General features: G+C 41.2%; 8 protein-coding genes and 1 non-coding gene across 15 annotated transcripts; 4 read left to right on the forward strand and 5 right to left on the reverse strand.

Annotated features, from left to right (window-relative positions):
* Positions 1 to 31,798: 31,798 nt before the first annotated feature.
* On the reverse strand, positions 31,799 to 51,481 carry rab15 (RAB15, member RAS oncogene family). Its single transcript, XM_034075453.2, has 7 exons — positions 51,151 to 51,481; positions 42,650 to 42,710; positions 41,521 to 41,581; positions 35,891 to 35,968; positions 35,238 to 35,327; positions 33,958 to 34,023; positions 31,799 to 33,668 (listed from the first exon to the last, which is right to left on the reverse strand). Exons 1-7 carry the CDS (start codon positions 51,272 to 51,274, stop codon positions 33,507 to 33,509), a joined length of 642 nt encoding a protein of 213 aa, XP_033931344.1. The 5' UTR covers positions 51,275 to 51,481; the 3' UTR covers positions 31,799 to 33,506.
* On the forward strand, positions 33,746 to 33,818 carry trnat-ugu (transfer RNA threonine (anticodon UGU)). The gene has a single exon. It is a non-coding gene; the product is annotated as a tRNA-Thr (tRNA).
* A 1,171-nt stretch (positions 51,482 to 52,652) lies between the features above and the next one.
* fntb (farnesyltransferase, CAAX box, subunit beta) lies at positions 52,653 to 77,567 on the forward strand. The gene is made up of 12 exons (XM_034076479.2): positions 52,653 to 52,905; positions 54,055 to 54,119; positions 60,071 to 60,143; positions 60,953 to 61,044; positions 63,080 to 63,226; positions 64,997 to 65,080; positions 66,856 to 66,942; positions 67,111 to 67,240; positions 71,936 to 72,068; positions 74,401 to 74,512; positions 75,248 to 75,362; positions 77,209 to 77,567. The coding sequence occupies exons 1-12, from the start codon at positions 52,807 to 52,809 to the stop codon at positions 77,329 to 77,331; spliced, it is 1,260 nt and encodes a 419-aa protein (XP_033932370.1). The 5' UTR covers positions 52,653 to 52,806; the 3' UTR covers positions 77,332 to 77,567.
* A 3,670-nt stretch (positions 77,568 to 81,237) lies between these two features.
* Positions 81,238 to 95,261, reverse strand: max (myc associated factor X). 4 transcript variants are annotated; one of them, XM_034076063.2, is made up of 5 exons: positions 95,086 to 95,261; positions 94,784 to 94,810; positions 87,038 to 87,199; positions 83,854 to 83,977; positions 81,238 to 82,783 (listed from the first exon to the last, which is right to left on the reverse strand). In XM_034076063.2, the coding sequence occupies exons 1-5, from the start codon at positions 95,119 to 95,121 to the stop codon at positions 82,596 to 82,598; spliced, it is 537 nt and encodes a 178-aa protein (XP_033931954.1). In that variant the 5' UTR covers positions 95,122 to 95,261; the 3' UTR covers positions 81,238 to 82,595. The 4 variants fall into 4 exon arrangements, with proteins under 4 accessions (XP_033931954.1, XP_033931952.1, XP_033931955.1 ...); XM_034076061.2 differs by having other exon boundaries at positions 83,824 to 83,977; XM_034076064.2 differs by lacking the exon at positions 94,784 to 94,810.
* A 7,704-nt stretch (positions 95,262 to 102,965) lies between these two features.
* srsf5b (serine and arginine rich splicing factor 5b) lies at positions 102,966 to 108,262 on the reverse strand. Its single transcript, XM_034075822.2, has 8 exons — positions 108,131 to 108,262; positions 107,705 to 107,854; positions 107,203 to 107,273; positions 106,957 to 107,085; positions 106,232 to 106,304; positions 104,849 to 104,922; positions 104,648 to 104,755; positions 102,966 to 104,344 (listed from the first exon to the last, which is right to left on the reverse strand). The coding sequence occupies exons 2-8, from the start codon at positions 107,828 to 107,830 to the stop codon at positions 104,023 to 104,025; spliced, it is 903 nt and encodes a 300-aa protein (XP_033931713.1). The 5' UTR covers positions 107,831 to 107,854; positions 108,131 to 108,262; the 3' UTR covers positions 102,966 to 104,022.
* A 2,413-nt stretch (positions 108,263 to 110,675) lies between these two features.
* On the reverse strand, positions 110,676 to 142,065 carry susd6 (sushi domain containing 6). The gene is made up of 7 exons (XM_034075678.2): positions 141,834 to 142,065; positions 135,992 to 136,159; positions 116,215 to 116,409; positions 115,441 to 115,635; positions 115,191 to 115,329; positions 113,685 to 114,151; positions 110,676 to 113,186 (listed from the first exon to the last, which is right to left on the reverse strand). Exons 2-7 carry the CDS (start codon positions 136,116 to 136,118, stop codon positions 113,161 to 113,163), a joined length of 1,149 nt encoding a protein of 382 aa, XP_033931569.1. The 5' UTR covers positions 136,119 to 136,159; positions 141,834 to 142,065; the 3' UTR covers positions 110,676 to 113,160.
* Positions 142,066 to 144,873: 2,808 nt separating this feature from the next.
* On the forward strand, positions 144,874 to 149,646 carry acot20 (acyl-CoA thioesterase 20). 4 transcript variants are annotated; one of them, XM_034076714.1, is made up of 5 exons: positions 144,899 to 144,963; positions 145,416 to 145,476; positions 145,990 to 146,522; positions 146,594 to 146,796; positions 147,407 to 149,646. In XM_034076714.1, exons 3-5 carry the CDS (start codon positions 146,066 to 146,068, stop codon positions 148,001 to 148,003), a joined length of 1,257 nt encoding a protein of 418 aa, XP_033932605.1. In that variant the 5' UTR covers positions 144,899 to 144,963; positions 145,416 to 145,476; positions 145,990 to 146,065; the 3' UTR covers positions 148,004 to 149,646. The 4 variants fall into 4 exon arrangements, with proteins under 4 accessions (XP_033932604.1, XP_033932605.1, XP_033932606.1 ...); XM_034076713.1 differs by lacking the exon at positions 145,416 to 145,476 and having other exon boundaries at positions 144,874 to 144,963; XM_034076715.1 differs by lacking the exon at positions 144,899 to 144,963 and having other exon boundaries at positions 144,970 to 145,476.
* A 3,325-nt stretch (positions 149,647 to 152,971) lies between these two features.
* gpr176 (G protein-coupled receptor 176) lies at positions 152,972 to 168,929 on the forward strand. The gene is made up of 3 exons (XM_034075491.1): positions 152,972 to 153,831; positions 162,120 to 162,372; positions 166,952 to 168,929. The coding sequence occupies exons 1-3, from the start codon at positions 153,609 to 153,611 to the stop codon at positions 168,177 to 168,179; spliced, it is 1,704 nt and encodes a 567-aa protein (XP_033931382.1). The 5' UTR covers positions 152,972 to 153,608; the 3' UTR covers positions 168,180 to 168,929.
* A 65,268-nt stretch (positions 168,930 to 234,197) lies between these two features.
* thbs1b (thrombospondin 1b) lies at positions 234,198 to 246,993 on the reverse strand. Its single transcript, XM_034076050.2, has 23 exons — positions 246,791 to 246,993; positions 246,528 to 246,616; positions 245,819 to 246,378; positions 244,948 to 245,023; positions 244,537 to 244,620; positions 244,312 to 244,421; positions 243,364 to 243,489; positions 242,308 to 242,404; positions 241,282 to 241,455; positions 240,941 to 241,117; positions 240,683 to 240,856; positions 240,300 to 240,427; positions 240,038 to 240,190; positions 239,657 to 239,875; positions 239,444 to 239,551; positions 238,750 to 238,909; positions 238,538 to 238,656; positions 237,311 to 237,545; positions 236,958 to 237,185; positions 236,583 to 236,854; positions 236,382 to 236,479; positions 236,159 to 236,298; positions 234,198 to 236,060 (listed from the first exon to the last, which is right to left on the reverse strand). Exons 2-23 carry the CDS (start codon positions 246,589 to 246,591, stop codon positions 236,053 to 236,055), a joined length of 3,510 nt encoding a protein of 1,169 aa, XP_033931941.1. The 5' UTR covers positions 246,592 to 246,616; positions 246,791 to 246,993; the 3' UTR covers positions 234,198 to 236,052.
* Positions 246,994 to 288,358: the final 41,365 nt, after the last annotated feature.

A 288,358-nucleotide genomic window follows, 5' to 3' on the forward strand; every position in this document is an offset into this window, starting at 1 on the left:
AGCCGAAAGAGCCGGCTCTTCTTGGTGAGCCAAATGATCCGGCTCAGCAAGAAGAGCCGGAATTCCCATCACTAGAACAATGACTTTTTCAGCGAGGATTTATAAAAGCAGCTGGATAAAAAAAGTTAGGAAACGCCCCTATAGGAAACGCCCCAATAGGAAACGCCCTATAGGAAACGCCTCCTTGCTGCGGTCTGCAGACAGACCCATCTCGCCCTTAAAGGTAATGTGAGCGTCCATTCCCAGGAGTAAATGGCAGAAGACACTACACTACCCAGAATCCCCAGCTATCGTTTGGACTACACCATGTGCTCTTGACAAACCCAGTGATAGTCCTCAAGCTCTGTGATTGGAGAGTGTGCTCCGAGGGTTAAGCCGATTCTCGAACAGCACTTGAAATGGGATGGAACCACGGCAGACTGTCCAAAACTGGATTTTAACGGGTCCACCGCGTCCCCCCTCCCCCACCCCGTACCCCGAACTACATATGCTGGCTATTCTGTTTCGCAACATGTTCTCTATGGCACGTCTCTACTGGGAGTTGTAGTTTTAAAAGACGTTTTCGTATTTCCCATAATAAGAAGTTGCCAGTATTAAACTGTGTACATCCCTGGAGGTGTAGGGGACAGGAAACACTCACATTTAAAACATATAATTAATAAATGGGTGAAAATTGCTTGTGCCCAATATGGGCAGTATTAATATATATACCCACATGCCAGCTAAGGTCAGAAGAGCTTTATTTAACAGCTGGTCTTATGTGTGTGACCCCTGTGATAACATTACATTACATTAATTGATAAGCCTGAAACATGCACTTGTCAAGGTTCAGAGGCACATTTTGCAAATATGGCAGTAGCCATCGATCAGCTTAAGATAAGATATACTTTATTGATCCCAAGTTGGAACATTTGCGTTACATCAGCATGTGTAACAGTTAAATATGCAGTTGTGTTTATTTGAAAATCATTTAGTATAATCACATAAATTCTGTGTTTTATATTCAACAATTCTGTGTTCTTTATTTATTGATTGTTCAATACCTGACAAGGCCGGAGATGAAATATCTACATACATCTTATATGTATAATACATTATGTATAATATCAGTTAAAATAAGTGCTTCAACATAGTTAACATTGCTGGAGGTATGCACAAATATTGATAGATGTCTTGTAATGCACTGTTGAGGAACCTGCGACCCAAGTTTTTCATTCAGTGCAGAACTACACCACAGTTGTGTAGGCCTATATGATATGTCAATAAACCTTAGACAATCTTGAAATCTTGAACGGGATGTGCAAAATAGTCATTACATACAGTCTTTAATTAACAATTAGTAGAGAATAACGAGTAATGAATATACTTTATAGGGATCGTATTAATATCTAATAATAAAAATATTGAAATTCAATAACATGCTTTAACCACCAGGTGTCTCTTTATATCATCTGTGCACCTTTATGGTGTAAATACAGCCTATCTACCAATTGGATCAAATATAAAAGTGAGCCGAATTGGTGTTGATACTGCAAGGAGACGTATTGTGTGAAAAGAAATGTAAGATGTTGTTTAATGGCTGATATATTTATGATCCACGTCACGTTTTCAGTTCCTCATGTTTGTCTTCTCATCAGGGCTCTATAAATACAGAACTACGGCAGATATGTAATATGTAATGCAGCCGAATCGTGTATTACAATGCCGTTATGTGATGACTTTCAAAGAGAAAAGCAAGCACACTCGGAATAAGGTATTATTATTATTTTGGTCTGTTTCCGGTATTTGTTAATGACGATGTGCTCTGAGATGTGAGACTGGAATTGCACAGGGGGGAAATAACGTAAGCTATCTTTAGATGCGGATTTTGTTAAACTAATATGTTTAGGCTGTGGACCAACACTATACATTGACGGGGAAGGGGGTAGCAATAAAGATAACACCATTAAACAGTTACACAACATAACAGAAATAATATCGATAGCAGCGTCCCTAGCAACCACCTTGGTAACAATGACAACGTCGCGATTTCCTGAAGTAATCTTCGTAATAACTAGCAAACTAAAGATCATGTACATCCACTGCACACATAATCTGAAATAACAACTCATATTTCTCGCATCAAATGACATCAAAACGCATTTTAATGGCCTAATTAACTTTAAAATAGACCTTTTCTACCGAGAATAAAACGAATTTCGGCCATGTTTTCTTTTTCTGCAGGGAGAAATTTGAAGATCACGTGACATAGACGCCAGCCATCGGAATGAATGGTGAAAAAAAACGGGGTTTGTCAAACAGAGCACATGGTGTAGGCCAAACGATAGCTGGGGATTCTGGGTAGTGTAGTGTCTTCTGCCATCCTTTACTCAGAAAACATATTTGTTTCTCCGAATCGAAGGGGAAAAATACAAAAGCATTGCACACAATTTAAACCAATCAATGTTGTGTAATTAACAAGGATAATCTGGTGTTTTTTAGTCGATGAGTAGTGCAGATATCACTGTAAAATCAATCGACAGTAAGAGGAGTACTTACTTCCGGGTGTACAATTCTCCGTTATCCAATGGGAATGGATGCTCACATTGCCTTTAAGGGCAGCCGGCATAAACGAATGCCGTGCTTCCATGAGCGTCAAATCCCGACGCAGATGGGAATACATTGCAATCAGTTGAAAGCTATTTGCGTCCCTTTATGACGCTGAAGGAGCCTAGGAGCGTCACAATTGGACGCCACGGACACTGACCAAACGTCGCTATTGGACGCTTAGGGAGTGAGAGTGTGTTGGAATGGAGAGAGGAGGATGGTCTCCTGCTATCACATGTGAATGATGTATATGCAGAGTTTATCTGAAATTGAATATATTTGTTGAGGGTCTAAGGGTGTCGTTTTTCTCATACTGATATTCTGAACAATCTGTGCTGTTGTATTTGCTGTAAAGTCTCTCTACTGTAGGCTATTTTTATTATATGTACAGCACTTTGGCTCGACCAATAATCGTTTATAAATGTGCTATATAAATAAAACTTGATTTGATTTGTTACATATTATAGAATTTTAGATTTTTTGATTTGATTTTGGATTTGTGAATGGGAGAAGTAGTAGATGGAAAAAATACCAAACACTAATTATTCAAAGTAGAGTATTTCATTTTATATACGGTAATACTAAGGAGGCATACTGGAGGCATACTGTAGGCCTATATGATGATATAATGTTTTCCATGTCATTTGTGTGTTTTTCTTATCAGAAAGTTATTTATTTGTAAGCTCCAAATCCAAATGTTTCCCTCAACGGCCTTTGTGCCCTGAAAATATTTGTGACACCAAAGGCCAAATGGCCTTGCCACTAAAATGACGAAAATCCAAGCCTGGTGTATAGTTAAAACAAATGCAAATACAATTAGTTTTAAAAATCAAAATCATATGCAATAAACCAACTTTTATTACCGACTTATAATTCCCAAAACCATTATCTTTTCTTTAAACATAAACAAGTGATGATGTTGCCTGAACATAACTACGTTTTAAAATTGTATTCCACAATACAAAATATGTCAGTGAATGCCTCAATTGTTTTAACCGGTCATTTACAATGCACACTCTTGTTGCTGCTAACAAAATCTAATTTCATATGTTTGTGTGCATTGTGTAGGATCATTGATAAGTGCCATCTGAGGAAAGCACCACCGCTACATAAGAGGAGGCTCGGCAATCACATCTTTGTCAAGTCATATTGAAATTTGTGAAAAATATGTCCTAGGAGTAATTGTATTATTATTTTCTTGAGAAGATAATGTCATGTCAGTCCACTTGTAAATGTTTTTACATATGAAATAAAGATACAATGTATAATGTATTATTTGTATTATTATTACTCATATTGCTCAAAATCGAGAATAAGCTCTTAAACTTATTCTGCAATGTAAAGAAGAAACCAAAAGTGATTTGATCAAGCTGATGATTTTAAGAGAATAACCTTTATTTTCAGTATATATTTAAAATAAGGTGTTATTTAAACACTGATTGTTTTTTGTATTGTAAGCAGGACAGTGAGTGTGTCAATGCATTCGTAGTAAGGAGCCGTGGCACTCTGTCTCAGTGGCAGGATTGGAGGCATGACAAGCAGAAGAATATTGGATTGGACAACAGGAATATATTGTTGTTGTTGTTTTATTGTAAAAGATACATTTAAAAATCAGTTGGATTTGTGTTGATGATGTCCTCATATTTATGTCATCTGAATACATTCCGAGTCCTGCCGGCTGATCCTTTGGAATCATGAGGTCATCCACACATTTGGAATGCTGTTTACTTTGATGCGTGGGATGAAGTCACGATGATGTCACATTCCATCTTCCAGCCTATGAGAGTAAACCGTTTTCACATTGGTTACATTCAGTGAGAGAGCATTTAAGAAACTTTTACAGGAAAAATGTCTCAAACATTTCAGGTAGAGAAAAAAGACATAATCTCCAGCAAGTCTGCAGACTATCGAGTATTGGACTTTATTGGAGAAGGAGTATTTGGCAAGGTTGCAAAATGTGTCAACCTAAAAACCTCAGAGACTATAGCCATTAAGATTCACAAAGACAGTAAAGATCAAGTTAAAGAAGTGAGAATGCTAGAAATCATCAGGAAACTTGACCCAGAGAAGAACAACCTGATAAGATTTATTGACAATTTCTTTTTCCGAGACGTTTCTTGCCTCGCATTTGAGATGTTGGATCAGAGCCTTTTGGACTTTCTGAGAAACAGACGGAAAGCATATAGGCTTAATGAAATCCGTCCAATCACACAGCAGCTACTTGTAGCATTCAAAGCCCTGAAGAGCATTGGCGTCATTCATTCAGACCTTAAACTTGGCAACATCATGTTTGTGAACCACCAGAATCAGCCCTTTAGGATTAAATTGATCGACTTTGGTCTGGCCATCCGATCATCTGAAGTAGAAATTGGAACAGAAATGCAACCTCTACAATACAGAGCTCCAGAGGTGACCTTGGGCCTCCCCATTTCTGAGGCCATAGACATGTGGTCACTGGGATGTATTATTGCAGTGATGTATTTTTATGCTAGGCTCTTCCCTGTCAGCTCAAAATACTGTAGTATGAAAGTCATTTGCCATAAGATTGGTCAACCAGGAGACCACTTGCTAAATGCTGGGAAGTTCACCTCCAACTACTTCATTAGGGAACTGAAAAAAAATAGTCCAGAGTGGAGATTTAAAACGCGAAAGGAGTACAAGGAAGGAACCGGTGTCAAGCCCGACATTTATAAGTGTGTTTTAGACCAGTATTCAAGTTTGGATAAAGCAATTGAGGATTGCGCAGAGGAAAGGGGCAGAGTTCAGTTGAAAGACAGGATGGTCTTTGTACAACTGCTTAAACGGTTACTTGACCTGGATGCTAACTCGCGAATCACACCCGAGCAAGCCCTGACTCACAGCTTTGTAACAATGGATCACCTGGAAGAGGACCTGGACTGCAGCCCTTATGTTGCAGATGCTGTTAGGTGGATGACCATCTGCAGACTGGACCATTCTGATGCATCGGATGTTCCTGTCAACAATCACGAAACTGAATCGAGTGGTGGAGAGAAAGACATGGACATATCCTGTAATGCAGACGCACGGCCAGATGGTTTCTGTCAAGATCCTCCTATTACATCTTGTAGGAAAAGCTCACAGAAAGAGCAACCCAATTCAAATCTAGAGAAGTCCAATATTGACACGACACACAACAAGTCCACACCTAATTCCAACGATGGTGCTGCAGCCGCCATCACACCTACTGATCAGGGCGATGTCGACAAAACGTGCACAGGATTACCAAAGAGACTAAATGTTTTTAAGCGAATGAGAAGGAGAGTGGTTTCCTTTTGCAGACGTTTCGATACCAGTAATGCAGACGCACGGCCAGATGTTTTCTGTCAAGATCCTCCCATTACTTCTGAAACATTTCAGGTAGAGAAAGAAAACATAATCTCCAGCAAGTCTGCAGACTATCGAGTATTGGACTTTATTGGAGAAGGAGTATTTGGCAAGGTTGCAAAATGTGTCAACCTAAAAACCTCAGAGACTATAGCCATTAAGATTCACAAAGACAGTAAAGATCAAGTTGAAGAAGTGAGAATGCTAGAAATCATCAGGAAACTTGACCCAGAGAAGAACAACCTGATAAGATTTATTGACAATTTCTTTTTCCGAGACGTTTCTTGCCTCGCATTTGAGATGTTGGATCAGAGCCTTTTGGACTTTCTGAGAAACAGACGGAAAGCATATAGGCTTAATGAAATCCGTCCAATCACACAGCAGCTACTTGTAGCATTCAAAGCCCTGAAGAGCATTGGCGTCATTCATTCAGACCTTAAACTTGGCAACATCATGCTTGTGAACCACCAGAATCAGCCCTTTAGGATTAAATTGATCGACTTTGGTCTGGCCATCCGATCATCTGAAGTAGAAATTGGAACAGAAATGCAACCTCTACAATACAGAGCTCCAGAGGTGACCTTGGGCCTCCCCATTTCTGAGGCCATAGACATGTGGTCACTGGGATGTATTATTGCAGTGATGTATTTTTATGCTAGGCTCTTCCCTGTCAGCTCAAAATACTGTAGTATGAAAGTCATTTGCCATAAGATTGGTCAACCAGGAGACCACTTGCTAAATGCTGGGAAGTTCACCTCCAACTACTTCATTAGGGAACTGAAAAAAAATAGTCCAGAGTGGAGATTTAAAACGCGAAAGGAGTACAAGGAAGGAACCGGTGTCAAGCCCGACATTTATAAGTGTGTTTTAGACCAGTATTCAAGTTTGGATAAAGCAATTGAGGATTGCGCAGAGGAAAGGGGCAGAGTTCAGTTGAAAGACAGGATGGTCTTTGTACAACTGCTTAAACGGTTACTTGACCTGGATGCTAACTCGCGAATCACACCCGAGCAAGCCCTGACTCACAGCTTTGTAACAATGGATCACCTGGAAGAGGACCTGGACTGCAGCCCTTATGTTGCAGATGCTGTTAGGTGGATGACCATCTGCAGACTGGACCATTCTGATGCATCGGATGTTCCTGTCAACAATCACGAAACTGAATCGAGTGGTGGAGAGAAAGACATGGACATATCCTGTAATGCAGACGCACGGCCAGATGGTTTCTGTCAAGATCCTCCTATTACATCTTGTAGGAAAAGCTCACAGAAAGAGCAACCCAATTCAAATCTAGAGAGGTCCAATATTGACACGACACACAACAAGTCCACACCTAATTCCAACGATGGTGCTGCAGCCGCCATCACACCTACTGATCAGGGCGATGTCGACAAAACGTGCACAGGATTACCAAAGAGACTAAATGTTTTTCAGCGAATGAGAAAGAGAGTGGTTTCCTTTTGCAGACGTGTCGATACCAGTAATGCAGACGCACGGCCAGATGTTTTCTGTCAAGATCCTCCCATTACTTCTGAAACATTTCAGGTAGAGAAAGAAAACATAATCTCCAGCAAGTCTGCAGACTATCGAGTATTGGACTTTATTGGAGAAGGAGCATTTGGCAAGGTTGCAAAATGTGTCAACCTAAAAACCTCAGAGACTATAGCCATTAAGATTCACAAAGACAGTGAAGATCAAGTTGAAGAAGTGAGAATGCTAGAAATCATCAGGAAACTTGACCCAGAGAAGAACAACCTGATAAGATTTATTGACAATTTCTTTTTCCGAGACGTTTCTTGCCTCGCATTTGAGATGTTGGATCAGAGCCTTTATGATTTTCTGATGAACAGACGGAAAGCATATAGGCTTAATGAAATCCGTCCAATCACACAGCAGCTACTTGTAGCATTCAAAGCCCTGAAGAGCATTGGCGTCATTCATTCAGACCTTAAACTTGACAACATCATGTTTGTGAACCACCAGAATCAGCCCTTTAGGATTAAATTGATCGACTTTGGTGAGGCCATCCCATCATCTGAAGTAGGAATTGGATCAGAAATGCAACCTCTACAATACAGAGCTCCAGAGGTGTACTTGGGCCTCCCCATTTCTGAGGCCATAGACATGTGGACACTGGGATGTATTATTGCAGAGATTTATTTTTATGCTAGGCTCTTCCCTGTCAGCTCAAAATACTGTAGTATGAAAGTCATTTGCCATAAGATTGGTCAACCAGGAGACCACTTGCTAAATGCTGGGAAGTTCACCTCCAACTACTTCATTAGGGAACTGAAAAAAAATAGTCCAGAGTGGAGATTTAAAACGCGAAAGGAGTACAAGGAAGGAACCGGTGTCAAGCCCGACATTTCAAAGTGTCTTTTAGACCAGTATTCAAGTTTGGATAAAGCAATTGAGGATTGCGCAGAGGAAAGGGGCAGAGTTCAGTTGAAAGACAGGATGGTCTTTGTACAACTGCTTAAACGGTTACTTGACCTGGATGCTAACTCGCGAATCACACCCGAGCAAGCCCTGACTCACAGCTTTGTAACAATGGATCACCTGGAAGAGGACCTGGACTGCAGCCCTTATGTTGCAGATGCTGTTAGGTGGATGACCATCTGCAGACTGGACCATTCTGATGCATCGGATGTTCCTGTCAACAATCACGAAACTGAATCGAGTGGTGGAGAGAAAGACATGGACATATCCTGTAATGCAGACGCACGGCCAGATGGTTTCTGTCAAGATCCTCCTATTACATCTTGTAGGAAAAGCTCACAGAAAGAGCAACCCAATTCAAATCTAGAGAAGTCCAATATTGACACGACACACAACAAGTCCACACCTAATTCCAACGATGGTGCTGCAGCCGCCATCACACCGACAAAACGTGCACAGGATTACCAAAGAGGCTAAATGTTTTTCAGCGAATGAGAAGGAGAGTAGTTTCCTTTTTCAGACGTTTTAAGAAATAATCCCCTTTGCTCTATCAAAATCAGTCATATTGAAACCAAAACACCTAATGTAGAAAGTAATTGAAAAGAAATATCATATCATGTCATCTAATGGATTGTAAAAAAAATGTTTTCCTCTGCTGAAGTTGGGTTTTCTCCAGGTACACTGGTTTTCTCCCGCATTAAAAATAAATGTAAAAAAATACGAGCACAATCCTAAAACATAATATAGATATGTGAAACCCCCCAGATAGACCAATCCGAAGCTTTCAAATAAGGATCCAGACCCTAAACAGAAAGCCCCTTAATTTTCCCCTCACCGCACAGAGCTCTGTCTCATTACATTACATTGCATTGCATTTAGCTGACGCTTTTATCCAAAGCGACTTACAATAAGTGCATTCTACCAGGAAGATACAAACTTGAAAACAAATCATATAAGGACATCAGGTTTCATAGAGCCAAAAAATGTCAAGTGCTACTCAACTGGCTTTAGATAAGACCTGCTATCCTCTACTCTCCCCCTGGACTCGAACCTCAGCTCACCCCCCGATGAACAACTCAACCACCTTAATTCCACCCTACTCTCCTCCCTCAACAGCCTGGCCCCCCTCAAAAGGAAAAATGTCACTTTTAAAACCTCCTCACCCTGGTTCACCCCTGCACTCCGTAAACTGAAGCAAACCGGCCGCCAGCTTGAACGCCTAACCATGAAATCATCCCTCACAGTTCACCATGATTCCTACAAACTCCATCTCACTACCTACAGAGACGCCCTCACTGCCGCAAAAACTGCTTACCTCTCCACCATCTTTACCGACCCCTCCCTTAACCCCAGGACCCTCTTCTCCACCGTCAACAAGCTCCTCAAACCCCGTGCTGACACCCTCCCTTCCTCCACTTCCACTTTATGCAGTTCATTCCTCCAGTTTTTCTCTGACAAAATCACTGCCATTAATCTCTCCCTATCCGCTGCATCTGACACACAAACATCTCCCCCAACATCCACCGCCACAATTTCTCCCCCCATCTCCCTGGACCTCCCGAGCCTTCCTCCTCCCCACGGCCGCCTCTCCCAGTTCACTCTGGTTACCCCCCCTGAAATACTCAAACTGATCAGCTCCTCCAAACCCACAACCTGCTCCCTTGACCCTCTACCCACCCCTCTACTGAAGTCCTGCCTCCCCGTCCTCTGCCCCTACCTTGTCAACCTTTTCAACTCCTCCCTGTCCCAAGGAACCGTTCCCTCTGCCTTCAAAACTGCTGCTGTCACTCCCATCCTCAAGAAACCCGGTCTGGATCCCTCCTCCCTCAGTAATTACCGCCCCATCTCCAACCTCCCCTTTCTCTCAAAAACAATAGAACGCATTATCTCCAAACAACTCCACCGCCATCTCCAAACCAACCAGCTTTTTGAACCCCTTCAGTCTGGTTTTCGTCCCCACCACAGCACAGAAACGGCCCTCATCAAAGTCCTCAATGACCTCCTCACCTCTGCTGACACCGGTTCCCTCAATGTCCAGAACGCAGCCGCCAGACTCCTCACCCACACCAAATCATGGCATCATATCACCCCGGTCCTCAAAGAACTCCACTGGCTCCCCGTTTCACACCGCATCCATTACAAACTCCTGGTCCTCACTTACAAAGCCCTGCACCATCTGGCCCCCCCCTACTTCACTGACCTCCTCACCCTCTACCAACCACCCCGGTCCCTCAGATCCTCATCAGCCAGTTTGCTTTCAATCCCCAAGGCCAAACTCCGGAGCTTCGGGGACAGAGCCTTCTCTGTGGCAGCCCCGAAGCTCTGGAACTCCCTCCCCCAAGACCTCCGTGAGTCTGAGTCCCTTACCCTGTTCCAGTCCCGCCTCAAAACCCACCTCTTCAACTCTCTATCCATAAGCCCCCCCCCTCTCAATCAACTTCCTCCTGACTGCTTTTCTGTTGTGTTATGTCTCTTTTTGGTTTTGTCTTTGTTTTTGTTTTGTTTGTCTACCCTCCCTCCCAAATGTAAAGCGTCTTTGGGTTCAGAAAAGCGCTATATACAATTAATATATTATTATTATTAGTCCTTTATTAGTATATAAGTGCTTTGTTAGCAATTATTTGTCTCGTGTTATTGGTCATACCCCCATGGCTGCTGCTGTCTCACGGTCTACACAATCAGCGTGGTTCGGATTCTAGCTGGGGCCAGAACATTAAATTAAACAATACTGCAGATACAGCACAGATTATATTGGTTTTGCTGCAGTGTCTTTTGCTTAGAGTTGTTATATGTATTTTCTGTATTTCTATATTTCACAATCACAATCTGTTTGAATACTTTAATTGTTTTATTTATTTGTGCAAATAAAAATAAAAATCTCAATTCCACTACATTGAGTATATTTCAACATTAATGAGTATCGAATCAAATATTGTGTTTTAGAAAAATGTTTTTAAGGCAGACATATAAATCATCTCATGTATGCTGATTGCTACCAGCTCTTTTAAACCTGATAATCTATTACAAAACTGAAAGAACAGAACATACAATATAAGGCCTTTTTTAAATGTATTGGTTGAATTGGTTAAGGCCCATTGTAAATTCAGCCTGATCTTTCCTCAGAGCAGCAGCCGCACACCTTTAGTAAATCTGCCAAAAATGCCACATTATTGACCCGAAAGTACACAAAAAGCAGACTCAGACGCTCGCCAGGGTCCTGACATGCTCCACGCTTTGAAATATTACCGATAGCTGCTACGGTTTTCAACAAAAGTTAGAAATGTAAGAGGTTTATTCCTCATTCAGAAGAATGGAAAGGCTCTCCTTTCACAGCACATCTCCATAGAAACATTTGATCTCTGGGCTCATGTACACAGGTGTTTGATAACCTCGTCACCATGGTAACCTTTGATCTCTGGGCTTGCACACACACAGGTGTTTGATAATGTCATCACCTCAAACACAAACACACAGACTGGAGTATAACAAACTCTCTCAGCCTATTATTTTCTCTCTGATGGAGACTTCATACTGACTTCAACATGTTCCACATATGTTATACATTATTGGTGACGTTTGGTTTTAGTTCAAAACGTTTGCAGTTAAAATATTCTGCTGCTTTTCAAAGCGTTTTTACTTTCTTTTCTCTTCTTAATACACATTCATTCACTACTACTTACATTGAATATCTAACTCCTTCAGCCTACTTTCTGCTACAGAAACCATTCAACTATTACATTGGTCAGCTATTTCAGGACATTGAGGCTATACATTTAGTTGTTTATACCGTTTTTTAAACTTTTATTTAAATATTAATCTTCTTCACTATTTTTCCAGTTTAACATTTCCAGGGTATATGCAGGAATCCTGAAGTCAAATGTAAGACCTTTTAAGACCTTTTTAAAGACCATTTTCATACATTTTAATACCTCGTCGCCACTTCGAGTTTTAACCGGTTACCTTGGCGACACACTTTACCTCACATTGACTATACACAGTATTGATTGTCCTTCCTCCTTATCTTCCAACCATTTGGACGCAAACTTGCATTTCCCCATAACGATGTTGTTTAACAACCGGCGTAAACGGACCTTTGCTATCAAGCAGTGAGCGTGCGATGTCCTGTTCTGATGACGTCAAACCCAACGGGATGCCATCAATAAACTCCACAGAATCTACACTACACACCTACGCCATGATTACATTCAGGCAGACTGTAGAACACAACCTCTTTGGACAATTCATATACTTATTGAAAACAAGCTACAAAATGTGATACCTTGGAAAATGTCGTTTAATACTTTTGAATAGCCTTAATTTTCGCTAAATTGATTTATCGACTTTTAATACTTTTTAAGACCCTGCGGACACCCTGCATTTCATTCTCAAGTTTTCAACAAAGTCATTGCAATGCATTTGAGCTGTAACAATTTTGATTAAAATCATTTCACTTTTCTGCATTTGTCCGCTAAGTTCAGCAACACACTTACTTTGTTTCTGTAGCTAAAAGCAGCTACAGAGACCATTCAATTAATAAAATATTCAGCTTTTTCAGCTAAATTCAGCAACAAATGTACACAGTTTACAGCATTCGCACACATTTTCCGCGTAACATTAAAAATTAAGCTAACTGCTTAGTAAAGTGATGTCAAATAGCCCCAGAAGAACAGCTCCAGATGGGACGTGTCACATCAAGCAATTTCAAGAATTTGCTTCCAATATTTCTGAATAAAACCAAAACATGATCCTTAAAATAAATAAAATATTAAGTGCATCTGTCTGTTAAAGATCCAGAGGAGAAAAACATATTTAGATTATTGGATATTAATTTTCTTTTGATCGACTTATTAATCAATCATATCAATATGCCTATAACTGATTTCAGTAGCAAAGACAAGGATGTATAGTATCAAGTCTCAAGGTGAGCAGCTATTCTTTAGAACAATTATTTAACTGCAGTACTAGAAGCTGCATTTCTTTTATCTGAAGCGGCCTACAAAAAGCAGTATATCTTCATCTTAAAGCAAAAAAGAACTAGTATTCTTAGTGTGCATGACCAACAATTTGCCATTGTTTGATCCATGGCTAAATGATCTTCAACATGTAAATGACAAGTTGTGTTGCTCCTTAGGCGTTGCATGTTGTCATTCTGTGTTGACTGCATGTATGTGCCATAGAAACATTTTAATGGCCTTTTTGATACATACTCTTTTGCAAGGCTTTCCAGGCAGGAGTAAAAGCCAAGCACTTTGAAGACAAAGATGGATGATGCAAATTGAAAAATGTTTTTCTTCTTTCCTCGCTGCCCAACATGTTCTGTCACAGTTCTGGAGAGGGTTTCAACGTGTGGGAATTCAAAGGTGCACCATGCTCTTAATTAGGCTGTTTTGTCATGTACCGCTCCATCTGTCTGGAGCTTACTGCAGCAGAGACAGAGAGACTGAGAGACTGAGGGGGGGGGGGGGGGGGAAGGGGTGTAGGGTAGGGCGGGGTACAACTTATCCCAAAAATACCTGTACAGCCTGCACCAGATTGTCAAACGACCAAATCGTTGAGCTTTAATAATGACTAACCAAATGTGATTACATATATAAAAAAATCGCCCTCTTCCTGATGGCTGTTCTTGAACAGATTAAAATATCCTGAATGTTGCTCAAGCAGAAGCAAAGGAAACTGCAATAAGATCATGTATCTGTCAGGCAGAAACTTGGGACAAGTGACTGAAACCTTAAAACTGAACTAACTGACTGCTAGGGTTAACTTTGATTTAAACAAGAGGATTTCTCCAAGGAGGACCGGGAGGCTCGCTCCAAGCTTTGGCCACTGGTTCAAGAAGCCAGGAGAAAGGGGAAGAGAGCTTTTCTGAAGGAAGGCTTCGCGCTGATTGACAACAAAAGAGTGGACCCGGAATAACGTGAAAAACACCGCAGTAATTAACTGGAGGGACAGGGAGCAGGTTTTCGGTCCTCAGTAGGTATGCTGAAGTTTTCAGTTTGAGTGTTTATTTTATTTTTTAGGATTGGACATGTCTCAGGTTATATTCAAAATGTTGTGAGCTATTGCACTAAATATGTTTGTTAAGGGCTACGTTACTCACTCCTGCGCATCGATATAGCATTCCTTTGCGCATTTTCTTAAGGTTTCTATCTTTGCTCTTAAAATGTTATCGTTCATATCCTTAAATGCTAGGGGGCTAAAAAACAATGTGAAACGTAAGGCATTTTTTCTTTATTGTAAGGAACAAAAGGCAAATGGTGTTTTTCTGCAAGAAACTCATTCTGCAGAGGCAGATACAAAGTTCTGGAAAGTACAATGGGGAGACAACATTTTTTTCAGCCATGGAACATCACATTCGGCTGGAGTGATGATTTTATTTAACAGGTTACCTGGAAATATAATTGACCACAGGAGTGATACAAACGGTCATTGGCTAATGGTTGTGACTGATGTTAATGGGACTAATTACATACTGGTGTGTGTTTATGGATATAACAGAAAGATTAAAAACAATAATTTTCTTTCAATCTTGTGCCAAAAATTAGAGGAATGGAAATTACTTTATATGACTGATAAGATTATAATCGGAGGGGATTTTAATGTAGTTCCTGATGAGTGGTTAGATCGTCTTCCTTTAAGGGGACATTGTCATAATTTTAATGATTCTATTATTCACTTGGCCTCTAAACTTAATTTAACTGATGTTTGGAGAATAAATAATCCCTCAAAGTCACAATATACCTGGTTTAACTCTTCTAACAATGGTCAGTGTTCTAGGCTCGATTATTGGTTAATCTCTACTAGTTTAACTAATAATGTCTCAAAGTGTGACATTTCAGCACCACCTCTGACTGATCACTGTGTCATCTCTTTGTCCTTTTTACAATGCAACTTCAGTCCCAATTTTAAACCTATATGGAAATTCAATAATAGTCTTTTGGAGAATGCAGATTTTTGTAAAAAGATCAAACAACTGATAAAAGAAACTCTGGCTTTGGATATGTCATCTCTCAGTAAATGGGAATGGTTTAAATTTAGTGTGAGACAGATTGCGATAAATTCCAGTAAATACTCCTCTAGATTAAAGAAACAAAAACAACAAGAGATGACAAATGAAATTAATAATTTATGCCTTAAAGCTGAGTTATCATTGGATGAGCAAATTAAACTGAACAATTTACAAACTCAATTAGACAATATGTATTTGGAAAAAGCTAAGGGCGCTTTTATTCGTTCGAGAGCCCGATGGATTGAGCAAGGAGAGAAAAACACTTCTTATTTCTTCAATCTTGAAAAGCAAAGACAAGTGAAAAAGAAAATCACAAAACTGAGTGTTAATGATGTCACTATTGAAAATCAAGACCAGATAAACGAAGAAATTAGACTTTTTTATAGCAATTTATATAACTCAAAGTTTTCTAAAGAAAACTGTGATAACTTTTTTAGTAAAATTACAGAATTCAAAAAGACTGATGATCCTTTTAAACAGTATATGGACGATCGACTAAAAATTGAAGAATTAGATAGTGCATTACTGCAAATGTCTGGTGGCAAATCACCAGGGCTGGACGGTATAACCATAGAGTTCTACAAATATTTTTGGTCAGATGTGCGAAAAATGCTTTATAAGGCTTTCACAGATTGCATTTCAGCAGGAAACCTTTCGCCAACCATGAAACATGGCCTTATTACCTTAATTCCAAAACCAATAAAAATAATCTTTTGTTGGATAATTGGAGACCTATTACCCTACTATGTAATGATTACAAACTGTTAGCACATGTTTATGCTAACAGGTTAAACTCAGGTCTGAATCAACTAGTAGATGAATGTCAATCAGCCTTTATTAAGGGCAGAAGTATTCATAACCATACCAGACTGATACTGGATATGCTCGATTACCAGGAGTTTATTGATACTGAAGGTCTCGTATTATTTCTGGATTTTTATAAGGCTTTTGATACTGTTGAACATTCCTTTTTAATGGAAACTCTAACATTTCTGGGTTTTGGTGAACATTTCTGCAACATAATTAGGATGCTCTATTCGGACATAGATAGTTCTGTATCTTTGAACCCTGGAATGAGCCCTAGGTTTAAGGTTTTACGTGGTATTCGACAGGGTTGCCCTATTTCCCCAAAATTATTTATTCTGACCACCCAAGTTTTAACGACGCTTATTATAAAGAATCACAAAATATTAGGCATTACCCTCTTTGACAAAGAATTTAAAATTAGTCAATTCGCGGATGACACATCCATTTTCCTAAAGAATAAATCCATGGTAAAGGAAACTCTTAACACAATTTCAATTTTTTCAAAAGCATCAGGGTTATCTCTTAATCTTTCAAAATGTGAATTACTCCCTATCCATTCATGTGATGATTCCGTTATTGACTCTATTAGAGTGGTACCTGAAGTGAAATATTTAGGAATAACATTATCTAAAAATTATATCAGGAGAGAAGATCTTAATATCACAGATATGAAGAAATCTCTCAGTCGTTGGTTAACTAGAGATCTTACTATTTTTGGCAGAGTTCTTCTTACTAAAGCAGAAGGTATATCTAAACTTATTTATCCATGCCACTCGTGTTTTGTCTCTTCGGCCAATATTAAAAAAAAAAACTCAATTATTTTCCAATTCTTGTGGAGAAATAAAACTCACTACATTAAAAAGTCACAGCTTGTTAAAGAATATGATAAAGGCGGAATTAAAGCTTTAGACTTTGAATCAATGATTGGAACAATTAAAATAAAATGGTTGAAAGCTTTTTTGTCCCAGCCAGAATCCATGTGGTTCCATATTCCAAAGGCCATATTTAAACGTCTAGGAGGGTTTGATTTTCTTTTAAAATGTGATTTTGAGGTTAATAAGATTCCGACCAAATTGTCAAATTTTCATAAGCAGATACTTCATTATTGGAAAATGATATTTACCCACAATTTTTCTCCTCATGGATCTACTTTATGGAACAATAGAGTGATTATTATAAACAGAAAATCCTTGTTTAGGAGTGATTGGTATGAGAGGGGTATTTTGTTTGTTAGTGATTTACTAGATTGCAATGGTAAACTGCTAGATGTTTTGGCTTTTTCAACGAAATACAATATAACGTGTACTGCTAAAGATTATAACAAAATCTGTAAAGCAATTCCTCTACCACTTATTGAAATGATTCATAATACTTTACTGTACTCAAATGTTGTATCAGTTTTACCTAATTTGGAATTTATTGGCGATACTCTTAAGAATAACAAATCTATTAATGCTTCTTTGAAATCCCACTTTTTTCACAATTTGAACAGAGGCTTATTTCCACAAGGGACCGATTTAGACACTTTATCTGTAATGGAAAAAGCTCTCACTTATTTTATAAAATGTCCTATTTCTCCTAAAGCAAAAGAAACTCATTTTAAAATTGTTCATAAAATCTACCCGGTTTCTACTTTTTTAAATTCAAGATTTAAATTTGAAGTGGAACCATGTTCCTTTTGTAATCTATCTGATGAATCGTTGGAACATTTATTTTTCTCATGCCCTTTTTCCAAATTGTTTTGGTCGAATGTGAGAGATTGGTTGTTACTTAAATTAACAAACATTCCGGCCTTCAAAATATATCACATTTTATATTATATGGATAATTTGGATTCTCCCATATCTGATTTGGTAAATATAATTATTATTTTGGGTAAATATCATTTACATTGTAGTAAATGGAGAGGAGGCAAGCCCTCCTTTCACTGTTTCATAAATGAGTTCAAGTACTTTTTTCTGTCCCTTAGGAAAATACAATCTTGTAACATGTCTATAAAGATTTGCAATGACATTTCCAAATGGTTATTATTTTAAGTAAACTTAATGCCTCTCAAATGTTTTTGTGCCTTTATGCTTTTTTCTCTCCCCCTGGCTCTTATTGGATGTATTTTTTTTTGTCTTATTGTGAATGGATGTCTTGCACTTATGTTGATAAGTTGATGATATCCTCACCGACCTTTTGTATGTTTTAAAAATGTTCAATAAAAAAAATATATAATATGTAATATGTATAATTTTACGCTTCCGGGGTCCCATGGAGGCTCCCGGAAAGGGAGGGACTTCGCCTCTCTATAGAGAGGCGAAGCGTAAAATTATACATTGAAGTCAATGGATAGAGAAAGGTTATCTTTTGATCCCGTTTGAATTGTGCCACGAATGACACATATGATGTTTGTCAATTTAAAAGAATATTTTGCAAGTCAAAAAAATTAAAATGTGTCGTAAAACTGTGAAGTTACAATTTTTTTTGTGTGAAACCGCTGAGTGAACTACAGGTCTCTAGTCTCGCACAATACGCGTCACCATCACAAAGACGGCCGTCACGTTAGCAAATTTCACCTGTTTCTTTCAGAATGAGAATAAAAGTATAAAACGAGGTGACTACAAGTCTGGACACGTTGAGAGCTGTACATACACGAAAGGGGAGTTATTCGGTTCTGTAAGAGCAGCGGGACCGGCTTTACAAGATGTTGGTGAGTAACATGAGTGCAATGTGTAACGTTAATGTCAGCTAGCTAACATTAGCTAACAAGGTACACTAACGTGTTTTGTTTCAGTAACTAGTGTTCTCCTTTAGAACTTCGTGGTCTCTGTGTATGCTGTGGATAACATTAGTGTTCACAAGAACAAGGTACACTCCCGTGTTTTGTTTTAGTTGCTCTTCAGATTGAAGCGGACAGTTTTATATCGACTATACTGTATGTGTGATCTCCTTTTACATCTCGTTGTGTCATTTGAGTTTATTTGCTGTGTGTAGATTCAAGGGTTTTGGTTATCTTGTCAATTTGTTTGGTTATCTAGGCACAGCTGTGTGTGACTCCCTCGGGTACACTGGTATGTGTTTTCCTAATGTAGAGAGCATTGATTAATTAATAAACTACACACTGAGTCTAGATCCTGACCAAATCCTTTTTTATTGTTGATCAAATGTTTTTCAAAAATGTATTCATACACATTTAGAAAAATACAATGTACAATCACAATCAATACAGAAAAAACAAACAACAACAACAATCAGACAAGAGGACAAAACTATGGAAAAATAAACCCTCCCACCCCCAGATCCGGACCATCCTTGTATTATTGCTCATTCAATCTATTATAGCATGCTAACAAACATGGTACTTACTTTATTTGTACAGATCTGCATGGGAGAGGATGGCGCGATGCAGAGCGCTGTCTGTGATTGTGCACGGGGGATGTACAAATGCAGCCACGCTGCAGCATTGGCAATATGTGCCATGTGGCAGATCAGCTCCACAGATGTCGAGTGCCAGTGGAGGAAGCCTGGCACTTCCAAAGTAGTCCAGCCGGTGTCTCAACTTTACCAACAGTGAGAGGAGACATACAACCCACTGGCCAGAGACATCGCCACTCAGGATGTAGACTGGTTCAGGTCTGCACTGAGGGGCGCACAGTGTGGCATGGCATGGCATGGCTTTTGTCACCTGAGCCAGAGCCGCGGCCTCAACATCAGGCCATTGTCACCGTGCCGGAGCTGGTGAAGGGGCATGGGGGTCGGGGGCTTGAGGCAATTCTTGCCTCAATGCGACTGAGCAGAGACCAGCAAGCTGCCATCCAGACAGCCACCAGAGGACAGCGGACAAAGTGGCAGTTACACAGGCGGGGCAGGTTGACAGCCAGCAAGTTTGGTGCTGTGCTGCGGTCGGGACTTTCACCCACTCCATGCGCGTCCCTCATGAAGAGGGTGCTCGGGGGGTACAACTTGGACGGAGTCATGGCTGTCAACTGGGGGGTTGTAAACGAGGCCGAAGGGGTGAAGGCTTTTGTGCAGGCCTATCAGGAGACAGTGTTCGAGTCTGGTCTCTTTGTGAGTGAGTCGGTGTTTTGGGAGCATCCCCCGATGGACTTGTGCAGCCATCTGCCCTGCTGGAGGTGAAGTGTCCACCATCATTATATAGGATATATATATATATATATATTTGTATACATATCTGTAAATTGTAAAATTTACAGATATGTATACAAATATATATATATATATATATCCTAGTCTTTTTGATCTCTCTGTCTATAAACACAAACTGAGTAAGATTGACAATAAAGTTGACTTTGAAAAATATATATATTCCGCCCACAGGAGATGCGAGCGGAGGAGCCGAGGAGGGGAACCGAGGAGAGAGGAGGGGAAGCAGCAGGCGGTTAGAGAAATGAGAACTCCTCTCCTCTGAGTGGTCATTTTAAAGAGACGTCCATTAATGATGACAGGAGGCAGCAGCCCTCTGTCTGATGGACAGATGTGTTCATGACGACTTATATATGTACTTTGATTCATTCACAGTGCGGTATAATGAGACAATAATGGCTACAGATGCGGACACACACACACATATATATATGTATATAAATATATACAATTTCAGAATCAAGCAGAGCACTCTCATAATAACGTAACACTATCAGAGACTGGATATATCCGCCCCCCCCCCCTCTCTGGTCGCTACAATGTAGAAAATAAATTATGGGCCAAAAGTTTTATTTACAAGTATTAAAAGTAAGCAGAGGACACCAAACCAACTGACATCTGTCTGTCTGCTGCATCGACGCACACACTGTACCACACACACCTACACCACACACACGCATATACAGCTCCTAAAACAGGCTACAGCCGTGGTGTATTTTATTGTGAAGCACTAAATGGTTTTAGAAAAATATCGACTCTTTGTTTGTAGATATCTACTAAACTAAAGCAAAAAGAGTAGGCCTGTTCTACTGAGTGATATATATTATACACACTGCTCTGCTTTCTGCACGGACCTCACAGCTGTTCTCACTGTAAACATCGCGTCGCGATGAAAGCAGTTAATGAAATAATATCCAGGGGATGCATGCAGAGCTGTCATTGGCTGAGATAAGTCCGGCCGTGCTTCACGAGTCTTTGAAACATCTCTGTTGCCGGAAATGCATCCACGAAGCAGCCGTGGAGGACCGTGGAGGACCCATCAGTGTATCCTCGGTTATAGCTCCTCCAGAGAGCCTCCTCGACGCTCGATCCTCGGTCCTCGAAGTGCATTTAGAGAAATGAGATGTCCTTCAACATGGCGCGCTGAAATTCATTTCCGGGTCACTACCGGAGGACCGAGGAGTCGAGGAGGGGGATTTGATGAAATGAGAAAGGGCCCATGTGCTCTGTTTGACAAACCCCGTTTTTTTCACCATTCATTCCGATGGCTGGCGTCTATGTCACGTGATCTTCAAATTTCTCCCTGCAGAAAAAGAAAACATGGCCGAAATTCGTTTTATTCTCGGTAGAAAAGGTCTATTTTAAAGTTAATTTGGCCATTAAAATGCGTTTTGATGTCATTTGATGCGAGAAATATGAGTTGTTATTTCAGATTATGTGTGCAGTGGATGTACATGATCTTTAGTTTGCTAGTTATTACGAAGATTACTTCAGGAAATCGCGACGTTTTCATTGTTACCAAGGTGGTTGCTGGGGACGCTGCTATCGATATTATTTATGTTATGTTGTGTAACTGTTTAATGGTGTTATCTTTATTGCTACCCCCTTCCCCGTCAATGTATAGTGTTGGTCCACAGCCTAAACATATTAGTTTAACAAAATCCGCATCTAAAGATAGCTTACGTTATTTCCCCCCTGTGCAATTCCAGTCTCACATCTCAGAGCACATCGTCATTAACAAATACCGGAAACAGACCAAAATAATAATAATACCTTATTCCGAGTGTGCTTGCTTTTCTCTTTGAAAGTCATCACATAACGGCATTGTAATACACGGTTCGGCTGCATTACATATTACATATCTGCCGTAGTTCTGTATTTATAGAGCCCTGATGAGAAGACAAACATGAGGAACTGAAAACGTGACGTGGATCATAAATATATCAGCCATTAAACAACATCTTACATTTCTTTTCACACAATACGTCTCCTTGCAGTATCAACACCAATTCGGCTCACTTTTATATTTGATCCAATTGGTAGATACGCTGTATTTACACCATAAAGGTGCACAGATGATATAAAGAGACACCTGGTGGTTAAAGCATGTTATTGAATTTCAATATTTTTATTATTAGATATTAATACGATCCCTATAAAGTATATTCATTACTCGTTATTCTCTACTAATTGTTAATTAAAGACTGTATGTAATGACTATTTTGCACATCCCGTTCAAGATTTCAAGATTGTCTAAGGTTTATTGACTTATCATATAGGCCTACACAACTATGGTGTAGTTCTGCACTGAATGAAAAACTTGGGTCGCAGGTTCCTCAACAGTGCATTACAAGACATCTATCAATATTTGTGCATACCTCCAGCAATGTTAACTATGTTGAAACACTTATTTTAACTGATATTATACATAATGTATTATACTCTTATAAGATGTATGTAGATATTTCATCTCCGGCCTTGTCAGGTATTGAACAATCAATAAATAAAGAACACAGAATTGTTGAATATAAAACACAGAATTTATGTGATTATACTAAATGATTTTCAAATAAACACCACTGCATATTTAACTGTTACACATGCTGATGTAACGCAAATGTTCCAACTTGGGATCAATAAAGTATATCTTATCTTAAGCTGATCGATGGCTACTGCCATATTTGCAAAATGTGCCTCTGAACCTTGACAAGTGCATGTTTCAGGCTTATCAATTAATGTAATGTAATGTTATCACAGGGGTCACACACATAAGACCAGCTGTTAAATAAAGCTCTTCTGACCTTAGCTGGCATGTGGGTATATATATTAATACTGCCCATATTGGGCACAAGCAATTTTCACCCATTTATTAATTATATGTTTTAAATGTGCGCGGTGGACCCGTTCAAATCCAGTTTTGGACAGTCTGCCGTGGTTCCATCCCATTTCAAGTGCTGCTCGAGAATCGGCTTAACCCTCGGAGCACACTCTCCAATCACAGAGCTTGAGGACTGGGGTTTGTCAAGAGCACATGGTGTAGTCCAAACGATAGCTGGGGATTCTGGGTAGTGTAGTGTCTTCTGCCATTTACTCCTGGGAATGGACGCTCACATTACCTTTAAGGGCAGCCGACATAAACGAATGCCGTGCTTCCATGAGCGTCAAATCCCGACGCAGATGGGAATACATTGCAATCAGTTGAAAGCTATTTGCGTCCCTTTATGACGCTGAAGGAGCCTAGGAGTGTCACAATTGGACACCACGGACACTGACCAAACGTCGCTATTGGACGCTTAGGGAGTGAGAGTGTGTTGTCCATTCCCCCACTGCAGGACCCACACTCATTGCATATGAAAAAGGACAACATCACATTTGACATCAGTACATAACACTCTCACTTCAATAGAGTGGTGCAGAAACAAGTCCTCACATAACCTTTTATAGCCTCCGTTCCCTGGTCTCGATGTCAACCGTTTTTGAAAACGTTTATGGTGAAATAAGGTCTATGCTTAACACAAGCTTGAGAGATCTTCCAATTGTGTTCCCCGACATGAAATACATCAGTAAATACTCCACTTGTGAATGTCAGAAGCATCTATGTGTCAGAAAAACGGCGGTTGCTTACAAGTGACATGAGACCGCCTTTAGCTTAGCAGTGGTTATGTGTTGCCATGCCAACGTCATGTAGTTTGTTTATAGCCTTAGCTTTTTACTTCTGGTGAAAATAACAAAAAAGTTCATGCTGGACTCAAACCCGAGTCCCAACAGCAAAAGTCACTCCAGCCCTGCACGTTATGAGTGCACCACAGATCAACACGACATATCGAACCACCACACTACAATATTTTAGATTAACCTTGTTAAAAAGTTCCAGAAAAATGCAACCCGACCATCATTTATAATGTGAGCGAATGTATGTACACTTTAAGCCATAATATACATATTATAATATAGTATACTGACTGAGGTCTGTATCAAGCCTCATTAAGACCCACCGAGATCAGATATCCTTGTTTATACAAGTATAAACGGGTATCAAATCGACATCATATTAATAACGATATATGATACAAATGTAAAACTGACAACACGAATAGTTTGTAAAGGATTTATTGACGTTAGCATTATTAACAAAGCACTTATATACTAATAAAGGAATGGCTTATCTAAAGCCAGTTGAGTAGCACTTTAAATGTGTTGGTTCTATGAAACCTGATGTACTTTATGATTATGTTTTCTTCAAGTTTTTATCTTCTTGGTCTTATGCACTTATTGTAAGTCGCTTTAGATAAACGTGTCAGGTAAATGCAATGTCATGTAATGTAATTGACGTGAGTGTTTTGAACACTGTTATTTTGTTTTTGATTCTCTGAGAAGTATCGTGTTGGTCTGTGGCACACTCATAACGTGCAGGGCTGGAGTGACTTTTGCTGTTGGGACTCGGGTTTGAGTCCAGCATGAACTTTTTTGTTATTTTCATGTCGATGGACACTGAATATTATGTAGTTGGAATAGAAGATTCCTAATATTGTTTGCCGAGACCAAGATTAATGACCCATCAGCATTTTAAAGTCTAAATATCCCTGCACATGCAGCAATGACATTTCTGCTGCTATCTTTGCAAAACGAGTTAAGAGTCACATGTTATCTGGATGAGTGCTGCAGAATGCCGTTTTTATAAGGGATGTATGTGTGTGTCTTTCATATTAAACATGATCGCTGGTAGATAGCCACAGAAGATGTAACACAGTTTAATCTGGGCGGATCCCATTTTCCATGGGCGAATCACAGTTTACCTGAGAGGATCACAGTTTAACACAGCTGAACACTTCTCCACGCTGCTTTCAAACTCTGAGTAAACAACGTGCGCTTCACTGGGAGGCTGTCTGAAGGTGTACACAGGTCTCAGATGGACTTGGTATCACATTAGGAACGATATTCAGTGATAATTCGGGCAACAATAGCTGGTTTTAAGGATTTATTCGAGCGGATCACAGTTTAACACAGCTGAAGACTTCTCCACGCTGCTTTCAAACTGTGAGTAAACAACGTGTGCTTCACTTGGAGGCTGTCTGAAGGTGTACACAGGTCTCAGATGGACTTGGTATCACATTAAGAACGATATTCAGTAATAACTCTGCCAACAATAGCTGGTTTAAATGATTTATTGGAGCTCGCAATGTTTTGAACAGACATGCCCATGTCAACTCGTTTTTCTTATTGTAGTCCTCGCTGTTCGCGTCCGGATATCGCCATCGTAACCACAACCTCACACACTGGTACTGAATGTGCATCAAAGTGTTCCTATCCAGCCAAATATACCAAAAGATTTATGTAAACTACAGAAGAAGCGATCGAAATGTGTATTTCAGTCGAAGGCCACGCCTCCACATCTGTCAACCAGTTGATCGGGGAACCAGTCAGGGGCGGATCTAGACAAATATTCATGGGGTGGCAAGAGGGTGGCAGGAGATTTTGAGAGGTGGCATCCCCTGACAGAAGTATATGCTGATTTAAATCGCAATCATATCAATCAATTAGGGGTGTAACGGTACACGTACCCGTACTTAAATTATTCGGTACGGGCCCTTCGGTTCGGTACACGTGTGTACCGAACGAATATAGCGTTAAAGGTAAAAAATTGAGAACATGAACAACTTTCTGGAAGTAATCTATATCATTTAATTTCATTGGACGAGAGGCATACTATGAGAGCTGGTCACAGGAATGCGTTCAAATGTAGTCAGTAATTTGAGGAACTGTCGAAATGGCGAACGCAGATAAAGTTGAGCTGAAAATCCTCCAGCATCATTGAAGTCTCCGGTTTGGGAACATTTTGGTTTCGCAGTTACGTACAAGGATGACGGACAAAGACAGGTGGACCGAACCAAAGCTGTTTGCTGGCATTGTTCAACTAACATTGGCTTACGCGGCTGGCAATACATCACACTAATTTGAAAAGGCATCACCCGAATGTGAATATCACCGGTACCAAAAGAAAAAAGACTGAAGTGCAAACCCAACTCCCACTAGCATGTAAGCCTCCACCACTCGCAGAAAGTTCAGACCGAGCCAAAGCTATTACAAACGCCAAATATCCTTATGTTGCCATGTTAGCAAAGCGCTACCTGGCTGTATCTGCTACCTCTGTCCCTAGAGAGGGTGTTCTCCACAGCAGGAGACATTGTTAGTGCCAGCAGATCTGCCCTTTCGGCAAGCAATGTGGACAAGTTCATCTTTCTTTAAACAACATGAAAATACAATGACAAGCAAGTCCTAATGTCAAGCTGGCTGCTTAGGTACTAGTACAGTTCAAATACAGATTATTTCAGTTCATCGAAATGCTGAACCTTAATATTTATTTTACTATATTTTGTATTTATTTGAATACATTAGTCACAGTTTAATAATAATTAAAAAAAAATATTTAATGTTTTGTGATAATTGTTTCTGCTGTACCGAAAACGTACCGAACCGAACTGTGACCTAAAAACGAGGTACGTAAATGTTTGTGAACCGTTACACCCCTACAATCAATCTTAACTTGGAAAGCCACAATATTAATATTTTAAATCAATCACATAGGTGATATTATTGTGGCACATCAGTAAAGCCTTACATATAAGGTGGCAGACGTAATTTAATGAATGTTAACTGAACAATAACTGAATGAGTTTGTCTCACTCTTAGACCAGCAGGGGAACCAAATCTATGCAGACTGCTGCAATAAGTACATTAATTAACTGTCTCATCGATGTTTGTCTGAATGAATATGATACTATTAACAATCATATTATTCCTATCAGCTGTCAATCACTGTTAATAAATAATAATAATAATAGATTTAATTTGTTAGCATTTTTACAGGTGCTCAAAGACGCTTTACAGATATAGTGAAGAACTGTTATGATTCACATATTCATTTATTATTGAATAAACTATATTTTTTGGAGGAGTTAATGATGAATATTCATCAAGATGCTTGCTCACCCTCCTTCAAATTTGAAAAACAAGTAATTATATAATTATTGATATACAGTTACAACCTTGACTTTACATCAGAAAGAACAAACATTAAAGAAGTGACTAACTGCATCAGTTAGGGTTAAAAAAACGTGTATTCAGCTAAAACATAAACATCGCTGCAGTTATTATCCAGTGGAAGGTCCTTACCTACTGGCCTAGTTAAATCAAAGTGGTTACTTTCTGTTGGCTGGGCAGTGTAGTTTTACACGCTGTCTGATTTTACTTTCTCAGGACTTAAAACTGTTTTTTGGGGGCAGACCCCCACAAAGAAAAAAAATATATACACGCATTCAAGGTCATCATCTTAACAGTTTGTTATTCTCATCGAGTCATCCGTGAGCAGAGCATCAAGTTGACATGTCTATTACAGCTGAATGCAGCGATTACTATTTTGTTCAGCAAAACGCCTCACAAACTTATTAAGATCAACAGCTGTAGTGCGTTTTGATTCAATGCTGAGTACAGCCAAACTTGACATTCTCTTATCTGTCATTGTAGACCGCAACTACCTCATTCCTTCAGTGCTTGGGTCCGAACGAAAGGCTTCTCGTTTTGCGCCGTTCCCCGTTCAAGTGAATTCGCCACCAATCATATTTCCACTCTCGCGCCAGGACCGGGGGTTACATGACGTGCATCTTGTGGTGCATTCACTTGCACTCGGACATTAGAGACTTTCTCTCATAAATGTCCGATGAGCCACAACTTTTCTTTCAAAACAAAGATGCCAACTGGGCTGGCAGCTGGGGTGGCAAGGCTATTGTTTAGGGTGGCAGTTGCCACCCCATGCCACCCCGGTAGATCCGCCCCTGGAACCAGTTAAACCGGAACAGTGGCAGCAGAAGATGGAGGATAACATGATTCAATGTTAGATCTGGCTGCACAAGAAGCCTTCCACCTACACTGCTACTTCTGAATGTGTGATTGAGAATCTATTTTCTCTGATGGTTTTCTGGCTCGCTGTGCACACAAAGCTATGGCTCCATTCGGAGTGGAGGCCTTGGCGAGGATCCTGGGACGTGCCGAGCGTAGGGAGGGTGTCTGAGTCTGGCTTGGCAGGGTGCTACCATTCTCTTTATACAGCCATGGGTGCTAAAGCGGTTAATTAAAGCTGCCAAGCAGGTATTTCAGGATTAGGAGTGGGTGTGTAGAGAGGGCTGCTGATGGCCGTCATATTGTGAGTAATACTGACAGTGAACACTTTATTGTGCTGATTGTGACTGTAAATGGAAAATGTTGTCATTCTAATAGCATTTATTTTATGGTGTTTATTTATTTATTTTTAACAAAGGAGCACTAAGAATGTTTGCCAGTCATACATTCAATGTTGTAAAGTCCTCTTGCTGGCCAGAGTATAGTATATGGCCAGTCACCTCTGAACACTCTCACGTCATTCAAAAAAGCCCTCAAAACTCACCTTTTCACTCTTGCCTTCAGCTCCTAATCCTGTAACACCTATTCCAACTAGTTTAGCACTCTTTTTTATTTCTTTACTTGCTTCTATAGCGCTTTCAGCACCAGAAAAAGCGTTGTAGAAAAAACATGTATTATTATTATTATTAAACCCAAAGACAAAATGGACTAACAGTCACATGAAATCAACCTTTCACAGCTAGTCTCATTTCCTATTGTGGGTGTTGCTATAGCTATGGAGAAGCAGCGTTCAGTTATTATGCTCCAAATATCTGGAACAAACTCCCAGAAACCTGCAGGTCCGCTGCAACTCTGACTACTTTTAAATCCAGGCTGAAGACTTTTCTTTTTGTCGCTGCTTTTAATTGAACTATTCATATCTTAGACTGCACTGTAACTTTTATCCATGTATTTTTTCTTTTAATGTTTTAAATTTAAATGTAATTAAACTCCATGACATTTATGAGAGGGACTGCTCGAAAGTAGGATATTTGGGATATCCGTCGTAGCCAGGGTTTACGATCAGTTTTTGGGTGAGTTGTACTGAGGAACAAGTATCACAGCACCGACGGGTGAAAAGTGTTTTGGTAACACGGGGTGTTCAGGTAACACTTAAAGACTTTGTTATGGTACGCAAAGCAGAGTAGGGGGCTAGTACACCCTCCTGAGGGTCCGATTGTGGATGTCATGCGAGCATAACATGGTGAAAACAATCAGTCTAAATTAACAATCGGGACGGAAATGTTCGGATTTCCAAAGGGAATAAATAAATAAAAAATCAAGAACCGAAAGAATTGAACTATTCATATCTTAGACTGCACTGTAACTTTTATCTTTTAATGTTTATTTTATTAGCTTTTCTTTTTAATGACTGATTTTAAATGCCATTTTCTTAATGTCTTTCATTTTTGGTTTTTCTTTTAATGTTTCTTTTATTATCTTTTACTGTTTTTAAATGCCTTTCATTTTTGTAAAGCACCTTGAATTGCCTGGTGCTGAAAGGTGCTATATAAATAAACTTGCCCTGCCTTGCCTATAGTGGACCTCCATGTTGACAGACCTCTACAATCAAAGCATGTTCAGTGTAAAGGTCAAGGGCGTTCAGCTGGCTCTCCTGTGTGAACGTGAATTAACTCTGTACCTTTCTGTTTTAGGAACATTGTCTGTTTTTCTCTTTCTTTCTCACTTTCCCACGCACACATACTGTTCTATCATCTCCCAAACATTCAGTCGATTACACCCACATACACACACAGACACCATATGGCCAAATGTCAGCCAGCTGCAAGACCTGGAGTAATGTCGTTGAGGGGCCTGTGTTGCAGAAAATAATAATGATCATGATGGGCTTTCTGGTCACAACACTGAGTTTCCTCATTGTGTACATATATGTGTGTGTGTGTGTGTGTGTGTGTGTGTGTGTGTGTGTGTGTGTGTGTGTGTGTGTGTGTGTGTGTGTGTGTGTGTGTGTGTGTGTGTGTGTGTGTGTGTGTGTGTGTGTACATGTGTGAGCGTGGGTGCTATGTGTCAGTGTGCAAGTTGACTTGTTATTCTGTACGTGTGTCCGTGTGCCACTCATGTGTGATAGATATTGAGCTGTCGTTTCTGTCAACCAGACAACAGTTCCACATGCATATTCATCGTTATGCTAATTCCCCCCCAAAGAGCTTTTAATGAGTTCACAACATTAACAACTTGGATGAGGTGATGAACAAAAGCTTAGCAGTTTTTTTCCGTAGTTCTCACTAAGAAACCCCCATCACAGACATCTAAAGACACATTTATACTACGACAAAGATTGTGTACAGTAAATCCGTGTGTAGGGGATGATAGGGTATGAAAACCGACAAATGGCTATTTAAAGTATTTAAGTTATTTCAATTAAAGTGACCACCAGATGGCAATTTTATGAATCTGTGGTAATAAGCGGTTCTGTTTATTGTTGTATTTCCTATATAACACTTTAAGTGCCTAATAACTCTCTCACCATGACACATTTAAAGGGCTGTACACTTTAAAATCAGCCTCTGACAAAGATAATGAGGTTAATCTGTCATCTAGTGGCCAAATGAAAAAGCAACATGAAACATGAATGTTTATAAATTACTAAAACCTCTTTGTCATTAAAACAGTCTTTATTATTCTTTTTGTTGTTGTGATAAAAGTGTTTTCTGATATCACAGCTGTGACTACCTGTGAGCAAACTTGTGAATCCCCTTTGCAGTATTAAATAAACTGGTTAGCCAAACAACATCATTATCTAGTGATTTAATTTGCAAAAGGTTTTTTCAATTTTATTTTTCTATAGTTTTGCTCCATTAACTTTATCATAACATATATTATTTTGATGTAAGATTCGCTTACCTACAAGATCATGTCACTATTTGTCAATGTTATATTCCCATACCAAAATATATCAGTATCTTAAAAATATTCTGATACATTAACCAGATATTTATTCCAGCCATTTCACCAGTCTTTAATTGATGTCTTTTTCCATTACCATTCCATACATTGTAAAACAATTGATTAAACTGAACCAATTGCGACACATGTTGTCACTCATCACTTCTCGTCCCCCTTTTAGAGGATAAACACATGAATTAAAAGTATTCAGTTCATATGAATGCTTTCAGTAAGTCATACCGTAATGTACCAATATAGAAGAATACCAGATTATACATTTACTGATTTGTTTCCTTCCCGATTGCATCTGCTGCATATCTGTATTCTGTATAATGTTACCTAATGCATTCACAAGCACGGATCAATGTGCCTTCAGTACATGCTGTACTCTCTCATGCTCAGTATGCATGGTGTTCAAACACGTAGCTATAGGAAGTTTGATGTTGATCTACGGATGTGGAGGATAAGCACGTTTTTGTAGTTATATTGTGTATGATATTCTCAAGGGACATCCAGTGCTCATTATTCAAACACATGGATGCATTATGTTCTCTATCTTCGTCTCATTTCAATAGATTACCGGGTTGCAATTTATTCAATAAGACACGCTGGTGATGAGTCAGATATCTGCAAGTTTTTTACTCATAAACATCTGACATATTTTCTCCAAGAATACCATGTTGCATTTTACATGTTGCATGTAATATATTTCCACAAATACATGTTAAAGAGGTCTAAAATAACAAAACAAAAATAGTTCTTAAAAACAACACAGAAACATTTGTATCTCGAGCTTACTCCAGAACATCATCCAGTACAACATACTGCCATTTCACACAGTGCACAGATTAACAACGTTTTTTTAATTTTTTTAAAGTAGCATTTATTATTACTAGGTTGCAAAAGAAAGTAGCCAAAGTTAGTCGGACGATGGTCATTCTGTTTAAGTCTCAAACAGGCAACTCTGGTCAAAATGCTCTCCTTGTATCACGGTCAGATAATTATTAACTTCATTGAAGTTGCAATAAGAGAAAGGAGAGAAGAGTAGATTGCATGCAAAACTCTCACTTGTCCCTTTTTACGTCTGAGGGGAAAGGAAAAAGAAATGGCTTCTACATTGGACTCTTTACAAAACAGTGAGAAAGGACAGAGTTATCTTCACAGAGGGAATAATTCAGACCACCTAGAATATCACTTTTTACAGCCCTATAATGGGAATACATTAAGTGAATGGCGCATTTTCATGATACCAATGTACGATAACTGTATGTCGGTATGTACAATGCAAAAGGAAGTTTTCGTACTATAGTGTATTTTTTCTCCTATAAATAAAAACTATAAAATGAAAAATATATCGCGTTTTGCTACAATGTTTCCTCAGTTAATCACTTGTCTTATACTGTGACTGCAAATGATCATGGTCTTACATGGATAATATTACAAGTTGCAAAACCTCCTCTGTAGCCAGTATTTGCATGAAAGAAAAAAGAAGAATTGCTGCATATATTTTTAAATCCTTTCATCGCATTAAAGGTAGTCATTGCGAATGCAAATAATCCAAAAACAAACAGATAAGTAGTACAGGAAAATAGATTATCACTGAACACCTCTCCAGTGCTGTTTTCGCAATGCATGTAGCCCCCTCTTGTGGTCAAACTCGTACACTACATCTAATGCATTAAAAGGTAGAAAGGCTATTTGTGCAGGAGTGCTAATACCCACACATAAAGGAATGTGGAGGATGAAGGCAACATCTCATCAATTTGTTGATTTCCAAGGCACCCAGCTCTATGATCAATATCTGAGACAGCGCTTGGAGAATAATGAGAAATTCAACACTGTGAAAAGTTTCAAGTCAGTGGCGGGTAATTCACAAAGTCATTCAACATCCTCTATATCAGGGTACTGTACAAAGTCTGTAGAAAAAGAATCTTTATTTCCAGCACTCCTGGAGGTTTGTGTTTAGCGTTATCAATTGTAGAATTTGTAGTGGACATGGATTTGCATTTAGTTACATCTAAAACACACTAATCTGAGCAGGAATTGTTTTTGTTTAGACATAATAATTCTGTCTCTTTGAGGATACTTTGACATGTGGACCTATTTGTTGAAACACCACACACTTGGCACTGTGTGGCAAAATGTGTCCACCTTTGTCCTTGAAACTGCTCTGAGATTGTGCGCTAGCATTTCTGGTTTAGTAGGTTTCAAAGTCGCAGCTTGATGTTCCTTTTTGTTTCAACTAACCACCAAAGCAGACAAAATGTACCCAGGGCCTGTAAAGTGTCTAATATAATATTAATAACAAGAGTTTCTAAATCAAACAGTTCCTTTAACACCAGCAGCCTTTGCTCTCGTCGCTTGCTGCGCGTTCATAGAGTCCTTCTTCTTCCTCCAGAGCAGCCAGATTAATCTCCTCATTACCCGACATCCGGAGAAGATCCAGGTCCTTTTTGTTGGCAGCTAGAACCTGTTCAGCCAATCTTGTGAAAGTCTTGGGAAATAGAAACACCATGATAAAGACGGATAACTAGTTATAAATAGATTATAGTTTCAGGTATACTCCGTCAAGGCCCCATAGCTCAGTGGTTAGAGCACTGGTCTTGTAAACCAGGGGTCGTGAGTTCAATTCTCACTGGGGCCTGAAAACTTTAATTTAATCAACTGTACTCAATGCGTACATGTAATCATGTAATTTCCTCCCATTATATAATCATGACTGCATTCATTGTTTAAACATTGTTAGAAACCTGTACATGGCTATATATCTTATTTAAACTCACCTCTGTTATATTATGGTTGGTGAAGGCACTTGTCTCAAAGAAGTCCATTCCATAAGCGTTGGCCAGCTGCAACATAAACAACAGTGACACATTTTACTTTCCTGAAAGAGAAATGTTCTGCTTTGGTCTTTTTGAAGCAAGAGAAAACTGACTCATTATTTACTTTCAAACAGGTCCACCTTGAATGGAAAATGTGTGTTGTAATGTGAGGCGACAGCAGTGAAGCATTAGTGAGTCTTTGTCTGAGGTCGGCTTAATGCTTTGGGGGCTTAGAGCTGACACAAATGCCTGACAGAAACTAAGCCCAAAGTTTCTATGCAAATATTGACACCAGAAAAGGATTATAAACGTTGAGAACTAAACATTTATTAATTAGCTTTTCCCAAAGTCCAACATTTTGGGAAAAAGGCTTATTGACTTTCCTGCCAAGTCTAGATCGAGACCACTCACAGAGAGATCAGGGAGGCAATTACCCTAGCTTAGCATAAAGACTTAAAGGTGGGGTAGGTCATTTTGGAGAAACCAGCTCGAGTGCTCTAGAATTTGAAAATACACAGCCGGAACAAATCTGCCACTTCCTCACAGAGCCCCTCCTCCAACACACACGAACGCGCACATGACCAATGAGGGCACGAGATAAGTTTGTGCACAGATGGAAGGCTGACAGGCAGGAGGTAGGCCATCCAGTTATTTTAACCGGGCCGGCTCAGATGATTGGTCGTGCTTTTTACAGTATTACGGCTTCCACAGAGGACATTTTTTTATGGATTTTTTGTCAAAGCACTTCAGATATTCATTGCTATCGGGATGTTAAGAGCATTCCATGGAATATAACAAAAAGTGTATCTCGAGCCGGTTTCTCAAACTTACCTACCCCACCTTTAAAATAGGGGTTGACAGAGTAACTTGTTGTATCAACAGCTGTGACTTGCACAAGCTTTTAGTTTAGCTTGTAAGGCTACTTAGCAAAATTATCAAATACTGTTGTTTTAACAGCACATTTAAGCAGGATAAAAAAACAAGATACACTTTGGAAAACGAGTAAACTTCAGAGGTATTTATATGTTTATGCTAAGCTAACTTTCTCCAGCCCTGTCTGAAATGGTGGTATCAACCTTTTCATCCACATTTGAAAACATTTTCTTACCTTCATTTCTTACAGAACACACTGAGCCTAATGGTTACACCCTTTTGGTGGAGAAAATCAGCATTATTATGATGTGTTTTAGAACATTGTATTTGGTGAAATAGTGACAACACAGAGCCAGTGTTTGACCCACCTTGATACCCTGCTCTGTGGCCACCTGCCTCTTGTCCACCTCGTCTGATTTGTTCCCTACAAGGATCTTCCGGATCTTCTCCGGGGCGTACTGCAGGGGTTTGTCGTGTGAACATAAAGAAAACCAGGGATATATAAAGACAAGCATGATATAAGGGCAACAGAGATAGGAAGAGAGATTCCAAATGTCAACAGAGGAGAGAAAACACAGCGCTCAGGAAATGAGACCTAGATTAAAAGTAAATGGGAACGTGCCAAAATAAATAGAGTGTATATATTCGGTCAGACACAAAGAGGAAATTAGGTCCATCATGACTAAATTAATCAAATAAAATCATCTGGGAAATGTCAGGGAGAAGCAGGCCAGACGATGAGATTGCTTTGTGAAGACTCAAAGTCAATAGAAAAATGGGACAAAGCAAGATGATAAATGTTCTCCATCCAATATGTATGACTACACTTTCAAATGGTATTTGAAAATGAAGATGGTTTACGATAAAAACAGCGCAGCCGTGTCCGTCAGGTTGGTTTTTATCCCACCACGTCAGACATCTGTTATTTGTCAAACTGAGGCATTTTCACAGTGAGTGTTCGTGTCAGTTTTGCTCTTTCGATAATGCGAAGAAAGAAAAAAACCCAATCTCTGTGACTCACCTCATCCACATCACTGGCCCACTTCATGATGTGCTGGAAGGATCGCTCACTCGTGATATCATACACCAGGAAGATTCCCTGAAGAGAGATGTTTAAAAACAAACAGATGAGAACTAGTGCACTATTGAGTTAAAAGCTGGAGACAATACCACGATTCCTGTAAAAAATCCACACCGCCACTTAGGAAGTTGGCAGCCTCTACCAACAATTTATTTTACATTGTTAGCCACCGGCTGAATGAGAAATCTGCTGAATTACTAAACAGGAACAGAACAACATTTATAAGGCAGTTTCTGGTAAACGGACAATTCAATTTCAGCAAAGACATGGTTCATACACAACCATGTCAGTGTTGGTGGTTGTGTTTGGCAAACATCTTCCTCACTTACAATGTCAATGCTGGGATATAAAATAATTTCACAATGTGGATGGTTTAAAGCATTAAAAACTTTAAACCAATAGATGTCCTTAGGGCTGCAACAAACGACTAATTTGATAATCGATTAATCTATCGATTAATGAAACGATTAATCGATTTTTCGGACTATTATGCCTTGCACAATTTCTCAAACGCTCTTATTTAGCCATCAACTTTTAGATTTAACTTGAGGTTGTTTTAGGCATGTGGAAACTAACAATGAAGACAATAAAGATGAATACTTGATTCAAAAATACATATATTATTAAATTAACTTAACAAATTGTGAACACAACTAACATTGCTTTTTATTTAAATTAAATAAATAATATTTCACATAAAAAGAAACAACAGTGTTTTAACAAATCGTATTAAATAATGTGATAACATAATTGTAAACAGAATAGATGAAACTATAACAAAATAAATAACTCAGTTACCTCTAATCTTTAACCCATGTTTGTATAATTTTGTTAACTCCGTGTGTTGCTGACGTGGAAAAGTTACTCGTGGATGGGGGAGCTACAGAGCAAGACAGTCGAACCCGGTGCATTCCTCCGTCTGAATGTGGAGCACTTTTGCTAAATGTTTAGACAAATTGCTCGTGTTACCGCCCTCACATGCTAAACACTTATTGCACTATTGGCAACGAGCATTGTCCACATCGAGACGGGTAACATTTAACCCCACCTTGGAGCGCTTTTCTCCGCCATCCCCGCCGTGTGTTGTATGCATGGGCCCTTCTCACTTCGGTTAAATGGATTCCTTGCGTCCCTCACTTGCGTCGTTTCCCTGCGACTAGTCCCTCCCACAAGGGAAGCATGGAGAGACGCTAGGGCTGAAGTCGAATAGTCCATTTAGCTTAGGAACCTTCCTAAAGGAGTGAAATTACCCGGAAGTCCCTCAGTGGCAGCCATGATAAGTGCCGTTCGAATTCTCTAGAATGATGAGAATGATAGGAAAGGAGGTTTCAAACTTCCTTTATAACCTCCTTTAGCTTAGGAACCACTGGACCTCCCTAACCGACAGGAGAAGCGAAAATGCTGCCCCACAATGCCTTGCAGCCGCAGCATTTGCCGTCACTCAACAGTCGGCCGTTCACGGAAACAACCGATTATGACCGAGAAATTATATCATGAAAGTTACGGTGCTTATTAAGCATTTTAAAACATAGGTGGTAAGTTGCCAAAGTGCTTTGTTTTGAACGTTCATCAGTATTATAATCAAAAAGAGAAATATGAACGTTAGTTTTTACTGAAATGATCAAATAAAGTCAACATTTCACAGTCTTCACTGAGCTGTGTGGAGTTTGTTCAACTTTTAAAAGATGTTTGAATGGTGATATACACAGTGATAGATGTTAAGGACTAACGTTTATAATAAATACATCTGTATTGATTTTAAGATCTTTAGTTCATACAATCATACGTATTGGGATCATTTGTATTAATGTGGACCGGAGGGAGAGGGTGACGAGCATAAGTTTCACTTTCCTTTTTTATTTCAATTCCAACTTTGGTCATGAAGAATATGTTTCTCTGTTGTCCACGTTCATAAAGCAAAGCAGCAGCATCAGAGCACGGTGCAGAGTCTCTAGATGAGTTTACAGTAGTCCCTCGTTCTTATTAAACATCCATGTTGTCGTCCGCTGTATAGAAAACTGTGGTTTCCATAGTTTCCCCACAGCAGCAGACGCACACAATGACGTCCGCTGGCGCATCATAAACACGTCGGATAGTGAAAGTGCATTCGGATTCTCTAAAGTACCACAGTCTCTTCTCCTAAGTCCTTTTGAATTCTCCTATCCACTATCCCTTAACCCCGTGACGTTTCACTCAGAGGTCAAGGAATAGACGATAGGGTTAGAACTTAGGAGCTGATTTTTAAACTATCCGACTGCAGCCTTAGAAACCACGAGAAGCAGGGAAATGAGTTTTAAGAGCAATGGGACGTCCTTTCCTCCGGAGCTCACGTGAAGCGACGTCCGTTTGTGATGACGCTGCACAGCTGATCGTCTGACAGCAGCTCTGTCCCCGTTATGTCCACACACACCCCCGCCTCTGTTAGTACACATTTACTGACACAAACATTTGTATCATCTGTTGTAGACCCAAATAAATAAAAATAAAATAAGAACTAATTCTCAAAAAAGATAAACGCCATTCTTAAAATGTAAAACCAACAATAGTTTGATTAATATTGATTAGAGTGCACAATAGAAATAAAACAATTCAGAGAAGAAAAAGAGATATGTATCAAAACCCAGTTAGATTAACATTCATTGGATTGCACACTTTGTTTGTGTGGATATGTAGCACATTAAGATTTTAATAGCACTTAATGACTGACTGAATGGAAATGACAATAAATGAAAATGTAAAACGAAAAAAGCGATCATGAAAATGTTTCCAAAAAATGAATAAAATGATTTTTGACCACTTTGTTGTTCAGATATATCACATATTTGTAACTAAATGAAACAAAATACGGGATAAACTGAGGAGTGACTCCCGTGAGGTTCATGTGTTTTCTTCACTCCGCTGGGAAACGGCTCTCATGTCAAGAAGCATCAGATCAGTGCATGCACTGCATCGTCCAATCAGTGAGCGATACACAGTAAGGGGGCGGGGCGAATGTCTGAGGATTTCATCGAAGGATGGGCTGCAGTCGGATAGTTTAAAAATCAGCTCCTAAATTCTAACCCTATCGTCTATTCCTTGACCTCTGAGTGAAACGTCACGGGGTTAAGGGATAGTGGATAGGAGAATTCAAAAGGATTTAGGAGAAGAGACTGCGGTACTTTAGAGAATCCGAATGCACTTTCACTATCCGACGTGTTTCTCATGCGCCAGCGGACGTCCTGAATGTGCGTCTGCTGCTGTGGGGGAACTATGGAAACTACAGTTTTCTATACAGCGGACTACAACATGGATGTTTAATAAGAACGAGGGACTGCTGTAAACTCATCTGGAGACTCTGCACCGTGCTCTGATGCTGCTGCTTTGCTTTATGAACGGGGACAACAGAGAAACATATTCTTCATGACCAAAGTTGGAATTGAAATAAAAAAGGAAAGTGAAACTTCTGCTCGTCACCCTCTCCTTCCGGTCCACATTAATACTAATGATCCCAAAGATTGTATGAACTATGAAAAGATCTTAAAATCAATACAAATGTATTTATTATAAACGTTAGTCTTTAACATCTATCACTGTGTATATCACCATTCAAACATCTTTTAAAAGTCGAACAAACCCCACACAGCTCAGTAAAGACTGAAATGTTGACTTTATTTGATCATTTCAGTGAAAACTAACGTTCATATTTCTCTTTTTGATTATAATACTGATGAACATTCAAAACAAAGCACTTTGGAAACTTACCACCTATGTTTTAAAATGCTTAATAAGCACCGTAACTTTCATGATATCATTTCTCGGTCATAATCGGTTGTTTCCGTGAACGGCCGACAGTTGAGTGACGGCAAATGCTGCGGCTGCAAGGCATTGTGGGGCAGCATGTTCGCTTCTCCTGTCGGTTAGGGAGGTCCAGTGGTTCCTAAGCTAAAGGAGGTTATAAAGGAAGTTTGAAACCTCCTTTCCTATCATTCTCATCATTCTAGAGAATTCAAACGGCACTTATCATGGCTGCCACTGAGGGACTTCCAGGTCATTTCACTCCTTTAGGAAGGTTCCTAAGCTAAATGGACTATTCGACTTCAGCCATGGTCTGGTGGTTCCTCGGTTATAGCTCCTCCATTATCGCTCCTCGCTCCTCCGGCAAAAATAAGGCCATTGGGACGCTACTCAAGATGGCGCAGACAAATCAACTTCCGGTGAGACCGAGACCGAGGAGGATGGATGGATGGATGGATGGACTTTTATTAATCCCTCGTGGGGAAATTGTTTCTCTGCATTTGACCCATCCTAGTGTTAGGAGCAGTGGGCTGCCATTTTGTACGGCGCCCGGGGAGCAGTGTAGGGAACGGTGCCTTGCTCAGGGACACCTCGGTAGCACTCGGTCTTTCCGGGACTTGAACTGGTGACCTTCCAGTTGCCAAGCCAAGTCCCTATCGACTTCGTCACCACCGCCCCGGAGGAGCGAGGAAAGGAAAAATAAGAGAAGTGAGAAGGACCCCATGTAGCAGCCGCGTGTGTGTAAACTGCCCGCCCCCTCGCACACATACGGGGAGAGAGAGATCTCGTCTCGGTTGGAAAGATCGAAAATACACCATAGACGCATTTGTTTGTCTTTTTGCATATTATAAACGAGTTGGTGACACTAAGACTGCAATATAATGTTTATGTAGCAATAACACATATGACAGATATTTTTTAAATGTCTCCAGTACCGATAAAAAGACCGATAACGTTGGAGTTTAACGGCGCGTAAAACACACGTGATGACGGTCACCAACTAATCGACGACTGAATTAGTTGCCAACTAATTTGGTCATCGATTTTAATCGATTAAGTCGATTAGTTGTTGCACCCCTTTATACTGTTTTTCAACAATATATTACAGGTCTCAGATAAATACAGAACATGTCTCTGAAGTGTTTGGCTCCAAACACCCAACAGATCATTGCAGCATTACCCATAATCCCCTCTGTTTCAGCCCTGTTTCCAAAGTGCTGATTCTCTGTCTGTTACTTTAGATGAAAATAAGGAGCCCCTCCCCACGCCCCTCTGAGAGACATTTGGTTACAAAGAACACAATGGTGCTCTAGAGGAGATTCAGGTGATAAGGGGGGGGGGGGGGGGGTTACCTTGGTTGCTGATTGGCTAATGGTTACACAAGCCAACACATCGTTATGACATCATAAAGTGGCCAAAATCTGATCAGCTCATTTTCAGACAGGTTTATAGAAATGGATCAGGACAAAAAGAGAGAGAATCTTTTTTCCTGAAACTTTCAGAGTCTCTTTACGCAGAGGGGACACATGTTGATGTAGAAGAGACATGAAGAAGAGGGGACACATGTTGATGTAGAAGAGACACGAAGAAGTGGATTTTGCATAATAGGTGACCTTTTTAAAATCAACTTAATGGTTTTCCAAAGCACCTGAAATGGAGCTAAGTATTCTAGACAAATTGCTGTAACAAATTCAATTTCAGAGATAATTGTGATTTAATGTGTTATGTTACCGTGACTGTAGTGATTATATGTATTCAACTTTCAGCAGCAGAGTCATGGAGGAGCGCTAAACTACCTGGGCCCGTCTGTAGTACTGCTTAGTGATGGTCTGGTATCTCTCTTGGCCTGCTGTGTCCCTGGAAAGACAACAAGTATAAATAAACATAAACATACAAAAGATACATATATGAGATTATAATATGACAACATGACTCCACCAGACACCTAACATGTTCCATTATTAAGATGTTCCTTTCAATGAGCAGTCTAAGGCATATACTGTGTCTCCTTAATATTCTTTTTCATGATGTGTTTCAAAATATATTTGACCTATTTCTTTCTGAATTTCCAACATCATTATCTCAGAATTCTAGGACACGTTTGATGGGAAAACAGTACTGCCCTGTTTTTCTAAATTAATGAGACTCCAAAATCCTATGAGAAGCTCTGAGCTTCATGGAGCACAGTTTTTGCTGCTAATCAGCCCGACCCTTCAATAGCATTATAGTATGGGATTTATACAATAATAAAATAACAATATCTAGTATATAACTTCAAGACACAAGTATCTCCCAATGTCTCGAAGACAAAACAAATCAAAATAGTGATTGAACCAATCAAATGGGACATATTTGCTTTCATGAAATGGAGCTCTCAAGTAATTCAGAGGTCTTTTGGGGATATTGAGGTATTTCAAATATTAAATCAAGTGAACGCATTACATTTCTGTAGGTTCACGACTGAATACCTGCAAAAAAAGACATGCCTATCCCCCTCAGCTGTACTATGTGGCTTAGTTCTGATTACCAAACGCTTACAGGCTAAACTGAGATGGTAAAAACAGTAAAACTTGCATTTCTTCTCGTCACAACTACATTATAATTAAGTTGAAACAAAAATATCATGGTTCTAGTTTTTAAAAGCTAGCCTAAATTAAAGTTTTTTTATGAAGGGACACAGACTCCAGTCTCCTGCATGAAAGCATTATTATTATTATTTAAATGTCCTAATTTAGTGACATGTATTAAGTCTAAAACTACTGTAGTCAAACTACTGGAGTCACAAAACAAGTAAAATACAAAATACAAAAGGCATGACCTCACTGTTAGTCATGGTATCTATGGCCTTTATCAAAACTACTGTTGTGTAATATCCTTTAATAAATGTTTAATATCCTACACAATACCTTCCATCCAATATCTTACCATATCTGTATCCGGACTTTGATACCATCTATTTCTAGTGTCTTCATTTTGAAGTCGACTCCTGTAGGAGAGAAAACACACAGGTAGTAAATATGCCATCCACAGAGGAGCTCTACATGTATTTGATGTTTTTATAACTTAGATGATGACGAAATATGTATATATTCTGACAGTTATTTTATTCTTATTTTTATTTATCTCCTATTTTTATAGTCTTTTATTATTATTATCATTATTTCCTTGATTTTATGTTATTTATTTTAGATTTTATTGATCTGTGTGAATCTTTGCTGTACTGCTTTTGTACAACTGAATTTCCCCTCGGGGATTAATAAAGGTTCATCTTATCTTATCTTATCTTATCTTATCTTATGTGCTGTGCTTAGACTAAGGCGTTTACACTTTCCACTCAAACACTGAAATCAATTATCCGGGTGTTTTTTTAAGGTTCACTGGTATCTGCTGCAGTAACATCACAGAGAGCATTAACGCATCGAGACCCAATCACCTCCGTATAATCTGCCTGTTAGAGGATAGGACTAATGATCGGGTGTTTCTGTCCTCGTTTAGTTCATTGATCACACAAGAGGAAATAAGGGAAAAGGACAACAACAACAACAACAACAAAACAGCGCTGCATAACACCACAGAGGAAGAGATGAGAGGAGCTGAGATGGGGAGGGGCTCGCTCACACCTCACTGATCTCTGTTCTATTTCAGACGGCTGAGTGTGATATTGTTTATAGGCAGAAAACAACAGGCAAGACTCAACCATTTTTGCAGTGAACAGAGAGAGGTTGCTGATATTATTAACATTTTAAAGTGTATACCCCGTTTATCTAGGCCGTTTTTGTTTTATGTATATATGTCACACTGTGGGAAACGGTATCTCGAGATTTCTGGATGTATAACACATACAAATAAAGCTGACTTTGACTTTGATATTTAATGTGTTATTAATGGTTATTATGCTTTTACTACGTGAAGTAAATCTACAGAATATATTGTTGACTTCCCTATTGTTATACTTTTTTGTCAGGGTGGGGAAAAGACCAAAAGAGTATTTTAACAAAATATAGATGTACCTATTTATGTATATATTTGATAAACTTAGCTACGGTAGCGTTAGCAAAGCTAAGAGGAGTGTAAACAACGTTGAATTAGCGAGATTTGCTAAGAAAAGGAGAGAGTTGTTTGAGCTGTACCAACATGTGATTAGATTTTCAACGTGAAGTTAACTGAAGTGATAAAGAGTTTAACAACATTGACAAGTATATAAGCTACCAGCAGCATAGATATCACCGACTTGTCTGGTTTCGGAGGAGTATTTTCTGCATAGAAATGTAACCCTTTCACAGTGTGTTTCCAGGTCATGAAAGTCATGTTATGCCCCGGCCACACGAGGACGAAAACGGTCGTTTGCCTTACTGTTTAGTGTCATATAGACCGTTCGGCCACACGAGGACGACCGAATACGGCACTAAACAACTGTGGAAACGATAACGGGTCCCAAGGTGGATAGAACGGCATACGCAACGCTCTGGGGGGTCCAACGGCTCCGTGTGTGCGCCCTATACGATCATTTTCTGATAATGATGAGGCAATAGCCCCGCCTCTCCCCACCTTTGCTGCTCACCCCCGCGTCAAAGTAAACTGCACCCTGAATTCAGATTATTGATCTTTCTCTCGATATGGACATAAACGCCAGTGAAGTCTAATCTGACAGGACGGAGACACCTCTCAAACTACCTAAACTAGTTAGAAATATGTTTATTTTTACAGTCGGCCGGGTCACTCATTACTGGATCAGCTGCTGCATGAGACAGACACTGGTGCTGTCCGAAGAGAGGGAGGAAAAAGAGAGGCTCTGTGTATTTTATCATTATATTATATAGAGTCGTTATTCATTTGTTTTAAAGCTCAATAAATAACAAAGAAGACCTTTGACCGGCACTTTTATAATTTTGTCGGAATATTTAAACGTACACGTTGACTGGCGAAAAACTCTGCCCGGTTCCCTCGGCCCCCACCGCGGAGAATAAACAGAAGGGCAACCATGACAACCATGCTTCTTCGCTGCTTTTGTGGATGAAGTTACAGCGCCACGTACAGGCTCCTGCATATGTACTGCAGCTTCTCCAGCGGTTGGAGCTAAACGGAGCGGTCTCGTGTGGGCAGACACTATCCGACACTATACTCCAGGGAGAATGTCCCTGTAATTGGTAATTGTAAGTCGCTTTGGATAAAAGCGTCAGCTAAATGTAATGTAATGTAAAAGTAATCCGGTGAATATTGCGTGTGGACGGAAGCTTTTTTGCGATTGCGTTGGCATTAATCCTATGCGTTTAGCCGTTTTCGTCCTCGTGTGGCCGGGGCTACGTACGTTCAACCATTAACTCTGCCTCTATTAAAGTCTTTATATCTTGTCTCCTGTGTCCATGACTGTCTCCTCAGACTAATGGTTCCAAGTCGATAATGGACAAAACCACAGGCTTCTAGACCACACTAATCCCTGAGGAATCAATTAACAGTTCATCCCAATTAAACTGACATAATCACGCTCCGAGGCAGAGAGTCCAATCGATTGAGATAACTGGAAGAAACTGCAGTTTGTGGTTTTAACTTTTTACAGCTGCGTTTCTGCAGGGTTTGTCTTTTAAGAGACTGACATAACGAAACTGCTGACAGAGCGGGGCTGGTGTTAGACACTGTGCTTCTTTTTATAAAAACAAGCTGGAGTAAAGCAAAGACTCCACGGAGCTCACTGACTTGACAGCATGCGGCCTCATTTAAGTCGTCAGGCGGTCTTTGGCTTTGACTAGAGAGCATTCACACTGAAAGGTCAGCATAACAATCAGTGGTCTGCCTTGCCTGAGGCTGCAGAGGAGAGAGGAGACGGTGAACAAGAGGCTTTCTTCTTGCGTTATTGTCCAGCTGTATTAGCACTGTACAAAAGACTAGTCTAGACTCATCTGAGCAAACAGGACTGATTTCAATATAAAGTACAGACATGGACTAATGGATATTCCAGCTGTACAGTACAATTCTGTCTACAACCAGGGTGACCCACTCTGGAAACCTGAAAATAAATCAAGACGTCTCCAAAGCCAAGTCATATGAGAATAAATACAGCTCAGCAGTAAGCCTCTCTTACATTTCGAGTAATATTTACAAAAACAAAAGGTATTTCAGTCCCCACTGCCTGTGTCCTGCTGATAAAGAAATATATTGTGTCGTCGCCAATCTGAATACATTGTTCTATAAAAGCCGAGTAGAACCAGGTGCTCTCTTAACTAAGAAAATGCAAACAAAAATAATTACCCAAGGGCTGTCGTGAAAGTATAACTCTTTGTCTATCACAAGTTCATTATTTAAACGGTTCGGGGTGCGTCCATCACAACAGCAGAACACTTGCTGCACAATTGCTCAACCTGCATGAGAGGACGTGTAGAAAGTCTTAATTGTTACTGCTTTCAGAGAGATTACAGGTGTGTGCTCTGCAGCCATTCAATAGCAACCTTCATTAGTATGATTCCAGTATCAGGAATCAGTCAGACAGGTCTGCAAGGGAACACCGTGTCTAGGTTAATATGCAGGGAATGGTGAACATGTCCATTCCAAGGTGATGTCTTTAAATGCCTTGTATTGTCGGTGCACAAAGATATTCAGTTAAATATGATACGAAACAGAGAATATTTGAGAGGGTCAGGGGAAATCGAAGTATAAGAAACAATTAATTTAACACCCCTGCCCTGTAATTTGTCAATTTTTAAGAATAATTCAGCGGTTATGGCTTTCAGAAAGGTTCCCTCTTCTCTTCTCAGAGTAAGGAACCGTGACAATGGAGACAAGCACAAAGAACAAGGGACTGACAGCAGTTCATTTAACATGGCAGCCTTTAACAATCAGCAGTGTGAAAGCCATGTAAAAACTAATGGGTACACACCCAAAATTGACTTGACAAATTACCAGCATGACTGCGTTCGACTACGCAAGACGGATTAGGCGGTGACACGTGTCAGTGTGCTGGAGGTAATGACGACAGGCTCACTAATGGATGCACGGATGGATGCAATTTCACTGGGGAACAAGTCAGAGATCCATGACTATCACCACAAGCCGAGGACAGCCAACAACCGCCAACAGCTGCTTTCTTTAGAGCACAGCAGGACAGGTTTTCAATCATGACCTTTTTATCAATCTTGACTGAACGATTAAGCGTTGTGTTAAGCTCCTGTGTTGGATGGAAATGGAAATGACTCTTTCAAAAGGGTGAAACCAAATGAAAACAGAAGAGTAGACCATCAGGAAAACAATTCCAAATCCATGACTACCAGTACAGAAAACGCCAAAGATATACTGTATGTCTGACATAATATAATACAACAAGAGATTTCAAGGAGTGCTACTGCATATGTTAAGCTGTGTAACGTGTGTCGTGGCTCCAGAGAATAGTAAAATAAATGGGTGTAGTGAATGTGATGTCCCATTGGTTTTGAGACGACGGTATAAAACCTCTGCATTTGTTTTTCAGTCGTTGCCATCTTGTTTTCTGGCATCATAATTAGAGGGAGGATCGAGCCAAGTATAACTGAACACTGAACATGAAAACACGCTGTTAAAGGGTTCAAGTTGTTCATAGAAAACACAGAGCACCCAAAACTAGGAAACAGTGTGAGAGCCACATGTCAATCACACAGTAGCCACGCCCTAAAGCATATCTGTATCCTCTATTTCAGCATAAATGGCAGCACGACATCTTGCTCTATTAAGTAAGACTTTAAATGACTGATAGCCATAAACTCTTTAGGAAAATGCTAATAGAGTAATACATGAAGTGAGGAGTGGGGTCATTTTCTGATAGACTTCTATAGACTTATGTTTGCAGCTTCCTGGCCATCAGAAAGAATACAGGTTTCGGGCACTCCTACATTGGCTTCACTTTTCAGACCGCAAGTTGTCAACTTGTTGACCTAAAATGTCCAGATTTGGTCGGGCTACAACTATAACTTTCAGAGATATAGGACACATTTTAAAGTTCCTATAGCCAGGTGGAAATCAATGCTATGACAGCACCACTGATTTCCCTGCTTGATGAGCTCCACGGAGGCTGTGATCCGACGCCCGGCCCTTTAGACTCGCCAAGCAGCGGTGGGCTGAGTGTTTGACCAGGCCGTGACCATCGCACCACTGAGACCAGCAGCATGAAGACAGCTGCTGATAGAGCTGTGATGTAGGGCAGGGCCCGGCTCGAACTTTATGGGTTTTGTGACAGCCAGAATCTCCGGGGGCGAGGGGAGAGGTAACGGAGAGGAAGATTAAACTCAGCAGTGTGACTGAATAGCACTAATAAATCATCTCTACAGCTGCTCTTTGCCAGAGAAGGTGTTCTGAGTGAGGGTGTATTATCCGTCAGGTAAGATCAGAATTCCTGCTGCCTATGATTCTGGACTAGTTTGATTTTCTGACACTGAAGGGGAGTAAAAGTTTGATTAGTTACGTTTTACTGAGCTGTAACCAGGGAAGAAGTCCTTCTTTAAGCCAGGTGTGCTTCTTTTGGTTAGTGCCCGCCCAATGAATATTCAAAATGCCTTTGTGACTCAGCGACGGCGGATTCGAATGAAGATTTCTGCCGTTTCTACTCTTCACCTTGTGTGGGAAATGTTTTGATAGTCTGAAGACAAGCCCATAACATCCTTCAGATTTTAAGAGGATTACAGAAAGAATTTAAAGACCGCAAGGTTAAACTATACCGTAACTTGTTAAGACTTGTAGGAGCCAAAATGCTTGTTTTGCCTTACTTATTATTTGTATTATTATCTTGTATTTCTGTTTGCATCGCATTTCATTCTTATTGTTTATCACTTCCGGCAATGGTCACGTGGGTGTGGTTTATTGGTATTTAGTCACCTGTTGGATGCCGGTTGGGAGGATATGATGTAGGAAGAGGGTGAATTAGCTCCGATACTGTCTGTTGACCGTCAGGTCTGGAGTTGTATATTGTTTGTTTTCGTCTTTATTAAACACCATGGACTACAAATGACTACGGACTCTTACATGGAACGCGTCACAGCAAAGAGCATCTTTTAGCCTCTCAGCAGCTAACTCATAGTTATAGTTATTGCCGCTACAAGACTGTTAACTAATTTAATAAGATCAATAGTTTTCCCATTGATCTGTCATTGAATGCCAAAAAACAACATGAAAATGCATTCATGTACATCACAAGGATCTTAAAGTTTCCTGAGTTTGGTGAAGACCTTGAACTCAACACCTTCCAACACCTTTGGGATGAACTGAAATAATGTTCCTGTGGCTGAAAGGGAGCGAACCCTTCATCCAGAGCTCAACATCCTGTACAAAGTGTTGAAAGAAGAGTGAAGGGCCTGGCTTTGGAAAAAGATATTCATCAATGACATAGAAGTAATGTTTGATTGTCCATAATATAGTGAATCTGCGTCTAGTTATCATCCCAGTGCTGGCTGAGTGTATGCGTTGTTGGGGTTTATCTATAAGCTAATCTGCAGGAGATGCTAAATAAGACTCCCATCAGCTTTTCATCCTCTGATGTTTACGGAAAAACTTGCTTTGATTACAACTCCCTATGGGGTGCGGGATTTTGAGATAATTAAGAGAAAAACCTGAGCGAGTGGACTGTGTCGGAAACGGATGAATTATTGAGCTTCCCATGAGGGGGACATTGGAGAGAATTTATATCCCTCTGTCACCATGAAGGTTGGGAAATGATGTATCGATTCTCCTCAGGAGAGCACAGGCGGTGGTCACTCTTGATCTCTCTCTGTCTCTTTAGATTGTGTTAGGCTTGTTTAGTCTGAAGAGGAGTTTGAATTATCGCATGGCTGTGAAAAGACCTCCCAGGGCGGCTTACAGACGCAATCAACTATTCAGTCCAATACAAATATCTAGAATCCACCGCCGGCACCGACACAAGAGACGGATTTATAAGCATCCAGCTGTGGTTGTGAACACTCGGTAACAAAAGCACATAAAGGTTCACTACATGCAGACAGGCTGGACCTTTCTTGTTAGAGACATTAGAAGGGCTCGGAGAGTTATGTGAGCTCGACTCCAAGAGGCGGAAGTGTCCTGTACAGCGCTATAGGTGCTTGACTTAAAATAGCTACTGCGGTGTAAGTAAGTATTACGAGCTGCAGGTTGGAGCATTGGGCACAATAAAAGCCTTTAAAGTGCAGCGTGATGAACATAAAACTTGAGTTTGAGCATCGTGCTGTGGCTGTGAAGTGTTTTACGGTCGTCCACTGAGCACTCAAGACTTTGAATTCAACGTTAAAGCTTCCAAATGATGTTAACATGACCAATTAATGGTGGGATTGTGTTATCGATGTCTTTTCTGTTATGTTTCCTGGACCCATCTGTCAGCGTCATGATTTATCTTCTTGACCTTATTACGACAGCATGTTACAGCATATCTCTCCAACAAAAAGTCATCTATCCATCACGACCAGGAGGAACGTTTCCTGACTTTGCCTCGAGCCTGTCTGCGTTTCGTCTTCTCCACATCACGGCCAATTACTGCACACAGCACAGAAACAGCAGCTTTGTTGCCACAGGAGAAGAAGAAGAGATAAGTGACACAACCACCGCTTGTAAAGGAAAGAAAAACACTGCTTACTGTACATCCTTATTTCCAACACCTCAAAGTCAGAATGCGCATATCATCCTCTTCACTGAATCCTAACTATGGAGGTAGATGTACTGCACAGCCCGCCTTCCTGTAACTGTGAAAAACAGGATGGTTGCATGTGGCAAATCCATGATTAAAGGTGGGCAGATAAAGTGTTAGTTTGCTCTATGTACTCTGAATTAAAAGAGCAAGGAACTGGAAGTGTTTCCTTTGTTAATTGAATCATTTGGTCAATGTAATTTGAGAAAATAGTCAAAAAGGCCAACAATAGTTCACCAGATCTCAAGCCGATGCCTTTAAATTGCCATTGTTTACTGCATGGATATATGGGAATATGAAAACAAACTTCAATCACAACATCATATTTGTTCCATAGTTATTGAGCATGAAATAATTGAAACTAGGTCTCCTCAAAAATGTCTTTAACAAAACCACACTGAGGACCTTTATTTAACCAAATGTGGCATGGCACTTGCTTACACTATCAGTGCCAGATGATGATAGTTGGTGTAAACTCATCTGCATGGCTGCCAAGTGTTAGATCTGCCCCCTGAGGGCTTCCCCACTTATTGCAATTAAGCTGGTTTTATAGATAACACTTTATTTCACGTAATGTGCTGTTCTAGTTAAATGTGAACAATTCCTTTTTACATTCCTTATCACATCGTAGTTGTGGGGTTTCAATGATAATTGCAATGGCTACAAAGGGAGGTTGATGCGCCAATAACATCAACAGAAAACGTTATAAAACCATGCAAATGAATGGGATTGTTAATTAACACATGTGGTGAATAAGGATCCAAAAATAACTCGTGGTGTTAGTGCAGAGTCTTACCGATGGTCGAGATGTGAGACGGGTGAAATTCGTTGTCCGTGAATCTGCATAACAAACATGTTTTCCCAACCCCAGAGTCTCCGAGGAGCAGGAGTCGGAAGAGCACATCGTACTGCTTAGCCATAGTGTTGGATGTAATGTTGAATTAAAAAGAAACCCCAGTCAGCTAAGTCAGCGATGGATGACCGATCCCTCCCCACCTGCATCCCATGTCTGCTCAACAACTCAACATGAGGCTCTGGGCTGGCTCCTCGCTTCTTTGTGTTCTCCGATGCTGGGTCGGTATGTGATGGGGATGCTCCAGATTCACAGGCAGCCTCCAGCTCCAGTGGGTGCGGTGGACCATTGTCAAGTAAGACCCCATCAAAAAGAGGATTTCCGGTGGTGCATTTCAAAATAAAAGCCTTAAGTGTTTGAGAACATGTTGGTTTATTTAGTACAAAGAAGGGATATTCGAATGATGTTTTTTATGACTTGAAGATTGTCATGATAATGTTAATAACTATTTTCACATGTGGAATTACTGAATGCCAGAAACTCCAATTATTAGTAAAATGTAAAGAGCATTATCATAAATGTAGCCTACTTTAGGTACAACATGTGAAAGTACTCACTTTAAATAATGAAGCTTAGCAATTTCACCATTGGATCAATTACGTTTGATCCTCTTCTATTCATATATCATCAAAATATATAATATTTAATCAATTATCATATTTAATCATTATCATATTCTGGATCATTAATCTGAAACGTCAAAGTAACTGAGCCATCACATCATTGTAGTGGAGCAGAAGTATACGACACACACACACACACACACACACACACACACACACACACACACACACACACACACACACACACACACACACACACACACACACACACACTGTATTTAGTAAAGTGCATTATAAATGTGTCATATATACAATTAGTATTTAAGGCCTTAAAACATTATTTAAAATAGTGGCTATTCAAATAATGGTACCTGAAATAATACTGTATCCTGATGATACAGGTGTTGCAATAAGACGATGGTTTTTCAAAGAAGCCATGAGATCCAGTGATATGAGACTTCAGGGCCCCTAATGTTCTGGGGCTGCATAACATTTAAATGTTGTGTCTGGTTGGCAGTCATAAGTTTCCAAATATATGAAAACAGAGATTTTTATTGAAGTGAAAGGTTTGTTACTTTTCGGAGCAACTTTGAGCTTTTAATTTGAAGGATAAGTCAAACTACTTCCGGTACTTGTTTGTTGTTACTTGATGCAGATCAACGGAAGAACTACCGCGTGTGGTGGCATTGCTTCTTTCGACGTCAATTTAACAAAACCAATAGCAGGATATGAATGAAACAGAACGGGACACGAACATTGGCTCAGCCATAATTTAATAATATTTAATAAAACTCACATTAAACACTTACAAGCGGCTGTGTGTGTTACTTTGCTGTTTCTCGCACTACAGTGACAGACGGAGGTTTTTGTTCCCTTGGAGTCGCCGTAGTTGGCGCTCGCGCAGTTTCCGCCCCCCTGCAACCTGAGCAGGAAGTGAGCGGAGCCAACTGACACTAAACTATCAAAACAAACCTACAGCATCGTTTTTTTAAACTTGCAGCATCCCCTGCAGCTGACGGATCATATCACCATCATCATGGACGGTGTACCGACGCCTCTGCGGTGCTTCAATGAGTATCATTCTGCAGAAATGCTGGTGGATGACGGGGTGGAGACGGTGACTTCAGTGGAGCAGGTGAGCACAGATTAGCTCCCTAAACTAATGTGGCTAATGCTAATGCTGCAGCTACTGAGTGTCACATCAATTAAACTCTCATACACTTAATTTCTGTACTCTTGCTTTCATCGGCCCATCCTTTAGACAGATGATCGGAGCCTGCTTTCCAGTTAGCAAGCCTTTAAGTAGCTAGCATGGAACCTTAATGAGATTATGCATTCATTCAGTTAGCTCTTAACTAAGTAATTTAGACGGTTAAACCTGAGTGCTCCCCCACACCGATAACCCTTGACTTGACTCAGAGGAAAAGATCTTTGTAGATTAACCTCAGAGGTGGAAAAAGTACTCAGATATTGTACATAAGCAAAAGTAGAAGTACCAGATCGTAGGAATACTCTGTTACAAGTAAAAGTCATGCATCAAAATGTTACTCAAGTAAAAGGACAACAGGATTAGCATCAACATATTCTTAATGTGCCTACAAGCATAATGCATACAAGTCAAAGTATGCATTGTGCAAATTTGCCCATTTCAGAATAGTATAAATAAGGGTGCCGTTAATTTGAATTGCTTTGTATACTGCAGGGTGAATGTTGTGAATCTTACTCCAGGTGCAACTAACGTCTTTATTTTAACTAAACGTACAACATAAATGAATTGTTGAGTAGAGTAGACGTACAAAGTAGCAAGTACAGTAAAGTACAAGTCCCTCAAATGTGTACTTAAGTACAGTACTTGAGTACATCTACTTAATTACTTTACAGCACTGATTCACCTTACAGATATGGCATGGTCTTGATCTATCGTTACTGTGTGGTTATATTCATCCAGGACAGCAGCAATTAAGAGACACCTGAAACCAAAGTGACATTCCAGTTGAACTAATAAAGGTCAAAAACAGGATTACCATAAATATGATTGTGTTAACCTTTCATATTTACAAGGGGGTGCATGTTGTCAAACATCTGTTGAGGTTAGCTCAACAGCTCATTTGCATCCAACATACTGCCTAAAAAGTTGAATGTAATAATATGAATTATAATATTAAGGTTTTTAAACTGTAAGTAGTGTTTAACATGCATGCTTTTTATATTATTTCTCTCACAATGACCTCCTTTATATTGACTGTTTTCACTCTCCTCCTTCCACCACTTTTCTTTTCCCCAGAAAAAGGTGGAACGCAGCATTAAAGAAGTCGTCAGTGTTTACAAGCAAATGCACAGCTTACCACAGTAAGTATCCAGAAAAGAAAAGTGTTTGTGCAGCTTCAGCTGACGTTTCTTAATTAACAGCGATTAGGTTTGGTTTTAATGCTTTTCCATTAGGTCTCAGTTATTTTTACATCAGTGGGTGTGACGATGTTATTCACTGCTTACTGCAGGGGTGTCAAACTCAATTTCAGCGTGGGCCACATTAGCATCATGGTTGCACTCAAAGGGCCGGTTGTGACTTTCAATCTCAATCTTTATTTATGTATATTGTACATTTAAAACAACCTCAGTTGACCAAAGTGCTGTACCGGGAACACATATAAAATAACACAATGGGAGTAAAATAATAAAACAATAATAAAAAATAAGATAAAAAGCACAATAACTAGAAACATATAAAAACACATACAAATATCAAAATGTTATGTTCAACTAGTGTTAAAAGCCAGTTCAAAACTTTAAGACTATATATAAATAATATCATATATATAAAATAATGTATTATATTACATCATTGCCTCTGCATTGGATTATTATTGGATAGGGTAATAACTTCATAACTAACTAAGTCTGAAAGCAGAAGTCTAGGGCAAAACATTGCAAATCTCTTCAGTGTGCATGTCAAAAAATGAGATGGATTGTGGGACATGTAGTTTATGGACAACGTGCTTCTGTAAAGTAGCATTCAACCGTATAATAAACATATTATATTCTTTGCAAGTTCTTGCAGGCCACATCAAATATAGTCGCTGGCCGGATTTGGCCCCCGGGCCTTTAGTTTGACACCGCTGGCTTACTGCTTATTGAGATATAACTGACATCTAACAAGAAAATATTTTTAAGGACATATTCCTTTAGAAAAACTTTGCCCTGCAGATATTATATTAAAATCTTATATATTATAATATATGTATTATAAAATAACCTAAAGAACATCCAAGCTATTGTTGTGCTTTTAATGGATTGATATCATAAATATTAAGTATGAAGTATTGTATTGCATTAGGGTCTGCTGCAGTGATTTACACTTTTAAATGTTGTTTTACTTTACAATTTAAATGCTAAATCAGTAGAGTACATGTTTTAAGAGATTCAGAACTGCCTTGTCTGATTGTATAGAAAGGAAATTAAGTTGCTTTTCTATAGTAGTAGGATAGTAGTACAACAAATGAGGGAAATCAGGACACTAAATTGGCCTGACCTGGACTCAGTAAATCATAAAAAACATTTATAAATACATTTAAAAAACCTGCCCTTTTTAAAACCAGCGGTATTTAATTGGTCAGATAATTTGTGGCTTTAGTTACGATCACAGGACTCATAATGTTGAATACACTGGCTGCCATTAGAGCCGTGCTCACTGGTTGTTTGTATCTCCCCCACCTGCTGTTAGCCTGTAGCGCCGGCTGCACGGTGATGTATGGCGGCTGTTTTCTAATTGGTTTGTGGATCAGCCCACATACTTTGCTGCTATCCGCTGTCATCGGCCTCTTCCTAGTGGGGTGACTCTCATTTCATTTCTATGACAACTGCGTGGACCTGCATCACAGCCAAAGGGAAAATGTACTACAAGTAAATAATCAGTATTTCTCAGTAGAGGTCATGCAAGTAGAGATAATGTGTTTCTGTGTGGCGTGGACTCTGAGTTACAGAGGGTTAGTTTTCATATTTTTTGGGTTGTAGTTATATGAAAAGGTTATGAGGTTAATTGCAGACACAACACATGAAAGCAAAGCGTCCAGGCTCTGGTTATTTCCTGACATTCTATCAGTTTAATCAGGAATGTACTTTTTTTTTTACATGTAACTAATATTTTCCACCCACATCTGCCAGATCAAATATGGATTATCATGAGAATCTTACACAAATAAACACTGGGGCAAAACAGACTTTATTTCAAGTCTTTTAAAACAAAGCAGTTGGTAATTATTGTGTTTTTTGTAATAAACTGGTATAATAAAAACAAAAGTCATTAAAAAAGAAACAAAGCAACTGTTTCGACCCTTTTTATAGTTAATTTTGTTTTAGTACTTAAGCACTTTAATAGTTTGCTTGCATTTAAATTAATGCTGTCAAAATTATCGTGTTAACGGCGTTAATTAATTTTTTTAATTAATTGCATTAAAATATTTAACGCATTTAACGCATGTTCAGAATGGCCAGAATGGCCCGCCCCATACGTGCCACCAGTGGCAGCGCCAGGGTATGGCTGGGGTAGGCTACACCCATACCAAGAAATGGCTTAGCCCCACCATGAAAAATGATGTTAAAGTAAGCAAAATAAAGTCCGCCAACTCGCGCGGAGTAAATTGCACAGACAGCAGTTAGTAAGATTGATTTCAGTAGCCACGGTTTTGAAAACTGTTGTCACGTAGTGATCGTCTTCTCAATAGAACATCTTTGATAATGTCTTCTGGCCAATCAGAATCAAGATAACGGCGTGGTGTTGTTGCAGGAAGTCCCGACGGAGAATACTTTCTATGAAATGTACTACAGGGGTGCAGGGGCGCCGTGAGGGGGTGAAAAGTTAGGACGATTCTAAGGGCTCGTGACTGACAGGGGCCCAAACTATTTTAGAACATAAAGAAAAAAATGTTTAAGTAACCAATGTGATATCTTTCCATGGGGCCCAAAATCCCTGGCGGCGCCCCTGCAGGGGTGCACATAACTGGTACGCAGGTTATGTGCGTAATCTGAAATGCGTACCGTCACTTGTGTCACAAAGCGCATTTGCGTACCGACATACTTGTGAAGCTTTTCCAGAAGGCGGTTAGATCACCGGACGACAGAGTCGGTCTCTGTGTGCACAGACAGGGCTGCTGTTAACGTCGGTCTGTATTGTGCCAAAACTACGCCAACCGGCTGCGGAGGGAGACTTCCCCCCCCTTCACTGGAGAACTGCGCTGAAACAGCTGGGGCCTCATTTATAACGCTGTGCGTAGGATTCACGTGGGAAGGTTGCTTACGTAGTAGAAATCCAAAAAATAGGTACAGAAATTTCCCGACATTTTCCGATTCACCAAACATTGCGCACCGGCGAGGAAAGTGTGTACAGCACTTCCTACGCCGGTTTCCCTTTAGAAATCACAACCGACTCGAAATGCGGTGCAGCTTTTGCGGGCTTCACGTAACGCCCATATTTGCCTATAAATAGTCAAAGAAACGCCCATTCATTCATTCTGACTGACTTTATGAAGGAGATCGCAGGAAATGACGACAGAACAGCTAAAAAAGACGTCTCACACCGTGTCAGATTTTGGTTATTTTGGGGACATCGAGATAAATCATATTGTTTGGTGGATGCCGTTTGAACCAGAGTAGCAGCATGGAGGTCGGATCGTCACCAAAATAAATAAATAAATAAATAGCCTTAGATAGCCTTCCTCAGGCAGTGTGTTTGTACCGGGGACAGGAGACCCCCCCTCTATGAGAAACTGTAAGAAGTGATCGGGGAATCCCTCCGGAGTGGAGTCATGACGACTGGATCTGAATTATGTTTTTGTATTTGGTGGTTTGTGTTCCAGCTGTCGATCAGCTGTGCGCAGCGTCTCCACTGCAGCCTGTGCGTCTCAACCCCCCCGCAGAAACTCTTTAAAGGAAAAGGAAATACAACTAATGTGTTGTGTTATATTAGCTGTACAATTTACCACATTTGGTGTCTATATACGCCGGGATCCGGAGTCATGGATGATCCTGCGGTCCTGTGTCCTGGATCGCGAGCCCTGGATCTTGAGTCGTGGCTGTGGTCCTGGATCATCGGTCCTGGATGGATATCCTCGTGGATTCATCTTCCTATTATACACACATGCATTTCCAAACATCTGGACTACCTATGTTGTAAATGTATTATCTTTTCAATTTACACACGGCATCTATTGCACGTCTGTCCGTCCTGGGAGAGGGATCCCTCCTCTGTTGCTCTCCCTGAGGTTTCTCCCATGTTCCCTTTAAACTGGGTTTTCTTCGGAAGTGTTTCCTTGTACGATGTGAGGGTCTAAGGACAGAGGGTCTAAGGACAGAGGCTGTCGTATTGTCATACTGATATTCTGTACACACTGTGAAGACCACTGAGACAAATGTAACATTTGTGATATTGGGCTATATGACTAAACATTGATTGATTGATTGATTGATTGATTGATTGATTGATTGATTGATTGATTGATTGATTCTTAGCTTCCATACCTCCTGTGTTTTACGAGCGACTTATCAAGTATTGGCAAACGGCATAAAACACGATTAAACGTGATAGTATATAAAACCATGCTCGTATCTACAACCTATAGAAATGCAAAACGGCGTCAGTTTAGACGTAATTCTGTCCTCCTGCTTACCGCATCATTTATGAGAAAACATTTCATAACATTAACACAACATATTCGAGGTGGTTTTCAATAACATATCCGTATTTATTTATCTCTCCAAGTTATGTTTTTGTGTGCACTGAGGAGTCTCAAACAGGCGTTTGTTTAATCATTTTAAGATTGGCTTTAATCAATGTTTGAAAATGAATTCTTCATATATGATAAATGAGAGGTAACATTTTATTTATGGTATTATTTCCACATATTTCTCTCCATTCTTCCTTCTGCCAGCGGTGTCGCAGTTTCTCGTCTCTCCGGTTTTTGTGCTTAGTGCGTACGCATGGGTTACAGTTTGCGTGGAGGACCGCACGTTTTCCCGTCAAGTTAGTATTTTATAAATCGGAAACATTGCGTAGAAACTGGCGTACGCCTTTTTTTTGAGCGTATATCCCTTTATAAATGAGGCCCCTGATCACAACGTTCACACTCTGTGGTCACGAAGTACTCCACTAGCCCCCCCCCCCCCCCCCCCTCTGTCGACTTTCCTGAAGTACTCCCCCGTTGATAGAAATCAACACGTAATGAATTAAGACCCCACGGTTTGATGATTGATAGGTGCTCCGTTTCATTTTGACACACAGAAAAATGTTACAATAAACATGTTAAATGGATATATCCGCCTTCTTTCATTTATCTTTCCATTCCCAACAATATACATAAATAAATGGCATATTTTGGACATAGTTCGAATGGTAATTAATCATGATTAATTAATTTTTAAACTGTGATTAATCTGATTAAAATGTGTAATCGTTTGACAGCCCTAATTTAGATTAACAATAATTTACTTTAATACACGGCATTTTTGGCTCTGCCTTTCTACATTCTAGGTAGATCATACATTTTCCGTAAATAAAAGAAAATGTTGTCGTGTGTGTGTGTGTGTGTGTGTGTGTGTGTGTGTGTGTGTGTGTGTGTGTGTGTGTGTGTGTGTGTGTGTGTGTGTGTGTGTGTGTGTGTGTGTGTGTGTGTGTGTGTGTGTGTGTGTGTGTGTGTGTGTGTGTGTGTGTGTGTGTGTGTGTGTGTGTGTGTGTGTGTGTGTGTGTGTGTGTGTGTGTGTGTGTGTGTGGCAGATGAAAGCTGCTGAGGAGCACGCTGACATTATAATGATAAAAGAAAACAGTGTGTGCCTTTTCTATCTATTGCTCCCTGCGTGGGATCAACAAAGTGTTCTTTTATTTTTATTTCATGTTTTTATAAATGCGTTTATATGATAGATGGATTTATGCCACATAACAATAACCCAGGCGAGACAGCAGTTCTGAAATTGAAGTTTGTTGGATTTTATATTCCTTTTTGTTCCTAATCATATGTATTCTTTTTTTGTTGAATTTATTTTGAATAGATAATATTTCTAAAAAGCCTTGTGAGCTGAGGGAACATTATGTGTTAGAAACTGAACATAAACATTAATGAACCGTTTATCATTTTGTGTTATGACTTCAACATGATATTCACAATAGAAAAACTAGTGTGTCCAAGCAGAGCATTTCTACAACGATGGTGAATTGGAAGTAAATATTTTGTAGGCGTTTCTTAAATATCTGTTGTAACATTTTCTGCTGCCTATTTCTAATTTATCTTTCTATCCTTTGTTTTTGTCTTCAGGCCAACGTTGCTGCGGGAACAACACTACCAATATCTCAAGAAGGGCTTACGTCACTTATCAGATGCTTACGAGGTACCGTATTCCACCTGCTAACTACATGTTTATGCATATTTGTTAATCCTGCGACACATGCAGGACATCCTCTTCTCATACTTGATCTCCTGTGTAACTCTCACTGCCTCTGGATGCTTATCTCCCTGCTTTAAATAGAAGTGCCATTGTATTCCCTCTGCAAGGTAACATGCTCGTTCACTCTCAGGAAGGTCGCCTCTCTTTTTGTGTGTCAGTCTCTCCTCTCTGCTGGAAAATAGAGAGGAAAGCCTTTGTTGTCAGTAACACATTGTTCTGACCTCAAACTGTTTATTTTGATTGACAGCACGGTGCTTATCTGTGCGTAAACATCGCAGCACTGTCGGAAAAGGAAATTAGAAGCTGAGTCATGATATTATGTAAGAAAAACAACACAAAAGACACATCAAGTCACTGTTTCTTTTCTCATCGTATATTTACCCGACACTGAGAATAAGCAGTGTGATAGTTTCGCTCGTCTGTCAGCATGTTTTGCTTCTTCGGCCTCTGCTGCTCTGTTTCCCCTCGTCTCCGTCCGACTGACTGATCTTGCTTATTGCTATAATTGGTCATTTTGTGTGTGTGTGTGTGTGTGTGTGTGTGTGTGTGTGTGTGTGTGTGTGTGTGTGTGTGTGTGTGTGTGTGTGTGTGTGTGTGTGTGTGTGTGTGTGTGTGTGTGTGTGTGTGTGTGTGTGTGTGTGTGTGTGTGTGTGTGTGTGTGTGTGTGTGTGTGTGTGTGTGTGTGTGTGTGTGTGTGTGTGTGTGTGTGTGTGTGTGTGTGTGTGTGTGTGTGTGTGTGTGTGTGTGTGTAGTGTCTGGATGCCAGCAGACCGTGGCTGTGCTTCTGGATTCTTCACAGTCTGGAGTTACTGGAGGAGCCCATTCCTACTGCTGTCGCCTCAGAGTGGGTCACACACACACACACACACACACACACACACACACACACACACACACACACACTGTCTCTACAGCAAGTCTGCTACTAAGAGGCACTGCCAAATGCTTTTTGTTATTTATCACCCTTGCATAAAGTAGTTCCCATAATTAGTAGTGATCAAATGCTGCAATGCAAACACTTGCATAATGAACTGCAGCAGCTACTCATAAACTCATTGTACGACATGCTAGTAATTGTTGTTTATTGTGTCATAAAGTAATGCAATATGCATGCGATTCTTTTATGGCACACTTCAGAAACGAGGCAGTTCAAAGTGCTTTACGGTTAGAAAATAATCAAGATGAAATGCAGAAATAACAACAAGAAATTCATCTTAAAACTAAAAACGTCATTGGTGCAAACATATTATTATACTGAGCATGAACACACACCAGTCATGACAAAATAACCTGTTCCAGTTAAACGAGTGTCTTCTTTCCGAAGCTTCATAAATAAAATATCTAAAACCCCACCAAGACAATCCTCAGAGATTCAGAGAACACTTGTACAAAAGTAAATACCTTAACTGATCCTATAATGACCAATAATCCATGTGTGAACCCATTTCCCCCAAGCCAGGATTGACAGTTGTTTGGGTTGTGCTCTTAAATCATTTCCTGCCTTTCTAGAAATAACTGCTCATCTGTAATTAAACCCCCATAGAATTGAATACTCGTGTAAAAGTAAGAGTCCATTCGTGTTTTTCCTCCAATCATAATGGCCCTTAATTTTGATTGGTCTAAACAAGCGAGTGTATCATTTTAGAAATGTTTGTGCAGCAGTAACTTTAAACGCTGATGCTTTTATTGCCACCGAAATGGCATTTGATTAAATTACTGCCAGTCCAAACTAACACTCCCGGGGCCACGGCCATGCCAGGCTGCCGGCCCACGCTCTCATTACGACTGAGAGGCGTGCCAACACACCGGCTGGCACTGCCCCGCGCTCACACACACACACACACTCGCAGAGAAACACAGGCCCTGTTTGAGGATTCATAACAATACAGCAGATTGCTTTCTCCGTCCCATGAAATGCGCACTGTTCTCAGGTCAGTGCTGGCCAAAGTTAACGTGGCGTTCTCGTCCAACTCACTTGGCTCGCGACAGTTTTGTGATTTCTCTCCATGGCTGAGGATAAAGAGGACATTTATGAGGGAAGCAGCTCAGTGCACAGAGGCTGGAAAGATATTAAACAGTGGGTCAGATGCCCAGTGCCACGCCAGCTCTCGAGTCTGCTGACTGAGACGTAGATAGCAACTGTGTGAGTGTTTTAATGTGAGGAAAAGCTGTATCTCCATGTTGGGGTATAAGTCGACAAGTGTTGGCATTTGTTTTCGAATCTTAAAGGACATTCTTAATCTATTTTCATATTCTTTTCGAGCGTCACGCTGCTAAAGTAGATACACAAATACACACTGGGTTCTGACCCAAATGGAAAGGGAGCAGACCCATTAGTTGAGAACATAATAATATTTAGCTGTTCTTTCAGTATAAGTAGGAAAAGGTCCGGATTCAATCTTCAACATTTCCTTGAACAAGCTCATGTTTTCTTATTTGTTACATCTTTTCAATCTCAATCTTTATTTATAGCACATTTAAAGCAACCTCAGTTGACCAAAGGGCTGTACAGGGAATACATACAATATCAAATAACACAATGGGAGTCAAATAATAAAACAATAATTTGAAAACATGATACAAAAGCACAATAACTAGAAACATATAAAAACACATACAAATGTAAAAATGTTATGTTCAACTATTATTAAAAGTCAACTACACTGACAGGAATTGTGCAGCAAAAGAAATAAGAATAGCAGGCATGTATGTTTGGTCTTCCGCTCTATCTCCATGGTTACAGTTTCATAACCAGTGCAGATGCATTAATCAAATATGCCAGAAGCACTTCCTGTTTTTGTTGACTAATATTTCATTTCAGTGTCGTTGCTATAGTGTCTGTCTGTGTGTGTAAGTACAATTATTCTCCCTCTCTCCAGTGTGTGTCAGTTTCTGTCTCGCTGTCAGAGCCCGACGGGGGGGTTCTCCGGGGGTCCGGGCCAACACGCCCACCTGGCTCCGACCTACGCTGCGGTCAACGCCCTCTGCATCATCGGCACAGAGGAGTCCTACAACATTATAGACAGGTACCGTCACCCCGCTGCCTTTGTACCACACCAAGGGGACCATGGCACACAGGAGAGTTTCTGTTGAAGCAGAACGTTTAAGCGTCCTTAATCGTCCTCAAATCTATGCAGCGGGTAGCCCCATTTAAGCGTCCTTAACCGTCCTCAAGCGGCCAGGCCAGTTTTTGGTGGCCTTTCCATATAGCGTAGCACCGGCTAGCGGGTACTTTTCCCCTCTTTTTCCGGCCCCATAAAATCGTGGTTCTATCAGGCCAGGGCTGAACTAGTGACGTCAACACTCTCGACTGCTGATTGGTCAGAGAGAATCGTCACAAGATCGCGCGCTTGCTGTGATCACTTTCCTTCTTGCTGTGATTGTTACTGTCACTACCCGATCCGTCCCCCTGCCCGATCGGTACTGCGCATGTGCGAGATGGTCCGCCATATTTGACAACTCCGTACGGCAACCCAAGAAGGACACTTGACACTGTGGCTTTTGGCAAAGCTCAACAAGAAAACTCGAGAGAGATGAGTTATTGTTATTACAACGTGACTTCACTATTATTTAACAACTCTTTTTATGGGGTTCTTTTATTTGGGGTTAACTACATTGTCAGAATAAGTGAGGAATGAATTTAACTTCTGTTAGACAGCTAGCATACTGAATAAATATTTACTGTGAATGTGTGCAAACATGTATGGCATATGGCTGTCTAACAGAAGTTAAATCCATTTCTCACTTATTCTGACAATGTGCTTGACCCTAAATAAAGGAACCCAATAAAAAGAGATGTTAAATAATAGTGAAGTCACGTTGTAATAACAATAACTCATCTCTCTCGTTTTATTTTTGAGCTTTGCTAAAAGCCACTGTGTCAAGTGTCCTACTTGGGTTGCCGTCCGGAGTTGTCCAATATGGCGGACGATCTCGCACATGCGCAGAACCGATCGGGCAGGGGGACGGATCGGGTAGTGACAGAGACAACAAGCCACACACCAAGAAACAAGTAAACGGTCGCTTCCACATCCTCCATTGATGTGTGTGTTTTGTGAGTCGTGTCGCATTGAAGATGACGCCACTGCAGTTTTACCCAGCGTCGCTCCGCCCAAAAAGCACCGCCCTTTATTATTATATTTTTTAAACGGCATCCTGTAAGTTGCGCTGACAGGCGACACAGAGGTCCACAGTGTACCCCCTCCCCACTACACCACTGCCTATGACTCACAGAGCATCACATAAGGACGCTGTAGGAGAGGGATAACACCATATACTCCACATAGTAGAATATACACAACACTGTTTGTATCAACGCCCCCTGAAGGTATCACTGGGTTGTTATACTGTGGTCACATGCCTGCCTCTATACTATAAATAGAATAATAAGGGCCAGTATAATATTTGAAATTCATTTATTTATTTCAGCCTTTAAATCCCTTTCAATATAATGTCTTATTAAAAGTACTAATATTTCGGTTATAGCAGCTTGTTAGAATTATCATGATGATGTTATAATTTAATAAATACCTTATTTTAAGAGCCTTTTTAACGGTTGTGTTGACATGAATTCTGACTCGTATTTTTTTTGCATTCATATCAATCTTTTGATGTATCATTTGTCAATTGTATTCATAACGTGCAGCACTTACTCTGACTTTCCTTCCTCCCCTCTGTTCTGTCTCTCCTTTCATCCCCTCTCCTTTACTCTATATATTATTCGCTCTTCTCGTCCCCATCCTCCTCTTCTTCTTTGAACCCCCCCCTCTCTCTCCTCCTGTGCTGACCCTCTCCAGGAAGAAGCTCTTAGATTTCCTACTGTCAGTGAAGCAGCCAAATGGCTCTTTTGTGATGCACGTTGGAGGAGAGGTGGATGTCAGGTGAGAAGATACCCCCCACCCTCTGTTCTCCCTCCTCTCCCTCCTCTCTTCATCATCTCTTATTCAGGCCCCACACAGAAACATCCAGAAGTCACAGCCATAAGAGACACGATTAGGAGCATGTTTAATATCCGCAGTGCTATTTTATATTGTGAGTTTTTACATTTTACTGAAGCATGTTTAGTGTATTCACCAAAAAGTAGGAGATACATTTTTATTTCACTTCCCTTTGGTGTTAATAGAAAAGAGGTGAAAAAGAAAAGAGAGTGTGTGTGTGTGTGTGTGTGTGTGTGTGTGTGTGTGTGTGTGTGTGTGTGTGTGTGTGTGTGTGTGTGTGTGTGTGTGTGTGTGGTGTGTGTGTGTGGTGTGTGTGTGTGTGTGTGTGTGTGTGTGTGTGTGTGTGTGTGTGTGTGTGTGTGTGTGTGTGTGTGTGTGTGTGTGTGTGTGTGTGTGTGTGTGTGTGTGTGTGTGTGTGTGTGTGTGTGTGTGTCTCTTTGAATCTCCTCTGTGTGGCGGCGGGTGTTTTTAATAAGCAGCTTTGAGGGATCATCTTCTGCAAAACAAAAGTCAAAGCTACTTTTTCTCTCTCAGAGGAAACTGTGTTCCGTTTCCAACCAATGAACGTTCTGCTGTCATTCTGTATTATTTAAACACGTTCCCTTTATCGGAACTGTGCATGCAGTGAGAAAAAAAAAAAAGCCCTGACTGACTTTTAAAGGGGTTTATTAGCCTATGAAGCAGGGGGTTTGCTCTAACCCACTTAAGGATAGGGTTTATTGATATTCAATCATTTTTTTATTGTCAACAAATCCCATGAAAGCCCCAAAACCAGGAACACATTGATCCAGCCGTTGATGGTGCATCCAAAGCCTCATGTCGCTTATTCCTCTGTGCCATAGACCTCCATTGTCAAAAAACCTCTTCGTCGATTCATCGATAGCTCTAAATAGTCCCGATAAATGCAATACTTAGTTCTACTTGAGTGACGTATGAACGCTTCTGGACCCAGCTGTCTTAGGGAATAACTAATGCCTTCTTTTTTTTAAATGGAACTATTTATTTGCGACCCTTTTCTTTGTTTTTAAAGATTTAACTCGGTATTATCAAATGGGCTTGGGAGTGCCACAGAGAGGGATGGGTTGCATCTCTTCAGGAGATTTGTTGACAATTAAAACATTGAACATATTTAAAAGAGAAACATGATGAAGTGTATCTCGACGTACATATACGGTGGATTGGTTAGCTCACTGGGAAGGCAGATATTTAAGGATAAAACCTTTCAAATCTATTGATAAAACTAGTGTTCAGGCATCTTTTTGTGACTATCTAGAATGCTCTGAACACGCTGAAACCAATCATGACTTGTCGAACAAACCTAGTCTGAAAGTCAGCGAAAATAACAACTTTCCTTTATTTTAATAAATAGCCCAATGTCAGGTAGACGTCACTGAGCATACCCAGACTATAACAACACTGATTATGCCTTCAGGAATAAGCTAAGTCAAGGTTTAACAAACACAAATAAGATGTATTAGTTGGATAAAGTCATTGTTGTTTCTGCGCTCTTCAAGGGATGTCATGATAATATAAAAAAGATATACATTGTTAAAGCAGAGGAAGACAAAAGCCCAAACTACTTTACAGTGTCACAGATAATGTTATATTTGCCCTGCTGGCCGTCTAAAGATTCAAAGCGTTGGACGATGTTCTGAGTGGAGGCGGGCTTCCTGCCCACCCACTCCTCTCTTTGTTGATGTGTGTTTCTCTTTTTAAAGGAGTGCGTATTGTGCAGCTTCTGTAGCGACGCTCACAAACATCCTCACACCCAAACTGTTCGAGGACACGGCCACCTGGATCCTCAGGTACACACACACACACACACACACACACACACACACACACACACACACACACACACACACACACACACACACACACACACACACAGCCTGTTGATGAATTATTAATGAATGTTTTTGAGCCTCCATAAAGCAGGCAGTGTTTTATGGTGTGTGTCTGATTTCCTCCAGTTGTCAGAACTGGGAGGGGGGTCTGAGTGGGGTCCCGGGGTTGGAGGCTCACGGCGGGTACACCTTCTGCGGCACGGCGGCCCTCGTCATCCTGGGAAAAGAACATATGCTGGATCTTAAAGCATTGCTGGTGAGAAAACCTGACATTTAGTTGGTTATTCAACAAAAGAAACTCATATTTAAATAACATAAAAACAGGATCACGTGGTTTGGCTCGGCTCGGGTCCTAAAGTCTAAAAGAGATCCTATCAGTCGCAACAGAGCCTTTGTGCCGCAGAGATATCCTTTTTACTGGCTGCTCATAACTGTGAGGGCCACGGAAACACAGCTGTGATGAAATGGTGTAACCCAGAACAAGGTGTCATTGTGAAAGTGAAAATGCAGGCCAATTGAAGCGTGATATATTACACAGCTGTGGTCTGTTTAGCTTATCAGACTTTGTCCTACATCTTCCATTACTTTCTTTAATTGTGTTTTCAAAAGCATTTCCTGTCTCATAAAAGTATTTAGAGACGTAGCTGGAAGCAATACGGTCACATTTTTTCATTTGAGTTGTTTATACAGCCACCAGGCGCTTGGCAGACAAGAGGACACAGTCCCCATTAGCTTTCTCCGTCATTGGCCTGCGTGCAGAGAGGGAAGAGGTCAGGACAGCAGCCATGATGGAGCCTTAGTTTGGGTAGAGATGTGTTCAGGGACTCGGTTTAATGACACAATGCTTAAGGTCATTGGGAAAATACAAAAGAGATCCAGCTGCTCTTTTGTTTTCACCTCTCTTATTATAAGGAGAAACATCTTGTGTTCGGTCAGGTCTGTGCTTTAGTTCCTTCAGCAAGTCTCTTTTTTAACTCTAAATATCAGGACATCTGAATCAGATATCCTTCATTGGAGTCACAACGAGAAGGTGCAGATAAGAGGCAAGATACATGAGTAGACTAACATATTAAATAAAGAAGCACACGTTGGTCAAATCAAATAAGTACATTACATTACATGTCATTTGTTAGACGCTTTTATCCAAAGCGACTTACATACATTCAGTACTGTGGGCAATCCCCACAGGAGCAATGTGGGGTGAAGTGTCTCGCCCAGGGACACAACGACATGCTGACTGCAGCGGGACTCGAACTTGCTACCCCCTGATTCCAAGTCCAGCACACTATTAAAAAACATTTAAAAAGAAGTTAGCGAACATAGATGAAATAGTGAACAGGCATCCATCCATCCATCTTCTCCCGCTTATCCGTGGTCGGGTCGCGGGGGTAGCAGTTCCAGCAGAGAGCCCCAAACTTTATTTTCCCTGGCGACATCAACCAGCTCTGACTGGGGGGTCCCAAGGCGCTCCCAGGCCAGCAAAGAGATATCATCCCTCCACCTGGTCCTAGGTCTACCCCTTGGTCTCTTCCCAGCTGGACGTGCCTGGAACACCTCCCTAGGGAGGCGCCCAGGTGGCATCCTAACTAGGTGCCCGAACCACCTCAACTGGCTCCTTTCGACGCGAAGGAGGCAGTATTACATTAAAAACATTTTTAATAAAATACATTTATAATTGTACAACAGTCTTGTTACATTCAAGGGATTCAAGTAAGGGGGAAAAGACGAGCTGCAGCACAGGCAGTATGAGAATAATAAGGCACTTTTTGAAAATTAAAGCAAGTAAGCATAGAGGCAAAAAACACAAATATGAACCTGAAAATGAGCAGGATATGTCCTCTATAAAACATACAAATAGTTTGTATTGCACAAGGAAGTGAACGCCCCCCCCCCGGTATCATACTGTCGCTGTTGTTCTGCATATATTTCAACTATGTGGCAATGAAAGGACATTTGAATATGACAACGTCACAGGTTTGTATAATATCCTGTATCAAAGAACCCCCCCCCCCCCCCCCCCCTAAGCATCTGTGTCTCAGAGGTTTGGCCTGAGTGTGATTGGAGCAGAGACGGTGTTTGTCAAGGTTGTAAGATGACACCGTGATATCTACAGCAGCATGACTCACTCCGACACTGCACCACAACTCAGTCAGGTTTCAAAGTACTGATGGAAAATAGTCTTCAACACTTTGAACCTCAAGGCCTGCTAGATATTCAGTGGTTCCAGCTTCTTCAAATGAGTATTTGCTGTCTTTCTGTTTTCTATAATTATCAATCAAATATATTTTGGTTTTGGTCTGAAGGAAATAGATTTGGAAGACCATAACCTGCATTAGCAATAACCCCTTTCTAACCATCTCTTTAATACAATATAAGCCCTAATACATCAAACTTAAATAGATTTGAGTAATAAGACGTGAAAAATCAGGAGACTGTTCCCAAAGTATAGCATACAAAATGATAATGTGTTCATAGATTACACTTCAAAAGAGATATTGTAATAGAGATGTATATTGATCTCATCTGGAGACACGTCTGAAAACATCTGCATCTTAAAATAACAACACATCTGTCCCTGAAGAATCTCCGTTTACAGTAGCACAATAATGATGGTTTTAACAAAGGGATGAGATCTTGTATCCGTCGTTTTCTTATTGAAACTATGCATAATGTCGTCCTTTACGGAGTGATGCATAAACCACTTCAGGTTTCATCTCTGAATCAAATGGTTAATCCTCTAAGTTAAAGAAAAGATTCACGGTGGCTCTTAGATTGATATGGCCTTGTTGTGTTTTTCTTTGTACGCAGTATTGCCGGTGAATAATGTAGTGGTGAACGCTTTCTCCTTAAGATCGTATACAGCGAGTACAAAGCTGCAAAATCAAAAGTGTGCGTTCAGTGTTAAAACCCTGAAGGTCACAGTTTGAAGAGTAAAAAGGTATAAATGTCACTGCAATGAATTCATCCATGTCAGGTGCTTCAGTTGAACATGAGACGTTTCAAGAGAACATGATCACATGTGGAGTTTAGAGAGGAGGACGCAGGATAAAACCCACAGCATCTCACGGATCGAACAAAGACGGCACTAAACTAAACGGCATGACGCATTTATGGTGAAGATCAAAGTTCATTTCAGGTGAAATGCCTGTTATCAAGTTTCATATTGACTTCATGAAGAGAAAGGTGAGCCCATTACAGCTAAATAACTACCGTACTTTTCGGACTATAAGCCGCGACTTTTCCCCCCATTTTTTTGTACAGCTAACGGCCACTAGGGAACCTCCTACATCTATGGATTTTACAGGTACAATTAACCACCTTTAACCCTATGGGCTCTATGACCGGTCCGTGCCCGCCACCTTTAAGGGGCGGGCTCCAGCAGGAAAAGCTGGAGGCCGGAAAAGAGTGAGACAGGTAGCGCGCCAAAGTAAAAGTGGAACCGAGAGACAGAACGAGAGCAAGACAGACGGACAATTTAGCTGCTGCGGCCAGGGCCGGCCCTCGGCATAGGCAGTATAGGCGAATGCTAAGGGCGCATCAACCCATAGGGGGCGCCGAAAATTGAAAAAATAAATATATTTTTTTTTTTTTTCATAACAACACAATTTCCCGATTTTGGATCAACAAAGTACATCTTATTATCTTATACTTACAGAACTACGCCTATATTGCGTACAGCACCCATAAACTATGGCACACACCCCCCCCCCCCAAATCAAGTTGAACCGCCCCAGTCCCAGTAAAAACCAGAGGTTTATGTGAAATTGTTCTTTTTTTGAAATAATGGTTTTAGTGTGCAATTATAGGTTTTAATTTTGTATTTGTATTCATTTAAAAATAAATCAAACTCCCAAAAAACGTACACAGCTTCTGTGCACTTTTATTAACATTGGAATTTACTGTGTAAGCGGCCGCGGGGGGGGGGGGAGAGCTTTAGAGAGCTCTCTCCTGAAAGACTGAGCGGCTCTGATAACCTCAGCTCAGTGAGGTAAAGGCACACCTTTATATGATCATTATAGTTATACAAAAACAGGTGAAAAACAGGTATAAAATACTGACAGTACAAAAAAGTTGTTATTAATAAACTAGAATACAGTTTGAAAGGGGAGTGATTTGTAAAATATCCATAAAGAAAAAGAAATCTGCTTCCAGTTCTGTTTCAGATGGGTGTTGAGAGATGTATCCATAGATCTCCTAATGTTGCTCTCAAAGTGCACCAGATTGATGCTTTTAACTTCAATATAAAAAAAAAAGTCTTCCCCCGGACCCCCCTAGAGGAGCCCCCCCCCCCACTTAAATCATGTTCAAATGGATAGGAAACTAAATACAGTTGCACACATCTTGTGTCAATGTCTTTGTTTTTGTGGTCATGCCACAACCATGCACGTGCGAATCATAGTGAGTGTCTGCATTTGGGGGGGGGGGGGGGGCGCCAGCTAAAATCTTGCCTAGGGCGGCAAATTGGTCAGAGCCGGCCCTGGCTGCGGCTCATATGCAGGTGCGCTTTATAGTCCGAAAAGTACCCCTCTGTGGTAAATGTTCCCTTCTTTCCTCACTGAAAACACTGAGATTTATTTCGAATAATTTCTCAAATGAATTTCTGAACGAGCATTAATAAGCTTAACGTTGTCCTCCATGTTCCTCCAAGGATTAAAAGCCCCAGCTGGTATTAAACCCAATATTTCCTAGTTACTAAATCCAAGCTGAGCAAGACTGGATGTACACCAATTATTAGTTTCCATGGCAGCGATATTCCAATTTACATTTTTCATGGTGTTGACCTTGTAGCTTCAGCTCTGGAAATGATCAGGTTATACAACTTTCCAGGCTTTTTTTACATTTGCTTACCAACTCATTATATCCATGTTACTGATTATGTTCAATGTAAAATATTATTATTTGGTATCTGTGTTTCTCCCTAATGATTGTATTACATGTGTTTGCTCCTCAGCGGTGGGTGGTGAGCAGACAGATGAGATTTGAGGGGGGGTTTCAGGGCCGCAGCAACAAGCTGGTGGACGGCTGCTACTCTTTCTGGCAGGCTGGACTCCTGCCGCTGCTGCACCGAGCCTTGTTCAAAGAAGGTACTGTTCATGTGTCAGGCACCTGAGGCTGGAAGCATTCTTTAAAGGTCACCTATTATGCAAAATCCTCTTCTTCATGTCTCTTCTACATCAACATCTGTCCCCTCTTCTTCATGTCTCTTCTACATCAGCATGTGTCCCCTCTTCTTCATGTCTCTTCTACATCAACATGTGTCCCCTCTTCTTCATGTCTTTTCTACATCAACATGTGTCCCCTCTTCTCCATGTCTCTTCTACATCAACATGTGTCCCCTCTTCTTCATGTCTCTTCTACATCAACATGTGTCCCCTCTTCTCCATGTCTCTTCTACATCAACATGTGTCCCCTCTTCTCCATGTCTCTTCTACATCAACATGTGTCCCCTCTTCTTCATGTCTCTTCTACATCAACATGTGTCCCCTCTTCTTCATGTCTCTTCTACATCAACATGTGTCCCCTCTTCTTCATGTCTCTTCTACATCAACATGTGTCCCCTCTTCTTCATGTCTCTTCTACATCAACATGTGTCCCCTCTTCTTTATGTCTCTTCTACATCAACATGTGTCCCCTCTTCTTCATGTCTCTTCTACATCACCATGTGTCCCCTCTTCTTCATGTCTCTTCTACATCAACATGTGTCCCCTCTTCTCCATGTCTCTTCTACATCAACATGTGTCCCCTCTTCTTCATGTCTCTTCTACATCAACATGTGTCCCCTCTTCTTCATGTCTCTTCTACATCAGCATGTGTCCCCTCTTCTTCATGTCTCTTCTACATCAACATGTGTCCCCTCTTCTTCATGTCTCTTCTACATCAACATGTGTCCCTTCTTCTTCATGTCTCTTCTACATCAACATGTGTCCCCTCTTCTACATGTCTCTTCTACATCAACATGTGTCCCCTCTTCTTCATGTATTTTCTACATCAACATGTGTCCCCTCTTCTTCATGTCTCTTCTACATCAACATGTGTCCCCTCTTCTTCATGTCTCTTCTACATCAACATGTGTCCCCTCTTCTTCATGTCTCTTCTACATCACCATGTGTCCCCTCTTCTTCATGTCTCTTCTACATCAACATGTGTCCCCTCTTCTCCATGTCTCTTCTACATCAACATGTGTCCCCTCTTCTTCATGTCTCTTCTACATCAACATGTGTCCCCTCTTCTTCATGTCTCTTCTACATCAGCATGTGTCCCCTCTTCTTCATGTCTCTTCTACATCAACATGTGTCCCCTCTTCTTCATGTCTCTTCTACATCAACATGTGTCCCTTCTTCTTCATGTCTCTTCTACATCAACATGTGTCCCCTCTTCTACATGTCTCTTCTACATCAACATGTGTCCCCTCTTCTTCATGTCTCTTCTACATCAACATGTGTCCCCTCTTCTTCATGTCTCTTCTAGATCAACATGTGTCCCCTCTGTGGAAAGAGACTCTGAAAGTTTCAGGAACAAAGATTCTCTCTCTTTTTGTCCTGATCCATTTCTATAAAAACCTGTCTGAAAATGAGCTGATCAGATTTGGACCACTTTATGATGTCATAACGATGTTTTGACTGGACGCAAACAATGTTGACAACCTTTGTAAACTTGACCAGTAATTGCATTTATTTTAACCTAAAAAATGTACTTGTGAAAATATGTAATTGAGTGTTGATAAAACACAGTCTGATTGCAGTATGTTATTAATCATTCATTCTACTTCCTCCCTCAATATTGATTTCATTATCCCCACTAACATGTAGAGAGAAAATGGCCTGGTTTGAAAATGTTCCCTAAAGCCGACAGAATGTGATTTTTATTCCAGTAAACTAGGAAAACTGTGCCGGTCTTTTAAATAACAATACGCCTGCAACCGGTTGACTCACTGATCAGTACAGATGCTTCTCAGAGTTATTAGGGACTTGATTTCGGCTTCGCGGAATAATGGTCAGTGTAGTAATGCAGGCTGGTCACTTCCAGTTTCTCACAACAAAGGTCATTTTTCAACAGACTTCTTAAGGACATCATTTAAAAACACTGCTTATCACAAAGGCTGTGATTGCAGAGTATAACATGCATCGTGGAATAGTGGTAAGGATTACACTCGGGAAAAAATTGCAAGTAAGCTTCTAATAAAGTGTCCCGTCTCAGTCAGCACATTAAAGGAATTATTAAAAACATTAACTATAGAATGTTTGCACTGAAAATGGCTTTTATTTTTTTTATTGAAATGTATTTTTGACATTTCCCCCTCATTCACTCATCAAATCTCTGGTTTAATTTGATTCATTTTTTAGTATTTCATGTATTCAGTAATTGTGTTGAGAGAGTGAGAGTGATGGGTCTAAAGTGAGAGTCGTGTGTTTCCAGGAGAGTCGGAGCTGAGTCGGCAGCACTGGATGTTCGAGCAGCAGGCCCTGCAGGAGTACATCCTGCTCTGCTGTCAGAACCCCGGGGGGGGGCTGGTGGATAAACCGGGCAAGTGAGTACCACCATCTGGACACACACACACACACACACACACACACACACACACACACACACACACACACACACACACACACACACACACACACACACACACACACACACACATACATACATTAAAGGTCACCTATTATGAAAAATCCACTTCTTCATGTCTCTTCTACATCAACACGGAACAAAGATTCTCTCTCTTTTTGTCCTGATCCATTTCTATAAAAACCTGTCTGAAAATGAGCTGATCAGATTTTGGCCACTTTATGATGTCATAACGATGTTTTGTCTTGTGTAACCATTAGCCAATCATCACCAAGGTAACCCCCCCCCACCTTATCACCTGAATCTCCTTCTAGAGCACCATTGTGTTCTTTTAAGGCTCCGAGCCCCCCCCCCCACAAAATCGTGCACGTTCCGTTTTGTCCTGTGGCAGCGCCGATGTCGGGGAAGCGATCTTCAATACTCCGAAAAGAATCCCACCAGTCTCCTTTGCCCCCTCAACAGAGGGATGTCCTTGTCCTTTTTCCTTTTCGTCATTTCAGGCGATAAAAACTCTCGCTCTGAGCTGAATAAGGACGTCAAATGACGGCAAGACGCCCCCCCCGGCGGAGACGCTGCTGAGAACGATAATATATTGATGAAAAGCAGTGTAATAGGTGACCTTTAAGGCCGGCGGCAGCACACACACAGTGAAATGTGGTTCACGTGGTTTTTACTCCTGTCTCCATGTTTCCAGATCCAGAGACTTTTACCACACGTGTTACTGCCTGAGCGGGCTCTCCATAGCGCAGCACTTTGGGAACATGGACCTCCACCACGAGATGATCCTCGGCGAGGAGGAGAACAGATTGGTGAGGAGGGGGGGGAGACACAGCTGAACAAGGGGGGATTTAATCAGAGATGGATCGTTTACTTTCACAGATAAATAGTTTTTTTTACAAGGAATAAAATAGGGCTAACTGCTGAAGACACCTCCGTTATTATGGTCATATCTTTTCACCAGTTTCTTAAGAAAATGAAACACAGGTGGAGTTGAAGTCATTTAAAGACCATGTTATACTTCATTGTTTTCTGGCACAGCATTCCCTAAGCTAAAATCCTTAACATTATATGTTATATAAATGTGTAGTGTTATGTATTGGCTAAGGAAACGTTGGACAATTCGCAAGTGTCTCTTGTTTGGAATAACTGGTTTATAACACTGTCAAAGCGGAGCAGACAGCGGTGCAGTGTAAATCTAAAATGTCCTTCATCGAGCACAGCACTTAGCTGAATCATTCTTGGACTTGTTAAGCCAATCTAGGAACAGTTTAGGCTCATGAGGAATTATGAAATCTATCCGTCAAGTTGTCCACGAAGCATCAGCATTATTCAGGCTTCTCGTGGTTATTCTATTTATTACAAAACAACATGATTATCAGTTTTGACAATGTAATAGTTAAGATCTGCAGGTCCTTGAAAATGAAAAGTAAATGTAACTTTAAAGAAAACATTTAATTGAGTGTCAGCAACGCCTCGATGTGCCCATGTGGTACATTATGAAACTATTAGCTTCTTTTATCTGCCATGTTGTGCAGTACAGTAACACGCATGTATTCAACAGAGCGGAGCACTGTTCCTCATTTCTACCCTTTTGATTTAATGACATGCCTCTTATCTTCAAGTGACGGTCTATGGGTTCACTTCCTGATCAGGGTACATTTGAATGCAGATACAAAATGAGAAGCACCGGCGGTGGGGGTGTTGGAAATAAGACGGCATGTGGTTTCTCGGTGGCGCCCTCAGTGGGTTTATTTTCTTGCTTCCTGTTGTGTTACTGGCAACAGCAGTGCGTTGAGTCTCCCCTGTATGCATACGTAGATCACCTCTTAGATTATAATACAGATTCAAATGAAGCAGCCAAACAGAAACTCAACACTGGGTTTGGTGTTATTCTGTCTCTGAGCATTACAATCTTCTTATTTCTTTTGTAATTGGTGACGTGTTGATTTAACTTTGGAACGTTTTGAGGTGGCATTCGACTGCGTTGCACCGTTTGTCTCCTACCACAAACTGGAGTTGACAAAACACAGAGGAACAGTTGCATTTCATTTAAGGATGTTGTAATGAATTGCATTGTTTTTTATCGCATGTTCTTGCAATTCTGTTCACTCAGTTTTTTATTTATGTTTGAGGGATTATTTTCATTCATAAACACAGAACCATTAGATACATCTTAATAGAGTGCAGAAGCTTAAGATATATTTAGTTTCATTCTGAACTAAGACATTATTATAAGTAATACCGAAATTCTACAACAACCAAACCAGATTCATTTAAGCTTTGGAAACATTTCAAAAATCGGCCTTAAATGTATACGTAAGTGTTTAAATGCACATTATGATACAGTTACATTTCGTTCTCTCTCTCACTCTCAATTTGCTTTATTGGCATGACTGTCAGGTGAACAATATTGCCAAAGCGTCTAGGATAATACAATTCAATAGTGAAATGAATAAAATTCATTCATAAAACAATTTACAACAATATATTACAAAACCGCAAGTATCAAATGTAAAAAGAAAGAAAGACACATGAAGTAGAGGAGTGATCAGAAGGCAGAGTGAGCTGTGAGAAGATGAACAGCTGTTATGTGTTGTTGTTGTTGAGCTGCTTCTATGGTTCATATTTCTCTCTCTCTCTCTCTCTCTCTCTCAGGCTCCCACTCATCCAGTTTACAACATTTGTCCAGAGAAGGTTTCCAAAGCCCTGCAGCACTTCCACCAGCTGCCACTCCCCAGACAGCCCGGCCCCCTTGCTCCAGACCACCTTGAGTCCTAGCCCCTCCTCCTCAGTGGTGACGTCACTGTGTGTGAGCTCTGGGGATCGAACCAGCACTCCGGTCTGACGGACGGTCGATCCTCAGCAGGGCTGAGCACTGGAGTTTAGGAGGAGTTTCCTGAGTGAAGCTCCAGTTTAGCCTTCAGATGATGCTTCGCTTGCAATGCCTAATGTTTTCATTCTTTGAAATAAAAGTGGAACTTGGTGTCAGTATGACCCGAGTTAATGAAACTTTATACAGCGTGTTTTATGACTGGTGTTATAGCATGTGCTACATCTTCAGATAAATCATTACTTAAAAGTCAGATAGGAGAGATTAAATGACACGTGCCTGTACAATTAATACAGACAATATTCATATCTGAGGAGATCGATGTATACATATACATGAATATGTGTCCCCGGTGTCAGGGAACTCACGCAGCGTCAGAAAATAAAACCCTCTCTCTTTTTCCTCCGTACCCAAAACTCTAAAAACAGGGCTACAACGGAGCTGATCCAGATTTGGGTTCGATATGACGTAATATCGGAAATGTAGACTGGATCCACGGCCCTATCAGAAACAATGCCCGACTGATTTGGATGTAATATGGTCGGTGTTCACATTAGCATCGCTAACACTCAGATCTAACCTGTACTGGAGAGCATGGCCGTTTCTCAATCTCGAGGATGCTGGCTTGGTATTCGCGTACTTCCAAGTCACTTCCTTCAGAAATGAAGCAAGTATGCTTCCAAGCCACGGCTTCGGAAAACGAAGAAGAATGGAACAGGCTAACAAGTGTGCCACTCTCTCTAACGGTTTCAACATATACTGTACCGAAAATAAATACCTCACGATGTCTATCTAATTATGAACTTGCTTTACTTTCACGGAACACATTTTTGGTGATAACAAATGCAACAAAGTAACATATCTACCAACACATGTTCTACGCCACTACATACTTACATTTAAATGTGTGCTGCGTCGGTTCAGCAATTCTCAGCAAGGGTTTTTGAAATTGGTCCGTGTGCAAAACAAAGCATTGTGGGGATTTTAAGGACGCGAAGTCTACCCATGTGCAGCCTCGAGATTTCCCCCAAACCAAGGACGCGGCCTCGGTGGAATTCCAAGTATGCTGGAGATCGGAACAGTCCTTCGGCGGCACTCGATGTAGCATCCTTGAAATATTGGCTTGGAAGCCAGTATCCTCGCGATTGAGAAACGGCCCGTGTGTGTGAAAAAGCAGGAAATAAAAAGAAACTCACCTTCTCACGGCAAGAGAGAAAGCCTTTGAGCTCCAGACTGTTTCAGAAATAATCCTTGATAATCCATGATATGGCATTTCATCACCGCAGTATTTAGTTTAGACGGTAGCTGCCGGGTCCCGCATGAGCTCAGCCCCCTACTTTTTTTTTGTAAAGCTTTAAACCCAAATCAGCACTTTTGAAACAGGAAGTGGAATAGAGGGATATGAGGCATGGCTAGAATGGGTGATCTGTTTGGTATTTTGAGCAAAACACTGCATATACCTCATTCACACCAACGCAACTCCGGTTCAAGCTCCGTGCTAGAGCTTTTTAGGTTCAGAACCAGTTCTTCGGTTTAGCTCTGGCTCTTTTCACACCGCCCAGAGTCCGACTGGTAATGCATCGTTGCGTCATCGTTTGCGTCATGACGTAACCGTTTGCGTGCCTGCTTCATAAAGCCAAACCACGCGGATAAAATCAGTTGCATTAATTTCTTATGGCTCTATCTGCAGCTTTTCCGGAGTCATTTCTGTGGTTTAGTTATATTCTTATAAAAAAGTGTACTCGTGTCAATAAAGTTTTTTTAAAACACAACTGCTTCCGAGGTCGGTCTTATTTCTTAAGGTGGACTGAACCATGAGTGTGGAGTAACGTTGTATCTTTCATTTAAATGAACTCTTTCACACACACATACGGGTATTGTTTTTTTAACGTAATCTGGTACAAATTACCGTGTCAATGAGGCATTGATACGAGTTGGATTAGTTTATAAAGGTTTAAACTAACTATTACTACCACCTTAATTCACCTGTTCGGTCTGTAAAGTGACAGAAAACTATAAAGAAGCCAACAATAATATCTTAAAATGACTAATAATTGTAATATATTTCATTTAACTAACCCTGGTGTTATAGCGTGTGCTACATCTTCAGAGTTCAGACACATGGCAGATAAATCATGACAGATACAAGAGTTTCAATTACCTGTACAGTTAATACAAGCATTATTAATATCTGAGGAGATTTTCGTCTAGGACACATTTAGCTATGTTCAGGGAGTTTAAAAATGCAACAGTGTGAATCATTTTGTCGAAGTCAAAGAAATACAGCGCATCGTTTCATGTTCTGTTATTTCCTGCAAAGAACAACGTAATCTGGTACAAATTAGTGTCAATTCTGAGGCATTGATATTAGTTAAAGGTGGGGTATGTAATTTTGGAGAAACCAGCTCGCGCATATGACCAATGAGGGCACGAGATAAATGTGTGCACGATATGAAAGGCTGACAGGCAGGTAGGCAGTTATTTTAGCCGGGCCGGCTCAGATGATTGGTCGTGCTTTTAATTAAAGCACTTAAGATATTCATTGCTATCGGGATGTTAAGAGCTTTCCATGGAATATAACAAAAAGTGTTTCTGAAGTGAATTACATACCCCACCTTTAATAAAGGTTTAAACTAACTTTTATTTGGGATCATTACCATTCATTCAGCGAACCCTTTTATCCACAGCGACCAACAATACAACATTTTGTCCTAATATTTTCAGTATAAGACAAAAACCCTCACATTTAAGAAGCTGATACTTACATCTTCGGCACTCTGTCAATCAACTCCCAGATTAATTGAATTAAGTGTTTTTGCTCGAGTTTGGGTTAAAAGTGTAATAATTTAAAAGTTGCATCTCAATGGGATCCTCGTGGCTAAATAAATAAGTCGGTTTCCAGAAGAGTTTCTTTGAAAGAGTCCCATTTAAATTAGACGTACAGAACATAAATCAGCTTACTCTGTAAATAAAATATGAAACAACTAAATCATGTAAACATTTTAGATTTACTTTTTGTGGTGTGCTTTTTGTTAGAACTTTTGACTCAACCTCAGTATTTCTGAAAACAGGAAATTAAAGCAAACACAAATGAGAATCCATCCCTGAAGTAGGAAAATACAGATTCACTCAAAGTGTGAGAAGGCTGGCTGTCGCTCCCAGAACAAAAGAAAAACCCCGGCCTAGTTTGTTTACCCCCTTCACAGTTAAAAGCTACACCGTGTAAGGGGAGAATTATGTATGAGGCGTAAAGGGGACATTATGCCGTTGGTCGTTAGTAGAGACACCTGCCAGCATCACAGAAAACCAGAAAAACCTGAAGCTATGTTTGCCTGCGGTACCTAAACACAACCCGTCCTGAAAACTATTCTATAGCAACGGCAACTGGAGTTAGATGTGAGACACCCGTTTAATCGATCAAGGACCCTTTAAAAACACTACAGGAAATTAAAAAAACATTTTAAAATGTTGGGGTGCAGGGCAATTATACTTTTTGGGTTTTTTTATTTCCTGTAGTGTGTCATATAGGTTTTTTTGTATGGTCTGCAAGGGCTAAAATCCCAAAGTACACTCACGCTTCTATTCGCTAGCATACATTGTACGTGATAGGCTAAGGGGCGGGACATCTCGAAGCGGTTGACTAATCACAACAGAGCCAGCCAGCTAACCAATCAGAGCAGGCTGGGCTCTGGTTTCAGACAGAGGGTGAAAAGAGGTGCTGCAGCACAGGCAGTATGAGAAAAATAAAGGGCTTTTTGAACATTAAAGAATGAAGACAGGTCACAAAGAGACACAATACAGTTATGAACCTGAGACTGAGCAGAAGAGGGCGCCTTTAAAAACTACAGGGAGCATTATAAAGGATAAAATAGTTTATTTTATAGTCTCATAGTAAAGGTAGGCCTCAACTTGCAAGACAATTGTTGGCAGTATGTACAACATACTTGTAATTTCCATGGAATGGAACCGGACAAACAAACTTATTTTTACACTAATTATACCCTCCTAACTGGAAATCAAATGGAAACAATATACATACACACACGTTTCCTAGACACGCAAAATGCTTCCTTTTTTTCCTTGGGGGGGGGGGGGGGGGGGGGGGGGATTCAGCAACATTGATTTTTTAAATGTAAAAGCACAACACATCGACAGGGAATTTATTCGCTCCCTTGTACTGCAAAAGACTGGAGCTACCTTTTGACATTCAATATCTATTTCAAACCCTTAAGGAAAACTACATGTGACAAATTGGCATTTCCCCATGACTCGTGAGATTACTAAAAAATGCATAACATACTTTAGAACTCGAAAACATCCAATCAATGCTTTTTATAATATATAAAACGAGATGCTTAACGTATTCAGCCACCTAAAGTCATTCACTACTTGAAGCTAAAGGACAAGATACGATACAAGTTTAGGAATATTCTCCTTCAAAACATCAATTTCAACAAAGGAGGCATGTTTTCTTTTCTTTTTTTAATTTTGTGTTAACGGTGTGAGGCAGAAAGCCTCTGCGCTCCGGTGGGCCTGAGGGGGTTCACTCACTGATTTAGAGCGTCTTCACATTCTTTAGTGGAAACAAGTAAGCTACATTTTTTATTTTAAAAAGGTAAACTTCTCTGGGACAAGTGTATGTGTGTGTGTGTAAATTCTAAAAACAGCTTCTTTTTTTTCAAGAATAACAAAGAAAACACAAAAAAATATATATAATATAGCAGTGCTTGGAGTACGCCAGGTGCTCCCCTCAACCGCCCAAAAAAAAATACCCCGGGGAGGGGGGGGGGGGCTTATTGAGGGTACAAAAAAAGCATCAAGTCCTTAAGTAGACAAGCTGCCTCTTTTTGGGTGTTCGATTGTAGATGTTGCGGGGGAGGGGAGGGGGAGATACCAATGAGGGAGACCTAAAGAGGGGAGAGGGAGAAACCTGAAGCTCTCTACATGAACTGAAGCAGTCGCCCTCCACCCGAAGGACTCCCTGCCTCCTATAGGTCGGGTGGAGGGAGAGATACTTGCGGCGTGAGGAGGTCACGAGTCTCCAGAGCGAGCCCACCCACAGATGGTGGAGGAGACGGGAGGAGGAGGACGGTGAGGGAGGCTTGTTGTTGACCGGGGAGGGGGGGGGGGGGGGGGAGATGGGCCTCGAGAGCTTTGAAGGCGTCACTTCCTCTCCTCTGTGCACCGCCATGTTTGAATGGCTCCGCCCCCTCTAGCTGGCCTCCACGCGCAGCTTCTTCCTGTTGGGCGGCTCCTCGGCCTCCGACTCGGAGCTGGAGTCGGAGCCGCCGTCGAACGCGGACACGGCGCTGCCTTTGGGGTTGGTGTAGAGGCTGCTGTCAGACGAGGAGTAGCTGGCCTGGAGCTGAGCCGAGCCCTTCACCTTCTCCAGAGCACGCACTGCAGACACAGAGGAGGACACCATGAGGAGGAAACACAGGAGGAAACCATGAGGAGGAAACACGGGAGGAAACCATGAGGAGGACACCATGAGGAGGACACCATGAGGAGGACACCATGAGGAGGAAACCAGGAGGAGGAAACCAGGAGGAGGAAACCATGAGGAGGAAACACGGGAGGAAACAGGAGGAAACCATGAGGAGGAAACACGGGAGGAAACAGGAGGAAACCATGAGGAGGAAACACGGGAGGAGGAAACCATGAGGAGGAAACACGGGAGGAGGAAACCATGAGGAGGAAACACGGGAGGAGGAAACACGGGGGGAGGAGGAAACCATGAGGAGGAAACACACGAGGAAACCATGAGGAGGAAACCATGAGGAGGAAACCATGAGGAGGAAACAGGAGGAAACCATGAGGAGGAAACCCATGAGGAAACACATGAGGAAACACAGGATGTCAGAGCGTACAGAAGGCAGGCCAAGGACACATTACACGACTGAAGTAAATGTGAATGTGAAACATGAATGATCTGTTCTGTAGGAGCTGGAGAATATACAAATACGTCATGTCACGATATCCCAATAATAAAAATGTGCTTAAAACTCTTAAAATGGCACTTAAACAAACTGGAATCACTTTCAACGGAGCAATCTTAAATACAGTAACAAAAGAAAATTGCATAATTTTGCTTAACTGCATTAAAAAAACATCGTGTGAGAAAGGCCATAAAGCAGCCCATCACAATCAGTCACTTTGAGCCAGGGGGGTCCAAACCTTTTTCACCCAGGGACACATACAGGAAAATGTATTTATTATTTATAGTTAATAAGTACAATATAAGACAAGCACAAGTTTCATTTGAGGGCCATATTCCCTTATACGTTTATAAGCCCCCACGCCGTAGTTTGGACACCCCTGCTTTAAGCATTAGTATAATCAAAGTGAAAGATATTGAAATTCATCCCAATTTAAGAATAAAACCCACCCCACAGAAAAGCTTAATATCTCATGTGTGTGATATAGAGTGTGTACAGTACCCTCGGTGTCGGGGGGGCAGTAGTCGTTACCTTGCTGCTCCAGCAGAGCGTTCTGCCTCTTCAGGTCGTCGATGTCCTGCTGGTGCGTGTGATTTTTTCGCCTCATGTATTGGATATACTCTGTGGCTTTGTCTAGGATTTGAGCCCGAGACGCCTGTTTGGCAGACGGGTGTTAGTGACACACGAGATGGAGGCAGTGACGCAGGAATAGACTTTTTATCACATCATTCGTACACAGAGACATTCATACGCATGCGTTCTTCACATCACCGTAGGGCTGTGCGATTATGGCAAAAATCATAATCACGATTATTTTTGGTCAATAATTGATATCACGATTATTAAAACCGATTATCCATTTACTTTGAGAACATCCATTTATTGAAAAAATAGTTGATTACCCTGAACTTTAAGCAGAATTCAACTGAAAAAACAAACAAAAAAATTATTAATTTTTTTTATTTCGAGATTAAAATACGATTAATTGCACAGCCCTCCATTACGGCAGCCTATGGAATAAATGTGGGTGAGCACGGTGTGGTTCTGCACTGCTGTTCACCTGTGAGCAGCTCAGAGTACCCCCCCCCCCACATTACTGTCAGGGTGTTTGATCATTTAAAAAAAAATTATAGAAATGTACAATATGCAAGTTTCTGTAAACCAAACATTGGTTTCCTTAAACATACATAGTCCATCACCTGTGATATCATTACATACATGTGTAGTCCTTTAGGAAGTACGGCATCAACTTTGTTTATAATAAGTTGTTTGATTGTTTTCTAGTAGAAGTGGTTTAATGAAGACTAGAATATAGTTTAACTGTTGATAGTAATTTCCTAAGCTGACATATTTTAGTAGCTTGTTTTGTCGGACCAACAGCACAAAGCCAAGAGTTTTATATATTAATATCAATAAAGACACAGAAAAACTGAAAAGGTCCCACAAGAAAGGGGGTTTTGGGAGTCTAGTTAATTAAAAGAGCATTTAATAATAAAGAAATTGTCATAAAAGTTGTCAACTAATTGAATAACAACTCCATGTTAGTAGTTGTAGCTCTAGCTATATTAATTATGTTTCTATTTATTTGTATTGAGCCAAAGAAGAGTATGCTATTGTGTCAATGCTCACCAAAGAAGTTCCTAATAGAGACAAAACAGTAACTTCAGATTTCCATATCTACACGGAAGCTACTGTGCATATATACACACAAGCCGTTGAATATTGGGAACTGTCTGAGCAGATATTCAACCTACCCGATTGACTCAATAACTGAATGCAGTCATTTCCGTCTGTAGAGTCAAATATTGAGGTTTTGCACCCAGCCCTAAAATATTCTCTTCATATTGGTTTCCCTCTCTCAATAATTAAAACCCTGCATGCTGGCCTGAAGCAGATCTGTAACAGCAGTACAGAGAGAGAGAGAGAGAGAGAGAGAGAGAGAGAGAGAGAGAGAGAGAGAGAAAGAGAGAAAGAGAGAAAGAGAGAAAGAGAGAAAGAGAGAAAGAGAGAGAGAGAGAGAGAGAGAGAGAGAGAGAGAGGGGGGGGTTGCACTGAGGCAGCTCTAACCCAACACTTCTTACAAATGATCGGTAAACATCTCTCACATCATCTCATAACGCCCCCCCTGCGTCAGCCATTAACTGATCTGTTAAAGGAAAATAAGCCAGTCTGTGCCCGCAGTCACTGAACCAGCTCAATGTCATAGAGACGAAACAGGAAGAGAGCAACACAAATGTCCTCATAATAACTTCCTGTCGTTGGTCCAAGTATTTCTCCTGCCTCGCTGCCAAGCTGCTCTCAGCTGCCATCTGCCCTCCTCCAGTCCCTAGAACTATTTTCCTCCACTGGGCAACGATATAAAAGTAGTTAGCCGTTATTGCACTGCTTGTATTTATTTGTACTGTTGTCATATAATCATCCGTTTTGGTCTATCAGACTGCTATTTTTATATAATTATTGTTGTGCCTTTATTATTATTTATTTTGTGTGTATTAATGGATACATGTGATTTTGTTTGGACGGTTAGAAACGGCATTTTGGGTTAGAGACTATTTTCCTCCACTGGCGCACGTTATGAAAGCAGGTAGCCGTTATTGCGCTGCTTGTATTTATTTGTACTGTTGTCATATAATCATCCGTTTGAGTCCGTCACTACCCGATCCGTACCCCTGCCCGATCTGTACTGCGCATGTGCGAGATGGTCCGCCATATTGGACAACTCCGGACGGCAACCCAAGAAGGACACTTTTGGCAAAGCTGGAAAATAACACTCGAGAGAGGCGAGTTATTGTTATTACAACGTGACTTCACTATTATTTAACAACTCTTTTTATTGGGTTCTTTTATTTGGGGTTAAGTACATTGTCAGAATAAGTGAGAAATGAATTTAACTTCTGTTAGACAGCTATAATACTGAATAAATCTTTACTGTGAATGTGTGCAAACATGTATGGCATATGGCTGTCTAACAGAAGTTAAATTCATTCCTCACTTATTCTGACAATGTACTTGACCCCAAATAAAAGAACCTAATAAAAAGAGATGTTAAATAATAGTGAAGTCACGTTGTAATAACAATAACTCATCTCTCTCTCGTTTTATTTTTCAGCTTTACCAAAACCCACTGTGTCAAGTGTCCTTCCTGGGTTGCCGTCCGAAGTTCTCCAATATGGCGGACCATCTCGCACATGCGCAGTACAGATCGGGCAGGGGGACGGATCGGGTAGTGACAGAGTCTATTCTTATATATTTATGGTTGTGCCTTTTATTTTATATATTTTTTGTATATATATTTTAGTCTTTAGGACGATAAGAAACAGAATTTGGGTCGCCCTGTTTGAACCACACACAGATATTGATAATACAGTTGACTTTGACTTCTCTGTAATAAATCTGACGGGTATATACTTCCACCTTTAATACTTACCTGGCTGCTATCTCATAACTGTCACTGGATTTTGTAAATGGTGTCATTTCTACTTTTATCTTAAATATTTTTAAAAGACCTGCTTCTTAAATAATATCAATATCTCAGGCTCTTTACTTGCTGTGGGACAGATAAAGGTATTCTGATTAGACTTTGACTAATCATCCCTGCACATTTGAAAGAACATGCTTAGTCACATGACAGAAATGCATTGATATGATTTGCAGGTTAATTCACTCAACATACTTCACCTTTCAGACATGTCAAAAGTTTCAAAAGGAGTCTTACATGGGAGCCTGAACATCGTGTGCCTGGAGGACTGGCAGGCTGAGCTTTACCAACCTTCTCTCCCTGCAGGGCGGGCACCGAGTCCCGGAGGCTGTGAAAGCTGTCTTTGATGTGATCTCTACGTTTGCGCTCCAGAGCATTGTGGTGTGCCCTTTTGTCTGCCTGCAACGACAAGAGTCACACGGCCTTTAGACCGGCAGCAGAGCCACAGTGGGGGGAGGGGGTCTGTGCTGCCTTCACAACAACACCACTGTAATGGCTGTCTTTATACAGTGGAGTAGTAATCATTAAAACCATGTTAATATAGATACAGTAATCAGATGTGAGCAGCAGTGATTAGCTCGTGTCAGATATTTGTATTTTTTACAATGAATCTAGAACATAATACTATAAATGCCCAAAGGTAAGATCTACATATCTGCTGGTGTTGACAGACTAACAGTGCAAAACCTGTGTGTTTGCGTTAGCAGCTGCTGATGTTGCATCTAGAAAAAGCTCAAACTACATGTGATGAGTGAATAATAGTGGAATAAAAGACCTAGTCGTATTCCCTTTGCATGAGAGTATGAGCACCAAGCGTCCCTAAAACCGGTCGGACTGTTTGGGATATCCTACCAAGAGATCCAGAAGAGAACCAGAACCAAACGGTATATCAATAATCTCAAAAGTCATTTTCTGTCACATGATTATCTGCATCCACTTCCTACAAGAAGCCTCACATAAAAAAACCTCCAACAAAAAGTCATTATTACCAGTTTCATTTCCATCACTAAAAGTCTCAGTATAATGCAGCCTTTTGTCTTGTGCCCCCCCCCTGAGCCCTGTATAGCCCAACAACCTCCAAAGTGACCTAAACCCATGGGCGTCGCAGCCATTATATTACAAGTCCCCCCCCCCCCCTTTTAAAATGATTAGCTTAGACCCCCCACTATGCGGAAAGTCCGTGAATCGGTCTATCCACTCGCCACTCTTTGTAGAGCGGTGTGTCAGTGCTACATTATCAAATCCATTCCACTTGCTTATTGAGAGAATGCCCAAATCAATGAAACTCCGTCCCATGTTTTCACTGCTACTTTGAACCAAGGCAGATTCTCAGAGCCGTACACATGCTGCGTTTTTTGTGTAGCTGTGTCTTTAACTGCGCCACAGTTTCCACACTGCGAGGCTCCGGCGCTAACAGTTCACGAGCGTGCTCCACTAGCACCCGGATATAAGGCGCTGTTATTAAAGAGGTGGAGGGAGTCATCTCCTGTCAGACTGTTACATCATTCACACCAACGGTGTTTCAGGGCCGGTTCGGAGCTGGAGCTTGAAAAGCACCGGGTTTTCCTGTTCACACCGCAGCGGAGCAGCCTCTTAGCTCCGGAATCCGGTTCGTTTCAAGCTCCAAAAAATTGTCCGGCCAGAGCAAAAGCACCGCATACGTCACGCTGACGTCGAGGCGGGGGCAGGGGGGGATCAACTCCTGAACAACAACAAAAAGCCTGCGTTGTATCCAGTTTGTACACAACGATGGAGAAACTTAACAAGCCGCAGTGGTCCACTGAAGAGACCAGCTACCTGCTGGGAATCTGGTCTTCCGAGGAGAAGCTGGAGCACAATCGGCCATTGTTGTTGTTGTCGGTGTCAGCTGTGAGGGGTTTCCGTGCGGTTTGGCTTTATGAAGCAGCGGTTACGTCATGACGCAAACGATGACGCAATGACTAAAGCTTTGAGTCTACTAACCCATCATCCAAGGTTAGTTTTCACTATAAGTACAAAATATTTTTTGGACGGACACTATAAGTTACAGTTTTTTACCATGTTCAATCTGAATTTTCTTTAAAATAAAAAACATCTATATTGATTCTGACTTTTCTACATCCAACTCACAGGTTTATCATTACTTTGAGAAAAAAAGATTATTAATTTAACCCTTTTAGAAGATATGGTCATTTGTTCTGGGAATGTCATTTTCAAGCCTGAAACCTGAAAAACCGGTTAAGAGGGGAGTGATTTGTAGAATATGCATAAAGAAAAAGTCAATCTGTTTACAGTTCTGTTTCACATGGGTGTTGATGAGAGACGTATCCATAGATTTAGTCCCTAATGACCCCCCCGGACCCCCCTAGAGGAGGTGAGGTCCACCACCTGCCCCCACTCCCTGTCAAATTGTCTCACCCACATTGAGGATGCTTCCTACGCTAATGCCTAAACCCCCCTTCCCACAATGCATTTCTGTCCCTCCCTCTCAGCAGGGGCACACAGGAGGCCGTTAAAATTCATGACCGGGCCAAAGTCAAGAAACCTTTCATATGAGCTGAGGAGGACTAATGAATTAAACATCACAAAGACTTCATGCCATCTAGACTTATGACTTGTTTCAGAGCAGATCACAGTAGTCGTTCTATTTTGGAGCATTTGAGAGATTTACAGGCACTTCCTTTTCCTACCTACATTACTCTGCGGTCATCATTACACCTCACTGAACCGTGCCAAATGTTAAGCATATCATTTCAAGCTTATTATCGCATTAACGACCTTTGCCAAATTAAATAAATAACCTAATCAAAATGCATCTCCAGTAACATGTAGAGGTTATAATATGAGCATCCAACAGGCCCCACATTTCCACCACACATTTGATTTCTAATTGTACAGTAAATACACAAGATGGCTGCCATGATCACATGACGAGAGGCCGGCAGTTTGCTGCAGGTCGACCTGTTTTTAGGTCAAACAAATGCCAAATCACATCTGATGCCGTCCTAATCCACCCCGTCACAAGGCTGAGACATTAAGTCCTGCACCCAATCAACACTGATCATCTCGTGTCATACACCTCCAACAAAGCAAGGCCGTTTATTAGCGAACACGACATCGCCTCAGGAACTTTAGAGAGAAGGTAGGAGTGAGGTGAGCTGTCCTCTAAATCACCTGACTCATTTTGTCCGAGGATCACTACAAACAAAAACTAAGTAGCCCACACGTGAGGCAACGCGCAGGTTAAGACAAGCCTTCGGGGTGTCGGAGGATTTCTGGGAGGGAGAATGTGTGAAGTGTGACTCAACGTCTGGAACAAAAACACGCTACAGTGATGCTTGGAAACAGGAAGTCCCTCAAGGTTAACAATCAGACCAATTGAGACATGTGACCAAATCGGTTTTAATAACTTAAATAAATATTTACAGTGTAGTTTGTGCAACCGAGAAGGTTAAATAGGGAAAGTCCAATATGTGTAAAATAGGTATGGATACAATAGGGATATGTGCAATTTGACGGACACTATGCATCGGTGCAATAGGGAAAGTTCTGTACCTGTATGTTTCTTTGCCATGTGATCTCTGTTCTGTATCTATGACTGATTGTCCTAAATGTTTTATGTGTATTATCTCGATACCCAAGACAAATGTCTCCTATGGGAGACAATAAAGCTCCTTCCAATCTAATAAGCAGGTACAATATGATTCGTAAGCCAGTATATCTTTACAGCTCCACAATACTTCATTAAAAACACAAATTTATTCTTTACCAAATATTTAGCTTTCGGCGATTCAAATATTGCGATTTCGATCAAATGTATGTCAATTGAGCAAGCCTGTATCAAAATTGCAATTTCAAACACTAAAACTACGATGAAACTAAAACCGTAATAAAAACCAGTTTATCAGAATTCACTGCGCCTTGAGATTACTCCGGCTGGCACGCCGACAGCTGCTCCTGTTGCACAAGAGTCACAAACCAGCGAGGAGAAACAAATCCTTGAGGAGCACGTGCCGCCTCCTCTTCCTCGTATCACACATCGAGCCTCAGAGAGGAGAGACTCCACTCCCTCCGTTTAACGCTGGCACAAACACATGACTGGTATTGATGGCATGTGCAATTACAAGTCTGGCAGCCATTGTGATTCAAGTGAACAGAAAGTGCACGTGGTTGAAGCCCCGAGACATTCATTATACTACCCTTTTAAAGATAATGCTTCAGTTTGATCCCCTTTTCCTGTATTTTGAGATAATTGCTTTGTTATTTCTTTAGCATTTAATGTTAACATGTTCAAGTTGCATTGAGAACATTAGTTAACGTACAATACTCGCAAATCACTTAAGAGGTTCGTGAGCATCCCATTAAAACTGAGCCTTTTTAAACTCTTAATGTTCAGTATTTAAATGAACATTCGGGTTTAAGCTTATGTTATTTAGTTTATTAATTTCACATCGGTCACTTTTCACATTCTCTGGCACTATTTTATTTTTTCTAGCATTATTTGTATTGATACTCGCAAAACACTGAGGGCGGTGGTGGCGAAGTCCATAGGGACTTGGCAACTGGAAGGTCACCAGTTCAAGTCCCGGCAAGACCTAGTGCTACCGAGGTGTCCCTGAGCAAGGCACCGTTCCCTACACTGCTCCCCGGGCGCCGTACATAATGGCAGCCCACTGCTCCCAAAACTAGGATGGGTCAAATGCAGAGAAACCGTTTTGTTACATGGTACCTGTACTACGTCATAAGTTGAATCTTCAATCTTCAAAACACTTAAGAGGTTTGTGACGTAATGTTCAGTATTAAATGTTATTTATTTTACTTCTGTAAAGTTTATTTATTTCGGCATTAACTGGCACATTGGTCCCTTTTTTACAATCTCTGGCACTAATTTATTTCTAGTTATGTTTCTTCCAGCATTATTTGTATAGTTTTATGTCATATATATATATTTATGTTACACTGTATGAGAAACATGAGACTTAAGAGCTTCACTGCCAAAACTACGCTTTAGCTTTTGTGACAATAAGGCCTTGAGTCTTAAGTCTTGAATTTTCTTTCGATGGGCAAGGTCCATGATATCATTACTCTAGGAAGGTAATTAAGATCCAGAAATGTATTCAAGCTCTGCTCTCTGGAGCCGCTCCATATACAATTACAAGGCAATTACGGACATGAAGTGCCCGGGCTGATTTCATGTGATCACACTCTATAAAAAGGCTTCACTAAAAATGATCCTACTCGGAAAAAAGAATTTCACATTTTAACAGAATTCTCACAACAGGGTATTACAGCAGAAGTGGGCCGCCTCTGTACACTTTCATAAATTAAAACACATTTGAGGCAAGGGGTTGTGTTTCACGTACCAAATTACACTCATTAGATAGGTGTGTCTGATGTTAAGACAGTCTTCTATGACTAAATGGATCACGAGGCATCCGGATTAAAGTGGACTACCACCACTGCAATGAGTTATCATTGGTTTATCCAATTTCCTATGCAAATACAAGATGGTGTTTTGAAAAAGTAAATTATCTTTTGGATAAATCGTTAACCAGACCGGTTCCTTGCTTTTGGCTAATCCAGCTTGGTAAATACTTAATATTTGAAGGTTCTGAATAATGAAAAATGTATAAATTATGTATTATTGCCAGAAAATAAATCCTTCCTATTGATTTTGAAGATGCGTGTGCGATTATATAAAACACCTCTAATACACGGGAGTTATAGATACAACCGTATAAACGACATGTGTGATACAGTATATGCTGTTGTCTCCACAAACCTAGCTTTCTGATATTCTCTACAAATTCCAACCTCACATGACTTCTTGTGAGTGCTGCTGTCTATTACGTGAGAGCAATATGAAAATCTAATTTGCTGGCAGTGAGCAAACTGGGCTGCATGTAAATCACAAGAGGCAATAATAGCCTGTGAATGTCCACTGATATCACACTAGCTTAATAACTTCAGCAGACATGTTCTGGTGCCCTGTCGGCTACCTGAGGATATTTTGAGCTATCCGAGTTGTTAAGCACATCGGGCACCAGGAAAAACAGGTGTCCAATTACCTGAGTGCAGCCATTATAAGTTCATCATATAACCGATCCCTTTGGCAGACTGCCGGAGAGACGACGCGCTGGCTGAGCGTCTCTCTCCGCTCTATTCATACCTGACCATGACACGTAACATAAAAGCTGCAGGTGTTTAGAAAAAGAGCGATGGGTGCCGCTCTCCGGCTACCGATGACTGTCTCACTGAATGAAAACCTACACTTCTATCAGTGTGGGTGAATATACGTGGAAAGCTTTCTCACATATAATATTGTTGGGAAGACTATCCGACAAATCTGAAGAAAAATAATCTATGGTGAAGTTGCTAATTATTGACCGTTAATGGAGTTGTTAGTTTCAAATATGTCTCTCTCAAGCGATTAAATATGGACATTTGGGGCTTTTCTGTTTTGTTCACCCAACTGCTGAGCAAAATCAATATTCTGAATGCTTACCAAATCGGATCGTGGAATAGGGCAATGTCTATAAAGTCTAGGAGACACAAGATTGTTATATATCGGCTAAATAGTTGACAAACTGTCGGAATCATTCGTCCTTAAAGATTTAATTTCTAATCCCGTACGCCGGGCTGAAAGATACTTTGCTTTAAATCAAAATTGCGATTTGAAAAGGGAAAATATTGAAATCGCAATCGCTGCCATTTCATTTACAATTCATGTATTTGACAGTTTCTTAACAGTCTCAAGTGAAGGTTGGGTGTCAATGACAATTACATATTTCCTCTATTTTATACTTTTTGTATACGTGCAGATCTGTCGGCTCCATTGTAATGCATTTAGGGCAAGGCATGTGTAGAAGGAGGCATATGGCTGACTATAAGGGACACAAACAGCCATCAGGACATACATATTTTATGATTATAGCTTAGATAATCAAATAAAAAAAACACGAAGTGAGCTCAGGTTTGTGTTTCTCGTGTGGCTCTGCAATGGAGGTAAAAGTAACCACGATAAGGAGAGAAGAGGACTGAGGTCTTGTGGAGGGTAACAGCCAATACAAAGCTATTTGTATCTTAAAAAGCACTAATGCATAATCTAACATTTTATATTTATTTTTGGCGTTTACATTCTGGTTATCTGACTGGAGGTAAAGCGTCGTGTTTTGCAGCATGTGCATCACACCGAGTCGTGCAGAGGGTGTTTTTCTGCCGTATGCTATGCAGCTATACGTCATTCATTTAGGCTGCCAGCCCTTCAGTGGCCTGTAGAGAGAAGATGGCTCTAATCACTGGCTGCAACACAGGAAAACATCCCGCAGCACCCCTTCCTGACACGAAGGCTGTCCCGAGTCCGAGATGCACAGACGCGGCTCTTCCAAGCACACACACACAAATGCAACAAGCCCCTCTCTACACCTTCTCCCTGCAACATCATGGATGCATGAAAAAGCGTCTATCTTTTTACTGAGATGACCTAGATGTGTAATTTGCGAAAAAACCTGATCACGAGCGGAACCCCCGTGGCGAGAGGTAAAACCGCCGGGGGGAAACTATTCTGAGCAACTAACCGACTGCAACCGAGCAACATTAAGCTTTATATTAACCGAGGGGAAAACCTAACACACAAACAACAGGGTAAAGCTTTGGTCTATATATAGATGTCGTGTCACCGTCTCCCTATGGCCGCACACACATGACGGGGGATACCCCTGCAATGCACTACTGATGCCTATGAACATATATAACATAATATACAATGCACTATGGTTTAATACTGCAGAACATTTCAGAAAATTGCTGTGCATATATTTGAATTTAAACCTAATGTTGGCAGAAAGCAGCAGATCATTCAAGCTATTTCAACCTCAACCATATAACCCCACCAAACCATTAAATACCAAAAGAAATAAGCAGAATGGGATGGACAATTTAACTTTGCAACAGCAGTGACACATTACTCCACATTTGGACAAAATCCCTCCCAGCATTACGCACCACACAGTGATATCTCGGTGAGTCTTCCTGTAAAGAGACAGAACAAAAAGTACAATTGTAGCCATAATTGTTGAGCGAATCGTACTACAGTGCTTAAGTCAATAGAAAGTAAAAAAAATAGCAGGTTTATAAAGCTTTGAGGCAACAAGGGCTAGTGTAGCGTATCATATAATAAGAATCCCGACAAATTAAACACAGTTAACCAAGACAGAGAAGCTAGCATGCTAACGCTAGCTTGAGCAGCTAGGTTAGCTCAATCGTCAAAATAACATCCTTAAAAAGCTGAAAGTAGTAATACTCACGTCACTATCGACTTCGATATCATCGTTATCACTCATTATTCGATGAAATAGTCTAGTTTAAAGGGACGTGTGGCTAAAAAAACAACATGAATCAGTTTAGCACCGAGCGGCGCTCAGACAGACTGCTAAACGCTCACGTTCTGTTTGGACAGAACCGAAGTGTACTACGGTCTCCACGTGACTACACAGAGACACCACTACGCAGCAAGCATGCGCGACATCGCAGGGGCGTCTGGGAAATGAAGTCATTAAATCCGGTTTTTTCGCGTATCATCAACAAACGGACTGTATTACAGCATTGAATATAGACTTATTCAAGAACACATAGCTGGTTGTGTTTATGATGTTTCAAAAATATCGATAAGTTCTTTAAATATTTTTTTTAAATAGAACATTTTGTTTGTCGGAAAACTACAATATCCAGGAGTCGTGTGGCTCGCTTGCGACGTCACAACCTCCTTTCCATTGAGAAGCATTATGGGAGTTGGAGTTGGAGACATATTTGTATGTCAGGGGAGCTAAATAAGGCCATGGCTCAGACACGTGGAAAGCAGGAAACACAAACAGACTTCTGCCCTATTTATTTATATAGTTATTGTCTTTCTTTATCTTTTTTCTCAACATTTATTCATTCCGGTCTAAATCCATGAACCTTTACAGCTGTACTATTATTTGTTCAAGTGAAACGCTTTGCGAAAGATTAAAAAAATACAACAACAACAAATTAATTGGCAAATATTTTTTAATCGATGTAGTCATTTTCCAAGCAAAATGGCAAAAAAAACATTTAGTTCCAGCGAAATATGTATCTAGACAGCTTTTGACAGTAGACTAAACATATTTGGTCTTTACCAACCAAACCAAACCAGCAAGGAGCTATTTAGATTTCTTATAATTTTTAATTTCATTGTTCAGACACTTCATCAAGAGATCTATCACATACATGTTGTCTGACATATCCATTATAATGCACAACTTTCCAGAAACGAAGGATTATTTGTATATAATGGTGGAGTGAGAAAATGTGTTACTTAGTATCTCTGGTCTCCAGACAAATTGCAAATAATCTGCTCTGGTGCTTCCTTTTTCTCAAAACTGCTGTAGATAAGGAGCTTACACTATGGATTATGTTGCGCTTCAACAGTGGATCAGTTAATGTGTAAAAAAAACAAGCTGGGAGCGTTCCCCCCAGCAGGTCAAGAGGCCACGGCAGCTGCAGGCGACACCATGCTCTCCGTGCTGAAACAAGGCTTTAGACCTGCACTGACCTTGTTCCTATACCATCTCTTCCTGGCCTGGATCGCCCCCTGTTTATATCTTACCTCTAAATGTAGTCCTCCTTCCAATTTTACACCCCATCTACCATTTTATTCAGTATGTCCCGCAGCAGCCGAGCCAAACGGGGTCACCCAGAAACACGGGGCGTGACAGTATAGGCCATGTAAAGGATGACAACACAGTAAGGCCTTATATTAATATTGCATCCGCTGCAGTGAAGCCTCTGCTCCTTCATGTGTGACAGCGAGAAAGCATCCAGCTATATTTGTGCTCTCGTCGCATTTAAATTACCTCCAGGGACGGGTAACGTAACAGAATAATATTATAATGAGGCAGAGCTCTTATAGAAACCGAGAATATTTTTCATCTTCCTGTTTCTTGCCACACCCTCAATGCTATTACCCCTGAGGCCTGAGCTGAGTTATGAAGTGTTTTCGCGCCATTTTAGTCCATATCACTCAGGCTGTTTGGAGCTCAGACATTGATTAGCTGTGGCCAGGGCAAAAAGTAGTAAAATCAGGTATGTGAAGAACTGGGCTGTCATTAGAGCTCGAGAGGCTGATCAGTCTAGGCACAAGCCTCCCTCCCCTCCACCCCCATGTCCTCACAGGGCCGGCCTGTTAAACCATTAAAATGCCCTACTTTTGACCCCTTCCAGCATGTTGCAGACAACAAGGGCCCAGTGCGCAGTCACCATTAGACATTTAGCTATTGTTGTCAGTGCATGACTTATGAAAGGGAGGGCAAGGGGGGGGGGGGGGGGGGGACAATCAGATATACCATTAGATTAAGGGTGGAGCATGTTCTGCTTTGGCTGGGCTTAATGTAGTTTTCAGATGCAAATTTGTCACTGAATTGTGCCATGTTAACATTTTAAAACGCAAGCAGTCCTACATTAGCATTAACAGTAATGTCCCTTGCAAGTTAATATGATGTTTTGGCTTGGATATAAAATAAAAAATGGTTGCCATAAAGTGCAGCCACGATCATATTTTGTGTTGTATTACTATATGTGACCATGTGAGTAATTCAGTCTGTCAAACAGGCGATTACGATAGGACTTACTGTACCTTTAGTTTAAATACAACATTTTTAAAGTGATATTTGTGTAATCATTAATATATAAATAATATAATATAAATGACCCATTTAAAAAGAAACTGGACATAATTTACCATTTTGAACATCGGGATAATTTGATAGAAATAAGATTTGGATGCTGAGAGAAATTCTGTTGACATTTTATTTGTTGTTTTTTAAATTGCATGCTTTAAGAGCGATGCTGTTGATGTGTTAGCTCAACAGGGAGTTTACTCCAATTCATCTTTATTGCATGGCTGCATTGGAAGTCGCAAACCCAGGGTTTTTAGTCACTGTGATAAGAGACTTATTTACATATGTAACTCTTTAACACTTGTCGCCTCATCATGCTGATATATCAACAGTAAAACACAAAGCAGTCGGTGCCGTGTTTCCACTCAGTAGATCCATTATGAATCATCTTAAACAGCACTGTCTCAAAGGATGTGTTTCTTGGATTTATTTTAATTATAAATGTCCGCCAGAACTCAAAGGCATTGCGTAGGAGCTTCTCTGCCACAGAGTTACATATGAGGAGTTTCCTCTTTCAGTTATTCTCTACTGAACAGGGTGTTCGCATAGATCAGCAAAGGACTCAAAGCTATCAGGAACCTTGGCACGAGCTTTAGAGTAACAATCTGTGAACGTAATTTGTAATCATGTGCAAAGTTGAGTTTGTACTTGGCAAATGCTAATCTGATGGCTTGCCAGAATGCTGTCGCCAACAAGCCTGATGATAATCATCCATTTGGGTCTTTAATGCTCTCCTTCTGACTAAATATGAGGTGGTGTTTGGCAGCTAATGGCCACTTTGAGTGAATCCTTTCTCATCTGAAAGGCCCACAAATAGGCATCTCTATTGGTTAGCCTGCAGCAAAAGCCAAATATCTATATGTTTCTTCCATTAAAGTTTAAACTATTCTATTCAATTCAATTCAAAACCTTTATTTATCCAGGTGAAATCCCATTGAGATCAATGATCTCTTTTTCAAGGGAGACCTGCAGCAGTAGGTTCCACAAGAAGACATAAAAACATAAACAACAGAACAACAAAAGGACATCATACAGCAAAATGTACAGGGATTACAATTTACATATCTAACCACATGTACAGGTACCAACAGCATCTGATTGTGTAGCATCCAACCGAGCTTTAAAAACATGTAGTGGTACTATAGCCTGGTAATTTTCCATTATTTTTGCAGACTGTTCCAAGTTAGTGGAGCTGCACATCTGAAAGCTTTCTTCCCTAAGACAGTCCTAGCACTTGGCACATTTAATAAAACCACAGCATGCGATCTCAGGCAATAAGTACTTTCAATTCCCAGAGAGATCAGGGAGCAGATATAAGATGGTAGGTTATCCAACATGGCTTTGTAAATGAAAAAGTACCAGTACTATTGAGTGTGTAATGGAAAATGCAGCCTCTTGGGGCCGCCATAAAGACTTCAAATGTAGATCCTGCTTTGTCTGAAACAACACTTGCAGTACACAGATACTAGTCTAGATATTCTCCTCTTCTATGACTCATTGTAGTTGCTTGTAAACATGTCAAACGGAAAGCATTCAAAGAGATTTTGGAAACATTCACAGCATCTTCTTCTTCAGAAATGTCCACATTGGAAACACATTCAAAGTTGGATAATGTAACTGATACATTCAGAGAAGCACACAGTAAAACAAATCATACATTTGGTGGCTTGACAATATATTAAACACATAATTCAGGCCTACAGACCGACATTGTGTCCTGCCATTTTGATTTCCTAAACCCACATATTGTGTTGTAAATAAGCGTTTTCACTCTAAATGAGATTGTCCTGAGGTATTGCTAAACTGCAGAAATCCATTGAGGCACTAGATGGCACCTCTGTTCAACCTAGTAGTATGTGTTTGTCATTTCTGTCTCACAAAATAAGAGATTACCTTCACACAAGGATTCAGTTTCAGAGAGAAGAGTAGAGGAACCTCTGGCCCAACATGTAGCAACACAATCCATCACATACAGCTGTGAACAAACGTGTCAGTTGTTATCTTCATGCAGGAATGAGTGTTTGTGTCTGGGGAATCCACTCGGTGGGGGTTCTTCTATTTTCTCCAAACTGACCTCCAAGAACAGGTGTGCAATTCACACTTTCAGAGCAGCATGCAGTCGAGAGACACATTTATTAAACTCTCTGGTTTCTTACGAGTTTCTTTGCAAAACAGATCAATCCTGTGGAGGTAATGTTCTGCACACAGCAGGGAGGATGTGGAGAGATGAGACGGAGGTTGACTTGGCATCAAAGCACAAAGGAGAGTGAGGTGTGTCGTGAAAGAAATGAAACATATTTAAGCAAAAAAATTCAGTTTAGTTAAATCACAAGCAGTATAAACATAAATATATAAATAAATTGCGGTGGTGGCGAAGTCCATAGGGACTTGGCTTGGCAACTGGAAGGTCAACAGTTCAAGTCCCGGCAAGACCAAGTGCTACCGAGGAGTCCCTGAGCAAGGCAGCGTTCCCTACACTGCCTTCCCGGGCGCCGTACATACTAATGGCAGCCCACCGCTCCTAACACTAGGATGGGTCAAATGCAGAGAAACTGTTTCGTTACTAGTACCTGTACTATGTGATGACAATAAAAGTAAAAAAAAATAGATATAAGTGAAAATATACTTGATGAAGAAGCATGCCATGTGAATTTGGAAATTCAAAAAAACTAAACAGAGAGAATTCATTACCGGTATCTCTATCTTAATCTGTTATAGCTGATAACATATTATATTTTCAGCCTCAGTTCTCTTTTGTCATTTCACTTTTTCTCTGCCTTTTGTTCCTCTGAATAATAACTCTTTACCCTTCTCTTGTTAGGTCATACCATCATACCCATACCCCCCTTCCCATGCTATTTTTGGTCAAAATTGACCGGTGTGGTTTGCACAGTGATATCTCTGGAACCCCTTTTCCAATGTTGATGGTTGACATCTCATTTGAACAGTCAAAGCAAGTAGAATCAAGGGATGACAGACAGAATGACACCAGGGGTGAATTTCATATTATTTTCGGCAGTAAGTTCAAAGATAGTGCTTATTTTACATTACACATATTATAGAAATGCTTGCCCTGTAGGCTGTGTTTACTGGAGATGGAAATGCTTTAGTTAGTGTTGTAGCTGAGATTCTTCCCGTTCCAATGATGTATGGGATGTATTGATTTGATACAAGCAAGCCAGTGTTTCATGTCATGGTCCGGACCCACCGGTGGGCCCATCAAGTTCAGCATTCACTGTAAGACATGATACTGTTTTCCTCAATGAACATTTATTGAAAGAGAAATATACCATATCAGAACAACTGTGTGTTCACGCACATAGTTGGCAATGCAAAATTGTGGAATGTCACCTCAGGCTCCTCTCCCTCAGGCTCCTCTCCCTCCTCTCCCTCAGGCTCCTCTCCGTCAGGGGCTTCTATCTCAGGGGCCTCTCCCTCAGGGGCCTCTCCCTCAGGCTCCTCTCCGTCAGGGGCTTCTATCTCAGGGGCCTCTCCCTCAGGGGCTTCTATCTCAGGGGCTTCTATCTCAGGGGCCTCTCCCTCAGGGGCCTCTCTCTCAGGGGCCTCTCCCTCAGGTGCCTCTTCCTGGTCTGCTGTAGGCTCATTGTCTGGATCGCTGTTGTCTTCCATTTCTGAGACATCTTCCTCTATCTCCTCTTCATCTGGTTCAAAGAATGTGTCCAGAGCCCGTCGTACAGAAAATAGCCTAATCGGTCGCCTGCTCATTGTGTCAATGAGTCAAATGTGAGCAAGGCACAAATATAACTGCTTGAGAGCCAGTAAGGGAGGCGCATTTAGCGCGAGAGGTTTGTGTATCTCGAGGGGCACAGAGCTTGCACCTGTGAGAAGGTACGATACATTTTATCATACAGCGCGAGAAAGGGAGAGGTTCCCGTAACGTGTGTGTGTGTAGATGTTTTCCATCTGCAGGATGAACATAATACTCATACCCATTCATTTCTATGGCGGTCAATCCTGACCGAAAACATCAAGAGTGTTTCACTGTTGAATAAATCACTCAAAATTCAATGCAAGTGGTGATGAAGTGTGTATGTTCAGAGTAGGGTGACCAGGTCCCAACAAACCAAATGTGGGATGTTACGTGCCAGGCAGGCTGTACTGGTGTGGTTTTCCTTCCCTCCTGTCTCTCTTCTCCCTGTCTTCTGCACAGCTAATCAGCTGCTGATCGGTATCTGCCTGTGCACCTGAGTCTGATGGCTGATTGGATCCTCTCACCCTCAGCTGGCCTATCAGCAGCCAGCGCCGACCATAAAGGAGGCACCCAGGAAGTCTTCTCACTCTCACTCTGGGCCTGTTGCTGATGAGGAGCCTGCAATAGACTGCAGTGTTTAGCAACTCATGCTCCTTGTATTGTCTGACCCTTTTGAAAGTGTGTGTGTTGAGAGGTGGAGGAGTTAGGTAAGTCTGGGGTACCCTGTACATTTCTCACCACGTAGCTAACTAATGTTTAGACACACTAGGTTAGCGGATTGTTGCCACCCCTGTATATTGTTTTGTCAACTTCTTCGTAGTTTGCTTAGTGAGGGTTTTTGTTTGAGTTTTGGTTTCAAAGGATGGATGTAGGCCTGGTTGTTATGCTTGTTTCTTTTGTTTGGCACAATCCTCCTCCTCCTCCTCCTCCTCCTCCTCCTCACCAACAGTGTTTCAGTTATATGTCTGTTCTGGGTTTACAAAATAAACCTTTTGTCAACTGTTACGCTGCCTCCCTCATTTTTATTGGTTGTATGTTATTGTATAGACCTTAGTCGGGATGTAACATGGGACAAGGAGTATGTTTGTGTGGGACACCCTCTCAACAGCACTCTCACCCCCCCCCAATATTGTTGTAAACTTGCAATATTAGAGTTTACAACATTCTATACATACAGAAGATCTGCTGTTTGTGGGTCAGAATGACCGACAGCCACTTTGTGTCGTAGTGTTTATGTAGATCTTGAATGACTAGGTATCAAATCAAGTTTTATTTATATAGCACATTTAAAAGCGATTTTTGGTCGAGCCAAAGTGCTGTACATGTAATAAAAACACAAGACAATTTACAACAGAAATATAAAATAATAAAACACAGGGAATAGTCAGGTGTCATGCTCCGCCCTGACTAGAAGGCCAGAGAGAAGAAGTGTGTTTTTAGTGAGGATTTAAAAACAAATACTCTTGAAGTTATATAAGCATTATCAAGAAAGAATACCTTGTTTATTTTATTTGAGTTTTGCCTATTTCTTTTGAATATTGTAAAGGCCTATTTTCTTTGTTGCATGTGCAAAAGTTTGTTTTATTTTGAGCAAACACATCGCAACATCTAACCATTAGAGGCCAAGCAACCGCAGACTATTCCAGAGCCAAGGCCAGCTGCTGCGAAGGCTTGGTGCCCTCGGGTTTTGAGCCTGGTCTTGGGCACCATCAGCAACAGCTGGTCAGCAGACAGATAGAGGTTTCATTACAAGCAGTGATGAACAGAACATTTATGATTTAGTTAAAATCTTTTTATTGTTTAAGTCCAACGTCCATCTTCCTACATCATACAAACGTCAATCATATTTTTCACTGAAAATAAAATCCGTACATACAAAAATGTTGCTTTTTTTCAAACTCTTGTCTACATGTTCATTAAACCACAGAAACAGTCACAGTACCAACCAGCATTCTTGGAATTACATTATACACTTATGTAAAACAAAAGTCTGCAATGCTGTACACAAAAACAATATAACCTAAACCAAGAAAAAAAAATAAAAACTTTAATTACAAGTCTAGAAAAAAGTGTTGACATTTGCCTCGAGGAGAATTACATCTCCCAACACAATAAAATAAACTGTCAACGGCAAATGAGAATAAGCTCCATGACATTTAGAGTTCAGTGAACTGCTGGAAAAATGTGGTATTGAGCAGTGTTCTTGATACTGCAAAGCCAATGATGATTTATATTTGAGAACAAAAGATGTTTAAAAAACAAAGATTCTACATTTTATTTAAAAAAAGGGGGGGAAAGCACATGCAAACATCCTCGGGTATAGATAGACAACAGCTGTGACAGTAGGGCAGAAAATAGAGAAAAGAGGCAAACTGACTTCGAAAAAACAAGAACGATGAGGACTTAAAACGTGGAAATGGGTTAAAATTTGCCACTGACAAGCAAAAGTATCTCGAAAGAAAGTGGTCACAACTCATCAAAAGCATTGTAGTGCTGCTGAAAATGACATTCCTTCTTCAAAGTAATTCTTAACTTTACAGTCCCAATCACGGTGAAACATGATGCTGGTTCACTCGGGCATTTTGGTGATCTTGTGAAAAAAAAGAGTTGGGGTGTAAACGTACATGAGGTTGATGAAAGGAGGGGGGGGCCGACAAACCGCATCACTGTAAAAAGAGTGTCGTCTGTTATGGTGATTTAATTTAAACGCTCTCGATTATGACTACAAACTATTTGACTCAATGTTCCCGTTTGATACACGGGAGCTCCAGTGTGCCTCTAAGCCGAGTCGACTGGTGAATTAAGTTGTTTTACATTGAACTGAAATGTGGCTTTTAGCGCTGGCTGTCGGTGGACCGAGAGCGGGAACGGGAGCGAGAGCGGGAACGAGAGCGGGAGCGAGAGGCTTTCTGAGCGGGCATCGGGGAGGGGGGGGTGGCGGACCGGCTCATCTTGGAGCGCTTAGGGGGGTCTTTTGATTTGTGGGACGGCGAGCTGGCACCTCCGGCGGGGGAGACGCTGCGGGAACGAGAGCGTGAGCGGTTGTGGGTCTTGTGGGGGGGGCTGCGGGAACGTCGGGGGGAGCGAGATGGAGAGCGACCGCGGGACCGGGACCGTGAGCGAGAAGAGCTCTCAGAGCGGGAGCGGCTCCTCGACCTGGGAGGGAAAGAGACGAAGGAGAGCATTAGGGTATGAAAAGTATGTAGTTCTACTGGATTTATTCAACATTAATGCAACCTGCATGAGAGATGGTAAATTAATTAATTGAAGTCAATCTTATAAAGACCTAAACACAATCAGAAGAGGGCTTCATTCATCTTTGCTGACTTGAAAGAAAGGTAAAATGCAGTTCTACTTAATCCAAGTCATAATGCTTTGTTAGGCCATGTTTTTATAGTGAGTAAAAAGGAGACGTGGTTGGAATGTGGACACCATCAAGTGAAAGAAAGAGCCGCTCACCTCTTTCTGGCTGCCTCAATGAGCTTGATTTTCCTGCCATTGATTTCCTTTCCAGACAGTTTGTCCATGGCGTTTTTAAGATCACTGGAAGAGGCAAACTCAACGACTCTGAAAACACAACACACAATAATTACAATCTGAGATGTATGTTTATGTCATCGATTGGAAAGCAATGGCCACTTAGAGAGATAATGGTCTTACCCTTCGTTGAGCTTGGGGCGATGTGCGTCTGCAAATGTCACCTCTCCAGCTTGTCTCATGAAATCTTTCAGGTCCTACACACGTAAACATCAGTCAACTTATGGAGAGGCTCAGGACACAAGCACAGCCTGAGATATAAAACAGCACTGATTTACCCAAAAAGAGAGATGGTTAGATTGTCTGAGAGGACTACACAGACTACTGCAGATAAGGATGATGAGTCCAAGAACCTCACAGGCAGTCCTTCAAACTAAATGTTTTTTTAGAAAAAATACAATGTATGCCAAATTAAAGAGACCAATTTAATTTTTTAAGTGTTATGAGTGGAAAATCAATTAAGTATTTGCAAAAGCTTTGAGATTCTTGGACTCATTACAACTACAGAGACATGAACACCATCTGCATGAACTGAACTGCAGTGGCGCCACTTGGGCAGCCTTTGGCACCAAGAGCCCCATTTTCCCTGACTAAGAGGGCACAGGGCTCCACGCCGGGACCGCCCTTGTCTCGGCACCCTGTCTCAGTAAAGAGAGTGAACAGGGTGGAAGAGAGGAAACTACTACCTGAGAGCGAAACCCTGTGGAGGGGTGCCGCAGGCTCCCCGAGCCCACCATAACTGCAGATATTATCCATGGGCACCTGGGAGGATTTCACACTCTCTCTCTCGCGATGTGCGGGAACACCAGAGGGGGAGGGGAGGGGGATATCGATCGACTGAAGCCCCTCAAATTAACGAACCATCGATCAATACGACACCACCATCACCATCGACTCTCGCTCTTTCCTCTCCTTTCTCTCTGCCAACTCTCTGTTTCCTCTCTCTCAGCCACACATCAGGCGCCCCCCTGCCTTCAACAGGGGGCGGTGCGAGCGAACGAAGGGGCCGCCAGCGCCTCTAGTGAGTAGCGAGCGCTCACATGACCAGCAGGCATCAACTAGGAGTAGGACAGACTGGCTGACACCTCAGGGCTCAACCCAGACAGAAGGACCCAGAAGGGGTTAACTCCACCATAAGCGAGCTCTTCCTTATGCCACAACAGTCAGGCTGGCAAATAGAGGGGTGAAGAATTGGTTACAATTTGAAAAAAATGAACAAATTAAGTGTTTTCTAATTTTGTTGTCTCATTACTTAACTGCATTAGATGCAGATTTAATAATATATTTTTTAAATAACAATTTGGGCCTCATCACAATAAAAAAAAGTTTTAACATTTAGCAAGCCATGTAAAAATGATTGAGTAGATTCCAGAAAATCAATGTTTTTTAGCATCACGGAAAATCTACAGTTGTATGTGTGTATTGTTGGAGGCAGACTGTTGAAGTGATAATAGTTGTTGCAGTTTGTAGACTTGCTGTGCATAAAAATCATGTGGAAAAACGAACCTGCCAGCTGACACGAGAAGATAAGTTCTCAACGATGAGGCGATTCTCCGTGCGCATCGGAGGAGGGTTTCGGCTGAAGAGAAAAAAAGAATCAATTGAACTATAACAGTGTGAGGTTGAACTACTGACTGAGCTGAAGAGCTTTCATTCACTTCTTGTCAACAGAGAGGCTTATTCAAGTCATGGATCTTTACAATGGAGGAAGCACAAGTCTGGTGTTGAATGTTAGACATTTCCAATCTGTAGATTATTTATTAAAATCCGTAAACCGTTTTATCTCAAGAAAAAGAAACTTGGGCAGTAGCAAATATAAAAAACACGAGTGCAATCATTAAATAATGAACTTTTCACCATGACTGTTGAAAGTAAGCCGTGTACATCACCTACTTTTACATGTATATGCATTTCTTTCCTCATTTAAATGACACCAAGCAATTCTATCTGATATCATCAGAAACAGGTTTATTACCAGGTTGGTTTACACGTACAAGGAATTTGACTTGGTGTCGTGGTGCATACATAAGTAAAACGAAAATTAAGATTAAAAAACACAGATAGAACTATTTTAACATTAGAAAAAATATAGTACAATTTTAAATTAAATAAAGCAGTACTTACATTGAAATAGAATGTAATAAAATATGTGCGGTAAAAAAAAAAACCCATATCATATCCTAGCAAAAGGCCTTTTGTAACCATAACCTTGCATGATGTAAGAACTTTACCTCCGACTGTTCTGGGAGCCTCTGCCATAGCGATCAGAGGAGAAACGTCCTCCGGCACTGCCGCCACTGCCTCCTCTGCTGCCGCCGCGGCCGCCACGCAGACGCACACGAGCGTGCTCAATGGTCACCCTGAATTACAGAGGGTTACATTTTAAAAATTGTAAAAACAGTTCTTGATGAAACAGGCAGAGTAAGAAGAGAACCCAAACAAGTTTATTCCCATTATTGATTTTGCAAAACTCCTACCTTTCACTGCACAACTCCTTGCCATCAAGCTCATAAACAGCATCTTCAGCGTCTCTGGGGTCGTCAAACTCCTAAACAAACAGAACACCACACGTTTGTCCCTTTTCCACACCGGTTTAGGATCATTCTTGACAAATAATGAACAAAGGATTTCTCAACCCAATTGCCTGAGCGAAATGCAAATGTCCAGATATTTGAATGTAAAGTTGGAAAAAATACTTAGATATTGTACTTAGGCCAAAGAACAAAGTAGCAACAAACGGTAGTTAACAGTACTTGAGTAGATATACTTAGAGAGATAAGTACTTTATTGATCCCAATTTGGGAAATGTTTGCGTTGCAACGGCATAAAAAAAACAAGGCAAATAAGATAAATTAAGACACTAGAAATGAATATAAATGTAAAGTGGGAGTTTAAGTTACTTTGAACACTGGAGTTTGAGGTTTTTTTTCAGCATATATAAGTTTTCAGAATAATTATATATGACTTAAGAGGACTCACCACAAAGCCAAAGCCCCTCTTGAGGTCGATATCCCGGATGCGGCCGTATCCCTTGAAGAACCTCTCCACATCCTTCTCTCTGGCCGATGGGCTCAGACGGCCGATGAAAATACGACATCCACTCATTTCTGATGTCGTAGTTACAATTATCTGCAAACAGGCATACACACATTAACTTGGCGAATGTATCTAACACAGAACATGATGAATAATGTTAAAACTAGTCGCAAATCAAGCCGTTTAAAAACGTTGGTTAAAATGTTTTGTTAGCAAGCTAGCAAGACAACCGCTGGGGCCTAACAACCAATTTCTTAGCCAGCCGTTGGTCGTGCTATTTTAAACTAACAATGCTCATACGCAACATATGTTTATTTTAACACAACGCTATAGTGATGTTGAGATACATTTTAATCGCTGTGCACTTACTGTAGACGGGGTTTTGTCGTTGTTTTCCTTGCAGGGTGTGTTGACTGTGACCGCAGGAACTAAACAAAATGGAGCCTTTGCTTTTCAGAGAGGGGGTGGTTGAGCATGGATGTATAATGAAAACGGCATTCTTCTTCTACGTCTTTTTCTACCACATCTTCTTCTTCGTCTTTGACGTTTTCCCACTCTTTTTTTTAGACGTTAGCGCCACCCACTGGTGAGATATAACCGGAAAAATCATCTGTGTTTTTTTATTAACCAATATAGTAACACTATTAAAAAACAGTATCACTAAATCGGCAATCAAAACTGTGTATTTACATGTTTTTTTATCGGAAATATGAAACTCTATTTTTCTTTGTTTCCCTTCTTTTTTCCTTTATTTATTCTATGTCATTTTTGATGATTTCATGTCTACCTCCAAGAGACATAACACAATAATGTATAAATATAAAATAAATAAAATGATAAAAAATATATTGATATAATAATATAATAATAATTAAAGATGCGAATGCGCCTTCACAAGTCAACGCACGTTGGCGTACTTCAAGGATCCCTGCACGCGCAGCACTGCCATCATCACTAACCAATCCGTAACATTAAACTGATTTCCTCACTACATTTATATAAAAATCTAATTCCCATATATATATATATATATATATATGGAAATCAGATTTTCACACACACACACACACACACACACACACACACACACACACACGCACACGCACACGCACACGCACACGCACACACACACACACACACACACACACACACACACACACACACACACACACACACACACACACACACACACACACACACACACACAGACACACAGAAAAAGAGGGGTATGAGGCATGGCTAGAATGGGTGATCTGTTTGGTATTTTGAGCAGAACACTTCAAAGACATGTTTTGTGTGTTTCATGTATAGGCCTCTCACGATATTTTGTTGGATACATTTTCCCGGAAATTATTGCGATAAACGATAATATTGTCGGCACCGTTGTATGACCATTTTAGACCACTGACATAATAATAATTCAAGTACATCCTTTCAAACTGCTAGTCACATCCTCATGTAAATGGCAATTTATCGAGGTCAGAAAAGTTATCGAGTTCTTTTTTATTTATCGTACGATAATTTAATTAATTGCTTATCATTGCTTATTATTGCCTATGCACACAATAAAACTGTGGAAACAAACATGTGTTTGACTTTCATTACTGAATGAAACGTTGTGCCCTTTATAGTCTGTGTCCAATATTGTGTATTTGTATTGTATATATCCTATATGCTAAGGTCCCGCTACTGACACGATAGCAGTCATTTAGTGTGCATATGTGTAATTAAACCCATGATATCAAAATCTCACTCCAGCCAGGTACCAAAAGTTGGCAACCCTGTCCAGGCATTAATAATAGTAGACCACAATCTGCCATAAATGATCACCATCCTGTAACCAATCCTGCTTCAGACTGAGGCAAGACATAACCAGTTATCTCTTTTTTTTAAAGTATGATACAAGTACATAAATGATCTGTAGCACTGTTAGGTGTTCTCCCAATTCCTTGTTCTTACCGTAAAGCCCTCCGAGAGGGAGACACAGTCAGGGTAACTGGAAGACCACACTTTAAAAAAAGTTAATTTTTACAAAGAATTAGTATTTGCAGTAATCAAATTAGTAATCTAAGATACTCATAAAAGCACAGTATGAAATGACCGAAGCACTGTTGTGATGGCGTTTTTGCATGTAACTGTAACCTTTTAGCAAAGCATTAAATCCCCATTATGAATCAATCGATGTGTTCTACTTGGTAGATATGTAAAGGTTCTACTTTCTCTGCGACCTGGCGGATGGTGACGCAGCAGAAAAACGAAGAATGCCGAAGTGGTTTCCGAACATGACGTCACTCACTCATCGGTTTCGTTTCTGATTATGACCACCAGGTGTCACTCTGACACAATATTTCTGTAAACAGTACACAGTAAACAATGATCTACAGTAGCTATAGCGTAAATAAGAAACATCCAAGAAAAATACTTTAAAATAAAGTGAATCCAGGTAGAACATGTCTTTCTAAATTGCAAGCATACTAAATTGGTTTCAAGAAGTCAGGTGTGTCATTCTGCAGTCGTATAAAACACAGAAACATAATCCAGGAAGCAGTTATGAACATAAAATATTTATCTAGGAGGACCTTTGACCAAGAATACATGTACTTTCCATTTTGATTGTTATTTATTGATTCTGAATTGATGGAACGGATAGAGGTCTTCCTTATACAGAGCTGTGTTAGTGATCTCATAGCTGGTTAGAGTATCATGAGGTACTATATGGGACTGATAATACGTGATGCACGCTAGGAATAGCACAAGAAATATAACACCGATAATGGGTTGCACAGATCCAGGAAGTAGGCTACTGCATTCATTCTGATAGTGAACAGGAGTTTCTCTTCATGGTTCAGATCTTTCCAGATTCTCAACCAAAGAAGTATAGAAACATGTTATTTGGAAATAATGACCCATCATATTCCACATTTAAAAGAAAGCTTTAATTAGAAAGTTATATACACACTGTAAAATTAAATTAAACTTTATACAAATATTAAATTACTATCTTCACACCCATTGCCATGTACAGAGGAAAAACCAAAGCAGAAAGCATTTTTGAAACGAAGAATCAACATGTGTACTTTTGTTATTTTTCAGGAACGCAACACCGTACAACAGTGTTTCTGAATGGTTAAGTTCATTTCTTTTTTTTGTCTCTTTTCAATCCCATAATATTTTACTGCCTTGTTGCAAAGGAATAGTGAAATATAGGTGCTCATACGTTCATCATTATCACCACCATCATCACCATCATCATCATCATCATCACCACCATCATCATCATAGTAGCTGTAAAAGCTATGGGGGGACAGAGAAGAATGGACATTCGTTTAGTCGTGTCCAAAGCAAAAGTAAACTCATTGATAAATACACAAGACCGTTTTATGCATAGAATAGAAAAGAACAGAGTAAGGCCATTGGGAAAACAGAATATGTTGCAATATTTTAAAGCAACCAATGCGGACGCTTAAGATTATAAAAAAAAGAAAAAGACAATTTACAAGTCTAAGGCAACATTCTGTTTGCATTAATAATGTAGCCATTGATAATGACAGACAGCCACTAATGCCAAATAAAACAAGAATAGAAATTCAGAAAGGGTTGTTCCGGGGGGTTCTCTGAGCAGTTGAAGCTTGAAGGGTAATTCTCCTGATCCATCAGAGTCATGTCGTTTCCAGGGTGACCAGCTCAACCACTAAAAGCTTTTCAAATAAAACAGATTTCTAACTAAATAATATGATACTCTCTTAAATTTGCACTTGGCATTAGGGAGGGCGAGTGAGTGTATGGGGTGTTTCACAAACCGTTGCACTGCAACCAGTTGCAGTTGTGTCAATAATGCACAATAGTGGAGAGTCTTATTCAGTGGGAAGGTGGGCGAGAGCCAGTTCCTCTGAGGGGATTTGGGTTTTCCAGCCATTCAGCAGAAAATGATGAATATTCTAGCATGAGAGTACATGAATAATACACGCATTGTGTAGTGGACTACTTGGCTGACGGGACGCTGGTTTGTTCATGTGACTTATTCAGTGCTGGGATGGATATTTTCCTATCGTGAAAGACGGGGACATTGTGAAGCAAGGCGAATCAGGAAATGGCTGTATCGAGGCGACCGTATGACTACATGTCCTGAACTAGCTGACACATAAAGATACACACTCACACAGATTCAGCAAGTTAAAGCAAACTGAGCCACACACCAATAAATACAGACGGCAGAAAAGCAGAAAAAAAGCTTAAAGTTTAGTCAAGTGTCCGATCACCATGAAAGAAAAGACTCTTCTCAGCTTTCAGACAAAATGTGACATAATCGTGCTTTTCATCATGCCAACGTATTCTTCCTCCCTTCCTCTTTCCCCTAAGAACCGAAAACTGACATCATGGAGGATCTTCCATCCCTTAAATGAACCTTGAGGAGACAAGGACTGAGGAGACAAGGCTTATTAGGGGCTTGGAGAAAGTCTTCTATCAAGTTGTATAAACTGATGCTATCCAGATGCTAGCATGATGAAAAGCATCCCATGTCTCCTTATACAGGTAAGACTTAAAGCAAAGTCCTGAATCTAAATCACCAATTAATTGGGTGCAGCTGGCGGCAGAAACAAAAAGCGTGTTTATTTGTAGTTGTGATATGGTGTTAAAAAAAATGCTGCAGCCTGCTTTTAGCTCTTGTGAAGTGGTTCTCAATCCCACTGATCCATAAGCTAGACGCCTCACGGACACACAGAGAGCAGAGAGGGAGAGACAGAGGAGGCTTCGTGCTTCTTTCAGCGGGCCATGGCGCTCTGACAGCAATAACTAAAAACCACATGCAGCATTCACAGATCCCAGCCGTCACTCACAACTTTTTCAAGTACAGCGGGAAGACGATTTTTGATTCCGAGCGCCGCAGCGTCAGGGGCGAACATCAGGAGTATCTTTTTTGTTTTATCCGCAGCAATCCCAGACGGAGTGGACGTGTTGCTATAGCCTTTTTCCGATGAAGCCTCTGTGAGCAATGTTTATATAGAGAAGTACACCTGGGAGTAGGCAAGTGTGTGATAAAACAAAGCCTATAGTACACAACCGTGACTCAGTATGTATGTCTTACATATACAAAGGATCTAAAGGACTTATGTTGAGCTGGCACCACTTTATTGTCTGGCTTGTCTTTATTTCGATCCAGCAGCTGGGTGCAGTGGTGCTCCATCATTGCAAGTATTGGTTGTTGGCTTTGCTCTGCATGGAAAGCAATGGCAGAACGGGTTGCATTGGGGAATGGGGGCATAGTTCTAGTCTGTTCTCTGCAGGCTGTGAGGGGAGTGGGGGGGAAGTAGGTTGACAGCCACAGTCAGTCCTGGTCAGCAGTGAGAGAGGGAAATAAGGACTCTGCTGCTGCTGCTGCTGCTAGCAGGCTGGAGGCTTCATGCTTCCTTCAGCAGGGGGATATCTGCAGGGAAACAGAGCAAACATTAGAATAGAGTAAGGGCTCTAGAGTCAGCTGTTTACCCACCGCACTGTCCTGCAATACATTACATCACCAAATACACGTCAGTATTTTGGTCTGTTGTTATATGTTGCCACTGTAAGCATTCTCTGATTGATATCTTAACCGATGCATAAAGTATTCGTCAGCAAGATAAGTCATATTAAACTGCAGTGCAGAAATGCCTGAGATAATGTGCCTTCCAAAGTTTGCATTTCAACTGTTTGCCTAAAAACAAACAAAAAGATTTCTCTCAGCCAAAATATTTGTTTTAGTATTTGATCTTCTTTTTCTCAGTAGCTACTTATTTGAAATTAATCGAAGGGAATCCTTTCAAAAATGGTGTTTGTTATGATTTCACATACAAAAATCCCAATACATCATTATTTAAATAGCATTAGGGCCATTGGTCCGGCTCCTTGTTCAGAAGCTAATGTGTGGAAAGCAGACGCTTCCTCTCACCGTCAGAGAAGTCGTCCACAGAGGTGACGGAGAGCAGACTGTGCTGGTCGCTGCTCTCCGAGTCTCTACGGAGAGGTAGGGGGCCGGCGCAGGCACCCCCAGGGTGCTCTCTAGCCCATGATGATGAGGAAGAGGAGGAGGAAGAAGGGGCCTGATGAACCAGCGCCGTCTCTGCGTGGCGCCGGGAGGAGAAGGACGATGAGGAGGATGTGGATGGGAGACATAAGTCAAAGTCTCTGTGGGGGCGGCTCCTGCTGGGGCCCCCGGCGGCCCCCTGAGGACCCTCAGCGAGCACGATGGGGACCCGAGACTCGGTAGGAGCCTCGGGGGGAGACGGAGAAGGTGGAGGACCAGAGGCCCCACAGGGTCCACCTCCTCCATAAACTGCCTCCTCATAGGAGGGCAGCGTCACCTGGACCCCCTCCACCATGATGGAGCTGGACTGGCCGGACACCCCCTGCTCCCTCCTGATGGACAGAGACGCAGAGTGAGGAAGAGGAGTGAGGAAGAGGAGAAGGTCAGGTTGAAGGCATGATGCAGTCATGTGTGTGTCACAGCAATACCTCTGAGAGGACAATCCCTTTATAGCAGGCTGCACCCAGCCCGGAGCAACACAACACATCAACAAGAATGCCAACGAGCATTCCATCTATTCTAAATCATCCACTGATTGGATTTCATACTTTTACTTTTCCAGTATGTAAGAAATGCCAACTTGAACAACCTGTTCATGCAACTTGTTTCAACCAACACTGAGTTATAGGTGTGTCCACAGAAAGAATGAAAGGCTGAATCTGCTGTGTCACTTTGAGACTGACAAATAAAAGCGCTGTGTTTTTCCACAGCAAACAGAAATAAAGCTCTCACGAGTTTCTGGCAACAGCTGTTGTTCGAGAAGTAAAAGGCTAATCATTTACTTTTTTACACTCTTCAGTAAAGACAAGGAAACTAATTGAACTGGGTCATGTGACACGTACACATACTCTTTATGACTTAATCTAAGGGGAAATAAAAAAGAATATGAAATATTTGTATTTTGCCCTATTTATGTGGAAAGTTCCAATTGCCCCAGAATTGTTTTTCAATGTATTTATTTTGACCAGATGTTCATATAAACTTTGAATCTATGTTTTGATCAAGATTATTTAATGCTTGGCTAGCTCCGGTTCACCGCACGTTTGGAGTGCGAAACCAACAGATGAATATGGAAATAAGGATTTGTTTGCGTTTGGTTTGTACGTTCCCTGATAACATAACTGATAAGCCAAAACAACTCAAGGCAGATCTGGCATTTAAAAAACTAAAATGTATTTTCCTAAAACAGCAGCACTAAGGCAGGAATGAGATACAGACCAAATGTTTCAGCACTTTCTACACCGGTAAAACAATATACAGCATACTAAATGATCATCAAATAATGTGATCATTCGAATAAAAGTTATAGTCTGGAGTTGAATCCAGACAGGTACATGTATTTTGGTTGAGGAACACAGTTGTGCGTCTTACCTGCTGTGATGGAAGGACTTGAGTTTCGGCTGAACGAGAACAAACAGCACCACCAGCAGCAGGATGAGAGCCACGGAGCTGGCGGTGGACGCCACGATGGACAGAGTGGGGATCCCCAGCGGAGAACTGGGCTCCTTGTCTGAAGAAGAACAAACGGAGAGGAAATGAAAACGGGGTTCATAGATTTACATTTGAATTGCGAGTCGTTGGTGCTCACGAAGATGTAAAACAATAAGTTGAGGTGGCCGACCTTGTGTGAGGCGACAGCTGATCTGCATGGGCCCGTCCCACTCTCCGTTCTGGCAGGTGAGGAACTTGTAGTCTCCCTTCAGAGCGTAGCCCTCGTCACAGAAGTACTCGATGACGGTCTTCTGGGCGAGGTGGGGGCAGGGAGACGGGTGACAGCGGTAGCCCCCGTTCTCTGGCTCCGTGGGGGGAGAGCACACTGGGAAAGAGACAGAAGCAGAAGAGATGTTAACAAGCGTTGCTGTTGTTGTGTTTCGAAATCGCATTTCTACCTGTGGTCAGGTTTGGATGCTGGTCTGAAATGTCCCAATGTTCCCAGCTGGCTCTCAAGGACAGTCTGTTCGTTATATTATACTGTGTGATATTGGACTGGGAGCCGTAGGGTCGCCGGTTCAAGTCCCCGACCAGACCTAAAATATGGAGTGTGGACTGCTACTTTGAGAGGTCCCAGTTCACCTCATGCCCTGCCGTGGTGCCCTTGAGCAAGGCACCGGACATAAAACATACTGTTATAGAAAGTTTGCTCACTAAGAAACCCTCCTTCTATTCCCCTTCTAATCAATAATACATTATTAATTCAAAAGAGAATGTCACTTTCTATGATTGACTTTTAAAAAGAAATACAGGGAAAACTGTAAATGCTATAATCATATAGAGTCCTTGTTGTTTTCACTTATATAAGCATTAAGAACTGTCCATGTGTTCCCCCCCCCCCTCGTTTCTGTAGTATCACTGATGTCGCCGTGTCCCATGCAGGTATTTCCTAAGTGTTGCTCACCGCTGCTCCTGATGCAGCGTGGAGGTTGAGGGGTCCAGTCCCCGGCGCTGGTGCAGAAGACGGTGGTGGCTCCATCTGCGGTGTAGCCGGGCTCACAGCCATAGGTCAGCAGGGCGCCCAGGGGGAAAGACCCCCGGTTGGCTTCGGTCTGGTTCAGCAAGTCTCCGTGCTGCACGCCGGGGGGCCGCGCACAACCTGCAGCCACACAGAAACAAGGGGAGACAATGAGAATGGTTGACAGAAGTTTCCCTATCCGGACAGCACAGAAGTACGAAATGAAGCTGATTCTAACAAGTAAGTAATAAACTTAATAGGTTTAGAAAGTGCCTGTCGATGCAGGGATTTCAATGTATTGCAGGCCTGCTGGGGGAACAAGGACAATTTGTCAAACATGTGTCCTGGTTCTTCTGATGTACCAACATTATGTGAACTGAACAGGGAATTTACGATCACTAATGCTGCCCGTTATGGCTGGCTCCTCGGCAATTTGAACGGGCTGCTGGAGTATTTTTGCTGTTCTGTCATTAGGCTGACACAAACTGTCTGCTCGTCTCCTCTGCAGGCAGCTGCCACTGGGTCAAAGGGAAACTCTGTCAAGTCGACGGGCTGAGCTGATCATTGAAACTCAGAGGTATTGTTACTGGTTATATCAACATGAGAAGAGACAGCTGTGCAGTACAGAGAAAACCTGAAGTGCTCACAGTGGAATACAATGTCACAAAGAGCTTCCTATAGATCTAATTTCCCCGCTCTCATTTCTTTCTTCATCCCGGGCCAGCCTTGCGTCTATCTGTCCGGCAGTGAGACAGGGAACTCATTTACTCGCTCTAATGACAGACTTGAAGCTCTGAGCCGGCCAATAAGGATAGGATGAGGCAAAAAAAGTTAATCAAATAGCTTTGATCCATCTTCCCACGCTCCATCTAGATGTTGCAGTGTCACGCCAGCTCCAAGTGTGTTTCAACGCGGTATGAGAGGGAATGATCTGAAAGTGTGCTGCACTCCCACAGCTCTACACAGACACACATGCTCATGTTACTACACACACACACACACACACACACACACACACACACACACACACACACACATTTGGAGCTGCAATCTGGCGAGTGCAGAGAATCTAAATCCAGCAGGTCTGACATAACATTGCAGCACCTGTGTAAACTGAGACACGACAGCAGGAGGCCGACTTTACTTTCAGTATTACCGATCTTCCAGAACAGCCGACAGACAAACCGATTCTAGAACTACTGATCTGGATCATCTTTGAAGTTATCTGAGACTTGAGGCTCAGCTACACTGGTGACGCTTCCTCAACCAAGTAGCAACCTCCAGGTCGCTCCGATAGTGTACTGCCATGTGGTTAATACTCGTGTATGCTGCTCTTGCTCTTTTGCATATCAAGTATTTTGTTTTTGCTATGTTTGTAAAATGTAATTTTCTTAAATGTTTTATGTGAGGGACGGAAATTAGCTCAAGGCTAAATCTGGCACTGTTACGCTCGACACATTTGAATGTTTTAAGTGTTCATTACTGTGCATTGACGCCAAATAAACGATAAAATAAAAATAAATAAGTCTGAAAACAAAGCCAATGTGAAAGTGAAGCCCAGTCCAGTTGTATGGGAGTCTATGGGAAAAGGACCCTTCTTCTCACTTTATTAACATTTTTTTTTTATGTATTTATAATCCCAATCGCTAGTTATTCAATACAGCGGGATGTTTGTTTTGTAAATTGGTTTGGTTTCGTGTCAAATTGACGAGGAAGCGGGGTATCATTTAGGATGTTGGTACGGATCGCTTCAATGGCATTCTCCAAGTGAAACCCTTCAACAGTGGCTTTGCTGTTCATGACAAGTTAACTGTAACAATGTGGGTGTCTTAATATATTGTGTTCAGCATTCAGTTGCACTTAGCTGTCCATTCTCACTTCAAAAAACCAAATTGACGAACTTAAGGCTTCAAAATGTCCACAAGCGAAACATCACGCTGAGTTCATCCACAGCTCTAACACTTAAAACCATTGTATACAAATTAAATGTGTCATAATAAGTGCATTTATTCATGGTTTTATGTGATTATAGCATTATATGTGTAGCGATTTATCTCAGTAACAAGACCCAGATATAATACATTTAAAACACCCCCGCAGAAAAGAACATTAATAACACCATCACTAATGACCATATGGCTCATTGTTTAATCCTTGGTCAGAGTATTTATGAAATCATATTAGCCACGCTCTATTGCAGGGCCTTATCGCTCGCTTGACACAAACAAACAACAGCCCCATGCAAACAGCCACTTTGTTTTTCCTCAGTGTGTGTTTCGAGACTGAAAGAGAGACCATTTCCACAGCAGCGCCAATAACATCCTCTAATCTCTGGACACACACACACACACACACACACACACACACACACACACACACACACACACACACACACACACACACACACACACACACACACACACACACACACACACACACACACACACACACACACACACACACACACACACCATGTATACATCACTTCAGGGGACATTACATTGACTTGCATGCATTTCCTGGAGACTTATCCCAACCTTAACCATCACATGCCTAACCCTAATCCTAACCAAGTCTTCACCCTAAAATTTATGATTTCCCTCATGGGGACCTCCAATTTGGCGAGTCCCCACACGTGACTGTGTAAACAGATGTAGGTCCCCACAAGTATAGTAGCACACACACACACACACACACACACACACACACACACACACACACACACACACACACACACACACACACACACACACACACACACACACACACACACACACACACACACACACACACACACACACACACACACACACACACACACACACACACACACACACACACACACACACAATTGAGCTACTGGCCAGTTTTTGGGTCGATAAAATGTCCAAAGGAAGTGAAAAAAGGCAAAATGCAGTACATTTCTCCTTCTTTTGACCTACATTCAAGACTCAAACATATGATTAACTCAAATGAGAAAAGAAAAAGCATAAATAAGTCATATTTGAGAAGCTGGGACCAAATAGTATTAGAATAATAATGGTATTAAAATAACTGCAGGATTCATTCTCTGAAATAATTAGTAATAATTACAGCTCTAGTTGCAGGTGCATGATTTTGAATAGATTAAATAAAGAACTTATAGCCTCAAAACAAATATTAAACAACACAATCAAAACAACAATTTTAATATAAATCATAACGCAACGCCCCCGTAAAGCCCATGTCATTCAGAGGAGTTACTGATATGCATTTAGAAAGCCACATTTGCAGATCAAAGGAATAGACATTCATTCCGGCGCTGACAGACCGGCTGGTTTAACGTCTCCAACAGATGCAGAAACATTATCTGCACAGCCTCCTTTCAAGACACCGTGAGCCGAGCAGTTGTTCGCCGAGACGCCTCAGGGACACTGGAGGCTCTCTGAGGAGGAGGTGGTGCTAATGGAGGTGGTAAAGGTGATCAATTGATGACCCCAGGATGGGAGGCAGCGGGGGGGACAAAAGGCCTAAGGGGGCAGTTTAGGACAAAAGCCTTTAGCCTCTGTTCTGATCTTTTGTGGTGGCAGTCAATACAACTCCTGAAGACAGATGAGTGCTAACGGGTTTCATTATGCGACTTCAGACTGCTTTATTCTATGTGGGATTGTCTCAGAAATGTAAAGTACTTCTATTCATTATCATAGAAAGTAGGTATACAGTAGTATTTGTCTACACTAAATGCATGTGCTTAAAACAAAGATTGTTTTCAACACAAATGACTTCAGTGATAAGTCAAGAGTTCACAATGTGTCTGCGTAATAAAAACATATATTAGTGAAGGAATAAGGAGATCGGGGCTTTAGTAGAGAAACATCTCATCAGCTTATAAAGAGACTCTATTAGAGGAAAGAATGAAGGCTTGTTCTGAATACAGAAGGGGACAAGATATCTAGAAGCTTAACGCTAATCCACTCCTTTTGTTGTTACATCTATAAGGAAGGCCGCTGCATTAGCACCGAGAACTGGCTGCTGAGTGAGGCTAACGGAGGGTTAACTCTTACAGAGGGATCAGGTCACTGAACTCAGGTCAGTCTAAACGAACCATGAAGCCAGTAAAATGTCCACTTTGAGCAACAAACCAGCCGCTCGTTCTCATGCCAGGAAAACGTTGTGCCGACTGTTCACCACCGGAGTTTTCCAAATGTCATTTTAATTTGACAGCACGTACCCATGTATCAGTGGTTAGAACACACACGCACACGCGCACACGCGTTGCTGATTGAACTCTATTAACCGAAACTCTGAATGTAGTAATAATACCAGAATCTGATCGTAGTTAAGAAGAAACCCAGGTATCAGTGTGTTACTATGCTAGTCCTAATGTCATGTTTTATCCTATTTAGCAAACTTTTTGTATAACCAATTATCCGTTTTAGTCCGTTTCCAAGCATAAATGCAAAACAATTTCTGATTCTAGCTCACCCTGTCGGCTTAATAAAAAGGCAGGAAGATTCAAATGTAAAAAGTAAGAGCCTGCCTTAAAACAGGAATGGGAGACACATTTGACACTACTTTGGCAAATTAGCAAAAAAAGAGAAAGGTAAGTGGGAAAAATACTGACAGGAAAGATAGTCATCAGATTCACAGGCAGAGAGAGAGAGGGGGAGGGGAAGAAGCCAGGGAGCGCGAACAAGCTGTCAGCATGGAGGACTGTGTCCCTGAGCAATTACAAGGCAAAAAGAGACATGTCTCGGCAAGTCCACTCGTTCTATGTGAGAAGGAGAGGCTCTTGCAACAACACTTGGAAGAAAGCAGCCGTCAGATATACATACCTAACTGTGGGTTGGGCTAGCACAACGGAGAGACTCTATTAGAGGAAAGAATGAAGGCTTGTTCTGTATCCAGAGATGAGAGAGTGGTTCAGATTAAAAAACCTGGCTGTCCCTTTCCCATCGCCCTCTCGTTGGCTTTAAAAACACTCGGGAGGGGAAATACTGATTAACGGCACTAAGCAATGCCAGAATAGACTTCAGCACGCCGTGTTTTGTGCTTATGAGGAAGGGAATGAGTCACAGTTAAACACAAGCTGTTCTCCAAACGGTCTGATGTGAAGAGTTTGCTCAAGAGGAGAGGTTCCGGAGAATTGTTGAAATCAATAATGACTAAAACAGTGTCGCAAGTGCTTTGTGGAAGCTAGTGGAAAAAGCGAGTAAGAAATACGGTAATATATCATTCCACAGTGTCTTTTCAAAATTAACTGAAGGCTAGAAAACATTGCGCAGACATACTGTATAATCAATCTTAAAACATGACAGATGTGTATCAAAACGGTTCAATAACCTTGGTAACAAAGCCAAACAAAGCACAACACAGTAAGCCGAGTTTTGGTTCTGACAGCACCTCGGCTCAACACTAAAGTGCCTATCTCAAGTCAGTGTAGCATCACAGAGATATTAAGGCCTTTAAGATCTGACATTTGCCATATTGGGTTTAATGAAGTGGTTAAAAAGGTTAAACTACTCGAAATCTCCTGGGCTAACAACTGTAAGATGATCAAAGAGTGTAATTGTTTAGAGGTTGGAGAAACACTTGATGTGGTGGGAGGACTGGGTAAGGACAGAGCACTCATGAGGCTGATTGCTAATCCCAACATCCAGCGCCTTAAAGCCATGCTGGAGGACACTCGGGCCGTGGGGGGTGTTAAAATCCCCTGCTTTGCTAGGAAGTGCCTGGCTGTGAATCTCTCCCTTTCCCCATCTGTTACCGATGGCACAACTCGCCCGCTAAGAGCTTTAAGGGGGATTGGATTGAGGAAGACAAGGGTCTTAACCCTCTTTACTCTGGCAAATTAAAATTCTAATGATCCTCCATAACAAGCAGGGAGCACTGTCGAGCAGATCAGATGCTGATGACTTCTGCAGCCAGCTGTTTGGCTGCTCTATAGAACAATAGGCTCTAAAAGGGGGGCGCGCTTCCCAGTGGGTGTGTGTTCAAGTGTGTCAAGAAGCAGGGGAATGTGTGAATAAGGGGAGGGGTGGGTGGGGTTGTGTGTTGGATTAACCCAAAGAGGATGATGATGCTCTCTTCGGCCGGGTAAATATGTTTGTGTTCCTTGTTGTTGGCATCGCGCCAAGCCCTCTGTTGTTTTTGATGATGTTGCTGTCATTTTTGGGCTGAGGGTGTTTTTGTTTTTTGCCACGTTCTCCGTCTGCCGCTAATCCGTGGGATTTTTCGCCAAGCTGTTGTTATTAGAGTGCAGTGCAGTGCAGGGCGGCAGAGCCTATGCAGTGTAGGATACAAGTGGAGAGCTGGAAACTCATCTCTGACAGCGGGGGAAAGTTACTCTGCCTCCGTCATGTTATGTTTTTCAATGTTTCGCCTTTATTGGAAAACTGACAGTGAAGTTGGAGACAGGAAATAGGGAGACGAGGGGGGATTAGAGTGGCATGCCGCAAAGGAAGTAGACAATTCATCTGCAACAGGTTTGATATTGGACTCAAAAAGTAGAAGATTCACGGATTCAAGATTCGTTTTATACAACAGTTAAAGTACGAGTTAACTGCAGGTATCATATAATCCGTCTTAAATTCTAGTGACTATAAAAAAAAGATACGAGGCAAGTCGTAGTGCAACCACAACATGTTATATGGTGTGTATAAGATGTAATGTCTGCTCTCAGCTTCGTTCCTCCACACACACCACATCATCCCAGATGAGCTTTCAGTGAGACACTTCACACAGTATGAAGTGACACAACTCGCTGTGCTCTGACCTGGATGGGTGACACGGGGCCGTTACATGGGATACTTAATGTCTGGGTGAGTGATACTAGCAGTGTCAAATTCTACATCTAGCGAGTGAGAAGTCGTCATGCTGTAACACAGATACACGCAATCCGATCATTTCTGCTTTCATGTTCGCCCTTTCATAGCAGCTGGGAAGGGACTCGGAGAGAAGAGCGCATTCTTTTGAAATGGGGGAAAGGTTCTGGGAATGAAATGTGAGAAGAAAAAAAAAATCTTATAAAAAAGGCAGACTTTCTGTATTGCAGAAAGAATGCAGAACAAAGCTGAAATCTCCAAGTATGAACCCGAGTTTTCTTATTGTTCCATCCTAGGGAGGCTCTAGGGAAAGGTGGAGTGACCTCACTGAGGAGGATTATCGGGGGAGGATGAAGATCAGGGATGCAGTGTGCCGGCACATTTATACAAAAGCCTGAGCACACACAGGTGGTCAGTTTACTCACTATTCAAACGTAGGTTGTCCCAAGGAGCCTTTTTGTGAACGGCAACTCGATGTCATCCAATCCGTGTGCTGAATGTGCGTTTGTGATTAAGAGTGTCAGACAGAGCAATGAGCACAACTTTCTTCTCCACTTAAACAAGGTCTGTATTGTACGCTGGAGCCAAGTCAACAAAGTCCAATCTACAGTAAACAGGAAGTTTGCCAAAAAACACGAGTCAAAACATCTGTGGGCTTCCCGAAGAGCGTTTCCAGAGAACTTCGCTTGTACACACACACACACACACACACACACACACACACACACACACACACACACACACACACACACACACACACACACACACACACACACACACACACACACACACACACACACACACACACACACACACACACACACACACACACACACACACACACACACACACACACACACACACACACACACACACACACACACACACACACACACACACACACACACACACACACACACACACACACACACACACACACACACACACACACACACACACACACAGAGAGAGAGTGAAGGAAGTCTCCTAACGGACATCACCAGCAAGATCCTCCACCACCCCACCCGTTTGTCCCCTGCTGTTGAAATGCATTTAGCAAGCCACGTGTGCCGCCATATCAGCCCATTGTCCCGCTCACCGAGGGAGGGGGCACGGCAACAGATTTGAGCAGCGTGCCTCCACAACAGGACAACAGACAACTTTGCATATGAAGGGTAAAATATGCATGAGGGGGCCATAGAGGGTAGAGGGCAAGGTGGGGGTATAAACATTGTGTGACCCTCTTTTGCAACCCCAAAGATACAAGCACACACTCTGCCTGCCTGCCTGCCCCCCCCCCCCAGAGTAACAGATGGGAGGATGTTAGCGAACTGTGAGCTCCCCCCTTCTCGCTTCCATCACCCTCACTGCTGAGGACAGCTGGGAGGCAGACATTCCTTCTTCTCAGCTTTCAGAGGAAAACAAAAGAGTGTGTGGGACCCCTCCTACACACACGTGCATGTGTTCAGAACCCCCCCTTAAAAACTGTCAATGTGAACTGTGGGATGATCATATTTCAGCAGCTAGCAGAGGTAGGAGTGCTGTGCCTGGGACATTTGTTGAAGGTGAAAGCCAGGGAGATAATCCCAACCCTGTTTATAAGGGCTGGATATGTTGGTTCTACAGGTGAGGGGAGGGCGGTTGAAGTCTGTTGAGAGCTGGAATAGTATGCAAATGGTTTAAAACCACAGTATGACCAAGCTTATTCTGCAGCTGGTCTTTCTTGTTTGGCAAATGTATGTTTATCTGTGTGTGTGTTAAGGTGAGCAGGCTCACTGCTATAGCACAGCACATACTGTACTATAGGCAACACAACACTTCGGAAAAGCAACTTTAAATGAAGCAGTTATATTACAGAAAGCCTTATAACAGGATTTAAGATACACAATTGTTGTTATTTATCCGTAGTTGAAACAGACGTAGGGATAAAGTCATAATAACAACAGACAATGTCCCACTCTTTGACAGGGCTCAACGCTAACTCTTAAAAGTGGTTGCCAGGCTGGTAACCAGGCATCAGCTTTTGGTTGCCAAAACTGAAAATACGGTTGCCATTTTTAGTCACCTTATATTTTAAATAATTAAGATACTATACAGTTATACATCAACTTAATAATGAACATGTGACACAAAAGAATGTTCAAATGCTTTACAATAAGTAATTAACACAATTATTTGAAACTTAAGTGCTAGTAAAATTGTCCACCCTCAATTGCTGGTATACACAATACCAGTTGTGCAGCTGCTGTCATGTTCTTCACAGATCCCTCACAAATGAATTGAGCAAGTCACTAGTTTCTTGGTCATCCGTTGTCTCCCTTTCAAATGTGGGTTTCCTTGACCTTTGTGCTGACCCCCACCATAGATCCATTGGCCCTTCAGCATTGATTATGGTTCTGTCATTGGCCATAAATAAATGAAAACCATTCACAGTTAAGAATTAGATATTAATTAGTAATGCTGTAAATTACCTTTAATATGTCTAACTATATTTAAAATGTGTTACCTTTTTATAGAAGTGATTATATTTGTATGCCAATATTTTCCTATGGTAAAGTTTCGTTAACACTTTTATTTTGGTAGTAATAAGATCGGGACTCTTATTTTGAAGGAACTTTTACCGGAAGTGAATGGACAACGGAGCAGAATGTACATATATATTTCGCCTCCCAAGACTTTACACATTTCCTCTTTTCTTTTCGTTCGGGTTTATCTTGCGCGTTATCAGTTGAATCACTTTGAACATTCGTTTGAGAAGTTGAGGTATTGGCTGAACTTTTTACCCCACAGTCAAACGACTTAATTTTTGCTTCGCACGTTTACTCGCGTGCGCGAGTAAACTTGCATCGCTTTCTGGCTCCGTAATCACACCAATGCACGTGCAACTTAAGTATCAGGTTCCGACTGTTCACAACAATAATTATATATCACTCTTAATACAACAAATAATTAACATTTATCTATTTTGGGGTGCACATTTAGCTGTTTGCTGTCCTTATTTCTTTATGTTAAAAACTGGTTGCCAAGGCCAAGAAGTGGTTGACATATTTTCTGAATGGTTGCCAATGGCAACCTGACAACCGTTGCAGTCGAGCCCTGCCGTTACATCGCCAATGATTCCAAAATGCAGTCACGGTTTCGGCCATCATACAGTTCAACTGAGCTTTGAGGGTGGACTCATGGCAGTGAGAGTGTAAGCTATTAACACATGCGGCCCTCTCCACTGAGAGAGGTGGAATGCCGTTTGTCGGTTAGCAGTGGGTTCTTACACACCAATATATAATTCGGGGTTAAGTAGGCTATTCACCCCCGGCCCCAGTCCACCACGGTGTACCCCAGGGCTCTGTACTTGGCCCCCTCCTGTTCACCATTTACATGCTCCCTCTCGGCCAGATCATCCGACATCATGGACTCAACTTCCACTGCTACGCTGATGATACCCAACTTTATCTCAGCACCACTCCATCCTCCCAGCTCCCCCCTCAGTCTCTCATCAACTGCCTGCATGACATCAAGACATGGATGTCTTCAAACTATCTGAAGCTGAACAGCGGTAAAACAGAGCTCATGGTTGTGGCACCCAAGGCACTGCTCCAGAAGGTTGGTGACTTCGTCCTTGAGGTCGATGGCTGCTCCATCTCCCCATTTCCTGAAGCCCGCAACCTGGGTGTGATCCTCGACTCCACCCTTACCTACCATTCCCATGTCAAATCAGTGACCAAATCGGCTTTCTACCACCTGCGGAACATTGCCAGACTCCGACCGTCACTCTCGGAGTCGGTTGCCGAGAACCTGGTGCATGCATTTGTCACCACCCGCTTGGACTACTGCAATGGTGTCCTGTTCGGGGTTCCCAACAAAACCCTGGACAGGCTCCAGTATGTCAAACTGTGCAGCTTGGGTCCTCACACACACAAAGCCGTGGCAGCACATCACTCCCACCCTCATCCACCTCCACTGGTTGCCGGTCAAGTTCCGCATAACTTATAAAGTCCTCCTCCTGACCTACAAGTCCCTCCATGCCCTTGCCCCCCAGTACCTATCGGACATCCTCCACCCACATGCCCCACCCCGGAACCTGCGGTCTTCAGACTCTGGCCTGCTCACCACCCTCCGCACCAAACTGAGAACCTTCGGGGACAGAGCCTTCAGTGTGGCAGCCCCCACCCTCTGGAACGCTCTCCCTGCGGAGATTCGCAACATCCCCACACTGGACGCCTTCAAAAGGGCCCTCAAGTCCCATCTGTTCATCAAGGCTTTCGGCCCCTATATCGATCTGTTGTTTTGTCTGTCTGACCTTTGTTTTGTTTTGTTTGTGCTTGCCCTATTCCTGTAAAGCGACCTTGGGTCCCTTGAAAGGCGCTATAGAAATCTCAGTTATTATTATTATTATTATTATTATTATTGCAAATTCCTGTCACCTCAGAATACACTGAACCTGCTGCTAATCTCCTTATCTCAAAGGGAAGCTGATCAAACTTGCAAAAGTCAGTGTAACTTAGAATTGTTTTTATCATTTAATCTGCTAATTATTTTTGTATTTTTTCAACTGAGGGTTTGGTCTATAACATGTCGTAAAAAATATCATATTCGTTAGTACGTTATATTAAAGAGCTCATTAATCTAAATATGGCAGTTGACGCAATTTCCTCTGATGTTAAATATGAAAAAGGATCTGGATCAGAGGCAGCATCAACACTCACTGCTGTCACGACATCAGATCTACTGAAGAGTAATAATACTCGGATTATCAAAAACCTGTGCCTGAGACAACAGAATATTACCAAATAAACTAAATCAAGCTCCTGGGAAATTATCATAAGCCTCAAGTAAAAGTCAAAACAAGCAAGAAAAGTTGGATGAAGTTTGAGTTTGTTGAACTGAAACTTCACACTTAACACGCGACAATAAAAACCGCTGAATAACAGTGCCTTCATAAAGAACACGAACAGTTTACAATAGAGGAAGTAAGGTGGAGGAAGTGAAAGCATTTTAGTAGACTGATTTAATTTGTGTCAAAATGACTACACAACAGGGAGATTGTTGTGAGTAGGAAGTCCAGTGAGAGAGGTACCAACAAACTACTGTTTATCACCGTGAGGAAGATACAAAGTACTGTTTACATCCTTAGATAGAGAGCGATGAGTTTGTAGACAGATATGAAACTCCATCATCATCCAAATCCTGAAAAGGCCATCATTAAGTCACGGTAACGTCACCTACACGTCTCCCTTGTAGCCGCGTTAGCGACTGAGAGTGTGAGAGGAAGCACAGAACAATAACAGACAAATATAGTTGTTTACCTACACATACTGAATTAAATGTTGGCACTATAAAGTCATCAACACGTCACAAGGTATTTCTCAATGTGCAAAGTAAGTTAGAAATATTCAAAATGGTGACGTCTAACAATGGTTTCAGCGCACACAAAAACACGAGCTCTGTGAAAATAAGGATGTTATAAAAAGATAAGCCTATCAACAAAAGATTAATCAAGTGCAGTGTTGAGATGCGTTTGTTACAGACTGCAGCTTCACACATGCTCAAGCTCTCTTTATTCCTCATTGTAAATTGATTGTTTTGGTTAGTCAGACTAAGCTGGGAGGCGTGTGGCAGTGGATAGAGCGTTGGTGTTCGGATCAGGGGGTCACAGGTTCAAACCCCACTGCAGTCAGCATGTCGTTGTGTCCCGGAGACACTTCACCCAAATTGCTCCTGTGGTATATCCACAGTATTGAGTATGTAAGTAGCTTTGGATAAAACCATCTAACATGTAATGTAATGAAAGAGGATGTTGGACTGTAACAGCTTGTGATGTCCATTTGTTATCATTCTTTAAATCGAATATACATTCAAAGATTATTTTTTTTATCTACAGGCACAATAGATATATACAAATAGATATGCAAATGAATATATAGATGAAGATAACGTACATGCATGCTTCACATAAAGCCTGACACAATTATCCAAATGGGCTGCCGTTAGTAGCAGGGAGCTGTTTGCATTACATGGGCATTAGAGTGGAGCCAAGCCAACTGGCCACTAAACATCTCAACATGCAATCTAATGGACTTCACAGCTCCAGCCGTGGAAATAGATGGAGCTAATGAGAGGTAAACAGGAAATACCACGATATACCATATGATAATTTAGCCACCACACGAGCAACAATGAGACCGAGGCGTATTTGATGTATTTACAGTAGAAACTGAGTTATGGATGTGTGAAAAAAGGGTGTTGCAGAAACTAGAGAGGCCATGCTTGAATAGAAGAACCAGACTACGAGTCAGCAACTTTGCATTAGTGTCTTTATGGAAGGCATTTAATACCTAACAGCTACAGCGGTGGCGTGCTGATCCAATGTATATCCTTTGACTTCCCTCTGTATTGACCAGCTAAGAATCATGGGTTCTGAGTGCCTTCCCTTCTCTTACCCTTATTTACAATCTCTGTTCCACATGTATTGGAGCATAAGCTGCTTAAATGAAGACAGTTGTACAACACCTCCGCCCAAAACAACAACACGAGCAGCAGGGAAGCACATGTATCCCCCTCAGCTATGAATCAGCAAGTCTGTAAGATCACGCTTCATGTTGCATCCTGGGACCGACTGTGTTGGAGTAGCCTATATATGTTCTTCGAAAAAAGTTATTGAGCAAGTCAAGTTTTGACGAGAGCTTCACAGAAAGCTAAAGTTGGACCAAAGCTAAAAGCTGAGTCAACAGATTAAGGGTGTGTGTGCGTGATGCAGCACAGCATTGCCCCATGTACAGCGTCTCGCTACAGCTGTGGCATGTTGAAGCATGACCGTGTGTATTTCCACTCTGTACTCTCATGTGCATTCCCAGCAGGAGATAACCACGCTACCCGGCGGCATTTCGGTCCGAAACATGACAGTTGCCGCCCTCGACTTGGCTGTTGATTGCTAAATTGGACATGGCTAAAGAAATGTAGCACAGCTGTAAAGAAAAAAGGAAAAGTCGTGTTGCAGCTGCTGTCGAACCTAACAATTTCCGTGGCTTGAAGTTGTAATTGCTGCTTTAAGGGAAAATGGTGCTCCTGGTGCTTTACATTTTTGAGGCAACTACAGTAAGCTCGTGAATAACTGATATTTCCTTGCATTATAAAAGCAAAATGTTTTTTTTTTGTCAGTTAAAAGTCGTAATTCGTGTGATTTAGTGTTATAAAAAGGGAAGATGAATAAACCACAAGCCTTCCCCTTTTGCCCTACGGTGGTTCAGAAACCCATTCCTGCTGTACCCGCCATCAAGACATGGTTGCTCACAGTCTGACAGCGTGCATGTCTCAACTGTTAGCAAAAGCAGCTTGTGTGTAGGATGATTGCAGCCTTATGTGTAAGCTGATGAATGTGTTTGAACAGGAGGCTGCCGCTGACTAACGGTGTATCCAAAAATCAGCCCACACTGTTTCAGTGGGCCTGAACACACAGCACAGAGGAGAAAGACAGACCAAGAGAAAAACAGATCGAACAGGGCATAAAAACACACGAGGCTTTACATATGTACTTCTTAAGGAAACAACTTGACAAAGCAAATAAGGAACACTAAAACAAGTACAAAGGCGGTTAAAAAAACCTCAAGAATAAATAAAACGACTGGATGAAAGAACAGAAGCAAAAGCAACAGAAGAAAGGAGAGGCTGGGGGATATATTTAGCAGCTCATTAGTCAGAGATGTCCTCTCCTCAGCCGGCTGGTCCCTGAGATGAGGCCCTTTGGAAATCATTATGACTGCCTGCTGCTCCAGTCAACCACACACACACACATTTCTCGAGGAAACAATTTACAAACGGCCTCTCCTCTTCCACGCCTTAATGTGGCTTACAAATAATCGTCAAGCTCTGGAGAGAGACCCAAAACAAAGCTTTGAATAACATGGTGTTTTTAATAATAACTGCACAGGTTTTAACTTTACATACTCTGGATTAGCACAACAAATAACGGGGAACAGCTTGGTTTTATATGCTCCATATCTCTCAACTGACTTCAGATATGGCCGTTGATGCCAGGACCACAACTTCCTGCTTCGGCATTCCTTAACATTTACTTTACAGCACCGGCCATCAGTGGAGATATAACAAGATAGTGGCACAGTGCAGGGGAAACATGTGAAACAAAGACACTTTCAAACACCCAATATTGGTGTCCAGGAATGGCCCTCTCCGGTGAATGGTTTTTTAAAGTGAAAGAAATGGTCTTGCGGCAGACCGCGGTATCTCTTTCTATGGAGTATTTCTTTGTCCAGTGGAGCGTTTTAAGTTTCCCTTTAGGGTTTGATTGGGTGCAAGAGCTGTTAAGTGGCACAGGGTGAGAGCAGAGAGTGATGGCTCAAGTGATAAACACACAGGTAATGAAAGAGAAAGGCTGATGGATTCCACCAGGCTCCCGCTAATGGGCTCCGGTCTCACCTGGCTAATGGCGGGGGGGAGGGAGGGGATGGGGGGGGGGGAGAGAGAGATCTTAGAAAAGTGACTTCAGTGTGCTCACTCACACACGCACACACATACATACATATAGAGTGAGTAAGCATTCCTAATTGCAAACTGGTGATCTAGTGCAGCTAGCTTGCTGTGGTTTGGCCTGTTGCTTCCAAGCCCCCCTTAAAGCCTTCTTTGTTCTCACATTTCAGAAGGGAGCCAGTAGCTAGCATATTGCTTTGCTCCTGCCTGCCTGCAAACGGCCTTGCTAACAGGACTTCAGGGAACTATTCTGAACAGTTAATTGCATAGGACCCATGCCGCCGCCGCCCCCCCCTCTCGCTGCACTGTTTCTACACCTAGCCCACCTCCCAAACTTTCAACAGGCAGACTTAGCAAGCTACAGCTTTTTATCCACACCATTTTCCAAGTTACAAAGTCTACAGCTGTTTGAGGAGCGGGGCATGGCTCATTCAGATATTTTCCTCTGCGGTCAGGGCAATGACGCGATGCTAGCCACTGGAGTCTACTCTGTTATTAAAAAGGAAAAAAGGGAGTCGTCGAGTCGTTTTCCCTGCGATCGGCTTTCAAGAAAACATCCTCATGTCCTTGGGTTGGTCTGTGACGCAAGAGCTGCCGAAACAAAAAGGGATCGGTCTGAGCAATGGAGGACTTCATCAGGTGGAGAGAAATGCGTTGAACTCGAGCCAAGAATGGGCAACAATTGATTGTGAAAAACAAACACAAATCCCAGAGGAAATTAGAAAGGCAGCGTGTGTTCCTCCTCTCGCTCTCCTCCCCCTGCTCTTGACTTTGCCCTATGACTCCGTTTTTCTTCCAGGCCCGGCAGGGGAAAGCCATTTCCCGTTCTCGCACATGAACATACATAAACGCCCCCCCCACACAGAGCACACAGCGGGCTTGTTGGTGGGAGACTTCTGGTCCTCGCTGGCACTTTCCTGTACAGCTTTAACTCAACTGAACACAATGCGTTTGTGGAGGGCATCGTTTATGTGTCTAAGTGGACCCCACAAGGACGAGTCTTTCTGCCTCCCGACATACAACACTGTAAGAGCAGAACACACGGCACGTGATCCATGTGAACAGACCCTTTGGCGCTCCCAGTTCCCTTCTGTGCTCTTTCAGTTCTGACTCACTGTCTAGTTCCAGCTCCGGGGAAACAAGCCACAAAAGCTCACTGTAAGGAATTGACACCATATTAGGAACTGAGCTGAAGTGAACTTAGCAGGATGTCAGAAAATATATGAAACAAGTAATATTTGCACCCGGAAGAATCCTCCATAGTCTCGACATTTATCTTACAAACCCAGAGTTGTTTTGTTTTGCCGTTTGCTTACTGGCACCCATTCCATAGAGCTTGTTTACACTTTTGGAAGGACAGAAATTTAATTATACACAGAAACAACAAACACAGCCATTTACATTAGCTCAGCTGATAGTCCGCTGGTAATCGTGTTTACATTGAGCAGCTGAACAAGAGATAAAACGACACCGCTTGGATCTAAAAATACATCGGCCTCAAAGAGCTTTGTGACTACTTCCTCAAGGAGCGCATTAAGGTACGAGAAATTGTTTGGCCTTTTTACAGAGGCCAACAATGCGGAAGCTCAAAGCCTTTTCTTTCTTTGGAAACCAAGAATGGGAACAAAGACTACCTCAATCGTAACTGCGTCTAATCATGTCCCCATCATATCTCCCAACACTTCAAAGAGACACATTGCCAAAAAGACAGAAAACTAAAAAGTGACCAAAAAAACCTGAATTCTAAAAATAGAAGTTTGAAGCTGCTCCGTTCTGTCTCTGGCGTTTCGAGCTCCAGTATGCAAATTCTGTACATTATATTTTTCAGTATCCATTTCTATTCATACGGCAAACTGCTATTTATATGAGTCTGGAATAGGTCTGTCAGCAGTGATGACATTTCATATTCATGGAAATGTCCAGAGCAATCTCTATCCCTGGAACGCGTCAAGGGATTACCTGTGAATTATGTATGCTGAGCGGGAGACAGAGGGGGGGGGGGGCTGGGGGAACAGAAGACATAATAACATGAAGACTAAAGGTTTCAAATGACTGCCTCACCTTTAAGGGCATATTTCTAATTATAGGTGTATTGTCTTGCTGACATTTTGTAAGTGTATGTACCGGTGTCTTTAGTATTGAAATGGCTGTCTTTTATGTTTACGCCGCATGTACGCCGTTCTGATTTATATTCACTCGTCTTGGCCGTGAGTCTTTTCAAAGGCAATGAAGAAAGCCTATTTCTCATCTTTTCCAGTGTGATCAAAAAATACTTTTCTGTTACTTCCGCTTTCAAGAGGCTACGACTCTAAAATCTGTCATTCCACAATAAATGTATCTTTTGACAGGTAGAGAAATATTGACGCTCACTCGACGGTGTCTGAATTGAAAATGCCCCCATCAGAAATCTGAGTGTCTGTGTTCAACCATCTTTGACAGGTGAGGGAAAAGGTCTATTTCAAAACAGTTGCCTCTGCACCTGTGCATAAGCCACCCACTGGTATCTTGATATATCTGAGCTTATATTCATTTATTGCAGGAGAGCAAATATCAAGTGGCGTTTTGAAGAGCCAGAACTCTTGAACTGTGAGTCAGCATGAATATTGCCTTGTGCACTATAAGGAAGTAATTATGCTGAAAATACACACCTATGACAACACCTACAAATAGCCTTTTTACGGTCGTCAGTTCACCCAAAGCAATGATTAATGTTTCATACGTGCTTGAAAACTACGCACATACTAACAAAGTAATAATAGTGTGAATAAGAAAACAAAATCAACTATGTAAAAATCAACTGCAACGTTGATGAGGTGACACGGAGCCTTTTTCATCTTTGTTTATCTGCAGATTATCGTAGACATGAGTCTAAGGAACTATCTGTCCTTTTCCATTTTGACTGGCAGTCTTAAAGGTGCAGGTGCATTATGGGTAGAGCAACCGTCATGAACACAGTTGATACAGCGACTGCCTTTTGATACAGCCACTCACAGGATTTTCCACAAACATCATATCAGTTTTCTGTGTACAAATCCACTTATAAATGTGGCTATGTGGAGCACACACACATAAACACATAACATACAGTACATAGAGCACGTGGGCTGCGGATTTCAGGTCAAATATCACTGAGTACGCCATGTGTACTAGATGCAGAACGTGAGCGTGGTGAAAGCCCCTCTGGGCTTCACATGAATCATGTGTGTTATGCAACACATCGATAGAGAGCCACGATACACTTGGGATCAGCAGATCCCTCCCCCCCCTGCTCATCCGCCAATCTCTGTCTCCCAACATTCCTTCTGTTGCTGTTTCTCACTCACATTCATTTACCTAATGCCATTAAAGAAAGTGACTCAATTAAAGCTTTAAAAACATCCCAGAGCCTTAAACTACCCCTCACACACATTGACTTCTTCACACATACACAGTCTGCCTCCTCTCTGTGGCAAGGACATCTGGCACATTTCACAAGGAGGAGAGGGGGGAGTGGGAGTGTGTGAGTGTGTGAGTGTGTGTGTGTGTGTGTGTGTGTGTGTGTGTGTGTGTGTGTGTGTCCTAGCATTACTATACTTGTGGGGACCTAAATCTGTTTACATAGTCACGTGTGGGGACTCGCCTCCCTTATGGGGACAAATTGGAGGTCCCCATAAGGGGGATCATTCATTATAGGGTGAAGACTTGGTTAGGGTTAGGGTAAGGCATGTGTTGGTTATGGTTAAGGTTAGGATAAGTCTCCAGGAAATGCATGTAAGTCAATGTAATGTCCCCTGAAGTGATGTATACACAGTATGTGTTTGTGTGGGGGGGGAGGGAGGGGGGACTGGAACATTGGACGGCTGAAGTGAAAGAATAGCTGGCACAAGTGACGAGTTCAGTGAGTACATGCCGTTAGCATTATATTCCTATGGAAGAAGGAAAAAAAAGACAAGAGCTCTTTGGATCCTAAGATAGATGAGAATGTCCCATGTCTATTGTCTACTGTGTGTGGAAACCTAATGCCCCGCACTCAAAGATAATAAACTACGATCAAACCCTCTTTCGGAGGTTGTCGTGGGGCAACACACAAAGCTCTGTATCCGTGATAAAAGCTCTCAGAGGACAGTAGATGTCACGGCTAATTAAAACCTTATGACAGCAATGTGACCGCAGACAGCATGGTCTCCCCATTTCACTCGATAGCGGAGTAAAACAATTGTGACTCATTAGGCCGGTGAATGGATCCACAGTGGGTGGGATTGAGCTCTCAGCTACCGCTCGTAGGCAGAGCAACCCGACCGACCCAAGGGTAAAAAGGAAGCCAATTTAATCTAACTGACCTGCAAGACGGGGGGAGATAACCTCAATCAATTCACAAGAGAGGGGCGAAGATGGCGGTTTAATCGATGTGCATCATGTGGGGAATGGAGACACAGAGACAATGTGTGCGTGTGTCTTACCTGATGCGTGACCATGAGGGAGCAGGGTGAAGAGGAGGAGAAGAGCGGAGGCAGCCAGCCTGTGGGCTCGACAGGAAGAGGAGGAGGACGGGGCTCTCGTCTGAAACGCTACCATTCCATCGCACATCTTTTCCTCCGACAACCAGCGAGAGACCTCTACGGCTTAACCTGTGCAGGCCACATAGAGAGGGAGGGGGAGGGGCGAGGGGGAGAAGCGGATTACTATCAACATTCGGCGAGGATTATGTAACCAAAAGCAACACAGAGAGAGAGACAGGAGGGAACACAGCGAGAGAGCGATAACCACCGCAAGGGAAAAAGAAAGTCACAAAGAAAGTCGTCTCTGCAGGTCATCAATTAGGAGTTGGTTTACTGACACTAAGTAGGAATGAATCCACATGCATTTCCTGCTGTTCTTTAAACTAAATCTGGCCATTTAAATCACACCCCAGGCAGACGGACAGCGGTAGAGTTTCCCTCGATTCACACTTTTGGCTGAGGGAGGGAAGTAGACCAAGCAGCTAAAGCACTCTGCTGTCAAGGATGTGAAGGAGAAACAGGTCCATGCTGCTGATGAGCATTAGAGGCTAAAAGTGTGAGAGAGAGAGTCAGCGCAAAACAGAGATTACTACGGCAACTTTGCAAACAAATATCCGATGGTCATTGAAGGAGTTTGCTCAAAGAGCTGCACTTTACTGTCGCCTCATTGTTAAATAAGCTACGTTTGAATATGTGTATGACTTCCTGGAGCCAGTTGCATCCCGACTCTGTATTAGTTCTTTATTCAATACAAGTTTGTTCATGCAAAAGGCACACAATCCAAACACTTTTCAGCCGTGTGGATTTATTGAATGTTGTCATTAACAGGTTTTTGCAAAAGAAAAAGCGGGTACCGTACTTTACAGTTGAGCGACAAACAGATGCGACACCACCGTCTGCACAGCTGTGATGCTCCCCTGCCATGTGCTGCACAATGTTATTAGCAATAGAGTTTGATAGGATCTAAAGGAAAGCTCCTCAGGTGCTGCCGACTGGAACATGTCCAGCATTCCTTAGCTGCTCATATGGCCAACGTACAGTATGAACTGATGAAAGATGTAAAGTTGATTTTACAAGTCTACAAAAGCGCCTAATAAGCTTCTGGTTTGTCTCTTGCGTCGCTAAATACCAACAAGGGTACCATTGGTCTGTTCCCGTCTAATAAAAGTGGTATCTGTTGTTAATCTCTGCGGAAAAAAAACACTACAATTTAAACCCCATCCTTTCTTCCTTAATCTCTCTCCATGATACCAGCTTAACTTCCTAAAAGCATGTGTTGGTTGATTTCGGGGACACTTTGAAACTTACACTGCCATTACATAAATGAGATGCAGGTGCACACGGTGTTTGTGACGCTGCTTTAGAGAGATTGGGATGAAGCAGCGGTAGTTGCATTTTGTGGAAAAAACTAGCTAGCTGGCAAGCAAACACATCCCCAAGAGAGGGCAGAGGGCCCATTACAGCTACACCAGGCTGCTGAGCTAATGGCCACGGTAATGGCATGGCTGCACTTTGAGAGCCGAGAATTTGATTGCCGACCTGCTGCGTGGCCACTGGCACTGCCACAGCTGACCCGGAACTACAGCGATGAGGGAAGAAAGAGTAAACACACACTTTCACATTCATGCTGTTTTTGTAATCGCCTTTCGGGTTATATTTTAAATCAGAAATGTTCCCTACACAAACAGCCGGGCCCCCTACTGCCTGCCACCTTTTCCGTCCCTAGGATTAGGATGGAGAGGCGTACCTGCATGTGGCGCATGCAAGTGGGAGGCAGTGACGTAAGCCGGATTTGGCAGGACAGATCGGGCACCGCATCGAGCCAAAGGGCAGCCAGTCAAAAACACATGCAGGGGACGTGTGCCAGCCATTTGAAACATAGACACGGTCTCATTTGTCCGTGTGGGGATCAGAGCACTGCTGCGAAGGCATGGGGTTACAGAGAGGACCTCTTGCCAGATGAGCGTCTTAGAAATATTAAGGACAAACAAAAGAACCAGGTAGGGCAAAAACATATTGCATGTTTTTATTTAACGGCACTGGTTTGGATGTAAACACCAATTAGGACAGCATATTTAATGCAGGGCCGACCTCCGGAGAAGGCTGAGGGCAGAATATTGACAGACCAGTGTGTTAGCAAATTGAAAACTTAAGCAGAAATAGCTTAATTGCTTTCACACAAGAGCGTCTGGGAAAGGACAAAGTCATTAACTCTGTTGCTAAGGTAGCTCACAAAATACAGTCTTCCAATTAGCTGGAACAAGGTAGCACAGAGAGTGAAAGGAATGGATTGCAGACCTTTAAATGATTGCAGTGACTGTATGCACATTAATATGACTGATAACACAGCAGGCAGTTTGACAGCAAAAGCACACAAATAATTAAAGTTTCGATGTTAATTTTCTAACTTGCAGCTGTGTGGGCTTCCTGTCAGACACTGCCAAAGACGTTCAGCTTGACAGATCACATTAAAGAAGCCGCTCCTATTTTAAACTTCAAGAGTTTCCTGGAACAACATCTCCTCTCAAACCACGTAAACACCACTTCCTGCCGACAGCTGCATGTAGCCAGGTAACATCAGACTTACCGAATCATTCGTACATGAACAGGCAAACATTTAAATAGCCATCTGTGTCCTTACAGTCATTCTAAATGACTGACCTTCAAGCCATTATTGCAGTATGACTACTCAGTTACATAAATGTCACTGGAATGGATGGTTGACAGAATATGATATATATTTTGTAGAAATGAAAGCACCAAAACAAAAAGGCAACTGAGAGGAAGAATAATACAAGGAGAAAGTGATAAAATACTCTATATAGACCTTAGAATGACATGAAGTATGTCAGCCAATCCGTACATAATGTAGATAATCAATGATGCAGGCCTAAAGGACACTGCAAAAACAGCAGTGGCGTACTTGGGATGTGCGTAGGTAATGTTTTGTTCCATTTAATTCGGAAATTGGTGTTTTTAAACGTCAAAAATACTTGGTTTGTTTAATCCTCAACTTGGGGAAAAGTGTGCAACTCTCCACTTCAGACACCAGCCAGCCAGCAGGCTGCTACTGCAGTTTTTCAGCTGCCCGAGGCTCCTGGAATGCAAAGGGAGCCAAGGAGAGCAGCAGCGCAGGCATGTGTCCGGGAACAGAGAGCACTCAGTGTGCCAAAGAAAGAGCCGGGAGGAGATTTTCACTCGATAGGTTCCAATGCTAATGCTGCTGGAAGAGCCCGCCCGGGCCTGCTGAGGGAGCCCAGAGAAGGGGCTCTGCATGGCAGCACAGAAAGGACCCTTTGTTATGAAGTATTATGTAGTGTTAAGCCCCACAGCGCCTGAGCATCCTTCTGTACTGCTGCAAGGAACGGGACAGAAACAGACAGAAAGAGAGGAGAAAGACAAACAGTAAGACGAAACAGGAGAAACACTGCCATATGTTATGTTGACGGTAGTGAAAAGAGGGAGGGAATATGAGAACGGGAGTGAAGTCAAACACAGTGTTCTTATCTTTACTCACAATATGTTCTCTCTAAGCTATGCTGTCAAAGAGGAAAAGCATCTGAATGCTGGACTGGGAGTAGTCAAAAGCTTACTGCAGTCACACTATGGGTTTTACTTCAAGAAACACTAGAGCTGCCCATTGTATAACTGCTGTAGATTCTCAGGGTGTGAACAATGTGGAAGAATGAAACAACTCTGTCAACAAGAGGAGTTAAATGGCTGATTGTGACAACAGTTAACTCATCAGTTCCACAGTGGTAATGTCTTTAAGTTGAAATCAAGCCATAGAAGGTACAACTCACAGCTCCAGAAAAAAACAAATAAGCTGCCTTCACATATGTACACAAACAATGTGTACCTTTGATCACAATGATTTAAAAGCATAATAACATATCAAGTGGAAATAGGCACATCAACACACAACAATAACACTAACCATAAAAAGGTGCAATGAAAGAATATGTATAAGTGTTGGTCCCTTTTTAAATGTAATCATTGAGCTATGTCATGCTAGACAAAGTAGCCCACTGACGGGACAGTGTTGTGAGACGGTGGTTTTACTTGTGGGAAGTACATTTAATAGTACTTCTACTTTTTTTTTTTTAAACCAATCATATTGCACCATGGTAAGCAATATCAACAGTTAATGAAGGACTATCTATTTAGGAGTTGTTGATGAAAGACTTATCCTGGCAGGATTGTAAGTTTTTTTTGCTCATATCTAAGTACTTAAACGTGTATATGAAAGATCAACAGTAAACTCTGGCAAAGACATTATCAAATCTTTAACCCCAACTCACCAAAAAACATGTGGTGCATCAACACATTGGTTGGCTGACACAGCACACCATACTATGTGTTTAGAGGTACACACACTAATTCTTCTCTCTTTATCTAAATGTATATTTCTTCTACGCACTCCATTATGATGATGAACAGCTCACCGTTGGACTCCCTTGCCTTTGTTGCTGCGTTAAGCGTCATATCTTACTCTGCCCAGCTAACAGGAAACGACTCGAACTATTATTGGGACATTATAGGGAGCGAGTGGGAAATTACACTGAAAGGAATTATCTGATGAAGACAGGCCCTTATAAGTCTATCACACAGTCTGTTACTGTATGAAACATGGTGTACTGACTTCATGGCAGCTCTAAAGCTGAGTCACACGCTTCGACACGTGCAACTGTACTGCGAGCTATTTAAACAAAGAGTGTGGTGAAGTGCCAGGAACACACACACACACCAAAAACAAAGACACCACCACAGAAAATACATTGTGTTAAAGTAGCTACACAAACAATGGTAAGGTCTTTGTCAGTCTTAAGTTAATTCACCGTAAGTAATGTGGATATTGTGCCACAAGGTTGATCTGTACTCTGTATTGTTGTTCTCGTGATATGAAAATAATATCAATACAGTAACATTAAAGCTGTTAGAGTATGGACTTACTCCCTACACTTGTAAAGTAATGATATGATATATCTGCAGTGGTGTAAAGTAACAAAGTACATTTACTTAAGTACAATTTTGAGATACCTTCCCACAGTTGAGTATTTAAAAAATTGTTGCTACTTTCCACTTCTACAGCACTACAATTCAGAGGTTAAAGTGTACTTTAACTCAATTACATTAATGCAATACCTTTAGTTACATTGAATTGACGATATGAAATATAATCAACACTTAAATAAGACTTTAGTTACATCTGTAGTACATCAACACGAAACCCTGCACTATGCATATTTAATCAAAATAACTGTGATAAACAAATAATGCATTTATATTTAAAATCCCAAATGTATACATTATTCCGAAATGGGCCAGCCTGAACGATTTGTACTTTGGAGTATATTAGTATACTGTTATACTTTTACTTGAGTAACATTTGCATTGCAGCACTTTTACTTGTAACAGAGTAGTTCTACACTGTGGTAATAATTCTACTTTTACTTAAGTACAATAACTGAGTACTTCTTCCACCTCTGAATATCTGATAAAAATCTAAAGCGTACTATATAAGTGTCAGAAATTAAATCTATCCTATCGTTAACAGTTAGCTTATTAACGTGTGTCACGGCTAGCTTAATTATCAACACACTTAAGCTAGTTAGTTGGCGAACACAACATTGACAACTAGTAATTCTCCTTGACATATATGAATAAATGTCGCACTAAGGTTTGTACTATTATTTCCTGATTGTTTTCATACAAACACTAACTAAAGGAAAAGGAAAGACAAGAGATCTCGCAGTGGCCTATGCGTGCTTAGCTTGCGTAAAAACAGACAAAACGGACTCACCAACGGAAAGGTTACCAGCGACGAGCCCTCCTCTCTCTGCTTCACTTTCGAGGCATTAAAAGGTCGTAACAAATGGAGACACCAAAAACCAGAATGTGGTGAGACAATACAAAAGAAATGATGGTTGTTTTCGTCGTGTAGCTCCGTCAGTGGTGTTCCGTTGTTCCTTGTCCTCGGCGCTTTATTTTAGGTGAGCGGAAACACTCGCTCTACCAGCTGCCTCCTCGCTCTTGCGCGGTCTCCATGGCTACCTCGTTAAAAAGGGCGGATCCTATTCTGACACAGGGCTCGACTTCAGAATAAAAGCACCGCATTTTGCTGGTGAGACAAAAGAAAATGCACACAAAGAGAGAAAAATACATCAACATTTTCAAGATTCAAGGCTTTTATTGTGATTCGTACATGGCTGCAGTGTAGTTATGTCGATGAAAATCTTAGGTCCCAGGATCCTCCAACAGTGCAACACAATAAAACAGATAAAATAGTGCAAGTAAATACAATAAAATAGAATAGAAGTAGTGCCATAAGAGTCTATACAAGTGATACATAATTTGTAAGGTACAAACAGGTGAATGTAGAACAATAACAACTGTAAATGCACACAGCACACACAGTGACATTTGGCCTCTGCATTTAACCGATCCGAGTACCAGTCTAGTCTAGGAACAGTGGGCAGCGCTTGGAGTGGGGGGGGGGGTGTCCGGTGCACTCAAGGGCAGGGCAGGAGGTGCACTGGGATCTATCCAAGTAGCAATCCACACTCCATATTCAGGTCTGGTCGGGGACTTGAACCGGCGACCCTATGGCTCACAGTCCAAGGCCCCTACTGACTGAGCCACTGAGCTCATCAGAATCAGAATTGTTTTTATTATCAGGTTTAGACATGCGAAAAATGTGCCATTGTATACAGTATATGGTGCAAAGACACGGAAAGAAGAATATGAATAAAACAATTATAATAATGTTAAGACTATTGAAACAAATTAGAAAAATAAAGACAAAATACACCAAATATAATTATGTAAGGAACTGAGTAAAATATAATAAAATACTTGTATCTTCAATGATCAGCAACCAAAAGAATCATTATTGATACTTTTCTTGTAGAAATGTACAGCTATTTGTGAGAAATGAAAAGGAATGTGTACATGTCAACCTATATTTACCTATTATGTACTTTAGGTCTATAGAACAGGTATCTTTTATGTTGGGTTTTGTCTACCTCTGTCTTCCTCTATAGCTATACAATTTGAAAGGCTCTTAACATCATCATGGCATGCATATGAATAGATGCAGTAGTTGTTAAACTCACCAGTGGATGAGTATATATACAATACATATACGTGTGGTCCTAATGTGCCTAAACAGTATTCGTATATTCCATTATTTGATACTAAGTACTGCACTGTATTTACATAATGTGCTTGCAGATAAAAGAGTTAAAAGAGTGGGTGGGATTGTTACTTTCATTTACTCAGAAGGGATAGAAAGTGAGATCTCTCGTCATACCTAACCGCTCACTCTGTACTACCTGCAAAACATAATGTGTCACTGCAAGCATCAAAAGAGGAAGTTGTTTGTTTTTGAAATCATCATCTTAGCCTGCAAGAATTCATAAAGTATTTGCAAACATCTTGGTCTTATGGATGCGTTAGAAAAATATTGAATCAATATTAATTGGGTTATTGGTTTTTCTGGAACCATTAAATATGCATGGCAGATAGGAAATCCAGATAATGTTTATTACAGAGTAACGTTGGCAGGGAAAATATAAAACAGATTTAATATGAGGATAAATTCATCCATATCATACATTAATCAATCCTTTATCTTGTTTTTCATTTCCATTTTAAGGATAGGTTTCTTTAAATTACAATTATTACTATTTAGCACAATAAGACACTATTTTTTAGACACTTTAAAGACATTTATTTAAAAGGATTATAGTGTTTTGTGAAGTTTTTGATACTGTATGTCTTGTATTGTCCATATGGTCTATAATAATGTCTCACTTTATTTGTTATGATGTTATTGCACGGAGAAAATGGTGCAAAGGTCGCTAATGATCAACATTTAAAGGCAGAGGAAGGAAATTCACTAACAATACATCTGATGTTTTTGACTGAATAGCTATTAAATACACTTTTACTTTCCCTTTCTACAATTCCTGTTAATTTTGGCTCCCTCACTGGTCTCTACTTACAGCATATCCCCCTCCTGCCTTAATTTCCCCGCTTTGTCTCTAAAGGATTCCTATCCCTTGATGATTCCAGAGGTTTGGAAACCCTGGCAGTGGCCAAATAATGATTACTTGAATAAATCTCCTGAAAAACCCCTTGACATGTCCTTGAGTCATGTAAACCATCTCTGACAAGACCCACATGTACCCTAGAGATAAACAAGAGGCAGCTGAGCCTAGTGTTTTGCTATTTAGCTCATTAATATGAAAATATATGCAGCAAGGTGGTCCAACATCTAATCAGATAATCTATTCCACAGCAGGAACATGTGGTGTAAATGAGTTTCCTATCATGAATGTCCTATTGTAGGCCGATTCATGGTGATAACACTATAGGGCATTCTCCAAATAACATATACACTATAAGGAGATCAAAATGTAATGTTGCTTGTACAGGAAGGGTGTCTTAACCTTTCCTGCTTTCCCAAATATACATACACTGTGCCAATGCTACATCTAGTGGCTGCTTCACCTTCCTACAAACATGTGTATGATCCTGAAGTTGATTATATGTATGTGGAAATTCATTATTACTAATTGAAGATAAGTATATATTACATTTTATCTCATGTTTGAGTAGTTCAAATCTCTTAATGTTTGCCCAGGAACCACTGTCAAATATATGGAAGGGTTACATTTCACAAGAGGGATGAACCCCTGATGTTGGTGTCGTACTGCTACAGACTTCTCCTTTTATTTTATTTCTTATACATTTAATTTAAATGTTATATCATGACCACTCTAATCAGTGCACTCACAAAATAAAGAAAACCCAGAAGAAGCTGATGCAATAACGGATCTCCTCCTTCTTAGCAAAGTGGTTTCTCCCACTTGCTTCAATGGTGGACGTTCCATGCCTTCTGTTTACATCAATGCTTCGTAGTTGTACAGGTATGCCAATCAGTCATCTTCTGGCTTGTTGGAAATACATTTTGATAGATACTTACAGTATGCCTAAACCAGTCAGTAGTTTGTACAAAAACAAAGGCGATAAAGTTAAACCATTGCTCAAACCTACATAGTTACTTTCACTGCTAACTAATATTAGCTCATTGTGTGTTTAAGCTAGCTAACCGGCGTTATCCATAACGTACAGTTTGTTTTAGTTGCTAACTACATGTCGTCGGTTCATTTATGCGTTTTCAGAAAAGTGAGGTGTGTTATATTGACCTTTCCCCCAGTTAAACATGAATGAACTCTACTCAACTGAGGACAGGCTACTGCGTGTTATTTATCTAAACACCCAGGTGCTGCACATGTGACTCTTTCACTGTAGATATTGATGACTTGTCATAACAGGAAAAAGTGTTACTAATAACATTAACGGCTCTGTTCTATTCAAGTGTTCCAGTTAGAGGCAGCAAGCATCCAAGGTATCATGACTTGAAATCAAAGCAGCTAAATGTAAGTCAGCTATCATGTGCTTTCCCAACTGTGTCTACTGAAAATGTCTGCAAGTGTTGTTGGTGAAGGGGGGCAAGTATCTTATTGCAGTTTACTTTTGGCCTTGGCTTCACCACATGATTTTACCTTCCTCTTAATGTCTGTGCAGGGGCCATAATATATAATGACCTTGTAAAGTTATTGATCATGACTTGACTACTGTTTAAGTTTAGCGATGGCACTGCTATACACAATATAGAAAATGCATTCTTCATGTCAAATTACACAGTCACTAAACAAAACAGATGGAAGAGTATTTTGTCTATGGCAATTCTTAACAAAATATATACATTGTGGGTCCCAAGATAAATACAATCATCAAAAAAACCGATATGGAATGGCAAAGAATAGTATTGTGTGTGTGATATCAAATACATATTTAAAAAAGAACATTTGTGAAAATGAGCAAGCCACACAGGGGTGGTTTATTTTTGTGAAAGCGATGACATTTACATTTTTTCTTTTCTTTCACAGAAGTGGTGACCACAAAGCTGTACCGGCCTGATTAAAGGGATACATACACCCAGGCCATTACAGAGAGAGAGCTGTAATGGCTTACTCGCAGATCCGACTGAAAATTCTCCCCAGCGTTCGATGTCTCTTTGATAAACTGGTGCAGGTACGAGTAGAGGGACTCACTCCTCACAAACAAGTCCAACTGAGGTCCAGACTAGTTGATGACAGAGGGCGGGTTTTCAAGGCTTCTGCCCTGTACAAAGCAAATGAAACAGGCCAGGTGGATGTCTGCCGTGCACCCTCTCTGGGAGGAAGTTACACCGGAGTGGAGCCCATGGGCTTGTTTTGGGCCATGGCACCGGAGATTCCACACAGTAAACTCCTGAAGAAGAATGTGCTCAGCCCAACACTTGTGGACATCGAGGCGATGAGTGCAGAGACTGGTGAGCTGTTAGCCTCTGAAACCATCGAGAGAGGATACATGACAGAGGGGATGAAGAGAATACCTGTGCAAGAGGGAAGGATACGAGGAGTCCTCTTCATACCACCAGGTTAGTTGTGTTTTAAGCGACTGGAGAGTGTTCTGCTTAACTTTTACTCACACATTTTTGATTTTCTCCAGGTGAGGGTCCGTTCCCAGGAATAGTGGATTTGTACACATTTGGTGGACGTCTCACAGAGCCCACAGCCAGCCTGTTGGCAAATAAAGGGTTTGTTGTTCTTGCGCTGGCCTATATGGGCTATGAGGATTTACCAACAAAACCTAAAAAGTTGGATTTGGAGTACTTTGACGAGGCTGTGACATATCTGAGGAGACAGCCAGAGGTTAGTGTATGAGACTCAAACAGTAAAGACAATTATATTATTATAATCTCAATGTTATCCCTTCCATTTCTTCGGTCTTGCTTTGCACCTTTTGGGAAAAATAATTCTGATGAATAACATTCAAACTGAGAATGTATTGGATATATTGACCCATATTACAATGAACCGTGCCAATGTCGCCACCTGCTGGCTACTTTCTGAAGGCACACGTCTAAGCCTGGGACAGAAACTGATGAATATAAAGCATCATTTAGGATAATTCTCTTTATTTGATGAGTCGGACAGAATCTTTTTATAGTTTCAGCTTACATTTTGGATTGTTTGTCAGGCAAAGAAAGACAATATCACCTCGGGCTTTAGGAATTGTTAACATTTTTCAGTTTTTTCTGACATTGTTTAAAAATTAAAACAACTAATTAAAAAAAAATGGCAAAATAATATGTAGAACAAGAAGTAATGAAAAGAATTGTCAGTTGCAACCGTAGTGTATTTAATTCGGTTTTGGATGTGATTAAGATGTTGTTGTTTTATTGTTTTTTATGAATTAGGACATATTAGCAGGGGAACAATATTTTTAAGTTGATTATTAATACAAACAATCTCTATGCAGGTTAAAGGTCCGGGGATCGGCATCATATCGATCTCTCACAGTGGCGGTTTGGCTCTGTCCATGTCCTATTTCCTTTCTGGGATCTCAGCCACCGTCTGCATTAATGGCTGCAACGCAAATACTGCGATTCCTTTACACTACAAAGACCTCATTATACCACCACTTACCCTTGTCCTGAAGAATATTCTATTCACAGACTCTGGGCTTTTATATGTATGTAATTGCTTACCTGACCCTTCTTTGGAAAATAACAGGGCGTCACAGTTTCCAATTGAACGTGCCAGCTGCCACTTCCTGTTTGCTGTTTCTGAAGATGACCACAACTGGAACAGTGTTTTCTTTGCCAACCAGGCTGCTGCTACGCTAAGAAGTCATGGCAAAGAGTCTTTTCAGGTTGTTACATACCCTAAAGCTGGACACTTTTTGGAAGTCCCTTACATGCCTAATTGTCCCTCTGGGTTTCATGCAGCCGTAGGGAGCGAGGTGTCGTTTGGTGGGGAGCCAAAAGCCCACTCAGAGGCTCAGCTCGATCTGTGGGAACGAGTCCAGCAGTTCTTCAAGAGCCACTTGGACAACAAGAGTAGGCCTACTTGTTAGCTAGCAATGCTGAATCAAGTGTATCAAGCATGCCAGAAGGGCTGTCGTTGGTAACACTTAACACTGCCTTCAGTTTCTAATGAAGGACATTTTCAAAGGTGTACTTAATGATACTTAACGAGTACCAGCACGGAAGGTAAGCAATGTAATGCATTGGCCAACGGCAGCAGCAAAACACATTTTATTATACCTAAAATAATTACCCACCAAAAGATGTATTATGATTTTCAGTGTATACTATATTTAGAATATTTTCACTGCGTTTCATTGTCGTCAGACAGCCCTCCGCTACAAGGAACTAAAGCCTCTATATCCATCTTTGAAAATAATAATAATAATAATCTATAGTCTCTTTAAAGCCATCTGACCTTGACAAGTAATTGTACCTTGTTGGTATTTTAAAGGGTAAGTTTGGATTCACCAAAGTCACACAATATAATTAACACAGTCATCGAAATCAAGGCAGCGATAAACCAGCAAGTCCACTGTCCTGCAAGGTAAAATAACTAGTGAGTCATGGTTTTTCCCTTTACCTCCCCCCCTGGGCGCCATCATTAAGAAATATGGTGTCTCATTTCATTTTTATGCAGATGACTCGCAAATCTACATGCCCCTGAAAATAAATGACCCAAACCCTCAGCAACGCCTGTCTGACTGTCTGCAGGACATCAGAGCCTGGATGGCCTTAAACTTTTTTAAATGAAATGAAAAAAAGACAGAGGTCATAATATTTGGACCCAGCGGTGGCCCCAATGCCCCGTCTGTGCTGGATTCTCTTGTCCCATATGTGAAACCCATTGTCACAAACCTGGGTGTACGGATTGATCGTGATTTTAAACAAACATCAATTCTGTGGTAAAATCCAGCTTCTTTCAGCTAAGACTTTTAGCAAAGGTCAAGCCATTCCTTTCTTTTAATGACTGAGAAGGTAATACATTGTTTTATATCCACTAAACTGGATTACTGCAATGCTCTGTATATTGGAGTAACCAAGGCTTCCCTGTCACGCCTACAGCTGGTCCAGAATGCTGCTGCGCGCCTCCTTACAAGGACAGGCAGGCGTGAACATATTACGCCTGTACTCGCCTCGTTACATTGGCTAGTCAGTTTTAGAATACAATTTAAAATGTTACTGTTTGCATACAAGGCCCTAAACAGTTTACCCCCACCGTACCTGGCAGATCTTTTAAAACCATACACCCACACGGTCACTGAGGTCTGCTGACACACTCCTGGTAGTCCCAAAATCGAGGTTAAAGCAGCGAGGAGACAGAGCCTTTGCTGTTGCAGCTCCAAAAGTATGGAACGAATTGTCCCTCCAGGTTAGACTTGCTCCAACTTCTTTTCCCTGGCTTTTACCGGCCAGGTGACACTTGTGCTTTTAAATTTGGGTTTTTATCTTACTAGTGTTTTGTATTGTTTTTACGTCATGTCGGAGAGTCTCTCAGTCTGTGGCTTCTGATCTGGTTTCAGTGTCTCGTGTTTTACATTTGTTTCATGTCCTGTCTGTTTTTATGTATTTATACTATGTTTTTATACAGTTATTGATGTACAGCACTTTGTTCAACTGTTGTTTTTAAATGTGCTATAGAAATAAATTGGATTGGATAAAAAGCACATAGGCTTCAGTTTTCCATTGAAAAGGACGAGTCAAGGAAGGGCAGTTGAGGCCTAAATTATTAGCCCCCCAGGAGTTATGGAACATTTTCCTAAAATTCTTCCCAATGTTTCCAGCATTGATAAAACTTGATATAATCAAACATTCACCAGTGTTATTTAGTAGCTTTTGGTATATTTTGGGAAATAAAACAAGTTTTTAGGCTTGCTTTATATCAAATATAATATAGTGAAAAATGGGTTGGACAAAAATATTAGCCCCCATGGAATTTTTGCTTTCAAAACACACCTAATCAACCAATCAGCTTTCAAGCCACACCTGAGCATTCAATCAGCATAAAAGAACTCCAAGAAACTGGCACGTGAATACCTTATTGAGAGGGACTATACTCCTACTCACCATGGCAAAGACAAAGGAAATCAGTCTTGAGCTCAGAAAGAAGACAGTGGAGGCTCATGATAAGGGGGAAGGCTATAATGCTATTTCCAAGCGGTTCACAGTGTGAAGCACTGCTGTACGTTGCATCATTGCGAAGTACAAGGAGACACATTCTGTAAGAAACAAACCTGGGCGTGGTCGAACGCGCAAGATTTCAAGAACTCTGGAGAGGAAAATAGTCAGATGTCAGCAAGAATCCCCGGACATCTGCCAAGATGATTGTTGCTGACCTGCATGGCCTTTTCTGGAGTTGATGTTTCAAGGAACACAGTGGTGAGGGCTCCTCATCGTGGTGGGCTTCAGGTCCATCGTCCCAGAAGAACCCCTTTACTCAAAGAGTGGCACATCAGAGCCAGACTGAGGTTTGCCCTTGAACATTTGAAAGGTAAAGATGAGTTTTGTAAGTCTGTGCTTTGGTCTGATGAGGCTAAACTGGAACTGTTTGGGCATTTGCAATGGAAGAATGGGCCAAAATCCCTCAAGAGACCTGTGCCAACCTAGTAAAGAACTATGATATAAAGATAGCCTAAAAGCGTATTTTATTTCCCAAAATATACCAAAAGCTACTAAATAGCACTGGTGAATGTTTGATTATATCACGTTTTATCAATGCTGGAAACATTGGGAAGAATTTTAGGAAAATGTTCCATAACTCCTGGGGGGCTAATAATTTAGGCCTCAACTTATGTTGACAGGTCCTTGCAGGATATCACAGGTGAAGCTAATGCCAAACATAACGATGCCTCAGTTCCATTTAAAGGCGAGGCTGTGAGTGGATGCATAATACCAGGACTGTGGCCTGAGGCATCTGAAGGTAAAGGAGCCATGTTACTGTTATTATTACAGCTGTGCTCTTCATACAATGTGGTGATACAATGTCTGCTGGGAAAATTACCTACAGTATATTTTTACATAACACTCCACACAATTGCAGTTTTATCATCCTAAATTCCTTGTGTTTCTGATACAAGTTTGTTAATTCAGTGTTTGATCGGAAAAGGGCAAAGTAGTTTAATATTGTGTTTTTTTGAGTGGCATCATAGTGTGACAATGTGTTATTGTTTTACCGTTTTTGAATGGACCATTAATATGATTGTTACATTTCATCTGCTTAGCTCAGTAGTGAAGTGTAACTATTTCCATTTTATTTTTATAATATAGAATTGTGATATATTATTATCGGTTAATCTTCACAGCAGCATATCAAATAGTCGAAATAATCTGTATCTCTTACCAGCAAAAAACACTAATGAATCCATGGTAATTCAACAATATAACATATATAAAACTGGATTGGGGCATTATGCTTGATATGTACATAAACTATATGTTTTAAAATAAAGGACATTAACTGGAAACAAAGTAATCATAGAGAACAAATGATTTAGGATTGCAGTCTTACACCAAGCAAATAAGCAATTGCATCATTTAGTTTCATAACGCACTCGCTTACACCAATCAGTGGATTTATGAGACAGTGAAGAACATCAGAGACATTAGTTAGCCTCCCAGACAAAGACGCCATGAATATGACTCATAATTTGATTAATGTTGGCCTCTAGTGGCAGCTCAGGCTTCCTACATTTGTCTTGATGTCTTTTACACATAATGTAAGTGTTGTCACATTCAACGTAAGATGAAACGCATCATTATCAAAGATTGCGCAACAAAAGCCTATATTCTTCGTGTAATTTGATCCCACTGTTGCTATTTTATCCCGTTTCAAAGGGAAGTGGATTTACTTTGATGATGTAAGCTTTTCTCTTAGGGATTTTATTAATAATGTAGCCTGCATTAAATAGTCTCATTCTGAGACACTGATATCTCTCTCAGTACGTCCACCTTTATGCACACCGTTTTTTACAGAAGCTGGTGCAGACATGCATGACATGTTTCTAAATCACATGATACAGAATGCATGTCAGACATGAATCAGCATTGCGCTGATTAATGCTTGAAATTCAAGTGCAGTTGATATATTTAGCATTACAATTAGCATTATTAGCATATGATTAGTTAAGATCATTGATCGTCTGTCGTTTCTGCATAATGGTCCATTTAAGCATCTCCTCGGGGTGCCCCTGTTTGGCTAGAAATAGACTTACACTGTGATGAATAATAACATGAAGTAAATTAGAAATGCTGTTTTTACGGAGGTATGTCCTCTCCTATTTTTGTATTTCCAGCAAACCAAAGGGGAATGTCACATGTTCCTGTGAGAGAACAGCCTGAGCACAACAGCAGGGTTTGTGTTCAGGGTAAAGTCATGTCTGGTTACATTAAGCACCTTCTGGGGCTGGAAAAAACAACAAATTATATAAAGCTTAATTATTGTAAAATGTCAACTCATTTATATGGGTCTCAGGATAACTTGTATTTTCTGTGTTAATATTATTACTGCTGCATTATTTTGTATGTTGCATCTACAGATTTCTGTATGTTTACAACTGTTAACTTATATAAACTGTTGGGTACTTCAGCCTACAGCAATGCGTCAGATTCAATTATAATTCCATGTTTGTAGCATTGCTGTTCTGTTAGAAACAAGTATCTCTAAAAAAAAGGGGGACTTTTCGTGAGTTTCTTAAAAAAAGGCCTGTTTTTAGCTCTGCAAAAATGTAAATAATGTGTCCAGTTTAAGGAGTAGGAGACTTTACTTTCACATAAAGGAACAGTCTTCATCTTTCAGTTTATCAGAGAAAAAGATAATCACATTTGGAGATGCATGGTTTTTACTGGACAGGAAGGGAATGTATAATAATATAATGTAACTATGCTGTCAGAGAAGTGAAACAATATAGAATATGTATCTACAATTGAATGGAAATACTTCAGGAAAGTTCAGTTAGTGACGTTAGTTACTTTCCATTACTGACCAGTGTGCAATTCGGCCACACTTGTCATTCATAAGACTCAGTGGAGTTCCTCGGTGAGTACAAGAAGAGGAGGGGCTCTTCCTCTGTGTGGCACCTCACGCTGTGAGATATTCCGTTACACTGCTCCAAACCTCTCAGGCTACCAATGACCAGCCTCTGACAATGCGACCGCAGCCGGAGAATCAGATTCACAGACGGACACAATATTTTAGCTGCACGGCCAGAGGGGATGGTGGCGTGTTCTCGGTGCTGCAAGCTTCTTCGCCGGAAAAGACACTTGCAACCCGGTGTGTTTTTGAGGTGCACTCGGTGTCAGAGTCGCATCACTGCCTGATCACTGCGCACGGATTTCAGTGACTGCTTTCTGCCATGCACCCGCATTGGAGGATTATGGGGCATGCTGCCTATGCATGATATTTCCCTGCGCTTTGATGCTTGATCATTGCATCATGGTTTTTCTTGATGTATCAGATACATTTCCTGACAGAAGAACCTGTTATTTCAGGCAACTGCACACATTGCCTACCTGTGTGTCCGCCTCACTGACATCTCTGCTTGCAAGCTTGTAGATTGTTTTGGTTGCAAGGCATCGCTATCATCCACACTGACATGCCTCTCCAATGCTGGCTGCTCACATCCCGCCAGACGTCTTAAACATCGTGGGGTGAGCGACATGGACAGTGGGATCCGGGCTGTGACGGTGGGAGACGGGGCAGCCAATTTCTCCGCGGCAGCCCACCTCTGGCTGGAGCCGCTGAACGCCTCCAGTCCCCCGCCGCTCCGGTGGGACCGCGGCGGGGCTACGGAGGGCACCGGGCAGCGCCTCCTCCGGGAGCAAGCCTATCGGGACTTCACCACCGCCATCCAGGTGTTCATCCTCATAGGATCGCTGCTCGGTAAGTCACACATTTACTGTGCAATCTTGACAGAAAAGGCCCCCATTACACCTGCAGACATTTAAACCTTATGTAGCTACAGTGTTGGTATCACTCCATTGACACATTTACTAGGCTACTGCATGTTTTCCATGAGCTTCAACAGTTTGGTTATTACATGTAGGTACATTTTTCCACATGGGGACACAATGTATGCGAGATTAATTAGAATATCTGAGGACATCTGCAAAAACAAGTTATCCTAAAATATCATAAATGCCTTAATTAAATGAATATAATTGGTGTATTCTGTACCAACATTTAAAATATGGTAATAGAATATTTAGCTCTTCCAACTCATATTTTACATACTTGACCATGACCATCAACAGGCAATCTATTTTATAGATTTTTCAATTAAATGTGATATCATTTCCCATTTAAACTGGTCAGACAATTAACCTCTTTCAGCCAAACCATAGTTTATTTATAGAATGTTGGTGTTTATATAATTATTCCTTATAAAATTAGAGAGTTTGTAACCCAACAGCCACAAAAAAAACCCTGCAAGATGCCCTCTCTCCAAACTCCTAACATATCAGTGTCAGACATCCCTACAATATACAGCCCTGACTGCACATAATGGTGAAGGATGCAGGTTTTTTTTTGGGAAGATGCAGAACATGGTGCACTCCGACTGACTCCTTGTGCACATCTTCCACCTTTTCATCATGATAAAGTCCACTTCCTTCTGTTGAAACGGAGGTCAAGACATGCAACAGTTATTTGGTCATTGAACATTGAACTGACAGCAGCATTGTTTCTGCACTATAGCTGTCCACATGGATGCTCAAAGAAGTAAAATACGGTTTGCATCCCATTTAATCTTGTTTGAAGATATCTGATTATCGGTGTGTTTTGCCTTCTTATGTTAGTTTGATGGTAATTTTTACATTGCAAGCAGCGATACTTTATGTTGATGATAAATAAAAACATACAAAAAGTAAAAACACTTAAGTTACACTTAAATGGTGTATTTAATGCCTTCTTCCATTGAAAGGTCTGCAACCCAAAGAGACAGTAGTCTTTGGTGGTAAACATGACATGTGTTGGTGACCTATTTTACCATGAAATTGGCAAAAATTGGTTGCAATAACGCATCGTACACAATTTAAGCCTCTTTCAAGCTGAATCTCTGCTGGCTCTGAGACACATATTCCTGCCTGTGCCAGGAGAAGCTCAGGCTGCTGCTGCTGATGATGATGGAAGTGAGGATTGAGCCGTGAGAATTGACGGAGCGCAGCAGCACATCAGTGTCACCACGTTTGACATCCATTCCATCTTAATACCAGCCAAAAAACAAAATCCTCCCGCCAAAAATAAGCACAGCATATGAACGTGTTATTTGTCACATCCTGTCTCCTCGCTGCATTAAACACACACGGCTATGATTGCTTGTGCTGTTTGGGAAAAGTGTGGACTCAATCACAGGCCGCTCAAACAGTCCACCATGATGAAATAGGACGAAATCAAAACGGTCAAAAATGGCAAAATGACTATTGCTCTGACTCATTACCACCTCCTGCTGTGCGGTGCAATGTGGAAGGGTCAGGGAAGCATGACACCAATGGCTGCAGAAATCTGCCTTTTAGCAACACAGCTTAAAATCCTCCTTTTTATCTGTTTGTTAGCTTGGATACGTATAAAACATCTATTTTCATTTTCAAACAACCTTGTTTATATGAGCCTAAAATGTAAAAAATACAGCACATATGAGAATGTGAACCTTAAGCCAGAGGTTTGGAGGCATGGATGCACCAATGGAGCACAACAAGTGACATAGGATTTAAATAGAGTATGTTAAAAGAAACAGACACAACCCTTAAACATTATAGCAAAAGGAGATTGACAGTGAATCCAGGGCATACTTTTAAAAAGGATTGTGCGGCCGATAAACCTGCTCAAATTAGGCAAAAGGAAACCATGTAAATGTCAAAGCACCTGCAAAGGGTGACATGGAATCTGCACCGCAAACACTATCTCTTTCCTACCATTTGCACATATTTAAAAAAGGATACATGCAGAAATATAGCGCAAAAGGGACCCTTTCTTTGCAAATGAGCCTTATTGCTATACCACTCAAACTCACAACACTCAGTGCTAATAGCAACACAGTTATAGTAATTATGATTCAAGGTTTTACTGGCATTAAAGTTTTAATATATAAAAGCCATTATAATTACATATCAAAATGAATCAATTTTGCGAGCAGTCCCTATTCAAACGCCCATTGTAAGGTTGATTGGAGATCTGTTTCATTCCACCTATACAATGAATATAATATACAAAAAAAAGAGGACAAATATTTTATTAGCAGCCAACCTTCAGCCTGGCAACGAAACCATAAATAGCCCAGAGAGTAGAACAATGAATAATACAACTGATGATGATCCAGGGAACTGTCTTTGAGGTTGAACAAAGTGTGTTTGTGACTCTCCAGCCACTATTACAACACAATAAGCGTTTCATTATATGACAAAAGCTAGAGTACATCATCAGATGGCACTTACTGTCAGCGATGATATTAGTTCCATCATGTAGGCACTTTTATTGTCCCGTTGTGGGTGTGATTTAATATCTTTCCATTTTCTAGAGAAAATCTGTCTGAGTGACTGAAAAATAGTGTGCACGTCATGATACATGAACACACATCAATTTATCAGGTTCATACATCGTTGGTACACCACGCTAGGGCATTAAAACAATTTGTTAGATGTTTAAAAAGAGGTGCTTTTTAGTTTAAACAAAAAGAGAACACATTGTCACTTGTTAAAAACTGCATATCTGGCACTCCTTAAACTCAGAGATGGGAGTTATATTGATGTTCTCATCTAACATTATGAAAGAAAGCAAAAATGTGCAATTCCAAAAAATGCATTTCAAGGTTATATCATTCCTATTTATTAGCAGAAAATTGTAGTTTATCCCGTTAAAGCAAAGATCAGATTTAGACTGTAAAGTGGATTAATGTGCCACTGTGTGCACGGCACCCTTACGGATCGTAATCACGTCTGTGAGGAATTACAGAATGTGGATATCTGGCTCTTTATTCCTCTGCTCATTACCATTCATACAGAAGTTGCTTATTGAAACAAAAGCAATTATAACATCCCAGGGTTGCAACAAAAGAAATGTGTGTTAATTATTATGTTTCACACTTTGAGTTTCAACAGCTAATGATAATATGTTTAGACACCTGGATGAGTCTTGTTCCACACATAACAGCAGCTTATTAACACCTTTCCAGAGAGGACACAATTAAGCTTCATGTGTGTGAAGCAGAAAAACATTTTTAGAAGTATTTTGAGTTATTCTTGTAGTTTGACTCATTTATTAAGTGGAACAAATCCATCATGTGTAGTGAGTGCTCTCTCTTTACATTGGCTGCTGTTAGTATAGTTGCCAAGGAGCTCCTCGAGTGTCAGGTGAGTATTTCAGGCGCTAAAGGACAATGACAATGAAGGCTCTGATTATAAAGGAGTACAGGTCTAAACTGTCTCCATGATGCTCTAACAAGGACATATTTGATTGTGTGAAGCACTTTGTAACACTGAATTTAAAAACTGTGCTAGAATAATCTGTTCAGGTTTGAAATGGTTTAAAACGGCTGGTTTTTCTAAAATGAAGTGCTGTGTTGGCCCTGTGATCCCATCTTCAGTAAATCACTTGCTTTGCAACCACTGTCAAGGTGTAATATCACACCATTGTATTTGTACTAACAATTGATTCTCACTCTGCTTCTCCCAAGAGCCTTTTGTATTTTTTAACCATGAAAACAGTGATAATTTTAAAGCCTTGAAAATTATCACTTACTGTTATTATCAACTGAAATATCTTAACAGCTGTTGCGAGGCATGAAATGTAGTACACATTTCGGCAACGGTTCTAAATTGGTTTGGTGTTTTGATGTCTTTTATACATAAATATGTGTCCCCGGTGTGTCGGGGAACTCTCGCAGCGTCAGAAAATAAAACCCTTTCTCTTTTCCTCCGTACCCAAATCTTTTAAAAACGGGGGTACAGCGGAGCTGATCCAGATTTGCTGCCGATATGACGTCAAAAACGGCGGCGGTCCCTCAGAAAGTTACTATCAGAAACAATGCCTGACGTGTTTTTGACTCGTCTTTGTTTACATTAGCAAGCCTCGCTAATATTCAGAGCTAACCTGTACTGTTGAGCACATGTGTTTTTAAAAAGCAGGAAATAAAAAAAGAACTCTCCTTGTGATAAACCCGCAAGAGAAAAAGCATTTGAGCTCCATACTGTTTCAGAAATAATCCTTGATGTGGTTTAGAACAGGATGGCTTTTTATCACAGCAGAATTTAACTTTATCTCCGGTAGAATTCTGATCAGGCATTAGCTCCACCTCCTCCTCTTTTTTTTTTTTTAAGCTAAGGACCCAAAATCCGCGTTTCTCTAACAGGGCTGCAAAAGATGGGTATGAGTAGTATGAGGCATGGCTACAATGGGTGATCTGTTTGGTATTTTAAGCAAACAACTTCACAGACATGTTTTGTATAGGTATGGCCCTACAATATATTTTTCCAATATAGCATAATAGGTCCACTTTTGACAAATATGACATGTGGGGTACCTCAAGGCTCCATCTTGGGGCCTCTTCTCTTTAACATCTACATGCTACCACTGGCTCAGATATTGAAAAACAACAAAATAAGTTACCATAGCTATGCGGATGACACACAAATTTACGTAACAATTTCACCAGGAGACTATGCTCCAATTCAAACACTGAGTAAGTGCATTGAACAAATCAATGACTGGATGTGTCAGAACTTTCTCCAATTAAACAAAGATAAAACTGTGGTAATGGTTTTTGGAGCCAAGGCAGAACGTATAAAAGTTAGCGCTGAGCTTCAGTCTGCAATGTTCAAAACAACAGATAAAGCCAGAAATCTAGGTGTAGTCATGGACTCTGACCTGAGTTTCAACAGTCACATTAAAACAGTTACTAAATCAGCCTACTATCACCTAAAGAATATATCTAGGATTAAAAGACTAATGTCACAGCAGGATTTGGAAAAACTTGTCCATGCTTTTATCTTCAGTAGACTGGACTACTGTAATGGTGTCTTCACAAGTCTCACTAAAAAATCCATTAGAAAGCTGCAGCTGATTCAGAACGCCGCTGCTCGAGTCCTCACTAACACTAAGAAAGTGGATCACATCACTCCTGTTCTGAAGTCTTTACACTGGCTTCCTGTGTGTCAAAGAATTGATTTCAAAAATATTGCTGCTGGTTTATAAAGCTTTGACTGGTTTAGGCCCAAAATACATTTCTGACCTCCTGCTAAATTATGAACCATCCAGATCTCTCAGGTCTTCAGGGACTGGTCAGCTTTCTGTCCCCAGAGTCAGAACTAAACATGGAGAAGCAGCGTTCAGTTATTATGCTCCAAATATCTGGAACAAACTCCCAGAAACCTGCAGGTCCGCTGCAACTCTTACTACTTTTAAATCCAGGCTGAAGACTTTTCTTTTTGTTGCTGCTTTTAATTGAACTATTCATATCTTAAACTGCACTGTAACTTTTATCCATGTATTTTTTTCTTTTAATGTTTATTTTATTATCTTTGCTTTTTAATGACTGTTTTTAAATGCCATTTTCTTAATGTCTTTCATTTTTGTAAAGCACTTTGAATTGCCTTTTGTTGAAAGGTGCTATATAAATAAACTTGCCTTTCCTTACACACATTTATGTTCCTCTGCATGATCAATTGTAGCTTTTGTGATTCCCTCACATTACATCTAGGGCCATATCTGTGTAAAATGTTTATTTGGTTCAATGACCAAATACTAATGAGATTACAATCAACTGTAGTCTTTGTTTCGTTCTAATTATACTTCAAAATGTTTTTGCCATAGCCACGATTTTCCATAACTTGGACCTTAAGTTAATTAAAATTGCAGAACGCAAGAAGTTCACAAACATTGAACTTAATCTGGGTCCTGCAGAATCATTTTACATTGAGCTTTCAGTCTGGCAATAGATCAGAAATGATAGTTTTTTACAAACAGGAACTAAACTGAAGATGGAAGTGATGACTCTTGGTGCTTCGAATCCAAGAAGGAATTGCTGTGGTGTTTTATTAAAAACATAAAACCAGGTGGATAAAGAACATGTTTGACACAAAGGACCACTGTTTCCTATCAGCAGTCAACATCCTTTTTTACAACCATGACAATATTATTTCTTAGACAAGTATTTGTAACATTGTCTTCTCACCTTTTTTGAAAGAGCCCAGGCCAGCAATGTTGACAACAGTGGTGCTTGTCAGAAAGCGCTAATGTCAGGTCTTGTAAGGCAATAACAAAAGACCTTCTTTTTTTTAAACGATGAGTATCTGTGCTCGTGTTATCCCATGTGATTCCGCTTTCACGGAATCACTGAGCATTAATTACAGCTTCATTAGGGTTCCCCTGAAATACTACTCCTGTGTGCTGCTATGAAACCCTTTTCAGTTGGAAACCAGCAGCAAAGCACACAATGTTCCCTTAAAAACAGCTCCATCTAAAACCTATCCGTCTACAATTCACTTCCCCATCCACTCGTAATTATTTTGATATATAACCTTGATTTGATAGCTTTAATATCTTTGTAAGCTGTAAACAGATTTGTTTTCTTGGCGATTGATGTTGAGTGCTTGTTTTTCAGACTGTGTACAGACAGGGGAACAAATAACCTGCAGGAAAAAATGACATTTTTCCTCACCAGGGAACATCTTGCTCCGTCTCTCACAATGAGAGCACAGCTCACACTCTGCGGGTAATTACATTTGGAGAGGCTGATGTCACACGTGTCCCCGTATGCCCTGAATTATATTCAAAACCTAATTAACAGTCATTGCTGTCCTGTTGCTCCAAATGATAGAGGGATCTTAAAGTAGAAATGTCAGTTTCCCCGCTTGTACCTTATCAAGTGCTGTCACTCTCAGTTTAGATTTAATAGATTTTTTCACCCTGCAACAAGCTCTAAATTTGTTTTGGAAACGTTATTTGATCGTTCTTCTTCGTTGACAGAATAATCCTTATTGGTCCTTTTTGAAAACACCTTCAGATGGGATTTTGTGAAGCTGAGTGAAAGGCTTCTACAGAATTACCTGAAAGGTCTGTGTGCCATCACACCTTTGCCAGTTGCAGGAGTCCATACTCTTTTTTCCTCCAAATGAATACAGATATATTGTTTTAAAAGAGCAAATCTGTTCAAACTGACTGCAATTTGTATATTCATGTCTGCATATATCCAAAATATAGTGCAACAAGCAGAAAACATTTGTTTGCATTTACAAATGACAAATGTGACTTTTTCCTGAAAGTTTGTAATGTAAAACCAACTGACATATATTATCATTGTCTTATCTTGTCCTGTGGCACACCATTTGAATTAGAAATCAGTTCAAGGTATCCGTTTTGGCCTTAAAAAGGAATCAGTTCATAGGAAAACTCAATGATGGTATAAAATGAGGAGCCTGCAACTAATCAGATATCTATATTATATGAACAAAGCTTTATTCTCAGTGCATGCAATACTCCTTTATTTTTCCATACAGTCTCTGTGCTGATCCTTCTATATGGCTCACACACTTAAATTAGACTGTCCCCCTTCTTTCATACCGATGGGCAATTTAGAGTATACAGGCAACCCACATTTGGTCTTTCTTGACAGAGGGAAATGACATTATATGAGAAACTTACAAGAGGAAACGTAATGATCCAGGGAATTAGCCTTTATAAATGCCCAGTAATGTTCAAACGGTTTCTTCCTTTAGTTACATTCAGATGGACAGGTTACATCAGGGCACATGGCAAGTGGCAAAAATAATAGCACCAAGATATATTTCTGTCCTGTGAAAGACATGTTAAAACAAAATAATCAAAATATGTCACACTTTATAGTAATACATATAGTATTTGACTTTAAATGATACATGTTAACAGTCAAGCTATCACTCACTTAATGTTGGCACGCTCAAAATAAACTGGGTGACCAGAAGTCTTTTCTGCTCTGCCAAGAAAATGCCTTTATTCACGTGCCATCCCTCCTGGTTCCTAAGAATCCGTCCAATTGTTCAAAGGCCTTTTTTTGTAAGCCTTTTAGTAGTAAAAAGGGAGTTTTAAAAATAAACAAAACTAGCCAAGCAATATGTGCAGAAATCAAACTTTTCTACACCGGTTTGGAAATGAAGTGTTAGTTTGATGTTTTTCTAAATCCCTGCACCTCGTCCCCACAGGAAATGCCACTGTGTTGTGGTGCACTTGCTGCACGAACGTCTTCAAATCTGTGACCAACCGATTCATCAAGAATCTGGCGTGCTCGGGGATCTGCGCCGGGCTGGCTTGTGTTCCCTTCGACGTGGCTCTGGGAGCGAGCCCTCGATGCTGCTGGTGGCTCCACACGCTGCTGCTCTGCAAGGCCATCAAGTTCCTCCACAAGCTCTTCTGCTCCGTCACGGTGCTCAGCTTCAGCGCCATCGCCCTCGACAGGTCAGCCCAGGAAAACACACTTGTTTCCACACATGAGTAGTACATATAAGTTGTGGCTGCTCAATTTCCAGTTCAGTTTGAGTCGCCGAGAGGCTAAGCTTGGCTATATTCTGCGACGCGTTTTCAAAGAGAAAGTCCGTACTGAAGTCAGATAGTTTGACGATATTTAATAAACAAAATCAAAACATAATAACTATAGGGATAAAATGAGCTCACCCTCTGTCATCCGCACTCGACATGAAACAGGTGATCTATACACAAACCACACCCATGTGGCAATTACCGGAAGTGCTCAACAAATAAATAAAAGTGACGTAAACAAATAATAATAATAATACAAATAATGGACTCAATGGACTCGCTAAGTAGCATTTGGCACCTACATAAGTTATAGATAGAAAACTGTGGCGAGCAACTGAAATGAAATCCCACCTCTTACTAATAACGCAGTGTCCCTGAGTAGGATAAAATAGATGCTTTATGCTCACTTCAGCCCTGCATCCAGGACATCTGAGAGATGTGTTTGAAAAAAGCAGGTGCGTACCTCCCACTAACTTTTTCTGGAAGTGCCACTCGATAGAAGTGGATGATTCAAATACTCGGATGAGTTTATCAGCACATCGCTCGGCATTGTAATTCTCTTCCTGGTAGTAAAAATCGACGCTACACAAGTAGACGCACATCCAACTGTTTTGTTGTACGAGATGGAAAATGTATTTATTATTTTCAGATCCATACAATCATTGATAATGCAGATCAATATTCTCTTTCAGCCTTCTGTATTTTACAATCATAGCACACAACAATGCATCAGATGATGTGGACAATACGGAGGCATGTAGAGATTCACTGACCTTTAAACAAAACTATAACATCAATTGTGAACAAGAACTAAATGAGACATGAACAAGGTTGATGGGTCGTACCTCAATGATTCTTGAAACCATTTACCAGGTGAGCATAGAAAAAAAAATCTACTTTAGACAAAATATTTTTCCGTCAACATTTTTCTCTGAACAAGAAGGCTTTAGTTTCGCCAATGGATGGAGCATGTGAACGTGACGCTGAGCAGACATGTCCCCGGCCTGCAGTGATAAAAGCCACAGCCAAAAGAGGCAATTTTCACTAGATAAACCGACATTTAAAACCCTCTTAGTGCAAACTACTTTTATTAGAGAAAAACTAGCAACGCTGATGGCCTCTTGTCTGATTTCTGTCTGTCACCATTCCTTTCTTGTGGAGCCGTTCTCTAGACAAACAAACCAAACATAGAACATAATCTCCTTAGAAAGGGTAACAACCATATGAAATCTCTGCTTACTCATAACCCCATCATGTATTAAAGCCCTGCAGTATGTGCAAAACATTACTATTGGATGACTGCAGTGGCCTCATTGATTACAATTTAAAAACCATGCAGGAGTTCATTATGAAATTTAAAAGAAGAATAACATACAAAGTGTGGTTTGATGCTTATGGTGATTGCAGTCACATCGTCTGTTGTTGCAGCCGCGCCTCAGCCTTGGTTTCACTGCTCTAAAGATTCCATCCATCCAGATTGCCTCCATAGCAACAACATACAATCAGAACGCTATCACACTAACGGATGAATAATTTATCTAAAGGAGGGCAAACGAGGCTGTGTGTGTACAGACGGGCAGAGACTGCACCAGCTATCGGCTCACACACACACACACACACACACACACACACACACACACACACACACACACACACACACACACACACACACACACACACACACACACACACACACACACACACACACACACACACACACACACACACACACACACACACACACACACACACACACACACACACACACACACACACACACACACACATGTGATGACGAAGAGATAATCCAGGGAAATGGGCAAGTCCTTCAAGCAATTAATGTTTTTTTCTTAATTGTTTTGGGGAATAAAACAGGATGACAGTTTGTTTTACATTATGGGTGTGCAGTTACATGATTTCAAATTCTTGTGTATAAGTTAGTACATCCCCAGGATAACTGGAGAGAAAATCCTTTATGCCCCGGCCACACGAGGACGAAAACGGCTAAACGCATAGGATTAACGTAAACGCAATCGCAAAAAAGCTTCCGTCCACACGCAATCGTCATCCGGATAGTGTCTGACAGACTCCGTTTAGCTCCAACCGCTGGAGAAGCTGCAGTACATATGCAGGAGCCTGTACGTGGCGCTGTAACTTCCTCCACAAAAGCAGCGAAGAAGCATGGTTGTCATGGTTGCCCTTCTGTTTATTCTCCGCGGTGGGGGCCGAGGAAACCGGGCAGAGGTTTTCGCCAGTCAACGTGTATTAAAGTTTAAATCTTCCGACAAAATTATAAAAGTGCCGGTCAAAGGTCTTCTTTGTTATTTATTAAGCTTTAAAACAAATGAATAACGAATCTATATAATATAATAATAAAATACACGGAGCCTCTCTTTTTCCTCCCCCTCTTCGGACAGCACCAGTGTCTGTCTCATGCAGCAGCTGATCCAGTAATGAGTGACCCGGCCGACAGTAAAAATAAACATATTTATAACTAGTTTAGGTAGTTTGAGAGGTAATTAAAATAGCTAAGGGTGATGATCTGACTTGAAGTGTGTGTTTTACTCCGTTCACCACCGCATCACAGCGGGAGGAGCTGCAGGTGAGCAGAGCTGCGTGTCTCCGTCCTGTCAGATTAGACTTCACTCGCGTTTATGTCCATATCGAGAGAAAGATAAATAATCTGAATTCAGTGTGCAGTTTACTTTGAAGCGGGGGGGGTGAGCAGCAGAGGTGGGGAGACGCGGGGCTATTTCCTCGTCATTATCAGAAAATGATCGTATAGGGCGTACACACGGAGCCGTTGGACCCCCCAGAGCGTTGCGTATGCCGTTCTATCCACCTTGGGACCCGTTATCGTTTCCGCAGTGGTTTAGTGCCGTATTCGGTCGTCCTCGTGTGGCCGAACGGTCTATATGACACTAAACAGTATGGCAAACAACCGTTTTCGTCCTCGTGTGGCCGGGGCATAATCTCATTCCAGTACAATTATGTTAAATATGCATACTTTTCCTTTTTACCCCTATTTTATAAGCAGTTTACACACTGTCATGCTGCAGTCATTTCTTGGTTATTGGATTATTAAGGAGTCCAATGTATTCAACTAAGACTATATTGATGAAGTTACCTTGGTTATTCTTTTTTTGATGATAAGTTGTTAGAAGCACATTTACATTAAAGGTTTTATAATGATTAACCGAACCCCCATCGACCCGCCCCCGGGCGGAAAAACGCATAATCTGCAGGAAACAGCGTCTGAGGGCTTCTTAATATTTAATAAACTATGAATGTTTTAAATCGATGTAACGGGAAAAAAAACAACGCAAAGCTAACGCTCAGCCTCTGAATTAGCGACGAGCGAACAAATGCTAACGGCGTGTGCACAGAAACTCACTCATAATACCCTTATTACTTATCGTAACTGAAAATCCAACCCATCGATTAGATTGTGAGAAGACACAGAATCGATAGGTACCTACATTATCACTCTATGATAAGAGCTCGCAACATAATAAACAAAAACAGACATCATAACTCTTGGCGCTAAGTAGCAACAATGGCAATATATCTTACCTTCGTTGTTGTCTGATCAAAAGTTGTCTTCAATGGCATTAAAACGATAAAAAACGCTGCTGAAGGTTAATCCAATGTGTCTGTGTCACTTTGAAATGATTTCTGATCATCCATAAGCAATAAACCTACTTTTCCATTTTTAGATGTCAGAGCGTGAGATGGGTTCGCACTTGGCAAAACTGCATGCGCGAAGCCCGCACTTTTTTTGGTAACGTGTGGTGTTTGTGGAAATTCCCCTTCGATTCTATTGGCTCTAACGGTCAAAAAGAGATGTCAATCATCAAAATCGACCAATGGGTTCCAGAGAAACGTAAAAAACGGCCATTTCCACCCAAATCACCTCAGAGGTGGAGTTTCTTTTGCTAAACCTCTCTAAAAGGTCAAATGTCACTTATTTTGCATCAATCTTGATACAGGGTACTTATTATGTGTTGTACTTTGGATTCCTAAAGCTTTTGGTCTACCATACCATCATCCAAGGGTAGTTTTCACTATAAGTAAAATATAATTTTTGGACGGACACTATCATTTATGTTCAATCTGAATTTTCCTTAAAATAAAAAAACATCTATATTGATTCTGACTCTTCTACACCCAACTCACAGGTTTATCATTACTTTGAGAAAAAAGATTATTAATGTTCCCCTTTTTAGAAGTGTAGTTATGGTCATTTGTTCTGGAAATGTCATTTTCGAGCCTGAGACCTGAAAAACAGGCTTGGGATTTAACAGGTTAAAGGGTTTGGCTCATTTGGGTTTTCTCTACAAATATCTTTTCATTTCCTGAGAGTTTCCTGTGAAGGTATTTTGAAGAAACATTTATTAAACATTTCCTTTCTTTAAAACCTGTGCTTTTCCTACTGTGAAACTGAAGCGTTCACTGAGAAAGGCCTTAATGCTGAAATTATTTGTCTTTCTGCGTCTAGATATTACTCTGTGCTGTACCCGTTGGAGAGGAAGATCTCCGATGCGAGATCCCGAGATCTGGTCATCTACATCTGGGTCCACGCCACCGTGGTCAGCCTCCCCGCGTTCGCCGTGACCAATGTGACGGATATGTACGTCACCTCGTCCTGCTCCGACGACCACGCCCGCTCGCTGGGCCACATGGTGTACGTGTTGGTCTACAACGTCACCACGGTGATCATGCCTCTCGCGCTGGTCTTCTTCTTCATGCTTCTGATCCGCAGAGCACTCAGCAGCAGCCAGAAGAAGAAGGTGATCATCGCGGCGCTGCGGACTCCCCAGAGCAGCATCTCCATCCCGTACGTGTCCCAGAGAGAAGCCGAGCTGCACGCCACGCTGCTGGCCGTGGTACTGGCCTTCTCCGCCTGCAGCGCCCCCTACGGAGCTCTGGTGGTGTATCGCACCATCTTGGCGGACACTAAAGAGCTCCCCGCCTCCTTGTACCTGACGGCGCTCTGGCTCCCCAAGGTGTCCCTGCTCACAAACCCTCTTCTGTTTCTGACCGTGAACCGCTCGGCGCGCCACAGCTGGCTGGACCTGCTGGCCCGGATCCACAGACGCTACAGCCGCCGTAACGTGGTCAGCACCGGGGCGCTGGACTCTTTGGGAGTGGAGGGGGTGATCGGGGAGCCGGTGGGGCTGGAGACCGCCGGCCGCTCCGGGAGCCAGCTCCTGGAGATGTTTAACATCGGCCAGCAGCAGATCTACAGGCCCTCTGAGGAGGAGGAGGACGTGGAGAACGAGGTCCCTCCTCAACTATCAGGGGGCTGCTCTGGGCCTAAAGACGACCTCAAGGGCAGGTCGAGACTGGGGAGCTTTAGAGGGGAGTTGATCACCACAAAGGACCCTCTGCAGGGGTCAGGGGGGGGTCTGATCATCACTAAGGACGGCCCTCCTTTAGTCACAGCGCCGCAGGCCTCTCCGGTCCACACGTGTGCTTACGCCTCTTCATCTCAGGTGGCCCCAGCGACCCCTACCGAGGCGGAGGACTCCCCACAGTTTGGGTTCGGACCCTTCGAGCTGCCCCCCCAGTGGTTACCAGAGACGAGGAACAGCAAGAAGAGGCTGCTGCCGCCGCTGGGGAACACCCCCGAGGAGCTGATCCAGACCAAGCTGCCCCGGCCGCGGCCCGAGAGGCGGATCAGCCGGAACAACAAGGTGAGCACCATCGCCACCGTGGACCTGTGAACTGCCTCTGATCCGCAGCTCTGGACCCCACTCATTACAGGGGGTGTGGGGGGGCTTCGGCAGGATATTGATGTGTCAAGCTGCTCGGTGAGACGCATGGTTTCTCTTTGTCAATTCAAACATTTTTTCAATTTTCTCAGACGCTTTGTAGAAGGTTTTTCAGCTCGACTACTGCAGTTTTCTTATTGGACGAGAATCAATTTGATATCAAATATTTACCACGCTGGGAGAAATGTATCCAACTTCCCTTGCGACTCGGACATATTGATTAAGGACTTCTATAACGGCTGCATGATTTTCGGGACAACAGATCTCTGTTTTTGAATCTGTTTTGATTAGAGCTGGCATCGGTAGTTGAACAGGACACACTGTACAAATCCAATTATCCTGAGAGATGCACTGATACAGAATAATATATTTCCATAGCACATTATGAAGCGAGGATATTGAAACTACTATCAAAACATTTTGTAAAATGGTTATGCTGTGATTGCACTCTGTAAATTAACACATCTCAGTGTCAGTCCTTTCTCTTAACCCTTTGTGGGAATGTTTTTTGTAACTATGTTCACTTTTTGGGATTAACTCGTCCCTCGCTGGCCTTTTTTTCTCACGTCGCTTTTGAGAAATATTTACATATCCTCTAATGTGTTAGATGTTGTTGTCATTTGTACTTCAAATGTAAGTGGATTTGATAAAGATGAAAAATGCAGATGTAATGTATGCAAATACCTGTTATAAAAATGTGAAATGTTCAGGGTTTATCTGTGTTTTTAGATTTGTTTTCTGGAACACACAGTGCATTACATAAACAGAAAAAAATGGAAGAACGTTACCAGTATGTTTTAATACAAAAATACACAGAAAAAACCCCCCGCTCCAAGTATCTTTTAGTCCACGAAAAATCAATGTTATGGATTTTTCCCTGGTACTTCTGAAAATCAATTCCTCAATCGAATGACTATGAAAAAAATTAAGCGAAAAAAGAGCCGTAGTACAAGCGCGGCTTTTTACATCATCAGAAGTTGTGAAATGGTTTTTCATTTTCAATTTCTCCGACTCCGTTGGCTGTGTCTCCCGTTTGATGCATAATTCAATAGTAGCAGCCTCAACCTGAAGCTTTGGCCGAGGCAAACAGAGCCGGGCTGCACTTCAAATATTTGTCAAGCTGTAACTTCCTTCTGGGCTACCCACAATCCCTGCTGTGTCCACAAAAACCTGGATCCATATGCTGCATGTGCTGTTATCAGGTGGAATTGTGCACTCACACTTGACTGGAAACAGTATACATTGCTACTACTTAAAAGCAGGATGTATAGGAGTAGTGATTATTCTTCTACGTCTGCTGCTCTGTTGTTGACTTTTTAGAGACTGTTATGGTAGAAAACAGTAGCTGCCATGGTGGAGATACAGTTTTGAGTCTTAAATGCTGCACGTAATTCAATGCGTTTTCCCAGTGCAACAGGAAAACCATTGCGTTACGATTGGGTGAAGCAGGTAGGACTCAAATGCAGAATTTAACGAAAAGCGAGTTTTATTAAATAATAAAAGCTGTGGCAAAAAAAGGCAGTATCCAAAACAAACGAGCAGCACAAGGAACACAGACCGTGGAATAACATGGAGGGAAAACAATGGACCGACATGGAACACAGGGGAAGACTAAATACACAGAAGGGTAATCACAGGACAAGACACAGCTGGGCAGGGGAGGGAGAAACACAAGGGCAACAGGTGAACACAATGAGACAATCAGACACACCAGGGACAGGGAGGAGGACCAGACAAAACACAAGGAGGAAGACAAAACACCGAATGAACAGACTTACAAAACCCATAACCAGACAGACAACACTAAAACTGTGACATAAACCTCTTTGGTGTGTTTAAGAATACTCTGGCTTTCACTCATTTTTTCCACATGATTTAATTCAAGTCTTATTCAAGCAACCTTTTACTGAGAGCATTATGAGCTTGACGACAGAGGTTCAGAGCAGTGATATTATACAGAAAGGGTTTAACATGAGGTGAGTCTTGGAACCTGATTTGCACAAAAGGCTTGACATTTCAAATGAATGTAAAACCCATGTTCCACATCTGGTTCTTATGACAGATTGCATCCTACATAGACACAATGTACCATATAATATTACAGTTGAACTTATAGTCACACAAGAAGAAGAATGTATGAACTTATCCTAAAAAAACGTATAGTGTAGAGAAAGTAAATATTTCATTTGATCGTTTTACAGACAGATTCAACGTGGTCTTTCCAGTCAGGAAAGACCTCGTGTCAGATGATGAAACAAACAATTGATTACATATTCTTTACTTTTATTCTCATTATTACAAGCTGTAATCGTGATCTTCCTCATCATCGGGTTTCAGGGTGCGATAAAATCAACCTTGAATCTGATCTTTTACTTGTACGAGAAGTCATGCGATAAGAAATGTAAATGTATACATCTACAGTTCAATGACAACTGGGGCTGATGAAGCCCAGGCAGCATGACTGAGAGCTCCAGAACAGCCACTAATCTGTCCTTGTCTCAAAGTAAGTATTTTTCTTGTATATTTTCATGCAAATGTATTACTTTAAAGTTGAAGAAAGAAATTAGTACATTTCGTTGGCTTTTTGTGCATATTCTCCACATGTACAGCCACATATAATGTATCATGAGGCATCATTAGTAAAACACTTGCTTACTGTACAAACTGTGTGAAACTAGCCATCTTTTTTGTTTTTCTCCAGTGACTTCATAAAAGGCAATGTTTTTCATCGTGTTTTCACATGTTTTTTTTGACTGAAGGGGTATTGAACGTCTAGAGTCTCGACTCATTAATAAGAGATCAGAGCAAAATATGTAATGTATTCTCTCAGCAGAACAGCCCCGAGGTTTGGACATCCAGAACCAAGTTAACAAACAACACTCAGGTTCATTTCAGGTCCTCAGAGTTGCTCGAAAACACGTTTTATTAACTATAAACACTCTCTTGTTAGCATACATGGCAGAGGAAATCACGGTTTTTCATTTGAAATTAAAACAAGTTCTAGCAGCTGCAATCCAGACTGTAGAAGTAGAGTTTAATCTTCTTTGTAGTCTGTTTAAGAAGGAGCACGAGGAGCTTTTTGTGTAGCAGAAGCAGGAGAACAAAGTCTCTGTTTGTTGTCAGCTTTGGTTTATTGTAATCTAAGCAGGAATTGTCGTCATTGTTGACTTCTCCCCTCGATGATCTCATGGAAAGTCTGCTGTGGAAAATAGTATTGTGTAACTGGTGCAGTCTTATGGAAAACGAGTAGGTAAGAGGTGGATATACAAAGGCACATTCTATTACTAATTAAATACCAATATGACGCTCAAACACTACAAAGGGCCTGTATAATAGGATTGGTTTTTTGAAAATACATTTCATGAAAACGTTCTTTTCACTGAGCTTCTAAATTAAAGAGTTATGCATACGTTACATATTCATTTTTTCTAATGCTTTCAGCCTAACTTGTGGAAATGCAGCACAGTGGCTTTGTTCCTAATTGGGTTTTTTATGTTAACGCATTATGCAAATCCATCCAGTCTGCATGAACTGAAAGGACTTCACTCTGTATGTTGAATTAAAACAGATGCTGTTTATGCTCTCTGCCACTTAGGGTCCAGTTTAATGTGGAATGAAATTAAAATCAACATAATGAAGTCCGTTGTTCTTACTCAGAAACACAGTTTAATCTGTAAAGACACCAAACTAAATGCTGTTTCTTTAAAATAACAAAAAGGAAGGGAAGCAAATCCTCACAATTTTGAAGCTGGCACTATTAGATGTTTTTGCAGGAGACATTACTGAAAGATAAATCAAATCCAATTATTTTTCTTTCAATCAACTAAGTGTTTAAGTTTTGCTTTTCATTTAATTCTATACTATTTGTTATCCAACACATTCTAAGTGTGTCTAAAGGGCAGGACATCTCTAAGATGTTGACAATTCACAACAGAGCTGGCCAACTAATCAGAGCAGACTGGGCTCTGGTTTCAGACAGAGGATGAAAATAGGTACTGCATCACAGGCAGTATGAGAAAAATAAAGACCTTTTTGAACATTAAAGTATGGAAACGTCATAGTAGAGACACTACATAGTAATATGCTCCTGAAAATGAGCATTAGAGGGCCCCTTTAACAACATCATCAAAAACTAAAACTAAAAAGTCCACTTACTAGATAATAGATCCAGCAGTGAAGAGATTGTAACTGCTTGATATGTTGTTTTACTTGTAACAACAATAGGCATAATAACTGGAAGCAAAGACTGAATTTATTTGATGTGGTTGCTAGGCAACAGGTAGACCCAGATGCTCCAGTGCAGCTTCAGTGTTTCTCCGCGGGCTTCAGACAGGGTGTGAGGAGAAAGACAGGAGACAGGAGGACAATGTGGCATGACTCAGAAGAAGAGAAGTCCTCTGGGTGTAGTTCAAGAGCTCCCCAGAGAAAAGGAAAATTACAAACAAAATATCATTCCTCTCAGGTTTTTAATTTCCTCTGTTCTCTTGTGACTCAGTTCAGCTTCTGAGAAACAATCTCCCCCTGATTGTTATGTGAACTTTCAGAGGTAATTTCAGTTAATATTTTCTCTAGCACTTACTTGAATGTGTTTATTCTTCACAACATCTCACCCCTGGTATGCTACCCCAGAAAATCAATCAATCAATCAATCAATCAATCAATCAATCAATCAATCAATCAATCAATCAATCAATCAATCAATGTTTATTTATATAGCCCAATATCACAATTGTTACATTTGGAAGTGGAACATGGGAGAAACCTCAGGGAGAGCAACAGAGGAGGGATCCCTCTCCCAGGACGGACAGACGTGCAATAGATGCCGTGTGTAAATCGAAGAGATAATACATTTACAACATAGGTAGACCAAATGTTTGGAAATGCATGTGTCTATAATAGGAAGATGAATCCACGAGGATATCCAGCCAGGACCGATGATCCAATAAATGTTTAACAACAATATATAATCGGGAATATCATGACCCTTAAGTGTAGTTTGATTTTCCTTCTTTTCTAACCCTCATTCATTTAGAAGGAGCAGTCCAAAAATAAGTCATCTGCAAATAATAAATACAATATATTAGATAAAACCCATTTTGAGCTTTAAATATCTCCTCTTGCTCCACCATATCACCTTTTTTTTAATGTACGGTTAATTACTTTGTGTGCTTTGTGAAACGCTATAATAAGTTGGACCTCTTTAAATGCCATTGTCAAACCCCTTTGTCCAAAAACAGACACCTTTATCTTTGTACATTAAGCTGAAGGTGTAAGAAATCTGTCTGAATAGATTTGGCTGTGGCCCTGATAAGTGAGCACAGTCATGACAGGTGGAAAGAAGCGTTTTGAGCCTGAGGGCAGAGTGACACGGCGTTTCTTCTGAACTCGAGCCAGATCTCCTGACAGCTCGGAGGAGAAAGCGCGGTGAGTCACAGTTGACCTGCAGACTCACTCTATCGCAGACTATAGATCTGAGATGGAGCGAGTCAAACAATTGCCTGACACTCATCAGCAGCAGTACGTCACTTCGCTTATTATAAAGCAGAAAAGGATCTATTTGATGAATACAAGTTCATATGACGGAAGAAAGTAAACAAATGTATGCAAGGAATTCACGTGTGTGTGTGTGTGTGTGTGTGTGTGTGTGTCACTCGACCACACCAGCAACATGTTCCAAACACTCTGTTTTCAGGTTGTGGATAAAACCCTCCCAAAAAAAGATACATTTTATTTTCAGATTTACATTCTAGTATATTTTGGACATGGCGTCAGAGCTCAGCTGGCACTCTTTCTTATAGCCGCCACACCCCATTTACTTTATGCATTTCCATGGAGACAAACGCCTGTTACGATGATGACTGTACATGCTGGATACAGTCGGATAGAAAGGGACAAAACCTTCTCAATTATACAATAATAAAAAGCGAAAATACAAAAGAGCTTTTTATGACATGACGCAAGTAACTGCGTCCTTTCAAATGAAAAGAATAGGAGTAATTATCATAAATAACAGTTTCCCTTTCTCTTTCTGTGATTATATAATTGTGAACCCTGCCTACATGCATCCTTTTATCTTCTCCCTGTTTTCCAGCCTGGCTGAATTAGTTCCTCATTAGGGGAAAAGGCAAGCTGAGTCTCTGCACTGTGATGGGAAACGTTTCCCTTTCAGTAAATCGTGCTCCAGTTGACTTTAGATCAACTCTACACAGAATTGCAGAGGTGAGTGCTTGCAACACGGCTGCAAAACCCAACCCTGTCTCCTAAAAATTACGTTCCCACAGAACTAAACTGCATTCTCAATTACGTTTAGCTAGAAACGTATTTTCTCCCACGTTACGTTAGTTATGAACGTATCTCAAATACGTTTATTTTCTACATATCTTCTAGAAACGTATTTTCTCCCACGTTACGTTTGTTATGAACGTATCTCAAATACGTTTATTTTCTACATATCTTCTAGAAGCATATTTTCTTCCACGTTACGTTAGTTATGAATGTAACTTAAATACGTTTATTTTCTACATATCTTGCTTGCTTATAATAATGATAATTAGTTATTTATAAATATCATTTTAGAGCACACCTTTGAAATCGACAATCGGGCTCGATATATGGTTAAATTAAAATCAGTAGGCGCCAGCTGTTACTCTCATGTGCGAGGCAGAACATAATAGTTTTAACATGCCAAAAAGCTGCTGTGTCGTTTATTGCACCTCAAACATTAAAACAAATCCAGAGTTACGTGTTTCTGTACTTCCTCTAAGAAGAAAGGACAGTAACAGAAGAGCTCTGTGACTTCAGGCTTGATCGCCGTTCAAATGACAGCGCTGGTTTCCCCAAAAGTGGGCGGGGCTGTAAAGTGAAGTAGATTTACTCATCTATTATTCAAAACCATTCTATTTATTCTAACGTAAATTACATGCCAGTGTTTTATCTTTTATTTATTTGTTTTTATTTTAAATCGTATAATGTCGGACTTTTTTTCCGTCTGTGAGGAAAAGAAATGGGGCTCAGAGCCTCAAAATACTGAAATCTGTATTTTTTTAAATATTTTCCTTCTAATTTATTATTCTTTTCTAAATAACACACTGTTATTTACTCAACAATAACACACAATTATCCTTGTTTTTATTTATTCATTTAATTCTATAATCTTGGGCTTTTTAGCCGTAAATAAAGTCACCGGAAACAGACGGGACATTTTGAGCGATACACACCACAAACCCACTAAACTGATTACCCAAGATCCTCAGATTGAAGCTTGTTGATTGGATGTTTTAGCCGCAATGCACGCTGGGATATGGTGTTGATATGATAAGGAGATATGATATCCGACAACGAAAAATAAAATAATACCTAATTCAGAGTGTGCTTGCTTTTCTCTTTGGAAGTCATCACATAACGGCATTGTAATACACGGTTCGGCTGCATTACATATTACACATCTGCCATAATTCTTTATTTATAGAGAGAGACAAACAGGAGAACTGCTGCCAAAACTGAATACTTGACGTGGATCATAAATATATCAACAATTAAACAACATCTTCAATTTCTTTTCACAAAATACGTCTCCTTGCAGTATCAATAGTAATTCGGCTGACTTTTATATTTGATCCAATTGGTATATAGGTTATATGTACACCATAACGGTGCACAGCTGATCGAAAAGGACTTGTAGTTTTTAAAGATATTACTGATTTTCTTTGAATATAAGAATCTAAATACTGAGTTGAGAGAATAGTCAGGGGATTTGGGTGATGGGAGACACATCTATGGAATCACAATTTCAATAGCTTACTATTAAATGACGGATAGCCTATGCCTTTCTGTCTGTGATGTTTTACAAATCAGATATTAATGTGTAGAAGTAAAACAAGAGAAATAGTATAGCAATATCCTGTACAATTATGTAAAAACATGAATAAAACTACACATCTTCAGATGTTATACATAAGTGTCTACACTAATAATACAAAGTTATTATTAGTATGCTGTGTGTACCTTGTGTGCACCGCCTAGTGGTTAAAGCATGTTATTGAATTATTTTTGTTGCATAATCTTATTTGATCAAAACAATATTAAGAGTACATACTTTCATAGGGGGAAAGTAGAAGGTCAATGATAGAAATATAGAATATAAAAAGTCAAGAAGATACTAAGTGATCTCTACAATAAAACAGTTTAGTGCTGGATGTACAAAGATATTAATAGGAGGATGTGCAAAACAGAAAAACGAATTAACCTTTATTAACACATTAAAAAATACTTTAGGTTAAGGTCTTCTTTTAAACAAGAAAAAAGCTCTGGGGGTATCTATCTACAGATGAATATTAAGCCGGACAAAGTACTTAACGTCTAACATATTGCTTTCCTGCAATGTTAACTATGTTGAAACACTTATTTTAAATGATATTATACACATTAATTATACTCTTATGTATGTAGATAGAATAAGAAATGTGCAGAATATGACAGTTTAATGGTGGAGGTATACAGTACACACATATTGATAGATGTCTGTTGAGGAACCTGCGACCCAAGTTGTGTATAAGATCAATACACCTTAGAAAACCTTGAAATCTTGAAAGGGATATGCAAAATAGCCATTATACAGTTTTTAATTAACTATTAGTAGAGAATAACGAGTAATGAATATACTTTATAAAGATCTGCAGATAAATGTTTAGTCTTCTCAAGCACCAACTATCAAATATCTCTCCTGATTGTTGGCACTTGACAATCACCTTCCCTGAATTGTATTCAGGTGTAACTAAAGTCTGCTTTAAGGGTTGTTTATATTCCACATCATTAATCAGAATCTGCAAAGTAACTAAACTAAATGTAGTGGAGTAAAAATACCAGGTTAACCTCTGAATTGTAGTGGAGTAGAATTACAAAGTAACAATGAGCTGTCGTGTGGGTATATATTAATGCTGCCCATTATGGATACAAGCGATTTTCACCCATTTAGTAATTACATGTTTTAAATGTGTACACACCAATGTGTTTCCTATCGCCTAAACCTCCAGGGCTGTACACAGTTTAATACTGTCAACTTCTACATTTGGGAAAAACGTCTTTTAAAACTACAATTCCCAGTAGAGACGTGCCATAGAGAACATGTTGCGAAACACAATAGCCAGCATGTGTAGTTCTGGTGGGGCGTTCGAGTCCAGTTTTGAATAGTCTGCCGTGGTTTCGTTCCATTTCAAAGAGCTTGACGCTCGGCGTAACCTCGGCGCAACATCACGGGGTTTGTCAACGGGACTGTAGTCCCAAACGATAGCTGGGGATTATGGGTAGTGTAGTGTCTTGGGCCATCCTAAATCTCGAAATGTCCCGTCTGTTTCTGGTGACTTTATTTACGGCTAAAAAGCATGCTAAAATGCCCAAGATTATAGAATTAAACGAATAAATAAAAACAAGGATAATTGTGTGCTATTGTTGAGTAAATAACAGTGTGTTATTTAGAAAAGAATAACAAATTAGAAGGAAGAGATTTTAAAAAATACAGATTTCAGTATTTTGAATCTCTAAACCCCATTTCTTTTCCTCAAAGACGACAAAACAAGTCCGACATTATACGATTTAAAATAAAAACAAATAAATAAAAAGATAAAACACTGGCATGTAATACGTTAGAATAAATAGAATGGTTTTGAATAATAGATGACAGTAAAATCTACTTCACTTTACAGCCCCGCCCACTTTTGGGGAAACCAACGCTGTCATTTGAACGGCGATCAAGCCTGAAGTCACAGAGCTCTTCTGTTACTGTCCTTTCTTCTTAGAGGAAGTACAGAAACACGTAACTCTGGATTTGTTTTAATGTTTGAGGTGCAATAAACGACACAGCAGCTTTTTGGCATGTTAAAACTATTATGTTCTGCCTCGCACATGAGAGTAACAGCTGGCGAAATTACAGCCTCGCCTACTGATTTTAATTTAACCATATATCGAGCCCGATTGTCGATTTCAAAGGTGTGCTCTAAAATGATATTTATAAATGACTATTATCATCATTATAAGCAAGACAATAAATGGCAAAGATATGTAGAAAATAAACGTATTTCAGATACGTTCATAAGGAACGTAACCTGGGAGAAAACATGTTTCTAGAAGATATGTAGAAAATAAACGTATTTGAGATACGTTCATAACAAACGTAACGTGGGAGTAAATACGTTTCTAGCTAAACGTAATTGAGAATGCAGTTTAGTTCTGTGGGAACGTAATTTTTAGGAGACAGGGTTGCAAAACCCGATGGTAGATACATCAAAATCAAATCTGTTACTACAGCTTATTAAAAAGATTCTACGCAATTGGTCTTTATAGTTATTAAGAAATAGATGATTCGGACCATTTTTGATGTGACTACAATGTGAGCAGTAACCATTTTGAAACCTATCAAAGTCAACTTTATTGTCAATCTTTCAGTTTGTGTGTACAGACCATAGGGTACAGACAGAGAGATCGAAATACCGCTTCCCACAATCCCGAATACAAAAATACAAATATATAAAGATATGTATATCCTATATATACACAATCAACATACACATTTATACATTAAGCACACATTAAGACATACATAAAAGCACAACAATTAATATAAATAACATTCACTTCAATATCTTTTACATTTCTTTGTGAAAGATCCACGTCCAAACATCTTCAATAAGTACGTGAGTTTGTGTGTGTGTGAGTTATTGAAAAGCTCCCAGCTCAGTATAATGGTACTATATATATATTTTCCATTGAACACAGTACATCTGGAGTCTTTACATGTGCTTTGAAGGGCCACACCATTATATATCACTTTCTGTCAAGGCTATACTATGTAATTTCTATTAATGGATAATATATACAGGCAGGGGCTTATTTGAGAAAAATCTTCCTTGCTGGAACATTCATGTATTAAAGGAAAACTCTGACATCCGAGCTGTCATAAGTACCTTTTTAATACAGGACACATTCATAGGGTTTTATTTTACATAATTTTCTTCTTTGTTTCTCTCTCAACTTCAGTATGAAAAACCCACAATAATTCATAAGCATATACCCACACACACATAAACACACTGTCCCCTTTATTGTCTGTTTTGCAATAACACCCTCGACTGTGTGTGAAGTGCTGCATGAGGAGCACGGGGAGACTGGGAGAAAGGGAAAGAGAGACAGTGAAGAGGAACAATTACATGTGCTGGTGAATGGCAACCGGCAGATATCCCCATGGCAATCCCCCCCCTCCCCAATTCTCAGAATAGTGGTGATGTTACTGAAAGCAGGAACAGACGTAACATCACCACTATTGTCCTGATTGTACAGATGATATAACGGTTGTCCTAACCGTTATATCATCTGTACAATCAGGACAATAAGAATTGCATTAGAAGAAAATACGCTTTTTCCTGGAATCTTTTTCCCCTCATGTCTTTTATTTAAAGAGGCCCTATTACGCTTTTTGGGGTTTCCCCTTTCCTCTAGTGTGTTCTAGGATTGTGTGCATGTAAATGGTCAGCAAAGTTCCCAGAGGGAGTTTCTCTCCCACTCCCCCTCCCCCTGCCTGAAACACCTCCATTGGACCGCTTTGTTTACTTCCGTAACATAGTGACATCACTATATAACACTTGTACTTCTATTGGATAGAGCTCCGACACATTGTACGTGATAGACTAAGGGGCGGGACATCTCTATGCAGTCGACCAATCACAACGTAGCCGACCAGCTAACCAATCAGAGCAGACTGGGCTCTGGTTTCAGACAGAGGGTGAAAAGAGGTGCTGCAGCACAGGCAGTATGAGCATAGAAAAATAAAAATAGAGCATTTTTGAAAATGTAAACATGCAAACATGTCACAGAGTAGAGGCACAACATACTAATATGAATTCTTGAAATGAGCTTAATAGGGACATTTTAATCAATGTTGTTTCCATATTAATAAATCACTTTGAATAAAGTGAAAGCAATCTAAATCTCTTTTTAAGTTTATTAATTTGATTCATTCGTGAATAGGATTTCCAAGGGAATCCTGATCCCTATTATCTTGTCGTTGAGGCGATCACAGTTAAAGCAGGTACCGTTTGCAGCACCTAACCTGAACTCTTCCTCACCTGTCAGCGGCGTTTAGGAGACAGGCCATCATCCCCCGGGGGGTCCGGTCGTTGGCCCGAGGCTCGGTCTCTCCTGCTCTCCAGTGCTCTGCAGGGTTTGTCCGGAGGAGGGAGGACAGAGCATCCTCACTACAGGAAGTCTGGAGGTCTCACTGCACTACAGGGGGTATCACTGCACTACAGGAGGTCTCCCTGCACTACAGGAGGTCTGGAGGTCTCACTGCACTACAGGGGGTCTGGAGGTCTCACTGCACTACAGGGGGTCTCAGTGCACTACAGGAGGTCTCACTGCACTACAGGGGGTCTCAGTGCACTACAGGAGGTCTCCCTGCACTACAGGAGGTCTCACTGCACTACAATTAACTGTGACATGTCATGATTTCATACATTTCTGTAAATTAATGTCAGGTGATGCTGATATTTGATCTAAATGTATAGTATCTGCACTGCAGTTCCTCAAGATCCCTTGTTGACCAGTCTTTATCTCAAATTCTTTCAAAGATAATCTACATAATTGGAAGTGAACTCAACATATTCGTCTGAAGTATTTCTCAAAGCTGCTTTTATCAATTTATTTTCATGGATAACGGATACACAACAAATTATAGGTGACTTTGATTAATCTAAAGGAAGTGTAAAACAGACTCAACAGCATGTTAGCTCATTGTTTTTTTACACTCGCTGCTCTCATGTTGTAATCTTTTGCTGTATAGCTGCTGTTTTCTTAAACGCATCACTGTACAGGTTCTGTCCCGTACGACCAGCAGAAAGTCAAAGTAAGTGATGAGCTGGTGAACACATTCACAGAGCTGAAAGGAGAGTGAATATCAATTGAGATTTGTTTATCAAGGGGCCAACACAACGACACCTAAAGACCTCCCAATGCTGGATGTGTCAACAGTCAATCTGTTTGCTAAGACACAAAATGTGTCAACGTTGTGTTCACAGCTTGTTTCTGCTGCTCCCAAGTGGCCAATGTAATGCTCTGTGTGATAAACTTCACGACACACAGCCTGCAGCGGCTTGACAGTATCCCCTCAAAACCTCAGTGTGACTCAGCGCCCACACACAAACAACAATGTTAATGTTCAAAAGCAACATGCATCCACATTAGGGTTTTCAAGACATGTTCATAAAGATATGTTCGTACACTTGTTTCGTCTCTATATGAGCTTTTCAAAAGACATTTCCAGAATAGTTAAATCTGGGAACAACAGCTTTATTGTTTTCCATATTAGTGTAAAGGCTTGGATAAAGTCTTACTGTCATGCCATAGGATGGACATAAAATACACTTTTGCAAACCCCTTCATTTTGAGAGTAACACTTGCTATTATAGAGTTTCTTTCTATAAATCACAAATGCTGCTCTCACAAAAAGCATGCTGGTTATCCAGGGCCGTCCCTCCCTACAGCCAGATCATGCAGACCGCGTGGGGCCTCACCTTGCGGAGGGGGCCTCACTTTGCGGAGGGGGCCTCACCTTGCGGAGGGGGCCTCACCTTGCGGAGGGGGCCTCATCTTTCGTTTGCTCCCCACATAAAAAACATCACCCGGACTGCCTTCTTCCATATCCGCAACATTTCCAGACTCCACCCATCCCTTTCACAATCCAGCACCGAAATCCTGGTTAATGCATTTGTCACATCCCGGATTGACCACTGTAATGCTATCCTCTCTGGCCTACCCACAAAACTACTCAACAGACTCCAAATCATTCAAAACTCGGCTGCCCGGATCATTACCTGTACCAAATCGTCTGACCACATCACCCCCATCCTCATCCAACTTCACTGGCTCCCTGTTCAGCACCGGATTGACTACAAAAACCTTCTGTTTACATACAAAGCCCTCAACAACCTCACCCCCACCTATCTCTCAAACCTCCTCCAGGAATACACCCCCTCCCGCTCCCTGCGCTCATCCTCAGCCGGACTCCTTACTGTCTCCACCTTCCGCCTTAGCACCATGGGAGCCAGGGCTTTTAGCTGCACGGCGCCCCGGCTCTGGAACTCTGCCTCCACACATCAAACAGTCTGACTCCATCACGACATTGAAATCCCACCTCAAAACCCACCTGTTTAAACTGGCCTACTCACTCTAAAACACATTCAACCTGCTATCACAGATCCCCCTCTCACTCCGTCACTAGTCCACACTCTTGTCTTGCCTGTTTTATGCTTTTATGCTGCTGTATTGCCTTGTCGGTTCAATTAAATTGTGTTCCGTTTTTGTTTTAGCTGTTTTAACTTTTAAATGCACTGTAAGGCGACCTTGGGTGTCCTGAAAGGCGCCTAGAAATAAAACGTATTATTATTATTATCTTGCGGAGGGGGCCTCATCTTGCGGAGGGAGCCTCAACTGAACCGCAAATGCGTCGCACCTATGCGGATGTATTTTGTTATACACACATTCCTTCACATTTACATTTTAATTTGCATTAAAGTATTTCGTGAGGCCTTCTAAAATGTTTTTAAATATAACTACGGTTCTAGTTGAAGAGTTTGTAAATTAACATGAACCGAAGCTGTTGCTTGGCAACGCAATCGCACAACGTCACGTCCGTTAATTCCACATCCACACGCATGGATTAACATCGATTTAATACATTAATGTAGCCTTTGTTTCTGCTAAAAGAGGTGTCGACCAGCTGGGGTAACAACAACATCGGCGAAATCGAGTGTGACTATTACAAAAATAAATCATTATTATATTAATAGTGACAATAACAACCGACCGTCGGGGTAGCATTTGCTTGGCATTTCCGGGTATTTCTCCACTGGTTGGGCCATGTTAACAATACCGTGTAACTGTCACGTTTGAAGGGACGAAATCGTGACATCTTCACGTCTTCCAGCATGGTAAATCGTCACATGTTCACGTCTTGCCGTGATACCGGGTTGCATATAACTTTGCGTGGGGCCTCAAGCTGGCCAGGGACGGCCCTGTGGTTATCCATGCTACTTAATTCAGAGACTGTTGTTAATGCATGACAGCATTTAGAGTTCAGAACAAGCCTGTGAAATGGTTTTCAATGACATCACTTTGTTTCAGAGTTCACATATTTCATATTTGAAAGTGATTTAAAAGGCTTAACATTTCTCTTTCTCAGCGTGCACCGAGCCAGACAGCTGACATTTTGTCCCCAGCATGACTGTAATTATAATTCTGCAGCGAGCCTGTTCCTCAGTCATTTAGCAGCTCGTATCTAGTATGACATTTCATTTTTCTGAATGTATCTACTTGAGTAGAAACTATTAGGTTACACGTTTGAGTGTTGTAATTTAGACCTTTAATTGACCTGACCTTTATTTGAATAGCTCTTGCAAAGCACAGAGTAACATTTGAACAAAAGTGAAGTAAAAACAGACAATACAAAATATATTATATTATAGTCTAGTGAGAAAATACAATACTCTCTGCTGGAGATCATGCAGTTCTTAAACTAAACTATTTCAATGAAAGCCTACATTTAAGAATTTTAAATGAGATTATAGTTTTTTTTGTCAGTGAAATCTTACCAAAAGGAAGCTGCACAACCAGTTGAAGGCAAAATAAACTAATTGAAGCAATGCCTATGCCAACAGGGGGCGGTATTGCCCCACAATAAATCGTTTTTGCACCACAATGCATCAAAGTGAAAATAGAAGGACAGATGATTTCCTCAATAAGTGGGTGCTGTTTGTTGGAAATAAATCGGAATTTGGTGATGATGAATTTAAACTGTGTCAGATGTTTTGTCCAGGTCATGGTTTTGGAGTGACAGGCGCTGGCTGTGATGACGAGTCGTGAGGAAAAGAGCCTGTCCCATTCTCCAGGCACTTTCTCCATTCCTGACAATTAAACACACATTACTGAACAGCTTTCACTCACCAGACTGGCACATTTCCACCTTCTTCACATTTTCATGTCAGCAACCATCAAAGCCTCAGTGTTGTGCAGGATTTAAAGCAGATTCACACGAGGAATGTGTGCAGTAGCAGGAGGCGGTACAGCTGACAGACGCACATCCATCTCTGTACACAGCCAGATGATCAGAGACACCCAGCAGGCGGCTGATGGACGGCTCTGTTGGTAATTTAACGGTTAAGTGCAACACCAAGTATTGCATATTCATAATATCGCATTATGAATATTTATCAGCTGTTCGAATTGCAATGTTGAACAGGTTGGAGGATGAGTTTATGTAGAAGCGTGTCAGCTTGAGTTTGAGCTCTTGGCACATTTAAATAGGAAAAATAGTTAAATTAAAGACAGTTCATGTGTGAATTCAGATATATGATAAACAATGTGCATTTAAGTACAGAATAGACCAGTTAAAACTCTTCAAATCCCAATTTGTTCTAATCCAATGCTTATAAAAGCAAATCTAACTTGTGTTATCATGACAATATGCACATTAATCAAGATTTCAATGTAAATATACCAGTGTTAGTCCTGGCTACCTTTTTACATTTTGCAAGATGTATCAAATGAATAAAGTAGCAGGATAAGAAATAACACGCCAAAGTGACATTAATAGCAACAAAATCTGCATTTGAAAGATTACAAACCTGCATAAACACAACATAACAATTTATTAACCATATTTTCATCCATAATATACATTTTGAATACAATTAAAATAGAAATACTTTGAAAAATTGAAATGTTCAAACATGAATTGGACATTATTAACGATACGCCAACATGCACAGCATAACTCATAACACACATACATACTTAACCCTCCTATTACCTTCGTTTCCCCCCCTTACTTTGGTGTTCGCGGTCAAATTTGACCGGTCCTGTTTTAACTGCTATTACATTAACACAAAAAATATTAATCATCCCCACATTTCATTTAACACCCTTTCAAACTGTACGTATTGTATCAGACTACTGGTACACATGAAAAACTGCAGTAAATATACAAAGAATAGACACTGAACATGTATTGGGTGCGCCAGGTGTGATCCATGTGGGGGGATGGGCACATAAGAGCGGGAAATCACATTGTTCTGTGGCGCATCAACCCATAGGGGGGCGCCGAAAAAAAAGAAAAGAAAAAAAGAAGTTAGAAATGATTTTTTTTTTTTACATTTCATTTCATAACAACACAATTTCCGATTTTGGAATATCAAAGATCATCTTATTATCTTATACTAACAGAACTACGCCTATATTGCGTACAGCGCCCATAAACTATGGCACACACCCCCCCCCAAAATCAAGTTGAACTGCCCCAGTCCCAGTAAAAACCAAAGGTTTATGTGAAATTGTTCTTTTTTTGAAATAATGGTTTTAGTGTGCAATTATAGGTTTTAATTTTGTATTTGTATTCATTTAAAATAAATCAAACTCCCAACAAACGTACACAGCTTCTGTGCGCTTTTATTAACATTGGAATTTACTGTGTAAGCGGCCGCGGGGGGGAGAGCTTTAGAGAGCTCTCTCCTGAAAGACTGAGAGGCTCTGATAACCTCAGCTCAGTGAGGTAAAGGCACACCTTTATATGATCATTATAGTTATACAAAAACAGGTGAAAAACAGGTATAAAATACTGACAGTACAAAAAGTTGTTATTAATAAACAAGAATACAGTTTGAAAGGAGAGTGATTTGTAAAATATCCATAAAGAAAAAGAAAATCTGCTTACAGTTCTGTTTCATCTGGGTGTTGAGAGATGTATCCATAGATCTCCTAATGTTGCTCTCAAAGTGCACCAGATTGATGCTTTTAACTTCAATATTAAAAAAAAAAGTCTTCCCGGGGGTGCAACCCCCGACCCTCCTAGAGGAGGTGAGGTCCCCCCCCACCAAAATCATGTTCAAATGGATAGGAAACTAAATACAGTTGCACACATCTTGTGTCAATATCTTTGTTTTGGTGGTCATGCCACAACCGTGCATGCGCGAATCATAGTGAGTGTCTGCATTTTGAGGGGGGGCGCCAGCTAAAATCTTGCCTAGGGCGGCAAATTGGTCAGGGCCGGCCCTGTGTGTGTGTGTGTGTGTGTGTGTGCGCGCCAGGTTTGATCCATGTGGGGGGAGGGGCACATAAGAGCGGGACATGTATCAAATTGTTCTGTGTGTGTGTGTGTGTGTGCGCCAGGTTTGATCCATGTGGGGGGATGGGCACATAAGAGCGGGAAATGTATCCAATTCTTCTCTGTATGTGTGTGTGTGTTTGTGTGTGTGTTTGTGTGTGCCAGGGGTGATTCACATGGGGGGATTGGGCACATAAGGGGGGGAACATATTTAGAGTGTGTGTGTGTTTTATCTGATCCGGATGGTTACTAATTCCTTTTCTTTATGGCGGTCATTTTTGACCGGGAACACCATGGGTTTTACAAAGTTGACTAAATCATCCAAAATGCAATGAAAGTGGTGATCAGCAATTGTATATGTTCAAATGTCTACGGTGAAGGATATCATAAAGCCTTAATGCAATCGAATGTAAAACAAAAAAGTTATGATGATTGATGAAAGTAGTACATCGGTCAGATTTGACTCGAAGACAACAGGAGGGTTCATCTCTTCTCTAAGAGCCTGGCTTGATTTATGTCAATATTTCAAGCCTCTTCAGAGTCAAAGTTATATATTAATTTGACTACATGACATAGGAATCCACAAATTACCAAGATCTGAAAGGTCTGTAATAAATACAAAAACCAGACAGAATAAAAGTCATAATTATCCCTAATCAAGACCTTCAATTTAGTTGGAGTTCTTACCCCATCTGCTGGATAAAAGAAGGTAAATCCCTTTCTATAGATAGTTTTTTTTGTATCTGGACTATCAAATACATGTCGACTGTGTGACCAGATGACACACAGGCCAAATACGACGGCCACATGTGATGATAAGAAACTGAATATGGGTGGAGAAAAGGAGAAACATGAATGCGGGTAAAGAAAATAAAACAATGTCATGTTGTTTTAGCCCTGGCTCAGTAGCTGCATGCTGCATGATTTACGTGTTGCATGAGACTGTTGAAAGATTTACTACTGCTTTGCTTTCGAGAGAAGTCTGTTTTAAGAAAATGTGTTATTCTGGGGCCCAGAGGGGAGAGGACACTTGCAACTAGCGTGGATCAGAGTCTCACCCTGGTGCCAGAAACACCTCCTGGGTGCAAAAAGGTCTTGTTTTCAGGAAAGAAGTCCCACAAAACAAGACTTCCGACAGGCCTTTGGTTTATTCGTAGAAAGAGCAACCCAGACATTTGTATTTTGAGGATCTTTAAATCTCAAATTCCTTTTTTTTTTTTTACACAACCATTTAGGATGTGCTATTTTCACATAGATACGAGTATAACCCTGTAAGCTCTATTCAAACCTTGTGGAGCCTGCAGACCAATTTACACGTCCCAAAGTAATTAAAAGCATTCACTGACCCTCCTCTTCATTTCTACATTGAGCCGCCTGTTGTGTGGATGTTTTTATGACCTCTTTCAGTTGCACTAACTCCTTCTCTTTCTGTCCCTGTCTCCCATCTTTATCTCTTGTTCTTTTGGCCTCTTGTTTTAAAAGGGAGATTTTCCACAAGCATTCCTGGTTCCCCACCGTGGCTCAGGCTCAGGCTCGGTGTTGGTTTTGTTTTTACCAATCCTGGCACCTGACTCCGTGCCACATACCAACTTTACTGAGTCTCATATAAAACATGCACAATGGCTCTCAGAGTCTCGTTCCCGGGGCTGAGTGTTGTTGCTACCAAGGTACCGTTTTATCAGCTGGAAAGCTCACACACTTTGTGGCGTGTTATAAAAGAAAACAGAGGGGAAGCCTGCAGAGTTACAGTCCTGTTGTTGCTGGCATTACCCAGTGGTCACATAAAACATTCGATCAAAGCTGCACATTGATGAATGAGTGATATACTCAGACGGATCACATGCAGGCATTTAATGCATTTGCATAAAATACTAAAAAGGTTAAGCAAATGTTCATGCCGTACATATTTCCTTAACAATACTATAAAACCTCTATGCATCGGTTTATTATGTGATCTCAAAGGGAAGGTCCATTATTCACATTATTATTATTTTTATTTCACTCGGTAGATCTCCAGTCCTGTTCCTTATGTATCCAAATAGGAACATAAAGAGATCGTGGAAGGCCTTCGTGTGTTTTAGCATCACATTGTATTTTCCCAAACCTTTCCAAGATCATTTTTCTCACATGATATATAGATCCAAAGCAAATATGTCATTGTTAATAGTCACAGTTTTAAAAGCAGTTCACATTTACAAAAGTCACACAATAACACAAACAAAGCGTTACACCAGCAACTCCAGTCTTTTGCAAGTTAAAAGAACTGTTTGTCAATGGAGTATGGAGGCTCCCAAGAACACATAGAAAATGGCTTTCTGATGGGAAGGAAAAGTGGTGAAACTATTCTAAATATAGCATCTTGTGTAGGTTAAACACTGACTAACATCATACAACCCCACTTCAAAACATCCAAACTATCTGTGTTTTAATTGTATGCCTAGAATATAAAGTAAACCATGCAGTAATGGACGCTCATTTGACTTGTTTTACACACGAGCACAAGTAGAAATGATATGAACGCCTAACCCGTACCCAGAACCGCTTCTTGCCACAGCCATACGGTAACAACAAACCATACATACGGTAAGAACAAACTCATTTGGAAGTGCTGAGTCATTAATATCACAGCCAGCATGTCACTGAGTTGCAGCACGTTTGGTTCTCAATCAATAGAACCTTGTTTTGAAGCTGCTGTGGTTTAGGAAAATAATTCACATAATATTTTTTCTGTGTCAAACTAGATCATGTGAACATGTGCATTGGATGGAGGACGAGCCGCTCATACTGTAAGTGTTTCCACGGATTGTTTATGCTTTTTGAATTTGGCTTAGCAGAGCTCCAATGAGGGATTTCTTTTTGCCAAGTGAAGATGACCTAAAGGAAGGGCTGACGGATTTTTCTCGTCTGTGGGGTGGAAACAAAATGAAGGGCTTCCTATATGAAAGCGGTTCCCTCGCGGAGCCTGTCCTCATTAGCGGGAATTCATTCAGGCTGGAAAAGCTGAGTGTAGGCAGGGTGAGATGCAGAAGCAGCCATACTGTTATGCAGCAACACTGAAGCCATTGAGCTGCCAGTTAGCACTCCCTGCAGCTCCTGATCCAGAGCAGCTTCGAGGTGAGAGTACAGCCAAAAGGCCAGTCAGAACCTGAACAACCCTGCTTTGGAACAATAAGAGGGTGTGAGGCAGCTTCTGTGAGGAAGGTAACAATCTGAGGGGTTCAGTTTACGGTCAGGTGTACCACCAAAGTCTCAGAGCAGTCGGTCCTGCAGTCTGGAGAATGAGATGATGTCAGGCCCACAAAGCAACACAAAGGGTCATTTATACCTCGGGCCTCACAGTGCGCCAGGCTCTCTGAGGTTATGTTTCAGGAAAATATCGTGCAGTGCAGAAACTGTTTAAATATGGATCTTCAAGGTCAGAACATTTTTTTGGGACAGCTTTCAAAAACAGGGGATGGGGTACATTATAGGTTGCATGGAGCCAACGCTGGGCTAACTTCACCTGTTGCTTGGCCAATGTTTTTATTAAATGGCAGCTCTACATTGAATCAATAGATTGAGCCAAGCTGACAGATGTTAAAGCGATAGTTTGGATTGTCTGAAGTGGGGTTGTTTGAGGTTCTTAACTTTAGTCGGTGTTGATCTACAGTATGACGGGAGTACCAGCGTGGCAGCAAAATCCATTTTAGCCACTTGAGACAAATGTTATCACGCTAAGTGTAAGCTGTATTTAAAATAGTTTTACCACTTTACCGAGCCTCTTTCTCGAAGGACAACTAAACTTGACTCCATTGACAACACAGTAACTTTACCTCACAGCAAATCAATATAATTCAATATATTCAGAAAATGTTGCCTTGCTGTGAGAAAGCCCTTTCAATTGGGGAAGTGAAATGTTAAATCCAAACTATTCAAAATCACACAATAAGCAAACTGAGCGACCGATCACTGGTCGACAGGCAAATCCTTTGTTTTACACGGTAACATTTTGTTTTTGTTAAAAGAGTCTGGTTGCTTTGAAAAGCATATTGGCTTAGATGAATAGACATTTGAGGATGTGATCCTGGGCTTTGGAAACACTAATTTCTCAAACATTTACCAGACCAAGGACATTCAAAACACATTACAGTAATAGAATAATAAAGGAACAACACAAAGTAATTTTTTTCCATACTGCTCATAATGTGATTAACCTTCAAAATAGAAAACATATATGGATTATCCCTATTTTATTGCTTTTCCATTCATTTTCAGGTATGTCTGTGTGTTAATTTGTGATTCTTATGCGTCATTCACAGGGCTTTGCTGATTGGTCAATGGATTTCATGTTGGAAGCGGACGGTGATGTGTTTTTCCGGTTTTTCCACAACATGTGCAGGACGTCCAGGGGCCTATGCTACGAAGCTGGTTCAACCTAACCTGGATATGTTTGAGTTAGCCGGTTGGCCTAATCCAAAACATACGCGCTCTCGCTAAACTGTACTACGACGTTGGTTATCAAGTGGATCGCTCAAGCCAGCCGTGTCCTATTTAGTTAGGTGCGCGTTCACATGAAAGGGGTGGTATCTGGAGCATTCGACCAATCACAAACATGGAGAAGCATACTGACAGCGCAGCGTCATACTTCCTCAATGAAAAGTGAACTTTAATACTAGTCAAAAATGAAGAAGTTAAACTTTAAACATCCATGACTTAAACACTTGATCAGGATCAAAGCCTCAGAGCTGCACCTGCAAGGTGAATACAGCTGGAAAAAGAAAAAGTGTTTGAATGCGTACATTAACAGGTTTATGATATCACTGCCCCGTCTAAAACACGATCTGACTTCAATTACATTTGTCTCGAGTGTTTCGTCAACTTATGTGTTGCTTAAAATAATACTTCTGCATACAGTATGTGACACTGTGAGTGTTGCACGGCCAGATACGGCTCAGCTGACTCAGATCAGGAGATATATGATACATTATGAAGTGATATGCCGCGGACTGTACTTAATGTACTCTGATCCGGTTACTTATGTTGTGGCCGATATTTAAGTAAGCTTTCTTAACGCTAATGTTATAATAGTCAGATTGCTCTGAAGATGGAGGTGATATTCTATTCATGTTCACGTTCACACAGTCTGTGATTTTTGCCGGCCGTCTTTCCTGCGACGGCAGCTTTTCTGTATTTCCTTTCTCCTGTAATATGACTTGATCGCTTTAAACTCCGCACACTGAGCTCTGATTGGTCAGCAGGCGGTGCTTTCACTGAGTTGAGCTCTTAGCCTGCAACCTAACCTGGGGCCTATACTGCGAACCTGGTTCAACCTAACCTGGATATGTTTGAGTTAGCCGGTTGGCTTAATCCAAAACATACGCGCTCTCGCTAAACTGTACTACGACGCTGGTTATCAAGTGGATCGCTCAAGCCAGCCGTGTCCTATCTAGTTAGGTGCGCGTTCACATGAAAGGGGTGGTATTTGGAGCATTCGACCAATCACAAACATGGAGAAGCGCACTGACAGCGCAGCGTCATACTTCCTGAATGAAAAGTGAACTTTAATACTAGTCAAAAATGAAGAAGTTAAACTTTAAACATCCATGACTTAAACACTTGATCAGGATCAAAGCCACATAGCTGCACCTGCAAGGTGAACACAGCTGGTAAAATAAAAAGTGTTTGAATGCGTACATTAACAGGTTTATGATATCACTGCCCCGTCTAAAACACGATCTGACTTCAATTACATTTGTCTCGAGTGTTTCGTCAACTTAATGTGTTGCTTAAAATAATACTTCTGCATACAGTATGTGACACAGTGAGTGTTGCACGGCCAGATACGGCTCAGCTGACTCAGATCAGGAGATATATGATACATTATGAAGTGATATGCCGCGGACTGTACTTAATGTACTCTGATCCGGGTTCTTATGTTGTGGCCGATATTTAAGTAAGCTTTCTTAACGCTAATGTTATAATAGTCAGATTGCTCTGAAGATGGGAGGTGATATTCTATTAATGTTCACGTTCACACAGTCGGTGATTTTTGCCGGCCGTCTTTCCTGCGACGGCAGTTTTTCTGTATTTCCTTTCTCCTGTAATATGACTTGATCGCTTTAAACTCCACACACTGAGCTCTGATTGGTCAGCAGGCGGTGCTTTCACTGAGTTGAGCTCTTAGCCTGCAACCTAACCTGGTCCCGACCAGGTTAGCTGCTTAGCATATATTACCATGGAGATCTAGCTTGCTAAAAAGAGAACCAGCTTCGTAGGACCGGAAAGCCGGAGTTTTCCCTGAATTTAGCCGGCTAAGCGAAAATCCTGCTTCGCAGTATACCCCCCTGGTCCCGACCAGGTTAGCTGCTTAGCATATATTATCATGGAGATCTAGCCTGCTAAAAAGAGAACCAGCTTCGGATGACCGGAAAGCCGGAGTTTTCCCTGAATTTAGCCGGCTAAGCGAAAATCCTGCTTCGCAGTATACTCCCCAGGAAACGTCTGCAGTAACAACCCCATGGTAACAACACGCGGCGCCATGTGCCCTCTCGCTCTGCAGGAGCCTGGGGGGGGGGGGGGGGGGGGGCACGCACGAGGTTTCAGACCTGCTGGAACCTTCTAATCATGGAACTGCTGCGATGTTCAAGGTGAACAGCTGCCATTTCTGCTCTGGTTGCAAAAACGAGTGTCTGGAGGGAAGTGGTTCTCGCCATAACTGGAAGCAATATGAAAGCACCTAACAAATTAAGGAGTAAAAAAACAGATGTTATAGAAAGTCTTACTGCATTGAATTGAATGGTAGTAACCTCTTTTTCTTACAGATTTGATAATATATATTATCACATGCAATGAGAACAATAATCCAGTAGTACAGACCGCTGTAAATAATAATAATAATGCATTACATTTTTATTAGAGCGCTTTTCCAGGTGCTCAAAGCGCTTAACAATTACACATTACACACATTACACATATAACAGTCATTACTGTGGACAATACCCACAGGAGCAAATTAGGGTGAAGTGTCTTGCCCAAGGACACAACGGCCTGACGCAGTGGCGGCCAAGGCGGGTCAAGGACCGTAATGACCGTTGCTAAGGAGGATCAAAGAGATTAAAAGAAAATCTTAATAATGAATTGTTTCCACACAAATCATAATGCTTTGCAAATTATTTGGCGGTCCACTTGCGTTGCGTTCTGGGCCGCGGCCCACAGGTTGGGAACCGCTGATCTAAGCTATCTACATTCTCTGACTGACCCAGTTAATTGTAATTATGTATCTACCTTAAAGGTGGGGTAGGTAAGTTTCAGAAACCGGCTCGAGATACACTTTTTGTTATATTCCATGGAATGCTCTTAACATCCCGATAGCAATGAACATCTTAAGTGCTTTGACAAAAAATCCATAAAAAATGTCATCTGTGGAAGCCGTAATACTGTAAAAAGTACAACCAATCCGTTTAGCCAGGCCGGCTAAATGGATTGGTTGGCCTACCTTCCTGTCAGCCTCCCATCGGGGCACACACTTATCTCGTGCCCTCATTGGTCATGTGGGCGTTCGTGTGTTGGAGGAGGGGCTCTATAAGGAAGTGGCAGATTTTCTCCGGTTGTGTATTTTCAAATTCTAGCGATCTCGAGCCGGTTTCTCAAACTTACCTACCCCACCTTTAAAGGTTGTATTAATAATTGCTATCTTTACAATACAACTACGTAAATGTTTATAAAGGAAGTTGGAACAGGATAACACAAACATGTTTTGCACGGAAAGCTTACAAAAATAAATAAAATTGACAAAATGTGCAGAATAAAAAAAAGGTACACTATTGTCACAAAGTAAATAGAATAATGTGGATACAATCTCACCAGGGACTAACATAAGCCACAGTACATCTTGAACATGGACGAAAGCTACATCGAGATCTGTGACGGTGCTATCAACTAATGAAATGTGACACGAGACTATATTAAAGAACACGTTTTCTACCCTGATGACAGTCTCCTCTCGAGATCCACAGGGGATCAGGGAGACTTTTAGGAGAAGATTGACCTCAGCCCTTTCATCTGTGAGGGTAACTCGGCAGCAGACAGGCGTTATTAGGCAGCCTGAAGAGTGACCCCAGGCTAGCATTCATCAGCTGTTGATTAGCGACATGCACCCTGCTGTCTGTGAGGCGTAATGATGAGCTGCCGTCTCCTGAAAGACTCATCAGTGACCTTTGACCTCTGAAGAACGACAGCCTTGTCAAAGCCTATATCACACCTGATGGAGAGTTAATGGGATGCAATGATGGAAGCAGTATTAATTAATCTCCTCATCTATTTGATCACATTCTCTACATTTATTATATTTATCTATTTCATGTTTTTTTTAATCAGAATTTCAAGAAATATTTTCTTAATTGTTTTTCTTTCTTGTTTTTAAAAGATGTGAAGGTGTCTGGATATATCTGAAACCTCATTCTTTACTCTCAATCATTTGACAAATAAAGCACTTCAATATCATGACCTTGAAGCAGGCCGCTGGGTCTGTACATGCTTTGGCTAAACTTGGTGTATACTGTGTTGTGATTGTGTGTTTGTTTATTGTTTGTAACTGTAAAACTGTCTGAAATTGTGCCGTTACCATTCTTGGGCCAGGACTCTCTTGAAAAAGAGATTTTGAATCTCAATGAGACCTATCCTGGTTAAATAAAGGTACAAATAAAAAAAATATATAAATATAATTGAATTATCTTTCACTTGTCCTAACATACATTTTCACTATGTTTGTATATTTAAATATCTTGACCCATAGTAGTAGTAGTACTAGTTGTAGCACAAACATTTCTATGACATAAAACAATAACATAAGGATGTTTTGAAGAAATCCAGAGGATCAGCTTCATGCCATGATACATTTTTCATGTCTTTGTCAATACGCTCGTCACTTTGAGGGAGCTGGAACATACATTATGGAGAGGGATTCAGGTCGTATGCAGCCAGACAGAGAGAGGTATCTGAGGCCGAGGGTACATGAGAGTTACAATGCTGCAACCCACATGTGTTCCTCCATAATTATTCATAATCAAATCATGTTGCTTTAATCAAGGTCTTTGGATATTGATGGTGACTGCTGCTCCCTTAGGAAGGCATTTCCACAGTTCTAAAAAGTAAAACTGAGACTCTTTTTCAACGCATCACTGCGTCATAAATATTTGAAGATCTTATTTGATATGATTTGCGACAATTATCGTAAGGTATTTTCCTTCAATTGAAGGCCCTACTCCCATTAACCCTCTCCTCTCAACATTAACCAACGGTAAGCGCTGTTGTCTAATGGTTGAAAACATGCACAGCGTCAGGAAAGGTCTGGGTGTGCAAGGCCTCCAACCTCTTGTCAGGGGCCACATCAAGTCAGGGGACAACATCTGTAAACGCTGGGAAAGGAAGCTGGGAAAGGACGCTGGGAAAGGAAGCTGGGAAAGGACGCTGGAAAGACGCGGAGACGGCGGCTGGTTTTGGGTGGTGCGCACTACTTTTACGCTTCTATTTTGGAAAGCTTGGAAGTGCCCATATGGGAACTTCCCTGGCAAGAATAAGTAACCGATAGAGTTTGTGTAGTTATCATGGCAGCTTCAGCCACAAATAGAACTATACAGGACAATAAAGTGACACTATAAAGAGTAGGGCTGATGTGGTGTACATTAAAAGCTAAGTTCAGGATGAAAGAACTTTGATGATGTTTTTATTTAACTTTTATTAAGTCAGTGCTGACTTTCTCTTTTTTATGCTGGTATCAATCTCTCAAAGTAAGGCACAGAAATGTATATAATGCTATCTAAATGGAGTTACAGTTTCACACGCTGACGTAGAGCACTATTTTGCACTAATTCCCTTTACATTGAGAACCACAATATGACTATTCATACAGTTAGACTCCCAGGTGGAGCTTGCAAAATAATGCTCTTCTATATTAAAACGTTAATTATTCAGCACATATAATAGGTGCACTTTCATATAAACCCCATGACTAGCAGAGCTTCATAGTTCTATGTCACCCCGGGCAGCGTATTAAAGAGAGAAAATGTCACGTGTCATAAAAACACACACAAGTGGCCGATGTGAGTCCCATGTGTTTACCTTTTAATTTATAAACTGCATCATGACCCAGCATTGGCGTTTGGGAACTCCCTACAAACAATTAGGCATTCATGTGGGATGATTTGTTGATGTTTTTTTTTTTATAGCCAAGTGCATTCATACATGTGGTTATGAAGTCACAGCTCCACTCTGACTGTATGGGTTGTGTGGAGAGGCCGCGGCGTGGCAGCATCGAATTAACGGTTCAGACTCCAGCTGACCATAATGATGGGTCGGAAATCATGGAAACACAACAAACAAGAAATGTATTGACAGTGGGATTACCTTGACATTTATTAAGTTTAGTTAATTTACTGGTATTCACAATCCGTCTATTTTGCACTGTGAAGAGTTTTGTCAGCACAAAGTATCAAATAGTGTCTGTGTATTGGATTGCGAAAAATATCTGGTTGATTTTTTGACTGGAGGATGAAGAGAAGTTATTGATGCTCAACTGTGTCTGTGTTAGCATCCTTCACCCCCCATCACAGGGCCCATACTGACCAGGCTTTGCGACCGTATTTGGGTTGGCAGTTATTTCTCCACACTGCATTTCTTTATATTGAAATTAAATATGTTCTTTGTCAGTACTGTGTCAATTCGGATTTAAAATTTGTTTATATCTCTGCACTCCTGGTCAACTGCAAATTGATTAGCTGTTGAAAGGACTGAATTAATTTTCTTTGTCAGATTCTTGGAGGAGCCTATGTGAAGACAGCATCTGCTCAGAATCATTTGCTGTAACGGAAACCTGCTACTAAATGTACTGGATGAACTCAGTGGGAAAAAAAAGATGGTGGCTTTTGCTGATGTGCAAAAAAAACCTCTATTTAGGTCACACAAAGGAGACTTGGTAAGAACGAAGGGCAGATCAAAAACCATAGATAAAACTGAGGCCAGTGGTGTACAAAGTTGTCAGATTCTTTACTTGAGTAAAAGTACTAACACCACACTGTAAACATATACATTTCAAGAAAAAGTACTGCATCACAAAGTGTGAGTGTGAGTACCAAAACTTACTTAAAGTATATGGATTCAAAGTATTTTAGATTTTTTTTCAAGTGTTTAAATATTTTAAAGCAGCAAATCTTCACATTTAAGAAGCTGGAACTGTTAAATATTTTTGAACAAAAAACATCTTAATTCCAATGAATTTTCTGTAACCAACTCATGGTTTCAGTTACTTAACTATAATGTTGGATGGTTAAATCTATACAAAAAATAATCATATTTGAAAAGCGTTTCCTAAGTGTGTCAAAATCTGAACGTATGAAGTAACTAACTGAATACATCTGTAAAAATAAATCTAGTGGAGTAAAAAGTACAACATTTGCTTCCAAAATGTAGTAGAGTAGAAGTACAAGGTAGTATAAAATACTCAGGTAAAGTTCAAGTACCTCAAATACGTTTTAGAATGGAACGTTCCACAGCTCCGAGCAACAGTGATGGTAAGGTCTTGATTGAAGAGGGCGTGGCTTAGGCGAACGTCAATAGCGTAATTCCGGTTTGCGCACCTGGCGCAACTTTCAACTCAAAAGTCTGAGCTTTCTTATTTACAGGGGATTTAACTTGTTCTTGCTAAGACACGGGGACCAATGCTTCATTAAAAAAGGTACGTGTTTCGCTGCTTGTACAAGAAATGTGTTTTTCAAGTGTTTGGTTTTGCTGCCACACCTGCTAATGTTAGCCACTGTCTAGATTAGCTTGTTGACAGCGGCATGATTCAGTATTAGCTTATTTCTGGTTGCTTATATTCACTCATGTGCATTATTTGTTTTGTTGTGGTTGTGAATTAATTTCTTAATGTCTGAGTCTCTTGGTTGTTGCTGCTGTTTTGGAGGGTTTGCACTTATGCCAACTCTTGGTGCTTTGGCCTACATTGCTTTAGGGATGTGAAAATTGTTGTCTTACACATTTATTTGAGCTTGTGCATTGATGACTATATGCTGGTGAACACTTTCCATTATTTTTCTGTATTTGTATTGCTTAAGTTAAGGGTTATCCCTATTAGCTTCATGGCTGACACTTGACCTGCTGCTTCTTATCATGTGAATGTCTTGACTTTGTTTTTCTGTTGACTGGATAATGAATTATTTTCAAATGGGCCATTTTTGGGGAAATTGTCAAAACTGCCTTTTTTATATTTTGTTTTACAGCATCTGTTCTGCACATAGTTTTTGTAAGAAATATATTTTTGCCAGGAAGTGATTATTGGATTTTCGTTAAGTCATATGACAGGATGTCCATATTGTTTTTGATGTAAACATGCTAAGAAAAACAAATTGTTCCTGTTTTTTTACGTGGCTGCTCAATGGATAAGCTGTTTTCCTAATGAAGTTATTTCATAAAATCAAGATGCAAAATACAATTGTGAAGCCCATCTTGTTTTGTGTAATGCCCTGCCAGCAGTGGCCGGACCTCAGTGTGCTCTGCAGATTGTTTTCATTCTCCCAATCATACTGGAAATGCTTTATGAGAGACATTTTATCTGTTCGAAAACAATGGTGAGCCAAATGCATTTAAATATGCAGTTTTGAAACAATGATATTGATGTTAGGCCAAAGTTATATTACGTTATTTTCTTGCCTTCTCTGTGTCTGAGGTCTATTATGTGAAGATGAAATGTGTAGACTTGGCACAAAGTAAACATTATATTGACCTGACATTTGAAATGAGGAAACCTGCTTGAAAAGCCATAAATGGATGATGATTTCCCAACAAATTGGCCACATAAAAACCCAGCTCAAATAAATAATGTGCTGCTTAAAGTGAACAGATTGGTTCGTAGCTGAAAACAATGCCTATGCCTTTGCAGTTTGGAGCCAGTGCGTGTCTTACTGGTGATATTGATGCTTTGTGTGTTCTCCGTGTGTGTGTTCCTACATCAATGGGATCCACATCCCTACCACAACCCCTGGCCTCTAATCCAGACTCTTGTAATCTGGCCAGCTGTGGTTTGGCTGACGGACGACATCACCCTCTGTTTCCACTCATTCACTCACGTTCCCTCTGTCAAACCCCACATGACCCACACAGACAGAAAGCCCTGTTATTCGCCACCCTCACAGTAATTCAACTCGCCATCAAAGTGTCGGGTGTGAAGATTAATCAGAAGCAGCAGAGCTCTCATTTGGCTTAAATGTATAAGGAATCAAGTGATAATTAAAAATATGCCGATATTTATTTTTGGACACATTCACATCCTATACGGCACGGGTGTCCAAACCTTTTTCACCGAGGGCCACACACAGACAAATATACGAAGGGCAGGGCCACTCACTAGATGTATTTTTCCTCATAAGTTAAATTGGAAAAGTCAATCCAATGTAGGTAAATTATTCTTGATACTTGAAAATGCTTTAAGAAAGAAAAAAACAGCCTACATTTCAGCTCTCCATAGAGTTTCATTTATTGTGTTAGCAGCTCATCCCTTAAAACAGAAGCCTCAGATTGCTTATCATAAGGGGAAATATGAAGGGTATATTTCAACGTTGTTATGTACATTTGTTATTGGGCTTTTTTCTTATCAACTTAGATTTGTTGGAACATGTTTTCAACTTTAATTGACTGCATTTATTTGTGGCCTATTAACACATGAATTCTGTGTAATATATTTGAACATATATTTAAGAAGTAAGACAAGCAGAAGTTTAGTATACTTAAGTCATTGATTATACTTTTTTAATTTTCTGAGTGAGGGCCAAAATGGTTCGCGGGCCGCAGTTTGGACACCCATGCTATATGGTTTTGAAGAACTTAACCTATATATAACTAAATATGACCCGCTGTTGGCTGTTGGCATAAACAGGTCTCTTGATTTAGAAAAACATTTTTGTGATAAGTAATTTAATAATTTCGTCTATAGAATTCAAGGGAATTGCCAAGGGAGTAATTTCCGTTCTTACTTCGTTGCATATATACCACCATCAGTCCTAACATCCAATTTATTCACAAGTTTACTTTCATATATGACAGTTAATTTGTTAAATAATGAATGGATTAATTATTTTATTATTTAACTGACTTACTTGTAAAGACTCACACTTTCTCTTTCTTTCTACCACACTTGCCATTATACACACAACCTACACACCAAGTTATTCCTTTCAGTAGCTTGAATATAATGCAATGTAACTTGGATGTAATACAAAAAACATTTCAAGATGTGTTTTTAGATCCAGAAGCAGGGTAGAAAGGAGGGGAACTTGGAATGTCCCCGACTGTTTGGTACATTTACTTCTTGTAGAAACCAATAAGAGTTCATACATTCCCAAGTGATTAGTGTTTTTCCAGTTACTTTCATCATGTGTCCAAATAGTTGCTTTTTATGTAGAAATATTTTTCTATGTTGAAGCAGTGAAGTCCTAACTTGTTTCTTTGTGTTTCTGCATCTGTTCCAGTTTATCCCAATTCATCCATTTTCAATGAACATTTGTTTAGCTGTCATTCTGATTAAACGCTTGTGTCAACAGCTCGGTCAATCCTTATTTAGGGACAGGAAAACCGTTGTTAAATCAATAAATTAGACACAAATTAATCACAGTAAAACGTGTGCAAATTAGCCCAAACTCAGATTTTGAATTTGTATTATAGTCAATGCAATGTTTTTGACCTCGCTATATTTACGAGGTGCTGTTGTAATTGTTTTCATCGTGATATCAGTATGCATCTGCTTCCACTATGACTCTAGCTTCGCCCCTTTAGATTTAAATGAATCCATTACACTTTGTGTTTGTGTGGTCTCTTCATGAACACAGTTTGTCTGTGTCGCTGGCAGCCATGACACCATCACGGATCAGCGAGAGACTTTCAGAAATTCGGGTTTTGAAATGGTAATGTACGTGGTTATGCTCTGCCTAATACATGGTAGGATCCCCCCATCGAAGCACACCAGGAGTCTGAGCAGCATATGATTTTCATGGAGACATTGTATTATAATGGCTGGTTGGTTTGTTCAGTCCTAAATAGAAGTGGCTATGTGCATGACAACAACATCCGTGTCTGGTGTAGCTCAGGATCTCTGTGGGGAAGGAAACCGTGGCTTTATGATGTGCCAAAGCTGGACTGAGGTCAAATGAGAAACCATGCTAATCTGTTCCTTTTTTATATGCTCTCGCTTTTTCCAATTGGTGTATATGTGCAGCCACAATTAGGGTGAGGATCAAGCTAGCAGCCTAAATTATACTCCTTTTATGTGGATGGCTTTAAAATCACTAGGCTTTATAAGCATTATGTATACCTCAGGGGCTGAGAAAAGTTCATTGAATTTCTACTGACTTGATTCTTTTAAGTCTATTTTAAAGAGACACCCTTTTTGACTTTTGTATTCTCCAGACAATACAAAGCAACAACAGGTGACAAACAAAAACAATTTGGGTTTTGAGTGTTTTTGTGTGTATCAAAACCGTTGATGACATCTGATAGCCACATGTTCCTTGGAAAGCTTAAAATGACAAAAATAAGTGAGTGTGAACATGGAGTCACATGAGGTGAAATCTGCTTAGTTTATGTGCCAAGGAATAACTGCGATCATCACCTGAGGTCAGTTAGAGCAGTGGTTCTCAAATGGGGGTACGCGGACGCCTAGGGGTACGTTGGAGTACTGCAGGGGGTACGTGAGATTTATTTTATGTTAATGAAAAAAACAACATAAGTAATGCATTTAAACAAACTACTAATAGTAGATTAACTACTTTTTTCAAAAGTTTACAGTAATTCTGGATAATTAAATGGGAAAAATAAACGGGGAGCTCTCTTTTCCTCTCCCTCTCCTGACAGCTCGTCAGTCTCGTGCAGCTCGCTGAACCTGTAATAAGCCGACAGTAAAGAATACATAGATTTATAACTAGTTTAGCTTGTTCTAGAGTAGATGAAATAGCTAAGTGTGTTAGGTCTAACTCTTAGGGTATTTTGCTCCGCTCAACGGTCCGTCACAGCGGACGGAGCTGTGATCATGCAGAGCTGCGTGCTCTCCGTCAGCAGCAGCTGATCTGATCTCTCTCTCGCGTCCGGTTAGACTTCACTCGGATTTATGTCCAAATCTATCAGATCTAGCTAGTTCTAGTTAATGATATGACTGCCTGCTTATCAAAGGACCTAAACAATAAGCGTTGCTTGGCAACAGCCACAAAGTATAGCGCAGCATTATGCATATGTTTATACGAGGGGTCAAAATCCCACGCCCCAAAATAAATAAATATACTAATTTTAGGAAAAGTAACGAAGTTTGAGCAGTGTGGGTTTTATATTACCAGAGTTACACATATTTCAAAACGCGAAGTGTAATAACTGCAGTTAGCCTCCCTGTCAGCATGACAAAGATCCTCAGTGAAGCACAAGCCCATGTTTCTCACTATGTAAGTACAACTTATTAAAAAGTTCAATGCAACTAATGTCGTCTTAGTGTTATTGCATGACATTAAAATTGGTTTGCCATGAATTTAGTGATGGATTGTAAACATTCGAAATGTAGCATTTAAGTGTTTCTCAGTTACAAGGTTGTTGTTTTAATAAATCAGACACTGATGGTGCATCGCTGTGCTGTACCTCTTTATACAGTATAGGATTTTTTTCCCGAACACGTTTTTTTGCGCTGATCTGGGGGTACTTGGCTGAATTTTTTTTTCAAAGGGAGTACATTATTGAAAAAAGTTTGAGAACCACTGAGTTAGAGCATAACACACAGATTAGTCCATAATGCAAAGCTAAATATTACATGCTGACAGGAAACTAAATCTGCATCTAATAGAGTTGTGAAACAGGCTGATTCATGAAGTGTTTTCATTTTTAACCATGCATGGTATCCATGAAAAATGTCAGTCTGGCTTTAAACCTATGCATAGCACTGAAACAGCCCTTTTAAGAGTTTTTAATTATCTGCTCTTAGCCGCCGATTCAGGCAGCCCAGCTGTCTTGGTGCTGTTAGATTTAACTGCTGCCTTTGACACTGTGGCTCATAGTATTCTGTTGTCACGGCTTGAACAGTCCGCAGGCATAACAGGCTCTGCCCTTGCATGGTTCAGGTCTCATTTGACGGACCGTAGCTTCTCAGTGCAGTTAGGTGCTTTCTCCTCTGCCAAAGCCCCTCTTACCTGTGGGGTTCCCCAAGGCTCGATTCTGGGCCCCATCCTTTTTCTATTGTACATACTGCCCCTAGGTTCAATTCTCACAAAATATAATATCCCCTTCCATTGTTACGCTGATGATGTACAGATGTATCTGCCTCTCAATCAAAATGCCAATTCACTACAGCAATTGAAGGACCTCTGTTGCTCTCCCTGAGGTTTCTCCCATTTTTCCCCCTTAAACTGTGGGTTTTCTCTGGAAGTTTTTCCTTGTACGATGTGAGGGTCTAAGGACAGAGGGTCTCGTTTTTCTCATACTGATATTCTGAACAATCTGTGCTGTTGTATTTGCTGTAAAGTGTCTCTACTGTAGGCTATTTTTATTATATGTACAGCACTTTGGCTCGACCAAAAATCGCTTATAAATGTGCTATATAAATAAAACTTGATTTGATTTTCTTAACTAAAAATCCCTTTTTTAGTCTGTTTTTTATTTTTTATTATATCCGTAATGCTCCTCAACACAAACAAATAGGATTTTTAGGCCACGGGTTTCAATAAATGAATCCTTTCCTTCTGGGGTATGTTGATCGTCCATCAAGTTGATATGACTCTAAATACTACAATACCCATGAACCTCTGCAAGTGTTGGTATGGAAGCCAGTGAGAGACACAAAACAAATTAGAGCAGTCAGATATTTGAAAGACGTGTTCTGTGCGGTTGGGAACAAAACAGATACTCAAATGTCTAATCTTTCACTTCCACCAGTTGTTACTGGCCCTTGAAACCACATTTTCAAGCATATTTCGTAGGAAGATGCTGGGAAAAGTCATAGATCAATATATTCAAATTGCTTAGATTTTTCCTTGTTGCTTAATTTATCCAAGATTGACCCTGAACTACAGACTGTGACAGTTGTTAATTAACCTCTTGAAACCAACCAATCACATGTCAAGCTTTGTGAAGGGATATTTCTTACCAAAATGCCTATGGAAGTCGTAGTTCAATATTTTCATTTTCAAAAGGGTTAATATTTTGATTTTCCTTTTTACCTACAAATATGAGAAACCTATTCACTCCGGAGCATTAATTGTCCGTTCTGTGCACCTGCAGAGCTGCAACACATACCTCCTGTATCAGACTATATTATTCTCCAATTTTAACCTTGAGACTCACGTTTTCATGCCTCTGTTCAACTGTATGTATGCAAACAGTCAGAGAAAGTTCACCATACCTCGCACTGCCAGTCGTCACACCGCCCTCCATTTCCATTACCCTTCTCTCCTCTGTTTTTTGTGGTTAAGTCATTTTGAGGCAGCACTGTGAATGTAAAGCTTAAAGCCTGCTCCATTGCTCTGAGACACAGTGACGCAGTTAAAAACAGTGCAGTTATTTGTCTGACAACATGCGAGTCAACTAAAGGTCTTTGCCTCAAATCATCGTCTTTTTAAAGGGCAGCCTGAAATTGGATCCACTTACTTTAATTGTCCATCCGTCACTTGAATTGTCCATCCGTCACATTCATGCATTCCACTCATCGTATTCAAATTACACAGGTCTTTCTTTCATCGTTTTCACAAAATAGTGTTATTAATAATCTCCTCACAGAACTGGTCTCATATTTTCACATACAGTAAACACATGCTTTAATAGCTTCTGTTGAAGTATTCCCATCACGTAATGCCCTCAGATTGGCCTAATGTGCAGAGCAACATCTCTCCTTTCACTTTGTCCTGACCCACTTTATATTCGATACGAAGCGTGACGAAAGTGGTTCAGCGGCGCAGGCCAATATGTCCATGATGGGACAGTTTGGACAGTCTAATTCCTGTTTGTCCTAGCGAGAAGTTGGCCGTATGGCATTAATACGGGGTGTGATGCCGCAATTTGGACAAACATAAAACGTTGGTTATGAAGAGTCAGTGTTCATCTTTCCCTGGCAGATAAATGTGTTATTCGTACAACACAGCGAGTAAAGATATTTTCCGAATGCCAATTATCTTTGAGCATGTCGTGTTTTCTGGCTGAGTAGGTTTTACAACACATAATTATTTAGTTATAAGTTTACGAGTAGTTCTAAAAGTCAACTTAGTTTTATGTTGGTTATTTATTGAAGTATTTCATTTAAATTGATTAATTCAAGCTCAAAATTGATATCCTACGTGTGTGTAACATTGCTAGTGTCACTAGGCGTCAGAGCAGCTCTGCTAACAGCTGCCGTCTGTGTGTTGGGGATCAGTCCTTTTGCAACTTTTGCAGATTGTTGTCAGCCTGTAATTGCAAACACTGCTGTAAGGAGAGTGAAAGGCCTGAATGTACTTTCTCTTGTGCTTTTGCATTGTTGTGCAGTGTTTGATTTGGTGAGCTGCAGAGCAACACAGGATTACACTGGAACCAATCACCTCGATCCCGAGCTGAACATCCAGTCCTGACAGAGTTCATTATGAGATCTTTTTAACATCCAGGCCACCCAACCTCCAGCTAATGAGATATTCAATCGGTTTAATTATTGTTTGGAATATATCTGAAATGGCATATAGATTTGTCATCAATGTTTCACAATCCTCAAACCAAAGTTTTTAAGAGCAGAAAAGCACCTCCTGTGTCTCCTCCTAATCTTTCCCACCACTTGAAAGTACAACAACAGCATGTGGTATTAGAATGAAAAGTGAACAAACAAGGCTGGCCTGTGTGAAGCCGCGCTGCCAGTCGCTGCCTGCAGAGATGTGGTGTTAACGTGGCATACCCTCTGCAGAGCACCTTCCCTCAGTCTGAGCAGCTTCCTGCATACATATGATTCTTTGTGAGGCTGGCTGGCGGAGAGCACTCCCTCGCTGTGTGCGCTTCCTTGTCTCGGTTTCCAGCCCCGAGGTGAGATCTCAGAGCAAACCTGAGGATCATACAAGGACAGGAACATCTGGAAGGACTGACTGGCTGCACTTGCCAGATAGCAAGCTGGTGCTAATGCAAAGCAGAAGTCTGCCTACCGCTCACTGCGCCTGCTGAGCATTAGTTAAGCCAATCATCTGTGCTTCTTATCGTTCTGACATTCACTACCAGTCTGAGCATGCTTTAGCACATTCAATTATGTTGCTTCTTTCAGTATTGGCAATATAATATTATAATTCTTCCTCACTTTCTGATATTTTTAGAAACAAAAGAGGCAGTTTTGAGTCCCTAGGAGTACAGATATGGACATTTTCTGGTTAAACTTCAATTTTCATCCAGAAAATGTCAGAAATTGATTCAATAAACTCCAAAATTATCAAAATCGGCCATTCTATTAAGCTATTGTCTGCATGTGCTATGCTAATTAATCCCGTACTATACAACGTAACACTTTGGGGGTACTCAACATTTCTGGGTTCACAATAGGACTGGAAAATAGACAGGGCAAACGTTATACAGATGCTTGGATATGCCTAAAAAAGACTGTAAAAGCTATATTTTGCTTGTGTTATATTTTCTGTAAAATCATTGCTTGCTGATGTTAGACGTGCTGTGGCTAATACAGCATATCCTGTTTACATATAGCTGCACAGTAAAGGAGTATGTTAGTGGTTTTAAAAACGAGTAAGTACACAAGGCACTCGTTTTTCCCCCCTGCCTTGGAAAGTGACATCCCCGTCATATTCATTTAGGGACGTGCAAGGCCACTTGAGAATATACGTGTGTTTATTCAAGCCTTTGCACAACGCATGATTCTGTTCGGAGTGTGTTCCCTGCTCTGAAATCCACCGGTCATGAATCTTTCCTACGCACGTGACAACGCCCTCGCACATGACCTAAAACCACAAGCAGCATTTCACACAGCACAGAGTCATCGTCGTGACTCCTCGGGTATGCAGGGTCATTGCCCCCCCCCCCCGCCTCCCTCCTAGCCTCTCATCTCAGCCTCAGCTCACCCGTGTCCCAGAGCTGCAGGCTGAGAAAGGTGAGCAGGTGTTTTGTGAACACTGAGCCCCATTCAGAGGCAAAGGGGAGCCGCAGATTTACACACGTGTCCACCTTTTTACTGTATGTAGATATACTGCCTTACCATCGACTTTGAACAGGACAGTCAGATGTTTACAGAGCAGGTATTTTTAGAGTGTGAGACCCAAATACGGAGAATGAATAACTTGAATTAATTGCTTCAGGAATTTATGATCATGACCGTTATTTAAAGAGAGGAACTATTTTGCAAATTTGGCCAGGTCAGCCATAAACATTTTCACTGAACTAACACATTTACAAACATTTACGAGTTATTTCCCTGCATGTAAACAAAGAAACCGTATATATAAAAGTGTAATTTCATGCCACATTTCGCATAACATTACATTATTTTTGTAATATTTCAATTTGACTGTTTCACTTTCATTGTTATTCTCATCACACTTGTTGTCTCATCACAGTGAGGTTGCTATGAAAAAAACTGTCCAGCACACAAACACAAGGCCTCCGTTTGTTTTAAGCAAAGGCATGGATATCAACATAAAAAAACTGAAACATTGCAAACATCTCTTTTTAATGTCTGCTAGATTGTGAAGACATGTCAGTCTGTAGCCTAAACAAAAGACTTTGAGAGATAGTGTTTATGTCAGTTGTTTAGGACTTGAAGAAACCAACATGGCGTGATCTCAAGTTTCTGAAAGTGATGTTTATCGTCTGTGCTTCGGAGTCCTCACACAGTAAATATATTCCCCCACGCCTTTGGTTCACATTTGCTTAAGAGCTTTACATTAATCTGTCTTGGTAAAACTTCTGTTTTGGCCCCAGTGCAAGATTAAAGCTCTTTCTTTAAAGTTCTTTGTGTCAGGATACCGCTCTGATGTGTGTTCTCAGCAAAGAAAATGTTGAATTTAAGTTCAGGCTTCCACTGAAAACATTCAAGAAATGCATTTCCAGTTCATATTGTAGAGAACAAAGTAAGGGGAAACCTTTGCATATTTGTTTTGTGATTTACCCTGAAACATGCTCAGTAGAACCCCCTACTAGATAACAAATAAATTCAACTTATTGTCATTAGCAGTGGGCTGCCACTATGTACGGCGCCCGGGGAGCAGTGTAGGGAATGGTGCCTTGCTCAGGGACACCTCGGTAGCACTAGGTCTTTCCGGGACTTGAACTTGTGACCTTCCAGTTGCCAAGCCATGTCCCTATGGTCTTCACCTGCCACCACCGCCCCAGATGGAGATGGGTGTTAAGCAAGATAGAAATACTGCATTGTTTGCATGTTTAAGCTTGTGATCAGAATATTTATTTTAAAAACAAAAGACTGTTTGAATGCATTTCTTGACAACCCGGGCTGGTTAGTTCTCTCTGTCAATAGTCATAATGTTGAGTGTACATCTGTCTTAGCATCTCTCATTGCTGCCCTTTAACTTACAAAAATAAAAAAAATTAGTCTACCCTGGTGAGCAATTCTTCTGTCTGTTGTATATGATAATAAAAGACCACCTTTGAACCATCAATCCTTGTTCTAGATGTTGGACAAACTGAAGAGAGAAGATGTTATTATTTCTGCCTCCAAGAGAGCGAAGATGAAAGGAAATACCCAGAGTTCCCTTCAGAGCCAAGCCTGACTGCTCCCATCCTTTTCAGATGGGCAGAGGAGATCTGCATCATATTAACTGCCTTGTGTGCCCTTTGTAGTTGAGCATCTGTAAGCTGCAGTGCTCGATCTGCGTTTCCGATTTTATTTGAATAGAAACATGTTGAGGTGATCAGCATGAGGTATTCTTGCCTATTTTGAAGACATAATGATAAACAGGCGGGGGCTTTCATAAGAAGTAAAAACAGCTATAATCAGATCTGGTCAAAAATCTTCCTTCATGCGTTTTTTCTTATTCTCATTTTGAACCATTTTGAGAGCATCCCAAAATGCCACAGTGGCGCCACAGAGACTATGAGATGCAGGGAAAGTAGAGGAAAGATCCTTTATGACATTTGGAGGTGGATTGAACGAGGGCCAAACTGATGCAGCGAGGACAAAGAGCCAGCAGGCGTTATGCATCCATCTGCAGTCTATAGCAGATTGGATGCTTTCTGAAAAATGGGTTTCTCAGAGAAAAACAATAACCTGACTTGTGAAGTGAGCCCGCAGAAAGCACCTCACTTTACTCGGTTCAATATATATAGTATATATATTCAATATAAAAGGAAGAGTACTTATGCTACATTATGAAAAGTTCGTGTGTGGCTTGAGTTAAGTAAGGAATGCTGAATGTCGAGGCCCATCCGCAGACTGCATTCCTTTTGTAGTCAGTGCATCATTTTGGTGATAAATGGCTGAATTATTGCAAGTTTTACAATGTACATTTGTAACCACTAATGCGTATTTTCAACAAGTCTAGACTTTGGTGATGATAGGTTGTCACTTTTTGGTGTGACTTGTGTTGTTTTTACCTGATTGTTCCTATTTTGCGGGATATTTTACACCATGATTGGGCTTCTTTCTGAACGCAAAACAAAAGGAAATCCAAACTATTTCTTCTTTAGTTTTTTTACAGGCATTTATTCAAACTTAGTTTCATGCATACCCGAGACCTCATGTATTTTCAGGCACATAATAGAGTTGTTCCTGCAGAGCAATTACTGCAAACGAGATTCATCATTTTAAAAACAATTAACATTATGTTTGATATACATCTTGACAATAGTCTAACTTGTATTGTAATCATTGGCTGTATAAATACATTTGTGTGTGTGTGTGGCCTAGCATTACTATACTTGTGGGGACCTAAATCTGTTTACAAAGTCACGTGTGGGGACTCGCCTCCTTTATAGGTACATAATGGAGCTCCCCATTAAATTTAGGGTGAAGACTTGGTAAGGGTAAGGGTAAGGGTTAGGCATGTGATGGTTAAGGTTAGGATAAGTATCCAGGAAATGCATGTAAGTCAATGTAATGTCCCCTGAAGTGATGTATACACGGTGTGTGTGTGAATTAATGTGTGTGTTATCATTTTTCTTATTTGAGACGCATTCAAGGGGCTTCACTCCCTTGAGAGCTTGTGATTGTTTATTCTTTGAGTCCTGCTTATTTGTGCACACATATGCATTTTTGTTGATTTAAAATACAACATACCTCTTACATTTGGGTTACAAATGATTCTGTAGGCCTTCCTTCTCCTTCCAGACCTCCGGGCGTATGAACCGTAGGACAGTAGATCCACGACCAGGCCTCAAAGACGGCCCCACGGCTCCTTCGTCACATCGTCTGGAGAGACGTCGGCCTTTTGTGGCGGACATTTTCTTTCTGTTTTGCTTCCATGATAAGCTGACAGAGTCAACCTGACATAATTATTTGTCTGGGGTTTGTTTGGGTTGTGAATTGCTGCTGTGGTATAAATCAGCATGGAGCTGGCAGCCAATAAGACAGCTGAGCCACATTAAAGGACACCACATTCACTACCCAGCCGCTTCCCATTGTTTCCCCTGCAGAACCTGGCAACCGCTGCTGCACACTTGGACCTAGCAACTGCAGCCAGGGGTTCGCTCATATTTCTTCTCACACTTTTCCCCCTGTTATACCATGTTATGTTGGTTTGCTGTTCTCAGGGCGAGTTTTAATGAGACAAGATTGAATGTAGGAATGCAGTTGGGGTCATATATTGTGGAGACGGTGGTTGGATATCAAATTGACATGTTTTTGTAGTGCCTAAATTAAAGACACTGTTTACATTGATACTTGATGCTGTGTGTACAGAAACTAGATATTTGCATAACAGCGTCATGCAATAGTATAAGTGGCAATGCTAGAGTTTGTGCATAAGGGTAACATTCAGTAAAAAGCATAAATGTAGCTGCTTCGCTCTTTAAAATGTGTCCCAGACAGGGAGTCTGAGGAGACCTGCGTTTAGACGGAGGGAAACTCTCGGCACGTGCAGGAGCGGTTCACCTTACATGTCAACACGCCGGAGACAGGAAAGTTGTTAGAAACATTCTAAAAAGAAACGGGGAAGAGAAACTGTGGCTCAGACACCCACCCCCCTCCCAACGGAGCTCTCTTTACGACACTCCCAAAGCTGTAATCACGGTCTCTTAACTATGTCTTTGGGATCGTGGAATGGAAGTGTTTATCTGAACGTGCGGAGAGGTGACAGAAATAGCAGAGGCAGTATAAGATGAAACGGCCCTCTGCTGGTCAGAGTGCAGATAGAGATAGACTCGCCTATTTTGGGTCGGGAACCTCTGCTCGTGTTAGAGCGTTTCGAACTGGCCCGTCTCTAATCACACGATCAAAACGGCTTTATTCTGAAAATGGGCATTTATAGCACCAACTTCATAAAAATGGCTTCAAAGACCTCAGCTGTTTCGCTTTTACTGATTTTCAGCACAGCTGGTTTTTAGAAAAACATGCTGACAAGTTATTATTCATATTTAGTCAAGTGGCAAAGGTTGACATTTCAATTTGAACACATTTAGAGGTTGTTTTCTCGGAATTTTAATTATTGTAATTATCTGTATTTGATTTAAAGCTCAGTTTACATGTTTATTTTGCACCATTTTATTTTTAAATTCACCACAGCACATCTTGTTTAAGCTAGGACTGGCTTTCCAATAACCTAAACATATGCATATATCTTAAACTTTTGCATCATTGATAACTGCTCAGTGCTGCCACCAATCAGAAGTGCTTGTTCTCATTAGTTATATTTGCATGTGAGATTTATACTTAAAGAAAATATATATTGATGTGTTTGACTTCAAATTAAATGTATGTAAAATGTCAGTAAATTACCTAAGAAACGTGTTTTTGTTTCTTCTGTAATACACCAACAAATCAAGAATATTTTTCTCGTGCAAAAAACTGATGAATCAAAATATGACCTCACTGACCCCCGGTTGTTGACTGAAAGTTAAACGCTGCTTTACACTCATGATTCATGAACTTGAATCTAAAGACTTTAAAAGAGTGAATTGAGGTAATACAGTTTTTGTGTTAATGCACTACCCCGTAAACATGTCACTCAGCTGTCAACACCGTCTCCAAGTTTATAAAAAGGCTGGTCCATCAATCAAATGTGTTACCTTGTTTTGATGTTCTGCAAAAAGGCCATTTTGAGTCCTTGTCTTGCCTACATTGTGTTGTGATATGAGCTCACCCCGCCTCCCCCTCCTCACCCAAACACAGTGCGGGGGTCCCCATGAGAGGCGGTCAGCTCCGCCTGAGAAGCACTAAGCTCAGTGACACGGCTGTCAAACACAATCTCTGCGCTTCCCTAAGTCCTGGTTGCCAGGGGTGAACATCAGGAATGTCGCCGGGTGACAAAGGATGATTAGTGGCCTGATTTCTCCATATGCTGACATTTGTGAGTTTTCACGTGTTGCATGGGAATTCTCTGCATTGAGGCCGGTTCGATACCACAAAGGGTCCTGAAGGTCCTCTTTCAGACACAACACACAAAGGATGTTGTTGGAACGCATACACATGTGAATCTTTTTGTCTCAATCCAGCAAACTAGAGTGGATGATATCCAGCATCAGTGCTCTCTTTCCCTATAGGCTGGTGTTCACAGCTAAGTGACTTTGAAAATCCTATGTGACAATGTTTAGCGACTTTGCTGTCAATCCAAAAAAAGACAATAGAGTTAATTTACGATTTGTTTTTGCGCCTCCGAATGCAGGGTCTCGATAGAGAATAAAATAAAGATTGCCTCTGTTAAACTCAGTTGACCTTTTAAAGCTTTAGGGAAATGATCAGGGGTGCTGAAAAAAACAAGTGAAGCAATTTGCTTTAATTGTCATCTTAACCCTTTAATGCGTCATCATTGTTTTTATAATGCAGCGCTTTCTTTTTTGTTACGATAAATGAAAAATCTTGACATGAAGTGGAATTACATTATCAATTATTATTGTCAAAATTGGACCCATGGAAAACCAACTGAAACCGACCATAAAAAACAGAAAAAAGACCCGATCCAAACGTAAGGACTGAACTGAAGACTTTTATGGTATAATTTAAATTGTTTGAACAAAACATGCACATTGAAAGAAAGCTAGTTAAAAGTTACTCTGAACAACACAACACAATCTTTCCTGTAACTGTTTTGCAAAGCCGTTTTTGTTCTCCAGTTGAATAAGTTGCATGATAAATGTAGGAAATGCATGTCAAGCTCTAAATAGCAGATTATCGCCTTATGTAACGGGTCTAAAATGCTAACAAAGTTCTGAAAATCTGCCCAAAAGGCACTCCTGTTCCTTCTAAATAAAACTTAAGATCCTTGTTTACAGAATGAATACTTGCCCTTTTTGAAATGACCCTTTGTTTAGAATAATGAGTCTGTTTTCATGCTCCAGGGACCCAATCTGATTGGCTGGTGTTACCACAGTAGCTAATCGTGTTGATCCGTGGGTAATCTCTACAGGACCTTTAATGGTAGACCTGAGTGTTTTGGGACTTCCTGCTAGAGCAGTGCAGACTGTAATCACCTCAGGGAATTGTGCGTCTGTGCAATGAAGCGTTGTAAACCACTTTTAGTAAAGTCTAGCCTTGATCTGATCCTTTGATATGACATGTGCAAGTGGCAATTAGGTGTTTGCTTGTTGCTTTTGTCTAAATGAGGGCCCTGTGCGAGGAGAGCCTGAAACAAAGGCCTTAATCTGCCTACAAAGAGGGTTACTTTTCAGACGAACAATACCTGCCTCATTTCCTGAAGCGGATCCGGGGTTTGGATTCACACTCGGAAAGTACTTATTGGATGGCATGGTGTTATAGTTCAACATTAACCTAAATAATCACAAAGCTTCTGTGTTTAAAATCTATAGCATGTCTTAAAAATGTTGCAAACATGTCTCTGAAAATTGCATTTCACCAAACAGGCACATTATTTAAATTTGGTAACCTTTAAATATTTTAATCCTTTTGCAAGTATTAATCAAGAAGTTGCGTTTATAACAACTAGTTAAAAATGTAACTGAAAATATTGGTGAATAAATCTTTTAGTTTAATTATTTAAATTGAATGTAAAAATAAAGATAAAACTTAGGTAATACAAAAAAAGAAGCACACATCTGGATGAATTTATTATCAGGTTTTGGGCTCCGCTTCACAAATGAAGGCCTACAAGAACTTTGCCCAAATATAGTCTAAAAATATGATTTAAATTAATAAGTATCTGATTTACAAAATAGTACACAATATTAAAAACAACATTGTTTCCAGATTGAATTCCAAGGTTTGGGTTGAATACCTAACCCTGGTTTTACACAGGTTTTAAACATAGAAGTCTACATGTTCACAAGCTATATGTTTTGTCCCAAGTTTAGTCTCAGCGTTGTGTAAGAAATGTATTTGGGCGTGTAAAACCAACCGGGTTAACCTTTGCGTAGAGGAAGCATGTTTTCTCTTTGACTTCTATTAGCACCTATTTACCACCTGGAACACCCCGGAGCTGTGGCATCCACCCCCCATTATTAGCAAAGTGGTTTGTTCCAGACCTGGAGCTGGATCACATCTGGCTGCCGCAGCCTGGTTACACCGGGCACATGCCGGCTCTCTCCCTCATATTGGAATTTAATTGCAACCAGAACGTCCAGTAGCCGCCGGAGAGAGAGGGCTTTCCTCGTCCAGCAGCAGCACTACCGTCTAATGTGAGCAGCAGAGGGAAAAACACACACACACACACACACACACACACACACACACACACACACACACACACACCACACACACACACACACACACACACACACACACACACACACACACCACACACACACACACACACACACACACACACACACACACACACACACACAACACACACACACACACACACACACACACACACACACACACACACACACACACACACACACACACACACACACACACACACACACACACACTCTCTGAGGCTAGAACAAGCACGGACACAATCATGCATACAGTTCTATTCACTCTCCTTTGCAACACATTTTACGGCTCGCAGTAAAACAAAAATACTTCCCTCTGCTTGATCAGACTTTAATTTCTGATCTTATATTTTATTTTAAATTAAACATCACTTTTATTTGGGGAACCTGCTGAACTGAGCAGTTGTTATGTATGCTTATAGACACTTCACCCTAATTTGCTCCTGTGGGTATTGTCCACAGTAGTAACTATCACATGTTTAATATGTGTAATGTGTAATTGTAAAGTGCCTTGAAAAGCCCTCTAAATAAAAATGGGATGAATTATTATTATGGTTATTTATGTGCAAACACGTGAAGGATTACAGTACTGTATTCTAAGAGCTGATGCATGCAATCTCTCATTTGTAGTAGAGTAAGAATAATCTGTTTAAATGTTAAAAATGCATGCATATCTTTAAATATTGGCTTTTACATTAATATATGTTTTTATTAGATGTATAGTTAGGTACCCATCTTATGTTTTCTTTTGGCGCATTCCTTCCTGGTTTTTTCCGTTCTGAACCACTTCTTCCCATAATTTGAATGCTTTGTTCCTCAAATTGCCTTCCTAGTTAACTCAAACATCATCTCTCTCCTTCAGCTGTATACCATCAAGTTATCTGTCCTTCCTTTCCCCTCCCTATTGTCCACTGTCCGTCTCTTCTTTCTCTATTTCGTCATACTTTCTTCCTGAACACACTAATTCACATCTTGTGTTCCACTAAACAGCCTGTGGCATTTAATGACAGCCCTGGCATCGGATAAATTCCTAATCTGTGTTAAGATAAAAGAAATAGACTTCAGTCCTCCTCTGCAGGGGCCTTGTCTCTGTCCAGTGAAGCCCGCAGAAAGACGACAACAGAGCATGTCAGTGGAAGTGGAGATAAGTCGGAGCTGATGTAGCGTGGTGACCCTGCTCCGAGGGCATGTTGACTGACGCACAGCGGTGTCGTGTGCAGACAGAAACTTGTCAAACAAGAGAATATCTCTTAAAGGGGAGTAATCCCACCGATGCCGCTTGGTATTACACAAAGATTCATGTACAGTATCAGGATGACCTGCTGTTTTAACACTCAACACGCAACTCCATATATATCAATATTCCAATAACTGTATATAGACTATTCTGCACAGTTTCTATCATATTCTGTTTCTATTATATTCTATTTTATTGTATTTAATTGTACTATTTTATCTGTTTTATTGTGTTGCACGCCGTTACGTTACGTCCGCGGAACTGTTACGTTTGGACCAATCCGCGGACTTCCTCACACACACACACACACACACACACACACACACACACACACACACACACACACACACACACACACACAACACACACACACACACACACACACCACACACACACACACACACACACACACACACACACACACACACACACACACACACTCGGCAGGACGTTGCGAGGCTCGCTGCTGCGAGGAGCTGGCTCACTGGTGTGGGATCGGCGAGACAGCGAGACACCGCGGAACTCAGCCTGGGCACACACACAAACTCCCAGCCAGGCTGCGGGTGTGTGTGTGTGTTTCGGGCTGGGATTAGCTGTGTCTCGCTGTCTCGCAGACGGCCACTGGGCTCACAGGGAGGGGGGGCAGGAGCTCCAACAAGCCGTTTAGGACAGAGAGTGAATACACATACTACACAGAGATGCTGTTTGAGAAACCAATGTGAGTTTGGAAAATTGCACAATATAAATGTATTTTAGTCGACCTCAACAATGGAATTACGATCATTAGAAATGGCTATGACATGGGACCTTTAAGCAAAACAACGATTGAATTTTCATACAGACCAATGAAGAATTAGTAATGTCTTGATGCTTGGACCACACCCTTCTGACAGACAGCTGTTTGGTTTTTAGCTCTCACAAACCCAACCAATCTCATTTGTGGTTCCCTCCCGTCCCGTCATGGCTCAGCTCTCGATGATCCTTCACACCAACAACCCAGCTCAACGTTAAATGGATCATTTCCACGCTGATAATCACAAACCAAGGTCCCGGCGGTAGATTAGATCCAATTCCATGGCCTCTTTAAGACTGGAGACACATTTGATTCTAATATCTTTGGACACGTTTGCAGACATGATGGTTACACCGGGCTTAACCCTCACCAGGCAGTGCTCTTTAAATGGCTTCATTAGTGGGCAAGCTAAATAGCCAGCACCTTTAAGCCCACTGTGCGCTCTCTGGTCATTGTTTTAAAGCAATGCATACTTTGAGGTGATGGAAAAATTAGAGTAATCCTTTGGCTTTTTTAGTGGTTGGCATCCTACAACTCTTTAAATCCTAAATTGCCATGTAGATAACACCATAAATACATGTTTGTTAAATGAGCAGAACCCTTTAAATGTTAAAAGATGTAATTAAAGGAGCTTTAGGGATAAAAATAGCAAGTATTGGCGCTTATTTTTGGTTTAGTCATTGGAATGATGCAAATGCTTATAAAGCACAGTTTTAAGAGTGAGCCATTTGTATTTATATTGCCTCCATATTCTTTTTAAATCAATCTGTGGGTGCATTTAGCTTTCTGTTCCTCCATTGTGGCTTTATATAGGTGCCCATTTTAAAGACATGATTGTCGTGCACCACTCCATCAGTCAGGGAAAGCTTTATGCTATCACTGACAGTCATTTCAACAGATGCTAGACTTATGCAAGATAATCTTTCAAGGAACAAAAAGGTAAAAATCTTAGAGAAATTATTGAGAAGTTTTTTTGTGCATCTTTTTTGGGATAATCCACCCAAATCCGACAAATCTCATTCTGTGATCATTCATGGGCCACATCAGTATTACGGTTGCACTCAAAGGGCCGGTTGTAACTTTAAGACTATATAAATATTGAATATATATAAAATAATGTATTATATTACATTATTGCCTCTGCATTGGATTATTATCGGATAATATATTAGCTTCATAATGAACTACGTCTGAAAGCAGAAGTCTAGGGCAAATAATTGCAAGTCTCAACAGTAAGAATGTCACAAAATGATTTAAAAAGAAAAGCCAAATTCTGGAAAAACAAAAAAAGAAGTGACATTTTGAAAAATAAGTTATTTTTGAGAAAAAGGCTAATTAAAAAAAAAAAGACATATTTTGACAAAAAGTCAAATTCTGAGAAAAAGTCAAATTTGAGATGCATTGTGGGACATGTCGTTTGTGGGCAACGTGCTTCTGTAAAGTAGCATGTAACAAACATATTATATTCTTTGCAAGCTCTTGTGGGGCCACATAAAATGAAGTCGCGGGCCGGATTTGGCCCTCGGGCCTTGAGTTTGACACCCCTGCATTAAACAATAGCCACACTTGGAACTTTTATGACACTTTACTTTGTTAAACCGCTCCCCTGTCTTTTTGTTTGAGGATTGATGTTTTATGTCGTTAATGTGTACATCTTTGATAATTTTAGCACAGGTGGTGAATTTTTTGCACATTTGATCCAAAGTCTGTGTTAAATTAAACTTTATATATATCACATATTCGCCTAGCCTTCAGACTAAACTCTTTACACCCTACCCACCTACCTGGTTTCCATCCCTTTATGAGAAACTCTCATCAGGAAGGATCCAACTCAAGCAGATTATCTCTGCAGTTTGGTTGCTCTTCAAAATGAGGGTTGGATTTGTTTTTCTCTGCGACTAACCTGCTGGAGGACACAAACACCAAAGTGTGCAGTAGATGAAAGAGGCTGGTCAGGATTGTACCATTAGGACTGATGTCTCCCTGTCATTTGCAGAGTCTGCCAGCCCGACTAGTGAATGAGGTCACAATATCTGTCGCTGTGAATGGAAAGAAGCCAGTGATCTGGATGGGGATATATTCATATTAAATGTAGAGAATTTGGAAATGATTGACAGTGGTCTTATTTTCTGACAGTCATTTATTTTAGCCATCAATATTGTGCCTTAATCCACAACACTGGAAGTCAACGTAAGGACAGAAAGCCCACAAAACCGAACGCTATGATTTTGGTTACAACCGGTGCATTTTCCGCCTTACTTGTATTGGTTATATAACATAACAGCCGTGGGGCTTAATAATATAACAGAATGTAATCACATAGAAGATATGTCAGCCCGCCCCTTCCTCCTTTTCACCACCGCATATCCAACCATAACCCACACACGCACCCACCCACAGGACTACAGACGGACGTATTTTACCGTAAACATCTTGCATTATGCAGCTTTATAGTGCTTTCGATACTCCTGAAGTTAGTTTCTGCCTGCTACATTCTTTCTTTTATAAACCATACACGGTTCATTAAGGGACGTCTTATATGACAGAACAGCATATTGTCTGTGTGCATATGTCTCTACAGTACTGTATAAGGAGCCCACTGTTCTCGTAAGCTGCCACGTTCGGACCAGTAGCCTGTAAGTTCTCCGAGGAATGTTAGTAATTAGCTCAGTAATCACAAGCTTTAGGAAATCTGCAGGAAAACAGACTTCATCGCTGTGTGAAAGTCTTCTGTCTGCAGGATTTCTAATAGGCCGATTTGATTGTGACGTTACACCATATCAGGACATATCAAAAGGTTACAGAGCAGAAACAGCATTGTACGCTCTTGAGAGGTGTTTTATTAGAAAAGCTGAATCAAAGGTTAAGCATTTAGTTTCAACATAAACATGCTGCAAAAAGTCTGGTATACCCAAGTGGCTGCACTACCTTATTAAATGTCCTATTTTATTAACTTAAGTCCTGCAGCAAATGGATTTGAGTTCTTCAATAAAATGTGGGTTTCCTGTCATTTAAAGTTGAAACCAAATGCTTAAAATGTTATGTGTATTATACTAAGCCTGGAACTGTTAGAGTTGAAAGCATTCCAAACATAATTGTGTCTCTAATTTCATTGAAAGTGTGATTGAGATGAAAAATAAACTGTCTTCAAGATGACTGAATGGAATTTCAATAAAACACAACTCTTCTAACACCATATGCATACTGTTATACTGGATTCAGTAACTCACAAATAAACCAAAGACACATTAACCCGGGGTTGGGAGAAACGCGTCATCTGCAGGGCATCTTAATATTCAATAAACTATGAATGTTTTATATCCATGTAACTGGAAGAAAAGCTAACTGATCTTTTCTTTTTCTTTTTTTTAAAACCCACAAAGATAACGTTGAGCCTATGAATTAGCCACGAGCGAAAAATAACTGCACGTCCAACCCATCGATTAGCATCGTGAGAAGACACAGAATCGATCGGTACCTACGATTATTACTATTTTCACTCCATGATAAGAACTCGCGAAGATATTAACAAGAACAGACATCAACACATGTGGTGCTAGGTAGCTAAAAACAGCAAAATGGCTTACCTTTGTCGTTGTCTGGTCTTCAATGGCATTAAAACGATAAAAACGCTACTGAGGTTAATCCATAGGTTAATCCAATGTGTCTGTGTCACTTTGAAATGATTTCTGATAATCCATGAGCAATAAATCTGCTTTTCCGTTTCCAGATGTCAGAGCGAGAGATGCAAAACTGCGTGCGCATAGCTCTCATTTCTCAATGGTAAGGTGTGTGAGTATGTGGAAATCCCCCTTCGATTCTATTTGCTCTAACGGTCAAAAAGAGATGTCAATCACCAAACTCGACCAATGGGTTCCAGAGAAACGGTAAAAACGAGAGGGGTCTGCCTGCAGACCTCCACTCTCAGGACACCTCCACTGTCAGTACAGGAAGTGACGATTCTGACGTGTGCTAGCTAATAGTGATGCTAATGATAGCTAATTCCTAATAGTATGTGTGTGGTTTATACAGTGCTACTTATACACTGAACAAAAATATAAATGCAACACTTTTGTTTTTGCTCCCATTTTTCATGAAATGAACTCAAAGATCTAAAACATTTTCTATAAACACAAAATAACCATTTCTCTCAAATATTGTTCACAAATCTGAAAGATCTGTGATAGTGAGCACTTCTCCTTTGCCGAGATAATCCATCCCATCTCACAGGTGTGGCATATCAAGATGCTGATTAGACAGCATGATTATTGCACAGGTGTGCCTTAGGCTGGCCACAATAAAAGGCCACTCTGAAACGTGCAGTTTTATCACACAGCACAATGCCACAGATGTCGCAAGTTTTGAGGGAGCGTGCAATTGGCATGCTGACAGCAGGAATGTCCACCAGAGCTGTTGCCCGTGAGTTGAATGTTCATTTCTCTACCATAAGCCGTCACCAAAGGCCTTTCAGAGAATTTGGCAGTACATCCAACCGGCCTCACAACCACAGACCACGTGTAACCACACCAGCCCAGGACCTCCACATTCAGCATGTTCACCTCCAAGATCGTCTGAGACCAGCCACTCGGACAGCTGCTGCAACAATCGGTTTGCATAACCAAAGAATTTCTGCACAAACTGTCAGAAACCGTCTCAGGGAAGCTCATCTGCATGCTCGTCGTCCTCATCGGGGTCTCGACCTGACGTCGTAACCGACTTGAGTGGGCAGATGCTCACATTCGATGGCGTCTGGCACGTTGGAGAGGTGTTCTCTTCACGGATGAATCCCGGTTTTCACTGTTCAGGGCAGATGGCAGACAGCGTGTGTGGCGTCGTGTGGGTGAGCGGTTTTCTGATGTCAATGTTGTGAATCGAGTGGCCCATGGTGGTGGTGGGGTTATGGTATGGGCAGGCGTATGTTATGGACGACGAACACAGGTGCATTTTATTGATTGTGAATGCACAGAGATACCGTGACGATATCCTGAGGCCCATTGTTGTGCCATTCATCCACGACCATCCCCTCATGTTGCAGCATGATAATGCACGGCCCCATGTTGCAAGGATCTGTACACAATTCCTGGAGGCTGAAAACATCCCAGTTCTTGCATGGCCAGCATACTCACCGGACATGTCACCCATTGAGCATGTTTGGGATGCTCTGGATCGGCGTATACGACAGCGTGTTCCAGTTCCTGCCAATATCCAGCACCTTGGCAGCCATTGAAGAGGAGTGGACCAACATTCCACAATCAACAACCTGATCAACTCTATGCGAAGGAGATGTGTTGCACTGCGTGAGGCAAATGGTGGTCACACCAGATACTGCCTGCTTTTTCGGACCCCCCCAGGCCCCCCCAATAAAGCAAAACTGCATGTTTCAGAGTGGCCTTTTATTGTGGCCAGCCTAAGGCACACCTGTGCAATAATCATGCTGTCTAATCAGCATCTTGATATGCCACACCTGTGAGGTGGGATGGATTATCTCGGCAAAGGAGAAGTGCTCACTATCACAGAGCTTTCAGATTTGTGAACAATATTTGAGATAAATGGTTATTTTGTGTTTATAGAAAATGTTTTAGATCTTTGAGTTCATCTCATGAAAAATGGGAGCAAAAACAAAAGTGTTGCATTTATATTTTTGTTCAGTGTATGTTATGTAAAGCCTGCATACTTATTTGTTTTATTTCTGTATTGTTACAGTTTTACAAAGTAAAAGAAGAACAGTAAAGTCAAGAAAGAAAACCTTGCATCTTTATTGGAGGACTTTTAAATGTTTGATAACTGTCTAGCTACGCATAGGGATACGTGCTGTAAGGGTAGAACAGTTCAATCAATCTAGTGATGAAAAGTGATACTGTACTGATATTAACTACAATACAAGGTGTCCCGATATATATATACCAAAAATTGTCAAAATCCGTTAATATATGGATGAGTGGGGGGGGGGGGCTGGACACAGGCCGTGGGGGGACACCCGAGACGGGGCAATGTCCCCGGTAGAAACCGGGTGAAATAGCCAAACAAATTCAAAATGATAAAACCGGGGAAAATAGGGGGGTAAGTGAAAAAAAGTGTCCGAAAATAGGCACTCGTGAGGCGGGCAGAGTCCCCTGTCAACTCCCGTTACATTCCTCCATGGTGTCATTTGAGCGAAAAACTTTTACGAGAACCAGGCTGCTGGGGTCAAAAGGGCTTGACCAAGGCCGACCCAAAGTGCACAGTCTCCATTGTGATTTGAAAAATGTCATCAAACGAGTCCTTCGGTGGGCAGGAAAAAAAACGTGTTCGTCAGAATCATCACTTCCTGTACTGACAGTGGAGGTGTCCTGAGAGTGAGGAAAGGCTCCCATGGTAAACGGCCATTTCCACCCAAATCACCTCAGAGGTGGAGTTTTTTTTGCTAAACCTCTCTAAAAAAGGTCAAATGTCACTTGTTTTGCATCAATCTTGATACAGGGTACTTATTATGTGTTGTACTTTGGATTCCTAAAGCTTTTAGTCTACCTTACCATCATCCAAGGTTAGTTTTCACTATAAGTAAAAAATCATTTTTGGACGGACACTATCATTTATGTTCAATCTGAATTTTCCTTAAAATAAAAAAACATCTATATTGATTCTGACTTTTCTACACCCAACTCACAGGTTTATCATTACTTTGAGAAAAAAGATTATTAATTTCCCCCTTTTTAGAAGTGTAGTTATGGTCATTTGTTCTGGAAATGTCATTTTCGAGCCTGAGACCTGAAAAACAGGCTCAGTGCTTAACAGGTTAAAATCCTGTAGGTGTTCATGTACAGAACAAGAGTTATCATCTCCTGTATGCATTTAGATTAGCATCCTGAAAAGACACCATGTTTACCAAATAGCCAATTGTATTGATCTTAAATTATGTCGAGTAAATATCTTTTGATTATGCCCTCATGGTCACCAAAGACAAAGAGAAAGCTATATCTCAGCTCCGGAAATAGCAGATTTTGATGATAATTTGTGTTGCCATTTTCTGAAATGTATAAAATAAAGAAGTAAACATCTTACGTTACAGACTTTTTATAGAGTTGTATCGTCATTCTAGCTTTTCTAAAAACCGAGAAATAGCCAAAGGTTCAAATTCTTGCAAACTTTTCTTTGAACAAAGTGAATAAAAATAGTTTTTGGAGGAGCTGTTTTCACGGGAATATAACTAGATTAGATTCTGGGGAACCTTTTAAACTTACTACATAAGCTATCAGTGATTTGGTTTTACTTTGTTATCCAACTGGTTATCAAGAATCAGCAAGTTTCACTGGTATTTTTATCAACTGCTTAATATTGGGACAGCCCTCAGGTGTAGTAAAATAAGTATAGGATGTTTAGATAAGAACTCGTCTGTTCTTTACTTGTGTCGTCTTTCAACAGGTAGACATAAATCTAGCCTGATGTTTGAGCATTCCTCACATTCCCAATTATATAAGCAGTTCCATTCACATATGGATCTCCTCATCCAGGCGATCCTTTAACATCCATCAGACAAAACAGGAATGTGGGCAGGTGTTTTTGATTGAAAGGTAAAGTTTTACAACAGCCTTGCTATGAAAAGCAGTGAGATATGTCCATCAACCGCCTTCTGGTGTCTCCTGAGGACCTGAGTCGCTTCTCTCAGGCGACTCCTCAAGGGGATTCTCAGCTTTTCTTTATGCCTGAACACTTGGCTTTTGCCCACCTGGCTGAGGACTTGCAATGCAATATCTCATCTTTGTTTTGACTGATTTGTACTACAAGCTTCTTTGATGCAGTAGCCATTGTTTAGTGTGCGTAGCCCCCATGGGATCGCCACGATGTTCTGGAGAACTATCATCTTGGATTTTGAACACAATACATGTGCCAGTTTCGCTGTCAAAGCATTTCAGTGCTCTCATTGAAAGTGTGTTTGAAAAGGCAGCACAGAAAGGAGACTCTTGGAGTGCTGTGTTCGTGTCAAGACACTCACTAAAAAAATAGTGATGAACAGATGCTTATTTTTCCACAAAAGACTTTGGTGTCGCAAAAGACAAGGACTGTGCTTTTTCTCACTCTCACAATCAGTGCTTCCACTAAACAAATGTTACTGACTCAGCAAGCGGGTGAATTCACACCAACACAAAATGCCTCAAACCCCCCCTCTCCCCTCTGTGGAGCTTTGGCAAGCTAAGGGGATCCCGAACTGTGTGTGTGTGTGCCCATTATCAGGCGGCCCATCTCCCCTCAGCGCTGAGTGCTTCTCCGAGGTGTACAGTACTGCCAGGCAGGCCGGACAGAGAATGGCCTCCATTCTTCTGCCCCTCCTGACTCACGGCAAAAGTGCAGCACTACCTCCAGCTCTGGTTTCTGTGGTGCTTTTGTCTCGCGCCACCGATCGAGGACACAAAATGGGTCTGGATGGAACCCAACACTGCACCCTCACGTTTCTCATCATCCACTGTGGCAGATACAGTCACAGGATTGAAGAAAACTGGGAGTTATATTCATCAACACTAAAACATGTGCAATTTTCAAAAAAACGAAATCATTATGCGTATTACAAATCTTGATTTTCATACCTTTTGCAACTTTAATATCCATCAACCACCTGATATTAGAGCTACCATTTTCCCGTAACCTTTAAATAGGAATTTCCCGCTTAGACTTGAATCTGTCCCAGGTGGTCTGCCCAGTAAAGCAATGCCACTGACCCAGTAATGTGAGCAGAATGCCTTCCTCTGAATACTACACAGGCCAATCGCTAAGGAGGCTCGTAAGTGGAGCTTTTTGGTGAAGGAATGTTGCCGGTAAACACAGATCTGCCATTAGATATGTGTGGTACCAAATGTGACCTTCACCATCAAAGGGATACAGTACCTGTCCAAGATCACATGCCGGAAGCTAAAAGGATTCATGTTTGTGTGTGAGCATGACTCAAAGTGTTTTGTTATTGAAGTTCCATCGTAAAATGTGACAGAATATATCCTCGTTAATCAGTACTATTATATTTTCTGGTTTAAAATGCAGATTCATATACATTTTTATGTACCAAAAGGTACTTCAAAGGATTATACTTTCTTTTCTACTTCATACATAGTCAATCGTCATATGCCATGTTGCTTCAAACCCATTGAACCTTGCATTACTGCCATTAATTAGTAATGCAAGTCTTTAAAATCTAGGATCTACACAGAAAAGATCACCTTTCCACCTACACCTTTTTTTTATCTTTGTGCCGTCTTCTCTTGGAGCAACCTCCCAAAAATATCCCTTGAGCAAGGCAGTTAACTTCTAGTGAACAGGTAAATACTGTATTTGTCCTGTGCAGCTTATGTTAATGGTAAAACCAGTCAAATAAACTCATATTGAGAATAAATTCTTATATTTCCAACATTGTTCTTTCTCTGAAGTGCCTAGATAGTCCATGACTTGATGGCTCCAGGAAAGCATGTCTCAGGTCTGTGTTTCTCCCTCTGTGATGCCCACTGCCAGATTGGCACCCACTTGTCACTTGGCCTCATTTGGAGGGAGTCTTTCCTCTGAGACTTTTCCAACTTCCAACTGTCACACAGTCTGGCACAGGGTAACAAGAGACACATGTAAACTTGGGGTCTAGCGTGGCACTGTAACCAACATTAGTCACTTGTGCAAACTCTACAGTAACTAGAGACTGGAGGTGTCTCTGGCTCAGCTTCCAAAACAGCAGAGAGAAAAAAACTCGAGCCGAAACTGTTGAAAAGACAGCTTTTCAGGCATGGGTAAAGATTTATACTTTATGCACATCAAAAAGTGATGTAAATCTACTTGGGAAGAAGTTGCCTTCTCTGTGAAAAGAAAGCTATCACACAGCATCATGTATTGAGACTAAATAAAAGTATAATAATTGTATACATGAAGCTGGAGGCTGACAAAAGGACATAAAGCGTTGAAATATAGAATGAACTAAAAGGGGCACTCTTTTCTGCAGACGTCTGGCAAAGCAAATCCAAATGACCTTTCTTTTAATGTTGTCTATAGTCTCCCTGTGATTGTGATCCACTCTAAGATTGAATGGAGTCTTCCTTGGCACATGCTTTACCCTTCCACCAAGTTTCATGAAAATCAGGACTGTCGTTCTTTTTCTGTAATCCTCCCGACAGAGGAGATAAAAGCTGCAACCAAAGTGGGTTACTGGGTTATTCCTGACTTTCATTATCCCCGTATATAAGCCACTGAGCTTTAGCCAAATCACACCATCATAACATACGTCAATTCAAATAAGTTTCAACTTCATCAGACTTCAACCTCGCAGCGACGCATAAACGAAAACACAGGTGTCTCTAGTCTATCTCCACTGTTTACATCTCTGTCTCTCACGCAATGCCGGCTGCAGAGGAGCTCAGTGTCCGTGTGGAAATCCGTCTGCCACAACTATCTCTAATATGTCACGCCTCTGTGTGGTGAGTGGGGGTGGTCAACAACACAGAGAATACTTGACTTCCTCTAGGTCAGCGTTGAGTCTCTAAACGGAAGACATCATGTCCATTTTCAGCCCACAGTCTGTGTGTGAAAGACAACTTCAGAGGTCATGTCACAGGCCTTTCATCCAAACACCTTAATGTCAATGTTTTGACTATCTCAGAGGAAAAGTCAGGGCATCATCATAGTCAGAAGGCCTTATCCTCTGCTCTGAACACCATGAATATCTGTGCTGTAGATATTTTATACTGGAGCCAAGTGGTGCACTGACCAACGGACCGCATGGCTATAAAATACCGCATGGCTATAAAATACCGCATGGCTATAAAATAAACTCTTTGTTGTGATTTTCTGAAAAGCAACAACCGGTTTAAAACATCTGACTTGGAATGCTTTAAATATGGCTAAGGAATAATGTTGCCCTTTTATTTCTGTCATCTTTACATATTTGGTGGTGGCCGTGCCCAAGGGGGTACTGTGTAATTATTTGAACTGCATGCTTTGTACTGTGTGATGCTGACTTCTGAGGTGCTGTTTACCCTCCACAGCTGGTCTGCTGGATATTACGGTCATTAGAGCCTGTGGTTGTGCAATGCCGTTAATGTGCAGCTGAGTCACGCTGGTGCAGATAGCGGAGGTCCACTGCACGGGCTCTGTCTTTGCTGTGGAAGGGATGCTGTGTGTTTTTGAAGCGGAGTCTGTAACTTGACACAAGGCAGAGGCCAGAAGGAATTACAGGCCCTCGGATAAACAGAAGCTGTAGAGCGGCAGCAGGGCGTGCTCCCTGCAGGAAATTAAAAGCCATCGCTTCTTCCTTCAGTCTCTTCATCCTCTCTCATCTGCTGCCAGCCTGGTTAATGAATAGCACACTCAGCGTGTCTGGGGTCGCTCTTTTCTGCTGTTGTCTTTATAAAGCATTCACCTTCATATCGGCACACAAAGGAAAGGTCAAAACTTGGTTATTGCAGCAACAAATTGGGAACACAGATATATATTATATCGTAGAATTGTATTTGGAGTTCATTTTCTTTAACACGTCAGGCACTCAAATCTTCTGAGTGGTGAAACATTTCTAATGGTGTACCACAAGGTTCTGTTTTAGGACCACTTTTATTCTCCATATATATTAACAGCGAAGGTGATAATGTGGATGAAGCTACTTTACATTTTTATGCGGATGATACTGTGATGTACTGTGCAGGTCCCTCCATTAAAGAGGCTGGTGTTAAATTACAGGCTGTTTTTAACACTATTCAGACTCAGCTCTCTGAATTAAAGCTTCTTTTAAATGTGGATAAAACCAAGGTAATGCTCTTTTCAAAAGCTAAAAAGACACCAGAGCCTGTTTTGGATATTGTAACTACGCAAGGAACAAAACTTGAAGTGGTTACCTGTTACAAATACCTAGGTATCTGGCTTGACGATTGTCTCTCTTTTAAACTTCATGTCAATAACCTGCTTAAAAAACTGAGGGTTAGACTAGGGTTCTTTTTCAGAAACAAGTCCTGCTTCTCGCTTGAGGCCAGGAAAAGGCTAGTCACTGTGATCTTTTTACCTGTGCTGGACTATGGGGATTTGTTGTATATGAATGCACCTGCCAATTACCTGAGCAAATTGGATGCTGCGTATCACAGTGCTCTGAGATTTGTCACAAATTGTAAAGCACTTACACATCACTGTACCCTGTATACCAAGGCAGGTTTACCATCACTCTCTGTACGGAGGCTCAGTCATTGGTACACTTTTATTTATAAAGCGATGTTGGGCAAACTCCCGTATTATATCTGTTCTCTGGTAAAGCAGAAAGTTGCGGGCAGCTATTGTCTGAGATCGCAGGATGTAGTCTTGTTAGATGTGCCAAGAGTGAGGACTGTCTTAGGTAAGACAGCTTTTATGTGCGCAGCTCCACTTGCTTGGAACAGCCTACAGTCCAAATTAAAATGGAGCAATTTTATTTCTCTGAATGTTTTTAAGGTACGTCTGCACGAGATGCTTTCTGACACTATGGGTGTTTGTAAGTGTTGGTGAATATGTAAATATGATGTCTTCTTGTCTGTTTGACCTATCTGTCTAAATAAAGGTTTGAAATGAAAAATGAAATGAAATGATATGAAATCCAGCACCAGACACTTTTTAACGCTGCTATGGACAGTCTTGTACTAATGTATATTCCCAAAGATATTGAAGTGACTGTTATTTTGTATATATTGATTGTTGTGCTTTTATCTTAATGTGTGCATATGTATAAATGTGTCTGTTGATGTATGTGTATATATATATATATATATAGGATATACATATTGTATACATTTTTTTAATATATATTTGTATTCGGGATTGTGGGAAACGGTATTTCGATCTCTCTGTCTGTACACACAAACTGAAAGCGTTTTAAAAACATGACCATTAATCACATCAATGTTTTATTTAAATGTATGAAACTAAACTACATGGTGAGTTCTGGGAAAAGATCATAGTGACAAACGTATGTGACGAAAAGCAGCATGAAGTTACCTAATAACGTAATTATAGAGTTGAATCATAACTTAAGACATGAAGTAAATATAGAGGGACATTATACCAAGTTACTAAAAAATATTTAATGACGTATTTAGCGTACAAACATATATACATGAACGATCTATCAATGGACAAGATTATAAATCATTTTAAGTCTTATTTAACTGTATGCTAAAACATGTCTAAATAAGGTCAAAAGATGATTTTAGAAACTTTTGAGAAAAAACAAGGAAATGAAAGCAAACTAGAAATTGATTTACGTCACTCATTTCAGGTAATGACTTCAGGGAAAGAAAAAGACTGAGCATAGAGAAGGAAAGTTTGGCTTAGATCTGAGCATTCATTGGATGCAGGGCGTTCTCCATGGAAACCTGCATGACTGCTCTATTAATTTTCAACATTTTTAATAACGAGCCACACATTAAAAAGTGATTCCATCTCATTGTGGTTGACCTGGATCGTGGAGCGCTTGTGAATTAAAGTCAAGCAGAGCATGTGCTTGGTAGTTCCACACTGCAGAGTAAAAGCAGGCATTTGGCGTTTGTTTCAAAGCTATAAAATAGGAACAAGAACAAATTTCATCCTTAATGGAATTCTGGTCACACAACCAGCGTAGGCTAAGTGGTGGTCTGTGGGATGTTTTGGAAACGTTATCTGCTCTCTGTTCAAACACTTTCCTCACTTGTGTTGGAAAAACACACGGCAATGCACAAAGATCACACCGAGCAGATGGGACAGGCAACACGTATAACACCTCCTCGTCTCAATGCATGCTTCTCATTCCACTTGAAAATGGTCAACAAATTATCGCCTAATTGTTTTCACGTTGGGAACATTCTTTTCAAAACATGTCATTTTATTGTTCTCACGAGAGGAAAGATTTATGGCATTCTAAATATGTTTATTTTGTACCTATACGCGTCAAAGGTAACGAAGGTCACCCTTTTTCCATCAGAAATATTCTGGGCCTGTTTGAGTTGGCCAGGTGCAGCCGGCTCGGAGGTCGCAGCACATCCCAGTCAGGAATCCCAGGGCGACTGCCAACAATCACAGGAACCGTATTGTTCTCTGTGCGAATTATTTCATGAGGGCTTACAGAAGGGAATAACAGAAAAGCAGCCAAAGTCTTTATGTGATTATATCACAGTTATGTCACTAAGTCTAACATCGTCAAAAGATCTTTGTTCCTCTGATGCCATGATTCTTATAAAACTCATTAAACCGGCCCGCAGTTTTACTTCGAAGCCATTCAGAAAGTCTTATTTGTTGAATCAACCGTCCCATAATGTGCCAATATACCGACCCCTGAATACCAACAACACCCATCTGTTTGACGCTTAACGTGAATTAATGAATCATGAATTAATAACATTGTCAATAAATAGTTGTTGTTACAGATCCAGGAGGTACCTAGCTGCACAAATCGCAATGTAAGGCAAGTTTATTTATAGCACCTTTCAACACAAGGCAATTCAAAGTGCTTTACTAAAAATGAAAGACATTAAGAAAATGGCATTTAAAATCAGTCATTAAAAAGAAAAGATAATAAAATAAACATTAAAAGAAAAAATACATGGATAAAAGTTAGTGTAGTTGTCGGACTTCTCCCATGCAGTGACATGTTGCACTTCATGGAGAAACCATCTCTCCCACTGTATTTGAATGCTCCAGTCTTTTACAGCCTACAATTTGCAGAGATCTAAAGAGTAGAAGTCAAAGCCAAGCGTGTGTAGAAGCAGAAAACACAGATGACTCAAGATGTTGCATAACAGCTCTCGTGATTAAAGTGATGGCTTTCACAAGTCTGATGCCTTCAGCTGTGTGCGTTTTCTTTTCTTTTTTTAGAAATCGTAAAATGCAGGTGTCGTTGAGGTTTCGTTCCGATCCCACTCTACACGCCCACCCAATATAATGGAAGGAAAATGCACTGACTAAACCACAGGCCAGACTTATTTTCACCACGTCTTTATTGTTGGAGAAAATGTTATTCCAGTCTTATTTGAGACTCACTAATGTATGTACAGGTGGGGTCCTTTTAGCTCCTGTACTTACAGACGTACATTGTGGCTACATTCAGTGGGGGGTCCTCCAGCTCAACATAACACTTCAACACCTCAATACCCAGCAGCATGAAGCACAAAGGTCTTGAATGACAGACCAGAAGAGGAGGGAGGCCGGATTAAATGTAGCGTTTGAGGTTTGAGGCCAATTGTGGCGGTGGGTTCTGCAAACGGAGCGCAGTCTCTCCACTTCCCCGGGTGGATTACAGGAGCTAAATAAAGCCGCCGTAACTCCAGGGTGGACGGCCTTTGTTCCATTCAACAGCACTTTGCATTAGTCACTTCACTTCAAGGCTAATGTATATATGCTTTTACTGCAAAAGGTGCTTTTTGCAGACACATTGAAGGTGCCTGAGGTAATTGAGTGGGTCTTTTTTAGCGTTGGTCTGTCATTATTCGAGGAGTGTGCGTGGCGAGTAATCATGGTCGTGACTTGCGACTGGATGGCTGCCAGTTTGAAGGTGTTGCTGGGAAAAGAGTGGGCAACAATACGCACTATGGTTCCCATGTTCATTATCAAGGTGTCTCTCAGCAATGCTGAACAGGATAAAGTTAGGCATCACAGAATACATCAGTGTGTGCAAAATATCTTATCTCCTTGAAACAGCACCCTCAATTTAGAGCTGAAACAATACCATTTTCTCGTTGAATCATCTGTGTTCCAAGTTTCCTTTACAGTGGTGCGCTGACATGTAGCCGAAAGAGGGTCTGAGAGTAAACATGTGTGTGTTTGTAGACAGCTGGCAGAGACGTGTGAGAAGCAGCTGGTGTTACGATGTCTTGCTGACAGCTTGGCCACTTTATAATAATCCATAATATCTCAAGCTGGGCTCACATGATTAATAAGAGCAAGTTTATTACTGACTTCCTGGACTAAAAAAGGCCAATAATAGGCTATAGGCCATACATCTCTATTTGCTTCACTCCACTCGATTGCTACATAATAACACAGAGTCATTATTAGTTCACTTTTATTTCTAAAAACCCGGTCTTGTTTCTCTTCTTTCTTTCTTTGTCAGGAGCGGAGATGCTAAACAAACAATGAAAATCACAGAAACTCAAACATCAACAGGAAGTCAAGTGTGAAGGACACACTATTGAGCCGTTTCATTTTCATTCATTTCCTACAAGTAGTAGCCAAGACCCAGCCCTGCAAAACCTGCCCGTTCTAACTTGCCTTAACTTAACTTTGTGTTAGATATAGTTCTGTGTATCAATATGCCTAATAGCTAATAACCTCTATTAAGATCATTTCAGGATGCTTGTGAAACAGAAAGGGTGGACTATGAAGTGAAAACTCATAAGATTTGTTTTTGATCCAGTCCTTGAGTATGATTGGATCAAGTCTTATGGACATTTGTCCCTTTTTAGGCCACGCCTCTTTGTTTTTTAGTAAATGTAGGTTTTCCCGAGGTCTGGTTCGGATACTTTTTGGGCATATGTACCAGTGCACATCTGGTGCCGAATCATCACAACAGTGACCACTATAAAAACTTCAAAGAGTCTTGATAAGGAGATAGTTATAGTCAAAAAGGAAATACAAAAAACAGAAACACCCTAACGGTATTGCTGTTAATACCATCAAGTGATTTATGAGGTCACAGTGTGTGCACTTGCTGTGTTGTGTTCCTGCTTGTTTGTCCCCCAGTGGATATCTTTTAGCTTGCGTCCCAAAGCCACTCTCCCAATGTCAAGGTTTGTGTTGGCCTAATATTTGCTCTCTGTGTTGTTTGAGCTTCTGCAGAGGTCAGCGCAGATCACACAGAGGTCAGGCAGATCAAGCTGAGGAGCAGACATCTGTGTCACATTCCTCATGTGGCCTTCATCACAGAGAGACCATGTGTATGAGGATGCAGGAGGAAGGTCTGAAAGTACAACTCTGTTTGGGGGGACTGAGATTCATTCTTGGCTTTGAGTATGTGAAAGTATTTTGCCTAACTTCATTGTCAAGTTGCTCCAATGTGAAACACAAAAGGACAGACATGCTTGAGAATTTTAACAACTATTTATTGTCTTGAAGTATGTAACAAAATAATGGCTATGAATAAAAACAGCATTTTCGCTTTGTACAACTAAGAAAATGTTTACAGACAAGCCAAACTAATTGTACAAAAATAACGGTAACATTGATACACAATAACAAAGAAAGGTAAAAACGATAAAGAACGGAACATCCTCACGTCAGTGTGCAAACCGTTTATACAGATGGACGTGTGGCCTTTGGTAAGGCGACAAATCCTGATAAATTATTTAAATAGCATTTATCTACACACACGCACATACAAATCAACCTCTTGCAAACAGCTAAGACAAAACAATAATTTATCTGCTAAAAACAGCATTGGACAAACATGATGGAGCAAAATTATTTATAAAAGGAAATCTCCCATTGTACTGTTATTTTCTCTGTTGTCGATCACGGGATTGGGAGCTGGTATTTGTTTTAGATATGAAATGACATACTATTTACAGCTCATGCTACAGTGGCACCAAGATGTCCATCATTTCAAAGGAATATAAAAAAAAGTTTCTATAGGTTTTGTTTTTGTTTAATCAAATTATACAACAGCAATGAGGTAATATTTGTACAACAAAGATTTCCTTTGTTTTTCATCTCTCTCTTGAGAAAAGGCACACGAGTCACATGCACTTCCTGCTAGATAGCCCTATCTGAAGCATATCTAGTTGGCTTTGTACAGCGGGAGATGAGAGACACCGATACCTGGCCGTACCCAATTTTGGATCAGTTTTCACTGTAATATTGGATGGACTTCTTTTACTTTTTCAAAGCATTCAAATTTCCTTTGCTGCCTACATTGTAGGCAAACGTCAATAAATTACATGTATTTACATACTTATAAAATTGAAATCCTCAGAGGCTGATAAATCTTAATGACCAAGGTTTTGATGTCAGAAGGGGAGTATTTTGGAGGGAGCACTGGCTGTGAAATAATCCTCATATTTTTTCTTGCTGGTTTGATATAGGAAGATCTTACTTCCATCCCACCCTGAGATTTGTTTAGTCAACCAGACAGCATCAACAAAGCCCATGATACTTGTGAGTTCAAAGATAGCTATCCTAAATGTACCTTTGTAATTCTCTTCTCTACAGATATTAGTAGATGGGTAAACGCACTTTCTTTTTCCAGTCTTCCACTTACAGTACATGCATAACCACAATCATCATGTTCCCCTTATTTCGAACTCACTCAACTCCCAACAGTTCTTAAGTCCTTAACAATCATGACTCTAAACAAATGCTGTCTTCATCCTCTGAGTCCTCAAATGTTATATCATTCAGTATCTACATCCTGGCAGATCTGGTAAAGAAATATTTCATCAGTTTATTTTTTCTTTGGGATGTCCATCCAGAAGGTAGAAAGGCACACAGGCTGAAGTGGCGAGACAGAAAGAGAGAGAGAGAGAGAGATGTAAAGGTTTGGAAGTGCATAGTTGTCTATGTGGAGCCGCTCCCGCACAGAGATGAATGAGGTCTTTCAGAGAGCAAAAAGCAGGCAGAGCTGGGATAGAAAGGTGTTTGTGTCCTACTGGCGAAGCTCGAGGGCTTGCTTTTCCCCCCCAGCTCTCCCTGCCCTCATGGATGCTAAGGGTGGAGGAGACGGAGCTCTCTGATCCTCAACTGGCAGTCAACCGGTCGGTGCTTCGCCCAAACCAGCTTCAAGTTACCCTGAGGCTGACCACATGCCCTTCGCGTCGTCAGAGTGTGCGTGCCGCAGAAGAAAGAGTTGCGGGGATAAATCGGTCCCTGGACTTTGCATCAGAATACATAAGTTCATACTTTATACAAAAAAGGTGCATTCCTCAGAGCTTTCTGGGCAGTGCATTTAGGTATCTGTTGAAAGAAGAAGACAAAAGAGTTGGATATGGTCTTGATTTTAAAAGCAGAACATCACATGCTTTATGGGAAGTTGATGAGACGTAAGTTCTTACCTCTGCATTCATACTTGAGGTCTGAGAAGTATACCATCTCTTGTGAGAAGACAAAAAGACCTAGTCTGCCGCCAGCATATGTCTTGTCATAGATGTTACCAGAATCTGCCATGATCTTCTTGCCCTCGTACATCACAACTCTGTTGGAATCAAATAAAAAGTTAAGCAAATGAGGACTAAAACTTGGGATTTAAACGAGAGTACATTACTATCCTCTACCCACCTTATAAGTCCTGTTCTCGGCCTGTGGATCAGATGCCACCTGTAGGCGGTGAAGTCTTTCCATCCAACGCTTTTGGGGTCATGCCAGAGAGTGCGGACCTAAGGAAAGGGAAAATAAACAGCCATTGGTTTATATTTTTACACTTCCCTATATTTAAAACAGCATTTGGGGAGTAACCCCCAAAAGCCTACCATATCTCACCTGTCCTGGTGTATTTCCTGTGTGCCAGAGGGCGTTCCTGAGGTGCTCGCCTGGACCAGTGGTGGAGTTAACCATTTTAATGGACAAGCCAGAGTAGCCCTGGGCCTTGGTGGGTTTATTCGACCAATATGTCTGTGTAATCTGCTTCCACATCACCACGTAGAACCTTGAACTGGACTGGTATCCAAACACAAAGCCGGCGTAATCATCATCCCTCTCAGTGTTGATAAAGAAAGTCCCGCTGAAGTCCACTGAATTGAACTCGTGATAACCTGAAGGACAAATTCAAGTTTATGACCAGAATTTCATTTTAATAATCACTTGATGTGGTCAAATATTTGTTGTCGACATTTGCAACCTATTCTTTTTACTTACCGACAGCGATTCCAGGGTCGCAGTTGACAGTCTGAACCAGCTCTTTGCCTTGATGGCGGACGACCCAGTTAGGATCAATCTGGGAAGTGCCTTTGGGGTCAAGAGGAACCATCTGGAACTTGCGGAAGTCTGTCTCACTAATGTCAAAGTTTTCTGGGCACACGTCGTAGATGTCAGGCACGTTGTCTTGGTCAAAGTCGTCTTTGCAAGCATCTCCACGACCATTACCTGAAAAACATACATTACATTCTCATTAATAATAGTACCTAAGGTGTTTCGAAGTTCTATCCAAATGCTTTGTTTCAACTTATAGCGACTGTCCTTCACGTTTTGAAAATGGCCTATTAACTCACCGTCAGAGTCCAGTTGGTCAGGGTTGAAGACCAGTCTGCAGTTGTCCTTGTCATCAGGGACACCATCGTTATCGTCATCATGATCACAGGCGTCTCCCTTGCCATCTTTGTCATGGTCAGCCTGGTTGGCGTTGGGGATATACGGGCAGTTGTCCAGGTTGTTCTGGTGTCCGTCCTCATCAATGTCCTGGTTGCTGTCACACTTGTCTCCCACTCGGTCATCATCTGAATCCACCTGAAATGGTAAAATGATTTGACGTCAGTGTTCTGACTTCATAAATGGCTTCAGGGGACTTTGACTTTTTTTAGTTTTCCCTGCAGTGTTTCCTGCTACCATTGTTTAGTCGTCTCTCGTCTCATGCTTTCATTACAGCCTTTCCAGTCTAATGTTGCCTCTGTAAAGCTGCCAAGCTCAATTTGTCCTAGATCTGTCAGCAGGTTTTAGCGAGTGAAAATCTAACATCACTTCACAAGACTCTGTTGCTCCACCTACTCCAATTTGCTTGTTGAGCACCTCCGGCATCTGTAGTAAAGGGCGAAGTCACTTTCTCCCTATCTGGCAGAACTAGACATACCCTTTAGCAGTAGGACATAATAAGGGGATGAATGAAAGAAGTTGAAGGGTGAGAAGAGGTATTTTTGTTATCTATTGAAAGACATTGCTGTGTTCATGTCTAGACTTGTCTTTTTTGGCCTTTAATTGCACTGTGCGATTCAGTCTTCATTCACTTTCTCTGTCGATTCACTCTTTAAAGACCACATTCGTGTAGATTTAGGCTCACCCCTCCTTCCCCCGTCATTTCCCTGAGTCTCGTTGTTCAACACATTCCTATTTCTCAGTGTAGCATAGCACAGGTGGACTGAGCAGGCCCGTGGTGTGCAGACAGGGCACTAACACAGCCCAGGGCCAGCCCATTCCTCAGTAATATCCAGCCTAGGGCCTCTTCCCTCACATTAGCCAGCTAGCGTCAATGGGCCATTGAAAAGACCCCTAGCCCCCCACCACGCCTTATTGAACTGATGTGCCCTTCTGCTGCATACAGGATTTTCTCCACCTTTACATGGCGTGATTAAGCTGAGACAGCTACACAGGGCTAATCACTGACGCTCCGTCTCAATTGAAAGACAGATATATGCTGAGCTACAGAGAAAAGCAGGGAGATGAATGTGGATTATTGTTGGTGGGTGAGGTGGAAGAAAATGGGGAAGGGTGGTGTGTCCACACACCTGATCTGGATTATGTTCCAGAGGGCAGTTATCACACATGTCTCCCACGCCGTCCAGATCTGTGTCCTTCTGGTCGACATTGTACACATGGGGGCAGTTGTCTTTCTCATTTATTATGCCTAGGGAATGAATGGGAACATTCAAAAGTAAGTACACGATAGGCATAATCTCACTGTTTATCTGCAGAGGATTGGTTCACTTTCAGTCCTTACCATCTCCATCAATGTCCACAGCACAGGCGTCTCCCTCTCCATTGTTGTCTGTGTCCGTTTGGTCTGGGTTACTATTGTAAGGGCAGTTGTCGCAGCGGTCACCAACATCATCGCGGTCATAGTCATACTGCCTGGGGTTGTAAACGAATTGGCAGTTGTCCTGTTTGATAAAGAGGCAGCAAAATGGGAAGAGAAGAGTAGAGTGTAAGTTTTCAGTTGCTTGTCCCTTGCCATCCGAGGCTGGTTGGATCTATTTACAGGCAGGGAGCAATGCAGGATGAAAAGGTACTTTATTTGATGTCCTGTCCCAAATCTAATGTTGGGATTAGCAAACACACAGTGCAGCCCCTTCAGAGCTGTACGTCAGTGTTGGAATTTGAGGTTCTGGCAGGGGAGAAACATTTGCTTTCCTGCCTCCCCTCCCCTCCCCTTCATCACCTGCCTTCTTATTAGATGGCATGAATGATGAATGCAAACATCTAAGAACACACACACACACACACACACACACACACACACACACACACACACACACACACACACACACACACACACACACACACACACACACACACACACACACACACACACACACACACACACACACACACACACACACACACACACACACACACACACACACACACACACACTCCATTTTCCAAGACTATGATCACTAGATAATTGTACTTACCCTATCGTCAGGAATGCCATCATTGTCATCATCGGTGTCACAGGCATCTCCCATGCCATCCTTATCGTGATCTTCTTGCCCAGAGTTCGGGAGGTTTGGACAGTTGTCCTGAATAACAGACAACAAAAAATGAACTTGATTTCTGAAAGACGAAGAAAAACGAACTTTGCTTTACAAGACATAGTAGAGCCCAGCTGCTTCGTCATTATGTACCTTCTTGCAGTGGTAGGTGGCGTTCTCCACACACACCAGGTCAGAGTTGGGCCATCCATCCAGATCTGTGTCCTCTCCGCAGATATGGCCGTTGCCAGCATAGCCGGGCTTGCACTCACAGCGGAACATGGGATCGGCAAAGTGTCCAAGGTAGTTACAACGGGCGTTTTTGTTGCAGTCATGGCTTCCATCGAGGCAGGGATTACGGGCTGTGCACACCTGGAGGGTGAATAAGGAATGCATAGATGAACACACCGTGCATCGTCGAAATTCTGTTTCTGGAAAAGTTGGACATTCAAGTATATTCCTGTCCTGGAGATGCATTTGTATCTGTACCAGTTATTCCTGTTGTCAGTATTTTTCATTTTTATCTGCCCTTACCTGTTTCTTGGCAGCAGCCTGCTCCACACCTTTGCCAAACGGTTGGGGTCCTGAGTAGCGAGAAGGACATGGCAGACAGTTGTAGCCAGGCTCAGTGTTCTCACAGCGGTGCACGCCATTAAACTCAAAGCAAGTGTCTGGGACCTCCTTGCACTGTTAAAAGTAAGATGAAAACATTGAGCCCATTAAGCTGGGGACTTGCAACATACATTAACCATGTGTTATACCTGACAAAATAATAATAGATGATCTAATAGTTTACCTCATCAACATCTTTGCACTTGATACCATTGCCAGCGTAGCCAGCTGGGCACTTTCCGCACTTCCAGGACCCATCAGGTAAACTGGCGCACTTGGCTCCAGCAAAGCAGGGGTTGGACAGGCACCCATCTGAAAACCACAATGTTGGATTATTATCCAAACATCATCTGCAACATCAAAGGGATCCCTTTTCACTCATGAGCTATTTGTGAAGGACATGATCAGGATATGACATACCTAATTGATTTAAACAAACAATATAACAAAATGCCAAAAACAGTGATAAAGTAAATTAAACATTGTAAGACAATCTGTTTCAAATAATACAGATGGGGTACATGGAATTTAATTGTAGGAGCTCTGTAAGTGATGTAAATGTCTCACCAACTGGACAGGCTTTCTTGTTGCACATCTGGGTGTCTTTGGGATTACCGATACACTCTTTGCCACCGTATTGGGATTCAGGGTTATTGCACAGGCGTTTTCGATTCTGGACACCGCCTCCACAAGTGAGAGTGCAGGTGTCCCATGGAGCCCAGGGTCCCCAGTTACCATTGACTAAGGGAGACGAGAAGAAATAATTATTCATTTCTATTTGTGCTGTGTTTTAAAGACATAGGAATATCAGATGTTGGGACTTACTTGGGCACGGAGATTTCTGACACTTCTCAGTTTGCCGTCCTTCTCCCTCACAGTTCTTGCCTCCAAGCTGAGGGGTGGGGGAGTTGCAAAGGCGGATACGGGTGATTACACCAGCACCACAGGTGACGGAGCAGGAGGACCAGGGTGACCAATGGCTCCAATTGCCGTCCTGCTTGACTAAAGGACACAGAGAAAGGTCAGTTATCAGGAAGCCAATTGCTGCTCCTTTGTGGCTCAATCATATATGGCCCAGTGATGATGAGCCAAGTATCTCTCAGATAGATAGGGTTAGGCCTGCTGCTTATATATCTGGTTTGGTTTGGTGTGTTGTGTTAACTTACATCGCTTGTCACACTCCTGGAGGTAGCAGTCGCGGGTCTGCACAGAGGTGCCCTCGCAGTTGCTATTGATACGGTCGCAAGAGCGCCCACGCTGCTGGATACCCCGCCCACATGACACGGAACAATGGGTCCATTCAGACCACGGCGACCAGCCGTCTTCTGCATAGTCGTTCGCTGAGAAGGAGGGAGAGGGAGAGAGTATGAGAGAGAGGGGAAGAGGCAGACAATAAAAGGGCTATTCCTGCGAGGCAGCACCCCTCACAAACACCCCCAAGCCTAAATGAGGAGGGAAAGCTCTTAAAGCGGAGGGCTAATAGTGTGGATTTAGCTGGGAGTTGGACAGATAGAAGGTCGTCTGTTGAGAGGGAGGGCAGAGAATAACTCGCTGAGAGAAACAGAAAGGGCCACTGTCCTCGGGGTACATAGGGATGCCCCATCGGCTTATGTTTTCTTAGAGAGGAAACAGATTTTGAAAACACGGCCCTGGGTGTGTAATGACTTCGACAAGTGGCTGAAGTCTGGATGAATGGTGCTTCCCCTGTTTATTTAGCTTTTAGGGAGGCATTGCAGCCAACCCTGCATCGGTATGAGGAGCATGTCACTTCTTCTTAAGTAGAAGATGGCTTCACTAAACAGCTGACCAATTTTCCATACCGCTTTAACCAATTGTGGCAAATTACAGCCGTTTCAAAGATGTTTTTGAGCACAAAGAACCAATGTTCCAAACACATAAGCACCCTTTCATTTACTCGGATGTTATTGCAGTTAAATCATCTCTACAGTTAACATGTTTTCTCTTGAATAGAGACCTTTGCCAGGGAAATATTTGTGGCTTTTTGTTGTGCATAGAAATGTCTCTTTCCGTGAATGAGGCAGTGTTCGAATGCCCTGTGTGTTAGTTTAAACATATACATTCTAGCTCACACGGGCTGTTTGTACAGTAGCTTACACTGCACGTTTACGTAAATGCAATTAAAGTGTGCTTTCCTTTTAGCTATGCAGATTCTAACAATAAGAAATACGTACGTGTTCCACAGCGAGGGCAGCACTCTCCATCAGGAATAGTAGCATTAGCACAGGAGAGCAGGGGGCAAGAGATCTTGCGGCACACGGTAGCAGAGTTCTGCGGGAGCAAAGAGATCAAAAGAAGTGTTAAACACAAATATATGAATATCTATCAAGCGTTGCTGCAGTTTTCTTCTAAATGAAGTCCAGATGTTGAATCTCACATTGTTAAATGGGTTGAAAGAATCCAGAGCAGCGTCACTATTGTGGAGTTGAATGTTCCGTGAACCTTTTTGAAAAGGAGTGCGTGTTACAGAGTAATTTCTTTAAATCCAAGTTTTGGTCCATGTCCGTGCAACCGACTCGTTACACAGTCTGCTCCAACGTCTGAGTTTGCACAGACTCGCCGTGCCTGACAAACAAAAAAGCCGGATTCTGGCTGGGAGCAGAGACCCCTGCAGACCACCACCTGCCCACTGGGTCAGGAGAGGGTGGGAATGAGTCCAAAAGGGGAAGTGGATTTGACTGTAGAGCCGAAACTGGGCGCTGAGCCGCAAACAAGTGAAGCCAGATTGTCAGAACAACCGGTGAGGGTACAGTGTGAAAGACTATGTTCTCCCTCCTGGATCTGATCAGGGAAGAAAAGTGAAACAAGTGCAACTAGTGTATCAGTAGAAGAGAGCATCAGGAATGTAATGGTGAAATGCAGGGCGCTCAACCCATCCTTTATTTCCACTCCATTCAGTCCGTGCCAAGGTCTTGTTCTTAATTACAATGCATCACTTAAAGTCTGGTCAAGTCCGTCTAGGCCACACTCAAGTTGAACTTCTGTCAGCGGACCTCTCATTACAGCAGTGAAGGCTGCCGTTGAGCTTCTGCCAGGCCTTCACACCGCTAATTACTGACCAGATCAGTTGAGTGGTGTCAAGTGTGTGTGTGTGTGTGTGTAGGTGTGCGCGAGTGGTCTTTCCATTCGAGTGTGTGTGCGTGTATAAACAAGTCGGAGTACAGAGTGCATCCCCTCACACGTGTATTTAAGTACTTAGGACGAGACAATACACACTCTGGAGATCTCACCTGACAAGTGCACTCGGTGCAGTCATCCACGGTCCACTCGTCTCTGTTCTTGTGCACGATGCCGTTGTGGATGCAGACTCCGCTGTGAATGCCAATCCGGTTCTTAATCAGCTTGTTCTCATCCGTCTGGGAGGGAACAGACAACACACAGATTTTAATTAGATGCCAATAAGCTTCTACCTTTCTCATTCAAATGGACTAAAGATATGAAAGAAACGCATATTTGTTCATTGCTTATACAAAAAGATGTGAATATGCACAACTACTTTGTTGTTAATCCATACAAGTTTGACATTATACTATCTAGAGATAAAAAAATAGTTTTTTGTAGAACTTTATATGGGTTGGGAAACCTTTGAACTGATGCCATAAAGCTGTTTAACTTTTGTTTTGTGTGAATAAGATAGTTCTGGCTTGTGGATATTTTAGATTTCAGTATTTAAGTTTAGCACTATTCACTTTAAAATGCATAAATCCTCTAGGCTCCATTGTTTTCAGAGCACTCAAAGTATTGTTAACTTCATTTGATTAACAGAACATAAGCTTTTACTTTGAAAACTGCAATACCTTGATACCTAATGTCTAATGCTACTTTGACAACTGTGGTGCACACAGGTGGTGACGGTAACATAGAGACTAGACACACACACACACACACACACACACACACACACACACACACACACACACACACACACACACACACACACACACACACACACACACACACACACACACACACACACACACAAACACCACACACACACACACACACACACACACACACACACACACACACACACACACACACACACACACACACACACACACACACACACACACACACACACACACACACACACACACACACACACACACACACACACACAGGCAGACTGTCTCCTGCTCTCTGCCACCAGACGGTCTGGCAGGTTTCCTCCTCCTTACCAGCTGGCGGAGCTCATTGGACAGCTCCTTCACCACCACACCGAGGCCCTTCAGCTCCTTGAACATGCCGATCAGATCCTCACAGGAGAAGCCACAGACCATCTGCAGGTCTTATCAAAAATACAGGGAGGAAAGTCAAGATGTGGCAGTGAAGGTATAAGACAAAGTGTGATCAGTCGAAATGAACAGCCGTGAGAAAAGGAGGGGGATGTAAGCGGTGTTTACCTTTAGTCTTGTGTCCGGTGTACTCTGTTCTGATTGCTGAGGATCCATTGAGGTTCTCCAGGACCAGGGAGTCAGTCCTTATAGCTGAAATAAGAACAGTACCATACATCAAACTACATATTTGCACACTCATCTTGTCTTATTAATGAGAGGGATTACTATTCTCAAATGTTACACCTCCCACAATTACTCATTAAGACAAGTAATATGTTAATCTGCAGCCCAGCGACCACAGCACCCTGAGAAATGTGTATAGTGGCATTCCTGTGTGACAAGTTGTAAACTGTGGGGCTTTATGTAGAAATCATCAAGCAATTAAAGTGTACACATTTCTTTGATAAGGACTTAGTACTTGGCAGAACATGAAGCACATGAGTGGTGAGTAAACAGACAAGATTTGTGAGTACTTACAGCTTTGGCATCCTTTGTTGCGCAGGATCGCTTCCAGTGACGCTCCAAACACAAACCGGACGTTTTGTAGGACCCCCTGCAAGTATGGATGTTCACTTTAAACTCTGATCCTGAAAATCAGCTAAGGTGTCATTGCTGAATGTAAAAGCACATAAGAAGTGGTGTCAAGTAACTAAAGTGTTTTGTTTAAAGATGTACTCTAAGTACTGTACTTAAGTACAATTTTGAGGGATTTCTACTTTAGTATTTGAATGTTTTGCTTCGTACTTCTAGGCAAGGCAAGTTTATTTATATATATATAGCACCTTTCAGTACGCGACAGTAAGTGCTTTACAAAATAAAAATAAAATACACTTAAGAATAAATACAGTAAAAACACATACACCACTTCAATTCAGGGGTAACTGGTGTACTTTTACTCTACTTATTTACCTTTAGCTGCCTTTAGTTACTTTGCAGATTTGGATTAATGATAATATAATAAACACTTAAATCAGACTTTAGTTACACCTGGAGTAAATTCACAAGCTACATTGCAGTATACAAAGTCACAAAAACTAGCTGAACCTTTACCAGCTTTGATAACACTTCAATTAATACATTACAATAAAAACATGTACTATTCTGAAAAGTGCCAATCTGCATAATGAGTATACTTTATGTATAGTTTGATGCTAATGCTTTTGCACTTTTACTTGAGTAACATTTTGAATGCAGGACTTTTACTTCTAACAGAGTATTCACTGTGGTTCTTCTAATTAAGTACAAGATCTGAGTACTTCACCACCTCTGTGTTTTAAACAAAACTATCCACTCACAACTCTATAGACGTGACTGAATTTCCTCTGTTTATAATGACGGGTGTTCTCACCATGAACCTGTCCTTCACGGCTCCCTTGCCGATCCGGAGCTGGGAGCTGGCCGGGGTCTCCAGAGTGAGGATGCTCTGGATGGGCGCGTCCAGCTCCGCGGTGTTCACCTCCTCGCATCCGGCGTACAGCTGCGCGCGGTCCTCCTGCACGAACAGCGTGATATTCTTCCACTGCCCCGTAGCCAGGTCCGCATCTTCAATGGAAACCACCTGCTGCTTGTTCTCGGTGGAGAAAACTATGTCGAGGGTGTTCGCCTTTCCATTGGAGACGATCTCGAACACGGGTCCGGATCCGTCCTTCTTCTCCACGGTCAGGAGGGAGCCCCTGGTCCGCTTGAACTGCTTGAAGTTGAGCAGGAGGAGGAACCCCCTCTCGGCGTGGATGGAGTCGATCAGGTCCCTAAAGGCGCTCTCGGGGACCGGGGGGATCAGGTCCGGGTTGAGGATCTTGTAAGCGGGGCTGTACGGGTCGTCTCCTTTCACCAGGGTCACCCCGTGGTTCTTCTTCGGGACTTTGACCAGCTCAAACAAGTCATACACGCTATTGTCGTCTCGGCTCTCTGCAGGGAATAATAAGAAGCAGTCAGCCTTTGTCTGGCAGTGCACCAGACAACTTTCAATGCACTGCAAACTGCTTAAAAAACTCTCCAGACTCCCATCATAATAAACAGTTTCCCATCTGTGAGGAATATTCTGAGGAGAAACTCACCTGCAACTCGCGCGCCCTCGCAGCTCCAACACATCAGAAGCAAAAATATCCCTGTCAACTTCATGGTGAATGAAGCACCAACCTGCTGCCTGTGACAAACAACGACAAAACACCCCAAAATCTAACCATTTATTACATAAAAACCAATGCCAGACAAAGTCAGTGCGCAGGTTGAAAACATGAAGAAGTTATTAAAGTCGGTCACAAATCAAAACGTTCTGCAGCTGCAGAAATATGCATTCCTTAGAATATTCCCAACTCACCTGCTTAACGAAAACAGCAGAGCAAAAGTAATACAATCCCGGAAAAATATTTAGAAATCCAGCAATAATCCTCAAGAGTGAATTTATGGAGAATTATTTCAAATTACAAAGTTCCACCGTGAAAAAAGTCTTCTTGTGTCTTGATTGAAAACTTGTCCTTTCTGGTATCGGCCGCTAAAAATCTCCCTTTTAAGCTGAGGGGGGACAAAGTGCTATTTAAATAGTTTGATGCCATTCCTAAGAAGTGGCGTCGTCCAATCACGGTGAGCTGAGAAAAAGGGACGATCTTAAACCTCTTAACTCAGAGAGAGGGAGAGAGAGAGAGAGAGAGGGGGGGGGAGAGAGAGAGAGAGAGAGGGGGGGAGAGAGAGAGAGAGAGAGAGGGAGGAGAGAGAGAGAGAGGGAGAGAGAGAGAGGGAGGGGGAAAGTCCGCTTTGGATGAGGGGCCGACTTCAGTGTGTTGCACTCAGACTTTAATGGACCAGTGTTTCCTCTCACAGCGTCCATCCATCACCCTTCAGAAGTATTTCCATCTCACACATTCCCATAAGATAAGCACACTAAAAACTGCTGTTATATTCCTTTTATATTCCACACATGTCTCCATGCTATGTGAAATGAAAAAACCTAACAAAAATACATGCACCATCACTCCTGGGTTATTCTGCAAGGTGTCAATATGTCACTATTTATGTCAGTAGAAACATTATTATATTATTTGCCCGTGTCCCATGATGATGCAAAGTTTACAATTGTGTAATACTTATATATTCCTTAATATACTACAGAATCTCTCTCTTTTTAAGCTTGTTTAAAAATCGTTGTTTTATAGTCAAATAGCTCACATTAGCTCTGAACAGTGGCTTCAGTATTATCCTCCACCTGCAGTTCCTGCTCCAGCCGCTAGGAGCTGATGTGAGCGAGAGGCCTGAGGCAGTGAGGACTGCAGCACACCTGACATCCACATTTTCACTGTTTCTGTTGGGTGTTTAAGAGAAAATGAGAGCATTATAATTAGAGATATTTTATTACACATCCTGTTTTAAGTCTTAAACACAATTACCACCTCCACACAAGCTGATTCATTAAAGGAGACCTATCATGCTATATTTAAATGATATAGTGTATGACCATATCTAAAGCAAAAATAAAAACATCCTGTGCTGTGGTGAAACACAAATGTATAGCATTGCATTAATAATTCATAAATAAATACAATTGAAAATGTCAAATTCAAAATAATGCAAAAAGTACATTTCTACCTTTTTAAAAGATGCCAGTCAAGAATCACATTTCAAACGCTACACATCTTTTTCAGTGTGTCGCCTTATGACGTGAATAACTTTCATACTTGCATACATCAAAATAAACAAACATACCGTCTTAATCAGTGATTATATAGACATTTTATTCATTGGGATAAACCCCTTGAGGTGCACCATCTCGTTTTCAAGGGGGTCCCGACAATAGCAACAACTTACAGACATACATAAACAAAAAGCTAAACATGACAAACAAGACAAACCACGTACAGTCTGTTAAGTACAATTCAAGTAATACATTCAATCATTACAATTTGAGAGAGATCAGTTTCATCAATAACATGTTGTGACTCGACAGATATGTTAGGTTTAGTTATGTTTTTATTTTGAAAGTAATCTTTCCTGTCATTTCAGATCCCACAGTTCCCGCCCGTGAGATTGTTTGGCCCTGCCCTGATTGTTTTCACCTGTGCCCATCCCCCTCACCTATATATAGCCCTGGTGTTTCTTTGTTCCTTTGTCAGTTCGTTTTGTTTCATGTCGTGAGCACCCAGGCCTTTTGACTCCTGATACGTACCTTGTGATTTAGACCTTTTGTCAAGTGAGTTTTTGTGTTGCTGTACAACTTTGTTTTGGCTTTTTATCTACTTTCTATTTTTGAACATCTGTCTCTGAATCCTGCTTTTGGGTCCTGCGTCCTGTATCTCGGTTCATAACAGTACGAACTGACCAAAATATGGACCCAGCGGATTCAGAGACAGTGAAGATAGCTCAAGGAACAATACTACACCAGCATGAGGAGCAGCTGGGCGCCATCAACCTGGGGGTGAGGGAACTGACCGGAAGGAAAATGTTCAAGCCTCCGTCAATACTCAGGTTAATCACCTTGCCGAACAGCTGCACCATGTCCTCGCTCACCTGGAAGCTGGTTCATCCCCTCAGCACCCTGCTGTTGCTCACACACCTATTGTTCCAGCTGACCATGTGCCACTCCATGCTCCACCGCCTCATCTGGCATCTCCAGAGCGACTCTCCGGAGATTCCGGTGACTGCCGCCCTTTCATTGTTCATTGTGATCTCCATTATAAATATAACCCTGCTGCATTCCCCACGGATCACTCCAAAGTGGCCTTCATGGTGAGCCACTTAACGGGGAGAGCAGCGGCCTGGGCTACGTCCGAATGGGCGAGAGATTCATCGACCTGTAATTCTCTGGATGTATTTACAGACACTCTCACCAAGGTGTTTAATCGCACGGCTCCTGGAAGGGAGGCAGCCAGAGCACTGATGCAGATTAAGCAGAGTCGGCGCAGAGTATCGGACTATGCCATTGGTTTCAGGACCCTTGCAGCAGATAGTGGCTGGAATTCTGCAGCACTGCTCGACGCCTTTTTGTCTCGTCTTTCGGATTCCATTAAAGAGTTAATACCTTTGGACCTCCCAGAAGACTTGGATTCTGTCATTGCACTGGCAGTTCGAATAGACAATAGACTGGCCGAAAGACAAAAGGAAAGGTTCAAGAGTGTGGCACGTCTGCCTCGACACCAACGGGACACACCAAGCCATCGTCCCGCCTCCTACCGATACGCCTCCTGAGAGAAGAGTGCTCCCTAGTGTCTCAGAGGAGCCCATGCAGTTGGGTCGGGCTAAGTTGACTCCGGAGGAACGTCTTCGGCGCATTCAGGAGGGCAGGTGTTTTTACTGTGGGGAGCAGGGGCACCTCCTGGCTTCATGTACAGCAAAAGATCGGGCTCATCGGGGACGAGGAGGACCCTGGTGAGCCGACTGTCATCTGGATTCCCTCCTCGTACCTTGACACAGGTACAAGTGAAAATAGACAGATATGTTTTAACTCAGGGGGTTCTCATAGACTCTGGTGCGGATGAAAGTTTAATGGATTGGGGGTTGGCCAAGAAGTGGAACTGTGGGGTAATTCCTTTGACGCAACCGTTAACCAACCATTGAAGTAACCGTAAATGCAACACATACTGAACACATGACTTTCCATTTATTTGACTCTGCTCAGCATCCACTTATTATTGGTTACCCATGGTTAGTCAAGCACAACCCACACATAGACTGGAGATCTGGGATGGATGGGGAGAGGACTGCAAGCATTTCTGTTTGAGAGACAATAAGACTGGTGACAACACTCCCCATGCTAGAAGGATTGCATGTACAGAAATGACTGAGGCTATCCAAGTACAGGAGCAAGATTTCCCTGACAAGTCCAAGGTGCCCAGTTGCTATTGGGACCTAAAGGAGGTTTTTAGTAAAGCCCGAGCCACTGCCCTGCCACCACATAGGCCCAATGACTGTGCAATAAACTTGGTACCTGGCTCCCCAATTCCCAAGGGTCACCTCTACTCTCTTTCCGGACCCGAAAGGGAGGCCATGAACAATTATATTGAGACCTCCTTGCAGGCCGGACTCATTCGCCCTTCCTCGTCACCGGCGGGAGCGGGTTTCTTTTTCGTAGACAAAAAGGATGGATCACTCCGGCCCTGTATAGACTACAGCCCTCTGAACGCAATCACCATCAAAAACAGGTACCCTCTCCCACTCATCTCCTCCGCCTTTGAACTTTTGCAAGACGCCAACATTTTCACCAAACTGGATTTAAGGAATGCTTATCATTTGGTGAGAATCAGGGAGGGGGACGAATGGAAGACTGGATTCAATACACCTAGTGGACACTACGAGTACCTAGTGATGCCTTTTCGCTTGACAAACGCACCGGCAGTATTTCAGGCCCTCATAAATGAGGTGTTGGGGGACTTCCTGAATAAGTTTGTGTTTGTATATCTTGATGACATTTTTATTTTTTTCTCCTGACAACATAACCCACCAGCAGCATGTCCGTCAAGTCCTCGACCGCCTGCTACAGAACCAACTTTATGTTAAAGCAGAGAAGTGCGAGTTCCATGTCCAAACCACATAGTTCCTGGGTTTCATCATTGCCCCCGGTCAACTAAAGATGGACCCTGCCAAGGTCAGTGCCGTGGCCGAGTGGCCAGTTCCTGTCAACAGGAAAAAAGTACAGCAGTTTCTGGGGTTTGCACATTTTTATAGACGTTTCATCAGAAATGTCAGTTCTATTGCTTCCCCGCTACATGTACTTACCTCTCCTCATGTCCCGTTTGAATGGAACTCCAAAGCTGCTAACGCTTTTCAAGCTCTAAAGGAGATGTTCACCTCAGCTCCCATCCTCACCATCCCAGATCCACTTCGACAGTTCCTGATAGAGGTGGATGTCTCTAACCTTGGTGTGGGGGCAGTTCTCTCTCAGCAGGCTGCAAAGGATAATAAGCTCCATCCCTGCGCTTTTCTCTCCCGTAAGTTGTCCTCAGCGGAAAGGAACTACGACGTGGGCAATCGTGAACTACTGGCAGTGAAACAAGCCTTGGAGGAGTGGAGACATTGGCTAGAGGGGGCCGCTCAGCCGTTCCTGGTATGGACAGACCATAAGAACCTCGAATACATGAAAAAGGCTAAGAGACTGAATTCACGCCAGGCTAGATGGACACTTTTTTCAGTCGTTTTGATTTAATCTTGTCATTTAGACCTGGCTCCCAGAACACCAAGCCAGATGGCTTGTCCCGTCTGTTTGACCCTGAGCCTGCTGCCAAGGAACCAGAACCCATCCTACCACTGAACCATGTGGTAGGAGCGGTAACTTGGCATATAGAAAAAGAGGTGCAGCACGCAAATGTTGAGAGCCCAGCACCTAGTGAGTGTCCGCCTAATAGGCTGTTTGTTACAGTGCCCTTACGCTCCAAGATCATTCACTGGGCTCACACGTCCTTGCTCACTTGTCATCCTGGGATTAGAGGAACCATGTTCGCACTTAAGCAGCGTTTCTGGTGGCCGTCCATGGCTAAAGATGTTGGTGAATATGTGAATGCCCGTCCTGTTTGTGCTCGCAGCAAAACCTCTTCCATGCCTCGGGCTGGGTTGCTGCAGCCGTTGTCCATTCCCCAACGGCCCTGGTCTGACATATCCATGGACTTTGTTACTGGACTCCCGGTGTCTCAAGGCAATACCACTGTACCGGTGGTGGATCGTTTTTCGAAAATGACTCATTTTATTCCATTGACCAAGCTACCCTCGGCCATGGAAACGGCGGAAATTATGATGGTCAATGTGTTCCGGATGCATGGATTTCCCAGGGATATTGTGTCAGACCGGGGCCCACAGTTTGTTTCCAAGTTCTGGAAGGAGTTCTGCAGTCTCATTGGAGCCACCGGTAGCCTCTCCTCTGGGTATCACCCCCAGTCCAACGGACAAACGGAGAGATTAAATCAAGTGTTGGAGACATGTCTGAGGTGCTTGGTGGCTCAGAATCCCTCATCGTGGAGCAAGCATCTAACCTGGGTGGAATACGCCCACAATTCTCTCCCCACCTCTGCCACTGGTATGACTCCCTTCCAGTGCGTCTTTGGCTACCACCCGTGTTTGCTGAGACTGAAAAGGAGGTCTTGGTCCCGTCTGCACATGCCCTGGTCAGACGTTGCCATCGCATCTGGGCGGCTTCCCGTCGAACCCTTCTAAGGAGTTCTTCTTCAATGAAAAGGGGGGCTGACCGACACCGCCGGCCAGCTCCAGTGTACCAGCCTGGGCAGAAGGTGTGGTTGTCCACGAAAGATCTACCCCTCCATGTCGCTTCAAGAAAATTAGCCCCCAGGTTTGTTGGTCCCTTTCCAATAACGAAGATTGTGAACCCTGTGTCTGTGCGCCTGCGACTCCCCAGATCCCTGCGGGTCCACCCTACATTCCACGTTGGGAAGATCAAGCCCGTCAAGGAAAGCAGTTTGGTGCCCGCAACTAAACCTCCGCCACCCCCCAGAATGGTTGATGGTGGCCTTGTTTATACAGTCAAGAAACTGCTGGCAGTCCGGAGAAGGGGACGTGGCAGGCAGTTCCTCGTTGACTGGAAAGGCTATGGAGCAGAGAATAGGATGTGGATCCCGTCTCGCTACGTTGTGGATCAGGAGTTGATCAGGGATTTCGACAGGCAACATCCTAATCTGCCTGGGCCGTCAGGAGACGTCCCTAGAGGGGGGGTAATGTTGTGACTCGACAGATATGTTAGGTTTAGTTATGTTTTTATTTTGAAAGTAATCTTTCCCTGTCATTTCAGATCCCACAGTTCCTGTCTTTGTGTGTTTCCCGCCCGTGAGATTGCGTGGCCCTGCCCTGATTGTTTTCACCTGTGCCCATCCCCCTCATCTATATATAGCCCTGGTGTTTCTTTGTCCCTTTGTCAGTTCGTTTTGTTTCATGTCGTGAGCACCCAGGCCTTTTGACTCCTGATACCTACCTTGTGATTTAGACCTTTTGTCAAGTGAGTTTTTGTGTTGCTGGACAACTTTGTTTTGGCTTTTTATCTACTTTCTATTTTTTGTGAAAGTACGATTTAGTTTGTGATTAAAGAACATTCTATTTTTGGACATCTGCCTCCGAATCCTGCTTTTGGGTCCTGCGTCCTGTATCTCGGTTCATAACATAACAAGTGCAGAGCAGTTGAAAGTGAGACGATAACATGTTTAAACATACCCAATGATGCAAGAGATCTAATAGCAGCAGGTAAAGTATTCCAGTCTGTTGGGGCTTTGAACATGAACGCTCTTCTGCTAATATTTTTTTTTGCAGAGGGGACAGAGAAATAAATCTGGAAAATTAGATAGTTAGAGGACTAATTTAGTACAGACAGCTCTGTCTTAGTCCTTCGATGTTTGGCAGACTTGTTCGTGCTGTTGTTTCAAATGTATGTAGCAGGATCCCGTAAACCAAAACACTCTCTGTTTATACTGAGAAAATCACTGTTTATGGTTAAGGGAAAACTCACTGATTGTTTTCCCAGATGGTGGACACGCACTTTATTCTCGTGTCCACTTTTCAATCAGCCAGCATATATTCTGATATCCTTTTTCCCTTTTATAAGGCAAATGTCACTGTGCGTCCTCTCCTGTGTAAAATCAGACCTTGTTTTGACTACCCTGGTGATGGTAGACAGATCCACATATTGACAGATGAGTAATTCTACCTTTTTGCCGTTCTCCGACAGAAAAACTCAAACTTCTTCTGTCTGTACATAGCAGTGTAATTCATTAATGCATAAGACACCTGCTTTTATATGTCGTGCAACAGGTATGAGTTTAACAGAAATGTGTGCTTGGTGTAGGAGCTGCTTTAAATGTCCGCACTGAGGGGTCCTGAGGTCAGTGCTGGGCTGACTCCTCTGGTGCCCGTTTGTCTCAGATCAGGACCCCATATGGAGGCTGAAGGTCGCTTGTCTCAGCCTGTGGACGACACACTCTCAAAAGCTCTCGTGCCTGAACAATTTGTCTAAAATGTAACATAAAAATATTAAAAAGATAAAGATTTGTCGGTTTTGGAAGGCCTTTACTCGCGTCGTGTTTGATGCACACTGTGGGAGCTTGTTAAGCTCATCTAAAACTCCTGTTTGTGTTGGTTTGATATTTTATAAGCTCAGCCTGTGAAGAATTTAGGAGAAATGTGCTGCTGTTTTTGGCAGGACAAGATAAATAAAAGGATCCAGGGGAAATCTGTTTGAATAAACACATTCCGCCACACACATCCAAAGCCTGCTGTGTGCTTCTACCGTTCTGCTGTGAGGAAGGATGCAACCCAAACAGCTTCTTCTTTCACTCTTGATTTCCTGTTTTTTGCTATACGGATGAAGGGAGAAGGAGACGAGTTAAGTGCAGAAGTGGTTCTAAGAGGAAAGGAGATGAGTAACAAGGAAATGAGATTAGGAGAGGAGGACCCAGAAAGGGAAACAAATAGGGAATGAGGAGAGGAGAAGGGGCAGAAGGACAGGAGACGAGAGGAAAAAGCAAGGAGAAACAAGGAGATGAGGAGGAATCTGGAAAGGAGATAATAACAAGGGAACAAGGGAAAAGGGAGAAAGAACAAGGAAAGATGGAGAAAATAGGAAGAGGAGAAGAAAACAAATACGAGGAAATGACAAAGAAGAATGAGGAGAGATACAAAGAGAAAGGACTTATGAGGATAGCGAACAAGGAAATAATACAAGACCAACGAAAGGAAATAAAATAACAAGGAAAGGTGTAATGAGAGGAGGAAAGTAGGGCGAAACAAGGAAATAAAATAATCAAAGGGGAGATAAAAGAAATAAACCAAGGAGAATAAATAAGGAAACAAAGGAGTAGCGGACTAATTAGAAGTTAGTAGGACATTGGACAAAGGAAAGTAGATTAGTAATGAAGGGTTCAAATATTAAACAAGGAAGACGAGCATAAATATGTAATTTCGCTGTCCAATCATGCCTTGATACGCTTCAGTGTTTCGCTCTGAATAAAGGTACAGGAATTCATGAAGCGTCACGACAGGTCCTGACCCAGGCCTGCTTCCAGGTAATTGGCATCAGGAAGCTGATGATTCAAGCCTTTGGTATTAAAGGTGATGAAATGGGAGAGTTTTAATGTGAGAGTTGACAGAAAGATTCTCCAGCTCGCTGCCAACGTGAGTTTTCAGTCGTCTGGGGGGGCTTGTACTTCCCTTGAAGTAGTGGCATGCTTTCTGAAAAGTACTTTTTGGATACAGTATGTTGCAGTAAGCTTGCTAATCTTTGTTGGAGATGACAGGCAATGATTGATTATAGACGCATCTCTGGTTTACACAGTAAGCACATGATGAGTCATTGGCCTAACCTGGCTGTTCTCCACTATGATGTTACGGCTTTTTTAGAACATCAAGTTTCAGTAAATTGGAGGTTCTTCTTGGACTGTAATATTGGCCGTTTGTGTAATATAATCTGCAGAAAGAGATCGCAGCCTGCTAGAGTTATTCCCACGCCCTGCTCCCAATTACGCCAAGATGATGACACTGGGAATCATCCCCAGTCAACATCTCAACTTGGAACTGCATCCTCAGAGAAGAGATCCATGATGTTCACAGTTTACTTTGTTGTGAGATTTTATTGAGGGAACATTTTTCAGTTTCAGGGGGACTTCTTTACCAAACATGTCAACAGCGTCTCAAATCTTACTTTTTTCCTGCGGTTTTATAATTGTAAATTTGATATATTTGGGTTTTGCACTCTTCCTCTGGCAAGCAATGCAATTTTAAGATTTTTGAAGAGTAGATTAACACCGTCACTGACGATGACGAACGTGAATCCCTTATAATCTGATGCTTTATTGGCATTTTAAAAGAGACTTGAAATCACTTATGTGCTATGTTTGAATTGGACTTGTTCTATATATTTGCATGTACTTATAAGCATCCACTTGTGTGGGCCTGGACAATATTTATGATTGTATGTGGCTTCATGTACGCTGCATTTTCGGTATTTTATAACGTTGTTTCTTTGGGTATTGAGTTAGTTGTCGGAACTTGGAGCTCATCGGGCATTGTTTAATTTCTATGACCAGTAATCAGCTGATATATTGACAATTAATTAGATTTAGTGTTTGTTTTCACCCCCACTACCGACCCTACACATAACGCTCTGTACTCAGGTGCTGAAGTGTGTGTAGCTCAGCTGAGTGAGACCTTGCCTCAGGTCACACACTCATGGGAGATTACTGCAGTTGTTTCTCCAAGCACAACGCACGCACGCACGCACGCACACACACACACACACACACACACACACACACCATGTATACACATCACTTCAGGGGACATTGCATTGACTTACATGCATTTCCTGGAGACTTATCCTAACCTTAACCATAACCAACACATGCCTAACCCTTACCCTTACCCTTAACCTTAACCTTACCCTTACCCTAATCCTAAACCTAACCAAGTATTCACCCTAAAATTAATGATCCCCCTCATGGGGACCTCCAATTTGTCCCCATAAGGGAGGCGAGTCCCCACACGTGACTATGTAAACAGATGTAGGTCCCCACAAGTATAGTAATGCTAGGCCACACACACACACACACACACACACACACACACACACACACACACACACACACACACACACACACACACACCACACACACACACACACACACACACACACACACACACACACACACACACACACACACACACACACACACACAACACACACACACACACACACACACACACACACACACACACACACACACACACACACACAGCTCCGCCCTGCTGCTTTTATGGCAATTATCTAGCACAAAGCCCACAAAAACAGAGCTTCAATGGTTAAATTATGGCCATACACACTCCCTTGTCAGCAAAGAAACGTTGGTCTATTCAGAGAGAATAGCTCCCTAATGCTAGGTGAGGATAATGTATGTCACCTCTTCGGTATGTTATGCTATTTAATCTCGAACAATGAAGTGACCGTTTGCACTTTCGGTCCAATTAGATCTGATGCATTCTTGAGCTCAGAATCTATTTTACAGACTCACAGATGACCACCTGAGCGCCCCCCCCCCCCCCTGCTCCCACTGTCTCCTAATAAACTACTCATTGGAGTGTTCACCCGTGACATTACTGGGACTGAGCCAGGACCATTAGCGGGGGGAAGACATTGTTTGCCACGGGCTCAGCCACTCAGTGATTTCTAAATATCTAATAGTGTCGAGGAATGTACACTGGATCCAGTTCCATCTCCGGCCTATCGGGAGGTCCCGGTGTGCCAGCTCATTTTCACGGGCGTCCATGGACAATGTCATTTGCATTCCTGAACTTGGCGGCTTGGATAAAAAAGACGTTTGGGTGTTCTGAATTGTCTGATATAATTGCTGCTGAGAGCGTAACTGCCGATTGTATTTAATTCCAATGAAATGTTTTCCACAAGTTTGGAGAACTAAAACAGAGGTATGTCCTGACCATTAGCGATGATGCAGCTGGTAGCCAGCTGTTTGAGGCTAAAGAAAAGATCCTAACAACAGGAGGTGAAGACTGGCAGCAGTGTGGGAATTTGAACTTGTTAATCAGTCTGCTTGTAATTTTACTTCATTATACACTCAATTAAATTACTATTCTGGACATGTTGTGAATCCAATAATAATTTATTAGTAGTTTGAGGTTTGATTTGTGTTTTATCCCATTGCTTAGATTCACACGATATCCTGTCTCAAATCATGGGCCACATCTTTTGAAAGATGGTCTAATGAGGATAGGGTTGGGCGATATGTTAAACATTTTTTATCCTGGTCTCTGTCATCCCACTTTATTGACCTCATTCCAACTCGACTAAACAATATTAAACTCATTAAATCTTTGTGGGCTGAAAATATCAGTAAGTAGTAAGGATCAAAAGAAAAAGTCAAAAATTGCTGAAAGCTATCACATTTCTTAAAATTCTGAGAGAAAATTGAGATTTAAAAGGGTTATTCTCAGGACTCAGTAAATATCCGGTTGGTCTGCGATAGAGACCGTTGGATCCTCCAATTTTGGAAAATGAAGGCCACATTTGAATCAGCCTTCAATTGGACCACCTTGTCGCTCTGCTGTGATGCATTGAGTCTTCAAATGCAGCCTTTTGGACTACCTATGTTGAAAATGTATTATCTTTTCAATTTACACACGGCATCTATTGCACGTCTGTCCGTCCTGGGAGAGGGATCCCTCCTCTGTTGCTCTCCCTGAGGTTTCTCCCATGTTCCCCTTAAACTGTGGGTTTTCTCTGGAAGTGTTTCCTTGTACGATGTGAGGGTCTAAGGACAGAGGGTGTCGTATTGTCATACTGATATTCTGTACACACTGTGAAGACCACTGAGACAAATATAACATTTGTGATATTGGGCTGTATAAATAAAAATTGATTTATTGATTGATTTCGGGATGCGAGTTTTGAATTGAGACGCAGCTACAGACTGATGATGGCTAGTTAAGCAAAATCACATCTTGAATTCTCCTATTTGTTTAAACAAGACGTACAGCAATGACACAGTATGCTATGCTATTTCTTTACACTTGTTTGCTGAGGCATCAACAGCAAATAAGATATCTATTACGTCTAATAGAAATTCACATATCCTCTTCTTAAGCATATAATTCATCACTCAAACACACACACACAACTGCTCATGTGCAGCACTTTAAAAACACAATATCATTGTCACCACAGACATCATTTTTGGGGGAATTTCAAACAGTGGTCGTTCTTTGCGGCTCCACACACATTCCTCCGGTAAACAAACACAAACTATGGTGACCTAGCAATAAACAACTGTCGGCCGGCCTTATTTGGAGATATAGAGAGGTCATCTGTCACGTCCACATTCCTGAAATACCTTCTTAGCGTACATAAATATCCTGGGAGCCTTGTTCCATATGCCTGTCTGTTAATCTGTCTAAGAGCTGGACAGGAGTCACTCTGATTGGCTCTCAGATCACTCAACACAACAAGAGGCTCCACAATAGCCCTCCTTGTCCTGCGTCATCAGTGGAAGCACATCTGATCTCATCAAGGATGTTTTCACATAGCTGAGTCTGACCCACTGAGTCACGTTCAGAATCTAACATGATTTTGTTTTGGGAACAACTTTTCCTGGACAATTTGGAATGATGTAACTGTTTCTATGTCCTTGAAGCTTGTTCCCACAGAGAGCGATTACAAGAGGAGTTGAAACCGAGTCACAGGGAACGGACAAAAGGCAGGGATCAGTCCAGACCTGTACAGCCAAAATCAGGCAACACACAATTAGATGAGTGTCTCAATTGCCAAAAGTCACGGAGAACAGGCGTGAACTTCCTGCAGGTACGGGCACTATTTCTGCATCCCCCGCGTGTTTACATCAGGTGTAATGGTTTAACTAAACGACCTGCACCACACCTTAGAGGTACACCTTTATTATGCCCCTACAGTACAGTTTGGAGTGAACCCGGCCAACCCCGGATGACTGGGTTCACTTTCGTGTCCCCGGGCTCTTTGAATACAAAGCATGTGATGCTCAGGGACCCGTATGACCAACAGTTCTTACCCTTTCCCCCCAAAATAACGTTTTCTGTCATTTAAAATGTCCTTTTCCATTTGAGAGCGGTGTTGTTGCTTCCTCATCCTTCATTTTGAAAAGGATTGTAAGTTGCGAATTCACAAGGAATTGATTGTAGCAGCTCACATGGTGATACTAATTTCTTTGTAACTGTGTAGCTACAGTATTAGCGTTTTTTTGCACAAGCTAATTTGCATAGAAAAGGCCCCTTTTACTCAAGATGCATATTACCTAATTAAATACATGTTTAAGTGTTGCATTTAACCCTTTGTGGGTGATTCGAGAATGAGACGGTTTCTTTTTGTCTTATTGACAAACCTATATGATGAGTCCATGACTTCATCACTTCATTTCATCTTTCTGTTTCCTTCGATACAGAGAAATAATTCCATATGAATTCATTTCACCCCACCGTTTGCCACTTAGTTCTGGTCATTCTCTGTACACAACTTTCCACCACCTCTCCTATGACCCCTATGTGACCTCCTTGAGGGTCATGGCCACCAGGTTAAGAACCTCTCAGTGAGAAAACATCTTTTAGAAACGATTTAGTGCATGGGTGAACAACTGACAGCTCAATGCAGCCTGTGACCACCTGCTCTCTCAGGAGCCGCTCATTGTAGGACACAAGAGTCCCAGCAGTCACTGCCACAAATGCTTCAAAGTCAACAACACAGTACGCATTTTACTTACAAGGTGGTTAAAGTCCCCTACGTGTGCCGTTTTGGTTTCAAGACCCTGGTTCGCTGAGGACACCAAAAAAGTCCTAGAAGGACAAGGTCAACTTAACTAATGTGCATTTAAAAAAAGAAAAGTGGAATAGTTTCGCCGATAACTAAAAGGTACCATGGGGTCAGAATGTTCTAAAGGGGGGTTCGTTTAGCATGACACACTTGAAATAACGAAACGATAAGTTAACAAAGAAAGTAGAAAGAAAGTGAGGTAAAAAGTTAGCAATGATTGAGTCAGACCGAAACATTTCAAGATGTGTGTATCTCACACTGCACTGTCACTTTAATTCAAGTACCTTTGATATTCATGTTTTATTATCTTTGCTTTTAAATGATTGTTTTTAAATGCCATTTCATAATATGTTTCTTAATGTCTTTCACTTTTGTAAAGCACTTTGAATTGCCTCGTGTTGAAAGGTGCTATATAAATAAACTTGCCTTACAAAATCCAAATATGGCCATCTTTGAATCTGACACTCCAGGAGGACATCATTATTTTGCCTCCAAAAAGCATTCATTCATGAATGTATGTTTTATGATCATGTGTGGCTTGGTTGGCACTTGGTTGAGATGAGAGGAAGATCATAGTTTGGTTAAAGAGATCAGTTGGTGGGAAACAGGATGCGAACCATGTGAAGGTCACGCACTGTTTGTGTACGTGTTGGTTAGTTTGTTTAGTCCGGACTGATTCACGCCACTTCAGGCCACTTTCAGTAAACAGAATTTAAGGTCATGCATTTGATGCATTAAACAAATGACTAATGCTGCTTTTGTTATACATGTGATAAGTCATCCTGGCATTTACAAATGTTAATTAGATAAAATATAGACTTTGTAATGCATTTTCTGACAATCAATTGACATTTTGTATAACTGTCCAATCGTAATTACTATAGATTTCTAAGTTTATTGTAGAATATGTTTCCCCATTGAGGTTGGAGTTAAGTGATGTATGGCAATGATCAGCAATTGATCAAGTTCAAACCTATTTACATATACCGTACTTTTCGGACTATAAGCCGCGACTTTTCCCTCCATTTTTTTGTACAGCTAGCGGCCACTAGGGAACCTCCTACATCTATGGATTTTACAGGTAAAATTAACCACCTTTAACGCTATGGGCTCTATGACCGGTCCGCGCCCGCCACCTTTAAGCGGCGGGCTCCAGCAGGAAAAGCTGGAGGCCGGAAAAGAGTGAGACAGGTAGCGCGCCAAAGTAAAAGTGGAACCGAGAGACAGAACGAGAGCAAGACAGACGGACAATTTAGCTGCTGCGGCTTATATGCAGGTGCGCTTTATAGTCCGAAAAGTACGGTATGTTAGGTTTGATTGCAATCCAACACTTAGTAGGGTATGGTCACATGAAATGCAAAAAGAGTAATATAAAATACTCTATCAATGTTAAGTCTCCATAACAAACAAATACTGTATGTTCCAACTTTTTCTTTGGTGCTGGTTTATAACTAAGTATATTTACTCGAGCGAGTACACTTTTGAGGTAGCCTACTTCAAAATAGCCTACTTTGTTCTTTAATGATGCTATTTCATACTTACACTACATTTTACAGGACAATATTGTACTTTTACATGCATACTGTCCAGTAAAACAATATTATCCTGAATCAGGCCATTCTTCTAAACAAGTTATTGCCTTTCTGGTGCTTTAGACCCAGGACACATGCCCTGTCTTCGACAAACACAAAGCTATCTATGTACACTGTTGTAGCTGTATCTTTTTTCAACATACGTGCAAATGGCACCCCTCCATTCAAGTGTGAGGTGTTTGCCAGCTGGAGGCACATGTCATGTTACTTCATGTTATCAGTGTGTGGAGTTTCAGTGGGACATTTGAGTTGATGTGTACATGTTCGGGAGTTTAATGTCTTCAGTCTAAAGGCTTATGTGAGGCGTGTTTCTGCCGCTGAGAACCTCTCAGTGTGTTTGGTCTCAGAGGGAGAAATCCTTTGTTTACTAAATCCGTCGAACAAAACAGATGTTAAAATGTCTGTCACGCAGACTTTCATTGAACTGTTTACCTTCTCTATTTGTCGTGTCATGTTTGGTTTTCTATCCTCCGGCTTTAGCATTAGAACCGCTCCATATAGACGACCTGTTTCCGTAGTTGTTGTTTTTGTCCCGACTAGACGTATTCAGCTACGAAAAGGAAAAGCAGGGCTCTGTAAAGTTGCTTTTTAAAGATGTTGACAGACATAGGAAGCAGCCATTATCTTTAACACCTGTGACATTGAAAATCAAACAAAAACCGTTGTGCTTCCTGGCTTAACAATGAATGATTTAATCATTTATGTCACGTAGAAGTGCTAATCTTTTAAGAAAGACATTTGTTCTTAGGTGCTGCTTTCAGGTTTTTGGTGCCATAACTAAATGATCCATAATAAGTGACCATTCAGATTCAGATTTGACCATATATTAAAGGCTTTGCCATCCATTTCTTTAACACACATCAGTATCCTTCTCTCTACATATCTGGCGTACGTTTAGTTCTCTATGTCATCTAAAATACCAACATCATCATCATTTTTTAACCCTTAGATGCCCGTAAAAAAGGACCCGTATTAAAATGTGTTTTTATGCCATTTTTGTCATTTTGGTTAAGAAAAATCACTTGTATAATATTTAGTATTATATTTTGGTTCACACTAGAAATATTTTATATTTAATTTTTCATTATTTCTAATTTTTTAGAATTTTTTTTTTTTTTTTACATTTTCAAAAAAACGAAATTCCATAGAAAATGCATGTGGGTCATTTTTGACCCACTTATGGAAGCTTGGGGTAGTAATACAAAAACTACAATTTCTTAAAATTTAAATTTAAAATTTGAATGGCATGATATGAAAATGATGATGATAACATTTTTTAATTACAAATATACTTCAAGAAAACCACCTCACCGGGTCAAAAAAGACCCACTTATGCATCTAAGGGTTAAGGAACATGTTTTTATTTATTTATTTCAAGTATTATTAACCCAAAAGCCAGTATCTTAAGTCCATATAAGGCTAGTCAAGTTATAAATAAGTCAAACAACAGAAAAAATACTGCCAACTATTACAAAAAATGGCAAAAAAAAGTCTGTCTTCAGTTTTCCAAAAATGGACATTTCTCCTTTTCTCTGTTTTAAATCATATTACACTTTTCAAGGGGAATGTCTTTAAACGATGTTCCTCCTCTTGAGTCACAGTTGATATAAACCATGCAGGCTCGTATCGGCTGCTTTGTTGATGATGTTGCCGGGCAACAGCAGGAGGGAGGAAGTGGGACAAACACAGGGCGATGTTAGTTTCAGGGTCATGACCCCGAAGAAAAGGACACATAATCTGAGACGTTGATATGTACACATTCCGCTCTTGTCTCTAAGATTGTGGAAACACAGTTTGAGCTTGGACTCAAGTCTCCACGAAGAGATAGGTTGTTGTGCTCCCTATCTCTGTTTCTTATCCCTATCGCTGTTTCTTATCCTATATCTAATAGAACTGCTCGGGTCTTGATAGATTGAGTGGGGAAGTTCATGAGATCTTTCTAGAGGGTTATCAAGAATAACTTTTATCCAGTGACCTTCTCCCTCTCTGTCTGTGTCTGTGTATTCTCTTGTTCCGATTAACCCAGACAAATCTTTTTTCTTGTTTTGTATCTATATCTACGCCGGGATCCGGAGTCGAGGCTGATCCTCTTGCTGTAGTCCTGTGTCCTGGATCCTCTATCCTGAGTTCTGGATTAAGTCGTGGACGTTCGGGTCGTGGCTGAACCTGTCTCTGCGGTCCTGCCTTGGGTCTCGTCATGCTGCTTCCCTGATGGCTTCCTCAGGACTGTAGCTGACATCCTCGTGGATTCATCTTCTTATTACAGACACATGCATTTCCTAACATTCGGTCTATATGCTGTAAAATGTATTATCTCTTCGATTTACACACGGCATCTATTGCACGTCTGTCCGTCCTGGGAGAGGGATCCCTCCTCTGTTGCTCTCCCTGAGGTTTCTCCCATTTTTCCCCTTAAACTGGTTTAACCGGTTTTCTCTGGAAGTGTTTCCTTGTACGATGTGAGGGTCTAAGGACAGAGGGTCTAAGGACAGAGGGTGTCGTTTTTCTCATACTGATATTCTGAACAATCTGTGCTGTTGTATTTGCTGTAAAGTGTCTCTACTGTAGGCTATTTTTATTATATGTACAGCACTTTGGCTCGACCAAAAATCGTTTATAAATGTGCTATATAAATAAAACTTGATTTGATTCGAAGTCCTAATTGATACCTCTGTTTAGAACAGTCTGGTATGTTTTAAAGGTTGTTTTTATTCCAAAAATCTTCTGAAAGGTAAAAGATTGTAACAGTTACACCTGATTAAAAATGAAGAAAAGCCCCGCTAAAATGATTTGTTCATCATTAAAGGTGGGGTAGGTAAGTTTCAGAAACTGGCTCGAGATACACTTTTTGTTATATTCCATGGAATGCTCTTAACATCCCGATAGCAATGAATATCTGAAGTGCTTTGACAAAAAATCCATAAAAAAATTTCATCTGTAGAAGCCGTAATACTGTAAAAAGTACAACCAATCCGTTTAGCCGGGCCAGCTAAACGGATTGGATGGCCTACCTGCCTGTCAGCCTTCCATCAGGGCACAAACTTCTCTCGTGCCCTCATTGGTCATGTGCGCGTTCGTGTGTGTTGGAGGAGGGGCTCTATAAGGAAGTGGCAGATTTTCTCCGGTTGTGTATTTTCAAATTCTAGCGATCTCGATCCGGTTTCTCAAACTTACCTACCCCACCTTTAACTACATGTATGAAAAATAACAACACATTTCTATCAAGTTTAAGTCATTCATATAAGATCAAATGCTATATCTTTTCTGGATCCAACTTTAAAGATTTGAGGATTTCTTGCTTTTCAAAATTATATATCATTGCAAATCAAATACTATTGAATTTCTGAAACAATAGGAAGTCATAGTTGTCAACCTGTACGTTTGTGAGCATTGTTCTCATCTCGTAGTTGCAAAATGGTAATGTTTTATTGAAAATATTACCATTTTAATTAAGTTGTAATCCTGGTTTTCTGAAAGTGATTATAACACAATCATTGAGACCTTTAGCCTTAACCCCCTCTGGAGGATAAGAAGAAACCCTAAAACAGCATTCACTCCCGACACAGTATTGCTTTATGAGCATGTGAGTGAACGTTGTAGAACCTTAAGCTCATTAATCTCTGGGTCACTGAAAACATGAGAAAGTTGTCTTTTCACTTTCATTTGCTGTGACACCCCCGAGGATATGTTTCTGTTGATACATTGTTTTCAAGTACTCCTGACCGCAGAGCGCTGAAACATTTCAGTGGTTTCATACGGAGTCTTCAAAATTAACTTCTTAAATGCCATAAATCTTTCAAATCAGTCGGTCTCGACACGAGTAACGCTCAGGCCTCTCGTGCGATTCACAAACAACAACACCTGTCCGGTCGCATTCCCCGTCTTTTCCACGAACATTTCTGCAGGCCGGTCGCACTTTTCTGTAGGTCAAAAGGTCATTGTGTCAGACTCGGTGTTATGAAAACCAGCAGAGGTTATTTCGATGTGTACCCAGCTGCGGAGAGAAGAGCAAAAACAACAGGGGTTATCCTACCTATCACTTTGTGGTTTCTATCAGCAGACCCGAGCGTAATGTTCAGCACTCGATGTTCTCCCTCAGAGGATGGAGGCTCTTGTTGACATTACACAACACCGCCTCCTCAATCATCTCAATGAAACCAGCACATTGGCACATGGGGATGCCAACCCAGAAAAGAACACAGTGCCGTCCGGCCACAGAGCTGAACCACGCTAAAAAACAGCAGCGAAAAGTCGCTCATCAATTGGGGCAGATGTGCATTCCTGGCAAATCACTCTTTACTTCAACACAATTTTTCTATTTGAAAGTCAGACAGAGGAGAATAACGATTGCGGTCGGAATAACTTTTCTGATTTCTGAAGTTGTAGTCTTGAGTAAGTTATTTTGTTACAGCAGCAGCACGTTATCAAGGCATTGTACTTCAACATAAAGAGAAAATCAGAGGGAACATTAATATATATGTGTAGAGCAGAGATAGATAGAATACACAATATTAAATATAAAGAAATCAGTTAGGATATTCTCTAATATACTAAACTACCAATATATTAACATACTATACTATATCCATTATTTTGGTTGGTTGTCAGTATCCTACAATGTGTTTGTCTATTCAACTATTTATCAATTCAAAGACGACATGACATATTATACTACGTGAGGCATTTCTCATTTAGTGTTTGTTTAGAAGACATACAATAAAAGTGAGTTAACATAAGCAGTTTGTTGTTTATGTAACAACGTTCACACAAGTCATTTTGATCTTTTCAAGTTGCACAATATGTCGCAGGAGAGTAACCAAAACTATGATGCTCAGATGGCTTATAGCACCCCATAAGTTACATCTAACCACTATCAGAGTGTGGTTTATTAAACAGGGTGTTGTTGTTGTAGAAAGACGTGCATTAAACCACGTCAATGTCTTTTCCATTAAGTTGTCAGCATGTTCTTTTCTCTTGTCGGTTTCCTCTGTTGCATTCCTGGGGAGAGTCATTAGTAAATGTGTCGGGGTGGAGTAGCTTTAATACGACTTTGAAGCTTTACTGAAACAAATAAGACCGATGGGAAAATCATTAATTGCCGCTGGCGTGTTCTTGGTCCTCCTAGAGCACCATTGTGTTCTTTTTAACCAGATATCTCTCAGAGAGGGGAGGGGCTCCTTATTTTCATCTAAAGTAACAGACACAGGCTGCAGTTGAATTGTCAGTTTCTCTTAGGAACCTTCCTAACGGAGTGAAATGACCCGAAAGTACATCAATCAATCAATCAATGTTTATCTATATAGCCCAATATCACAAATGTTACATTTGTCTCAGTGGTCTTCACAGTGTGTACAGAATATCAGTATGACAATACCACACCCTCTGTCCTTAGACCCTCACATCGTACAAGGAAACACTTCCAGAGAAACCCCACAGTTTAAAGGGAACATGGGAGAAACCTCAGGGAGAGCAACAGAGGAGGGATCCCTCTCCCAGGACGGACAGACGTGCAATAGATGCCGTGTGTAAATTGAAAAGATAATACATTTGCAACATAGGTAGTCCAGATGTTTGGCAATGCATGTGTGTATAATAGGAAGATGAATCCACGAGGATATCCATCCAGGACCGATGATCCAGGACCACAGCCACGACTAAGTTTTCCAGGTCGGATGCGTAAGACTAAAAACGAGGCTTTCAAAGGAGGTATAATTCAATTTTGGTTTAGTATTGATAAGTAAACTTGAGTCAAATATTGCTGCAACTCCACCTCCTCGGCCCGTGCCTCGGGCAATATGAGTGTTGATATGGCTGGGTGGAGTGGCCTCGTTTATGCTGACATATTCTTCATGTCTCAACCAAGTTTCAGTGAGACAGCATATATCAATATTATAATCTGATATTAAATCATTTACCAATATTGCTTTAGATGCTAGAGATCATCAGATCACTACATCAGTGATAAGAGACGTTCGAGTATCTAGATCAGGGCTATTCAATTGGCGGCCCGCGGGCCAAATCCGGCCGGGGTGATATTTCACCTAAATGAAATCAGATTAAATGATGTTGATGGTTAAATTAGCTTCACATGTCGGCCTACTGAGTTCTGAATTTGCCATTTAGATCTAGAAAGGCCTTGGGGCTATGTTGTTTGATTGAATGAAACACAATATATGCACTCCACTATGCTGTTTTAGTATTTACTGTATCTGAAGCTCTTAATATGATTGCTCATATCTCAAGCCATCTTTTTCCCGGACCCTTGCTTTGGATTATTTTCATCAACCGGCCCCTATTCCAAACTAATTGAATAGCCCTGCTCTAGATGATAGGAAAGGAGGTTTCAAACTTCCTTTATAACCTCCTTTAGCTTAGGAAACACTGGATCTTCCTTTACGAAAGAAAATGAGAAAATGCTGCCCCACAATTCCTTGCAGCCGCAGCATTTAAGGCGAGGGAATATTCGGACGTTCACGGAAACAACCGATTATTACCGAGAAATTATATCATGAAAGTTACGGTGCTTATTAAGCATTTTAAAACGTACCTAAGTTGCCAAAGTGCTTTGTTTTGAACATTCATCAGTATTATAATCAAAAAGAGAAATATGAACGTTAGTTTTTACTGAAATGATCAAATAAAGTCAACATTTCACAGTCTTTACTGAGCTGTGTGGGGTTTGTTCAACTTTTAAAAGATGTTTAATGGTGATGTACACAGTGATAGATATAAGGACTAACATGTTGATAATAAATACATTTGTATTTACTTTAAGATCTTTTCATACAATCATACGTATTGGGATCATTTGTATTAATGTGGACCGGAGGGAGAGGGTGACGAGCATAAGTTTCATTTTCCTTTTTTACTTAAATTACACCCTCGTTCATAAATAATTTATGTTTCTCTGTTGTCCATGTTCATAAAGCATAAAACAACAGCATCAGAGCGCGGTGCCGTCTCTAGATGCGTCCGCCGTTCTTATTAAACTTCCATGTAGTTTTCTCATTCCGCTGTATAGAAAACTGTCGTTTCCCCTCAGCAGCAGACGCATATTCATGACGTCCGCTGGTGCATCATAAACACGTCGGATAGTGAAAGTGCAGGCGGACTCTCAAAGCACCGCAGTCTCTTCTCCTAAGTCCTTTTGAATTCTCCTATCCACTATTCCTTAACCCCGTGACGTTTCACACAGAGGTCAAGGGATAGACGATAGGAATGGATGATATAGGTGATTTTTGGACTATTCGGCTGCAGCCAGAGAATCAGCACTTTTGAAACGGGGCTGAAACAGAGGGGATTATGGGTAATGCTGCAATGATCTGTTTGGTATTTCGAGCCAAACACTTCAGAGACATGTTTTTATATATCTGAGACCTCTAATATATTGATGAAAAACAGTATCATAGGGGACCTTTAATATGTTCTGCTGTGCCCTGTTCCCTGAAGATCTCTCTGCGGGGGTCTCGTGAGAAATAGCTCACTCTTCTGCGGCTTTCACACCAGTGCTTTTCCCTTTCGAGCTCCGAGCTGGAGCTTTTCTGGTTCAGCTCCGGTTTCCCCTTTCTGCTCCCGCTCTGTTCACACCGCCCAGAGCCCGACTGGTGCTGCCGCTGCTGCGTCATGACGTCACCGTTTACACTTTACATCGCTGATTTGCTCCCCAACGGCGTTACGGCGCTCACACAACAACAACAATAACAACAACAACAACAACAACAACAACGGGGAACTGCGTCGGGTCGATGATCGTGTTGCTTTTAATCACACGAAGCTAGATTAAATTGAATAACGACTTCTCCAACCTTATGCTTTTCTCCAGAGTGCCGTGGTTCATTGTTTATGAATGTGTTTCTGCAGCATTTACCGACCGCTGCAGTGCTGCTCTTCCACGGAGTTTATTCTCCCGTTAGCTCCCGGTTAGCTCCCACTGCAGCGGCCGCTCTAAAGTATTCACTGTCCGACTCACACAAGCAGCTGATGCATATCCCCAGTCCCCCTTTAGTGAATGTGTGTCAGTCTGAATTGACGCTGTTTGGCAACACAACGCTGTTATGAAAGTTTCTCTGGTATAAAATGGGTGATGTTAGCATAGCAACCGAAGCTAAACTGACTACTTGCTATTGCTATCCTATAGGCTATTGTGGCATAAACCGTTTTCTACAGGCACATTTTACTGGCGTATTTTTATTATGATTCTACTTGTGATAGTCGGACACGACAAACTGTGCAGCCCATGTATTGATTCCATCCGATAGCTGCAATAATACAAAACAACACGTCTGCCTCTCTCCACAATGATCGATAACAGTGAACGGATGGTCAACGTAAGGCACAAATAAACAGAATCACACGAAGCCTGGTTAGTGTTGCCTGACTTTATAAAGTGTGTTTATAGGCACTACTGCTTGTAGGCAGGCATAACAGTCGACCCATGTTCAGGGGAGGTGGGTTTAGTTTCCTGCACGCCTCGACGTAAAGAGAGACGTAAGCGACGCCACCTCTTAGCTCCGAAGCTCTTGCCTCTGGACCGACAATTTTTTGGAGCTGGAAGTAAACCGGATTCCGGAGCTAAGAGCCGGCGCCGCTGAGGTATGAACAGGAAAAACCGGCGCTTTTCAGGCTCCAGCTCTGAGCCGGAGCTGCAAACGCGTTGGTGTGAAAGGGGCATTCATGGTGCTCTGGTCCCAGCTGCAGCAGAAGAATGGAAATGTCCTCAGAGGAGTTTACGGCCCTCCCCTCTGCTGCGGGGGTCACAGGGGTCATGTTTGTGTGGATATCAACAGGATTTACGGCACAAGAGCAGTCAAGTCCTGCGCTTTGATCCGCAGGGTGTGACTCGGGGCGCAGGTTGAATTTGTTTCTGCCAGGCTCCCTGTTGCTTTTTTGACATGCCTCCTTAACTGGGCAGGAAGTTATTTTTAGCACCGTTGCCAATAAAAGGTTATTTAGTGTTACTATTCATTACTGCGGAGTTAATCTGTCAATGTCACGAACAAGAGCGCTGTGATTGTTAAAGGAGTCTCAGGGAAATGACATGTTTACTCTTGTAGCAACTGAACTATAAGAAGAGTAGCAGGTTTTAAACCCTCTCTTAAATAACATGTTAATGCAATTTTGTACCATGTTGTTATGGGAAATGGTTGTCAATAATAACCATTTTCATCTGGCATACATTGAATAGTTGTGTTGATGTGAAGTCATATGAATAATTGTATTTACGATATTATCAATTTTATTTTTCTGAAGGTTCTTGATATACCCTGCCCTGCAATAAGCATGTGTGTGGATTCAAAACATTGATATGAAACAAACAAATCAACAAAAATCTTAATGTACCATAATCCGCAAAGGTACCAGCAAATCATGTTTTCTTTTATTCATTCATTTTGACTATTATGGCTATGGAAATATTCAAATAAGATTAATTTAAAACGTGGAACAAGCCTTTCAAAGTAAATACCTGAAGACAAGACAAGTCCCTGACATTATACCAGTATGACGTGTTTGCAAACACTGAAGTCTGAAATGTTCCCCCTTCAAGAACTATTTGAGTTTTTTGTGATTTTGTGCATCACCATGGAAATGTCAAAATAAACAAACCTTAATCTCGCCTCCAGGAGGAACAGTACAGCGGGAATAGCTTGACCTTGCATTGATACGGAGGCGGCTGATATCTGTGGGCTGTACCGAGAGCAGTCTGTTGATCACACAGTTTCCATGGGATGTGAAAGGCATTTATTGTACATGGAGTTCCTTAGAGAGCGTTGAGGTCAATCACAAAACGACCCTGAGCTCTTGCAAACACGATCCAGAAACCCATATATTTCCGTTGTCATGTACTCTATTCCAGGATGTACCAGTGTAGCAGTGATAATGGTGAGTGCCAAGATCTCATGGAGGTCGGAAGTGTCCTCATTCAGATTTTCTTATATCGCTGTCAACAACAAAGTGCTCTTCTGCTCTCTGTTCCGAGAATAACCACTGAACATGGAAAAGCAGCTTTTAGTTATTTACGCCCCAACAATCTGGAACAAACTGCCCAAATCGCGCACGTCCGCCGAAACACTTCCTATTTTTAAATCCCGACTAAAAACGCACCTATTTGCCGCTGCTTTTAATTGAGCTGCCCATACTCACACTACAGTATGCCTTTTCAGTCATGTATTCTGTACCTGCTGCTGTGTTTATTTATTTTAATTTATTTCATTACCTTTGCTTATTATGCCTGTTTTTAAATGCCTTTTTAATGATGTATTTATGCTGTATTTCTTCTTAAATGTCTTTTGCTTTTAATCTGTAAAGCAATTTGAATCGCCACGTGCTGATAAATATAAATAAAATTGCCTTGCCTTGCCTTCATGTTCTAGCCTAGATGATCCTTTGTGAAGAAAGAGTGTGGCGCTTTTGCATGATTCTTTTAAAGGGGACCTATCATGCAAAATGCACTTTGTGATGTCTTTTATACATAAATATGTGTCCCGCCCGGTGTGTCAGGGAACTCACGCAGCGTCAGAAAATAAAACCCTCTCTCTTTTCCTCCGTACCCAAATCTCTAAAAATGGGGCTACAACAGAGCTGATCCAGATTTGCGTCCGATATGAGGTAATATCGGAAATGTAGGCTGGCTTTACCCACGGCCCTATCAGAAACGTTGCTATCAGAAACAATGCTCGACTGTTTTGCACGTAATATGGTCGGTGTTTACATTAGCATCGCTAACACTCAGAGCTAGCCTGTACTGGAGAGCATGTGTGTGAAGAAGCAGGAAGTAAAAAGGAACTCACCTTGTGGTATAACCGGCAAGAGAGAAAGCCTTTGAGCTCCAGACTGTTTCAGAGAGAATCCTTGATAATCCATGATATGGAGTTTCATCACCGCAGTATCTGCCGGTAGCATCTCCCACATGAGCTCAGCCCCCTCCTTTTTTTTTTTTTAAACCTTTATACCCCAAATCAGCACTTTTGAAACAGGAAGTGAAATAGAGGGATATGAGGCATGGCTAGAATGGGTGATCTGTTTGGTATTTTGAGCAAAATACATAGACATGTTTTTTATATATTTTATATATCTGAAACCTATGCTATTGCCTAAAAATAGCATGATAGGTGACCTTTAAGCAAATGTCATCGTGGCAGTTCCAGGGTTGGTTTGAAGTTACAACAGTTCATGTTGAGTACAACGAAGAGTAAGATATCGATAAGTCGTGGTTGCAATTTAATATGGCCTCGTAAGTGAGCAACCAACATGAGCATATTGTCAATGCTGTCTGCTATTGTAGTTATTGTGAGGAATAATAGCCACTTTAACGGTGACGTAATGATGTAGAGGCTTAAGCCGGTAGAATAGCATACAGGTTTTTAGGATGCTCACAAGTCGTATCAACTCAATATCAATTTGCAACAACCCCAGCAGGTAACTTGTCTCAACACATTTTTGTGAAAAGGGGGTATTTGTAGAGAAACTCAGTTCAACAGACTTGTTTCGATAATAATAATAACTTAGGTTTATAAAGCGCCTTTCAGCGGACCCAAGGTCGCTTTACAGAAAAAACAGGGGTAAAAAAAAAAAGTCAGACAAAACACTCAGACAGACAAAACAATCATCAAATTCTTCACATTCTTATGAGTCTAGGTCGTCTAAGATCTTCTTTAGTTTTTTTAATGACGCTGTTAGTTTTACAAACGTTACATTTATTGCAATGTTAAAAAAATCTGTTCTGAACTTGAAGACATTAGTTTTGACCTTACAAGCGTCCTGCATCGCACATACAGTGCAAACAGTGTGTTCCAATATTTAAAAAGGGATGGTAAACATCAGTGTTTTGTTCACAGAGGATGACCTTTGCCTACTCCCACTCTCACCTCCATCCACCTCCTTCCACTCCATTGCCATTTGAATCCCTAAAATCCTACCTTCTGCAGGTGTTTGGGCTGTTTTGATTCTCCCGGATGAAGCCCTTATCACACCCGGCTTCCTATCTGCTCTCCTGCATCAGATGAAGCCATCTTTAGTGTTCGGTTGGAGCTGTGTTTGGCCCTGAGAGCGTCCGTATCTCTGTGAAAGTCTGTCACGGTCACAGCTAAGGAATGCTTGTTGACTCGGAGGACAGGGAAACTTGCAGAGATATGATTATTAACACAGTGCTCCGTTTTATATCTGTTTACACCGCCCCTGATGGAAAACATCAAATCAAAACAAAAAATGTCTTGTTTTTCACCAGCCTCTGAGGGATTTAGCGTATAGGTGCAAAGGATCGAATTTTCACCTGCAGATACAAATCTAAATTGAGCTTTACATTTCCCATTTTTTGGATGTTTTACACTGGTATGGTTTAAGTACCGGTGGTCCCTTAGATAAACACGGCCAAGACAAAGGCTTCTTTACCTAGGAAGTAAACATTCAGTATTATCCCTGGGTGGCAATCTGCACAGGTCACCAACAACTCCTGTGCAAAACTACTCATGCATTTTACACGGCATGAGATCAGATCAGATTTTTATTTTTGGAGGATGCAATTTAAGATAGTTCCAGTACAGTAGCATGACATGGATGTGCGGCACAGAGAGTCTATAGCAGGGGTGCCCACACTTTTACAGCTTGGGAGCTACTTTTAAAATGACCAAGCCCAAATGCGATCTACCCACACTTCGAGCGCAAAGGAAATTGGGACGTATCGACGTATTGGGCACCCCTGGTATATATATATTATATACATATACTGTATACAGTAGCCATATGTATACGTGTTATGTTCCACTCTTGTCTCTAGTTGGACTTCTACATGTAAAGGGTAGTTAAAATATGCAGCTTCCGGTACCGTTAAACCACAAAACACTACTTATATGGAAATAAAATGCACTCCATACAATACACATCGATAATACACTTCAATGATAAATGTAAAGATATTTGAAGACAATATGACTTTGTCTCATCCTTGTGTCATGTTTCATAATTCAATTGTCATGGTTGATGCCACAATGCAACAACACAATATGTCTTCAGTTAGTCATTTCCTTCTTTGGCCCTTCTAAAGGAAGCGTGCTCCCTGTCCTCACAGCAGGTCGTGTCCTCAGTCACAGGTTCAGGACCATTTGGCTGACACCAAGTCACATCTTGAAACTCTGTTGCACTACTTGGCTTTGAACACACAGTAGTACCTTTACTGATATATACTGCATTGCATAACCCGCACACGTGTGCCCCAGCTGCTCCGCTTGTTTTTAACGGTGATCAGGAGTGCTCCTCTGGCATCTCTTGTTTGTACCTTTTCATCGTTCACTGATTTTTTTGATTTAGGCATCTTGGAATACAAAGGGCTGTGTTAAATGGATATTTTATGTAAAAATTGTACCGTTTATAAATCCACCACATTCCATCAGTAATGCCAACGGATTACTTGCAGTTTATTGGTAATTTGCTGCTGGGTAATGCTCGGAAATTGTATGAACTTTGCAAATGAAGTTACTTGTTAGCTTGTCCAGCAATAAAATATATTTTCAAATGGAATATTGTTCCAAAACACAGATAAATTGTGCAATAAACAATTATATTTAATTGAAGGAGGAGGCCATCAGCACAGATCCAAACAACATAATGCCTTTGAGTCTGTTCAACAACAACTTGTTCCCAGAGCCCTCCTGATATGTTGTACATCTAATCCCAGACACATTTGGTCAAAGAGCAGTTCTCTGCAGTTCTCTGACTCCTATCAGCCTCTGTGGGTGAGCAAAGACAAGTCCTGTAGAAGAGTCCTTTTTATCAGAATTAAATTGGCCTTGGCCTTGCCTTTCATAAGCAAAGCACAAGTTTTTTTTTTTTATCATTTATGATGTCTCTGTTTTAATCAAATATGCCAGTACAGTTAGCCTGACAGGTGGCCAGCATGCACAGTTCTGTGGCACAAGTTTACATGTTGGAGAGGAATTTTCAAAAACAAGTTTATTATCATTCTCAGTGAAGAGACAAAACAAATCCAGAAAGTTCCAACGGTTTTTCCCCAAAAAGTTAAAAAGCTTTTCTGCCAGTGCAGCTCGGCTGTTAACGGGGACGTTTTGCTGAGCCACTGATTTACTACAACGCCTTGCACCCTGTTATTGTATGTGCAGGTAAGCCTATTTCTCCCCAGCCTGCTATTAACACCCCAGGTGGATAAGCCCTACAGGTATGCAGGATATTTGTCACAGTGATGGAGCATGTAAGGATCTGATTTGGAGGAATGTGCCGACGTTGAATGACTTGCATATGGTCGGACTTCTGAAGAACGCTGGCTATGATTTACTGCGTGTATGTGTAGCATGCACGGGCACTTATCCACACAGTGAAAAGCAAATATTTGGGAAACCCCAGTGGTTTATGCACTGGAATAGAGATTGTATAAAATGAGAAGCCAACTGCGGTCAGAAAAATAAAGAGGGAAAGAATGAAATTTGGAGTGCATGTGTGTCACATGTGTGTCCCAGCTCCAGCCTCTTGTTGTGTGGATTTGCATACAGAGCGGAGCGGCGCATGAAAGACACAGCAGTCCAGACAAACAATGGACCGATGAGTCATTAGATGCGTGCGGCTGTCAGGGAAAGTCGGATCATGAAATCAAACGCGACTTTGAACACCCAACTGGTGTTTACTGGAAGGGGCAGGAATGCAAAGAATGTCTGCCGTCTGAGTTTATCCCTGAACGAGAGGTGCTCATAAAATGTGTCCCTGGCAACCTGTGAAGCCGTCTTCATTTCAGAAGGTGGTGCTGGGAATCCCCGTCTTCATATATCCATTTACGGGTTAAATGAAATAAAATATCTGATGCGTGTTTGGGATGGGACTCAAAAATCCCCACATACTGTATACTGTCTTGTGTTTTGTGCTGATCAGCATAATACCTGCTTGGTATCAGCATGTTAAAGGGATAGTCCGGGGGTTTGAAGTGAATTTGTATAATGCACTCATGTTTGGAATCACGGAGCAGACCGGTGTAATGGTACGAATAATACTCCCGCCTCAAAAAACCTTTAACAGTTTAATTGTACGCAATATTTGCATTGCTTTTTATGGCCTTTCAAACAGTCCGATACTTTGACACTACCTTTTTTCAACTGTCCAAGTTCAGTATTCGTATTAAAGTGCGCACCTGAGTCGTGCACTGTGTTACGCCACATTAGCTGCACTGTTTGTATTTGCATCCTTACAGAGCGGCTTGCATGGCTGTAGATTGTTTGTCTTGTTTAATTCATAATTTTTGCAGCTTGCTAATCGTGACGTATCACAAAGGAAAACGATTAGAAGTCAGAGACAGTTAAGCGCTTTGATTTAGGATGAATCAAACTGTGCAGAATAGCAACTTCACTCTTTCCGCTTTGTAAGACTAATGATTACATTACATGTCACTTGTTAGACGCTTTTATCCAAAGCGACTTACATACTCAGTACTGTGGGCAATCCCCACAGGAGCAATTTGGGGTGAAGTGTCTTGCCCAGGGACACAACGACATGCTGACTGCAGCGGGGTTTGAACCTGTGACCCCCTGATCCGAACACCTACGGACAACCCACTACGCCTCCCTGATGTTGAAGTACATACAGTAGTACTTGCATATCCTTTATTTATGATGTTATTCTACGGACAAAAAGTTTATTATTCCGCCGGAAGCTTTGAAGACATCTACGGGACAGTTTTGAGATTTCTTCAAATGCCGTTGCCATGGCAACACAATGCTCACCTTGAAACACGGTTTTCTCATAACTTCAGTGAAAATTCTCCAAACGCCCCAAAACTTCACAGGTTTGGTAACGATGCAGCCATCAACGCATCTAAGCGTATTATCGGGTGTCATCAAATGCCGTTGGCATGGCGACAGCTCATTCGCCATCAAGTTAGTTCAAAAGTTTACGGTTCAAATATTCTGCTGCTTTTCCAAGCCTTTTTACTTTCTTTTCTTCTCTCATCACACATTCAAGCCCCCAGTGTTCATGTATCATTTCAATCTAAATTCTTCACTTTCTTCTTTCACATTACATTTCAGCATAGCAGTTTAGCGTCAGCTTTTCAGCATAAAGCATTCCCACTAGCAATTTCTTCAGGAATTGCATTCTCTAGTTTTAATAAGATGAGACTGGGTATGTATACCTCTTTTCAATCGTCCAGATTTCAGTTGTTTTTGCGTGGGTAGAAAGCGCACCCAGAACCTTTTAAATGTCACAGAGTAAAGAAAAAACTAAAACATGAAGCGTTGCTCACGTCAAAAAGTGCAAAACAGTGTGGAGATGTTATCAGCGTTAAGGCTGTTGAAACACTTGAAGATATATGCAGCATTCCCCCCTGTGAAGCAGTCCGGATGCTCTGTCTGGCAGTTAATGAAGCTCATGTAAAGATGAACTCAGTGAACCCAAACTTAGACAGACTCTCCCTCCCTGAAGTACGTGATCCTCACCAATACTCTGCCATCCCTGCTTTCCAGAAGCCGGCCTCATTCACCTCATTTCTGAGTTTAGCAACTGGCATGCATGGTTTGAATTAAAATATGCCCTTAAAACAAGTTGATGCAGTGAATCAGCACAGAAATGCCATTGTGAATGTCTTATTGCTTGAAGTATGGCTCCCTCAGAGTTTCCTGAGTTTTACAGTGCGTGTAGAACAAGCACTTTTTCATCTCAAGACTAAATAAATGTGCCACTTCTAACAATAAACGAAAGGCTTATTTATTTAAATGAATATCCGTCATGTACTTCTAATGGAAAGCTTTCCCATGTGTCGTTCTTAACATCCAATCTGTGAACCCTGTCACACAGGAATGCATTTAGTGTTTCAGCAGCAATAGGAGAGCTTTTAAGTACTGTAAGCAGTATCTGTAATAAGCACCAACAGTGGCTAGACAAAGAAAAGAGATTTAGCAACTTACTCTACAACATCACAGCAACAAACCAATACAAAAGATGTCACTACTTGACACACGTCCAAAACATTGGCAGAAAGGAAGAGGAAAAAAAGAGCTTTGGTTTTCATAATTGTGGGGTACAGGAACTAATGGATTAAGGCAGTGGTTTAATGGGTTTGAGTACATTTGTAAATGCCTTTGAGTCACATCCTCCTAGCCCTGATGAACTGAGAAAATTAGGAATGAACTTGGATTGACGATGGGTAATTGACTTTCAATGCGAAACAGCACTCACGGTTATTACTACTCTAATTTCCGCGGCTGATGCAAATGTACTTATTCAAAATGCAGATGTTATTTAAATGCCTTGTTTGAATTTGGTGGGTTCACAATGGCCATATAAACCCAGCGGTCAAGTTGCTGGCCTTGTGACTTAGCAATTTTAGGCATACCGGTCATTTAGCGATGTATTGGTTGTAATACAAATAGCTTAGCACAAACTTTATTTGAATGACTCATGTTGGTTCCCAGGGCTGTCATATATTAGGAATAGCATTACATCCCTGAGAAAGTTAACTGAAGATGGCCTAACATTTGCCTTTCTACTTAACAGGTCATTACGTGGAAAGGGAAAAGAGAACTGAAAGATTGAAGGTTACAGACGGAGATGGATAAAATAATAGTGAGTAGAGTTCACTGTTCACAACTCATGTTGATGGAATGCGTGACCTCTGTGAAAAGAGCCTGGCAGACAGGATCATAGAGCAGTGGCCGTCCTAAGACCAGAGCTTCAGTCCTGATATTACCTGCTGGGAATTCCATTTTTATCTCGTTTCCTGGGGAAATACTGAAGATTTCCAAGCTGATAATGTAACGAAGAGAGCTTGATATGATACTGTTTGTAGCACATTGAGTCTACAATGTGTTTTCAACAACTACTCATTCTTGTTGTGGATGTTCTAATATGAGTTGTATCAAAGATGTTATACTGTCTTTTTTCTTTTGAAAATGTGTATGCTTAAAACTGAAGATGTCTGAGGATTATATCATGCAGAATTCCTGTCTTACCATGCACATGTTAACCAAACCACCAAGATACTTTTCTCTCCTGTACTACACATTATGTTATGTAATTTGATGACATGACAATATGTGTAATGAGTGTGGTTTCTACCAGATCTAAACCTGCAGCCTCTTATGAATTATGGCTTAGCGGTGTCTTTCTTTAAGGTTTTCTGTTGCCAATGCATACAAATGATAACAATGTATGAGTAGCATTGCTTTCTCAGCCTAAATCAAGACTTTGTGAGCCACAAACTGAACCGACCAATCAGATTGTCAAAGCTGAACTCCAGCACAAAAAAATATGTTTTCTTGAACTTGGTTTTGTACTGAGGTTTTATTTCGTTTGGCTACTTTTGGTTTTCAAATTTGTCTTGATTTTTCCTTATAATGTTCTTGCTCGTTCTGTCTTTGACTTCCAGGATGTTGGGGATGATTGTCTTTCTGAAACCAAAGCAGGCCCAAACAGTCTCCGGGTCTCCGATGTGACACTTACCAGCTACTCATTCTGAGGCGATGTATTGTTGACTGCATACAGCGCTGTGCCCCTTGCTGTCTTTCAGACTCTCACCACTAATGATAGTGGAGAATCTTGCTTTTATAATTGTGTTTGCATTAAAATTACAGCTTGCGTGCCGCTACAGCATTGGATCATCGTTTCTAACTCCCTCCAGGCAGAAGTGGGTAGCCACAACTTCTGGGGAAATCTTATACACAAACATATCAATTTGGGATTAAATATAAATATTTGGATACGCCTTTTCCCTTTATTTTCACTTAATTTTTGCGCGGCATCTATCATTTTCCATTTAAGATGTCAGCCACAGATTACAAGCTGCAGTAAATGTTTCGAGTCTGAACCCACTTCGGTTGCATTGTTGGGAGTTCAGTCCCAAACCATGGCGCGGTTGTCTCCATGAATAAGAGTTGAGGAAACTCCTTTATCCTTTTAGTATCGACCAAAGACTCAAGCATAAAACAAAACATGAAAGCAGTCAGATCGAACTATGTCACTGCACACATGTTGTTTGATAGTGGCAGAGAATTGAAAGACCATGCATATTTATCATTATACGCCACATTAGCTGACTTCACATGATGTCGTAAATAACAGCAAGAAGTTACAGCATTTATCGACATCAAAAGAGGTTCAGAGGTACAAAGGTACACTCCTTTTCTGACAGCTTTAGTTGATTTTCAGATTAGAGTTTGTCATCCCTTTCACCTCCAATAAATAAAAGAAAAACGTGTATTTTCTACTTTTGTTACCAAATTGATCTCCGATAGTTGGAATATAAATCGTCACAAAATTTGACTTTTTAGCAATTGAGATCTTTCACTTTTACGATATTTTGCAATGCAATGTTTTTACTTGCAGTTTAGCAAGTAATTTATGGCTCTGAATACTTGCATCCTAACTTGCATCATGATGAAAGACAATAAAGGCTGTCAAAAGCAAATATGTAATATCATTCAGAGTTTCTCTAAGACTCTCAACATATAGGAGTCTTCAGTTTCTGCAGCCCCTCAAACGTTTCTTCTTTCTCATATTCTGTTCTCTGCGTCATCTATTTCTCCATCTGAAATGCTTGCCAAACGGGCAGTGTGTGTGACGATGAATCAACAGATGGAAGAGGCAGTCACCCAGTCAGAGAAAACATTGTTAATGTCGCTGATACCGTGCCGTCAGCCTATTTGCAGCATGTTCTCAATAACACGTTGGAGTTCTTTTCCCTTTCCTCCCCATATAGCATTCTCAGTTTAAACCAGCGCAGAGATCAAAGCTGGAATGTCGAATCTCGATCTTCTATCAGAGGGGGCTTCCACAGCAGCACAGCAGCACAAGTTTAATAAACTCTAATACCAGTTCATAAATGGGGCAACCACTGTGTCAAGAGCTGGAATCTGCTCATGGATAGGAGGACAGAGTTGGACAACCCAATGTTCGACCAATGTAGGGAAAGGATGCAGGGCTGAGATATCGTTTTTATACTTTAACACTATGGATTCATAACTTATCCATTGGTCAGGGTCTTTGGGTTGGGTGGTGGTGGAGGAAATTAACCCTGACTTTCTTTTGAAGACTAAGACATGTCCATCTTTAACTGTCAAAAGTTAGTGTTCAGTCTTAAAACCACAGTTATTGAGTCAATACAACAGAAAAGCAGAAATGTTATCACATCTACTTTACCTTGACAACTTTTCTTGAGAGGCAGCAGACCTAGTTTAGGAGCTAAGAGCAAGACGTTGATGAGTATTTCTACTTTCTTACAACCTGGTTTAATAGTTTTTGGCCGATAAACATTGAAAGAGTGGCATTGCCTTTTACGCATAGCCAGCACTGCAGAAGTAATGGTGCTGCAGTGGAAAAAGCTTTACAGTGGAGACCAATTTGACCATAGCCTCGCTGGCTTGTTAGGGATTGGAATATCAGGCGTGTATTAGAAGCCATGGGACAACATTTATGTTTTGGACAACCAAATCAAAAATCACCTCACCTGGTGAGATTGCCAGCCTCAGTAGACGCCAAAGTGTTAATCTGTTTTACTACCGCCTCTGTTTTCACCTCTGGGCGACCCTGGCTTGAGTTTTTAAGGGAGGTTTGGGACAAGACGTCAGATTGGACCCTGTTCAAAACTTCCATCATGAAAACAGCTGCAGGGATCTGTGGCCAGAAGGTGGGCATTGCTTGTCATGGCAGCAACCCAAGAACCTGATGTTGGACTCTGTTAGTGAGGGAAACCAAGCTGAGGAAAGAGACGTCCAATACCAATAATTAAGCCAGGCTAGGTACCAGTTGCGTAACAAGGTTGTGATTTTCCCCGGTGCAAATATTGTTTTGGACCACCGCCAGGCACAGCCAAATCCAGACACAGCCACGGCCACGGATACAGCTTCACTTGTGGAGCTAGATGGCAATGATGGTGGTGAGGCAGGTGAGCCTCTGGCTCCGGCTGCCGCTGCACGTCAACATTGCTAATGTTAGCGCTCAATTTCGAGGACAATGTATGACAAAAAAACGGTCTAATTTTGTCATTTTAGCGTTGCACCGGCTGCACCGTCGATAGTTACGCCACTGCTAAGTACAGTAGTACTGGTATAGGTCAGAATAATACAGCTATGGTACTTAAAGAAGTGAAAGCCTTTGACCTCAACTTCAGATATTGTTGGACTTTGTGAACTTTGACGAGCTTTGAATTCAACATACAAGTCCTCACACAAGAAACACAGCTGAAATGTTTCAGGAGATAAGAACATAATGTACTATACGATAAGCATATACTAAAAGGTGCCACAGGCTTTATACAGTAAGTGCTACAGGCAGTAGTGCGTGCGTGTGTGGATGCTTGGGATTGTACTTGATGTAGAGATAAGGTTAATCCCAAAATGTCAACTGTAAAACAGTTCAGGGGCGATGCTGACCTACAAATCAGATATCTGGACAAGTGTGTGTGTGTGTGTGTGTGTGTGTGTGTGTGTGTGTGTGTGTGTGTGTGTGTGTGTGTGTGTGTGTGTGTGTGTGTGTGTGTGTGTGTGTGTGTGTGTTTGTTTGTGTGTGTAATGCTTGATCTTCACTGACAGCAGCTGACCTGACCTTGTTGCCACTCCACTGTGAGAGACCCAGCGTGCACTTTCTATCAGCACAGACTGAAGAGAACGTTTAATGCTAGATTTACTATTTTTTCAAGCCTTTCAATTCAAGCTGTAATTGTGCACCATCAATGAACTCAATTGGTTTGCCACTGAGGTTCATGTTGTCATCATAGGTGTCTGACTATATTATGGAAAGGACCCAACAGAGCTATTTTCCTTAACTTTTTGCTTCTAGTATGTTTTGCAATTGTTTCCAGCCAAGTATAAACCTCGCCTAAAATAGGATTTTTGGCAGCACTCCTGTCTTGCCTCTAACTTGTGTTTCCACCGTTGTCTTCTGGCAACAATCTCTTTCTATATTTCAGAGTGAGACTTCTGCATAAACACAACTTCATTAGACACAATGACAAACCAGTCCAGATCATGCATTCCACATCCACATATTCGGTTGTTTCATGCAGGTGGACCTACTGAAGTGGTAACTTATAAGTGTCATCTGTTCATGGGTACTGCTGATCCTCTCTGGTTCCCACGTGTTGGTTATCACGTAACTCCTGTCCTCGATTGGCTGGTCATGCTTTACAGAAACTATTTGATATGTTTGTTTTCCACGTCTCATGGAGTTGTAATCACAGGAACAGAAGCCCTGGAAGGAGATCAGAGCTTTGATAAAACATTTATTTTTACTCCCACGGCCACATACTTTTGATCCAGCTAAGAGTTTTACTTAATTATACAGTTTACCTCTGTTTCAACTTTAGTATTGTCATCAGAAGGATTTTAATACCTTAAATCTGTGATTAAACACTTTCAAAAGTCTCAAAGGTGACATTGCTTCTCTTTGAAATCATTCACGCCTCCGTGCGCCATTAAAGCACTTAATGGCCTATCCAAGCATTTAACTGTGAGCCGGACAGGGAGGAGAATGGACCTGTTGTGCAGCTGACCGGCATGGGAGAGAGAACAGACGGAAACAAAAGAAAGTGAGGAGAAGTGAGAGGACTGATGGATGGTGAGAAGATACACTGAGCTGTCTCAATCTCTCAAATAGGAGAATAGGGATTAGAAAGTGAATAGCGATTGCCTCCATGATGACCTGCCAGCCACTGTAATCAAGGACTGTGTGAGTGATGCCATGATTGCCCAAAAGGAAGAGGCCAGTGACAGTAATCCTTGGGAAAATGTGCAACACAATGACAGGTTGTGCTTAGAGATGACGGCAAAGGCTCCATCACTTTTCAGAGGCGAGCAAAAAAAAACAGAGTTGATGTAGGAGAGCCACTTCCTCTTTCTTTCAACACTTTTAAACCTTTTTGGGAACCTTCAAAAGAGGCCATGACGAGCTGTCAGCCACTATGAAGCAGAATGAGTGAGGACAAATCTCACAAGTATCAAAACTAACAAAAGTCAATGGATTTCCGACTGCACGATGAAATACTTTGGTGTTATTTTATTATAATTGGATTGGGCCATGCGGCTGCTAATTCCTCCGACCACCCACATGATAAACTATTGTGATAATGCCAAGACGACCACCAGCAGCCGCCATGCACTTTCCTTTTAGATCAGTCTTCTAAAACAACCTTTCTTTCAATAAGAGGGAGATAGATACTTCTGAACTAATTAAACTACATAACATGAAATAATACTGAATACTTTAGTTGGAATTTATTTGGAGCCATGCGTCATGAAATGTGGCTCCGACAGCATTTGAAATTGCAATATTTCCACATCTATAGATTTTTAATGGAATAACCATGTGAAGTAATTATTTTAGTGAAGTTAAATATTTTCTGTCAAGTTCAACTTAGCTTACCAGCTGCAGTAGTTTGGCAACTAGCCCGGCATGTAGTCACTAGTGATCTTCTATTACCACGTATTACCAGGGACATGCGTGTGACCTCTTGCTGTGCTACTTTCTGTTGTAACAAATACTTAAGTCACATTTTTACTCTCCTCGTAACTCAGATTTGATCTCCACCAATTCCTTTTGTTTGTCTGCTGTTCAGTACTGTATAGGTAGGGTAGTTTGTATCAGCCTAGACAGCATGTGGCTGGTTATGTTTTCACCTGATCCTGTAGATTATAGCTTTTACTGCCAAAGAAGCCCTTTGAGTCCTTAGCAAGGCGTTAATCATAGGCGGCGCGTGAGGCTCAGGTTTGGGAAGGCTAAATAACTCTTTTTACCTGGCGCTGCCCGCCTCCGGCGTGTATAGAAAATAGATCAACTTAATGAAAGCACCGCCTGCTGACCAATCAGAGCTCAGTGTGCGGAGTTTAAATCTATCAAGTCATATTACAGGATAAAGGAAATACAGTTTAAACTGCCGTATGCAGAGCAGACGCCGACGTGTCGCACTTATCATTCATATTACATCATCAATCAGATCATCGATCATATAATATCATAATATATCATATTTCCTTATCTGAGTCAGCTGAGCCGTATCTGGCCGTGCAACACTTACAGTGTCACATACTGTATGCAGAAGTATTATTTGAAGCAACACATTAAGTTGACGAAACACTCAACTCAAATGTAGGCTAATTGAAGTCAGATCCACTCGTGTCTTAGATGGGGCAGTGATATCATAAAACTGTTGTACGCTTTCAAACACTCATAAACTTTATTTATTTGTACCCATGTTGTTCTGTATTCTCCTTGCAGGTGCAACTATGTGACTTGTATCCTGGATTATATGTTTAAGTAATGGATGTTTAAAGTTCATATTTGTCTAATTAGTTTACTTTTCATTAATGAAGTATGTATGACGCTGCGCTGTCAGTACACTTGTCCCTGTTTGTGATTGGTCAAATGCAGAGATGGGGTCGTTACTAAAAAAAAGTAATATATTACATATTACATATTACTTTAAAAAAAGTAATATATTACACTACTTCGTTACTCTCTATATAAAGTAATTCATTACTTTACTCGTTACTTTACTCGTTACTTTACTCGCAGGGCCGGCCCGCCCCTCCCTGCAGGCAGATCACGCAGACTGCTAAAGTTTCAAATGTTCTCTTTAGTTCAGTTTCCATTGTCGCATAAGACTGATCCAGATCCTGAATGTTTTCCTATCTGACCGTGGCTGTCCTCTGTCTCCTGCTATCTGTATATTTTGCGCAGTCTATCTCTGCTCACGCTGTTGCGTCAGCGTGTTCTCCTGCGTGTTGGCCATGTGTTGCACTGGAGCCAGACTGGAGCACACCGCAAAGACTTCAGCCGAGCACGTACGAACATACTTTGTAACGCGTTACACCCAACTCTGGTCAAATGTAGCTATCCCCACCCCTTTCACGTGAATGCGCTCTCAGCTGGAGAGAGAAACCCTGGCTTGATTTACCGAGTTGATAACCAGCGTCGTAGGACCGTTTAGCGAGATCTCGTTTGTTAGGGTTAGTTAAGATAACTCAAAGATATCCAGGGTCTGTTGAACTGGCTTCGTAGAACAGGGCACAGGTGCTAATGTGCTAACACACAAACATTATACATTATATTTTTATTTTACCAGGATGCAGTGACAAAAATATTTGGGAAGGCTTAGCCTTCCCTAGCCTACAGTACCCGCCGCCCCTGGTGTTGATATTTCAAGATGCAGTCACGAAAAATACGCAGTTAAGATTACAAATGAAGGTGTTCGAGGACGAACATAAGGGCTATTTAAAAATGTTACAGGTATGTTTTTAAGATCAAACTGAAGCCAGAGTTTAAAGATGGTTGGATCCAAGCAAGGGCGCTGGAAGCAACGGGAAGCAAAGTGGGGCAGAGGCCATTGGCCCCGTCATTTTATGCCCCTGGACCTGTAAGGTATCACTGCACTAGTGATCCCATTCTATACATATATGTTTTAAATACATGTTGTTACTGTATATCACAACAGGTCTGCCTCCTACTCCGTTCTAACGGCCTTTTAGCTTTATGACCTGTTGACATGAGCAGTGATAGCCTACAGAGTCATTGTAAGCCACTCCCACTAATTGAAGTGTTTTCCGCGCATAAAAAACATTTCAGAAGCAGGGACCACTGCACGGGTTTAAAAGAAAGCTTGACAGCCAAGTGAACTTTGTCCAAAATGTTGTGGCAGCAGAGGCACTGTTGCATAACCGTTAAGTGTTCAAAGAATGAGACTCTTTGTGGGGGGTCAAGTTATCAATTAACAAACCCACACTGATATCCAGCCACCCACACACTCTTTCAAAAACACCCCTCACTCTGCGAGCAGGTCTGACGGCTCGTCGTCTCTAAAGGGCTTTGATAGGGAGATTATAAGAGACCAGTTTTGATCCTCGATGTCCACTTGTTACACAACGAACACGGCTGTATCCCTTTACATGGACTGAACAGGGACATTGTTCTGTAATCCTCTTCAAGTTAAAATCATAAGCAAGTGAGCAGAAAAAGGGAGATTTGTTTTATTTGTCCTGCAAGGTTATTGTCTTAGATCCATATACTTCACAAGACATATTCATACTTCCTCCTTTTCCTTTCAACCTGTGGTATTTCC

Source organism: Pseudochaenichthys georgianus, chromosome 24 (genome assembly GCF_902827115.2).
Source record: "Pseudochaenichthys georgianus chromosome 24, fPseGeo1.2, whole genome shotgun sequence".
In the NCBI taxonomy this organism is placed as follows: domain Eukaryota; kingdom Metazoa; phylum Chordata; class Actinopteri; order Perciformes; family Channichthyidae; genus Pseudochaenichthys; species Pseudochaenichthys georgianus.

What these genes read in the sequence shown, in the direction of transcription:
- fntb (XM_034076479.2), top strand. Translation starts at nt 52,807, where the DNA reads ATGGACGGTGTACCGACGCCTCTGCGGTGCTTCAATGAGTATCATTCT. An exon ending in ACGGCCACCTGGATCCTCAG is followed by an intron (nt 66,943 to 67,110) that starts GTACACACACAC and finishes GATTTCCTCCAG; the next exon opens with TTGTCAGAACTGGGAGGGGG. An exon ending in CTGGTGGATAAACCGGGCAA is followed by an intron (nt 74,513 to 75,247) that starts GTGAGTACCACC and finishes CCATGTTTCCAG; the next exon opens with ATCCAGAGACTTTTACCACA.
- srsf5b (XM_034075822.2), bottom strand. Translation starts at nt 107,830, where the DNA reads ATGAGTGGATGTCGTATTTTCATCGGCCGTCTGAGCCCATCGGCCAGA. An exon ending in AAGGAGTTGTGCAGTGAAAG is followed by an intron (nt 107,086 to 107,202) that starts GTAGGAGTTTTG and finishes TCTGTAATTCAG; the next exon opens with GGTGACCATTGAGCACGCTC. An exon ending in ATTGAGGCAGCCAGAAAGAG is followed by an intron (nt 104,345 to 104,647) that starts GTGAGCGGCTCT and finishes TTTCCCTCCCAG; the next exon opens with GTCGAGGAGCCGCTCCCGCT.
- gpr176 (XM_034075491.1), top strand. Translation starts at nt 153,609, where the DNA reads ATGGACAGTGGGATCCGGGCTGTGACGGTGGGAGACGGGGCAGCCAAT. An exon ending in CCTCATAGGATCGCTGCTCG is followed by an intron (nt 153,832 to 162,119) that starts GTAAGTCACACA and finishes TCGTCCCCACAG; the next exon opens with GAAATGCCACTGTGTTGTGG. An exon ending in AGCGCCATCGCCCTCGACAG is followed by an intron (nt 162,373 to 166,951) that starts GTCAGCCCAGGA and finishes TTCTGCGTCTAG; the next exon opens with ATATTACTCTGTGCTGTACC.
- max (XM_034076061.2), bottom strand. Translation starts at nt 95,121, where the DNA reads ATGAGTGATAACGATGATATCGAAGTCGATAGTGAC. An exon ending in CACCGAGATATCACTGTGTG is followed by an intron (nt 87,200 to 94,783) that starts GTGCGTAATGCT and finishes TTGTCGTTGCAG; the next exon opens with GCAGACAAAAGGGCACACCA. An exon ending in CACGATGTTCAGGCTCCCAT is followed by an intron (nt 83,978 to 87,037) that starts GTAAGACTCCTT and finishes TCTGCCAAACAG; the next exon opens with GCGTCTCGGGCTCAAATCCT.
- susd6 (XM_034075678.2), bottom strand. Translation starts at nt 136,118, where the DNA reads ATGTGCGATGGAATGGTAGCGTTTCAGACGAGAGCCCCGTCCTCCTCC. An exon ending in AAGTCCTTCCATCACAGCAG is followed by an intron (nt 114,152 to 115,190) that starts GTAAGACGCACA and finishes TCTGTCCATCAG; the next exon opens with GAGGGAGCAGGGGGTGTCCG. An exon ending in TGTGGACGACTTCTCTGACG is followed by an intron (nt 113,187 to 113,684) that starts GTGAGAGGAAGC and finishes GTTTCCCTGCAG; the next exon opens with ATATCCCCCTGCTGAAGGAA.
- thbs1b (XM_034076050.2), bottom strand. Translation starts at nt 246,591, where the DNA reads ATGAAGTTGACAGGGATATTTTTGCTTCTGATGTGTTGGAGCTGCGAG. An exon ending in CCAATGAGCTCCGCCAGCTG is followed by an intron (nt 243,490 to 244,311) that starts GTAAGGAGGAGG and finishes GTTCCCTCCCAG; the next exon opens with ACGGATGAGAACAAGCTGAT. An exon ending in AGGCTGCTGCCAAGAAACAG is followed by an intron (nt 239,876 to 240,037) that starts GTAAGGGCAGAT and finishes TTCACCCTCCAG; the next exon opens with GTGTGCACAGCCCGTAATCC.
- rab15 (XM_034075453.2), bottom strand. Translation starts at nt 51,274, where the DNA reads ATGGCTAAGCAGTACGATGTGCTCTTCCGACTCCTGCTCCTCGGAGAC. An exon ending in GTCTCACATCTCGACCATCG is followed by an intron (nt 42,711 to 51,150) that starts GTAAGACTCTGC and finishes TCTCTCCTACAG; the next exon opens with GAGTCGACTTCAAAATGAAG. An exon ending in AAAGTCCGGATACAGATATG is followed by an intron (nt 41,582 to 42,649) that starts GTAAGATATTGG and finishes TTGTCTTTCCAG; the next exon opens with GGACACAGCAGGCCAAGAGA.
- acot20 (XM_034076713.1), top strand. Translation starts at nt 146,066, where the DNA reads ATGGCTTACTCGCAGATCCGACTGAAAATTCTCCCCAGCGTTCGATGT. An exon ending in AGTCCTCTTCATACCACCAG is followed by an intron (nt 146,523 to 146,593) that starts GTTAGTTGTGTT and finishes GATTTTCTCCAG; the next exon opens with GTGAGGGTCCGTTCCCAGGA. An exon ending in ATCTGAGGAGACAGCCAGAG is followed by an intron (nt 146,797 to 147,406) that starts GTTAGTGTATGA and finishes ATCTCTATGCAG; the next exon opens with GTTAAAGGTCCGGGGATCGG.